Raw genomic sequence first — 287,527 nt, forward strand, 5'->3', positions numbered from 1 at the left:
CTTGTACTTGAGGACAAATTTTTAGTACTCTTTCCACCTCTGGTTAAATCTTAGTTTCATCAGACCATACAACATTTTGCCAATACCGCTGTGGAGTGTCAGTGTGCTCTTCTGCAAACTTCAGGCGTGCAGCAATGTTCTTTTTAGTAAGCAGGGGCTTCCTTCGTGGTGTCCTGCCGTGGATGCCCTGCTTGTTCAGTGTTTTACGTATTGTACACTCATGAACAGAGATGTTAGCAAGTTTCAATGATGCCTTCAAATCTTTGGCTGTCATTCGGGGTTGTTTCTTTACCTCATTGATGAGTCTGTTGTGCTCTTGGTGTCATTTTGAGTGGGCGCCCACTTCTTGGTAGAGTAGCAACAGTCCCACAGTGTCTCCATTTGTAAATTGTTTGCCTAACTGTAGACTGGTGAATTTCTAAAGTCTTTGAAATAACTTTGTAACCCTTGCCAGCTTTATGTAAATCAACAATTCTCGATCGTAGATCCTCTGAAAGCTCTTTTTGGCGAGGCATGGCTCACATAAACGTGTTTTTCTTGTGCAGAGCAAACTCCAAAAGTTTGAGGGGTTTTTATCAGTCAAAGTAGCTGTAGTCCACACCTCCAAACTTATTATCTTAATGAGACTCCAGGTGTGCTAAAACCTGACTCCAATTAAGTTTTTTGAGGTCATTAACTCAAGGGTTCACATACTTTTTCCACAAGCACTATGCTTTTTTTTTATTTTTTGGTTGTTCTCAATGAAGACATGAAAAGTCAAAAAAAATTTGTGTTATTATTTTAGACACATTTTATTTGTCAATACCATTGACTTAGATCAGGGATGGGAAACCTAAATGATGGAGGGGGCCACAATTTTTCATCGATACTACCAGAGGGCCACATAGGACCGTGCACTTAACCAGATATGATAAAACTGCCATTTTAAATATGTTTGTGTGTGTATAATTAGATTATATATATATACCACTATCAGTAGTGGGCACTGGTAAAAAGCTGCCTTTGTTTGCGTACTTTTGATTCAAGGTCCGCTATGATAGCAGCCCTTGCAGCTTCAGTATACTTCTCGTATTTATCTTTGTGCAACGTGTTGTAGCGGCAACTTAAATTGAAATCTTTCATGGCAGATAGCGTCTCTAAGCAGACTAAGCACATAGGTTTGCCTTTACATTCTGTGAACAGATAACCTTCTTTCACCTGAAAGACACGATTTTCTCGATCAAGTTTTCTCTCTCCTCCGCTCTTTGCCATGGCTCAAAGTCTCTTCTTCACTGGTAGAGAAGACCTGGTGGAAGCGTGTGCGAGGCGGCGTCTGCATTAGAGGCGCTATCTAGTGGCCAACTGTGTCATTACAACTGATTCAGTGCCGCAGAGGATACAGATTTATAATTTGACTTAGAGGAAGATCAGAAAGATCAGATCACATTTTATGACAAATTTATTCAGAAAACCATGAAATTCCAAAAGGTTCACATAATTTTTCTTGCCACTGTATATCAAATTCCCATACAATGCATCTGAACAAGTCAACATTAAAGCGCAATTTGCAGCAAGAGCCAGATTTCTGAATGTAGTCGGAGCTTTCGACACAATTTAAATATAAATTGCATATTTAAAAGTGGGCTTGGATATGTGCCAATCACGTTGATTGGGATGTACAAAGGAAATGTGCTTCTGGATCTGAGCATGTGCCATGTTTTAGTAGGAAAAGTCTTTGTACATGAGGCCCCAGGTGATTAGATAATGAATTTCTGGGATGTTTAGGGTCAAATACAATGACTTCTGTTTTGTCTGAGTTTAAGAGTAAAAATTACAGGTCATCCAAGTCTTTATGTCTTTAAGGCATGCTTGGAGTTTAACCAGCTGATTCGTTTCATCTGGTTTCATGGATAAATACAGCTGGGAGTCATCTGCATAGCAATGGAAGTTTATGCTGTGTTTTCTAATAATATTGCCTATGGGAAACGTGTATAATGTGAAGAGTATTGGTCCTCTTCACATTGGAACCCTGAGGAACTCCATAACTTACTTTTGTATAAGTAGAAGAATCATTGTTGACATGGACAAACTGGAATTTGTCTGACAGATAGGATTCAAACCAGTCTAATCAATAGTGTCAAATGCAGCACTAAGATCTAGCAGATCAAGTGTAGAGACAAGTCTATTGTCTGAAGCCATGAGGAGATCATTGGAAACTTTAACCCAAGTTGTTTCTGTACTATGAACTCTAAAACCTGACTGAAACTCTTCAAACAATCCATTCCTGTTTAAATGGTCACGCAACTGATTAGCAACATCTTTTTCTAGAAATAAAAGGAAGGTGGGAAATTGGTCTATAGTTGGGTAAAACATCTACTTCTAGAGTGTGTTTCTTAAGTAAGGGTTTAATTACAGCAATCTTAAAAGACTAAGGCACATATCCTGCTAAGATTCATTTATCTGGTTTAATATGGAGTTGGTAATTAATGGAAAAACCTCCTTGAGCCTTCCATCCTCGATGGAATAATTTGCCACAGGTCGCTCATCTAACCTCAGGTTTAGAAAAGCTTTCACTGCCTCCTGGTAAGATGCAGCATGATCAAATACCTTCCTTAATGCAGAGACCACAGAGATTACATATACCGCAACTGTCTGCTCTTATCTTTCTGTGCGCTTTGTTGCATCAAATAACAAATAGGCAAGCTGTTTAGATCTTTCGTCCAATAGGAAAATTATGAGTATGAGTCAGAAATGTCATGCACTACAAGAGGAATGTTCTTCTTTCTATTGTTTTATATTAATTTATACAGTTTTAAGTTTTAAGAAGGACAGGTTTCTGTTTCTGTTTAAGAACGATATTTATTTTATTCTATTAATTTTGTTATTATGTATTAAAAATAAATTGTTGAATAATAATTTGTTTTCCATGCATTCATATCACTCAATTCAGGTTCGAGTCAAATAGTTAAAAAATCATTTCACACACACAAATAAGGGCTAAAAAAAATTCACCACGCCAGGAAGGGTGAAGGCAATTTGACTACCTCAGTTTATCCCTACAAGAAATTGAGCTTTTTCTTTTCCTCTATATGAACAAAATGAATGAATGGTACGAGAACCCTCCTCATGCATTTGTTTTATGTTTTATTTTATTTTTTACTTATAACAGGTGGACAGGTGGAGTCTATTGGTGTCTGCTCAAAATAAATGAAAAAAAGCTAGTTTTATACATGTGTGAGTTTTTCTTGCTTTTTTCCTCGAACACGTACCGAACCATGAGCCCCACACTGAGGTAAGTACTGAACTGTGACTTGTGTGTACCTGTGTCTAATTATCAATAAACTAGTGATGGCAAGTCCGATTCTTTTCAAAGGCTCTTTTGTCTCGGCGTCCCTTATTTTGATTTCTGAAAGGTGGCAACCCTACAAGTGCTCCACCACAGAAAGGTGATTGTCTGAGCCTTGGAGTGAGTATGGATGCACTTGGTTTATTTTAGTTGTTTCATGGCACTGTGATCTTCAAGGTGGTGTTTGAGGCATTTATTTTAAGTTACGAAAACCGTGCTAACTATGCTAATGTTAATCACGAAGCTAACCGTTAGCAAGAGGCTAGTTAACCTGCTATGACTAATTTAGTTCGTTGTTGAGCTTCATTTGTCCTGTGTGGGCAAATTTGCATGTGTATTGTCATATATGTGCTATATATATAAAAATAATAATAATAATACATTTTATTTATAGGCGCCTTTCACGACACTCAAGGTCACCGTACAAATTGTTTAAAATAAAACACAATTCAAATACACAAAATAAACACAAAGTACACACAAGCATAATATAGAACATATAGTTACATACAAATGACAGATAGAATGGGAGATAGAAGTGAGACTATGGAATGGAGTAGGCCTGTCTGAATAAATAAGTTTTGAGCTGAGATTTGAAGGTAGTGACTGAGGCCCCGTCCACACGGAGACGCTTTTTGGTTTAAACGCAGATGTTTTGCATCGTTTTGGCCGATCGTCCACACGAATCCTGTAAACGCACTGCCTTAAAACGCACTTTTCTGAAACCTGGTCCCAGGGTGAAAAAATTCACAAACGCAGCTCTTGAGTTTTCGCATGGACGGCGAAAACGGGTAAAGTGCGTTTCGATGATGTCATCGACACACCCCTCGAGCAGTCTTTCACCTCTTATATTCCGCGAGACGTCTCATAACAACAACAATGGCGGACTACATGCTCGTGTTCCTGCTGGAGAAGATATTGAGCCTATTAGGGTTACTAGGGCAAAATATCATGCTCCTGTGCCACCACGCTGAGCAAAAAAGGCTGATGGACAACCATATAAGCAACATTTTGTAAACAGCGCTCAAGCTTTATGCGCATGCTCCGCCTCTTCCTCCCCGTTTTTGGTGAATTTCTGAAACTGAAACAGCGCCACCTATAGGCCTGGAATATGAAGTAGCGTTTTGAGTCGTGTTGAGACGGATCCGTGTGTACGCAAATATTCTTGAAACGATGCCAGGGAAAACGGAGGAGGAAAAAATCGTTTTGGCACATGTGGACGGGGCCTAAGAGTGCGGGCAGGAATGTTTATTTGGAGCAGGTTAGTGAGGTACTGAGGGGCGAGGTTGTTTAATGCCTTGAAGGTGAGAAGTAGGATTTTGCAGTTGATACGGAATTTGACAGGAAGCCAGTGGAGTTGCTGCAGGACCGGTGTTATGTGACTTATGGAGGGGGTTCTAGTGATGATACGTGTGGCGTAGTTTTGAACCAGTTGTAGCTTATGGATGGATTTGTCAGGTAAACCAAATAAAAGGGAGTTGCAATAGTCCAGACAGGATGTGACCAGGCTATGGACAAGAGTGGCAGTATTTTCAGGTGAGAGGGATGGACGGAGACGGGAGATATTGCGTAGGTGAAAATAAGCTGAACGGGTGATGTTGTTAATATGAGAATGGAAAGAAAGTGTGGTGTCAAGGATGACACCCAGACTCTTAACCTGGGGAGAGGGGGAAGTTATTTATATTGGATAGGGTGGTTTTGGTGCCAATGAGAAGAATTTCAGTTTTACTACTGTTGAGTTTGAGGAAGTTGGTGGAGAACCAGGTTCTGATTTCCTGAATACAGTCCAAGAAGCAAGTGGGTGGAAAGGTGGAGCTGGGTTTGGTGGACAAGTAGAGCTAGGTGTCATCCGCATAACAGTGGAAATTAATATTATGCCTATGAAATATCTGGCCAAGGGGGATGAGGTAGATGATGAATAAAAGAGGACCAAGAACAGAGCCTTGGGGAACACCAGAGAAAAGGGGGGATGGGCGAGATGTAAATGTTTTTAACTGAATGAAGTGAGTGCGGCCAGAGAGATATGAGATGAACCAATTGAGAGGTATTTCAGAGATACCGATGGAGGCTAGTCTATGGATGAGAATGGAGTGGGAGATAGTGTCAAATGCTGCGGTTAGGTCAAGAAGAATGAGGATTGAAAGGAGTCCTGAATCAGCAGCCATAAGGAGGTCATTGGTGATTTTTAACAGGGCTGTTTCTGTGCTGTGTAAAGGGCGAAAACCAGATTGAAATTGTTCATATAGGTTATTGTTGGAGAGGTGGGCATGGATCTGAGATGCAACTGTTTTTTCAAGAACTTTAGCGAGAAAGGGCAGATTGGAGATAGGACGGAGGTTATTGAAATTGTTGGGGTCTGCACCAGGTTTCTTGAGTATAGGGTATATATATGTGTATAAGCTCATCGTTATGACAGCACGTAACACTTTACGGTTTCACAATACTTACGGAAAAGGGGGGTATTGTTTATGAGGCTGTTACGCTGTATGTGCGGGAAGTGGCATGCAATAAAGGAGTTGTGTATAAAGACCTTGACCCTCGACAATTTCCACATGTATTGCTGCATTTTATATTATTATTACTTTTGTGTGAGTGCATTCATGTGATAATAGTGTGTATTTACCAGAATGAGTGTTATTTCATATTTCATGTATCTGTACTGTAACATGTTGTGAATTCATTTGTAGGAAGCTTCTGCAAGTTTCCTCAAGGTCTTCTCATACTCCCGCACTAGTCGGTGGGGCTGTTCCCAAAGTGCGTCGCAATATGTCTGTGAAGGTTCTCAGTCATCCAGGTCATGGTACAGGTCATGGACTTGCAGAGTTTTCTGAGAAGACGTTTCACCACTCATCCGAGTAGCTTCTTCAGTTCTAGGGGACTGGTGGGAAGAAACTTGCTGACTATAGGCCTCAAACTTCCCACCAGTCCCCTAGAACTGAAGAAGCCAGTGGTGATGAGTGGTGAAACATCTTCTCAAAAAAACTCTACAAGTCCAGTTGCCTTTTTTGAACCTTTTTTGGATGTACCATGACCTGGGTGACTGAGAACCTTCACGGGCATTTTGTTTGTGTAAACAACTAGGAACCGGTGCAGCTAATTTCCATTAATGGTTTACAGTTACCTGTTGTTGAGGGGGGACTGTTTGTCCCTGTCCTCTTTCCCTGTGAATAATGCTCTAACAACCCTTGTCCATCAGAGGCTCCAGTCTCAAGGTGTGAATGGGGTTGAAACTTCTTGGAGACAGAAGTTAAAGCTGTATTTTAAATAGATGGCAGATTAAATCGCAGTCCACTGAACACTGAACAACGTACACCACATTACTCTGTTTCTGCCTGGGTGCTTTGTCTTTGGGGTGGACCAGTGTATTGCCGGGTTGCCTTCTTTCATATTGATTGACCGGAAGATGTGCCCATCAAACTGAAGTCCCGCTTCCACCTACATGGATTCTCAGGAGTGGCTGAAGATTCGGCTCTCCCAGATCGGAGTCACCTCTTCTTGTTCACTACAAAGAATCAGCTCTTAGAGCCAGCTTGTTCGCGAAAGACACACAAAAATTAAAGGATGGAGTTTAGAACGAGGATGAGAAAACAGTTAAACAAAATCTTTATAACTGTAAAATGTGAATTCAAGGACCTCATGAACTCTATTTTTTTTTTTTTTTTAAAAAGCAAAGATATTTCCATTTAAAAAGAGGAAGATAAGACACATTTGCTGTGCAACTGTCACACAAAGTCATCTGAGACATGATTGCCTCAGTAGGCAACGGTCTCAAGAAGGGGATTGAAATTCTGGAAACTCAAAAGGACAAAACACAACAGCATCTGGATGCACTTTCGTAATGACAAAAATGGTTAAGAAAGTCTAATATTTCCCAGAATCAATATTTCAGAATAATTAAAACTCATAGAGACATTCCTGTTTTGTGATTCCTGTGCTCATGTTTTGAGTTTCGTTCATGTTTCATGTTTTCCAGTGTCCTGTTTTATTTTGTTATGTTCTTGATTTCCTGTTGTGTTACACCCTATGTTTCCCCCTTTTCATTAGGTCATTGGTTTCCTCCTTGTGTTCTCTTGATTTGCTTCACCTGTGTCTCGTCACCCCTCTCTTCCTCATGTGTGTCTATATAGCCCTGCCTTCCCCTTTGTTCCTTGTCGCGTCATACTGTTTTTTTTTTACCGTTCCTCTGTGTCTCCTGTATCTGAGTCTCTAGTCTTGTGATGTTACATTTTTTGTCTTTTTGAAAGTTTTGATTTTTGTTATTCCTGCTGTCTCAGCAGCGCTTTGTGTTTCCTTTTTGTTTAATTAAATTCTGTTTTTTGCCTACTCCTGCCTCCTCACTTATCGTCCAGCATTTGGGTCCTACTTCCCCTTGAAAAAATCCGTGATAATTCCACAGGTACACAAGACATTGAATGTATATTCTCAAACATATTGCCTTTTTATTATCTTCATATGATCTCAAAAAGAAATTACACAAAGAACTTAATACAAATTTAACAAAGGCAGAGACAGAAAGATAAATTTTACAATGATTTAACTAAAAAATTATGTCATAAACATGAAAGAATAAACATTACATTGGCAACAGATGTAAATAAAAAAACTACTCTCTCTCTATATATATATCCCTTTGATGCAAGAGTTCACGAGTCAATGTAAAACTAACCTGAAGACATCATACAAATTCAAAGACTGAACTTCACAAGCAAAACAAAACAAAATCAGTAAATTTGATTTCTTTTTGGTTTACTAACCATCAACCCCAAAATCTATACTATTAACCTGATTACAGTGTGTTGGACATCATCATTTCGCATATATTAAACAGAGGTGTGAAGATCCAGTTCGTTGCTCCTTCTTATAATATAATCTTTGAGAAACTAGGCCTCAGTGGCTTCTATCTGGAAAGCCTTCACGCATGAGAGACCTTTGTCATTTACCGAGCGCTGACAGCTTTCTCAACATCAGTATCCTAGTTTAGAGTTTTGAGTTTGAGTGTTAAGTTTTGTGTGTCACATTTGTTCAGCAACAACATGAGGAGGCTGATTTTTCACCTCCCTGTACAAAACATACAAGGATGTTTGCATTAGTCTGTGCATTAAGCTTTTTCTGCTTTTGTTTCATCCTAGAAGGAACTTGTTTCTGTTTATTTTATACTAGAATGGTGCTTGTTTATCTGGAATGTACCTTAAAACCATGCAACTTTTCAAGAGGATTCTGTGAAGACTGAAAGGGACGTTGTATCATACTGTCTCTGGTAGCATTCAAAAGTGCCTGTAAATATGCACTTTACATTCACTGCTGATATTGAACTCACTGCAGTTCACAATTTACAAAACATTAGTAAACCCCAAATTAGGTTTGACTTATGGGTCTCAAGTAAAATTGATGCAACAAAATATAATGATCAGCCATGATACAAGATAATTTTTAATCTGAAGCACACATATCAATTTGATCTCATTTGACATTACTGTACAGTATTACAGACGGTAAGAAACAAATCACTTTTTTTTCAGTAAATGGATGGATATTTAAAAATAGCAATTTAACATGAACTTCCACAGCAGAATGTGACCACGTGAAAGCTAAATTCTCCTGCTGCCAAGAATTTAACCATACCACGATCTTATATTTCTAATGGTGTTAGTATTTTAGGCACTAGTAAATTACCACCCATTATCACCAAAATACAGGTAATTATTTTTTCCAGGAGATATTGATAGAAGTTAACAGAATATAGTATGTGTCACAATTTGCATGCATGAGGGGAGACCAACAGAATTAGGATTGTCTTACCTCGTGCATAACCATCATGACCTTTATGTTTAATTAATAAATTAATTGGAAGTGTCAATAGCTTTGTTGATGTAGCCAACATTTGGTCAAAAAAATACTTGAAAAGACACTAGACTAAAACCAAGAAAACGTGTGATTTTCAGATGTAATAAGCTTTTAATGCATTTAGTTTGCCAAATGTTCAACAGATCAACCTATGACAATTAGGGCCTGATTACTATAAAATTAACGGTGGACATTTTATAAATTTTCCTCCACAGTCATTTTCAAATACCACTACACACACAGCTTATTTCATAATAAACATTTTTTTTTACTGTAACATTTTGTTAGTTTCCTAGAAATGGACCATACAATTTTCTTCATGGTCACAAGAAATCAGTTGAATTTGCTGAGGTTATTCAACCACACATTTACATTAAAGTATTAAAGAAACATCAATAGTTTATGGCAGATGATCCCTCTCAGTGTCCATTTCAATTAGAAACAACACGATTTTACGAAAAAAAAGAAATGAATGAACATCTCATAATCTAAGCATTTTGCAACACTGACATAAGCTCTCTGAGATAAATGTTGAAATCAGATTTGGCATAGCTTCACTTACAGTCACCTTTTGACCAATGTCAGCAGTACACTGGAATATGTGTCTGGTCCTCCTGTCACACATGCATCAATCAGCTACTGTCAGCAGTCTGACAAACAAGAAGATGGCACTTCATCCACATTCTATAAAGAATATAAAGAGTTCAAAAATTTCAAACAGCCGTTTCCTGATCCTCCCTTTGTATCATCTGGTAATGCTGCCTGTTCTCCAAATAGGCTGTAAGTTCTTCATCGTGAGCCTTCTCAGCCCTGTTCTTAGGAGTATCCCCCTGATAAGAGACACAAAGAATTGACAGTTTGTCGATTATTTATCTTATTTTACTCTTTTATCAACATGTGTCCCATGATCTTTGAAGTGTCCCATGATCTTTGAAGTGCATAAAGTCACGAATAATTGGTGCAGGGCATTGTAGTGAAAGTAATAGTTATACACACGTATTCATATACTTTTTTATTCATTATTGGGGTATAGAATAGAGGCGAGTGTATAAAAAGTCCTGCTCTTTTCAAAGATCTGTCTCTTTTGACTCAGCTCCCTTAGAAGAGCCAGCTTTTATGGCTCCCAAATGGTTCTTCATTTAGTTTCTCTCAGAGTCTTCTATTTTATCCTAATTTCCCACATGGAAAGAACCTATATAAACATATAGGTTTTGAATATATGTGACATACATAAAATTGGCCGTTTTCATATATACGCATATATGCTATATATATGCAGCATATATGCACAGATAAACTGCACATAGGTTTCATATATGTGCATATATCCTCATATAGGTTCTTTCCGCGTGGGTATATGAGGATATATGAAACCTATATGCAGTTTATCTGTGCATATATGCTGCATATATATAGCATATGTATATATGAAAACGGCCAATTTTATGTATGTCACATATATTCAAAACATATATTAAAACCTATATGTTTATATAGGTTCTTTCCGTGTGGGTTAGCAAATATGAATGTTTTTTGTGTTGGTAAGCAATTTTTCATTCACTGTTTTCATAAAAGCTTCATTTTTATGGCATATTCTTTGTAGCAAAAAAAATATACTGTTACTATTGTATAACACTAACAACAGCTTAAATGAACAACTGAACCACAGCAAACAAATCAAATAATTACAGGCCGAGGCCAAGTTTAAACATTCACTTCAGGTGAAATTCTTTAGTGCAGGTTGGCATTTCGAAATACCAGATGTCTCAGCTTGGATGTTTAGTTTTCATAAACTTTTTCAGTTTTTTCCCGACACACTTAGATTTAAAATCCAGCTCCCGTCTTTATGTTGCTCTGTGTGTATCTGGCCTGTACCACCCCCCTTTTTTAACGGAATGTATGATCCTAGTCTGTCCCTGCATGTGACTCGGGGCACGAGGTGTCCACCATAATAAAGTCCCACCCCTGCCTGCATGGATTTGCAGGAGCCGCTGAAAGTTCTTCTCGTTTGCAACAAAGAATCAGCTCTTAGAGCTGGCTCATTCGCCAACAACACATCACTAAAAAGCAGATAGATGCTTTTCATTTGCTGCTGTTGGTTGGTCTTGGTGTATCATGGTATACTGTGTGATGTTAATAGATGCCACAGTCTGTAAATTACTTTGGAATTATATCTCTCTGTAAGAGATACAGAGAATATCACTGGGATAAAAGAAACCGCATTAGGCTGGTTTAACTTTTATTCATTATACAAAAATTCCAATTTGTTCATGATTTCTCCATATTGTGTATGTGCAGAAATCCAAAAAGGTTAAAAAAGTTAGTCATGGAGTTACACATGCAAGAGTCAATAATTTTCATGTTATACATGTTTCTCTTCGGCAATATTACTAGTAAACAGTATAAAATTCCACTGCTATGCAGATGACACCCAGCTTTTATGAAGTCAAATGAAACAAATCGGTTAAACTCCAAGCATGTCTTGGAGACAAAGCTTTGAATGACTTGTAAAATTCTTCTCATTATATACAAGGCCCTTAAAAACATGGGTTTAGTTTAGGTGACTGTGGAGGCCATGTTATCTGGTACAGCACTCCATCACTCTCCTTCTTGGTCAAATAGCCCTTACACAGCCTGGAGGTGTGTTTGGGGTCATTGTCCTGTTGAAAAATAAATGATGGTCCAACTAAACGCAAAACCGAATGGAATACCATGTTGCTGCAGGATGCTGTGGTAGCCATACTGGTTCAGTGTGCCTTCACTTTTGAATAAATCCCCTACAGCGTCACCAGCAAAGCACCCCCACACCATCACACCTCCTCCTCCATGCTTCACGGTTGGAACCATGCATGTAGAGACCATCCATTCACCTTCTCTGCGTCACACAAAGACACAGATTTCCACTGGTCTAATGTCCATTCCTTGTGTTTCTTGGCCCAAACAAATCTCTTCTGCTTTTTGCTTTTCCTTACTCGGGGCTTTCTAGCAGCAAGACCATAAAGGCCTGATTGGCACAGTCTCCTCTGAAAAGTTGATGTAGAGATGTGTCTGCTACTAGAACTCTGTGTGGCATTGATCTGGGCTCTAAACTGAGGTGCTCTTAACTTGCGATTTCTGAGGCTGGTGACTTGGATGAACTTATCCTCAGCAGCAGAGGCGACTCTTGGTCTTCCTTTCCTGGGGCAGTCTTCATGTGAGCCAGTTTCGTCGTAGCGCTTGATGGTTGTTGCAAATTTCTGGACTGACTGACCTTCAGTTTTCAGTAAAGTAATGATGGACTGTTGCTCCTCTTTACTTAGCTGATTGGTTCTTGCCATAATATGAATACTAACAGCTATCAGTTGTGTACCAACCTGATGTCTGCACAACACAACTCATGGTCCCAACCCCATTAAGAAGGCAAGAAATTCCACAAATGAACCCTGACAAGGCACACCTGTGAAGTGAAAACCATTTCAGGTGACTACCTTATGAAGCCCAAAGGTTTGCAGTGCTGTCAACAAGGCAAAGGGTGGCTACTTTAAGGATTATAAAATATGAATCATATTTGGAGTTATTTCACACTTTTTTGTTTACTACACAATTCCATATCTGTTCATTCATAGTTTTGCATAATTTCTTCTTCCCACCATTGTGGAACAGGTTGATCTTCGTTTCAGCTGTCCAACAAATGCTGCTCCAGAACCGGGCTGGCTTTTTTTGTAAGTCTAATTGGGCCTTTCTACTTTTGAGGCTTATTAATGGTTTGCACCTTGTGGTGAACCCTTTGTATTTGCTCTCATGACATTTTCTTTTCATATTAGACACAGATACTGATACATCTACTTCCTGGAGAGTGTTCTACACTTGGGTGGATGTTGTGATGGGATTATTCTTCACTATGGAAAGGATCTTGCAATCATCCACCACTGCTGTCTTCTGTTGACATCCAAGATTTTTTCTTAGAATGTACCATGATGATGATGATTTGGCCACACCTAACATGTCCACTCTCTCTCTGATGAATTTCTTCCTTTTTTTAGCCTAAGGATGGTCTGTAGTACTTTCATTGATATCTCCTTTGACAGCAAATGCCAGACCTGATATCAACTCCAGACATTTTAGCTTTTTAAATGATGAAGGATTATTAAAGGAATAGCCCATGCAGCCCATGAAACAGCTTTGGAGTCAATTATAAAAAAAGAGGCAGCTACATATGAAAAAGATGTAATCCCTAAATCCTTCATTCATTCGATTTGGATGTGAATAACCTCAAATTATAGCTGAGAGTCTGTACTTTAAGCCCATATTGATTGAACTGTACCTTGAACATGTTTTGGTAAACAGCCAAAATAACAAAACTTGTGTCAGTGTCCAAATATATTTGAACCTAACTGTACACACATACAGGAAGAGCACTCTTTACTGAATGTGAAGTCATGTTGTTTCTTTCCATCCGCAGCCCTGTTGTCTGTCCCTCTCTCACAGACTCTCTCTGCGTCCTCCTCCCTCTCTCCGTATCTAGGTCATTCCTGAGTGCAGCCAGTTAATAGCTTTTTCTACACACTTGAAACCTCCATGGAAAACTAAACAAGATTCATATTTGAAACCAACACACATATATTGTATATACAAGTACACTAAAAGACTGCTACAATGGTAGTGTTATTTTCGAACTGTGATTTTGCCAAGTGAGAATCTACAGTCGAGTTGTGAAGCCAATGGTGCAGAGTCCTGAGTGGCTGCTACTTACTGTTTATGGCTCCAAAAGATTCACCGCACAAAATAATTTTTTATATGTATAGCCCACCATCACATACAGTCTTAAAGAGAAGATCTCCATCCAGTATCAGTTCCTCACATCATCCAGGCATGGATGTGAGTTACACTGATCAGACATAACAATATGACCACCTTCCTAATACTGTGTTCCGGTCCCCCCTTTGCTGCCAAAACAAAGACCTGACCTGTCGAGGCATGGATACCATCAGACCCCTGAAGGTGCGCTGTGGTATCTGTCACCAAGAGGTTAGCAGCAGATCCTTCAAGTCCTGTAAGTTGCGATGTGGGGCCTCTATAGATCAGATTAGTTTGTCCAGAACATCTGGGGAATTTGGAGGCCTCTTCACTGTTCTAGACCAGGGATTCACAAGGTGTGGGGGGTACGTGAGATGAACAATTATTAGTTATCTTCTTCTATGCACTGTATATGCGCACCTAGCTTGTGCTGTGTTATGACGACGGGGGTCGTGTTAGCCACAGTCATTTAAAGTTGCTGCCATTTTTGTTTAACGCTGCTGAAAATATTACAAGATTTCCCCTAACTTATCCGCCTTTTGCCTCTGAGCCTGAGCCTGTCATCCATCCTCTTAGCTCTTAAAAGTGGAAGCTTGTGCGTAACTTTGTGATTAATGTGTGTTCTGGTCACATGAGCATGGTTAAACATGCTGCCTTTATTATAGCTATAAAAAAGCTTTTTGCTTTTTTTTGTGCGGGGGATTAGTGGTGCGCAGCCAAAAAAGTTTGGGAATCATTGTTCTAGACCATAAACTGTATATAAATATGGACAACCCGTCCCCACTTCCTTGTATTGGTCAAACTGGCACTAGTTTCCCGGGGGTATGGGAGCTTCACGGAGCTGCTGGCGTGTCAACTGGTAGTCATCATGATGTCACATCCTGTTTCTATAGCGGCTGATCACTAACTAAAATGATACTTATCAGAAAAATGGACACTTCAGTATGCATCAGCATTATATTAACTGCCTAAAATGACAGAAAAGAGCCTTGAAAAAAATTATTTGGTGTGTACTTTAGTGTTTTGGTTTGGCACAGCCATCTTTCCACCAGCAATGACATACAACATTACCCTGTACTTATGTAATACATTTATGTCTCACAGTGTGGTGATAGTATCAGTTCAATAGAGAACATATGGTTAAACTAAAGATGTACACACCTGTGTATAGAACCTACCTGTAGGTCTGTTTTCATAAGTGAGGCTCCTGCCTCCACCAAATAGTGACAGATGGATCTGTGACACAGTGATGCAGCTCGATGAAGGGCTGTTTCCCCACTGGTGGCCAAAATACAGAGACAGAGAGAAAGGGAGAGAGTGAGTGAGCTTCAGATGTATTTCGTATCTTCCGGGAGTCAACCACTTATGATCAAACAACCTGTGATGTTTGGTTTCTTTTGTTTATTCTCTTTAAAGTTTGGCACGCTTAGAATAGCAAGTAGAATATCAAATCCATACAGGCAGACCAGAGAGCAGCATCAAACTGTTATAATAATGATATAATATAATAATTTTAACCTTTAATTGTGCCACAATGGGAAAATTGCGCTTCTTGCTATTTGGCCCGTCCATTTGTTCACACAGCAGTGTGTACAGTTGGGGCAGTGGGCAGCAGCCTCTAAGGGCTGCGCCCAGGGCACCTCACACGGCAAGAGGCTAACCTGGGACCCCTCGGCCCCAAGCTGCACCTCTAACCACTACCCCACAGCTCTGCTGGCCGCAGGACTCACTTTCATAGTTTTACAGCATTTTCTCAGTCAGTCTGTTTCATCATAAATAACTGTCAGAAAATTGTGGAAATTTAATCAAAAAAGTTTCAGCTAAAAACCCTTCAAAATTTCCTTGAGGCTATTTTAACGCTAGAATTGTTGAAAGGTAACATAACTTACTGTAGTCTTTCTGTGACATCGAGCAGGTCAGTTGGAGCTGGACAAAAGGCAGATGAGAGGAAATTACTTATTTGAGACCAGACCACCATTTGCTGCATTTGTTCACCCAGCTATGTTTTCTGGTTTTCTGTGAACTTGTGAATTTATATGTCTTTTTAGCATTTTTGCATTAAAAAATCATCCTTATCACAGCTACTGTATTAAAACAGACTGTATATGTATATGTCTTTCCATAATAAACATTCACAATGTGGTATAATTATATGGTACTGTTACCATTATTAAGGATGTAGCAGACCATCTCTTTGCTTCCAGTGCTGACTGCATGATGTAGCAAACTGCGCCCTGATTCGTCCAGCACTGAGAAGTCTGCCCCCTTCAGATGCAGCGCCTCCAGCTTTTGGTGTAAAAAAAAAAAAATAAATAAAATTACTATTTATTGACATTACACAGACCACTGACATATAAACATACACCCATTCTAAAGGGGATTTAAAGTACCGTGGGACGTAGACACTAACCTATGCATGTACACTGGTGTAAGCCGTTTATACTTGGCACTGTAACAACGCCATCCAAACACTAGTTGGCGGTGTGTCTTTTTTTGCCAGTCATGTTTATTTTGGTTTATTTCCTCCATTTCCTGCTTCACTTTTAACAATGACGACTGAAACTGAGCAGACCTCGATGCAGTTGGGCGCACGTTAATGCTCAACGACAAATACGTTTATAAAAGTTACTGAAACTGATGAAACAGAGAGGACATCGGAGGAGATGGGGTGTGCAAAAACGGAAATGTGCTACTACCAAGCGGACCAATCGCAGCTCTTGCTGTCTGTAGTCACATTTCTTAAAAGGTACACGTCAGGGTATGGCAATGGTGCCAACGTGAAGCTGTAGCATAAATCGCGCACAAGGCAAATGTTTAAATACACACAGCTGGAAATGGATAAAACATGTAAACAGTTAAAGACAAAAGTAAAGATGTGACTGATCTGTGATGGATGGACATTCGAACATGTGAAAGATGTCTCTTACCTTGTTAATGTCGTTGTTCTTTACGCTCTCAAACAGCATCTCTAACACGAGGGAAAGAAAGCAGGAAAAAGAAAAAGTAGATAGAGAGAGAGAGAGAGAGAGAGGGTAGGACAATTATTAACTAAACTCTCGGACGGTCTTGTAGATCTGAAACTGTTAAGCCAACACGGAATTATGAAAACAATGACTTTATTTTCAAAACTCTATCATTACTTTAACTTTATATGACTCTCAAAATCACTTTTAGCCTATATATTGAGTCTTTTTTTCATTGAAGAAAACAAGCACAGGATTGCCAAGATGAAGCCAGATGGAAAGAAGAAACATTGACAGTACACCCATTGCAACCACAGAGCACAGGCAGAGCGCAGAAAGCTTTGCATGTTTAAAGAGAGAGTTCATAAATCCTGAAAGCACCCGATGCAGTTTTTTTTTAGCCACCTTAAACCGTATCCTACAATTACTTTCAGAGATTTGTTAGCCGACACAATGCTTTGAGACTGTTTCTAGCATTTCAATTATCCACTTTGTCTTGTCCTAAAGCATGGGGTTGATGACAAACTTTGTAAAATTAGGCTATGTTTGGATGCATTCAGAGAAACAGGGCTACGGATAGAGCCTGACGAGCGTAACTCAGTTTCAGTTCTGGGTAAGAACCTCCCTCCCTGGGTTGCCCAAGATTCTGGGCAAGAACAGGAATCCCTGACGTATTCTGACTTTGACATTCACTGACTTGTGACTTGCAAAACACCGACTTGACTCCTAGTACCAAGGGAGTGTGCAGAGTAAACGTGCCGAGACTGAGATTAGCTGAGGTATCACAAAGCTTGAGTCGCCACTGCAGTATTGCCATAAGTTTAGCAGAAGGAGCTGGGGAAAACAGGACAGCAATACAACACAATGCAACACACAAGCATGACGGAAGAACCCTGAATACTGTATGTCTGTACATAACACTGTATGTTAATACAGACAGATTATGTTGCTTTTGAGTTTGACTTTGCCATTCTCTGACATTTTTACACACTATTTGCTGTATACCAACGACGGAATTAAATATAGCAAAAAAGCAAAAATGCACATCCTCATCAAAATTGCTTAAAACACAGACACAATGTGTTCATGTCGTGCTATAGCGGGAGACATAACAATGTGCGGCTGAGGCTGGACTCAGATATGAGATGAATGACCTCAATACCCGCTCTCACTCCCTCCCTCGCTCCCTCTCTCCCTCTAAATAGCTGAGTCCTAATCCAGTTATGTTAGGCGTGCACTTATGCATGTGTGTGTGTGTGTGTGTGTGTGTGTGAGACACCGAGAGAGAAGAGAGCGAGAGAGAGAGAGACAGAGAGTGAGTAGAGGGGGAGAGAAGGAGAACAGACTTCAAAAACCTTTAAGAGCTTTTGTGGCTCTAAGACAACTCAAAAACAACAACACTAAAAAAAAACACAAAACACACACACACGCACGCAATCTGAATGTTGGAATTAAATGAATTCAGCCTGGGGAAGGAATTAAATAAACCAGAGAGAGCGACTGTCTTACGACATGAGAAGAGAGGGGAGGAAGAAAGGAGATGAGACAGACACGCACACGCATACACACACACACACGTCACTTGCTCCATTGAACTCCTCAGTTTGATGCAGTCAACCTGTCTAACTCTTACGGGTGCCGTCTGCGTGTGGATGAAAATAGGAGACACATGTATGTCAGAGAGGGAGCCCCATACTGATGAGAGGGAGTGTGCGAAGGAACTAAATCCTTATCTCTCATTTCTCAGTCCTCATTTTTATACTGCTGTGATAAGTGTTGCAATTAGTATTTAGCAATACAGTGTACGCTAAAGGACAATATAAACTGAAATAAATGGTTGGAGACTTCGGCTATTACCTAATGTTGAATCCTAGGGCTTGTCCAGACCTTGCATCAGGGTATCCCATACAATGTTAACACTGCGCCGTGCTTGCGTTGTGCTTTTTCTATTGCCCCCGGAAGCATGGTTAAAACGAGTGTGAATCTGTGTTAGTTACTGATGTGGTCATGTATGAGGAGCCATGTGTGGTTAGGTTAAGTATTTCCTCAATCACTGATGTCTTTATTTACCTTTACTACATATCCGTTATTATTGCATTTGGAAGCTTCCAGTGTTGGAGTTATGATGTGAGTTTTGTGCAGGTCTAAGTAACGTCAGCGGGGGGATCAATAAACAATAACTTTACGTGCGGCTAGCCCAGATCGGATCTTAATGCAAGGCCTGAACAGGCCCTTGGATGCGAGTGTGCAGAGTGTGGTTAGTTAAGCAGCAACAGAGTAATTACAAACTAACAAATAAAAAACACAAGGCAAAAAATGTTGAAAGTGTTGGGTCAGTGGAGGTCCACAGTTACGGGGGTCCTCTAGAGGACCAATGAAGACAAAATACAAAACCAAGACGGGGAATCATTGACAAATGAAGAGTAGTGGTTCTTGGGTGCACACACTATATGGTCACTGTTGTGGTGTTGGGTGCAGGAGAATTAAGCTTGACGAATAGGATCCGCTTCTTGCAGAAATCATGTTGTTGTCGCAAAGGGATCAGAGAACCAGAGTAATGCTTGCAGGCCTCTTCAACACCAGAATCAGATGATCTTACAGGCCATTAAAATGGAAAAAGGCCTGGCCATATTACAAAGAGATTTGAAAAGCAAGGCAACAAAAGCCCAAAGGAGGAAGACACAGACAAGGATAAAAGAACCACAGCCAGTCTGTCCTATGACATAAAATCCAGGGTACTAAGCAGAGCCGGAATTGGTTGTCGACTGTTCTGCCTGTCACCGACACCTGGGCTGTTAGCCCTAAAAAGGTAAATCAAATCAAAACTGCAAGTGGGGAGGGAGGTTGAAAACAAATATTATTTAAGATGTGATGCTTATGTAAACACAGAAATGTATGATTCATGGTAATGTGATGGTTGTGTTATGAATTAAATTCAATGAAAATAACAGGTAAATGAAGAATGAAGTAGTTAGACTTTCACTGACTGCCTGGGGACATACAAAGGCAAGACTTGTGGAAGGAATAAAGTGTCAAGAAGACCTGAAAAGATGAGAGGCCCTAGAGCCCTTGTGTTGTGACAATAGCAAAGCTGTGCCCATGAACCGCAGCAATGGGATTGCAGTAGTTCGGAACCCATCTTACGACATCTACATGATCTGCTAACTACAATCATTCAGATTTTTGGATTGTCATTTTATGTGAGCCCATTTATCTGATGATTCAACAAAAACATTACTGTGCTTTAGAGTTGCAATGTTGGCGAATTAACTGAATCTGTCGAAAGACTCTTTAAAACAAGCAGTGGGAGCTGAGTTGGAATTGCGAGCCGTTTTTTTTTTTCTTTCTTTCTTTCTTTTCTTGCTGTGTTTCAAATATAAGTATCTCAGTTCACAGCAGTCTCAAGAAGGGGGAATTGATTGGCTGTTGACTCTAAAAGACAAAATTAGTCAAAACTGTATCTCTGGATGCTTGCAAAGTTTAAGATTTACTGTTGGTGGTACAGTGGTGGGCATAGTTTATCCCACAGGATATATAAAGTACCTATCTAGAACCAAAATTTCAGAATATTTCAAACTCAAATATCCAACCAATAGGATATATATTGGTGGGATATCTAAGTTTTAATGATTCTGATCCATATCTTACCCCATCCCAGTGATCATGTCCCAGACAAAATTAGTTACCACCATGGCTTTTGAATTGCTCTTTAAAAGGAACAGATCCACAAGATCTGGCTCCCATAAAAGAGCTGCAAATCCCATCTCTACTGTGCTTCATAGTGAATGTCAGACACCGGCAAAACGGTAGGAGCAGTAAATGTAAGTTAAGTAGCAATAAAAACTTTGATATGAAGAAGAACTCATGCAAGGGGAAGACAAAACAAGTCAAGAAAACCTAAATGGCATTCACAACCGAAGATGCTTGGAAATGGCAATTAACCCTGCAGAAGCTACACCTGGGCCCACAGACTACCTGCAGATGCTGAGCGAGGAGTTGCAGACATCTAGTGATGCAAGGTTGGTGCAGATAATCAGTGAAGTATAGACAGAGACAGTCACACATTAAGATAGCAAATAAGATATATGTTCATACTGTGCAAGCCAACAGCAGATTTAGATCTGATCCACTCACTTCAAGCAGAATCACTTTACACATCGCATGTAGCAAAAGAACGAACGGAGCAATGGCAGTGTAACGAGCACAACAAACAACCATCAAAAAGGAAACCAGCAGCACAAAATGTCTGGATCTAGATTTACCTGGCTTTTTCCCCAAGACGTTGGGCGTTGCTAACTTCATCTCCCCAGTGAAAATCGACCGTGCGCTGCACGCTGGCCCCAAAATTGACCAGAGGAGAGAAGCCACGAGTCATAATAGTCTAGCTGCGACACTAGGCAGACAAGCAAAAAATACTGGCTCTCGGGAGGAGAAGACGGAGACCGACATATAACAAAGACCCAGGGCACATCTTCCCCTATATGAGCCCAGAGGTCAACAAGCTGTGTTAAATTATACCGTATTGATCCCCGAGGGGAAATTATGTTCCTGCTGTTTGACCCATCCATTCGTTCACACAGTAATGTGTACAGTTGGAGTAGTGGGCTACAGCCTATAAGGAGACCGCGCCCAGGGAGCAAGTTGGGGGTTAGGTGCTTGGACATGGGGGGAGGTGAACCTGGGACCCTCTAACCACATCTCACTCCAAGTTAATTGCTCGACTATACACCGATATCAAACCGTCCTTTTAAAATTCTAAAGAAAGTTGTTGCTAATTGGTTATGTGACCATTTAAACAGGAATGGTTTGTTTAAGGAGCTTCAGTTAGGTTTAGAGTTCATCATAGTACAGAAACAGCCCTGGTTAAAGCTATGAATGATATCTTCACGGCTTCAGACAATGGACTTGTCTCTATAATTGTCCCGTCAGATCTTAGTGCTGCATTTGACACAGTTGATCACAATATTTTACTACAAAGACTTGAAAGTGTGATGATCAGGACTAAAGGAACCACATTAGACTGGTTTGAATCCTATCTGTCAGACAGATTCCACTTTGCCCATGTCAACAATGATTCCACCACTTACACAAAAGGAAGTTACCGTAAATCCTCTAATACAGGCCCGGGCCTTTATTTACTCAAGCGCATCGCGGCCCAGGCCTTTATTGGAAGGAGGCCAGAATTAGAGGCAGGCCTCAATTTCTATTTGAGCAAAACGAACTACCAGTAGAATGAATAAAAACAAGATTTTGTGTCTATTTGAACCTATAAAATATGAGAGAGGGCGCAGTGAGCACTGATTCCACGACCCCAGGGAAGCGGCGAGGTGAGATGCGGGGGGTCGCTGTAAAGCTCGCGGCCGGAACCGGCGAGCCACCTTCGCCCCGAGCACTTCCAGGCCGACCAAGAGCCGGTCGCGGCGCACCGCCACGGAGGAAATGCGCCCGGCAAGGGCCGGCTGACGCCGGGGAGAGGTCCCGCACACCGTGCCGCCGAAACCCTGACCCGCCGAGATGGTTCTAATAATAGCCCCGGGCCACTATTAGAGACCCGGCCACTATTACCTCCGCTGACAGCGAGACCGGCCAATGTTGGAGACCCGGCCGGTAATGGAATACAGGCCAATATTAGAGGATTTACGGTATGTAGTTCCTCAGGGATCTGTGCTCGGACTAATACTATTCACATTATACATGCTTCCTTTAGGCAAGATTATTAGGAAACACTGGCTATGCAGATGACACGCAGTTTTATTTATCCATTATACCAGATGAAACAAAACAGCTGCTTAAACTCCAAGCATGCCTTAAAGGCATAAAGGTTTGGTGACATGTACAATACGACAGGCAGTAACACCACGGAGGCAGCAGAGAAAGCATCTAGATGGCTCTGGCTGAAGAGTGGGCAGAAGAGTGGGAGCAGCAGAATGCCACTTGGACATTTAAGGCTAAGTCCTTATCAGCCTAAGCCAGTTCACCCGGGCATGGGTGTCTGTTGTAAAACTCCAAACACCCAGTGACTACAGGAAACAATACTGATGATGCATCCGAGTTTGTGCATAAGTTTGTGTGCAGCCACGCTCATCATCGCTGCGAAGAGAACCAGGCATGTCTTTTTTCCAGTGAAGGCTGGAAAAGTCATACTTCAATCGTAGCCTTCACAAAACCGATTAAAGTGAAAATAATAGAATGGCCAATCTAAAGAAGTAGGGGGCAGATGTGGCCTTTTCGCCAAGAAACATCTTAAAAACCAAGCTCACATGCAGCGAAATTGGGTAGCATATGTATTTCACCTTTTACTTTATCTTTTTAATTTGTAAAAACATGCTGTTCATTATTTAACATATGTTATTAAAGAGAGAGTACATGGAGATCGTAAAGAGAGAGTGAATTAACTAAATTAACTTCCCAACAAGTATTATTGTCTCACTGTGCTATATTTACTCAAAGTTTCCTCTTCTTTATGAAATTATCAGATGGCAGGCAGATTGACACCGGAAACAAACGTGGCTCTTTTAACTGCAACATCGGTCACTGTTTCCCTAAAATGTCCAAGTCTTGCTAGCAATGGCCATTCTGCTAACACAGAAATAGGGTCTGGTATCAGACTTAAAGGACAATAATAAAACCAGTCTGACTTCTTGCATTTCTTGTCCTGTCAGAATTATTTTTAGCGTCAGAGGTCCTACATAATACTTTGGCACCCAGATTGCAAGAATGTTATCCTCCAAGGCAGCTGACTCTCAACCTGTCTCTTGCAGAAATACATTATTAATGTATTAGTTGCCATTGTTGCAAAATGGAAATGATCTCCATAGAGACTGTAATCACTGACAGCAAGAACTAGGTTGCACACTGAAAACTTGAATCAAACATACCAGCCAAACGCACGATCAAGACAGAAGCACAGCAGAACCAGAAGTGAAAACGTATACGTTTCCAAACAGGGGAGCTGACGAAAAAGAAAAAGCTCAGGCTCCCACACAACTCCCCGCGTGCATGGCGAGCATTAGCAGACGGGGGCTGGGAAAAATATCTGTCAGGCAAGAAAATAATCCGTCTGGAGACACGGAAGCTGTCATGCTTCTCTTTCTCATACACTGACACAAACACACGTCAGGAAGTTCTGCGTGTATTATGAAACTTACATGAATAGATCAAACCTCCAGCTGTAACAGTCAGGTCACATAAGCCGAACTATCTAGAGAGTGTATCGACAGTATGTGTGTGTGTATAACCTTTTTCTCGCTCCTTCTCTGTGTCGGTTGTCTTCTGCCTCTTGTTCTGTCTGGAGAAAGAGAGAGACCAAAACACCTAAGCCATAGATCTAAAACAAATGTGAAGCAAATTTTGAAATGTGACCAAAAAAAAACAACAAAGACTTGACTCAAATTGACAATATCCCTTTTCTTCAGGTTCATTCATGAATGTAAACCAGTTTTGGTTGCTTATTGTATCTTAATAAAGAGCAGAAATTGCTCAAATCCTGCAGATGCAGGAAAGGAGATTAAGATGACGTTCACACTGAAGAAGAGAAAAAGAAAACGTGACCGAAGTGGAAGTTGAAGAATTGTTGCTGACCGAGTGCATTTGCTTTAATTCCACTATTTTTTAAACCTGGTCACCAGATCTGAATACAGAACACCTTTTGGGATTGAATGCATGAACGTGCGGCTGACAAATCTGTAGAAATAAAGTGAGGCCATTTTGTCAATCACACTGGAACGCTTCTAAGATCTTGTGAAATCCATACCAAAATGAAATAAGGCTGTTCTGACAGTATGTTTTTGAATGTGACACAGACATACTCCACTGCACTACTTTATATATAAATCCTACCCAGTAGTAGTATGGTGTTCCTAATACAATGCTCTGTGAGTAAATTATGAGAGGCTTCCTATCTATTTACATGAAAGAATAAATTTATATCTATTTGCAGAGCTCAAAATTTTCTACATTTCTGCATAAAAATGATTCAAAACATCAGCGCATTGACAGTAGACAAAGGGAACCCAATCAAATAAATGAAACAGAAATATAAAACAAACAATACTATTCTTTTGCGTTTTTTCATTCAAGAAAGTGAATAATTCGTACATACCTGTGAGATATGTACAATAACAGCAACAAAATATCTCCAATAAGTCGTCTTGGGATTTTAGGTCATTCCTCAGTACAGATCTCAGTACAGAACCGCTTAATTTCTGAGACGGTTGATGAACTGCTCGCTTTAGGTCCTTGCACAACATTAGTATTAAAATAATAGGACTTTCGGGAATTTGACTTGGCCGTTCCAAAACACCTATTTTTCTTCTTTAACCATTCTTCAGTAGAACGACTTGTGTTCTTAAGGGTCATTTAAAGTACTGCTGTAACCTTCATCCGTAGCCTACCCCGGTGTGAGCCATTTATACTTGTGTGCTCATCAGTCTGGCTTGCTCTGTAAAAACAACACTCAAACGCTTTTGTTGGTGCTGTGTTGTTTTTGCCTGTCAGGTTAATTTTTGTTTCTACTTCCTGCTTCACTTTCAGTGAGGCGGAAACTTTAATCCAAATTTCGCCCAAATTTCGTCATTTCCGTCTCCGCCCCAAAGCGCGCACACACAAACAAAAATGTGACAATGTGTCACGTCAACCCCCTTAAAAATTGGTGAACGAACTGAGAAGAAATGTTCAAAAGTTCAAAGAATTGTTCAGTTGTTATATTGACTGCTGTCATTAAAAGAAACACATGAACACCATGATTCCTTTAAGTTCTTGTGTCTGTGTCCATCTGCAACATTATACACTTCCACAAACATGTGCTGATTAGAAACACTTCCGAAAAGATTAAAGGGCTTTTAGAAAAGAAATTAACTTGTAATTCTAGAGGTTCACTTACATTTGCACCTCACATTTCTGTATTATCTTGTAAACTTCCTGAATAAACAAAATGCCAAAGCATAATATTCTAGTTTTATTTGTTTGATTGGGTTCTCTATGTCTACTTTTTTTGGATTCATGTGAAAATCAGCTGATGTTTTGAGTCTTTTTTATGCGGAAATGTAGAAAATTCTGAGGGGTGCAAATACTTTTAAGCGGCACTGTATATGTGTTTTTATGTGTACTTACTTTAGCCTCAGGTTAGAATCTGCAGCAGTGGTGTTGGATCGATGAATGCAACCCGACCTGCAAAACATAACAAAAATATAAGGGCAAGAAATAACTGCACGATCCACTTGAAATGGCTCCTCCTGCAGCTACTGGGCATCAGGTATCAGACATTTGGTCTGTGCTAATTGGCTATGATGTCGGTTCAATTTCAGTTTTATTTCGCTTGACAAAATTTGTATTAGTAAAATTTTTGTCAGTCGATTATAGTTCCAGTCTAGTTTTACGAAACAGAAACAAAATACATTTTAGGGAGATTCTGAATATGGCAAAAATTCCATAAAGCTGAAGGGAACTACAGACTTAGTGATAATTAAATCTGGGTTCATGAAAATATGCAGAAATGTAAACAACAGCATGCTGAGACGTGTATTGAGACGTATATTGCATAAGGAAAAACTGTTGTTCTGTGTTTGTTACAAAGTGAATGTCTAAATGATCATTTATAATTGTTGCCAGTGAAACCTTTAAAAAGGCTGGTTCAATTTTAGTATTTATCATCTAACATTGCATATTGATTCAAATGTACTAGTGTCACGTACAGGTCTGTGGCACCTGGTTTAGCTGTTTTTCAAGCATTTCCCGCTTTACTTTGAAAGTTACTTAACTCTTTTTTATATACAGTCTATGGTCATTACTGAGGACTTCACTTCCTATCCTCTTCAATCCACCACCTGTGTCTTAGGTCGTGTTTTTAAGTCCTCCTCCACTTCTTTGTTTCAGCTTAGTGATGGAAAGTTCGGCTCTTTTCAAAGATTCGTCTCTTTCGGCTCAGCTCCCTTGAAAAAGCTCCTATGGCTCCCAAACAGCTCCTAAATGGCTCTACATTTAGTTTCACTCTGAGCCTTCTGTTGTATCCTAATTTAGGGATTATGAATTTTTGTTTGTTTGCTGTTTTCATAAAAGCCTTATTTTTATGCATTTTTTTATTTTCGTTACAAAAATACAGTTACTGTTGTTGACATTTTAATTAAAGCTTTAAATCAGGGGTCACCAACACAGTGCCAGTGGGCACGTGGTTGCCCGCAGGAACCGTTGAGTCACCCGCAGGGTATGTTATAAAAGTAGCAGTTGTTGCCATCGACCTCCTCTAAAAATTGCATTTAATTGTGTTGCTGTTCTTTTTATATCATTAATACTTGCATTACTGTGGAGTTGAACATGGCATTATTTAATATTAAATTATACGTTTTTTTATGTTTTATGTATATATGAAGTTCAATATCCCGCGCAAGACAAAACGTCATCTTTCCTTTTACCGATATATGGAAGCTGCGAATAGGTTAAGGAGCTAGATGTGGGTTGTAACAACAGAAAAACATGGAAGAACAGTGAAAGAAAATGTACCATTTTCACAGTGAGTGGTAAGAAGCGTTCTTTTTAGTGAAGAAAAACGTGTGTATGTCTCATTTATGGGGCTACCGTGGCAACGGCAAAGCAGCACAATGTGAAGAGACGCTTCAGTTCAGTATGCGACAGACTAGCTTCCATGCTAACTACCTGCCTGGCAGCGCACTACAGGTGGGAAAAGCCTGTGTGTTAAAGGCAGTCTTTTACATGAGGCTGGCAAAGAAATCAAAAAATATAGGCGAAGCTTCATTTAGCAAAAAGGACGTTTTTAGTGTAACATCATGTTAAATTCAAATATAAAATGTGAAGAATGATTTGTTCAAAAAGTGTCACAGATGTAATTTTTTGTTAAAATGCTACAGATTTGTACAATTGTGATATGATTAATTTAAATATGTGAAAGAAGTTATGTTTTTTTTTTAATATTACATCACTGGTAGTAAATGTGCATACATGTGCTCATTTATACAGTGCAGTCAAGAAAGATGGATGAGTCAGGGAGAGATGTGATAGCTCACATGTTGAAACTGAATTATAGGAACAAAAATAAATAATTAAATAATGTTGCATTTTTTAATAAACGTGAGCGGACAGCCTCATCAAACATATAAGTTATTATTACTACTATTCTTCTTATTGAAGGTGAACTGTGTGACTATGTTATTCAGTCAGTTTGTATCAAAGGTAGCCCTTTGTATTACTCCGTACCCTTGAAGTAGCTCTCAGTTTCAAAAAGGTTGGTGACCCCTGCTTTAAAAGAACAACTGAACCACAGCAAACAAATCAAATAAATACAGGCCCAAGCAACACTATGACACTTTGGATAAAAGTCTTTAGTGCAGGTTGGCATTCAGAAAAAAACAGATACCTCAGCTTGGATGTGCAGTTTTCGCTCATTTCTTCACTTTTTCCCCAACACCCTTGCATTAAAATCCAGCTCCCCCTGTCTCTCTGTCACCCTCTGTGTACCTGGCGTGTACCACTACACTCCCTGTCTTTGGAGTGGCTTCCCGCTCCCCTTCCTTTTTTAACACAATGGCATGATCATAGTCTGCCCTCGCAAGTGACCGGCCACATGGGGTACTCATCATAATAAAGTCCCACCCCTGCCTGCATAGATCGGCTTTTCTCGTTCCATAACAAAGAGTCATCTCTTAGAGCCAGCTCATTTGCAAACGACACCTCACCATTTCAACTAGATACAACCATCAGAGACTCATGCCACAAGCAATACATTGCCCTCCTCTTCCCACCCATCCCAGTGCAATACTCCAGTACAATGGGCTATGACAGCCGTCACATTAGTTTTAGCAACCAGTCCGCAATCTGGATTTGCTCGCCTTTGTGTGTGTTAAATGCATATCTCAGTCTATCATGGCAACCTATCACGTCACATTTTGTGTTGGGTGGCGCGCTAGTGTACATATGTTGTCATTTATTTTACTGATATTAAACCAACAGTTAAGATACATTACATAACAAAAGAGCGCGTGTGTCTAAGACTATACTAACCGGCTGAGTTTGCTGGCAACCGGTGCTGTGTTGTGTGTTGAAGCTTCAGTCGCAGAGCTGTCGCTGTTCACCCGTTGCCTTTGGGAAGAGAAGAAATAGCACAGGAAAAAGTAAGTTCAGACCTACAGTATCAAAACATTTGAAAGCACAGGAACGGTTTGGACTTTTAGTCAAGATTTAGAGGATATCGTAGAATAGAAACAGCACTGATTAAAGTGATTAAACGATCTTATTGTTTTTTTATTAAGGACTTGTCTCCACAGTTCTCTTGCTCGATGCTTATTGCTGCATTTTACAATACTGGTCACTGGGTTTTATAATGTTTACGACATGTCACTGGGCTTAAAGGAACCACAGCGGATTTAAAATCATATTTATGAGATCATTTCGTGTCAGTGAGGATGTTTTCAAAAACAAAACATTTACCTAGATGATAAACAGAGCTCTCCTGTGAATTCCACCCTCACAATGACACTATACCTTACACTGTAATTACTTATGTTGTGACATCACACAGAATTAGTCATTTCCATTTATTCTGAGCAGTTTGTCGTTTTAATTTTTTTTTTTCTGAAATACACATTACTAATATATGACTAAATCCCTGACCCGTGAGCCAGTCAGCCTTAACAGACTCTCACTTGATGCTTGAGGTGCAAACGGGCAGAAAGTGATGCTATCAGGTGAAAAAGTCCCTTTTAAAAAAAAAACAAACTGTTTTTGCATGTAGGTGTCTTTCAGTGTGTTTGTCAGAGAGACAGAGGGATGGAGAGAAAACAGAAGAGAGAGAAGTAATTATCGTGGGAGGAATAACTCTCACCTCTGGCCCTGCGTGGGCTAAACTGCTACCCTGTTTGTGTGAGAGAGAGAGAGAGCGCGAATGTATGTGTCTAAGTACAGTAGATTGGCGTGACTCTCGAGTGCTCTGACATGCATTACATTTCTCTCTCTCCACCACTGCTTTTCTGACTTTATCTTCCTCCTAAACCCATCTCTCCCTCACTCTGCCCCTGCCTCTCGGTCTCATCTCTCCTCCTCATCCTCCCACTCAGTGCACTCAGCATTGCAAATGAGCCCGCCAACACACATGCACACGATCACGCGCACACGAACATAGCCAAAGGGAAGTGCTGTTTGGATCAGCAGATTGTGTTGCTCTGCCTATACTCATGTTGTACCTGTTACTTTATTTATACCCACTTGCTATTCTGTGCGCTAGTCTTTATATGTTCTCATTTAGTACTTCACAGCCACAGAGAAACACTTTAGTACTGTAAGCATTAATTTTAGCATAAGCATTTTAATTTTAACTGTTATATTGCATGCTTTGCTGTTTTGATGGTTGACAAAATAAAGATGAGTATGTTTAAGTCTATCATATATGGCACAGTTATGTCATTTTCAAGCTAAAACGTCATGACCAATGTACAGTGATGCAAAAAAAAAACAAAAAAACAACATAAGGACTACATTCTAAAATGTTACTGTTATGGTTTGGAAATTCCGATAGCTGAAACAGTTGTAGCATTGATCAATGAAGCACATTTATATGGGACTAAGATTAGTTTGTTTAAGCTGACAAATTATAACTCAAAACGTGAGGTGTGTGCCAATAGACTAGGGCTGGGCGATAAAATGATAACGATATATATCGCGATAGACACGTGATCGATACCAATAGAAAATACGTTCGACAGAATGTTCGATAATTTCACTCGAACTCCGTTAGAAAAAAATAGGAAGAAAACCCCGAGCCAGAACTGCAAGTCATTCTGGGGGGTGTAGGCAGAGGAAGGGCTTTAGCCTCTCGACCTATCACGGCCCAGCTAAGCCAGGTTGGCGGCATCAACAACAAAAAAAAAAAGAACGGCGTGGAGTGAAAGGAGAATATGAGTGCGACAGCGCGAGAGGAAATTGTAGATAAACAAGGAGAGATCACGTCACCAGTTTGGCAATATTTTGGTTATTTTAAGTCAGACAAGAGTCAGACCGATGTTGTCTGCAAACTTGGTGGCGAGTGAGCATATTAGTTGGCTCTTGTCTCTTGATTAGTAGGCTAGTGTAAGAGTCGGTTAAGTTTCGTTTATCTGCCGGCCGAGTGAGTGGCTGCTGACTCGGTTAAGCGGGGATCCACGAGCAGCGGTTATGAGTCGGTTAAGTTTCGTTTCTCTGCGTATTGTGCTGAAGTGAGTGAGTGTCTGCGTGCCTTAGTTTGCCGGTTATATGAGCCGAATCTTTTTTTTCCACCGCTACTGAATATTAATTAAAAATGAATGAATAGAAGGTTAAAAAAACTAATAGTAATTATCGATATCGACTGATATGAAACACTTATATCGTGATACATTTTTCAGCCATATCGCCCAGCCCTACAATAGACTATTGTCTAGAGATGGGATTTGCAGCTCTTTGAAGGGAGCCGGATCTTGTGGATCCGTTCTTTCGAAGAGCTGTTCAAAAGACTGCCTCGTTTTGATAATATTTATATTTTAGATACCAGCCTGGTGTAACTAATTTTACCTGGGAAATACTCACTGGGAGGAATGATAGGGTAAGATTGGGATCAGAATCATTCAAACTTAGACATCCCACCAATATATATTCTATTGGTGGGTTACCTGAGTTTAAATTACTCTGAAATATTGACGATAGATAGATAGAGCTTGTGTGTGCGTCTGTGTGAAACACGGCAACCAAAAAAACAAAAACGCAACAGCTCTACTATCGTCATTACAGCTTTTGTGGCAAAAATAAAATGTTTTTTTTTTTTTATGTTGAAGCGCCCTTTTGCAGTCTTGTTTTGCTATCAGTCATGATGAGTCTTAAAGTTGTTATGTAAGCATGAGCATAAGGATGAATCTAAAATGGAATCGCTTTTGCACTTTCTCGCATACTACAAAATTCAAACGCGTCGTTACAATCCTTGAATAAGTAGACTTGAGCAAGAAAAAGTATTTCTTGTAGTGGAGTGTTTTTAAAAATGCCTTCTTCAAAAGAAACCAGTGAGCTTGAGTGCCACACACTAAGACACACTGACATACGGAAGGCTTAATTCTTACAGGACTGCTCGAATACTACCATGTTTATCCAAAAAAAATTGTGAACAGGAAAAAAAGAGAAAATTTTGATCCCGTTCTCTTTCCCTCAATCTGTTTACAGCCTGTTCGCTCTGCCTGAAGAGAGAGCGTTTAAAGGGCACCATCAGACAGCTGCTCTAAAAAGTTACTGTAGGTGAGAAATTAATCGGCATAAGTGTGTCTGTGTAAATATGGTTAAAGGGATTTAATATGGAGGAAGAGCATGCAGAAAAATTGTGTGATCCACAAACACATGCACACACGGGTACACACACAACCATAGCTAATATTTCAGAAGGAGAACAAACTGCAAAAATTCAAGAAAGAAAATATTATTTATGTTTTTGTACACCTACACACACAGACATACGTAATCCAGAATTACAGTATGCGGTTCTACTTCATGCAGGCTTTGTGAGCTAACAGGCTCTCCAATTATGTTTCTCACAGTTGTGCTTCTGCATCGCACGCCCACAGACACTCACATGCACGTGTGTTTTAGCGTGTTTTTACCTGGGAACTGAGGATGCGGGCGAAGGAAAAGAAGAATCAACGGGGGAGGCGAAGACATTCTCGGAGGTCTGATTAGAGGTGTTGTCCCTAAAGACAATAATTTAAAAAAAAAAAAGAAAAAAAGTAATGAAATCTGTCATACAGCCGATCATACAGCTTGGGCATTTCAAGATTTCCATGTGGGCACACCCATTCAATCAACTGGAGGATGTCATTCTGGCACTTCCGTCACAAAAGCATTCCCACGGTATGCCAGGAGCCAACAACAGCGCAACAGGCTTTTATATTTCTTGTATATTTCCCAGGTGTAGGTGTAGTTTTTGAAACCTCAGTAATGTTTGCCAACTAACAAATTAAAATAAAAATCCTGAAATCAACCCTTGTACTCTGCGTTCTGTATTCTGCAGTATTACCCTACTATTCAGGATTCCCATTATGCACAACCAAGTGTAATATGTGAAGCCTGTGCACCCATGTAACTGGATTTTTAAAAGTGTACCAGCTAATGAGAGACTGTAAGGTCGAGGCTAGGAGGTAACATATTGATTATTTTACGTGTTAAGTCGCTGAATGTATCATGAAGCTGCGTACTTGCTCATAAAATGTGGACACTGTAATACCAACAACATTTGACAAGCCGCGCAGCAAAAATCACCTTTCCCCTTCCTATACAAATCGATATTGCTGAGTTTTGTAGGTGCGCTTCCAGAAAATAAAAACCAGATAGTGTTAGTTATGTTCTTTTATAGTTCTTTTATAGTTATAGTTGTGTCACACTACCCCTGCATAGGCAACTCTGACCAGATAAATCATTGTTTCCTACAGCAGGCCTTGTTAACGGATTAGCGATGTGGTGTTCGTGAACAAACCGAATCTATTGACCAAAATGCAAGGTTTTAAATAAATAAATTAAATAAATAATAAAGCATGGATTATTTTTATAATTGTTATTACATTACTGGCTCTGACACAGCAGAGTGGCTCACAGGGACAAATGAGAAAAAAATCTTAAGGAAATTTTAAACAAACTGATCTCTACACTACACTTATCCAGCGTAACCATATCTACAGTTTGGAGTATGATAGTGCAGCAAAATTATTATCACTACCGACAACTGCTTCATTTAAATGAACTGCTTCGCCACACAGATGAAAATTTCAAAGTCAGGAAATCACTGTTTGCACTGCAAATATGTCCCTATAAACACAACAGAGACTTTTGTTTTGTGTATCATCACTTTTCCAAATCTAAATACCTTATCTACCTTGTCTTATCGAGTAGGATTTTCTCGATAAAGACATAGCTGTCATTGATGCAAGCTGGACAAAGGCTGAGATACTTTCTGCAGCGTGTGTTGTGGTTCTGGGTTAGCAACGTCAGGGGGGAGTCAAAGAGCCAAGAGTCAGATCTACCTGCTGTTTACTAGACTGAAGGAGGCAGGGTTGACCAGGTCCGGTATGTGTGATGGGGAGGTGCCTACGGTTGTCGTGACAACCAGTTCTGGGTCAAGGATGAAGATCTCTTCTTGGGAAATTTCCGATACAAAGTTGAGATGTTCCTGAAAGATTTCAACAAACAATGATTCCAGAACATAAGATCAAGACTCTTTGAGGTGAATATCCATTTAAATGAACTGTAAATAGCAATAAACACCGGACAATAATAACAATGTAATTCATTGTAGCAGAACTATAACTATAAAAGGTTCCTTATTCTCATAAAAAAACTTTCACTCACTGTACTTTTTGGCAAACCATTCAAATAAAATGCTTGACCAATGACACAAAATAAATAAAAATCCAAATGCAAATTCATAAAAACATCTCGATGGTTACAACATTTTGCCCCAAAAAATGTTGCTACACTCATTTATCGTAAGTAACCTTCTGGAAATTCAAACAGAAACAAGTAATCATCAACTATTTCTCAGTACTGTCCTTCAGGCAAGATACACACAGTTTGAGCCTAAGACCAGGCTGTTCTTGATGTGTTGCTCGTAAACAATGCAATCAATTTTTATTTACTTTTATTTAATTCACCACAAAGGAACCACTCGTCAAACAAATGAGACAGAACTCTCGCTAAAAGGCGAAATGTAAAAGATTATACTGTTAGGTCCATAAATGTTTGAAGACTGGCTGATTTTAGTTATCTTTAATTGTGTTTAATTCAGTGTTTTTACTTCTGTCATCAGAGATCAGGTTAGTGACACATTTTCCATCTGTGAAGCGCAATCAACTTTCGCTTGGCTGAATCTGAGAGCGTATATCCCAAAGCAGCTTCTGTCACATGATCAATAAACACCAGTGACCCAGTGCCATGCAGGCTCTAAGATGATGGTGCATGCTTTGGATCATGAGCCACTCCAAGTTGTTCCAGCTGCTCTGGCTTCTTTCAGTGTTTTTTTTTTTTTTACCCAAGTCTAATCTGGCCATTCTATTCTTAAATGGCTATGTGGCTTGTGGATAGATTGCAACTTCAGGATAGCCTCTATTGCGGGACTGATAAAGGTTTTCTTATTCTTATTATTCTTACATTAGCGCTTGTGAAGTCATCCATTGAAAATTATACATATATGGACAAAATTGTTGGTAACCTTAGGTTAAAGAAAGAAAAACCCAAGGTGGTCACTCATATAACTGACAAAAGTAATAATAAATGAAAAATTTGCTGAAAATCAGCTAATGAAAATCAGACATTGCTTTTGAATTGTGGTTTAAAAAACAAACTAATGAAACTGACCTGGACAAAAATGATGGTACCCCTATAAAAGTTTGAAAATAATTTGACCATAGCATCACAAGTGTCTTCAAACTTGCAATCACTCAGTCGGCCTATTTCAAGGGTGAAAAGTAGTTAGTGTGCTGGCCTGGTATCATGCTGTGTACCACACTGAACATGGACAACAAAAAGCTAAGAAGCAAGTTGTCTCAGAAGAAAAATCATAGAAAAGCGCGTGAAAGGTAACGGTTTTTGATGCACTGCAGTAGCACATATTATCCAGACGTTTAAGGTCCACAGGACTGTAGGCAACCTCCTTAGATGTGGCTTCAAGAGGAAAACTGATGATAAATTGAAGAGACGGATAATACGAATGGTCACCAAAGAGCCCAGAACAACTTCCAAAGAGATCAGAGGTAAACTCCGAGGTCAAGGTACATGTAGTGTCAGATTGCACCTTGCATCGCTGCTTGAGCCAAAATGGACTTAATGGAAGACAACCGAGTTGGTAGGTGTCAACAAGCGTAGAAGTCTCATTGACAGTTACAGAATTCGCTTGATTGCAGTGATTGCCTCAAAGGGTTGTGCAACAAAAAGTTAAGGGTACCATCATTTTTGCCCCAAAAATATGATTATGAATATGATTTATGGTATGATAAAAAATATAATTTAAAATGATTCTGTTGGACCACAATTCAAAAGCAATGTCTGATTTTCATTTGTTAATTTTCAGTAAATTTTAATATATTATTTCTCTTGTTTGATTTTAGCAATGATCTTGGGTTTTTCTTTCTTTAACGGAAGGGTACCAACAATTTTGTCCACGTCTGTATATAGATAGTGTCCAGTCACTTTTGAGGCCTTGAAATTAAGGGAACGCTTGGTTAAAAAAATTGGTTTCTTTTCTTTTTTCTATTCTTATTTCATTCCTCCAATTTGGATGTAATAACACTGACATGAAATTATTGTAAATTGAACACGTTTATAAAATTTGCTATTTTGTAATTTATATACACTTGAGAAATTAATGAAGAACATGTTGAAGAACGCCTTAAACGAACTGAAGATGTTTTATTTAATGTCTCACAAGTGATGTGGCTGAATGTATATATATATATGGGGAGTTAGGTGAGACTGACTCACCTGTGCTCTGTCTATCCTGTAGAAACGATCTGCCGTTGTAGCTGAATAGACAAACAGAAACGCAGTGTTAACACGTGAAATAGTATCTGAGGTAAAATAATAATAATAATAATAAAAAGAACTAGTGCCTTATTTATAGCAGATTGTTCCAGAAAGACATTACATTTTCTGGACGAACATGAAATAACTTGCATCCTTGTTAAATTGCACATGTGCCGACTCCCAAATGTTGGAGCAATTATAGTGGGAACAACTCAGTGTAACGAGACAAGGCAATGCTAGCAAAGCTGGAAAAAGCTCTTTCAGTCAATCGGGCTGTTAATCCACAAAAGAATGGAATATTATTCCAGTCTGTGGTAGAGAACTTCCATTCGTTTTGTGAATTGCTGAAACGTAATCTATTTTGCTTTACTGATTTTCTTTTAAGTTCATGTAATGTGTCCTACAACTATCAACAAGAGACCTTTCAATCCCTACTGTAATCTTTTTGTAGCGGACCAGGCAGACTTAATTTTTAACTGAAATTGTGTTGCTATTGGACCATCAGGTCACATACTGTCAGTATATTCTTCCTTTTTGCTCTTTCAGCTTCCTGCTGTATCTTTTTTCACTGCAGTTCTCAGCTAAATTCCTCCAGGACTCTACACAGGCAGAGTGTGTGTGTGCTCTTGTACAGCCATCTTTCTGAGGACCCGTTTGGGTTTTACACCATTTGTGCAAAGTGAGGACATTTTGACTGGTCCTCACTTCTTTTCAAGTCAGTTTGAGGGTTAAGACTCAGTTCTATTTAGGGTAAAGGTTACAATTAGGTTAGGGTTAGGGTTAGGGTAAGGGTTTGGGTTAGGCACCTAGTTGATATGGTTGGTAAGGGGCCAGGAAATGCATTATGTCAATGAATGTCCTCACAAAGATAGCCATACAAACGTGTCTGCGTGTATGTGTGTCAGTCATGTTTAACATTGTGTAAGAAGCCAGATCCTGCTCAGTGATATTTTTGGTAAGTTGCAGAGTATTAATATTCATGACATTACCTAATAAACAAGTTCTAATACAATCGTGCTGCATGTTATTTTGAGAGAATGCGAACACAGAGACATGTTTGTATTAGAGGGTTTGTTGCTGCTGGGGTAGGGATAAAGGGCTCATGATACAGTTTTCTAACAACACATTTGGCAGCCACACAAATGCTCTGACAAAGAAAATGTTAAACCAGTTGTCAGATCCTTCTAACTACCAACTCCTGCCGTTCGTTCCTTCACTTGTTAGTTTGTTATATAGCTTGTTATATTATGTGACATTATATACGGTATAGTATATTATATTATAGTATGTCAACAGAGAGTTCAAGACCCTTATAACATAGTGATTAAATAATGTGTCACTTATGCACTGCAGAGCTGAATACCATAAGCATAAGGAGCAAATTACTATTAGGGAAAGATCTGTGTACGTTAGCGTTATGTATACACTCTGGCTGTATCATAATCATTGAGGAAATGAGAAAACTAAAAGAAGAAGCAATTTGGAGTGATCTTTTTCATCATTAGTGAATAATATTAGACATACTAATGCTATCTGTCAATCCACTATAGAGATAGATTGATACAGGGACTCATTCTCCGGCATCGTGGCGTCTAAGAATTGATTCCTGATTGGAACAGTTGATTAAGGAAGATGTAAAGTGTTACTGTAATGTACTTACAATCGAGGAAACACCACTTTGGAGATAATCTCTGTGAGGAAGGGATCTTTGGCACGGCTGCCTCCTCCTGAATGACAAAAAGACAAAAGAGATCACATATTAGCAGATGATACTGACACTGGAAAATAGCTCAGTTGATGTGAGAATGGGACTGCTTTTTTTCAAGTGACCCATTTATCTACAGAATAGAAGAACAGAACAGTGAGCAGAAAAGAAGAGTGGATGGATTGAACAGAAGGTCTGACGCACTGTGAGTAATATTAAGCCAGCTGAATAAGATCAAGCCTTGATCAATCACGCACTAGTTCAAGCAGCCTGCTGTCCATACTCATCACAAATCAAGTGTCAACAGTCATTCATGCACAAAGATGCAATATGATTCATCGACAGAGGTAATACAGTACGTCCTGAAAGGTAGTATTGCAAAGCTGTTCATGTGTGGAGTGAGCTAAGAGAGAACATATAATTCTATGTTTAAAATCTTAAAATCTGTCTTAAAATCTTAAATCTTCATTAGGTAAATACACAACGCCCTTGTCCAAATAACAATGGAAACAGGAAACAATGCACTTGTGGCATTCATAAATGCATGAGAGAAAGCTGTTAATGCACACCAATCAGGCATAACATTAAAACACCTTTGCTCCCAAAACAAGTCTAACCTGTCGAATCATGGACTTTTTTTTTAGGTTTTAGGTTGCGGGGTGGGGACGCCGTAGATCGGACTAGTTCGTCCAGTACATCCCACAGATGCTCGATTGGGTTGAGACCTGGGGAATTTGGAGGCTAGGTCAACAAACTCGCTGTTGTGCTCCTCAAACCATTCCTAATTTTTTTTTCCTTTGTAGCAGGGCACAATATCCTGCTGAAAAATGCCACAGCCATCAGGGAATACTGTTTCCATGAAAGGGTGTACATCGTGGGGGGTCAAACATACTGCCCATGAAATTGCAAAGAAGATTACTGGCATTTGGGAAGGTCCGTTAACCTGCGACACACTGGCCATTAGGGATGTGCGATATCAGGCAGCATGGAGCTCGTTCCTAAACGAGGCTCCACTTCCATTATCTGGTTTGATCTTAACCCCTTAACGCCTGAATTGATTTTTCAATTATATAAAGAAATGCAATATTTGTATTTTTGCTTACCACTCGGGTCGGTCCTATGAGAAACTAGTGCTTGCAAAAGGTTCCTAGGAATTTTTTGAATGTGCACATACCGACATTGGAGTATTACATGCGTTATTTCGGCTGCAGTCTGAACGGAAACAGTGCGTCGCGAATTCGCGACACTAGGCATGAAGGGGTTAAAAATGATGATGCGGAGCAGCAAATTACAACATGCAAGGTTTGCAAACAAATGCGTAAAAAGGACAGTAACACCACTAATTTGTTCCACCACCTCAAACACAAGCACAAACCAGAATATGAAGAAAGCCAGAAAATGCGCAAGGATGCAGAAGCAGCGTAGACAAAAAAAAAAAAAAAAACTCAGATAAAACTTGCTGATGCATTATAGTCAAAAAGATTAGGCTGAATTGGTGTTTATTTATTGTCATTTTTATCGTTACCGTGATAAATACAAGAAATTATCGGGATACATTTTTTAGTTCATATCGCCCATCCCTACTGGCCATCCACATTACGTAAAAGAAAATGTGATTCATCAGACCAGGCCACCTTCTTCCATTGCTCTATGGTCCAGCTCTGATGCACCCGTGCCCATTGTCGGTTGTTTTGGTGGCGGACATGGGTCAGCATGGGCACCCTGACTGGTCTGCGGCTATGCAGCCCCATACATAACAAACTGTGATGCACTGTGCATTCTGATACCTTTCTAGAACAAGCATTAACTTGTTCAGCAATTTGAGCTACAGTAGCTCGTCTGTTGGATCGGACCACACGGGCCAGCCTTCGCTCCCCACATGCATCAGTGAGGCTGTTACTTAGCGTGGCTGTTACTTAGACATGTACCAACCACCTAGACCAGACAAGGCACCCTAAACCCATAGCAATGATGGCAGCAGTCATCCCCAGCAGGATGCAGCCTGACACAGGCACACCCCCAAAACGGTTTAGGAACAACACAAAAAACATGAAAAATAGCACAAGGTGTCGACCTGGCCTCCAAATTCCCTAAATCCCAAACTGATCAATTACCCGTGTGACGCGCTGGAACGAGCCTGATCCACAGAAGACCCTCCCCTCAGCGGAAAGGCCCCCACTAACAACATTCTGTTGCCAGACACCACAGGACACCCTCAGAAGGCCCATGCCCATTCTCTGATGAGTCAGAACTGTTTTTGGAGGCACAAAGGAGACCTACACGATATTAGGAATGATATAATAATGTTATGCCTATATCGTCGTATATAACAAATAAACTACTTGTGAGAATTTAACTAATGACTGAGTAGCAGAAGAAGCCCAACAGCTCAACTGTACCACAAGACATAACCACAAATAATATTTGTTCATTTGATGTCTATCAAAGTTGCGACACCTCGACACCCACTTGCCTCATTAGTGCAATTTTTTGTCTGATGATATCACTCAAATTTTCCATCTCCAATTAGTTCAGGTTTCTACAGCGAGACCAACAAACAGACACTATGTTACTAAGATTCTTTCCACCCTGCTCCCTATTAGTAGTAGACCGAAGTTTAAAATCTTGTTCTTTGTTTAGCCAGTACTAAATGAGTTTAGCCCTGCTGTGAACTCCTGTCTCCACAGCTCACTGTCGGACACCTCAGATGTTTAGACCAAAGACTCCTGTCTGTCCACAGATCATGGCTTAAATGAAAGAAAAATGTGAAATTCCCCCTCCTCCAACTGTTTTCTTTTTTTTTTCCTTTGCCCTCAATCTACTAATCTTTTCAACTTGTGACTTTTACTTACTGCTACTGTTCCTGACTGTTCACTGTCTCAGACCGAATTGAATTTTTTTTCCATTTCTAGAAATCAGTTTGGATCATTATTGAGTTGTTCTTCCGCAAACAATTTACCAACCCCAAATCATTCATGACGTTTATAATATTCAGTTTAAATGATTCAACTTTTTGTCCATTTGTGTTGTTCAGTGTTGCTTTGACACATGTAATAATGACACTACTTACATATAATACACAGTACACTCTCAGGTATTACAGCTATAAATCTGAGTAGGAGTGGCTACTGAAGAGTTTCTCCTATATCTATTCTGTCCTTGGTATATTTATTTTATTACTATCGCTAGTGTTACTGAACACTGGAATGAGTCACGAATAAAGGCAGCAGCAAATTCAAAACTATAATTTTTTTATTCATCGTGTACGATCATTTTATTGGATGTTTTTAAGTCCTAGACATGATGTATTTAATTGCAAACAAGGAGTTACGTGCCAATTCACAAGTTTGACTCTATGCCAAATTATTAACACACAAAGCACAGTGGTAAGTCATAAAAATGGAGCCAGCAGTCAGTTAAAGTACCGCAACTTCCTCCCCAACAACACACAAATCAGGCAGACAGAAGATGACAGGAGCAAAATCCCTCTCGCTACCGAGAAGAAAGAAAAGAGAAACAACACGGGGGAAAAAAGAGAATCCGTAAAAGTGACCCACTAGAGAATTGAGCAGGTGTGATATACTGTGTATTTTTTCTCGTCCGGACTGCTGTGTTCCCGCAGTTCTTCAGAAAAGTCGAAAGGTGGAAATAAATCTGAAGATCTTACAGTGGTTTTGCTGAAAGTTTCAGGCTACCTGCGCAAGGTAGTGGATTATAACAAATTTGTTACAGTGCAGTACTTTCTTTAGATATGTTGGAATTGACTAACACATTTGCCGTGGTTGAACTTGCGCTCGGCAGTCTCTAAGAACAGTGACTTTGTGATGTGCTGTCGGAGCAAGTCAGAAATCAAAAGTGTTATACAGCCACACTGGATGGGGCAGGGAAATGTTGGCTTTCCTGGAGGGTTGACTACCTTCCTGCTGACAATGACGGTTAAATTCAAATTACTGAATTACATCCTGGGTGATCCAGTCACAAGTGAGCAGTTCTAAGCACGTGTATTCACACCTTGGACCTGTTCAGACATTGCATTAAGATCTGATCTATCTGGGCGATCCGATCACGTAAAAGACAGGTGTGAACAGCCCCAGGACGCACTGAGATTGCACTTGAGAGATCCGATCTCTGACCACATTCGGAGGTTGTCTGGGTCACGTGTGTCTGCATTTCTTTGGTAGTGTGAATGCAGTGCGCCGCATTAAACACGCCTATACTCAGCAATGGTGTTAATTTATGGATGCCATGATGAGGAGGAGGTAGGTTTTTTATATTATATTGGTATGTAATTTTGAAGTAATAACTATTTTCAGAATTTTCATTGTAATGTCTTGCCATAAAATAAGATACACTATGTGGTATATTAAGTAAGTTTAATTCATAACATTTCTACTTAGGTGTTCTGTCTGCTACTATATTCTGCTGTGTGACAGAATAAAATCAAAACGTTTGTTTGAACAATACAGTTATCCTGAATACAACAGTGAAAGGGCTGTCCCGTGATAGTTTATGTTTAAAGTCTTTTTTTAATGGAGCTCAGTTCCTCAAAGGGAATCCTTAACTAGAAAGTCTAGTTGAATAAATAAGGAATAAATAAATAATGAATGGGGATTTTTTTTTTTTTTTTTTTTTTACTAAGTGAGCATTAATTTTAAACTTTTGATGAATTAAGGATCATAGGACAAACTGAGCTTTCACAGCAGGTCGCAATACATTATTCAATAATAATGAATTACAGTAATACATACCAAATAAAAAAAAGACATTAACTAGATTTTTAGCATCACTTTCAGACGGGATGTTTGACGATATTTTGCAGGTGAATGACAACAGCCCTGGCCGCTTATTTTTACGTGCAAATCAAATATATCCTGGTCAGATATAACACCAAGGTTTCTCACAGTAGTACCAGGCCAAGGTAATGCCATCCAGAGAAACTATATGATTAGTGAAACTCTGAGGTGTATATGGCCAAATACAATTGCTTCTGTTTCGTCTGAGTTACAAGTTACAGGTCGTTCGAGCCTTCATTTCTTTAAGGCATGCTTGGTCTTTGACTAACTGATTTGTTTCATCTGGCTTCATGGATGTATAGAACTGTGTGTCATCGGCATAGCAATGGCAATTTATGCAGTGTTTCCTAAGAATATTGCCAAGGAGCATATATAATGTGAAGAGTATTGGTCCTAGCACAGAACCCTGTGGATCTCCGTGACAGATTTTTGTATAAGTAGAAGAAACATTGTTGACAAACTTTGATCCGTCTGACGGATAGTATACAAACCAGAAAATCAACACAATAGACTCACAAATCCATTTTGCTACATACAAAGACAATACAATAAGCAATGAAACCCACAAGTAATCAATACATTAAGTAATGATCCCACGCATGCAAAAATCCACAGACAGCAGTTCATGCAGCAACACGGAGACACATAAGGGGAAACTAACCTCTACAGAAACAAAACTGGATGTGTGTTTTTATCTCGACTCAGTTATCAGGAATCAAAAAAGGGCTACTGCTGATTCTGCTCATCACATCGCCACGACATGTCTTTGTTGTTCCCTCTTTTCTCTGATTCTACAAAAGTTTGAGGTGAAGTTGCAGCAGGGTGGCTCATTATCCTCACCGACAGCGGCACGTAATGAAATAGGCTGATCATTATAAAATGACATGCGGCTTCTTCTCATAGGAAAACAGTAGAGTTGTCTGGATGTGTGAATGTCCAGCAGCACTAATCTGCACCCTGTCTTCTTCCTGCCCATAACCTTGGTATGTTCTTTTCCAACACAGTGACTGAAAAGCTAATGAGAATAAATCTGTACAACAGAGTCATTTGCAATTCTAAAAGCAGTGGATGACAGACAAACTAGAGGGAGTTAGTTCAGCAGCATGTCATTTTGGGTATTGTTTGGATATTAACTATTCAAATTCTTTGAATAGTTAAGAGGCGGGGGTTACAATTGAAATTTAATTAGCAAATATTTTGATAGTCTTCATATATTATGCAAAACATTTCTTGGCTGCAGCTTCACCACAAATGTGAGAATTCCCTGCTTGATTCCTGCTTGCTTCCTTCCTTGATTTGATATATTTCAAACTAATGATTATACACTGCAAGGGCCTGTTCAGACCTTGCATTTAAGGTCCGATCTGGGCGATCCGATTTGAGAGATCCGATCTCTGACCACATTTGGACGTGGTCTGGCTCGCATGTGTCCGCATTCCTTTGGTATTATGAACACAATGGGTCCTGGTGTCACATTAAAAAACTGATTTTACTCATGCATTTGTGTTATTTTTCTCCCAGCACAGAGTTTGGCTAAATATAACCTTTAGCAGACATGTAATATAAAACATTACTTATTTTTTTTTAATCTTTTAAAGTAATTGACTTTCAAACATTGGTCTTAATTTGCGACAGGTTTCAAAATTAAATCACCATAATAGAGCAGCAATGCTCATGTGATATTTGGCACCCGACAAACAAGACAAAACCGAATATTCTACTCTTGATTTTGAAGTCACTTACTTTAACTTCTGCTTTTGTCAACCTACACAATAGAAAAACCCTCTAACTCATGAGTTAATTATTCATTATAAAAATGTGCCAAAATGAGAACAACAAACATGAGCAGCCACTTCATGTTGAAGTCAAGTCGATCCCTCATTGCACAGGAAACAAAATAAGTCCAGCAGTTATAGATGAAATCACAAAAATAAGACCCAAATGATACCATTATATGTCATATTAACATAGTAAATGAGTAATAATTAGAGGCTTTTAGAGAGTGTCCGTTAAATATAACTGTGAATTGGGCAATTCCTGTTTTAATAATGACTATAACTGCCTTAATTCTAGAGAACTATGGAATCATTAAGGGGATGTTTGTTTGTTTGTTTGTTTCTTTTCTATTGCTAAACCCGTTTTAAACATGGTTTTATTTTATGCATTCATGTATTTCATGTGTTGTGTAATGGATAACCCGTCTGCACCCGTGTGGGCGCTTGTTATGTTTACATCAGAGTACGTGTTAGCCTGTGTGTGAATTCAAAGCAGGACTGGTAGACCACGAGTAGCAGCCCTGAGAAACAGACATCTCCAGCTTCCCAGTCACTCACACTGACTATCAGCACTGCTGTCAGATGTAACCTTTCTGTCAAAATCCAAAATACTCAGATATTTGATGGTTTGTCAACATTTGAAAATAGTATTTATTTATACTACATATAATAGTATTTATTTTTTATATTGTCTGATGCCAGCAAGTCTTTTTTGGAGCAGAGCCATGGGCAGTGAGTCCTTGCTAATTCCAAACATTTAAATCGGAGGTCATATCCAGTTCTACGTGTGATTGATTTACGTTTTTTCCATATAGCATCAAGAACAATTCATACTGTCTCAAGACGCTTTACAGAACTCGGAGCCTAAAACATGAATTTATACATACATCTGAATAAAGCACACATGAATAAAAAAAGAACGGATAAAGCTGAGATTGGAGTTATATGACGTCTCTTGCTAATTCCCATCAATGCTCTCGCTGCGACATTTTAAATCTGTTGGGGAATTTTTAGAGAGCTATTTCACAACCTGGCAATAATACAGTAATCCAGCCTTAAAGAAGGCATGAACTAGTTTTTCACCATCACTTTGAGACAGGATGTTCCAAATTTTGATGATATTTTGCTGGTGAATAAAGACAGTTCTGGTCACTTGCTTGTGTGTGAATTAAAGGACATATCCTCATCAAGTAAAACCCCAAGGTTTCTTACAGTACTACTGGAGGGTAAGGTGAAACTAAGTGATTAGATAATGAATCTCTGAGACGTATAGGGCCAAATGCAATGACTTCTCTTTTGATGAATGTCAAAGTGTTGGCGCTAAGAGTTAGCTTCCCGTGTGCCTCTGAGCCGAACAACGAGCACACTACAAATGACATCTAACTACCAACCTGCAGCCCCAAACATCTGAAGGAGGGATGGACAGAGCAGAAGTCCTAGAGGTGAAGATAAAAGCGTAAGAAAGTAAAAAAGGTAGAGAGGACCGTATTCCAGAAACACACACACACACACGACACACACAGCCTAATTAGCCTTGTTCTAACTTTTAAAAAGTGGTTTCCTGCCTCCTCACTTTATCTGGATTGGTGTCATTGACCTTTTCCTTTTGTTTGGTGACACAGAACTATGGCCTTCGTATCTCGATATCCTTCCCTCCCCCCCCCCCAACCTTCCCATCGCCGCTCCCTTCTCCTTACCTCCTGCAAACGCTGAATATGTTCTCTGCAGATTTCTAAGTCGCTGTCACCGGGAACCACGATCAGACCCAGAGGAATAGCTGGAGATACAGAGGAACAAGACAATTATCCAACAGCACTTTGAAATCCATACAGTGGTGCTCATCTGCAGCCCTCAGGACACTGCGAGTACCACTAGTAATTGTATCTATAGAGCAGGAGACTAATGCAGAATTGGCACTTCACAAGAAGGTAACCAAACACACGGACCAGGCAAACCATTATTGATCCTCAAAGTTGGTATGCGAGGAGCAGGAAAAAATGGGCTAATGAAAGGATCTGGCAACTTTGACAAGAGCCAAATTGGGATGACTAGGTCAGAGTATCTCCAAACACTTCAGCTCTTGTGGGTTAATTCACTTGTCCAAGGAAGGTATACTGGGTAAGGGTTTTCAGTGACCACACGGGTCTAGGATTTGCTCCACATGTACATCAATGAGCACATCTGTTGAGCCTAACCCAACAGACGTGTTACTGTAGCTGAAGTTGCTGAAAAGGTTAATGCATCTTCTTCTGCATCAACTCCATTCATAGTATGAGCCTACATGGCTATAAATACGATTCTGATTCCGACCCCATCCACTGGACTGAACTGGAAGTGACTGGCCTCGTCTGATGACTCACGTTTTCTTTTACATCTCGTCGATGGCCGGGTGCACATGCGTCCCTTACCTTGGGAATGCATGGCCCCAGGATGCGCTATGGGCACAAGGCAAGCCTGCAGATGCAGTTTGATGCTTTGCTGGAAGACCTTGGGCTCCTGCCGTTCACGTGGATGTTACTTTGACACATACCTCCTAACCTAAGCATTGTTGTCATTGCAAATGTATACAAGACCGCGTACACCCATTGAGGGGAACGATATTCCCCTGTGTCGGTGGCCTCTTCCTGTAGGATAACGCAATTTGACACAGTTCCGAAATTGTTCGGGAAATGGTTTGAGGAGCACAACAACGTGTGCAGTGCCGTGAGTGCTGAAGACTCAAATCCAGGAGCTCACGACCCAGTTCCCTGCGGCAGATTAGTGTGTGCCGCCAGACCTGAATCCGTAACAGACAGTTAGGTTAGTCCCCGTTGTCTCATGTCCCATTGCATTTTGTCGGGTTAAATGACAGACCCACAAAAAGCCATCCTGGGTAGTCCTTGAAAAAAAAATAAAATGACTCGAAGACCTCCAAGGTATTCTAAGCAATCCCACAGGATTATACCAGAGGCATTTCAAGGAATGCCATGTAGCAATTATAATCTTAAAGAGTCTGGGTCCATAAGGTTTTCTACAACAACACCAATCTGCGCACATTTTTTTTTTGAGATTTAGAGATTAAAACCCTATTCGCACAGGATTAGCTTTACCTGGGGCGTCATGTGATTCAGACACCTCACCCCCCACCCCCCACCCCCCACATCTGTGTTTCTTATTGCGCATTCACATGCGATAAACAAGTCTGTGTTTCACTCCAATGAACTATCCGTGGTTTTGATGTCTCTGCTACTTTTGGCTTCAGTCTCCTACAAGTCAGAGATAATATCATACATTTTATATGTGGTGAGACAATTGATCCGATTTTATTTAAAGCCTCACCACACCACCGCCGCCTGCTGCTGCACCAGCACGACGCTGCTTAACAAAACTCATCAAGCCTCAGGAGCCGCTAGTGTGAGCGAGGTGCTCCTGAAACCCACACATCTTGTTGCTACTTAATGCCTCAGTGAGCGAGACAAAGACAAAAGTGGTAGCTTTGTCAACAGAAACCCAGTCAAATTGTGACAGATTCACTACTCTTAAAGTATTCCTCAAAGAGAAGGAGAGCAGCAGGAGTGTACCTTCAACCAATCACCCCTGCACTGCTTTCAAAACACAACGATCACTTTCTCTTCTCTCAAGCGGCACACAACCAAGTCAAAGCGATGAAAGTTCCAACCAAACCGCTACTAGAATGCCTGCACAGTCTATGTTCATGACGGAGCAAGAGGATAAGAAATAACGATGAGAGATACACATTCTTATCGTCTTTTATGGGCTTGGCTGTGGGGGTAAGGGTGAGGGTTAACTTCTTGATCCCCAGATGTGCCAAGGACATGCCAAATGCTGAACCCCGAGTTGCTCCTAGTGCTTCCTAGTGCTCTGCACTGGTGTGTCACCGAATGGGAAGATGTGCCACTGTGACTATAAAGCACTGTGCAGTGAAGCAAAATGTAACAGTGCCACCCTGTGTCAAAACTCTCACCTAACATGAACATACTGAATGCACTGTATGTGCTGCTGCAAACTGTACCAAATGGGATTGAAAGTAGGGGTGGAGCTTTCCCGCTTTGTATTCCTGCAACACCGTTGATACTATCTCTGAACACTTTGTATCTTTGGTTTTTATGTCAAGGACATGTTCCATGTGAGCACATATGTGGCTGCATTCCAGCAATGAGCAATTAAGATACATACCTGAATATACCGTGTGGCTGCTGTGAGCAAATCAAATTCTGTGATCATAGCTTAACATAAGCGTGACATCCTTTTAGTCACGGAGAAAGGTGCAGCCGTGAACGTATTTCAAGGCCCACCTTCAGACTCATAGGGAGATCAGAACTAAATCAGCCAAGACCTCAGATAAAAACGTGGACCTCCGCAAGTTGGCAATTTCCAAACGCCTGAATGCACCACTTTCATCTGTAACAAACATGCATTAACACCACGGGACCCAGCCCTTTGCTGCACGTCAGAAAACAGATGAAACATCGTGAGGAAACATTATGTGCATGTACTGTACTGCAGCAATGTCTCAAGACACCAGCAGGGAAATTAAAGCTTGGAAATGGGTCTTTCAAATAGACAGTGACAAACCACCACACTTTCAAATTTGTGGCAAAACAACTTAAAGAAGGCCTATCCAATTAGCAGTCCAGAACCAAGCCAAGCCCACCTGAAATGAACTGAATTGAACTGAAGACATGCGGAGGGCAATTCGTTTCGCAGCATTTCAGAAATTCCTACGGCGTTTCAGACCACGAATGCAACACGCCACGTAGCCTCCACGTTGTTTTGAAGCGGCTAGCCGCGCTGACAGGAGTAATGCCAACAAACCTAGTTGAAAACATGCAATTTTTAACTCTGAAACGTAGAACTGACAATGACAACCGTCAATTTAAACCTGTCTGTACGGACAAATACTTGTTTATATCACCATCAACTTCAAACGCCAATCCTACGTTTTTCCATGAGTGCGTTGGGGTACTAATAGATTCTTATTCAGTTACCAGTAAGGTTACCAAAAAAACACTTGACATAAGTTGAACAATTTAAAGGCAAAGGTACCAAATGTTGAATAAGTGTAAGTGCAGGCGTCTCTCCTTACATGCTTGTCGTAGTTTGTCCTTGTCGTAGTGTAATGCCTCATAGTCAGACATACTGATCCTGCTGACTCTAATCCTTAGCTTCTCCGGGACTGGCTGCTGACTGAAACACAAACAGTAACGGGCCACTGTTAATAAGCTGTCCGTATCGTGTACATGTTCTGCTCACACCAAGGCATCAGCCCGCGAACATGGACCACAAAGTCGTGGTATCAGAGAGGCCGTTCTCATAACGCTTCTCGGAAAAAACAGCAAATTAATCATATCCACACCATATCTTAATTTTAAGATATTCAAATGCAAATTGGCAGCATTTTTATACACTGTCCTCTATAGTAAGGGCTTAAAAAGTGACTGTACATTCATTCACTCATTCATCTTCTGTGTCACTTACTCATTGAGATGCGGTAGTGAGGTCTGTCTTTTGGTTTTCTGAACCATGTTGGCCTGGTTTCTAAGGCTGATGTGGATGACAGAGGGAGCAAGTCTGCACGGTTCACCATCCACCTAACAACAGTACAAACAAATGAACCAATCAATAAATCCTTCAGTTAGGCTTGTTCCAGTGCATCCCGCAGATACTCGATCAGTTTGGGATCTAGGGAATTCGGAGGCCAGGTCAACACCTTGTGCTGTTTGTGATATTTTTTGGGGATGGCTGCTGCCATCAAGAAGTGTCATTGGTGGGGGTGCCTGGTCAGGTCTAGATGGGTGGTTGGTACATGTCTAAGTAACATCCACACAAATGCCAGGTCCCAAGGTTATCCAGCAGAACACTGTATTGTCACAAATTGGCCAATGTTATTGGCTTCTCCTGTCGGTGGTTTTAATGTTGTGGCTGATCAGTGTATATTCCATAATCATCAGCAAAGGACTGTGATGTTACTGGGGAGCAGTTTAATAGAACAGTGCCTTTACTGTCATTGTACAAAATGAAAATGCAGACCTTGCAAGCACGGGAAAACTCGAGGGATCACTACAGTAATGTGCATGTGTGCAGTACGTGCCTGCACTGCAAGAGGTTTTGTCGTCGTAAGGGTGACTTCTCTACACTGGTTCAACCTCTCCCCATGACCTCCGACCTGGAGCGTCGCCTGCCCACGCATACAAAGAGAGAAAGAGTGAATCAAGTCATGTGGCCCATTTTTACTCATTTCTATCATTTTTATAATCCATGGTTTTAACTAGAAGTGGTAAGCTTAAATAACTGGGTCTAATTAAAGCTATCATTGCGTTAAATAACTCAGCCTGTGTGGCAGTTAATTTCCCCTGCAACCAGGATACAGTGAGAGCTCCATACCAGCGAAGTCATAGTAAATCCGATGACCTCAATGTAACCGTCGTCATGGCGCTGAGGTTCGAAGTCATGATGCTCACTGGGGTTTCCCCAAGGGGTTGTGCCTGCACAATATCTGAAGATCACAGCATATAGAACATATCATAACTGTTAAGCCTGAAATACATAAAACCACTGTAAATATCCCTTGGATATAAAGATAACTACTTTACGTTGTAATAAACTGGGGTTGATAACCAAATAAAGAAAGAAATAAAGATGTAAATAAAGGAACAGCTCCTCAAAAATTAAGCCAAAGCAAGTAGAGCTCCGCCTGGTGGCTGGCTGCAGTATAGGTCCATCCAATATGAGCTCCACCCCCTCCATGTTAGTGGATGGGACATGGGCCAAACTAAAACACTAAAATACATATCAAATAATTTTTTTATGGATGGTTTCTGTCATTTTAGGTAGCCAATATAACACTGATGCATACGCAAGTGTGCGTTTTTAGTTTTGTTTTAGTCAGTCATTTGACGCTACAGAAACAGGGTGTGACTTCACGATGACTACTTCATGATGAAGTTGGGGGCAGGCCGTCCATAACGCGGCTGCACAGACTCTGGCTCCAAACTCGCAAGATGGCGCCGCCTGTATCCCCAGGAAAATAAAGTGGGAACGCACTGTCCATATTTATATACAGTCTATGATTAAAACCCTGACAATTTAACCCATGCAATTACTTCAATTGTATAACTCACTATTTAGATCACATCACCGACTTTTTAAATTTCAAAGGGGTGGGCCAGCGATACTCAGCAATACAGCTATGCAATGTCAGAACACTCATTGAGCTATATTCATATATGCACATTTGATTTGATTGAAACTCCTTTCGAATGATGGAATGTCCACATCTACTGACATTTTAAGTTAATAACAGGTATTTGTTTCTCAGAATGGGTATAAATTAACTTACATGGAGAAGGTAACCGCCGTTTTATTTCAAAGATGCAAAAACAACGGAGGAGGTGATAAAGCCACATTTGCATTAGAATGATTTTTTAAAAAATGATCCTGCCATAAAAGTGTTATGAAAGCTGGAAAAGCAGAAAATCGTTTTAATGCAGAGGTGTTGATTTGCCTATCTTACGAATCCCACTATGAAATTTTAATCGGAGATGTAGCGTTGCCACAATATAACAGCATTAGCAACCGATACGGTAGCGGATAATGTGAAAAATAGTTATCTGCATCGACTGGCACTGACTAACCTGGGTATGTTGAGAAAGACCAGGCACTGCAGCTTCAAGTCTTGAACCTTCGAGGTCAAATCTGTCCCATCACACTGGAGATGGTGGCATTGGTGGTGGGGCAGGGTTGGCGAGTGTGTGGGGTGAGGGGTGGGGGTTGGCAGACAGCAAATTTAACTGTAGCTTCATCTTACATACAAAAACATGGCAGCAAAAAGACAAGGAAGCAGTGTGGAGGAACTGCTATAGAAAAGTAGCTGAATAGAATATGATAGAATAGACCCCTTTTGTGTTTGTAAACGCGACGATGTTTTCCTGAGGGCGGGGCTTAGCTGGAGGCAAAACAATCCATAGGATTACGTTAGTTACCATGGCCTTGCAGCTTCTGTCGGCTTGTTTTGACAATGGTGGAAGAGAACGCAAGTTTATTATCTGAATCTGTACGGTCACTCACTCACCAAGTGTGTACACGTGTAAAGAGAAAATGAGGACACAAATGAGGATACAAATCCTTAGATGCCTACAGCTATGTCCTGAATGTCCATGAACAAGTCTTAACTTAGAAAGATTTAACAGATGAATTTTGTGTTTTGTGAGCTGCCTAGCTAGCGGCAAGGCTGGAAAACAAACATGTATTAGGCTTGGGTCATTGTGGGAAAAAAAACAGTAACTACATCTTGACAGCTAACTGCACTAGCATTTCTCGATAAGTAACGTGCATCTGGTATTTGTCAACCATAAAGTTATCCTTTTGACTAAGAGTGACAAATCGTATGCGATAAAATTTCAATTTGGAGCTATTAAGTGTACTTCTCCGATTCTGGCACCCCACAACACAGCAACATGACATATTGATAATGGTAGCCACCGTGGTTTTTGCCTTCAGCTAACCGCTGTGACATAGTCATGACGTAGTCCGTAAAAGGGTCTATAGAATAGAATAGCAGAGAATAGAACAGAACTGAAAGCTACTCACCACCACTTTGATGTGCTTAGACAAGTCTTTGGAGCTTCCCATCAGGAAATCTGAGAAGGCTGTCTGTGTGAGACATAAACAAAGTCACAGACTGCTGAGAGCTTAAGCTCTCACTGTGATTTCACACAGCCCACATAATTCAAACAGATTAAGCCGCTTGCACATTACACTGTTCACTGTGTAAATCTTCACAAGCAAAGTATTTAAGTCACCGCAACATTTAAGTCTGAGTAATTTGTTTGTGTCAAAAAAAAATGTTCAATTAGATCCTCAAATTAAAGTGAAACTCGTATATATGGTTGAATTTAGTGTACTGATTTAACTTCAGAGAAGGATAACAACTCTGATGCAGAAGGGGCAGTTGTCCAAAACATTTTTTTTTGTGTGTGTAGCACAGGCAAATAGCAAATGGAATGTCTGGACCGGAATAGATTCTTTCACATTAACTTTTAACATGCTCTGAATTGTACAGAGTTCTTTGTAGCATTCATTTTACCTATCCCTGCCATTTAACGTTTTAGCCTTCCACAGCTCAGAATTCTGGAGGATGCACTCACCCCAGCATAGAACATCTTATTCCTAAAGCGACTGTTGAACTTCTCTGGGTTGGCCTCTTAAACACACAGAAACATAAAGACAGTAAATCGACAGAACACTCCACATACAGTATTTAGCACAATACTTATTCATTGTATTACTGACATTATGTAACCATACCTCTTGATTCATGAAACTCTAAAGTCACATGGGCATCAAATCCAAGGCTAAAGTAATTGTTGAACACATCCAGAGGAAGCTGAGGGAACGCACATACAGACACAGTCAGTGTTGGATGGAGGCACTAATGATTCGTTACGGACCAGATCAGTTCTGAGTAAATCTGTGTGTGCGTCAAGTGTGTGTATGTGCACCAACCTTATCAGTTTGTTGTTCGTCTGGTTCAGCACTTGTACTGTGATTTGGCTCAACCTGTAGATTCCACCTGTCTAGCTGGACAACAGTTCCGTCTTCAACATGTGACAGGATCTTACACAGAGGTTCGTCTGTGTAACCCTAGATATGTATGCACAGATATATGAATGGTTAACGGTAAATGGTTAATCCAAAAGTATGCTTTTTTTTTTTTAATACGTTTGTTTATTCAAGAAAATGAATCATTTGTACATATCTGTGAGGAGGAAAACGAAGTGAACCCTTGTTTTTTCCAGTGTCTGGTGTGACCCTTTTGTGCAGCAATAACAGCAACTAAATGTTTCCAGCAACTGCTGATCAGTTGTCTACAGCAACTTAGAGGGATTTTAACGCATTTCTCCGTATAGAACCACATCAGTTCTGAGATGTTGGAAGGTTTCCTCACATGAACTGCTTGCTTTACGTCCTTCCACAACGTATCTACCGGATTAAGATCAGGACTTTGACTTGGCCAAAACATTAAACGAATGAACCATTCTTTTGTAGAAAGGGGGTCGTCTTGCTGCATGACCCAGTTACTCTTTTGATTCAGCTCACAGACAGATGTCCTGACAGTTCCTTTTAGAATTCCCCGGTATTACAGGTCCCTCAGTGATGGTAAGCCCTCTTGGCCCAGATGATGTAAAACAGGCCCAAACAAGAACATTGTGTTTTATGGATGGGATGAGAGCAGCGATTTTGTCCTTGCTACTCTGCCATGTACTAGGGGTTTTAAATTTTTTAAAGTCGACTAATATGAGGTGAAAGTCGAGTCGACATTGACTAGTCGATGACGTCACGCATGTGCAAAGCACAGTAGAAAGTAATGCTTTGCAACAATGAAATCTATATTCTTGACCTGAATATACTGTAGCGTGTCACACAAAGGAAGCTATGGAGACTTTTCTGCAAGGTAATTGAAGCTTGAACACGGGCTACTGACGGCCGTAGATTATGCCAACACTATAAACACTTCAGTCTGACACTTCTAATATGCGGGTCTCGCTCGGCAAACTCCCATAGCACAGCTTCTGTCTCTCGCATGCTGCATTCACTGACATCTAGGACAAAAACGTGCACTACGACCACAGCAACAATGTCAATATAACGCGACAGAACTGAACATAACCACATGTGCTTATCAATACTGTGTGCTGCAGATATGTTTAGCCTATATTAATTGGCTCCGTCAATAGCGTTTAATAGCGTGTTGTAAGATAATATAATGTAGACGGGATAAAACAAAAAGCGGTATATCTCGTTACCGCAGGACCCTTCCTCTGCTAGCGTTAGCTTTTCAGACGAGTGTGTAATACAGTAGTAAATTTGTTGTATTTCACGACAGACTTGCATATTCTGCATGTCATGGTCGAAATATTTCCACGCACTTCAAGAACCACTGCCAGTTTGCTACAATGACCCACTGTGCTCCGAACCTGTCTTCTCTGAGGCGACTTTGTTGTTATTGCCACAACACTGCGCCTAGTCGACTTCATGCTTAAAGCGCCACGGCACAGCAGTAAAGTACAACGCCTACCATGTACACCATGGTTGTTTAAAGTTCTCCTGATGGTGGTTTCATGAACATTAACCTTAGCCAATGTGAGAGAGGCCTTTAGCTGCTTGGAAGTTACCCTGGGTTCCTTTGTGACCTCTTGGACTATTATGTGTCTTGCTTTTGGAGTGATCTTTGTTGGTCCACCACTCCTGTGGAGGGTAACAGTCGTCTTAAATCTTCTCCATTTGTTCACAATCTGACCGATTGGGAATTCCAAACTCTTTGAGACAGCTTTGAAACATTTTCCACCTTGATGAGCTACATCAAGTCTTTTTCTGAGCTCCTTGGAAAACTCCTTTGTCCTTGCCATCCTACACTTCAATAAACATGTGTTGACTGACAAATTCCTGACTTTTTTAAAAAACAAAACATGGCACTGAACAACACCTGAGTCTCATAACATTTCTGAACAAATGGACTCTAATTTTGCCTTGGAATTAACTTGTTATCCTAGAGATGCACTTACTTTTGCACCTCACAGATATGTAATATTGAGTTACTTTCCCGAATAAACAAACACAAAAGATTTTTTGGCTACTCTTATCCACAATCCGCTACAACACATGACCAGGCCTCCAACAGAATACACACCAGAGGACGGGGAAAAATAACAACCAGAATGACAGATGAGTTCTGTTATGTTCTGTTATATCTCAGTGTTAAGAAATTTATCACCAACCATTTTGTAAACAGTATTCTCAACTGGCGTTAGACTGAGATAGATATGAGTAAAGGAGCGCACTTTGTGGCAGCAGCTGCAGTACTAAAAAGTAAAAAGCATGCAATGTGGACGGGTAAGTGTTCGTACTCACCCCTCCCCAGTTGAGGGTCCTCGCAAGGTCGTTTCCTGTTCCAAGTGGTAACACGGCAACGGGAGGTTGAGGGTTTAACTTTAGATCATCGAGACAAGACAGGATCCAGCCCACCTGGTTCAACACATACACAGACATTCATTAGACAACACGAAAGTATCCATTAGTAATTACTCTTCAGTTAAATACCTATGAGGGTACATTCTTGGGTACATATTTTTTGCTAGCTTGACCAAATGTGCTGTTGAACTGTGCACACACAATTGATGGCGTATCAATGCATATTCTAATGGTACACTAAAGTGTGTATGTGTGTTACTCCTCACAGTGCCATCCCCTCCACAGGCCAGGATCCTCAGGTTATGGACTTTACGATACAATTCCAGGCTAGAAGATATAAAACAGTTCACAGTCAGTTCGGCAAAATGTATCTTACATTGCCGGTACATATTTATGGATGTTGGTGTGTGTGTGTGTGCAAGAGAGACCAACCCCTCTTTTGGTCCTCCATGGTTGAGGTCAAAAACCTGTCTGGGGTTCAGATACCACATGAAGGACTGCAGGATCTTTGTGCCCTTTCAGACAGAGAAACAAATAAGATGCCGGGAAACTGGAAAGCACCTAAACAAGCTAAATCCACTTACAGTCCAGTGTGAGTACATGGACTGAGACACTGTTTTGTAACACTCAAGATAAATCATGTTCATATCAGAATTTTTATTCCAACCTATGCGCTGCCACTGGAAACATTTATTTATTCATTATCTGTAACCGCTTATCTTCTAAAGGGTTGCGTCTATTCCAGCTGTCATTGGATGAGATGCGGTGTAGACCCTAGACAGGTCGGCAGTCTATCACAAGGCTAACATAAACAGGTCTCCTTTCTTGCAAGTACTGGTTGCTAGCCACATGTGACTGGCTGTTCTGACTGGCTGCTTCAGACGAATACCTGGTTTCCTCCACTTTTGGGGTTGACGAACACAAGCAGCGGTTTCATCAGCTGCGAGGGGATGGGCCGGATCATAAAGGGCCTCCATTGCCGTCCTTCCTGTCAAAGAAGAAGAAGAAGAAGTGCTCAGATCCTCTGGAGCGGAGCTTTTGCCGTCTGACAATCGAGCCCCAGACAAATGGTTAACCATGGACAGAAACACCAAAAAGCTCTAGCTACTGATATCTATCAGTCTATAAAAAAATATAAATGAATTTCTATGTATAAGAGTTTATGCTTTTGAGTGTTCCAGAGTATGTCTCATGGAAAACCACAAAAGTAACACACAAATACGTTCAGATGGTCAAGCATGAGAAGCAAACAAGCAAAGCAAGAATTTGCTGTGTTTCATGTGTGCATGATAATCAGAGACATGTCCATGGTATGCTTCTAAAGAATTACAGGACTGACCTCAGCTCCTTTCTTGCTGCTTTTCCTCTTGAACGACGTTCGCTTTTTCTTCTTACTTGATTTCATAGACGACTGTTAGAGACAGGGAAGAGATGGCTGCTAGAGATGGCTGCAGTGATTTCCTTTTAAAATATTCTGTCCTTGTGGCTAACTAAAAAATAAATAAATCGTAAAGTAAGAATTTACAAATGAAAGTATTTAATATGAGTACAGGAGCGTGATTCTGTGTTCATCACTAATGCGGTCGTGTTGATATGACGAGCAGCGTGTGGTTAAATTACATGTTTTCATTGACCTTTATTATCAGAGATTACGGTACGTATGGGATTTTCCAGAGTCGGAGTTATAATGTGAGTTTTGTGCAGGTCTAACTAATGTCAGGATGGAGATCAATAAATGATAACGTGTAAAACATACACTGTTCTCGGTTCAGATCAGCGGTTGAGATCCATTAGAGACAACCACTGTTACAATATTTTAGTGCGCCCCAGATGATGTCGGAGTTTATTTGCATGAAGCTGCGATCTGGAGACACATATTATTACCATGTCTGAACACACGTACGTAAAGCTGGCCACTTGCGATCGGATAGCCCCGATTGGATTTTAATGCAAGGTATGGACAGGCCCTAAGTGGTTCCCCTTATTATTAGAATTATCTCAAGTACCTGCAACAACAACCACAACAGCAATTCAACTGGCTGAGGCATATGAGTAACGGACAACAAGGTGTCCTTACATGTGAAAAGAAACTGTGAACTAGAGTGGATTTGTTTTATACGGTATATTTTCAGGGCGCTTTTCAGGTTTACACCTTAGCAGTGAGTGGACGAATGGCCAATGGGAGTGTTACCTGATGGTGTCTGACCCGAACGATCCATGTGGGCGGGACAATGAGGGCGGCGTGAGCTCCTATCGGACAAGGCTCCTCAATTTGCTGCAGCATGAAGCAGGAAACCTTGTTGTGGTACTGAGAAAGGGAATTACGACATTATGATTACAGATATTTATGGAGCCAAAATAGCTCGAGTTTTGTCTGTTTTTTCCCGAACATACTCACAGCCTGTTTGCACCAGGAGCAACTGATGGCAACGATCTCTTTACTGTGGAAAGCAAACTTCTGCTGGAAACCCTGGACAAGGAACAAGGACTAGTTAATTCGCTTCACTACAACAAAATACGATTAAACGTCAAGTTGAACTTATATCACCATTTGAGGGAGAGAAACTGGAGAGGTTTCACTATTAATTGTACTGCGAGATTGATCACCCACCTTACCACATTGTTTACATTTGCCTTCTTGTCGTCTGCGATGCACCCAGTGGTGGCGCACCACAATGGGCTGAATGCACACAAATGACACAAATCCTCAGTTATGCATTTTTAGTTGCATTCACATGAAACTGCAGTTTTAATCGACAAACTATATTAGTGAATGTGAAAACAAAGCTAAGTTTCTGAGATTTCTGACATCTCATTGTAAGGAGAAGGGCCAATGATAGCACTGCTGGCACAGCCATCGGCATTCTGTTGAAAGACACTTTCGGGGGCTTACCTCTCGAGTATTCCTAGGTCCCGACTCTCTGAACGACGGTTTACATCTGAAATTAATCTAGAAGAGAGCAGAGGAAGAAAGGTTTAAATACACTGGGTTGTCTTACTCTACAGCGCAGACCACATCAGCAACCGGGAAAAAAGCGTGGACACTCCTGTAGAGCAAAGAGTGTGATAATTCCCTTTGATCGGCAAAATAAGAAATCGTTTCAAATGACCACCCTGGATTTATTGTGGAGAGAAAGCTGTTCCCAGTCCAACAAGCATGCTTTTTGTCACGTTACATGCTTTCAGTCATTGTAATCCTGACTTTCCTACTGATTCCTTCACCCCCTTTCAGCATGATTTCCTTCCCAAAGATCTGACCCTTTCAAATTGACAGAGCCATGCCTAGAACCTCGTCAGATTTATCCCAGCGAGAAAAGGACTTGAAGGGCCTGTTCAGAACTTGCATTAAGATCCGATCTGGGCCATTGACCAACCTGACGTCAGTTAGAACTGGACAAAACTCAGATTATAACTCCAACCCTGGGAGTTTCTATACTCTCCAGTGATGAATAATCTCCAGTAATAAAGGTAAATAAACATCGGTGATTGACGAAATATGTAGCTTAACCACACACAGCTCCTCATACATCAACATGACCGCGTCAATAATTAACTGACGCAGCAGCACCCCCACTGAGTTTGGGCGGTTTTTTAATGCATTCACATTACCAAAGACACATAGCAACGCATGCTACCCAGATCACCTCCAAATGTGGTCAGAGATCGCATCTCTCAAACGGGACCTCAATACGCCCATGTTTACATAATTAGATCGCCCAGATCTGATCTTAATGCAAGGTCTAAACCAGCCTGAAGATTCTGCGTAATTAAAGGAAAATAAAATTACCCTTGACGCACACAAACGTGAAAATGTTCAGAGAATGCTTGTGATAGATCCCACAGACTATTTTTTTTTACTGTACAGATCAGGGTAGAAGTTCCCTATATATTTCCTCCACCAACAGTCTCTGTGGGTGACTTTCATTATGAATGGACTGTGAGGTCCAAGACAAGGAGAGATGAGAGAAAGGAGCAGTTGGTGTATCTCACTCTAAAGTAGGGGTCATTGAGGGGCAGGGTTTCATCCAACAGAATGGCTTTAGAACTGGGAAACTGCAGGTCAGACAGGAAGGACAGATAAGACAACCTGCTGTCCTTTGTGACAAAGTGGAAACACGCTTGATGTGATGAGGGAAGATAAATAAGTACTTATTAACCGAAAAGCAACCTTGTTTGGCTATTTTTTTGACCACCAAATGGAAACAATTAGTAAAATCATTTACAGCAGATGAGACAAATTACCTTCTCCAGTTGTTCAATACAGATGGTGTGAGCGACTATCTTACAGGCAGCACACTTCCTTCGACTAACAGACTTTTGCTAGAAGGACAGAAAAAAAAAAGAAAGGAAAGGAAAACATCATTAGAAAATTCTCTAAGGCCACGAGGGATTTCTGAATAAACTAAATATCAAGCAGCAATGCTATCTCTGACCACTAAGTGACAGTCTTGTTGTGCAAAAAGCGAAACCACCACTGAAACCACCCTAGACATGATGTGACATGACAGGGCCAGACATATGATGACTTTGTGTATATAGCGTGGGCTCACATGAATACAAATACAACATGGCATGACTGTGCTGCTGCAGGTAATACTATCATAATGTCCCAGAATTTATGCAAGTGATATGCAAAAAGTACACTAAATAAGTTCAATTTGTCGTCATAAAACCTCATAAATTGCTCGTAAGACAACTGAGGAAAGGAGAAAATGACAGAACCGTTCATGCAGTCAAATCTGATTTAGGATTACCATTTCAGACAGGGGTAATCCCAGCTTCACATGCTGCGGGAGTTTTCTGTGCGTCAGGTTAAATTCAGTACGGAGCAGATGAGCGGCCGGTGTGTGTAAAGAGTCTAGGGGAGGCGGCTTTGGGGAGGGGAGGGGAGGCATGCTTTCGGGAGCCACAGTATTAACATTGTACGGGAAACCCTGTACCTCCAACTAAATGTCCCTATATGCAGATGATATTTTGATGTACATTACAAGGCCACGCACCACTGTTCCCAATCTATATCTCAGACTATTGAGCTATTTGGCTAGTTCTCAGGATATAAGGTTAATTGGGCTAAAAGTGTACTGATGCTGGTTAGATGTAAAGACTTGACGAAGCGCCAGTGAAAGTAGTTTCAGAAACATTCACATATTTCGTACGCAAGCGGTCTCAATTCAGTTTAGAGCCCCACTCTTTACACTGCCAATCTCGGCAAACTCATGTTTTACTCCAGCTATGGGTGGAACATTTAACAGCTGTTGAGAACTAGGGTTACACAATGTTGGAGATCTACAATTTCGTGGTAGTTTTGCATCAATCCAACAACTTGGGAAATCCTCATGCCAACAAGGATTTCTTTAGACACCCTCATATTAGACATTTGGTTAGAACCCATTTTAGTAATTTTGTGGTAGCAGCACCAGAAAAAAAATGGATTAGTGTCTCAAGGACCCAGAAGATATCTAGCACAGAGGGTTAGGGTTAAAATATGTCGACCCTTGTTATGTTAATGCACAACACCGTCTGATACAATCTATGTATAGATTGCATTATTCATTTTTAACACAGTATACATGAATGCAACTAGTACAAAACAGTATTGGTGAGAACACCCAGAGATAGACAAAAGAAAGGAAGTTAGAGGGACAGCAGAGAGAATCAGAGAGAAATACTAACCAATGCTCTAGCAATACAGTATTGTTCCCCCACATAGCAGTAGTCTCCAGATACATTTGTCTCAAACCAGATGTGATCTCCATACAGAGCTGACTCCTATAGAGACAAACACAGACGGACACACATGACAAAAACTCCCGTTTCATATTTCTTGTCACTCTGAAATCGCACGCATGCATGTTATTCAGAATACGACAATAATCTTCACTAAGAACACAATTGCAGTTGATTGTTCTTTCGAAAGAACAATCAACGGTAAGTGAGTGTGAGTGTGAGTGACGGTAGCAAAGCTAGCACACAATGGTATCTGTGGTCGTTCATCAAAACACTACTGGCATACTGATTCCCAGACTCACGCTCCAGTCCACAGTACTGCGAATATGTGCCTCCGGGTTGGTCCTGCTCAGAAATGATGTGCTGGGCTGACAGGGCAGATGGTGCAGGCCGGACTTTGCTATCGCTTTCCTGAAAACATAAAGAGAAAGACAACTGATGAGTGTACTGTTTCATGTGTATACAAAAGTGGGGTCTTGTTTGGGTAACCTTTTCATCATTAGTACTGACATGTAGATACATGCAACACGCACACACACACACACACACTAGGGGTTGAACGACTTTGGAAGTTGACCAATATGTAATGAATGTCAAGTCAACGTCAACTAGTCAATGACGTCTCACATAAAAACACAGGAGAAAGTAATGCAACAATGAAATCTATATTCGTGACCTGAATACTATGTTTGTCCATTTGAAAAGTTGTGCATGTTAATATAATGTAAATGTATAATGTAAAATAAACACTAAATATTAAATCTAAATGCTACATTTTTAATCTAAATGTTAAATGTTAAATCTAAATGTTAAATGTTATCTATAAATGTTAAATGTTATCTATAAATGTTAAATGTTAAATTTAAATGTTAAATGTTATATCTAAATGTTACATCTAGAGGTTCGTGAAACTTAATATTTAACTTATATGCTAATTCACAATGTTGTGGTCAGGAGGTGTGACTGCGCCACTGTAAATGTAAATGTTAAATTTTATATCTGAATGTTAAATCTAGCGCTTGGTGAAACATTGACATTTAGATTTAACATTTAACATTTAACATTTATATATAACATTTAACATTTAGGTATAACGTTTAACACTAAGACTTACCATTTAACATTTAGATTAAAAATGTAACATTTAGATTTAACATTTAATATTTATTTTACAAGAACAGTAAATACGTATAAATCCATAAACATTGCTATAAATGTGATCTAAAAGTGACATTTAAAAAAAAATGTCACTTCGCATCAAATTTTTTAATGTCTTTGGAGGTAAATGTAGGAAAAATTGAGTGTATATCCACACACTTGATGAGCTGCTGCTAGTTCGCTGCAATGACTCACTGGGCTCCTCACCTGTCTTCTCGGGGCGTCCGTGTTTACCGTCACATGATTGGCGACCAGTTGACTTCCTGCTTAAAGCGTCGTGGCACAGCAGTGAAGTCGACACAATCTTTGTGAGGACATTCACCGACCTAATGCATTCCCTAGCCCCTTGCCCTAACCATCCCTAATCCTAACCATAATCATTTCCTAAAACCAAGTCTTAACCCTCAACCAAGGGTGAGAACCAGCCAAAATGCACACTTTGCACAAAGTTCCTCACTCTGATGGTGTACAACTCAAACTGGTCCCCAGAAAGACATCTCTCACACAGAGAACACACACAGTGTTACCCTAACCATAACCCTTCATGGTACATTCATCTGTTGGCACTTATCCTAACCATAATATCTACAAATCAGAAGCAAGTAAACAGTTGTGCGTGTTTATTTAAACGTTTCCATTTCCCAGAAATGTAGCACACATATCTCTTAAGCTATAAAACTTTGCCTTAAGGCTGCCATTTTGTCTACAGTATGTCCCAACATAATAAATACTTTTGGATCTTGATGTCTGCATGGCACAGATGTTGCCACAATAGAATCTGTTGCATTATTATTTATAGCAATCTCTAATGCATACTTGTGTGTGTGCATGTGTTTGTGTGTGTTACATACGACAGGAAGTTCTCCCATGTTTCCAAATAGGGATCGTAATATATTGTTCCGCCTGGTCCATCTAGTGGCGACGAACAGCTTTTATGCAGTGTCGACCCAGAGGAGTCCAAATCGAGATCGGAGCACTGACTTGACGAAGCCTGATGACCCAGACTGGGGGTAGTCATAGAAGTGTGCATTGCTGTATTTGCGGCAGAGTCATCTTGACTTGACCTCCGAGGATTATATTGTCCATAAACTCCATAACTTGAATCGCTGCTATCAAACACGGTGTCTGCTGGGAGTAGGTGTGAAGAGTTTCGCCTCAGACAGCGTGGGGCTCGGGCCAAGGGGTGAGTTTTAATGTTTTTCATAATCGCCGCCTCTGTTTGAGTCGCGGGCTGGAAGTTTAGCTCTTTTATTCCTCTGGTTACGTTCTCCGCTTCTTCATAACTCACGTCTTCTACGTCTGATTCAGAAGAGGAGCACAAGGAGACGTCCACTTCCTCTTTTTCCTCTTCCGCCTCTTTCGCTCCTTTGCCCATTTGGACTAGGCTCGCTAGTAACATCGATGATCCGAGTAAATGTGGTTCAATAGATTTTACTTCGCTAGAACGACGTCGATATCGCACTGCCAGCCCACGACGTGTACGGGGGTTATGTGCAGCATTGTACTGAAATGCCCTTCTTCCTCTCTTGTTGGCTGGCGTAACTTTTCCAGATGCAGATGCTGCTTCACTTGTGTTTGTTATTCCTAGCTCTATTATGGACTGTCGTTTCTGTCCACTGGCTACCAGCAAGCCAATGCTGGGGCGTCGGCGTTGGTCGGTACAATCTGGAGGTAAACCAACTGAGGAACGTCTGGACTGCGCTAACGTTACAGAGGGCAGGCCAACGCTGGAGCGCCTCCTGGCTTTACTGGTCTGAACAGCAGACACGGCAGGGTACTTCTTTCTTTTTTGGTGTCTACTGAAATGGCGCTGGAAGAAAAAATCCATCCTGTCTTGATACTGCAAGATAACGGGACGATATTTAAAAATGAAAAGTGTTATCTGGCATGTTCATGTGCTGTTTTTGTTTCTTTTTTTCTCTCTCTCTCTCGTTTGACACCACGTTTGATGATCAGATCTGATTTGCTTTTAGGTACATGCGACAGGAGATGGGTTCCCTCCAAAGGCCACGTAAGACGTTGATCTAGATACTGATGAACCACCATTAGTCCAACTCATCTCCAGTCTTCTTTTAGAAATGCTGAAGGAGCAAATAGGTTGTTCTTTTAATAAATGTTTTTTTTTTCCAAAAATAATGACATCAACTGAGGCAAACTTTACACAAACCTTGCTCAAAGGGTATTTAAGTCTGAGAAACAAATTATTGCTAACTACTTTTTGTTTAATGATCTAAAAACTGTAATCAGATTAATAGTTTCATGACGCAGTGCTGTGTTGTATAAAGTCACCACTGGTAGTGATTAGTAACACTGAAGTTGTTTCTCACACATTACTGTGTCTTTTGTCCTGTATTTGGTTTCTCAGTGAAATGTTCTGATAATGCCAACAGACAATATGATCCCAGCAGCAAACAGCAAACAGACACAGTTAGAGACAAGCTTGTGAATACAGCATACACTGTATAGAGTAGTATACACCAGGTAAGGTTCCCAACTTAGTCCCTTTTAGTATCCGAACAAGAGAATCATTTTGAGATCTTAGCGACTGGACATAATATTTTGTTTATATACACCACAGTAAGTACTTCGGCTCTCAACCCCAAGCTAAGGATGCAGATGTCTGCAAGAATGTACAGCTTTCCTAAGTAACACAAGAATGCCCGCAAATATGGTATGTTTGTCCCTGAGGCATTTAGAAAGAAGCTGCTGACTTTGAAACTATCACGTCCAGTATGCTGTTCCTAGCTGAAATGTGACCTAAAAGTAAATTGAGACGGTAAACTGCCTGACCATGCAATGAAAACAAATCTGGACTTCCCGTTATCATCAGGACAGGAACACTGCCTACCTATAGACAAATATTGTGGCACTTTCACCTCTATCCAGTGATTACAGGGTGTTAATGGGATAAAACAATACTGCATCTTGAGTGACTTGAGGGACCAGAGAGAGAATCTAAAGAAAGGAACCTTTCAATATACACCGAGCAGCCACAGCATTAAAAACACCGACAGGAGAAGTAAATAACATTGACCATCTCTTGACAACGCAATTTTCTGCTGGGAAACTTTTGGACATGGGTGGTACCCGCCTAAGAAACATCCACAGGAATGCAGGTCGAAAAGTTTCATTGTGACAAAATGGCCAATGTTATTTACTTACCCTCTCAGTGGTTTCAATGCTGTGGCTGATCGATGTATGTATAGCTATAATGACTGAGGGAGGAAATCAACATGTATTCCATACAGAATGACTAAGTCAGGGCCACACCGCACAGCTGCAGAACACATCACCGCAGACTAACCCAACGCGGCACAGCAGATCAAACAATAACGAATAAAAAGCGACAGAAACTCGCCATGTGGTTTGTCAGCCTTGTTACCGGCAAACTGAGTTCGTAAGAGCTGAAGTGAATATCATGTAACGCGCGAGATGAGACCAGTAAAGGCTTCCCGTCAAGTGTGTGAAGATTAGAACCATGCAGCAGAAACCACCAGAGTAACAGGAAAGCATTAGCCTGCTGACAGCTGCACTGTTCATTTAATCCCACCTCAGACACAACGAATAAACACTTGTGTAGGTCTGATCTTACACCCCCTTGCCAGTAAGGGCCTGTTAAGTTTATGCAACTAAAACTATTATGCATCAAGGGGACAGTGATTATTTGCACTAGATTTCTTTAAGCTCGCCTGGAATGTTCAAGATGTGTTTCGCCACATTGAAAGTGTACCAGTCAACCTGAATACCAACCGGCATCAAGCAAACTAGCCGACAATTCATCCTTTTATCAATGAAAAGTCTTAAAGAAATGATAATATCTGGCGCCACAATAATTCACGAACAGCATATTTGCAAAAATTCCAAAAGCGAACTGTGGATGGCCCGGTTGCACTTCATGTAGAGAATAAAAAGGTTTTGTAAGTGTGTATGCGCGCATGAGGCTATCCAGAGGTCTGTGCTGTTGGGTTAAATATTTACATAAAAAATAGTGGAGCACTGTGCAGACACACAAACATAAAGAGTGCTCTATATCAATACAACTTTATTCTGTTGGGGTGAAACCAAGCTTTGGTATCTACACCTAACACCGTACACAATAAAGTAGACACGTGCAAAACACTGACTCAATATTCATCTTGAATGTTAAACTCCTGAAGTGGAAAGTCCAAAGAGACAAAAACTGGGCATTTGCATGAGGACACAACCAGGAAGCAATTCACAGAGAGAAAACTTTTAAAAGTACGCCAGAAAATTGATAGCGATGGACGGGCTTGGCTATCTGTACATCAAACATTTCTGATAATCCAGGCATAAACTCATGATAAGCAACAATACAAACAACTTAAATCCAATTATGTGTATTTATTTGAAACTTGTTTCTTCTTATTTTACACCATTATCTCAGTTGTTCAGTTATCAATCAACGTCTCGTCATCGCATCACGTGTTCATATAATCAATCAATTATTGACAGTGAGGACGATAAAAGACCAATAAGCAAAAGTGAGAAGGTGAAAAGTTTGTGTCACATTTTACATACTGAAAAAAAAAATTGCTCTTTAGTGGCTACATTTTCCACCATGTTTGGCCCCTTCCAGTCTGTCTGTCTGTGTGGTGTTTGCTGCAGGGCAGGATGTGAACAATAAATTTCACTATCGGAAGAGTGAGTCTGAAGCTGAACTAAAGTTGAAGGCCAGAAAACTCATACTGAGAAACATTTTTTGTTAGACCATTTTTTAACAATTTTTGCTTTACTTGTTGAGGAGCGTACACTGCTCAGTTGCGTACACTGCTCCTTTATGTTTGTTTTGACTGACAACGAGGAAGAACACAGCAATGCATCAGCCTGCTAACAGCAACACGGTGACTCACATTACTGACTTTTAGACTAAACTGTTTTGACTTATCACAATTTCAATACTACAACATCAACTTATTCCTAGGAGTGTGCAAACATGAAACATTTTCATAAACGCTAAATAAAGAATGTGAAATCATCTTTTACGCTGACAAATATCCTAAAGTAAAAACAAATGCGGACCAAACCTTGTAAAGTGGGAGGAGAAGACTATCCATCCATGCTTCTACTCCTCTTTTTCATCTATCTGTCTATCTGCCGAGCTCATGCAAAAACAGTGGCCACTAACAGAGAGAGAAAGAGAGAGAGAGAGAGAGAGAGAGAGAGGGAGGGAGGGAGAGAAGGAGGAAAGGAGGAAGGGGGGTGTGCAGGGGGTGTGGCCCTGAGACAGCCTGAGAGAGGACCAAAAATAACTGAGTGTACTTCCTTGACAAGCTGAGTGCAAAACTGTCTGATAAATGTTAATCCACACACACACACACACAGCTTTGTACAGCTATCTTAGTGAGGACATTCACTGACATTATGCATTACCTAGCCCATTAATCTAACACTAACCATCTCAACTAAGTCCCAAACCCTAACCCTAACCTAACTGTAATCTTTACCCTAAAACTGAATCTTAACCCTCAAGCAATCTTGTAAAGAATTGAGGACAGGCCAAAATGTCCTCACTTTGCACAAATGTCCTCAAAAGGTATAAAGCCCACACTGGTCCTCAGAAAGATAGCTGTACAAGAGCGCATGCACACACAAACACCAAATGTGTTGCTATCTTTGAAAAGAAATTCCACTGACATAATATATTCCCTAGCCCTTTAACCCAACCCAGTGTTTCCCACAAGAATTTGCGAGATCCTGGCCATTTTTTATTTTTATTTTTTTGTGGCTGGGGTCGTCTTAATAAAAGCCACCAATTATTATGTTATCCCAACTATCGAAAATAATTCACACAGTATATGAAATGTCTGGCATTCTATGGACAAATGTATGCGAGTTTAAAGTATCAGTGAATAAACAGTAAACAGTTGACTTTCAATCTCACTTTGCTAGTTAGCGCTTATTAAGTTAAGCTAGTTCACGTTATATGTGGAGTCTTTACCTCTGGGTTTTGACCAACTTATCTATAAATAATTGTAAATCTCCATGGTCGAAAAAATCAAGAGCACAAACATCTGGTTTTAAAAAGTGGTGATAACGTCTATTTTTATTAGTGTACAACGCAAATAGCTTCACATGCTAGGTGAGTTTTTCGCGCTGTTTTGTCCGTCAGGTTAAATTGAGTACAGAGCAGGTGAGTGGCCGTTGTGGGCTGCCATAACCATCTCAACTAAGTGTCTAACCCTAACCCGGTGTTTCCCGCAAAGATTCATGAGGGGGTCTACGTCTTAATAAAAGCCTCTAATTATGATGCAATCCCAACTGTTAAAAAAATTTATACACTATATGGCACATCACAAAGGGGCATTTTTTTTTTAACAGTCCATCTTTAAATTACTTATTTATGTATAGATTTGTGTCCTCCGGGTTTTGACCAGCTCTTTTTAAATAATTTTAAATCTCCATGGACTAAAAAATCAGGAGAACAAACATCGGGTTTTAAGTGGCGGTAATGTACATTTTTTATTAGTGAACAACACAAATAGCTTCACATGCTATGTGTCATTTTCTCCGTCAGGTTAACTTCAGTTTGAAACGCACAAAAATATTTCCGATTCTTTATAAGACGACGGTGGAGCAAATTAGACCCCGGCGGACCGCCATAGTGTTAACACTGTATGGGAAACACTGCTAAGCTAATTGTAACATAGTGTAGAAGAATGTCTTGACAGGTTTTAGACCTCAGAAACTCGTGGGGTTATTCGCGGCCCCACAAGAACATCATGTCCCCACCACATTGGTAATGCAAGGGTTTGGGCCTCACAACTTAATGAAAACAAGAACACACACACACGTGCCTCTGACAGAAAGAGGAAATAGAAAAAGGCCTGAGAAACACAGAGAGAGAGAGAGAGAGAGAGTGAGCTACAGCACCATTTATGAGTCAGTGAGAATGCAATGCTGCTGCCGCGCACCGAGTTTGCTTTTCGAATAAACAGTTTCTGTTTTTCAATCTATATTATTTTGGACAAAGAGCTGCAAAGTTGCTTTTACCTCTAACTCAAATATCAGATCAACTGTGAGGTGACAGCTTATGTTAGTTAATTGTAATTAACATAATAAAAGTCTTATGTGGCGTGTCACTTGGTCCGTTTAGATTGACCAGGCATGCAATTGCATGACACGACGAAAATTGGAAGAATATCACTAAAAATACTATACTATGCAAACCACATATACAATACTGTTTATTTAAATTATAATGGTCAGTGAAATCACTCGGATCATTCAGCCATACGCATAAGCAGTCAAATACCAGTAGGGTTGCAAAATTCCGGGAATTTTCAAAGTTGGAAACTTTCCATGGGAATTAACGGGAATATATGGGAATTAACAGGAATTAACGGGAATATATGGGAATAAACAGGAATAAATAAGAAATTTACAAAATTGAAGGTTGGCCCTTAACAGGGAACTTAAATATAGTTGGGGGGAATATATTGTAGCATAGTCTTGGCTAAAACAACCAGATTTAATGCAAGTACACTCAATGCACACAGCACACTGCTTACTGCAGGGCTATTGAGGCCACGCCCCCTACATGAAGCCTGGAGGCCACACTTTTGAGCTCAAAGCACAAGACTATTGAAGCCACACATTTGAGCCCGCGGACTATATAAAGTCAAGTAAGTTTCGATAATATCATGGGGTAAATATATTTGATCTATAACGTTATTAATGTTTAACTTGCAAATATTAAATAAAAATGTATTAATAAAGTAGCTAACTATCTGGTAAGTTAGGTGCTAAATGAAAGCTATTTTTGAAATGTCATGTTTTTGTATTATTTTGCATGGATGTCTGCTTATGACAAAAAATATTTACATTTATGTTTGGATATGATACAGTTTGTTTAAATTACCCCCAATTTCCAGTTAATTCCCATAAATTCCCAATAATTCCCATAATTCCCATGGAAAGTTTCTAATTTGGAATATTTCCAAAATTCCCCAGTTTAACTTCCCATGGAAAGTTTCTGGAAATTTACCGGAAATTTTCCGGAAATTTTCCACCCCTTTGCAACCCTAAATACCAGTAAACTAAGTATTGGTTAATGCAAAAGGCTACCCAACTAAACAGACACCAGACAAACCAGACAGCCACTATTCTTGCAACACGATCCCACCCACAAACAGTGGCAGTTTAAGGGCGCCTCGAGACAAGCTGGAGGCGCGACCGTCATCACCGTTTCTGTTGGCATGACAACTCGCTGGCCCCCTGTTGCTGTGGGAATCATGTCCTCTATCCACATGATGACTAGTGACCCATTGGCAAGGTTACACACACCCAGACACACATTTACAGACTACAGATCTCACGCTGACTCACAGAGACAGCAGGAAGTAGCATAGGGCAATAGGGCAAATCATATGGGTTTGTCGTGTAGCACAGATGTAACGTATGCAGGTCTGTTTTACTGAATGTGCACGGCCGTGTGTGTGTGTGTGAGTGTTAGTGTGTGTGTGTGTGCTGTTGTACAATTATCTTTCTGGGGTTAAGGGTTAAGACTTGGTTTAAGGGCAAAGGTTGCAATTAGGTTATGGTTAGGATTAGGGTAAAGGTTAGAGTTAGGGGCTAGGGAATGCATTATGTCCATTAATGTCATCACAAAGATGGACATACAAACATAAGTGTTCGGGTATGTTTGTGTGTGTTTGTGGTTAGAGCAGCTGTGAACCCCTCCATGTGACCTCCAAGCTCTCGCACCAATTCACATCAGATGCAAGGGCTCCACCTGTTGGTTGTTATGTGGTACTGCACTGTTTTCCTTCAAAACAGGGGTGTTAACCTCATTTTAGTTCAGGGGCCACATAGGGCTCAATGTGATCTAAAGCGGGCCGGACCAGAAACATTATAGTACAATAACCTATAAATAACGACAACTCCAAATGTTTCCCTTTGTATTAGTGCAAAGAAGTACAAGTACATCATGAAAATGTTTACATTTACTGAGCTATCCTTTTACAAACGTAACATTAGCAACAGTCCGCAGTGCGGTCAATTAATACACTAAATCGTGCCGCCAGCAACGTAACAAAACCACACTAACTGTAATAAATATAGCTTATTGAACTAAGTTTTAGCAGTGACTTTCAGTCTCACTCCGTCTTTTTCCCTCTCAGTCCCACCCACCTGGAAATCCGGTAGGTTACATCCGGTAACATCACTAATTGGCTAATCAAACAGATTCACAGCTGTCCATAGCATTTAAAACACAAGGCTATGGTGCGTTCAGGAACCATGTTGAATATAGGACATTCTATATATTTGGTAAATGGTAAATGGCGTTGCTTTTATATAGCGCTTTTCTACCTATTGGTACTCAAAGCGCTTTACAGTCATTGACACATCTACCCATTCGCTCACACACCAGTGCCACGCACTGGGAGCAACTGGGGTTTCAGTGTCTTGCTCAAGGACACTTCGGCATGTGGCACATTCCGGGGATCGAACCGCTAACCCTCTGGTTCGTGGACAACCCGCTCTACCTACTGAGCCACAACCTTTCCAAATACTAGTAGTCTTCTATGTAATTTCCGCATTTTGCACTTTACAAATTCATGCCGCGGGCCAGATTAGATCCTCTGGCGGGCCGGTTTCGGCCCGCGGGCCGTATGTTTGACACCCCTGCTTTAAGCCATTGCATGTTCTAGTTTCTTCCCACTAATTTTAGTCTTACCTCCTGGTGAATAGCTTAAGCCCAGTGAAAGACTTGGAGCAGCTCGTCAGCATTTCCTCTTCCTCCGCACAGGTTGGCGGCGACAAGGCGGCGGACGGGGCGACGGCGGAGGAGGAAAGCCGCGAGGAATTGGACGAAGAGGACGCAGAGCTGAATTCCGTGTCGCCCTCTTTTATATCCGGGAACCATTTTTCATCTCCCTCTACGTCCGTCTCTGGTGGCATCTCTTCAGGCGCGCCTCCACAGGCCTCCAGCGCATTCTCACGTGCCGGATCAGCGTCTGTTCCCAGATCCATGACAGATGAGCAGTATGCGTCCTGTGGTCTCATACTCTGTCACATTTTGTCAAAATGAACCGCAACCCTGATGGAACTCCAAGTGCTTCTCAAAAAAAAAAAAATAAGAATAAGAATAATAAAAATCCAAGCAATCCCAAAGGAGTGCCCCAGTATTTCCTCAAATATTCCCACTAACTGCAGGTCCTTAAACCTTTGTATCTCTTAATACAACTAGCTCTATGTTCCTCTCCATCCCCTGAACCACACCTGGGTTATAACTTTAAAGAAGAAGCTGTGCCAGGAATGCAAGAGAAGTCTGAAATTGTACGCATTGTATGTACTATATGTATCATAATGAGACTGCTACACTGAACCAGGTGCAGCAAAAAAAATAAATAAATAAATCAGATTAAAGCTATTAAAATATAAAGGTTACTGTCCAAATACAAGGGTTGAAGAACTATGTTTAAACATAGTATACTACACACCCGCTCAGTTGTACTTCAGTTGTACTCTTTATTACTGCAATGAATTACTAAATTGCAAGGACTTCAAACATAGCTTCCCCGTAGAGGCTACAAAGTCAATAATCCACACACCAAAGGTCTTCCACAAGACAAACAAGGTGTGTTTGTGTGTGTGTGTGTGTGGAGGGATCAATGGGAGGGATTAGTCCTGAGGGAGAAATAATCCTTCCCAGCATTCCTCTCCAAGCCTCCACTCAGTAGCATAGCTGTAAGTAAGAAGCAGTATCAGACTTCCCCATTGGTTCATCGCTCAGCATCTCCTCTCGTGTCACTCCTCTGTCCTTCTCCTCGTCCTCTTCTTCTCCTTCCGAGTTGCCAAGTTTCACTTCTTTAGTCTCCAGCTGAGCTCATTTACACTCCATGTCAGGTGACGCTAACTTGCAGCCCCGGTAAAAAAACCAGGAAGTGGATAATGACAACAACAATCAGGGCCTCACTGTCAGCAGCTGCCCTGTCACATGCCTGACTGAAAATCGGTCACACTGACTGCTGTCATCCCATCACCGTGTCCTCAGCGTGACACTTATGTCACTAGTCTGAGCATCATTTACTGTGACAATGACTGCATTTAAATTATATATATGTAAAAAAACTTACGGTCTGCACATCTACACAGGGTTGGTAGTAATGGATTACATGTAATCTGGATTACGTAATCAGATTACAAAAATCAAGTAACTATAATCAGCCCAGATTACAATACAAAAATTGTGTAATCAGATTACAGTTACATTGTTGGGGATTACCTGATTACATTTTATCAATAAACCTTTGATTAATGAGCTTTGAAACATTAGATGTGAAAAAATCCTAATATGTTGTAAAAAGAACATGTTCACTTTTGTTCTATGATATGTTTACAGACTTATTTACAGATTTATTTTGAGATTTCGAAAGACATGTTGTGGATATGTTATGAGAAATGTTCAGAAAGAGAAATATGAGAAAAGATAGAAAAATGTTTTAGGAATGTTTTTAGTTGTAAACATTCAATATGATGTGAGAAAAGAGTTAAACAGGTTGATATGAGGATATGGTCTGAAAAACGGATATGTTCAGAGTAAAGAAAGTACTTAGTAATAAATAGAAAGTTTTTAGTTAATACAGTTTTTAGTTCATTCACAAAGGAATGCTTTACTGAGAGCAAAAAGTTTTCTTAGATGTAATGAAATAATAAAGAGAAAAATAAAAAGAGAATTCATTGATCAATTCTGTGACGGTGTCTTTTACTTAAGGTGCATATTTATTGAAGTAATCTAAAAGTAATCAGATTACGTTACATGTTTTTGGTAATCCAACTGATTACGTTACTGATTACAAAAATTGCCATGTAATTTGTAGTCAGTAATGGATTACATTTCAAAGTAATCTGACCCAACCCTGCATCTACACCACTACTCTGCCATGAAGCTACTGTTAATTCACAAATTTCTGGTTTATTCATTATAAACTGTGGACATATTTTTTAGTTTCCAGTTTTGCACCTTGTCTCTGTTGTGATTTTAAAGTACCTTGCTTTGCATTTTCTACTCACTTGAATTTGATAATCTTTTTTCCACCTGTTTGTTGAATAATTGTGGAGGTGTGTAATAGTAAGTTCATTCATTCATCTTCTATACCCGTTTAGTCCTGTTAAGGGTCACGGGGGTCTGCTGGAGCCTATCCCAGCTGTCTAATAGTAAGTTATTTAACTTAAATAATAATAATAATAATTCCAAGAGTAGTTGTACTGCACCATACTTTATACTTTCACTTGAGTAGATATGTGAAGAAGTAACGCGACTCTTTACTCCGCTACACTCGATTCATTACTCTAGATGGTGGATCTACCCCATGACCGTGTTTCACTAATCAGACGTAGCAACGATAATCACATGACTCCGTTTCACAAATCAAATCGTAGCGGCCAAAAGAGAGATTTAGAAATGTGTCAAAGAAATTTGTGCCTTAATATGTTACTTGCAAAGAACTTATTTATTTTTACCCATTCATTCATTCATCTTCTGCAAACGCTGGTCCTGTGAAGGGTGGCGGGGGAGCACCGCGCCGCTGTGCCGCCCTTTATTTTTACTCATTCTATTTGTTTAATTACTTTGAAATGGCAGAATTTGCACATTCCTTTTCATTTTTGTTTGTCTGGTTGCATAATTTCTAAAACAGTAAATCAGACATTACAATAAAACAGCTTCTCGGAGTAGTCTTTTCACCAAATACTTTTTTACTCTTACTTGAGTGAATATTATTTTGAAGTAACGCTACTCTTACTCGAGTACAATTTTGGGCTACCCCACCCACCTCTGAGTAATTGTAAGAAACTAATTGTTAAAAAACCGATTAAACACACTTCCTGTCAACCATAAACGTTTCGCTTCTTTTCTAGCTGTACTGCTGTAAAACACCACATGGGGGCGCTGTGGATGCTTTCCCACTAGATTTACCTAATGTCCAGAGTTGTGATTTGACTTCACATAATAATCCATCCACACGTCTATGTTTTTTTCTTCAAAGACTACAACCATTCCCACCTATGAACTAATTTGGACTGATTCTGGATTGATTTTCTGTTTGGCCACTGTATAACGTTATCTGGAAAGATGAGCGTGAACTACTGTTCAAGGAGGGATTTTCGTGCTCTTAACATACTTTCTCTTGACTGTACTATGTGAAGTACCCCGAGATGACTTATGTTATAACCAAATATAAATATATTTTGAGTTTCGAGTGATTTCTTCGTTTTTTTTCTGAAGACTCTTATAGTATGTGTTTACATATTTGCTGCATTCCTGTCTTACTGGAACGTCTGCTTTCATGCTCGTACGTACGTTGTCCTTTGGATAGTCTCAGACCTGCCTGACACTTTATTTCTTTTGTCATATTTATATGGGGCATTTATTTTAAGATATCCTCACTCTGGGATAAATTGAAGGATTATTTCATTTTAAAGGATTATTTTATTTTACTTGGTAAAGTATAGGTGTATATACATATACTGTGCACGCACACATGCATACTCACACATGTACATATACACCTGTCCATACACATGTACATAAAAAGAAATAAAAACTGAAAAATGAAAACCCAACAAAACGAGCAAGAAAAAAAATCCGACAGAGAACAAAAACAGAAAAAGCGCTGTTGTATTCTACGCCGTTATCATAGTAACATCAAAATATAATAAGTTCACTATATATGTATAAATACACACACATGTGTATAGATATATATCTATATCTATATGTGTATATATATCATCATATTATCAATATTACAGTGAGATATGTTCTTGCCAGTACTGCTTTTGCTACTCATAAAGATATGGTTAATACACCACCATTACTACTACTAATAATAATGCAGCTGGTGCTGGCTGCTGACAGTGAGGCCCTGATCGTTGCTGTCATTAGCCACTGAATGGTGCAGGGGAAATAAATGAAAAGAGATAAATAGCTCGACAGTCCGTTAAGGTTATTCCGTGAAAACATTTAACAGTTTCCCCATAAATGTGAGACTTCGCTAAGTGTGTTAAAATATATTTTTTTTTGCGAGATCCAGTTAAAAAAATAAATAAATAAATCAGCAAATATGCGTGGGATTTGTTCTAACCAAGGCACAATCACAAAATCACCAAATTTAGATTAGAAAAGGCATCTTTACTGGATGCTTTATCATAATATCTGTGTTACTTAACCCTATCCTGATGGATATACAGGAATATGTATATGAATGTTTTTTCTAGCATCACCTCTACATGCCGCGTGCAGGAGAGGCAACAAATGAGTAGCAGAATGAAAAGACAGCTCTTCTTCTCACGGAGCAAAGTGATTATGATTTTAGAACCTCTGACGGACAAAACACATCTTAATACTTTTATGCATATGCGCACACACACACACACACACACACACATCTGTCCTTTCTGTTTTCACCGTCCACTCTTATCTCTCACCCACTCAGTATTTCCATGACAAAGAAATGCCACTCGACGGCACGACGCACAATTCAGAGGCATCCTTTTCAACTTCCCGACACCCACAGCTGACCTACTTTTCTATGTCTCCTTTTGACAGGGGACTGATTAGGGACAAACATTAATCCTAAAGAAAAGAAATCAATTTCCCTAATAAGTTGCAGAAAAGGTCTCTTTTATTTTATAGTATTATAGGGACATTTACATGTGATGAAACGGTGAAAATGTATGATATAAAGACCAGAACTGCAGTGTATCACAGTGCAAATATACACTCTAAGTTGTACTTAATAGCAGTATAGGAGATCTGTTTAGCCTATGTAAATCAGCACCGTCAAAAGCGTTTAATAGTACTTCACAGCGTGTCGTAACCTAAGATAATGTAGCCTGCGATATATTCCGTGTATAGCAGCTAAAGGTCTATCCACCAGCAAATTGTTGATTTGCAGCCTCCTTCTCTCTGTTACCACAGGATGCTTAGTGAAGTTGTTAACTGACTGTTGTTGAGAGGATTTGGACCGTTCCTCTGCTTGCGTTAGTGGATGCATTTTCAGTGGATGCATTTCAAGTAATTAGTTATAGTTATTAGTTACTTCTCCCAAAAAGTAACTGAGTTAGAAACTGAATTACTCCAATATAAAAGTATCTAGCTACCAGGGAAAGTAACTATTGCGTTACTTTTAAAAATATATATATATATACAGCTCTGGAAAAAAATTATAGACCACTGCAAAATGATCAGTTTTGCTGGTTTTGCCATGTGTTTATTAAAATGAACATTTTTGTTTCATTCTATAAAGTGCTGACAACATTTATCTCAAATTTGGAATTAAAATATTGCCATTTAGAGCATTTCTTGGCAGGAAATGACGACTGGTCAAAATAACAAAAAAAGATGCAGTGTTTTCAGACCTCGAACGATGCAAAGAAAACATTTCTTGAACAACACAACACTAATATTAGTTTAGAAATCGTTATTGGTGGGGTAATCTCAATCTTTAATCGGAGCAGTGGTTTTTTATAATCTTCCTCATAAAATAGTGTCTCAGCAAGCAGAATGAGGAGGCTTGTGTTGGAATCGAACAAACACTGGAATGGACTGGCTGCCATAGATGTAGAGATGCTGATTTACGAGTGAGGTTAAAGTAGGCGAGGTTAAAGTAGCGCCTATACCTCCACCTTGAAAACGGCAACTTTTTATACCTCCGAACGCTCCGAACTCGTCATTGCTGCAGGCTATCTCTGACCGCTTGTGTGATGCTGCTAATGCGCGCGTTTGTGTGTCAACAAAACCCGCCCAACTGAACACTGCCCTGCCTCCGATTGGCTTACCATGAAATCTTACTCTGCCTTATGAACCGTTGATATTGTCAGTGATTGGCGACTGGTCGACTTCCTGCTTAACCTGTTAAGCCCAGGCCATATTTTAAGAAAAACGCCTAAAAATACATACCCAAAGTAAATGAAGAATTGTGACACAATTACACGGTTCATATGCATTTCCTTCTAGTCCGGGAACATCTGGACCTCAGGGAATGTATTCCCAGTGTCAGAAATGTTGTGTCTGTTACTACAGTTGAGTAAATTGCAATAAACGAAAGGAGAAATGTGAAATTTCTATCCTCGCCTATTTTTTTTTTCCTATTTGTAAGAGGATAACACTATGCTAACAATAATCCCATGCACACAGGTGCCACTGATCACCTTCAGCGATGTATTGACTAAAAGTGTAACAAATTTGATGGAATTTGAGCTAAGGGCAAAGACATTCGCTGGTTTGGTCGGACTATGTTTTGCTTAGTATGAGCGGAAAGATTAACTTCTCCAGTTTATTATGATACCTAACATGACTGGGTCGAGCGAGAGGATATAGAGTACTGCTGCATTTCATTTCGTCTCTCCCGTATGTTCACGCAGCTGTTATTTTTTCAATCAAATGTTTAAATTACTGCCAAACAAACTGTCTTTGAGAAAAATACACTTGGACTGTTGTTTTGGTAGCGCTGAAGCCTCGTCTTTTGGAAACATTTGGAGAAAAAAAACTAAATAACTTTTGATACGCATTGTAGCGCTCTCCCGGACCCGGTACCGGGCCCGTGGGGTTCAGGAGGTTAAAGGAATACTCCGGAATTTTGGACATAGGGCCTCATTTACAACTGAGCCGGTGTGATATAGGTCGGTGGAGACCGTTTTCAGCACATTTGATCCATTCCTTATATTTGCACAAATCACTGTTGCTAACCTGGTGTTGAGCTAGCGTGCGTCAACGGTAACATCCAGCCTGTCACTAAAAACAGCTATAACTGCTCCGCAGAACACCCGAGACAAATGTATTATAACGTCGGACTATCGATGTACATGTCAGTGTTGGTAGAATCATTTTAGAAATTAAACCAACCTTGCATGGCATTGGAATAGCTTACACTTTGTTCCCTGTTGTTGCTTAGGCTACGGCAGCGGCGGACTGATATTATCTCCGGGCTAAAATTCCGCTGCTGCTGAGAAACTAGTCCCTCAAAATGTTTTATCATTGAAAATGCAAGGTTGGTTTAATTTCTAAAATGATTCTACCAACACTGACATGTACATCGATAGTCCGACGTTATAATACATTTGTCTCGGGTGTTCTGTGGAGCAGTTATAGCTGTTTTTAGTGACAGGCTGGATGTTACCGTTGACGCACGCTAGCTCAACACCAGGTTAGCAACAGTGATTTGTGCAAATATAAGGAATGGATCAAATGTGCTGAAAACGGTCTCCACCGACCTATATCACACCGGCTCAGTTGTAAATGAGGCCCTATGTCCAAAATTCCGGAGTATTCCTTTAAAGTATCATGGCTAGGGTGACCAGATGTCCCGCTTTGTGCGGGACAGTCACGCATTTTCATTACTTTTCACACGTCCCGCAAATTGAGACGTCGTCCCGCATTGTTATTGACAGTCAGACTCCAGTTTTGAAATGCGTGTTTTATAATCTGGCATTTATCCAATAGCTGTTTGGAGAAAGCAGTGAGGGCTGTCATCAGGGGTCGGGGCGGGCTGTTTGATCGTGTCAATCAAACTGGGACGCGGGCGCAGGTTATGGGCGCGCCCACCAACAACAAACAATGCGAATCAGATCAGAACGGCATGCAGCGCGAGACATGGAGGGAAGCGCAACCCGTACGACTGAGAAGAGGAAATGCAGCTGTAATAAAGACTGGGAAACTATCTATCCAATGCAAGGCGAGTCTGGTAAAGTTTGCTGTGAAGTTTGCTTGAGTCATTTTTCCGTTTCACACGGAGGTGAATACGACGTGAAACGACACAGACAATGCGAGACAAAACATGTTGAACTTGGGAAAGTTGCATTTAAGCAAGTTTTTATATATATTCATATTCTAAAATATATTTGTTAAGTTTTTATTTGCGGGCTGTTATGTGCTACTGAATCAATCAGATGGCAAAGCATAGTAATGCCATGAGCAAAGGGGCAGAATAGAAATGTTTATTTTTTCTCATAGTTCTTTTAGACTACCTTGATGCATTGGTAGCTCACATTGTCCCACATTGTCCCACACAAACGTAGTCTTTGTCCCACGTCTGGCGAATTGGGATCTGGTCACCCTAGTCATGGCACAGCAGTTAAGTCGACTGGTCGACTAGACGACACAGCCCCTACACTGTACTTATTTATTTTATTTTTTTTCCTGTTCTCGCGGCCTGCTTTAGGAGTGGTTGGCACGGCAACTGGTCGTCCTCATCACATCCTTTTTCTATAGCGTCACATAACTAACTAAAATGAAACAACTGACATTTAAGCCTGCATCAGGATTACATTAACTACCTAAAAGGACAGAAACCATCCTTGAAAAAAAAAAATAAAGATTTGACATGTACTTTAGTGTTTTAATTTGGCCCAAGTCCCTTTCATTGTTTGTAACAACATAGCTGTTTTTTTTTTTGCATTTCAAAGTTTTCAGATTGGCAGCTTTATTAGAGTTACCGTGATTTACATACTGAGTCAGCCGTGGATGAGAAGGTGTAGCTGGTCTCCCACTAACCACGACTCTGGAAGTTTGATCCCCATATTGCTGCAGATAAACTGAGAGGGGGGGGTCACAAAGCGTCAGCTCACAGCCACATTGTCATGTCGTGTTAACGTGACTTCAACCTACCTATACCAGTCAATGCACACCAACTGTCCACTGCCCTATGCATGCAAATACACAAAGACGAGGAGGATGAATCACCAATGCAGCTTTGCATGATCGGTCTGCTGACTGTCCACTCCATCTGTTGAAAGTCTGCATCCCTGTGTTAGCGCCAACAACATTTGTGAGTCAGAGGGAATTTATCAAATGCTGTAACACAGGAGTCTGATGTTATTCCCAGTGAAATTATGATTTAGACCTTTCTAACTAGGCCACAGAGAACGCTGGTGAAATCAATCCTCTGCATCAGATATTATTGAACCCTGTCCATTCCTGCTCTTTGATTAAACTTTGATTACGCCAGCAGCTGAATTAACTTTGGTTACAACTGTGTCAGTATCACTGATTTACTACAAAAGGAAAACAAGAATGTGGTAATAATACTGTTAATAATGAAATACTGTTAATTGTTAAGTGTGCTCTGTATCATTGGTTGCGGGGGGACATCAGCGATCAGAGACATTGGAGACATTGATTAACCTACTTACTGTGTCTGACCCTGCGCACTAAGAGCTAATACTAACTGGGAGTTCCATCTCATTTGACAACAGCTATAGCATGGAAAGAGGCCAGTTGCTGATGGATACTGCTATAGCCGTCTGGATGTACAGCATTTTCCAGACAGAATAATTATAAATCTTTCTTCCGGGCGGCACAGTGGGGAGGTGGTTAGCGCTGATGCCTCGCGGCGAGAAGGTCCCCGGGTTCGAATCCACGGACCGATTGGGCCTCTCTGTGTGGGGTGTGTCCGTCCGGGTACTCCGGCTTCCTCCCACCGTCCAAACACATGCTCATCAGGTTGATTGGAGATTCTGAATTGGCCGCAGGTGTGCCTGTGAGTGTGAACGGTTGTCTGTCTCTCTGTGTTAGCCCTGCGATAGACTGGCGACCTGTCCAGGGTGTACCCCCGCCTCTCGCCCGATGACAGCTGGGATAGGCCCCACAAGCGGTTACAGAAGATGAATGAATGAACATCTTTCTTCCCACATAGCTCCTGGATCCCATTCTTTTTTCAATAGAAATAACAAGAAAGTATCAACAGCATTTACTGCCTCCAAAGTCATCCCAGGCAATCTGACCAGCTGATACCTCGTATACCTACTGACCGAAAGTCATCGGCTTTGTAGAAGGTGCTGGGGAATGGATTACATGCACCAGCGTTACGTATTTAGAATACAAATTATGAGTAACTGTGTTCCATTATAGTTAGGATACAGTTACATTTTTGAAATCAATGGATTACATGACGGTACTTTTATGTTTTATGTGTTTATTCACTCTCTAAATAAATTAAGGCAACTTAAGTCGGTGGTAGTCATCTGCAGTTCTACCAGTTACTTTGCTAACTTCCATTTTTAAAAAAAAAAGTTGTAGGTTGCTACATGCTTAGTTGACGTGCCACTTGACAGTCTTGAATGTGCTGATTTGCTGTTCTGAAATTAGATCGTGTGGGTTTATAGCATGGACTTGTATAATTGACGGACAACAGAACAGCTCCTCAAAAGTGAAGCCAAAGCAAGTAGAGCTCCCCCTGGTGACTGGCTGCAGTATAGGTCATAAGCTCCTCCCCCTCCATTTTAGTGGATGGAACTTGGGCCAAACTAAAACACACGTCAAATCAACTTTTTTTCAAGGACGGTTTCTATCATTTTATGTAGTTAATATAATACTACCCAAAATGTTTCCCTGAACATACTCAAGTGTCCATTTTCAAGTTTTGTTATTTGACGCAGTAGAAACAGGATGTAAAATCATGATTCAGGGTTTCCCATGCAATGTTTGTACTATGGCGGCCCGCCAGGGTCCAATTTACTCCGCCATGGTCTCATAACGAATCGGAAATAGTTTTGCGTTTTTGAAATTGCTCCTGAAAGCATCTCGAAACTGAAATATTCTATTTATTTATTCAGTAATCATTAACCAATATTACATATTAATCAGCGCTATAACAAGTTAATTTTAGTAAAAAGTCCATCTTTTCAAAAAGCATTTCCAATCAATATAATGAGACTGTTTTTAGTGCTGTTTTTTTTTTTTTTTTTTTTTTAACAATCTGATCTTCACAACATTTGTTTGTGATGTTTGTCGAAGTGGATGATTGCACAGACTTAGGAGCTTTCTGAGGACCTCAGAAAAAGACTTGCTATTGATCATCCAGCTGGAAAATCAACAAATCCACAGTCAAACGAATTGTAAACAAAAGGAGGAGATTTAGGACAACTGTTATCCTCAGTAGGAGGGGTCAGCCAACAAAGATCACTCCGAAAGCAAGACGCATAATGGTCTGAGAAGGTCACAAAGGAACCCAGCGTAACTTCTGAACAACTAAAGCCCTCTCTCACATTGGCAAATGTTAATATTCATGAATCCACCATCAGGAGAACACTGGACAACCATGGAGTGGCAAAGGACAAAGACACTGCTCTCTAAAAACAACATTTACCACAATACTACGACAAGAAGTGCATTGTTCTTTCCCTCCCAGTCCCTCATTTAGACAAGTGAACACATTAATATGTGTCTCTTGCAACAATCAGGAAGACTTACCGAGGTATGCCCACTTTATACTGGAGTATCAGCCGGTAGCTGCTAACTGTTACCAGAGGCTACAAGAATTATTACAAGGATCAGTTCGGGTTCCAGGCCGTAGGCGACACTTACAAGACAATGAAATAACTTCTGTTATTGCACTGCATCACCCAGAGGCCAAGATTGAATTACTTTTTTAACATTACAAAATACTCAGCCAAGTACTGCGCTTAAGTCTCTGCGCACACGGCTAACGTTCACTGAAATAAATGAAGCAGCGCTGTCGTCTCCGTGAATGCAGCATTAGGGGATCGTGTGCTCGTGTAAGAACATCTCAGGCAAATAATGGTGCTTCAGAAAAGCTTTCAGCACTGACAAACATTAGTTTTGTGTACAGAAAAAAGTTCCAGCTAATTCACATCCGAAGACAGCAAGTCTGCGTGCCTTGTCAGGGACTGCCGTTGTCAGTGTGTGCACACAGATGCAGCGGCACTAAACTTTACAGTGCTCTAAGCAAACGGCATACGTCACAAAATGTGCTCATTCAGATTTGGGTACTGAACACAGTCTCACAGTTTAAGCAATCAAATTGCCAGGGGTAAAAAGTAGAGAAAACTAATGCCAGGACCAGACCACACACGGCCCATCTTTTACATCTTTTCGCCCAGACCGTTCCTGATATGATGTTGTTCATCATGAGGGGACGTCGTTGTTTTGTGTAAAATCTTCCGTTTTATTGTGGGAGAAAAGTTACATCTGTTTTTCTACTGTAGCCTATGAGCACATTAGGGCGTCGGATACGTAACTACAGATGGAAAGTTATTTACGGACCAGGTGAAATGCGTGAGTGGATAATGTGGACAGAACCGTGTTCAGCTGATGCTGAGCATGTCATCTCTCCAGTAGATGTAAATATAGAAACTCACTTTCCTTGTTCCGTTGAAGTAGTGTTGTTTTTGGCGGCCTGTTTTAATTTTAGTTTTAGTCTAGTCTTTGTGTCAAGCTGTCATTTTAGTTTTTATTAGTTTTAGTCATGTTCATACTCTTTTTAGTCTAGTCAAGTTTCAGTCAACTAAAAGTCTGAGCATTTTAGTCTTATTTTAGTCAGAATTATCCATGACTATTAGCTATTCGACGAAAACTGATGACATTTAGTCTAGTTTTAGTCAATGAAAATTGTATTTTAGTCTCTTTTTAGTAATGCAATTCTATTTAACCCAGTCAATATAGTATAAGTACCTTGTAGTATAGACAAAACCAAAATTTTCTTTTAGCCAAACCTATTTCAAACAAGGTTCTTATTATATTATTGTTACCTTATAGACTCAAGAATACATCCATTCCAGACACGGAAGACGGTGATTTGAATTTACAACATATTTATTTTACTATTTATTTACTATTTGCCGCACTTCTCCCTATCTTTCACCACAAGACATTCGGTTTTATTTTCCACTTCGGTGTATTTAAAGTTTTTCCAAATGTCTTCTCTTCTTCTTCTACCAAAGACCCCCGGCTGGCCCGCCATCGTTCCCTTTCTCTGTCACGCTACTCAGTACTCACAGTTCTCTCGCTACTCAGTACTCACGCAGAGTCGCAGACTCACTGGAGCAGCTGCATCTTCTAAATAATGCCGCGAGTGGAGCTTGAGGAAGTGACGTCGCCTGCGAGAGAAACGGGCTCTCTGGACACAGGAAACAGAAAAACTACAAAATAATAATAATAACGCGACTAAACAAGACAAAATGACGTTGTAACATTTCGTCTCGTCTCGTTTTGGTCAACGAAAATGGAGAGACATTTTAGCATAGTTTTTATTTTGTAAACCACATTTAGTCTCGTTTTTATTCGTCAACGATATTGCATTATACATTTAATTATAGTCATCGTCGCATGACCAGCATTTACGTTACGTCTCGTCTCGTTTTAGTCACGTGATAAAGGTTCGTTGACGACAATATTTAGTCATAGTTTTCGTTGACGAAAGCAACACTACGTTGAAGGCCCTTGGCTTACTTGTTATTTATGTCAAACCTCTCTAACTTCCGGATTAATATACACCATTATGACTGACTGGTCATGATTATCTCATTACCATTGCACGTCTCAGTGGAAGGGATATATTAGGCAGCTAAGCGGACATTTTGTCCTCAAAGCTGATACGCTGTAGGCCGGAAAAATGGCCAAGCGGAAGCATTTGGGCGACGATGAAACAGACCAAAGCTACAGCTCTTGTGGGTTGTTCCCTGTCTGCAGCGGTCAGTACCTCTTAAAAGCGGGCCGAGTAAATCTAGTTTCATTCTTCGAAGTCATTCATTTTCTCGGGGTGGCAAGAACAAGAGCGAAGTTTGTTCTGGCCAGGTCGTTTACACTTCACGAGCAGCTCAGGTGCAAAACTCGAAAGTTCTCATAGGGCACATTGCATATTGCTAGAGGTTTGGGACACGGATGACAAGAGGCACTTTTCTTATTTTCAGATGTTAGTTTTCAGTCGTTATCAGCTGGGATAGGCTCCAGCAGACCCCGCAGCCCTTCACAGGAATAAGCGGTTACAGAAGAAGATGAAGAAGACGGTCGTTATGGCAACCTTGCGTTCGGCATGCGCCCACACACAGTATGCCGACGACTATCCGGGAGAGTTCAGCGCTTAAGCTGCAAATATTAGCATCTGGGAGCTCACGGAGCGGCTGCTCGCATTTCCGTATTAACCACGCCCACTTCCAATTTCTGACCAGTCACAGAATAGTTGTCGCACACGACACGAGAAAAAAGTTCTGATCGGATGATGTGTCGGGAACAAGCTGTAAGGACTCCCAAAGGCGGCAGTGAGAGGAAAATGGCGTGATTCTGTTCTTGCAGCCCTGGAAGCCAAATTTCTCTGTTCTTGCGAAGTATGTAACACTCCTAAGGAAAAGCAAGTAACCAGTTGACAGGTAGCCGAGACTCACTGACGCACGTGGAGACCAGTCAGGGTGCCCATGTTGACCCCTGCACGGAAGCCTACAACGGAACTGGACCACGATTCGATGTATCCTGTATCGTGTTTTCTTTTGCGTCACGTTCTCTTTTAGGAGGGAGTCAACACGATCGAACACCTTGCCATTTCCTTTAGCGTCTGCTTGCTCGCAGAAAAATGTGGTTTTAATGTTCTGGCTGATCTGTGTATATTAACTCCCAAATACACACACACACACACAATAGTGCGCAGTGCCCCAGATACAGCTGATCCTTACATAACTCGTTTTGAGTCAGGAGAATTGACAGCGTCGCCAGCCTTCCCCACCCCCACTGATCACACACACACACACACACACACACACACAATCCCATCTGGATTACTGGCGATACTGAATTATGTCGAGATTATGACTCATGCCGGCGGTGACACAAGAAGCTGGCTGATGGGCCGCTTCCCTGTCTTGCTATCTGATCTCCAACGCAGAAATGGAAAACATTCCACCTTCTTCAGACCCGCAAAACCGACGCCGGTGGTGACATTTGAAAGGCTGAACAAGAAAATACAAATGAGACGTCTGAAACAGGGCAGGAGGAGACTGCATAATGTGATATTCGACTCGGCATGCTTTATTTTGTCATTACCCAGTTCGGTAGCAGGCAGGCTTTCGCTTTTCCAGATAATAAATGCCGATTTTGCTTTCCTGTCAGCATCGCATTGTGAAGATTTGCTCCTTGTGATTATTTTGCACCTGCATTCCGCCAGCCATCTAAGCGGTTTCTAAGCGACAGAAGGAATTAGTTATATTTACCTACGGTATACCGACAAACAAAGATCCAGCGTTCAAAGCTGTTAATTAGAGCAGTTCTCCTGCATAGATGAGCCGGTGTACGCTACTGACGTTTGTATTTCCTTTGACTCTGCCGGTTGAAAGCTGTATTGAGATAACTGTGCTGAGCAGTGCTTTCTGCAGTTAGGCGCCGTGAAGAGTTGCAGCTTCTTTTCGGTTGCTCCATAAATTCAAACACAAATGCAGGTGTGGCCTTGCCAATAACCACAGCTACAGCTACAGCTACAGCTGCGCACGCACACTGCATGTATGCATAACTTTTGGAGCTGGCTTTCATGTGGATCTTGCTTAGACATGCTCCAAATTCTTGATCCCAAACTGACCAAAACTCTGTGGATCATCTGCGGGATGATCCACAGAGGCCCCTCCCCTCAACCCATAGGACCCAAAGGCCCCCACTAACGACATTCTATTGCAAGACACCACAGGACACCTTCAGAAGGCCCATGTCCGTTCTCTGTGTTTAGGAGGCACAATGATACATACATTTGTTTTAGATGTTTGAAGGATGCGCCTTTGGGCTTGATTTGCGCTGTTCTTTTAGAGATGACTTCACAACATTTCAGTCATTTCAGAAACATGTGGTGTTAATATTCAGTGTCTCCATTGTCACCTTAGAGAATCCCAAATTACAGAGATTAATTACTGCAGAGCTTTATGTATTTTCCCACCAGGTGTCTCCTTGCTGTGGGTTTAAGTCAGGGATTTTAACCTATAGCGACGCTCTGTTCTGTGTGCCCAGCAAGCCCTTTATCAGTGCCGCCAACATCAGCTGCTGTCCGTGGTGCTGATCAGATGCTGGTTTGCAGGACAGGAGCTGTCCTATCCACTACTCGGACATAGTAATTGTCTGACAACTTATTTTCAGGACCCACGACAGAATCTCAGAAAAATACAATTTGAAATAAACTGCACAAATTCTATAAAGGATAATTGGTCTCAAGGTAAATGTATTTCACGGCTTTCTTGTTCGAAAAAATAGAGAATGTCACACTGATGAACGCTCCACTTAAACTCCTCTGCTGCTTGTCACGGAAATGATGTTCCAGCTTTCAGACTTCAGTTTAATTAACTAGGTAGCTTCAGCGCCGCTTGCTAATTGCCTCCACTCCAGTTCCTGAGTTAGCGGAGCACTGAGCTGCTGTCTCCGTGTCCGCTCCGGCCCCCGAGATAATCGCCCTCCAGCCCGGCACAACATGAGCCGTGCCTTCTTAACCGTCAGCCCGCTGAGCCTAAACCTCCCCGCCAGCTCGTTTTCCGGGTCCTGAGTCATCAGCCTGCTGGCCTCCAGTAAGTTCCACCCTCTGAATTAGCTAGAATCTAGCCCGACTCCGCCTCCAACAACTCCCAAGAGTCACCTTTCAGAGCGGCCAGCTACTCGGTCTCTCTCTTTGCTTGTTAGGCCTAGCCTTTGAGGCCAGACACCTCCTGGGACTGCCGGCGGCGGTCTTCCAGCTCAAAACAAGTCCGTTTCCAACGAGATCATACTCCTCCCTTAATCCCTGGGGGTCATTATTCCGCGGGATGCGTCTAGCCATTAATTCCCCATCAGGATGCATGTGTCACAATGCAGAAAATGCGCCTCTTTCCCTCCGATCCTCCCAGAACCATGCCACTGCTTCCTGGTCAATCCAGGTCAGCCTGTTTAGGCCCAAGCCTCAGAAGGTCAGCGCCTTCACCAGTAGCCTTCTATCCAAATACATTCAAGTGAACAGACCAGTGAAACGATGCTCTCCAACTTGGTAATAATTATGTTTATTTGACAGTGCAGGTTTGTTTGTCTATAATAACAATTAAGGTGCATACAGTCGGGATTTTCTGGAGAAGTGGGACGTGCAGCTGGTGAGGAACAGACCTGTTTGCATGGAGGGGCTAAAATCTAATTAGAGACTAACTCACACCAACTGTTTCTAAGGCAACAGACAGGCCAATATTTTATTCAAAAGAAAACAACTTCAGCATCATTAACACTGCCAAATCCAGCGAGCTATAATGTGCCTCCCGGAAATATCCACGAGAAACAGGCGCTAAAATTGATTACGGACTACATCCTTCAACTGCCTTACATGAAACCATACTTCATCACTACTACTAGGACGCTTGGCGTTCACTTTCTCACCCATGGACATTACATTACCCTTTGTGGAGACAACAAAACGTCCAGAATCATTTCAGATGTCACCAACAGTTACCTGGCAACAGTTCATAATAGCTAGATAGCTAAATACAATGACACTCAGGACTACACCATGTGACCTCGTGATTAGAGCACCCCGGACACAAGAGAGGGCAACTAATCGATGAATGAACTGAACAAGAAGAAGACCCTACGTTTTACATCCATAGAATACTCATCATGGTACTTTGTACTATTCCTATCTACTACTAGTCATGCTATTCTGTGCTATTACTATGTAGAATGTTTACTGCTGTGTGTCCCTCCCTCCCCTCCCCTTCCCTCCCCTCCCCTCCTCCCTCTTCTTGTGAGTATCTCTGGCCTGGAGTTGTGCGTTTCCTGTGAAGCTCCATACTACATCTGTTGTCGTGGTCTCATCAGCCTGCCCAGTCTTCATGGAATCCTGCAGTTATTCCTCTTACATTTTCAAACTGTCATGTAACATCATCAGTTTGTATCATAAGATTCCACATGTACACTTTAGTCAGATATGTGTATCTATGACAGATGTATGTTTATCTTGCCGTTCTCTTCTCTCTTTGCTGTTCTCTTCTCTCTTTCTTCTGTCTGTACCCGGCTGGCCTTAGACAGATGGGTTCCTCCATATGAGCTGGGTTCTGCTCAAGGTTTCTTCCTGTTAAAAGGGAGTTTTTCCTTGCCACCGTCGCCTTCAGGCTTGCTCTGGGGGTTTCAGGCCGGGTTTTTGTAAAGCGTCTTGAGACGATTTGTATTGTTATTGACGCTATATAAATAAAATTGAATTGAATTGAATATGTATGTCCTCTTCTGGAAGTTCTGGTTAATTCTAGTTTAGCACAAATAACCAGACTGTTGATGATGACCGTTAACTTCCGATCACTGTATTAAATCTGTCAAACCTCATTTATAAGGGCGCCAGTCACCGATGTTACATATCCAAATTTTACTTGGTTCTTGTTCATGTTACTGGACTATGGGTGTAACCGCTAGTTGACGAGTAAACAAATAGTCGACTACTAAAAAAGTCAATGACTAATCAACAGTAGCAACAGCATCAATATGCAGCAGTGCTATAAAGTATGCATAAACTGACACTGCGAAACAAAAGGCATAACATCTGAAACACTTTTTGGAAGATTCCAAAATGGTCTTCCTCGGGAAAATAGCTAATGCTAGTAGCTTGCCTACTGCGTGTGCGGACTTGGCATTCAACCGAGGCAACAATAATCTTATTTGTGTGAAGGACCGTGACAGTTTAAAGTTGTCACTTTGACTGACAATTTGTTAAAGGAAAGAATTATTTTAGTGCTGCTGCCACTTAAAGGCCACTGTCACCACCATCAGAGGGAGTTTTATTTATTTTAAATGAATGTGCTTACAATATGTTCCTTCAGTGCCGTTGAGTTATTAAAGCAATAGTCTCTTTTAACACTAAAATGTGTCTGTTGAATAAAAAAACATTACTTTTTCTATTTAGGCTTAAAGCAAAGGTTGTGTGATGTTAGATCTTATACAGGAGCACACGTGAAACAGTATAAAAAATGAACAAGAGCGAATATTCAACATTTAACAGCATATACAGTATGTGTACTAAGAATGCCAGATAATGATTTAAAAACTCAATTTGCTTTTTATTGTGTCTGACGGTGTTGACAAAAACAAAGTAACAACTGGAAAACGCCTATTTTAAAAATGCAAATCTGGGCGGTTGCACCGGTACATTTCTGAACAGCCAAGACCTTGGTCTATAATGATGTATTTTCAGATTTTGTAATTTTGCAAATTTTTGATTTTCAAAATTAAAACCCGTTTTATCCAAATTCTCAAGAATCAGTGCCAGTAGACAATACGTTTAGTAGATGACAAGTCCACCATCAAAACAGTCGTTAGTTGGATCCCGATATTTGGACAGAACTGAAACCGATCTTGTATGATATAACACATGCAACGAAAGAAGAACTGTTTTAACTGGAAGCTTATCTCACACTCTCTCTCACACACACATACACACATTAGTTTCCTAAGCGCCACGTGACATACAGTAATAACAACGGGCTTCGGCGTTTCAAGCAGAACAGGTTGACAGGAAGTGGGCTGCGATCCACCTTTTCCGTTAATGTGTCATGTTTCCTACCTGTAAGATACCTGCTTCCTGAAGGTCAGCTGGACGAACTCTTCCTCCATCTGGGACACTGACAGCTTCTCCCCTTCCTCAGCTCCTTCCATGCCCTTCTTTCCAACTACCTATAAACGTGTAATGACGAGTCCATAACAGTGACAATTCAGTATACTCCTTTAGTAGGCTTGAGAGAACTAAAAGCTCGTTGTTGACTAGGCCCACAAGTAAAAGGAAGCAGGATTCACACACCAGCACACACACGCGCACACACACCTGACAGCTGCTGTCGACTTTCGCCGTGCCCCGGGAGCTCTCCTGTACCCCGAACACATCCTCCTCCTCGGCCACGTCCTCCAGCCCGAGCCGCTCCACAGCCGGAGCGGCGCAGTCTCTCATCATCCTGCGCTTTTTTGCCCCTAGCCCCCCGAACGATTGATGATTTTGCAAAGTGTGTTCACTGCGCTAGGCGATCGGCACGCCGCCGTCTCAGGTGCTTCCTGTTGTGTTCCTGTGTTTTTGAGAAGTTGCTATTTCCGTGGGTATTTAAATGAGGCTCGCGTCTGTGCCATCCTCCGCTGCGTCTTACGCAGTCGTGAAAAGTTGTGGGTGGCTAACAAGGTTTCAGCTCCAGGTACATGTTGCAGGAAATCATCTCTCTCTCTCTCTCTCTCTCTCTCTCTCTCTCTCTCTCTTCCCCCCTCCTCTTCTCTCTCTATCTATTACCACTCTCTCTCGTTCGCGCTCCCCCTCTCTCCCGCTGTTTTTAAGATATTGACTGAAATAATAATAGAACAAGCCTGTTGTTAACGACAAAAAACATACATTCTTCTCTTGTACTACTAGGTGCTGTCACTGTGACTCCGCCCCTTGAATGAAACAAAAAAAAAATTACTGAAAAAGTGAGAATTCTGTTCCGTCTGGTAATGGGATGTCCGGCTATTTTCAAAGATCTGACTATTTTGCCTCGGCTCCTGTGGCTTACAAATGGCTCTTCATTTATTTTCCAATTGGAGTCTTTTATTTTATCCCCATTTAGTGATTATGACTGGTTTGTGTGTTGGTAAGCAATTTTTTATTTTCTGTTTCATAAAAGCCTTATTTTTTTTTGTATGTTTCAGTACAAAAAAATAAATACAGTGACTACCGTTTAATATTTTAATCAGAGCTTTTAAATGAACAACCAGGCCGTATGAACAATACAGGCCAAAGTCTAAACATTATGACATTATTACACAGATAAAGGTAGGGGTGGGACCCACCCAAAAAGAACAAAAGAACCTATGAATCAACATGCTCAGTCGGATTCCTTTGAACAAGAACACGACTTTACTGCTACGGAAGGAGATTTGCACAAATTAATTATTTACGTCCTCGTGGTTTCATGCCATCTCAGCTTACAAACCAAAACAGTTGTCCAAATCTACAGTGGTGAGTCATGAGGCATGTAAATATGATAATCCTAAGTGTAATTGGTAGGATGGTGTTCTAACTGCAGTCCAGCAGGGGGCAGCAGAACTCATCTTTTAGAGAGTGAGTCTTCAACTCAATGAGTAAAGTATGGAAATAATTCAAACATGATCTTTTTTTAGAAACACATAATGGACTCGTCTGTATTTATCTTTATTCAGTTTTCAACTTTATATATATGTAGCATCAATAGCAATGCAAATTATATCAAGACACATCACAGAACCCGGCCTGAAACCCCCAGAGCAAGCACTAAGGAGACAGAAAAACTTTCCTTTTAGCAGGAAGAAACCTTGAGCACCTCATATGGAGAGACCCATCTGCTTGAAGCTGTAGCTATAAGCTGTATCAAAAAGGAAAGGCTTAAGCTTAAAGGGGAATTACCGTTTTTTTTACAACCTAGACCTTATTTCTGGCATAAAATACAATCATTTACTCACCCATATAACTTTGGTGTCATTTGGAGTCGTTCGGACGATATTTTGATCCGCGTATATCCTTAAAGTGGGAGGGACTGGGACATTATCATCATCCGGGGTCCGTAGATTGACCTACTGACCTAGATTGTATCATCTTTGACTGCTGTGCGCACCCTGCGCGGCTTCTTTACCTGTTAATTTGCTACTACTAGTTTTTTGCAACATGGCTGAATATTTTTCAGATTCTGAGGTAGTGGACAACGGCTTTGTTTATGATGGACGTCCTTACCTTTTTGAGCCAGAGTATACGGATGAGGAGCTCGTTGAAAGGAGGATGTGGAGGCAGAGAGAGGAACAGCTGGCCAAAGAACAACAAACCGCTGCATGTCCGCGAATAGATAACAAGTAACTCTGGACTCAACAGGGAATAGCACTAGTGTATCATAACAAAATATTGGTTGAGTTTTGCGGCAGATAATGCATTATTAAGAGTCTGCTTTGCGGTGCCCCAGTCATATGGATATACACAGATCTAAATATCGTCCAAACGACTCCAAATGACACCAACGTTACATGGGTGAGTAAACGATCGGGTTTTATGTCAGAAATAAGGTCCAGGTTGTAAAAAACAGTAGTTCCCCTTTAACCTTAGAAGTAGAGATGGTGTCTGCCTCCCGAAACCGAACTGGGAGCCTGGTAGCTGAGGGCTCTACCTTCCATTTTACTTTTTGAAACTCCATGAACCACATGTAAGCCTGCACTTTGAGATCAAAGAGTTCTGTACTGATTTGGTACTATGAGGTCTTTAAGAAACACATTGGAACTAGACGCATCGCCTACAAGATCCTCCTGCTCACCTACAAATCTCTCCATGGACTCTCACCACAATACCTCACTGATCTCCTCCACCCCTACACTCAGTCACGCTCCCTGCGGTCCTCTGACAAGGACCTGCTGGCCATCCCCCGGACCAGGTTGCGGACTTTTGGGGACAGAGCTTTCTCTGTCAATGCTCCCACACTCTGGAACACTCTACCACTCCATGTTCGCTCTGCCCCGTCCCTGCCCATGTTCAAAAAGCACCTCAAAACATTTCTTTTCACAAAGTCCTTTGACCCCTAACCCGCCCCCCCCCCCCCCCCCTCCCATTGTTAAGCGACCTTGGGTACTATGAAAGGCGCTATATAAGTCCAAGCTATTATTAGACCTTTAAGGACCTTGTATGTAAAAAGGAGGATTTTAAATTCTATTCTGGATTTTACAGGGAGCAAATACAGAGTCTAAAACTGAAGTAATATGATCTGCCTTAATCTAATACCCGTTGATGCTCTCCCTGTAGCGTTTTTAATCAAGTGGAGGCCTTTTAAAGAGGTATTTGGACAGCCAGACAGTAATGAATTAATCCAGCCTGGAAGACCCACACGCATGAACTAGTTTTTCAGGGTCACATTGAGACAGGATGTTCCTAATTTTGAAAAAAAAGTACGAATTAAAGGTCATATCCTCGTCGAATAGAACACTAAGGTTTTTCAGTAGTACTGGAAGCCAAGGTAATGCCATTCAGAGAAACATTCGAATTTTTTTGTTGCATTATGATTAGTGAATCTCTGAGATGTTCAGGGACAAATACAGTGACTTCTGTTTTGTCTGAGTTTAAGAGTAGGACAATACAGGTCATTCAAGCCTTTATGTCTTTAAGGCATGTTTGGAGTCGAACTAGCTGATTTGTTTATCTAGTTCCATGGATAAATATAGCTGTGTGTCATCTGCATAGCAATGGAGCAATGGAAATTTATGCAGTGTTTGCTAATAATATTGCCTGAGGGAAGCATGCACAATGTGAAGAGTATTACTGCATAAGTAGAGAATCATTGCTGACATGGACAAACTGGAATCTGTCTGACAGATAGGATTTAAACCAGTCTAATGCAGTTAATTCAATCCTCATCACGCTTTCAAGTCTCTGTAGTAAAATATTGTAATCAACAGCATCAAATGCAGCACTAAGATCTAACAAGATGAGTAGAGAGACAAGTCCATTGTCTGAAACCATGAAGAGATGGTTAGTAACTTTAACCAGCATTTTAAGTTAAAGATGGTTGATGCTTTAGATGCTGTAATTGCTGAAGTGAGCTTAGAAATGTCTATTGGAAAGAAGGACTCTAGATATACCTTCAATAAAGTTAAAAGTAGCTGTACGGCAGATTTGTTTTCAGACATTCCTTCTGTTTGTCTTTGTGAACTCACTTTGCTTCTTACAAACCGGAATGATCAATGAACATTAACACGTTCACCTGGGTGGGTTGCCAGGCCAAAACAGCTTTCAGAGCTGTGAAGCCACAAAGCACACAGGCATTGTCTGGCCCATTGATAAAAACTCAGAATGCTGACACTGCTGAACCACAGCCAGTCTAACTCCATGTGCGTCCGGTCTGACCCCAAACTTCCAACAACCTGTCCTAGCTTACCCTGAAACATCCCATCACTGGCTGCCTGGCCCAGTTGCTCTTGGCCTGCGGGTGCATGGCACTGCTAAGCCCCCTGACCTGGCTAACCAAAGCCATGTGGGATTAGATGAAGCCACTGTGGAACAAGTGATATAGGCAGTGACCCTTAGGTTTACGTCAGAATTCACTGTTGGTTCCAAACTTAATTTCAACTACTCTTTATTTACTTTTACTCTATTAATGTACTATATATTTTTGTGTTATGGCTTCTATGCATAATAGGGCCGCAATTAATGACCATTTGTATAGTCGGCAAGTCACAGACTACTGTACAATAAAACAATGGTTTCAGCAATAAAATACACTTTCTTTCCTTTAACAAAAGGAATTGTCAGACAAAATGACAGCATTGCTCTTTAAATTGTCATCGAAATTTATGTAGTGTTGCCTAATAATATTGTGAATGGGAAGCATGTATATTGTGAAGACCATTGGTCCAAGCAAAGAACAATGAGAACTTACTTTTGTATACATTTCTTTTTGTTTTCTTGGTTGTTATGAACATGAAATGTCCCCAAACAATAAAGATGGAACACATCAGGCAAAGGTTAACTGAGGAGGTTCGGAGACACAGACATTTGTATGACTCGTCTTTCAGTCGCCATTGTTGAAAGTGAAGCAAGAAGTGGGAAGTGAAGCAGGAAGTAGAAACAAAAATGAACCCGACTGGCAAGAAGGACACAGCGCCGACTAGCATGGGTGGCCTTTTTACAGAGAGAGCCAGACTGTCAAGCGCACAAGTATAAATGGCTTGTTCTGGCGTTGGCTACGTGTGTTGGTTACGGCCCTGTATGAGCCTTAAGCAGCGACCAACCAGATGTATAGATCAGGATGTTTTCAGGAGCGCCTCTAGCCATTGTCCTCGGTTATGGAAGTTGCTTCGAGGAAGTTCACCTCACTGGTAAGGATGGAGCCAGAGATGGTGCAAGAGCTGGAGCTGTGCTTGCAGTACTAACATAGACGAATCTGTGCTCATCTACTGTTGTTCTTCTCTGGGACCAAAACCCCTAGATATTAGCTTGACTCAAGCATGTGTTGAGACATGCATTCTTGAATCCTTGCAATATTTTAAGATATGCTATGTTTTACAAAGATGATCTGGTGCTTTACTAGGTAGGAGAGTTGGTATATATACAATGGGGAAAATAAGTATTTGATACACCGCCGATTTTGCAAGTTTCCCCCCTTATAAAGAATGGAGAGGTCTGTCATTTTCATCATAGGTACACTTCAACTGTGAGAGACAGAAAATCACATTGTATGATTTTTAAATAATTAATTTGTATTTTATTGCATGAAATAAGTATTTGATCACCTACCAACCAGCAAGGATTCTGGCTCTCACAGACCTGTTAGTTTGTCTTTAAGAAGCCCTCCTGTCCTCCACTCGTTACCTGTATTAATTGCACCAGTTTGAACTCGTTATCTGTATAAAAGACACCTGTCCACACACACAATCAATCACACTCCAACCGCTCCACCATGGCCAATACCATAGAGCTGTCTAAGGACACCAGAGACAAAATTGTAGACCTGCACAAGGCTGGGATAGGCTACAGGACAATAGGCAAGCAGCTTGGTGAGAAGGCAACAACTGTTGGTGCAATTATTAGAAAATGGAAGGGACTCAAGATGACTGTCAGTGTCCCTTGGACTGGGGCTCCATGCAAGATCTCGCCTCGTGGAGTGTCAATTATCATGAGAAAGGTCAGGGATCAGCCCAGAACTACAAAGGAGGACCTGGTGTATGACCTGAAGAGAGCTGGGACCACAGTCTGAATGGTTACACACTAGTAACACACTACGCTGCCATGGATTAAAATCCTGCAGCACATGCAAGGTCCCCTTGCTCAAGCCAGCACATGTCCAGGCCAGTCTGAAGTTTGCCAATGACCATCTGGATGATCCAGAGGAGGCATGGGAGAAGGTCAGACCAAAATGTGGTCAGACCAAAAGTGAACTTTTTCGTATAAACTCCACTCGCCGTGTTTGGAGGAAAAAGAAGGATGAGTACAATCCCAAGAACACCATCCCAACTGTGAAGCACGGGGGTAGAAACATAATGCTTTGGGGATACTCTTCTGCAAAGGAACCAGGACGACTGCACTGGACTGAGGAGAGGATGGATGGGGCCATGTATTGTGAGATTTTGGGCAACAACCTTCTTCCCTCAGTAAGAGCGTTGAAGATGGGTCATGGCTGGGTCCTCCAGCATGACAGCCATGGCAACTAAGGAGTGGCTCTGTAAGAAGCATTTCAAGGTCCTGGAGTGACCTAGTCAGTCTCTAGACTTAAACCCAATAGAAAATCTTTGGAGGGAGCTGAAACTCCGTGTTGCCCAGCTACAGCCTCGAAATCCGAAAGATCTGGAGGAGATCTGTATGTAGGAGTGGGCCAAAATCCCTGCTGCAGTGTGTGCAAACCTGGTCAAGAACTATAGGAAACGTTTGATCTCTGTAATTGGATCTCTACTAAATATTAAGTTCTGTTTTTCTAGTGTATCAAATACTTATTTCATGCAATATAATGCAAATTAATTATTTAAAAATCATACAATATGATTTTCTGGATTTTTATTTTAGATTCTGTCTCTCACAGTTGAAGTGTACCTATGATGAAAATGACAGACCTCTCCATTCTTTATGAGGATGGAAACTTGCAAAATCAGCGGTGTATCAAATACTTATTTTCCCCACTGTATATACTAGAGCAGGTAAAATCTCTCTCTCTTCAGTTGGAATCCTGAATGCTTTGTCTCTGCCATGTCCTCTTCATCCCTCCTCTCCGTCTGGTAGAGTTTGTTTTGGCAGGCCTTGGTGTCTGATGTGTGGGTGGTGCTGGGTCACTCCAATTCTGCTGACGGGGTCTAACCCAACATGAGATAATGCCATTCCAGAGGGATCGTGGCTAAAGCCTCTTTTTCTGGCTCTCAGGTATATAAAGAGGAGGCGGTTGTAGGGCTGGGAACAAAAACACTCCGGAAACATTCTTCGTTTACTAATTTTTCTCATCACTCGGGTCTTTTATTCTTGCCTCGTCTCCATATATTCATCTGGTGGACTCCGAGCTGAGCATCTGCTAACCTGAGCCAAATTAGACCTAACCGTATTGAGTCACTATGGATATCGCCATCCAGCACCCCTGGTTCAGACGTGCCATGGGCTCCATGTACCCTGCCCGGCTCTTTGACCAGTTTTTCGGAGAGGGTATGTTCGACTACGACCTCTTCCCCTACACCACCTCCACCATCAGCCCTTATTACAGACAGTCGCTCTTCCGCAACCTTTTGGATTCTTCCGGTTCCGGCATTTCCGAGGTAACAGAATGTGACTCTTAACTTTTCGCTGTGGCGAGTCTTTAGGGCTCCTGATTTTGTCTGGATTGTCAGTTTATAGTTACATGGAATCATAACTATTTCTTTCCTGTAAACACATTAAATGAATGAGTTGAAATGTCTATATATTGTGAACAATTTTACACTCGTCCGTTCCTCAGGTGAGGTCTGACAGGGATAAATTCACAGTCTACCTGGACGTCAAGCACTTCTCTCCTGACGAGCTCAGTGTTAAGGTCACTGATGACTATGTGGAGATCCAGGGCAAGCATGGAGAAAGACAGGTAGGTATATGATGAAAGATCTTGTTTGCTCCAGTTCTGTTTGGGCTCTATGCCTAATTTGAACATTTTATTTGATGGTTTAAATAGGCTGTGAAGGATGTGTCATTATATTTATGCTGGATTTGATGACCTGCCATACATCCCACAGTGTCTTTTTATCTGGCCCCACTGGCTTCAGTACTTTCAAATACAATATTATATGCAAAGTTTGATCACTACTTGATGCTAGAGCAAAACCATAATTATAGCCGTACGAATAGGGTAGTTCATGGCATCACCTCCACTGTTTTTCAGGACGACCACGGTTATATCTCCCGCGAGTTCCATCGCCGCTACCGCCTCCCTTCCAGCGTTGATCAATCGGCAATCAACTGCACCCTGTCAGCCGATGGTCTGCTGACCTTGATCGGGCCAAAGGTCACAGGGGGGAATGAATCTGGCCGCAGCGAGCGCACCATTCCCGTCACCCGTGACGACAAGCCGAATGCTGCTGTGTCCTCCTAGAGGCCAAATGGTAGAGGATGAATTGGGGGTGCTAGAAGAAGATCGGCCCCCCCTCAACAACTTGCATCAACCGCAGATCTTTCCTCTTTCCCTTAGGGGATATTTGTGTCCTCTTTACTACACTGTAGTTTTATCTTAGTACACTCATATTATTAGTATCATTGTGTTGAGGAAATCAGCCCAGGTGGATGTTTAAGGGAACGGTTATCTGAGGACGAGACTTGACACCTCATTTTGCTGACTGTTGTTATTCCTTGAAAGTACAGGTGGTTGGGGTTAAGCTTGGAGGTAAACGTCTCGCACGTTAACCCAAAAGTTCCACCGATAAACTTCTCTGAGGCCCTAGCTGCTCTCCCATTCTTGCGCTGACTCTCCTCTTTTGTCTATCCAGTACTCTAGCGTAGGTCTTGTTCAGTGAAACACCTGCTCATTACTGAGAAGTCCGTACTGTAGAAGCATACAATAAAGCGGTACAACTGAAAAAATGCAACTCCTGTTCGGATTCTTTCTTTACTCTTCTCATCAGCCTTCATTCAATCGGTGTTGTATTTACTGCTAAACACAGTGGCGGGCCGTGCATTTTCCAGCTAGCCTTCATTGACCTCCAGCCTTATTCGAAACACCTCTTAATATGATCATTACAACGTTATTGCTATAGAAACCATCAACATCATACGGATGCGCAATGAAACAGGACGTTGTATTGTAGACGGGTTTCTCATATAAGGAGATGAATTCCATTACTAGCAAGAAACTCACTTAGAACAATTCAGAAAGTCTCCTCGTACTTACAGCATCCCCATGTGTCGACCCAATAAATTGGCAAAAATATACATAAAAGATGTAAATATAGTTTACTCACCACAACTTAAGAGACAATTCAGGGTTCTCCTCGGGTGGCACTCATAGTTGACCTGAAAGTGGCTCGTTTCCCAGCTGGGTCAGGCTAGCTAGCTCCGGGGTTGGGTGGCCCTTCCTCACAACATCTAGCTTTTCCTTGAAGGTCTGCCGCGAAAATAGCGTTAACGGGGACGATTTGTTTAGGAGCTCACGACAAATGAACATGAACCGCTAGCTTGGCTCAAACGGAGCAGCACCTCTGACCCTACAATCAGAGGACGCGAAAAAGCAGACGCTGCCGTAGGCCATGAAGAAGGTGTAAGTATACGACCCTGAAGGCCCAGGCAAATTTCTTTGACTCTGGCAACACATGATGGCTAAAATATGATGAATAAAAGCTAAAATGCAAAGACAAGACAAGCCATAAAATGAAAAGACTAGGCTATTGGGAATAGTTTAGTGGGATTAAAGGGAAAATATTAAAATGTAAGTCATTTTGATATTTGGATAAAGTTTAGGCTAGCAAAGAAGCTTGGCTGGCGCTGACGGCCCACCACTGGCTAAACGTGACACTAGCTAAAATCATCTAGATTACTACAGTGCTTCCCAACCTTGCGTCACTTCAAAAGTACTCAACTGGTGAAACGCGGGAGTCACTTTTATTGTGAATGTGTAACTGAAACACAGATTGTTGAGTAAAAATGCTGCATTTGAAAATCTTTTTGTCAGTGAACAGTTTTGAATTTGTTAAAACACGTACCTAAAGACCGATAAGCAATTAGCTGGTTCAACGGTTCAAACTCTTCAACAAAATAACAAATCATGCTGCGCGCTGCTGCCAATCCCTTGTCAGGTGAAACATTAACTGCACCTGTAATAACATTAGATCCACCAGTCTGTAGCATTAATGCAGATGCATCACCATTCGGAGACTGTGATGACTCATTCACATATATGAAACGGTGTAAAGCTAATGACTAATGACGTCCGAGCAGCAGCACTGCACCAGAACACAACTGGCAGAGGTGAAGATACATTTCTGCAAAAGTGAACCCACCTAACATATGCAAATGTATATTTTAACTATTCTTATACAACATGTCTTTTAACGGCCTTTGACTTCAGGGCTTTACGGCGTGTTGATCGCGGTGCTTGTTGGCGGGCCTGCAGGTCCTCCATGGTCTGCTGGGCAGTCAGCTTTAGACTGGGCTGCGCACTGGAGGCAAGCCGGGTGACACGGGAAAGGAGATCCGGATCCAGTAGAGAGGACCGCACGTCCAGCGGTAAGTCCTCTTCCAGCAGCACAGACTGCAGGAGACGCAGGGAGTGGTGACACACCTCCCAGTGTTTTTCTGTAAGATTAAAAAAAATAAAAATAGACACTGCATACTCATTCTTTACAGGGTTAAGCAGGGGTCGCGTTAACCGAATATTTTCCATCAGTGACCGTTTTTTTAAAACTGTGACGGAAAAATCTGATGGCTATCTGTCATCAGACAGATTGCAATTCACACTCCTGACCACTTGATGGCGAGTGACGTTATTAATTACTTAAACTTTAATTATTTAAAGTTAATGAAAATTTAAAGAAAATTAAATGCTATTGAATATGTCATTATTATAGTGACAGGTAAAAATAGATTTTTATGACCCTGTCAGTCAAAATAACAGACAACGAAAAAGTCTAGCGCCACCTTTGGGTTCAAGACACATTACGAATAGTATTATTATTATTACTAAATTCTGTAAATTTTCAGCATGCAAAGAACATGCTGTTCGCAGTCTCAGTCATTGGGAGATTGAGAGTTTCGTTGTTCTGACTGTATTTTCCAACGGTCTCCTTACCATTCAGCAGGGACCAGATGAGAGGCATGAGTCCTCGGTTCTCACTGATGTCCTGCAGCCCTTTCACACTGATGCTCACGTTATACAGAGCCATCAGCAACAATCTGCAGTAAAAAACAACCACAGCAAGTTTTACTGAAGATCGCCACATAGGGGCAACACTGACACCTACTGGTGGTCGATCGCTACTGTTAGCTTTAATAATGTTTGTGAATTTGTTTATTATGGAAATTACAGCTATAGGTTTTAACTCCCAACAGGTCAGGCCATACTTTAAAGTATAAGTTCATGCAAACACGTTCATTGACAGGCTGCTGTCTCCGTGCTGCTCCACGGACAGGTTGAGGACAGGACAGGCCATACGACTCTACAACGCCTCCCTGTGAGAAACCGACTGGACTGTGGTCATTGTTTCATTTATAAGAATAATAAGAATAATAAAACCTTTATTTGTCCCAAAATGGGGAAATTGCAGTTTGCAACAGCATGCAGAAATGGCAGAGATATATGTATATATGTGTATATATATGTGTGTGTGTATATCTATCTATCTATCTATCTATCTAAGCATTCCACTTACATTTTGAGTTTGGGGAAGACACCGAGTTTCATCAGCTCCAAAAGTTTTATCATAGCGTTCAGTAAGCCGTGCGCAGAGATGGTCAAAGTGTCTCGCCCGCATGTTATTGCTGCTATGTCTGATTCACGGGAATTAAAGGATAAAGAGTCAGGTGATTAGTGGTCTGGTTTTTCAGGGTCAGTAACCTAATATATGAACAAAATGTCATAACTGCAGTTTGTATTTTGTTTTAAGATGAATGAATGACTGAATCGATGAAAACGTGGGTCAGGATATTGTTCAGTACACGAATCATTTCAGCAGATGTGACTTCGTAGATCTAGGCAAGAATCACTACTATAAAGCATATGAATGCAAAAAATGTGGTGCAAAAATATGAATCTAAAAAAGTGTGAGTGAACTAACTTGTAATGGTCCCGGCCAGAGCCACCACAAACTGGTTCTCATGAGAGTCGCGGTCCTCATTTTGACCTTTCATCTCTACATCCAGAGACCTCGTGAAGCTCTCCAGAGTCTGAGTAGCCACTGCCAGGAACGGCTGGAGCTTCCCCTGAACCACCAGCAAACGCACTCAGTGTATGAACATCAACAACTCCACCGATGAGGTATCACATATCGTAACTCACACTCGTCACCCAGAGTGTGACCACGTCCTCCCTGGAGGAGCAGCCCCACAGCAGACTGCAGGCCGCAGATCCCAGGCCAGAGCAGAAGTCCGCCTGCTGCTGCAGCTCCGCTCTGCTCTGCAACAGCTGCTCGCGCAACAGCAGCTTCTCCTGCAAGTGGTAATACATGGTGAGGTGTCCAGCAGGGATGCACCGAATTTTCGGCCACCGAAAGACTTTTATCACCGAAACAAACAGGACGTTGTGATGACGCGAGCAAAAACTGCAGCCAGCACGGGCATGTCTGCCCTGTGGACGTAATTTCGGCCAAGAATTTTCATTTCGGTGCATCCCTAGTGTCCAGATATAATAAAATAATAATATAACATGGTAAAGCTAGTAGCTGCACCTGACATCGTTTTCAATGTGGGGGATGCTATGGATATTACAGTTATGTGGATATCATTTTGTTCATTTAAAGGGGACATGCTGTCATGTTAAGTATGAGTGAATTTAAATGTGTCACACATAGAGTAATGCTCATACAGTACCTCCAGCTACACTCCGCTCCCCTCTCACCTCTCTTTCCTTCTGACATTCGGTCTGTGCCGCGTCAAGTCGGGACTGAAGGTGCAGACTCTTCTGTCGCAGCTGCTCCTGCTCTTTCACAATTTTCTCCATAACTACACAAACACACATTCATAAGACAGTGTATTAGTGGGTTATCATAATGAGTGAGGCTATAGAGAGCCGAAGTCCCGCCCCTCTACTTCCGGGTTATGGGACCTATCTTTCGAAAAAATATGAATGGCAGTCTATGGAGAGATCATAATTATTTTCTGGTCCCGATCGAATTGTGGCATGAATTTCACATATGATGTGTGTGAATTTAAAAGATAATTTTTCAAGTCAAGAGATAAATTATTTGACGTAAATAAGCTGAACAACATTAGGTTTTGTATGAGATCGCTTAGTGAACTACATCTCTCGTCTCGAACAATGTACGGCACTTGAGAACTATGGCTGTCTCCTTGTTGAGCTTTACCGTCTTCTTCCAGGACGAAGGCAGAAGCATCAAACGAGGTGAAAATCATTATAAACCGGGTCATGTCGAGAGCTGTAGTTACACGAAGGGAGTTTTGGTCGGTTCTGTACGCGCCAGCATTTTACTTAACTATCTTGCGACAAACTGTGACATTCTTGACATGTAAAATCATTTTTTATTCTAAAAAATAACATATGTATAATCCAAGGCACAAGTCGATCGGGACCAGAAAATAATTTATCTTTCGCCATAGACTGCCGTTCATATTTTTTCGAAAGATAGGTCCCATAACCCGGAAGTAGAGGGGGCGGGACTTAGGCTCTCTATAACCCATGGAACACCTGTGCCACAGAAACCACGCCCACTTTAACATAAACCATGCCCCTTTAACCACGCTGACTTTAACAGAAACCATGCCTTTGAAGCCCCTTTAAAGAACACAACAAATGAAATTATATTAGCCTTTATGATTACAAACTCAGATCCTGTCACCATAAAAATGTATATATTTTAAAATCACAAAAAAGCCAGCCAAACTGACTCTGCAGCAGGCTACAGACTGATATCAACACACGTCATTGAACAACTGCACGAAACAGGTGTAGCTGACTCATTAAACGTCTTCTACAAACTCCACTTTTTGGCTGTATTTTCTGTCACAAATGTAATGCTTAATCCGAGCATACCCGTCTCATATGTGCGAAATCTTTGCAGCATTTTGATCAGGTCTCTGTTGAGAACTCTGGGCAGGAACTCCTTGAGCTGCATGACTTCGGTGATTAGCTTCTCCAAATCTCTTTTCCTCACTCTGACAAAACGATCCTGGAAAAGAATAATAACCTTGGTGAAAATATGTTAAGATTATACACCAGTCAAGCATAACATTATGACCACCGACAGATGAAGGGAATAACATTGACCATCTTGTGACAATGCAATGTCGGTGGCTTGCATTTATCCAGCTAGGCCATACTAGACAGCTTTTTGAAAGATAATTAAAACTTGGCCCCTAATTTCTCTCAACAGTTTTATGCTTAATGAGGGTCAAAAGACTCCTGGGGTTTTAACTATGGGGTAAAACTGAGAGAAGTCTCCTGTGAATGTAATGAGTGCAACAACACCAAAGCAAATCCCTTGTATGTACAAACATGCTTGGCAATCAAGTCTTTTCTGATTCTGATGTGGCTGCTTCTAGAAGTGTTTACCTTTCCTCCTTGATTCGTTACCAGGGATTTCCCGCCTAATAACGCTGCCATCTTTAATGTCTTCAGCTCTTGCACTTGATCCCTGTTAGGATTATAGACAAAAATAAATCAATTGTGATAATTTAACACATACATCCGGGCCAGCAAACTAAACCTAGCATCACCGCAGTTAGCCACGAAATATATAATTGTTGACAGTTAATAGCACACACTACATAACGCGTCTTGAATTCCTCCAAACTTACTCTATTTTTCCAGGGATGCGGGCAGCGCCATCTTGCGAGTTTGGAGCCAGAGTCTGCGCAGTACGGTCCGAGAGGGGAGCGACGCGGAGCCCGTTATCGATGACCTGCCCACACTTCCGCCAGACTCACTCGCGTTTTAGTTTGATTAATACATGGATTAATACTGCGCTCTGCTCTACCTCTACCAGTTACAAAGAAATGTTGGATTATATACTGTGCTTATTTATGTATTTATTCCTATTCTCACGCTTCACGGAGCGGTTGGCATGGCAACTGGCAGTCATCATGATATCACATCCTGTTTCTACACCGTCGAATAACCAGAGGTAAGTACCGAGTTACATTTACTCCGTTACATTGAATAACGTTTGGAAAAAAATGTACTTCTAAGAGTTATTTTACTACACCATACTTTTTAGTTTTACTTGGGTATATTTGTCATGGAGAGGTTTTTGACGGGCTCCCCCACGCAAACGCAAACCTGTTACACTGAACATATTACACAGTAAAGTTTACTTTTATATGTTCAAAAAAGGCTGAGGTTTGTATTAATTACAATGTGTGAAAAAAACTACAATGGAGTCTGAAAACCTTGTTTTTTTTGGGGTTGGGGGGGGGGGGGGTGAAGATTTTCTTAGTACCAAAGGGGGTCCCAGCAGAAAAAGTTTGGGAACCACTGAACTAGATACATAGACTAGATATGCTTTATTTTTGCTAAAAACGCTGCCATAGCCTGTATGTCGCTAGTGGATCGAAGACATGACTGAACACAACTGTATTCACCAATCAGACGAGATCACATGACTCCGTTTCATCAATCAGAAGTAAGGGGAGATTTGGAATTTGTGTTTCTTTTGACTTAATTTGTTATTTTGCAACGATGTTATTTATTTTTACAATTTGTTTTATTTTATTATTTGGAAATACCAGAATTTGCACATTACCTGCCTAATTCTGAAAAAAATAGTTACTCAGTACTTGTGTAGTCTTTTTTGTTTGTTTGTTTTTTGGATGACTACTTTTTACTTCTACTTGAGCAACATTATTTTGATGTAATGTTAGTCTTACTTGAGTACAATTTTGGGCACTTGAGTATGAATCAGAATTATAAAATGACAGAAACCATCCTTGCAAAAAATATTTGATGTGTAGCCTACTAGTGTTTCAGTTTGAGTTAGCTTGTGACTTATACTGCAACCAGCCTCCAGGGGGAGCTCTACTTGCTCTGGCTTCACTTTTGAGGAGTTGTTCCGTTGTCCACCTTTATTTACACAAGTGATTTAAAGTCTGACTCTTTTCAAAGATTCGGCTATAATGACTCGGCTCCCTTAGAAGAGCCGTCTGCTCTTATGGCTCCCTAATGGCTCTTCACTCTGACCCTTCTATTTTATTTATTTTTTTGTGTGTTAGTAAGCAATTTTTTCATTCGCTGTTTTCATTAAAGCCTTATTTTTATGCATTTTCGTTACAAAATCCAGTTACTATTGTTTAACATTTTAATCAAAGCTAAATAAACAACTGAACCACAGCAGACTTAAATGAGATAAATACAGACTGAGTCTTAACATTATGACACATGAGTCTTTAGCGCAGGTTGGCATTCAGAAATAATTTCATCACTTGGGCTTGCACTTGTCAATGTGCTTGCATTTAACTCCGACTCACCCATGCTTTGTGTATACTTGGCCTACAGGCTGTCTGTGGAGCATCTGTCCCCACTTTCTTTTTTAACACAATGGTACGATCCTAGTCTCAGGAGAAGCTGAAGCTTCGGCTCTCCCCGATGGGAATCGGCTCTTCTCGTTCACTACAAAGAATCATCTCTGACAGCCAGCTCGTTCTCAAACGACACATCACAAATTTACAGTCTATGGTTAATACACGAAAAGAGTTTGAGCTACGCAGTCCAGATAAAAATATTTACAAAGAGACTTAGATATATGATATTTCTCAGTTGTGAGTATAACTTTAAGGTCCTCTGTCCTGCAGATGGCAAGGCGGTAATGGCACGGAGTTTTGGTAGGTACTATTCCACCCAACCCGTTCTTGCAACTCCAGTCCGGGTTTTGTAATTGTCCAGACAGACGGAGAAGCTTATTTCTTCCTTTGTGTTTGAACCACGTTAGTGTGCTTTTAGGGACACCGGAGAGAAACATTTCCGTCTGCCCCTTTCACAGGTTCACTCATGTCCGCAGGGGTAGAAGCCGACTTCTCCGGTGATGAGGTGTTTATCAGCCGGTTTCCCATCCACCGCGCCTGTCGGGATGGAGATGTCGGCGCTCTGATGTCACTGTTAGAGCAGCTGTCAAACCAGGCTCATCTAACTGCTGAAGACTCACGCTATGGATGGACGCCTATGCACTGGGCTGCCTACTGTGGACAGGTACGGAACAAGTTGCCAGTTGAGTCTTAAAAGAGCTTTCTCTTTTGTGACGATTCCCCCGCCCCTGCAGACTTTAACTACAGAAAACCATACAGTAGGCTACTCACTTTAGCCGACTGCTATCACTTTGAGTCAACACCTTGCTAACTGCTCTCGTTTTAAATGTAACATAGCCGTAGGCAGAGTCACAGTTGGCTTTTACAATTTAATGTTGTGTTCTTTAATACAGTTATGTCTCTGTTTGGTGGTTGTTATTGTACAATAAAGTTTTCTCGAGAGAGAAAAAATAAAATAACCGTTTGCAGCGGTTTCATTGGTTCCTGTGGAGCCAATGGCTGTTCGGGCGCCAAAGCGGTTTATCAAAGACAGGAAAGACTAATGTTTATTTTACAGAGATGGAATTTTCGGCTCTTTGAAAGGAGCCGTATCTTTTGGATCCGTTCTTTTCATTGAGCCATTCAAACTTTCATTCAGACTGCCTCATTCTTATATTTATTTAGGAAGTTAGCCTGGGATAAATTTATTTTAATCCAGGAAATAATCACTGAGAGTCATGATAGAGCAAGATTTTGATCAGAATTATTGAAACTTAGACATATTTAAATTTGAATTATTCTGAAATATTGATTTTAGATAGATAGATAGATAGATAGATAGATAGATAGATAGAAACTTTATTTATCCCATGGGAAATTTGGTAACGGTATTAGAAGGCAGCTATGCTACCACTTTACCACCAACTCCATGATTTTCTGGCAGATGTTACACTTTGCTTTACCATTTTGGTTATCACAAAAGTGCTTCCAGAGGCTGCTGCATTTTCTTTGGTTCATTTTGTCTTTTAGAGTCACAAGCCACACACACCAAAGTGTGTCCTCTTCCTTCTTGAGTCCTCTGCATACTGAGGCATTCACATGAAGGCAGTTTGGACAACTCAGATGACTTTATGTGATATTTGCATATCAGATAAGCACCACGCCTGTACTCTGCTGCGCTCCTCACCTCGTGCCTTTTCTCCTTATTCTCTGTGCATCTGTGAAACACAGCAACTGCAACTTAGTTCCCATCGTTCATTTTAAAGAGCCAGTCAATAGATTTGGTTCGCTGGAGAATGTTACATCTCTACTAATGTCCGTTTTATGATGTGACACCAGATAACGTGCAATATAACTGTGTGGTTGTGTGGTCTTGAAATCTGGTCAAAATGCACTTTGCACATATGATGCGATTAGTAGTTCAGTTCAGTGAAGTTACAGTGATGTGTTTTGTAAACCAAAGGTATCTGGTTGAAGGCTTGCTGTAAACTGTATTTGGATAAATAATTTTCAATCAAAGTCACCTCCCTGTGAGGGCACAACTGGACTGTGGTTGCTCTGCTACTACATATATGTTCATACAAATACTCAGAAGACTTTTTATACATTCTACCTCACAGTTTGCCTTATTTATTACCGATTTTCCTGACTGTAATTCCTCCTGCCTCTGTGTAATACTGCCAAATTTCACAAATAAAGTATCTATCTATCTTTCGGTCTGTCAGCACTGTTTTGCTAATGTTAATGGTGGCTCGACCTCAGAGATAACCACATCCGCACTTACTTTTGTATCCTTCAACACTCCCACTAACACAAGACCTCCAATGATTTAGGCGATTCTTTGTTGACCCAGAAGATGTTTTGTCCATATACTGACTTGTGATCTGTAAATAACAGCTGGAGTGTGTGGTGCACCTGGCGCAGATGGGTTGTGAGGTGAACATGGCGACCAGCCGCTTCAACCAGACGCCAACGCACACGGCAGCATTTGGAGGACATCCTCACTGTGTAGTGTGGCTGACTCAGGCTGGAGCTGACATCGACAAACAGGTCGGCCTGTGTAATCACAGTCAAAATGTGATATTAAAAATGTGTTGTGAATATAGGGACATTCTTACTGAATAATATTTAAGGTTTTCATTTTCTTAGAAAACACATAGTTCCACCATAATTTTCACCAATTTAGCATCCTCTCTATCCACAGACTCTGACTGTTAAGTAAAATGCTTATACCTTGACGAGTGTACCTCAGTTAAATATATGTTTGTAATAGCTTTCATTATTACCTTATACATGGATGTTGTGCTTTCAGGACTTTTTAGGTGAGACTCCCATTCACAAGGCAGCTCGATCAGGTAGCTTGGAGTGTATTCAGGTCCTCTTGATAGCAGGCGCCAAACCACAGTAAGTATCCAGCAGCTGCACACCTCTTAGTTTGACTCTCTTTGTCCCACTGAGGCCAAAAGGTTGTATACAGTCTTTAAATAATGATGTTAAAATTGTAGTAAGCGGCATCATTTTAAAATTGACAGATGCCATTATTCTGAAGCATTAACAAACTTGGTTCTTCCACTCTGATGCCTCTCTTTACTTGTGTTAAATGCTGACAGATTTCCTGATACTGAAAATACTTAACCCCAGTAGTGCTACTCCGTTTTTAGCTTTCATTAAATCTCTTGCTAATGTCACATCAGCTGTTTGGTAGGGAACAGCCCACAAATGTTTAATCTGCAATTATTTTTCAAAATGTTAGTATTTTAAGGATTTTAAAGATTCCTCTCCACACTTGTATGCATGGCAGAGATGGATAGAGTAGTCTAAATTATGTTAAAATAGTGTTACTTCAGAATAATATTACTCAAGCAGAAGAAAAAGCAGTCATTCCAAAAATTGCTCAAGTAGGAGTAAAAAAGTATTTGGTGAGTATATGAGTAACTGTTTGATTGTAATGTCAGATTTTTTTTTTTTTTTAGAAATGATGTAATCAGGTAGACAAAAATAAATAAAAATAACAAATTAAGGCACACATTTCCAAATCTCTTTCCAAATTTTTTGGGAGCTGTTCGCGTTAAAGAGCTGGTCAATAGATTTGGTTCATTAACAAACGTCACAACTCTAGTAGCCCAGTGTAGCGGTGTAAGAGTAGCGTTTCCTCTTCAAAGATCTGCTCAAGTAAAAGTAAAAGTGTGGCGCAGTAAAACTACTCTTAGAATTACTTTTTTGAAAAATAAAAAATAAATAACAGAATAAATGTAACTCATAACTACCCACTTCTGGTACAAGGATTACATTTTCTAGATCACAAAAAGCCATTCTATAGTTGCCAAGCAAGGCGTATTAGTGGACAGCTATTCTCTTTCATCTGTAAGACAGCCTCATTAGTGAAAATCTTCAAAAAAAAGTCTGAACTGAACTGAATAAACTGACAAGATGTTTTCTGTTGCAGAGAAATACATAGAACACACAAACTAGAAATTGAATTGTACAAATATTCTGGATGTTTTTGTGGCTGTTCTGTTCCAACAACTGAATCCTATTTTATTCAAAGTTTATTGTAGTTTAATTGTAATGTTATTTGTGTGTGCTGTATTTTCCTTGTTCTACATCTAATGTCAAACACAGGAAAGCTCATGTTTTTCTATTTAGATGTGGCACACTGACACAAAAGGCGCTGGTTTCACTCAGAAACAAATTAACATTGAAAACATTCAGTCCTGAAAATTGTGTAACTACAGTTGCAGAACAATGTGACATCATATTCAAAGCAGAAAGTGCTTTGCTATAGAATTAGAAAATTAGAAAACAATTTACAAGATCAGTGTCATTATTTGTGGGAGAATCTGTGATTTCTCTTCGATTTCTCTTGAAAATCTGATTAACTGCTGGCATATACTAGATTTTCTTTCACCCAATTCTAAAAACTGAAATAGGTCAATTACAAAAAACACTTATGCACAGCAACAGCACCCCTGCAGGCAGATTTTATAATTGTCACAGAATATGCTCCCTAGTAATACATGCAGCCAAAGCGTGCATTTTATGCTAATATGTAATTGCTATGAACATGCTGAGATTAACAAAATGTGGTGTATAACAATGTTACCCAAATTTGTTTGACTGGTTAACAAATAATCAACCAGTCTAACTTAATTGTTAGCTATGTCTCATTTTTAAAGTAACCCTGATCTTAAAAAAATCGTAAAAGTTGGTATTGGATTTAACTTTAAGAGAAATCAAAGAGGTGGAGGTCATCTGGAAATCTGTGTCAGTTAACACACATCATGAGCTTTTCAGCCAGTAGGAATTTTCCAGTCAGCATCAGTGAAGACGGGGTTCAGAAACATGTGTTGCCTATTTTTTAATGTTATTTAATCATATGTTGTATTATACAGAAGAAAGACGAGCATCATTTTTTTTCCAAACTGTACGGCAGAGATAAACACCCTGCCCATTCTGATGTTTTGCAGCTATTGAATTTGAACATGATTTTCTCGAGTAATCCCAGAAAGAGGGAGCAATCGAAACAAGCAGAATCTGCCGCACGTGCGTCTGAGAGCGTCTAACAGTTGTGTTCACTATCGATTCCAACAGTTTCTGCAGCGGGCAAACCGGCGAGGTATTTCCTGCAGTGATTGGTTTCAGTGCTTTGAAACCACTGATAATAATCATGTGTAGGCCTGCATGCTTAGCTTACAACTGACAACTAACAAACTGTGAGATTACTGGACACTCCTCAGGAGAAATCACAGGAAGCTTAGTCAGAGTTTGTGTGAAAGAGTTTAGCAAAGGAAATACGGTAGACGATGAAATAAGTGAAGAATCAATGCATGTTGACAGATGGATACAATTAAATGCCTCTTTTAGCGCATTTATAATATATAACATGTATATTATATATATTATAGTTAGACCTCTGTGGTTGTTAATGATGGGTTTCTATCGTAGACTGTATATAAAGATGGACGATAGAACAGTTCATCAAAAGTGAAGCCAAAGCAAGTGGAGCGCCCCCTGGTGGCTGGCTGCGGTATAAGTTATAAGCTCCACCTCCGCCATGTTAGTGGATGGGACTTGGACCAAACTAAAACAAGAAAATCACATCAAATATTTTTTTTTCAAGGATGGTTTCTGTAATTTTAGGTATTTAATATAATGCTGATGCATGTTCAAGCGTCAGTTTTTCTGATAAGTTTCGTTTTAGTTGCCAGTTGCCGTGCCAACTGCTTCGGGAAGCGGTCCCATGGGACAGTGAGAGTATGGAAAATGATATATGAATAAAAAGTGTAGTGTATATAGTATATATATTCTTTCTAACTGGTGGATGTAGAGCAGCGCAAACAAAAACCCGAGTGAGTCTGGAGGAATTGTGGGCGGGGCATCGATAACGGGGCTCCGCATCGTTCCACTCTCGGCCCGCGCTGCGCAGACTCTGGCTCCAAACTCCCCATATCCCCGGGAAACTAGCATCAGTTTGGCCAACGCAAGGGAGTGGGGCCGTGTTGTCCATATTTATATACAGTCTATGGTTGAAACAGTATGGAAAGTGTTGTAGTACTGTTATATATACCAAGAGCACAGTTTCTACTTCTACTACTACTGTCCATAACATCGTCCATATAAACATTTAAACACAATTAATGGAAAATGTGAGAAAAAAAACATTATCTTTTTCTGAGCTCTCTTCAGCTGTAGTCAGATAACACCCACAGTATCTAAAGTAATTAATGAATAACATTGATTGGCCATTAAAAAATTTAATTTGCTGGTGCTGAGGGAGACAAACAGACTCCGTTTATTTCAGATTTTACTCAGGAGACTTTTATTTTATGCAAACCTCTGCCCGCAGTATAAAAGTTCTCTCATTTTCGGACTAACATTTGGTAAGGCTCGGCCAGTGTAGAGCGCAGGATGCTGTCACAGTGCCAGACGCGGGAAGGTGACGTCTAACAGTAAAGCAGTTTGCCTCACTTCCCTCCCTCAGCTTAAGGAATGCCAGCGGGCAGACGGCGGCGGACCTGGCCCAGGCTCACGGCTTCCACGACTGTTTCTGTTTAATCTCAGACGACCCGAAGCATCTGCACCAGCAAAGTGAAAACGGCTTGTTCAGCAGGAAGAGGCAGCTGGCTGCCATGGACGCCGGATACATGAAGAAAGCCAGGAGAGCTGACAGTAAGCAGTGTGCTGGCTTTTTTGTAATCAGTGTTATTGCACTACACACTGTGACACTGCATCTATTTTCACTATTGATTAAGACTTGCCAATTAAATATAAGTTTTGAGACTTACTTACCACAGTGGAGGATGTTCAGGTATATGTCAGCTTTTGTAACAATACTAATACTATATTTATTTAAGCATTATTATAACCATTTGTATATGTTCGCCATGCAGCTTTCTTTATCACTGCTGGAGGTGTGATGGTGCAGATGCAGAGCAGCACAGGCGAAGAGGTGGAGAGCATGAACGTGGAGTCTGCGCAGGAACACAGCTCTGGTGGGTTCTGGAGCTTCTTTGTTGCCGTATTTATTTTTCCACAAACTGTTCAGCACGTGATGAGCTTTTCTTTCAAACTATGTTTCTGAAAAGCAGACAACAGCGCCAAAGCCGTCCCCAACGGGCTTCATCCCAAACCGCCTTCCGCTACTCAGAATGACCCCGAGCTACCTCAAAGCATCCTCCCCAAAGCATCCCCTCCTGCGGCCAGCGGCCGCCAGACGGTAACGTCTCCACCTCAGCGCCCGTCAGCCGAAATGTGCGGCTCGCTGCATCTGACCAACAGCCCCAGCAGCTGCGTGTCCCACCGGCCGGCGTGGTGGGGACTCGCGGGGGCAGACTGTGGCGATTTCTTGCACTACGGACACTACCACGGGTTTGGGGACACGGCGGAGGAGCTGAGCGACGGCGGCAACCCAGAATACAGCAGCGTGCAGGCCGAGCACGGGTACAAGAAGGCCGTGGCCGGCACCGTCCATCTGTAAGAGTTCTCCTAGCCAGCCTCCTGGAGACAGAAAAGGATTTATTTTTAAAGTACTTCCACTAAATTTCAAAGGTTCACTAACATTTCAAAAGGTTTATCATTATCTGACACACCAACAGCCCCTCGCTAGCTTGTTCTTTTTTTTTTTTTAACATCATATTGGGAAATACACTGATCAGCCATTATGACCACATGTAAAGAGCTCTGTGAAGGCTCTGCGTAGGTGTCTGCGTTGTCGCAGTCGCCTCTGCGTCAGCTTAGCGCAGAAGTCTAAACCGCCTATAAGCTCCCCTTATTGTAAGGTGTTATTCATGTCATTTGTTAGTGGTTATAATATAATGGCTGAAAGGTGTATGCTGACTTGACATGTACTGCACCCTAATTTCCATAGTTTATAGTAATTTAAAACTCATCAGAACTTTTCTTTTTACATTGCACTGTACGACAACAGTACATACCGAAATTAAATTATTTTAGTCCTTTAGAACATGTAATTAAGCTCTCAGGAACTGAATGTGGTGTTAAAAAGCCTCTGCTTCTGCCCGTCCAGACTAAAACACGACCTCTAAAACTAAAAATGGGTGTGTATTTTTCCAAAGTTTAGAGATGCTAAAGGTTAGGGAAGGTGCAACATAAAAGAAGCTGAAGCAAGGGCCAGGTATTTTCTGTATAACCAGGAATTATACGTGATGTTTGGATAGTAAAACCTGTTCATTCATTTTTTTGTACGCTATGACTTCAAATATATAGCCTTGATCTACCAAAGGGATATTATCAGTTTTTTTTTGTGTGTGTGCGCGTTTGTGTTTTCTACATGTTTGTTATTTATGTTTCGTAGCAGATAAGTGTGGTTTTTCAGAGCTGTAAAGTAGTTTTATAAAGCATACTTTTTTCTGTTGTTGTAATAAATAGAGTGTGCGCTGAGGATATACTGTCTCCACACTATGTCAGCTGTATGGAATATGCACTGTGTGCCAAAAACTGCCTTACACCAAACAGCCAGTTTTCTACGGTTTCTTACTGTTTTTCATAATAAAACCCGTTTTACATTTTCATACAAAGTCTTTGAATTTTGTTCAAGATTCATTCTTTCCTCTGATGGTCTCTGCAGTGGGTAAAAACGAGATATATGCTTCATACTGGGCGTCACTTTGTCCGTTTTTGGTCTCAAATAAATAATGTTACCAATTTATTCCTTTTTTATTTAACCTTGAGGTTGTACAAAATCATTACCTATGCAGGTTTGACCAAATTCTTTGCTGGTCATTGGTTTAGTCCGTGTCGAACAAGCTTGATATTAATGTATTACACTTAAAATAACAGTAAAGAACTGGCAGCAGGGTTGCCATTATGTTACTGTAAAATTAATATTTTTTTTACTGTCACTAAAATTTACAGTTTTGTACTGTTATTGAAAAATACAGTATGGGACGGTTTTTTTATTACTTTCCTGTAAAATAACAGTAAAGAACTGGCAGCAGGGCTGCCATTATGTTACTGTAAAATTAACATATTTTTATTAAATTTACAGTTGTGTGCTGTTATTGAAAAACTGTTAAGATTACTTTCACAATATTTTACAGTCAACTGGTTTGTTTAAAAATACATTATTAGTCTTCACAAAATCTACAAACAGTAAAGGGTCGTGGGGTCTGCTGGAGCTTATCCCAGCTGTCATTGGGCGAGAGGCAGGGGTGCACCCTGGACAGGTCGCCAGTTTATCTCAGTTAACACTACGGCCAATTTAGAATCACCAATGAACCTAACCAGCATGTCTTTGGATGGTGGGAGGAAGCCGGAGTACCTGGAGAGAACCCACGCAGACACAGGGAGAACATGCAAACTCCACACAGAAAGGACCAGTCGGCCCATGGATTCGAACCTGGGACCTTCTCGCTGTGAGGCATCAGTGCAGTTTGGATGAATGATTAGTAGTAAAATGCTGTATTTTAGGAAAACAGTATAGTTCTGTTAAAAGAACAGTAAATCACCAAAATTTCATTTTTTTGTTTGTATTAACAGTAGAGTGATGTATTCAAAAATAACAGGTTAACACTGTTGGAATTCTGCTGTAAATTAACAGAAATTTGTAACAGTGTATGCAACAATAGCTGTTGTCTGGGCAATTATAAGCTCTTCTATGGACTGTTTCAGGATATGAAATTTCATTCACAACCAGCTGGTTTTATCGATACCAAAGCCCAGACAATCAAAATAATTTTTGAATTTATGAACATTGTTTGTTTTTATCGATACCTTGATGTGCATCACTTGGGAAACATTCTTAAGCTGGAATTCACCTCAACGACGTCACGCGTGGGTGACTCTGTAGGATTGTACACAGTCACAAACACTCCACCGGTTCCACATTTTGATGCGGCTTCCGAACGTCTGAGGTGCCAGGGCCTCGGCTGCACGCTCCCTCTCTGCTCTTCCCTTTCCGGTGAAAGAATGCCTCGCTGAAAAGGGCATTCGGGACACTTGGAACGCCGCCTGGGAACAGTGTGCCGTCTAGTACACGGGGTGCTACGTGGTTGCTGAAAAGCATTAAAGGCTGCAGGTTGCTGTTCTGCTTCTTATGACACCTACATAGATGCAAATAAAATAAATGACAGTGGTCATACCACTAGTCATAATAACAAACCATATGAAGCTGTAAATTGCAGTGACCATTAGAGTGAAAAATGGACAACTATCGTCTTTATTTACATTCGTAATTGCGTATAAACTCTTTCCAATACAATTTATTCCTGTGTCAACCAGTATGTGAGAACCAGCATACAAAACTTTATTTTAAACTTCAAATGTCACCTTATACGACACTAATAACAAAAGATAAAGGGCATTACAACATATTTCAGAAAGTAGTTGATAAAAAAGGTGCAGGGTGAAGCTGTGCCTGTCACCTCCTCAGGTCCAACTGAAAAGTTTTCTGTAGGCTGGCTATGCTGGCATCCAGAGCCGCTAGGCCGACTCTGAACGCCGTCTCATCTCTGGTGTTAAAGGTCGATCCGGTATTCATGCTCCAGCCCGAGCACACGGATTCCAAGTCGCACTGGAACAGCGTGGGGTTAAACACTCGCCTGCGCCGGCGCGACTCGACTTCATCGAAACAACGTGACAAATTGGGCGGAGAGTTCTGCTGATGAAATGTAGCGTCTGCGGGGTCATTGCTTTGCAGAGATCTGACATCAGGGAGTTCTCTCTCTGCGGGCTGGTTCCAGCCCAGAGACATTAGGTACTGTGTTACGCGTTCAGTGGGGAGCACAGGTGGATCCTGTCTGGGCTGGTGTTGGCTCAGATGTTGGTTTTTCACCAAGCTGTCAGCAGCAGCAGGACAATCTGATAAACACCGACTCTGAAAGAGCCTGAAACAGACATAGAGGAGAGACATGGAGATGCTTGATGCTCAACTTTTTGCACTTTCAGTCATCTAATAGAAGCTAAACACACGCCTACCTGTTGAGGTTTTCTATCTCTTCGAGTCTTTGCCGGGCGAGTGAGGACAGCTCATTCTTCTCTTGTTCGCTACCCAGTAACCTGCTTCTAGTGGCCTCCAACTCTTCAAACACACACAGGCAGACAGATGTCAACAGACAATAGTCCCTTGGCAGTCAAATATTACATGTTGTAGTGTTCAAAGGTAAACGGTGATCAAATTCTAAGTGCATCTCTACAAGCTGCTCATCAATTTTGTTGAGAGAGAGACTTGTGGATTTGTTTATTCAGGAAAAATGAGCCAATATTACATATCTGTGCACTCTGGTGTCATTCAGTTTTTTGTTTGTTTGTTTGTTTTTTTAAATTAAAATTGAGGGAATTTACCTTGACAACACGTCAGTGGATGAGTATAATGGCATACTAAAAAAAAAGTGCTCAAATACTTTTGCAACTCACAGATATGTGCAAATGATTCATTTTCTTGAATAAACGAACACAAAAAACTAGGGCCGGGACTTTAACGCGTTAATTAAGATTAATTAATTACACAAAAATAACGCGTTAAACATTTTTTTACGCATTTTAATCACACTTATTTTTGCACCGCGGAACGTTTCTCACTGGATGAGTTTCGGCGGACCGATTATACTGGAGCACCAACTAGCGTTCATTACTTCAGACGACAACAAACCACAGTGAACATGAACGAAGAAGCTGATGAGACCGCTTTGGTTGGCCCCGTGGATGGGAATTAATTTTATTTTTTTTAAACCAGCTGTTGGTAAATCAACAAAGTCTGTTATGGCCTCTGAAGCAACAGAGAGATGTTTTCTACAGTAATAGTCAGGGTTTCCAATGTTCTGAATGTACGTGAAAGTATTGTGTTTTATTTAAAAAAAAACATAGTTTACAGAAGGTCTACCTACCTATAGGGTACCTGAATTTCTGAAATGTAGGCTACTATATTTCTAAATATGCTATTGCTACACTTAATGGCAAAATTGCACTGGTCTGTTGGACTTGGTTGAACAAAAATAAACAATATTTTGTTGCTTAAGCTTATGTATTCAGTCATTATTCAATGGTATACTAAAAATCCATATGAAAAAAATTACTTCTCACTGTTCTCAGGTCAAATATTTATATGCGATTAAAATGTGATTAATTTCGATTAATTAATTACAAAACCTCTAATTAGATTAATTTTTTTAATCGAGTCCCGGCCCTAGTATTCAGTCATTTTTCAATGGTATACTAAAAATCCATATGAAAAAAATTACTTCTCACTGTTGTCAGGTCAAATATTTATATGCGATTAAAATGCGATTAATTTCGATTAATTAATTACAAAGCCTCTAATTAATTAGATTAATTTTTTTAATCGAGTCCCGGCCCTACAAAAAACATAACATTTTTGTTTAATTTGTTTGACTGGGTTCAAAAACTTGCGTTAACTTTTTATGTGGTCTTTTACTTTGAAGTTTAAGTGTTCCAATCGGATATTTTCATCAGTTGCTGTGTGTGTATTGTATTTTCTCAGTAGTCTGGACCTGTCTTCATCAGTGCGTTCTGTGCCTCTATGTCTCTCAGCTGGCTCTGTGTGTCCTGGTGGGCTTTCCGTAGTTCTGTGAGCTCATCCTGCAGCTCCCGCAGTCTGGACTGAGCGGCAATGGGCTCCTCCTGCAGACCGAGTCCTGGAAGGAGACATAGAATTCTACTATTTGAAATATTCTGAGTTCTGAATATCCACTACACAAAGAGCAATAAACACACAGTTACTTTAAATTTTGGGTTATTGTCTAAAATGTAATCATTTGTGATATGGAGGAGTCTCCCTTACGGGTTTTACCTTCTGAGTTACATTGTGTGTCCAGGTTCAGATTCCTCACTGCTTCCTCCGTCTCTGTTATCTGCTGGTCCACAATATTCACATGCCTGGAACACAAGAAGCAAGTGAGTGAGTGTTTTTATTCTGTTGTGAGGACTATTGTGACTACTGACGTTGTGGGACCATGTTGTCCTTGTGGGGCCATTTTTCTAGGCCCCTCAAAATTCTGAGGGTTAAAACCTTTAAAGGCTCGGTTTTAAGGTTAAGGGTTAGGTTAGAATAGGGTTGCAAAATTCCGGGAATTTTCAAAGTTGGAAACTTTCCATGGGAATTAACGGGAATATATGGGAATTAACGGGAATATATGGGAATAAACAGGAATAAATAAGAAATTTACAAAATTGAAGGTTGGCCCGTAACAGGGAACTTAAATATAGTTGGGGGGAATATATTGTAGCATAGTCTTGGCTAAAACAACCACATTTAATGCAAGTACACTCAATGCACACAGCACACTGCTTACTGCAGGGCTATTGAGGCCACGCCCCCTACATGAAGCCTGGAGGCCACACTTTTGAGCTCAAAGCACAAGACTATTGAAGCCACACATTTGAGCCCGCGGACTATATAAAGTCAAGTAAGTTTTGATAATATCATGGGGTAAATATATTTGATCTATAACGTTATTAATGTTTAACTTGCAAATATTAAATAAAAATGTATTAATACAGTAGCTAACTATCTGGTAAGTTAGGTGCTAAATGAAAGCTATTTTTGAAATGTCATGTTTTTGTATTATTTTGCATGGATGTCTGCTTATGACAAAAAATATTTACATTTATGTTTGGATATGATACAGTTTGTTTAAATTACCCCCAATTTCCAGTTAATTCCCATAAATTCCCAATAATTCCCATAATTCCCATGGGAAGTTTCTAATTTGGAATATTTCCAAAATTCCCCAGTTTAACTTCCCATGGAAAGTTTCTGGAAATTTACCGGAAATTTACCGGAAATGTTCCACCCCTTTGCAACCCTAGGTTAGAAACATGACTTTGTCTGCATGTTACCTGAGGACCTGTGTGTTCTGGCTCTGCAGCGATGACGGGTCTGCTGCACTCTCGGTCTGGATGTCCGAACTGCTGACATTCGTGTACGGCGGCGACACAATCCGCTCCAGATGACCGAGCAGGCTCTCTGCTACACCGCCTGCACACACACACAAGACTATTGTGGATTTTACAGTTTTCTCCAAGGTTGAATGAAGCGCGAAAAGTGTCACAAATACAGACACACAGAGCACAACCTCAATCATGAATGAGGACATAATAACAGGATGAAGTGGAAACGGAGAACAGATACGGTCACGTTACCTTGTCCAGCAATCAGAGCCTTAAGGTCCCTCAGCAGAAAATGAATCGTCTTTGCTTTCTCTTCTGTGGCACCGTGCTCCTCCCCGCAATGTGTGTCCTCCTGTCCATGCTTGATGTCTTTCACAGGAACAGTCTCCTCTTCTCCATCACTCGCGGTCTTACAATGTGTAAGTGGACCATCAGAAACGGACTGGTGGTCGGTTTTTAGAGGCGGCCGCCTTAAGAGAGAGGACGGCTGCTGCAGGACGGAGGTCTTGGGCTGGAGTGGAGGGGTGGAGGTTTTTGGTAGACGGACAGGGTGGGAGGAGTGTTGGAGTGTTTGGCTAGGTGCAGAAGGCGAGCGGAGCTGCGGCAAAGGAGGAGTTTTTTTCTGAGGCGGCTGGAGCTTCACACCAGAGTGTGGGGCCGTGGGAGTCGGCCGATGCCTTCTTGGAGTTGCGCTGGCTGGTCCGTGTGGGCCTGGTTGAGAACCCTTCTGGTCTGGGGGGGAAGATGGAGGGCAGATGTTGGTAGAGCGCCATTAGAGACAGCAGCTCTTACACTACTCTACTGTGCCCCGGATGATTTTGGGGTTTATTTGCAAACAGAAACTGATATCGGACCTGGGGACGCATGTTAATGCCACGTCTGAACACCCACTTAAAGCTGGCCACTTACGATGGGATAGCCCAGATCGGATCTTAAAGCAAGGTCTGAACAGGCCCATAGAATATACAGTATATTGTCTGTCCTTTTTCTAAAAGACAGAAACAACCTGAACACACATTCCAAAACACAAGCATACCTACCTTTCTTTGTAGGTGCTTTCTTGATGCTCTTTTTCCCCAGCGAGCTGGATAATCTTGTTTTCACGGCTCCCCCCTTCACTGACCTGGGAAGGCCTGGCGAGGCTTACGCACACAGATGAACACACATTTTATTTGTGAACCTGGTAATTACTTTTTTTTTCCCCACAAACTGATCCTTTTACTTAAACCAAAGGACTGACTGCTCTGTTGTGTTAGGAAACTCATCTGACCTGCCTTGTCAGCCTGAAGGATACCACTGAGCAGGGCAGCACAACGGTCCAGACCTTCATGGAGCGTGTTGACCTGAAGGCAGAGCATAGCTTTGACCGTTGCACTTTCAGTCACGATTTAATGTTGCTGACACGTGTTCTTCATCAAAAATTGTATATCGTTAACGCAACTACTTCCGATTGTCACATTTCAATTTGAGTTTGGGAAACAGGCCGATTCACATCCTGTTTCAAATAACTTAATAAAACGACCCTTGGACAATGGAAAAATGGACACTTGACCGCGCTTTAGCATTAGATTGCCTATCTAAAAATGACAGAAACCATCCTCAAAAGTCCCATCCACTAACATGAAGGGGGTGGAGCTTATGACCTATACTGTAGCCAGACACCAGGGGGAGCTCTACTTGCTTTGGCTTCGCTTTTGGGGAGGTGTTCCCGAGTCCAGTGGTTCTCAACCTTTTTTGGGTCCTGGACCCCCTGCATATTTTTGATCGACCCTGAGGAACCCCCACCCGATCTGGGGGGTGGCGGTGCAGTTTGACCGAAACAGCAGAGACTGCATTTTAAATTGCGTTATGGCATTTATTCACTCTTTGAGGCAAATATGAGCTTTCAGTTGTGTCTCAGTCACATTTGAATAAAATAATGCTATTTCTATAAAGATATTTTATTTTCACGGACCCCTTGCAATTACACCACGGACCACTAGGGGTCCGCGGACCCCTGGTTGAGAATCTATGCCCTCGTCCATCTTTAGTTACAGTCTATGAGCCATCAATATCCTGCACATGTATCTATTCACGTTTTTCTACGCTTGAAAAGAGTTCAGTTTATTACCTGGTCCTCGGAGTCTGTGGAGTACAGAGAATATGCTGGTTCTGGGCGGGCTGCTGCTGCTGCTGCTGCTGCTGCTTCTGGATTCTGATTCCAATTCAGATTCCCCCTGACAGCAAAAAAAAAAAGTAGCCCAGTAGCATGAGGTGAGACACATAAAGAAAAAAAAAGAAATCATTAGTGAAATGGCTGATGGCTGATGTACTCACCTACTAACTCTGACTGGCCCTGTCAGCCTTCCTGATGTCACCACCTGCCAGTCACAATATTTATAATAAATATTTTTTTTAGTAAGCACTTCATATTGATAGATTTCTTTTACTGTCAGCCATATTTCAATAGATTCGGGGACACTTACAACTCATATCTCACGAGCGGTATGATTCATGTATTCACGCGAACTGAAGATATATCATTCACACCTGTGTATATGATAAACACTTACACCCTGACAACCTAAGATACGTATGTATTAAGTTATTATAAGTTTTACGTCAATCTTACCTTGCTTTTAGCTTTTCCCTTCATAGCGTCAACTTAAGTTAGTTAAAATTGAAAAAAAACAACAACTGTCAGTCTGTTCATTACCCTATTTTTCTGCTGCTAAACAAAGCAAGACTTCTAAAATGTAAAGCGAACGCTCGTATGCGCAGCTTCCGGGTTTAAATACAAGTTTGAGACTCAAACATGTCACTGACCAATCGAATAGCTTTCTACCCCCTAGTGGGCGGAGCTAAGCCCATGGTAACGGTCGCGGACATCCGGAAGTCCGGAACAACCCTTTATTGTGCAGTCCGAGTGGGAACGAACCTTAAGGGGGAACAGCCATGGACTGTAAATAAAGATAACAACTAATTAATGAGAAAGGTCACTTATACACATACAGATTTATTTTTTATTTTTTTAAAAACATTTGGTATTAAAATTCCCGCCAGAGCCTACAACATCGTATTTAGCCTTCTGTTTTATATGTTAAGTTTTACATCCACAAATGCAAATGGTCTGATAGAAACCCAATAACTCAAAAACTAAATAAGAATATATTTGGAAACAATTAAAGTATTAAATCAAAAAGCTACCCGAGCAATTTATACAAAACTTTAAAATACTATTTTTAATATTGAACATATGTACTTTGGCTTCCTCCCACTGTAAGTGTGAATGGTTGTCTGTCTGTCTGTGTTAACACTGCGACGGACTGGCGACCTGTCCAGGGTGTACCCCGCCTCTTGTCCGATGACAGCTGGGATAGGCTCCAGCAGACCCCGTGACCCTTCACAGGAACAAGTGGTTACAGAAGATGAATGAATGAATGAATGAAAGAATATTCCTGAGTGTTTTGTAATAGTGATGCAGAAATAATAATGATGGCATTTATGTGAAATTCTTTTGGATTGATCTTGAATGTGCCTTTAACACTCTTTGTGGGGTTATGATTCGCCTTCTATTTTATATGTAAAGTTTTACATCCACAAATGCAAATGGTCTGATAGAAATACAATAATTCAAAAATGAATTAAGTATATATTTTGAAACAATTAAAGTATTAAATCAAAAAGCTACCCGAACAATTTATACAGAACTTTTGAACCTATGTACTTGGACTTCCTCCCACTTTAAGTGTGAATGGTTATCGGTCTATGTTAGCTAGCATCTTTTTGTTTTCTTTATTCAGTCTCTCTTTAACTGATTGTTCCAATCTTTCTATTTGATGACTAGAAGGGGAAAAAAGACTAAATAAAGATGGACAACCAACCACTCCTTCAAAGTGAAGTTTAGGAGGTAGAGCTCCCCCTGGTGGCTGGCTGCAGTATAGGTCATAAGCTGCACCTCCTCCAAGTTAGTGGACAGGACTTAAGCCAAACTAAATTATTTGTTTTTGCACATCAATTTTTTTTTTATTTCAGCCACTCTTTGGCTCAACATTTACAACCACCACACATTTAAACTTACTTAAGGGACAGAGAACTTACTCAAACTCCATCAGTTTGAACCCATCTGACAATAAATGTAGGCTGTGCTTTGAACAGTGATTTATTGTGAACTTTATCCTCAAACAATATGAGTTTAGACAAATTACTATACTTATTAAATGTATATATAAAACAAAAACAAATCTGACAGTATGTCAGTGAAGATTGATAAAGCTGACATTTTAACTATGCCCAGTCTGACACTGTATCTTTTGATCCCAACAAAAACAATGATAAAACTCCAAAAAGCTGAATGCCTTAAAAAGAAAAAGAAAAAAACAGAACTCAACACTTTGTGTTTACATGACTAACACTCAATCTATTCCCATTCTTCATCGTCGGCTGCGGTCGGTGCTGCTGGCTGACTTGTCTCACCGTTGCCTTGGAAAGAGCCTGCCTGTTGACCCTGAGAAAAAGAGGACACAGTTAAGACGAAGTGAGGACAGACTGTTAAAAAACAAAAACAGAAAAGGTTAAGCTAGTTTACCTTCCTGGAGTCCGTGGAGGCAAAAGTCTTCCCATAGGTGCTGAAACCGCTGCCAGCATTGCTGCCGAACGCAAACTCCTCCAACCATTTGGGCACCTCCTGCTGGGCCTGTCAATCCCAATCGACATGAATCAAATATTCTTAAAAGCCAAAGTGTGAAACGTGATCATGAAGTGTGCATGTCCTCACCTTGGACAGGATTGTGACCAAGGAGCGAGCCAACTGACTATCGGCCTCGGGATCATAGAAAGACACTGCCCTCCCGGTGTTGCCGCAGCGGCCAGTTCTCCCGATACGGTGGACATACTCATCTATGTTGTTCGGGAGGTCGAAGTTCACCACGTGCTGAACATCTGGAATATCCAGACCACGGGCGGCGACAGAGGTTGCCACCAGGACTGGGCATTTGCCGGAGCGGAAGTCTGCGAGGGCCTGCTCTCGCTCTCGTTGTTCACGGTCGCTGCTGGGCGCAACGCAACGCATTAACTACACAAAAACAAAGCGCATCGATCCACCCAGAAAAAACATCACATACCCGTGAATGCTGGTGGTTGGAACTTTCTCCTGACACAAGAACGTGGCGATAAAATCAGCCTGTCTCTTGGTCTCCACAAACACCATGGTGCGCTCCGTTCCTGCAACCGATGACAGTCATCAGACCGAGAATGGATCATCATCAATTATGACAAATAAGAAATGGTTGGTGATTATGTTTAGAGGTTTTTCCAAGACCTGTGGTCTTGAGGAGGTCAAGGAGCTGGTCCCTCTTGGAGAACTTGGTCACTTGAATGAACGTCTGCTCCACATCACTGCAAGCTCCGCCCACGACACCCACGGCCAAGAACAGATAGTCAGCCTTGAGGAAGTCTGCTGCCATCCTGCAAAAACAAACTTCGATATTCAAACGACCCGCCTGCTGCGCTGTCTAAACTTGCGGCTGATGAAGTAGCACACCTTTGGATGTCTTCAGGGTAGGTGGCGCTGAACATCAGAGTCTGACGGTTCTCCTTGGACGGCATTCCAGGGGAGCCCACCAGACGGCGCATGTCCGGCTCGAAACCCATATCCAGCATCCGGTCTGCCTCGTCCAGCACCAAATACCGCAGTTTTTCCAACCCAATCTGGAGCACAGTTTGATTTAATGACTTTTTAGCCTAAAAACTTATACAACTTCAGCGACAGGTGAGTTGTTTTACCCTTCCTCTTCCAATCACGTCCAACAGTCGTCCTGGCGTCCCACACAACACGTTGCACCCCTTTGAGACTTCTCTCATTTGGTATGAAGTGCTGACTCCACCGTAAACCACGACTGAGCGCACGCACGTCCTGCACCGAAGGAGACAAAAGAATTAAAAGCCAGGACAAATTCCTTCACGACGCCTTTAATTTGCGGGATCGATTATCGTCTTGATGGGGATGAAGAAGAAAAGCGATGTTTAACATGCCCGTGGGAAAACTTCCTGGCCTCTAGGTAAATCTGGTTGATGAGCTCCCTTGTTGGAGCCACAATGATGGCTTCAGGCTCCTGAATCTCACTGAAGGAACTAGCTGCCACACCGTCTGCCATCAGCTGCTGCAGGATTGGGAGAAGGAATGCAGCCTGGTAGAAAAGGGGAGGCACATTTAACACATAGCATTTAGCAAATCTACACGGCAGGTGTTCATTTCCTTTATCTCACCGTTTTACCAGATCCAGTCTGGGCACAAGCCATGAGATCTCTGCCAGCAGAGATGATGGGGATGCCGTGCTTCTGCACGGGCGTCGGCTTCACGTAGCCGGCCTTCGTGATGTTTTTTCTCAGGGAATCGCACAGTGTTGCCTCCTCAAAGGTCTGAGAGAAAAAAAAAAAGGTCTCAACTAGATGAAAGATGAGATGGGGATAGTTAAAGAGCAACCGTTTAGATTATGTTCACTATTTCTTACCATGACTGCCTGCGGCGGGTTGGTGCCACTGACGTCCACCAAGATGTCGTCGTACTTCTCAAAGTTGATGCCCGTCTCGTAGTGGGAAAATATGGTGTCCTCGTCTTCAGGCAGGGTCGGGGGAATATACGTGACCTTGGGTCCTGCGGTTCAGAACAGGAATTCTGTTGAGCAACACTGAAAACACTGCAGGTAACATATTTACTTTAAGAGTCTAACTTACTGCCACCATCATCTCCATCGTTGTTTTGTGGCCCTTTATCTTCCCCTGTATGAAAATGAACATCAGTGAAATGGTCCAAATTCACAAAGCATGGATAAAGTCATTCAGTTAATTATCAAAATAGACATTTATGACCTTGAACGAAGACATCTTCATCTTTTCCACGGTAGCCTGCAACGACACAAAACGCACTTAACAAACTTAATGAAAGTACACAATTCTTCAGAACTTTACGTGGCTGCTAAATTACCTCCTCCAAAGACACCTCTGCCACCCTGGTCGCCACCTTCAACGTATTACCAACATTAATTGTCTTGCGCTTCACATTTCAAATACAAACATTAATAAAAAAGCATTGAAGCAACTTTAATCCAAATTGGACTAATTCAAGTAATACCTTGTCTGAAGCCTCTTCTGCCACCTCTTCCTCCTCTGCCTCGTCCTCTAAACCCTGTTCACAAGATATTGAAATACAATGATTCAGATACAGTAGTAACAGCCTTTCTTTGATTAACGAAAGAAATCTACCGTTTGTACACACTTGTATGACATACAATGCCAGATTAAACATCTTCAGGTTGAACTCCGCTAATAAATATATGTATACATTACCACCGGATTCATTTTCCTCCGTTTCAGCAAATCCTCCACTCCTGCCTGATAGAAAACATTTTTTTCAGACAACTTTAAATTTCAATTTCACTTAAAATATTAGTTTTAATCATGTGATCCCAATTTGTGGTTTTACTCTGTGCAAGGAAATCTATACATTTCATTTTTTATGAATGGATGAAGCGTAATTTATGTCCTACCTCTGCCTCCTCTCCCTGCAAAACCTCTTTCTTCTCCTGCACTTTTCCAGTTGTCCCCATCTATAAAGGAGAAATCAGAGGCACAGTAGCACCAAGGACTGAACTGCTAATAGGCAGTTGTTCATTTAATATTGCCAGCGATTAACATTCTCATTATCTCATTATCACCTACGAGACAAAAGTCAAAACATGATGTTTAGAGTCGCTCTACAATTACCAGTGTTAAAGCTTTCCCCTTTTTGAACAAAAAATATAGACCCCAAACTACTGCCACCTGGTGGTACGGAGTTATTTACTCCCAGAATGGTGCTCAACCATAGCCCAGAAAAAAGTAGTAGATGCCATGACCGGCCTTTAAAGGGAAGCCAAAGCATGTGGAGCTCCCCCTAGTGGCTGGCTACAATACAGGTTATTAGTTCCATCTCCCCACACCAAGAAACTTGTCAGTTGCTCCACAAACCATTTTTTTTTTTTTTTTTTTTTGTCAAATAACATCAGATGAATGGGCACCTGAGAATGAGTTGCTAAATCCTTTTCCTCTTCCTCTTCCTCCACGACCTATCAGGAAACAGAGAATTCATTTTCTGTATTCTCTAAGAAAGAATTCAATTGTTGAGTCACCTTTCTACATTTAAACCTTACAAATCATAGACTGTAAATAAAGATGGACAATGGAACAGCCCCTCAAAAGTGAAGGCAAGGCAAGCAGAGCTTCTCCTGGTGTCTGGCTAAAGCATAGGTCATAAGCTCTATGCCCTCTGTGTTAGTGGATGGGACTTAGGGAAAAAAAATAAAATAAATCAGCGTGTACTTTAGTTTGGCCCGACATTTTAAGTAGTTATGATATACTATACTATACTATAATATAACATAATATAGGGGGCTGCTGTGGCTCAGTAGGTAGAGCGGGTTGTCCACGAACCAGAGGATTAGCGGCTCGATCCCCGGAATGTGCCACATTCCGAAGTGTCCTAGAGCAAGACAATGAACCCCCAGTTGCTGTTCGAGTGCCAATAGATAGAAAAGCAAGGCCATTTACCATTACCATTTATACTGCATACTGTATAGACTCTGGCTCCAAACAGTTTGGCCAATGCAAGGAAGTGGTGACACATTGCCCATATTGATACGTAGTGTATGCTACAAATTCACCTCGTTTATTTTAGTGTCTAAAAGCGTGCAACACCTGATTAAACAATGCACAACATGAGTATATACACGTATATATATATATATATATATATATATATAGATCAGTGGTTCTCAACCTTCTTTGGGTCCTGGACCCCCTGCATATTTTTGATCGACCCTGAGGAACCCCCACCCGATCTGGGGGGTGGCGGTGCAATTTGACAGAAACAGCAGAAACTGCATTTTAAATTGCATTATGGCATTTATTCACTCTTTGAGGCAAATATGATTGAATAAAATAATGCTATTTCTATAAAGATATTTTATTTTCACGGACCCCTTGCAATTACACCACGGACCACTAGGGGTCCGCGGACCCCTGGTTGAGAATCCATGATATAGATAATGTGCCAATAATGTTGATTTGCATTTACATTCATGGATAAGTAACTCAAAACACCTACACTTCAAAGAACCCCAATTATCCTTCTAAAACCCCTGACTAATATAGGTACAGAACATACCTTCACCGAAGGTGTTGCTGGGAAGTGTAGTAACACAGGTGGTACCCTGTGAACATGAGTAAGGTTACTGTACACTGTCGGGACCACAAAGCTCGACACACCAAACACTGCATTACCAAAATGACTCCTTTCGAGAGTAAACCAACATACCTCGTCCCATTCGTCCATTTTAGGTCACCTGAAAAAGTTAAAATTATGTCAACACTCAGATACACGAACTCGAGCTTTCTGCTACGAATGATGGCTAAAGTAAAAAGCAAATAGGTTGAAAATTTAATTTTTGAATTAAACTAAATGCAGACATTCGGCAGCATATAAGAGTAAATGTAGACCCCTTGCAGTGGAGCTTTGTTAAAGTAACAGCCTTTCATTCTCCAAGGGTAAAACTTCGGGCAGAACGCTTGAATTACCGCGTGATTTCAGCATCCTTAATTAGCGACATGTGCTCTGGCATTAAGCTAACATTAGGCAACTTACCAGCGACTAACTACGGACATGCATCTATGATAAATATCAACGCTGCAGAACAGGCTACAGAATAGGCAACGATTTTCAATTAACGCTCAAAAAAAAAGTGTCACAGCTAATTTTTTCTTGCTAGTATCCACCCTTTGCTAGCTAAGTTTGTACATGGCGCAGACAGGCCACATGGGGTTCGGCTAGTTGCGTTCTCATTTGGCTAAACTTGCTAGCTCGACACGCGACACACTGTGCAAGTTACGTTCTTTTAAACGGGTTTTACGAATGGACAGTAATGAATGCTAGCTAGCCAGCTTAATGATAACCATACTTTCTCGAAGACGCCTCAAGTAGAAAGTATAAATGTCTTCCTCCTGTTGTGGGTCCAACAGCTTCTCAGTCAGTGATCATCCTCCGTACGCATGCACATCACGCTCGCGCTCGCACTCGCAGCCTGGGTTGCCAGTTCCGGTGCTTTCCCGCTCAACTTTACTATTTAAAATAAATAATAATAAACAAATAATAAACGACTTGTGTTTATCCAAATGTCCATTTCCTTAAATTTCAGACCGTTCAACAGTTCTCCTTAATTTTATTGATTATATTATCATGTTACAATTTAAGAGTCATATTGCATTAACAGGTTGCGTCTGTGCGCCAGTGTCTTTACACTGTCTGCAGTGCCCTCTGCTGGACAAATAATATAAATGGAATTTACTTGCACAGACAAAAACAACGCCTTTATCTAAAGCACCAACTTGTATTTTAGATTCCATCACAACTAGTAAGCGTAAAGCTGTTTAATCCTTAATATATTGAAGATTTAATGACAACTTTTTTAAGATCGCAGCAATTAAAACTCAAATAAAATAAAAAATCTAATCTTGACGCAAGTGTTTTAGCCAGCTGTAGTCCTACAAAGTCCTTGCTCCAAATTAAACATATGACCATTTGTGCTGCAATTTACCAAACACCACAAACGGGGAAAAGAAAATTCTTGGGTTTCTCTCAATAACACTGTAAGGCCTTACTGTGTAAAGTGTGCTGTGATGGGTTATAATTTGGTGATATTTAAAATATATAATAAAATAGTTCAAAATTAAATTTAATTAAATTATGAAATAAATACAATAAAATAGTCTAAGCAAAACATTTACAATAATAACAACAACAATAATAATAATAATAATCATAATAATAATAACAATAATGATGAAATAAATACAATAAAATAGTATAAGCAAAAATGCACAAGACATAATGCAGTGTAATATAGCTTCGTTTGTTATGGTATCATGATGAATATGAGTCCTGTTCCCTGTTGCATTATGATCCGTTCCAGCAGGTCTTGATGGTAGAACGCAGTGCATTGTGGGACGTGAGCTGATGCCGAAGTCAAGATGGCTGCGGACCCCAGGCTGAGGAAAGAGCCTGCAGTAGGAAGGCCGTGAATGAAGTTTTGAGTAGAAAATCCTTCGTCGCTTTCCGATTACCCTGAAAGCATCGTGCCGTGTAAGTCGTAACCAACCCGTGGAGGACTTTGAATATTCATAAACAGCAACGGAATAACAAACAACTGAGGATAAAGTCTCGTATGAATTCCGACGAGAAGAAGGACTGTGAGTGTGCGCCACCACAGGCCGAGACTAGCCCCGCGAGAGGACCCGACAGGTGGGGACGACGGGAGGAAAGGTCGGGGATGCTAAGAGGAACAGCAACAGAGAAAACTAGCTAGCAGTTGTTGGGAGCTGTTTGAATGCTAACAATTTCCTATTCCAATAATGATATTTAGGCAAAGCTCATGAAAATAATCGACTGCTTTCCAACAGCATACATATTTATTTGGAAACGTCAGTTATGCACAACGAGTAGTTTAAAAATAAAAAATAAAAAAAATGGCTAGCAATCTAGCTAGCTACATTAGCTGGTTTAGGCACCGTCAGAATGTCCCGGTCGCTGACATTTCTGCTTCTTGGCTAGCATGTAAGACTATATGATTTTGAGTGCAGTCTTTTGTTACCATTAATAGGATATGCATATTAACTACGTTTGTATATTTAGCAGGTTATACTTATTGCGCCCTTAGTCATTGTAGGGGAACTTGGGTGCTTCCAGCTACAAGGCATCTTTTCTGTTGTTCCATTTTAGCTAGCATGTCATTTCTTATTATTTCTGAGTAACACACAGTGTTTGAACATTATCCGATATTGCCGCAGACGTATTCCTGCAACCAGGGCATTGATAATATAATTCCAAGCACACCGTGACCTGTTATTTTTTTTATTTTTTGTAAAATTAGAGAATACGAGGAGCCTGAAACAGAAAACCCAGAAGCAAGCCGAATGTAAGTCAAACTCAATGCTTTTCTGCAAACGTGCATTTAAATCTACACCTCGGCATCTGTAGCTTAGATCTCTAATGTTTTGGTTAGTTCTCACCTCTAATTTCCTTCCTTTTTATGCATCTATAGGTGTGTAATATGCACATGCATCACAGTGATATGTTCTTCCGAGATTTGACGTTACGTGGAAGTCGCTGTGATGGTTTAGATTTAACAGCAACGGAGTTTGATTTGCACTGATCAGCCACAGCATTTAAACCACTGACGGGTGAAGTCAATAATATTGACCATCTTGTGACAGTGTAATGTTCTGCTGGGAAACTTTTGGACCTGGCGTTGTGTGGATGTTGTTTAGACATGTAGCACCCACCTAGACCACCCCGTAGCAGTGACACTCCTTGATGGCTGCAGCCACCCCCAGCAGGGTGCAGCCTGACAAAGACACACACACACTAAAACAGCACCTGGCCTCCACATTCCCCAGATCCCAAAGTGATCAAATGTCTGTGGGATGCACTGGAACAAGCCTGATCCATAGAGGCCGATCCCCTCAACCCATAGGACCCAGACACGACAGGGCACCCTCAGAAAGCCCATGTCCATTCGCTGATGAGTCAAAACTGTTTTGGAGGCACAAGGGAAACCTACACAAAATTAGGAAGTGTGTTCTGATCAGTGTACTTCACTTTTTTCTCTAAGCTTCTATATGTCAGTCAAATGCCAAGTGTAAAACACTCTTCAGTGCCGCCTTGATGAATACACTGGATTCACGCAGTACTTGTACCCTGTTTTGCCTCACCTCTGAGCATAGGAAGCGAGCAGCTGCCAAACATCTAATAGAGCGCTATTACCACCAGTTAACAGAGGGCTGTGGGAATGAGTCTTGCTCCAACTCGTGGTGTGCCTCGACGGCCGGCTTCAACCGCATGGACAACAATGCAGCGGCGGTCAAGGCCCTGGAGCTCTACAAGGTCAACGCCAAGTTATGCGACCCTCACCCGTCGAAGAAGGGCACGGCTTCCGCCTATCTGGAGAGTGCTCACAGCAACTCAGCCTGTAGTAACAGCAAGATGAACCACAAGGACGTCCACTCTGTACGAGACAATTTCAAAGGTCAGTCGATGCCATATATATTCAGAATTTACTTGTTGTTGACGATTTAATTAGGTAAATATGCAGTTTTTATCCGTGTTTATCACTTTTGTTTGAATTGTGTCATGTTTGGTTCTGTGTCTAGATGTAAATTACCTGACAGAGGAGAAAGTGTATGAAATCTTGGACATCTGCGGAGAGAAGGAGGATTACTCCCCTCTGATCAGGGTGATCGGTCGGGTTTTCTCGAGCGCCGACGGTCTGGTGCAGAGCTTCCGCAAGTCCAAACCTCATACCAAAGAGGAGCTCAAGTCCCTCCAAGGTAAGGACGAAGACAAGGACGAGGATGAGAAGGAGGCGGCCGCCTGCTCTGCCACAGCTATGGAGGAGGACTCGCCCACCTCCTCTTCGTCTAGACTGGGAGAGGGTTCCTCAGGAGAAAATGATGTTCAAAAGCTGGCCCCAGATGAGGTGTCAGTGGACATTGAAGCCGTGCGGCGGGTCTACAAGCGCCTCCTGTCCAATGAGAAGATAGAAGCCGCCTTCTTGAATGCACTGGTCTACCTCTCGCCTAATGTCGAGTGTGACCTGACGTACCACAATGTGTATTCCCGAGATCCGAACTACCTGAACCTGTTTGTTATAGTGATGGAAAACTGTAACCTTCACAGCCCCGAATACCTGGAGATCGCTCTCCCGCAGTTCTGCAAGGCCATGAGCAAGCTCCCGCTGACGGCGCAGGCCAAGCTGGCACGCCTGTGGTCACGCTACAGCGCGGATCAGATCCGGCGCATGGTGGAGACCTTCCAGCAGCTGATCACCTACAAGGTGATCAGCAACGAGTTCAACAGCCGCAACCTCGTCAACGACGACGATGCGGTGGTGGCAGCCACCAAGTGCTTGAAGATCGTCTACTATGCAAACGTGCTGGGCGGCGACCTTGACACGGAGCACAACGAGGAAGAAGACGAGGAACCCATTCCCGAGTCCAGCGAGCTCACCCTCCAGGAGTTGCTGGGCGAGGAACGGCGGAACAAGAAGGGCCCTCGGGTGGACCCGCTGGAAACGGAGTTGGGCATCCGCACGAATGATTGCCGGCGACCCCAAATCGCCTTTGAGGAGTTTGTCAATGAGCCTCTTAACGAGGTCTTGGAGATGGACAAGGACTACACGTTCTTCAAGGTTGAAACTGAGAACAAGTTCTCCTTCATGACCTGCCCGTTCATCCTGAACGCCGTCACCAAGAACCTGGGTCTGTACTACGACAACCGCATTCGCATGTACAGCGAGCGCCGCATCACTGTGCTCTACAGCTTGGTGCAGGGTCAGCAGCTCAACCCTTACCTGAGGCTCAAAGTGCGCAGAGACCACATTATTGATGACGCTCTGGTCAGGGTATGTGTGGACGAGTTCAATACCTGCTGCCCTTTTAATAATTAGATTTGTTTCTGAAGATGCGTTAATCCACTTCTGTCGTGTCCCCATAGCTGGAAATGATAGCAATGGAGAATCCTGCAGACTTGAAGAAGCAACTGTATGTGGAGTTTGAAGGAGAGCAAGGTGTTGATGAAGGAGGTGTCTCCAAAGAGTTTTTTCAGCTGGTGGTAGAGGAGATATTCAACCCAGATATTGGTAAGAAAACAGGAAAACTGTCGTTTATGTTGTAGACTTCAGTGAACGAACGAACATAGTTGGTGAATATGTGATCCGTTTCTCTTACCGCAGGCATGTTCACATACGACGAGCGCACCAAACTGTTTTGGTTCAACGCGTCGTCGTTTGAAAATGAGGGCCAGTACACTCTGATTGGCATTGTTCTCGGTTTGGCCATCTACAATAACTGTATCCTGGATGTCCACTTTCCCATGGTGGTCTACAGGAAGTTGATGGGCAAGAAAGGAACTTTCCGGGACTTGGCTGATGCCAACCCGGTAAGCATTAATTCCGAAAATGGTCGAACTGCTCAACGAATAACTCATTAAGCTATGTTTGTCACTTGACGCTAAATGTGACATCTGACGTGTTCCGAACTGTCTTGGAAAGATTTTGTTTCAGAGTTTGAAGGAGCTTCTGGAGTACGAGGGCAGCGTGGAGGAGGACATGATGATCACTTTCCAGATTTCCCAGACCGACCTGTTCGGGAACCCGCTTATGTACGATTTAAGGGAAAACGGGGACAAGATTCCAGTCACAAACGAAAACAGAAAGGTGAGCATTCCTGCTGTCAGCGCATTCTCAATGTGCTCATTATCACTGCAGATTCCAAAAACATTGTGTATGTATGTAAGGGATAATGCCTGGCTTATTGTCCCTCCCTTGTTGGATAATGCTAGGGTCAGAATCTGAAGGTGTTACCCCACTTATACCATGATATTTTCATGCATAGATCAAAATCTATAGTTAATCACAAGCCGTAATTTGATTTCCCTGAGGTTTTAACTAATACTTGGAACAATCAACATGGTTCTAATGCAGTGGAAATGTTGTTTACTACTCCAGTAAACATGTAGGCTGCACCAGCCTATTAATTTAGAACGGTGAAGGCTTAGTTTTATTGGAAGTGCTCGATCAGGACTCAGTGGGCCTGTTCAGACCTTGCATTCAGATCTGGTCTGGTCTGAGAACCGAGAACAGTGTTGTTTTATGTGTGTGTATCATGACTTGGGCACACATGTGAAGTTATCATTTATTGAACTCAGCCCTGACGTTGGTTAGACCTGCACAAAACTAAAATGATTATTATTCATATTATTATTACTATTATTAGTATTTTTACTCCAACCCCGCAAGTTTCCATACCGTAATTTCCAGTAATAAAGGTAAATACAGACTTCGCTGATTGAGGAAATTCATAACTTAACCACATATGGCTCCTCATACATCAACATGCATCAATAATTAACACAATCACACTTGTGTACTCATATTTACATATTTACTAATACTTTAACTTGTAAATTCTCACTAAGATTTATTTATTTTTTTAGTTAATTAACTGCTGCAAGGACAGAATAAATTAAAAGGCTGTCATTACTAATGAACAAACTTCAGTTCCGCTGCTTTCCTCTTCAGGCGATCATTTATAATAGTGGCCATATGTTTTGGGTTTTTTTTGTTTTTTAGTTTTTTTTCTTTTCTCGACTAAATGAGGCAAAACTCTGCTGACTCAGGCACACCCCTGTTGACTATAGGTGGGCTTTAATGTGACTCGGGATGCATTGTGTTCACGCCGCTGAAGGAATGCAGACACACGCAACTCAGACCACCTCCAAATGTGGTCAGAGATCACATCTCTCAAATGCGGTCTCAGTGCGTCCTGGAGGTGTTCACGCCGGTCTTTTACGTGATCGGATTGTCCAGATCGGATCTGAATGCAAGGTCTGAACAGGCTCAATGAACATCCTGTTCTTAACTCAGATGGCCTGTGGGAAAAAGCTTGTGTCTGGTCATTTTGGTACACAAAAAAGGATCTCTGCATATTGTTTGGGGTAGTTGAGGTGTGAAAGGACTTGCTACAGTTTCACATTGATGGACTTCAGATATTTAGAATGCTGTTTACCAGCATTGTTTGCTGAGCTGGTGCTTAGATACCACAAGTGGCTACAATGTTCATACTAACTGTTCCTGTTGGTGATTTTCTTTGCAGGAGTTCGTTGCGCAGTATTCGGAGTACATGCTGAACAAAAGCGTAGAGAAGCAGTTCAAAGCGTTCAGGAGAGGTTTCCACATGGTCACCAACGAGTCGCCGCTTAAATACCTGTTCAGACCGGAGGAAATTGAGCTGTTGATTTGTGGAAGCAGGGTGAGCGTTGTCACTAGACATCTGAATATGCTGCAAAATCATTTAAATTTGTTTAAAAGTGCTTAATTTCAATTCATATTTTATCTTTGTCCTGCGCTACAGAACCTGGACTTCCTAGCACTTGAAGAAACAACAGAATATGATGGTGGCTATAACAGAGACTCTCGAATTATCAAGTAAGAAAGTGTGTTTAGTGGGAGGTACCGTATGTCCAGGACGTCACTAACCTGGAAATGGTTCCCCTATAAAATAGTTCACAAAATAGTATTTTCTAGCTCCCACTAGAAAGTTGGCTAACGTTTGAATATTGAGCTACGCTGCTACTTCAACAGCAAGCTTCATTTAAGTCTTGTTCATGACCATTCAGGACATATAGACATCTATTGACATATTGAACGTGTTGTGAAATATGAACTTCTCACACACCTTCTAACTCGCATTTTTAGAGAGTTTTGGGAGACGTTGCACTCGTTCGGTGAGGAGCAGAAGCGCCTCTTCCTGCAGTTTACCACCGGCACTGACAGAGCACCCGTGGGCGGGTTGGGCAAACTGAAGATGATCATCGCCAAGAACGGTCCTGACACGGACAGGTGAGCTGACCTTACTGCTGGCTGTAATGCCACTCTGAGCAGGCGACAGAAGCATTAAGATGAGGGTATAAAACTGTTTCATGGGCAGGTGTGGGACATTCCTTCATTTCTTCTTCATTAATTCGGCAAGTAAAATGCTTGATTGCGACGTTTCCGTTTGGCAACTGTTGCTGTGAACCCACAACTTGATTTGAAACGGCCTCTCGATGCAAGTGAAGCGGGCCAACATCATCATGCTAAAGAAATACGTCTCCACAGTTTGAGCCCCTCAGAATTTCCTACATTTTTTTCGTTTTCATACAAATTGAATGAAACTTCAGGGGCTTTTCACTCAAGTCCTGAAAGTAGACAAAGAAAACCCAATTGTTTATTCATGAAAATGAGCCAATATTACATAACACATGTTTATGGAAGTGTATGATGGCGCTCATAAACGCTCATTAGACTGTAAAAGGTTATGAAACCCTCTGAAGAGTTTGGAATCCACAATCAGACAGATTGTCAACAACTGGGAGAGAGTTGAGAGGACTGTTACCCTCCTCTAGAGTGGTGGACCAGGAAAGATCACTCCAAAAGTAAGACGAATATTAGTCTGAGAGGTCACAAAGGAACCCAGGGCAACTTCTAAGCAACTAAAAAGGCCTCTCTCACATTGGTTAATGTTCACAAATCCACCATCACCATCATCTGCTAAACATCATGTGGACAAGCCGGAGGAACTGGGAAACTGTTTTGTGGACACATGAGACCAAAGTGGAATTGTTTGGTTTAAACGAGAGGCGTCGTGTTTGGAGACAAAAATACACTGCATTCCAGCATCAGAACCTTCTGTGGAGTCTGTGAAGGATGGGGGGGGGGGTAATGCCCTTGTTTGGGTCTGTTTTGCTGCATCTGGGCCAGGATGTCTTGCTGTCATTGATTGACCAATGAATTCTGAATGAGCTGAGTCTAATTAGAAACTGGGTCATGCAGCAAGACAACGAGCCCAAGAACACAAGTCGTTCTACAAAAAAAAAAAAATGGTTGAAGAAGAAAAACAATGTTTTGGAATGGCCAAGTCAAAGTCTTGACCTTAATCCAATAGAAACGTTGTGGAAGGACCTGAAACAAGCAGTTCACGTGAGGAAACTTCTGGGCTTAAATCCCTCCACGCTGCTGTAGACGACTGATCGGCAGTCACCGGAAACATTCAGTTGCTGTTGACGCTGATAATTCTGCTAAAAGTCCAACATTCTGTGTCGTCTGGTCTTTGCAGGTTACCGACGTCTCACACTTGCTTTAACGTGCTGCTGCTGCCCGAGTACTGCAGCAAGGAGAAGCTGAGGGAGAGACTGCTGAAAGCCATCACCTATGCCAAAGGGTTTGGCATGCTCTGAGCCCTGCTTCAAAAAAAAAAAAAAAAAAAAAGACTCCTTCTCTGAAAGCCCATCAAACCCCTGCCCCGACCTTCCTTTATTAGACACAAACCGGAAAGGTGACAAAAAGTCAAGACCAGAGTATGTTTCGAGACCGAGCAAGTTAATAATAATGTAAGCGGACAGACGGTCCTAATAGAGCGCTCTAGTAGCTCTGCTACTGTGCCTGCATCATCCCACATCAGTCAGTGTAAGCACAGAGACCTCCTGAAGTACCCACTCCTAATTCCACATTATGTTAATGTGCCGCAGCCTCCCTGTCTTTTTTTTTTTTTTTTCTTTTCTATGTACAGAGAGGATCATTTTCCTTGTTATTTATTTTAAAGGTTAAAATGAGTTGTCTGCCTGTTGTGACAGCCTTCCTACTCTTAGGGAAAGGGGGAGGATTCATGTTAAACTATGTAAATTTGGGATGATGCATTAACAAGTTCATATAAACCCAGTTTGTCGAGCAAAACGTGTTAAAGTAGCCCCAAGCTGTTGTCCACAGACTGTTGACTGAGAATCTAGTTAGAGTAACCTGTACTGCAAATTATTGTATTCTCCACTGAAGAGAGAGCTTTCTCCGACCATTCCACTCACGACCATTGCTTATTGTTTTCACAAGTCCATTTTGATCAAGGTAAGCCTTTTTGAAAATTACCGTCATCTGGTCCAAAAGTGGCACATCATCAACTAGCTGTACTTCCTTTTTGGGCCTTTTTATTTTTATTTTTTTCAATTGGGGGAGGGGGAGGGGGCACACCACAGGTTAGATTAAAACCTTGTCAGAGCTGTGTAAGTGCACTTAGACATTTTCAGAATGTTTGTTTTTTGGCCGCTGGTTGCCACGATCGTTTGAAGCATTTTATTTCCTTGTCTTCCTGTGTTGACGATTCTAAATAAAAACAGTATTTATATATATATATATATATATATCGGTGCAGTTGGAACTACAGTAACGTCAACGGGAGGACGCACACATCTGTCACAGAAGAGGTAGATGAAAGTTCTCTGGTGCGAGCCTAAACGGTCAGCTGATAGGTTAAAAAAAGAAAGTGACTCGGTCTTGGATGAATAGATGGATCACATTGTTTAAATATAAGTACGCCCAGTTTGTCTGGAACCTCAACACCTCGAGCCAGGAGGACGACTAACCTTTGCTGACATGCATTGTGGCATTCAAAGCCTTGGTACTTTGTGTTCTTTTCTGCGATTTGAAGCTGCAGTCTAGGCTCAGACAATCCCTGTGATAAATAAATTCCCATCCATCTGTGCCCCTACCCCTCCCCCCCCCCCCCCATCCTGAAACTGTAGGCAGGTCCAATCTCTCACTGACAGACTGAAAGATGCTAATTTACTAAGAAATAAGTGCATAAATCTCATCAGGTTTGCCTCTCTTTTCCAAAAAGAGCTGAAACATTCAATCTTGTGATGTAACACACCAAGAAAGACACATTGGATCTACATCTTGTACCTTTGTACTAAATTCACGTACAACATGGATGCTGTCGCCTGGCAACTCATGGGACTGATAGTACCGCGTAGTTGGTGACAAACAAAACGTCCAAAAACGGCCCTTTCTGTTCAAAATTATGTTTCTGTTTGCTGCACACCAAGTGGAGTTGCACCTCCAATTTCGTTGTTGCTCTGCTACAATAACAATAAAGCTCTTTATATTTCAAAAAATAAAAAAAAAAAATAAAAAAAATAGCATCAGCTGAAACGGCTGCAATCATAAGGAATGTACTTGAGCTCCGGAAGCAAATTCTCATTTTGACGTGATCAGTTGTAAATTACCCGTATTATGTACGACACCACTTATCGGAATGTGAAAACAAACTGCAGAACTGTAAATGTCAGTCATTTCATTTGACTTCACTGATTGTCCGGTTATTGCTGACGAAAATCGAGGTAGACATTACGGGCGTAGTATTTTACGGTCGCCGTCAGGTCGCATCTCAAAAGATTTTCATGCTGGACGTAAATTAATAGAAGCCAAAGGTTACTTCAAACCGTATGGAATATATATATACCCAAGTACTTCCTAAAACATGCTTGATGATCCTTTATCTCTTTATTTTAACCGGTTTAGATCATTTGGGTAGTCCCGTGGATGAGCTCGCGCACACTAGTGATTTGGTGTTAAACGCTGTAGCACAGACGTCAACCTCATCCCATTTCTACTAAATGAAGCTGACTCAAGAATCATCATTGGGACCTGTGGTACTTCAGTCATGGAAACTGTCTTGTCTTTGTTCAAAGGCGGTCTCTGGAAGCGATTGTGAATGGGCTCCTTGACCACTGAACATTTTCAGAACAAGCCCCAGAGCAAGCTCCTCACGGCATCCACTGGTTTTGGTCGGAGAACATTCACATCTGACGCTAGGGACCATCTCCCACTATATAAAACCATCTGTCGTCATCTGACCGGTAGTCTGCTGAAGCTCTTAAGAGCAGATGTTTTATGTTTTTGTATGCACTTCAGAGGCGGTTGTTAGTAGGAGATTCAATCTGTGGCTGCTGTTGTAGTGATGCGTCTTGAAGAAGAGCGTCTGATTAGATGAAACGCTGCTTGGCGTCTATGACTGTGATGGTTTCGGCAAGATACACTAAACCAACAGTGCTTGCACTGCAGAAATACATGACAACCCTGAGCCACTGTTTCTGTTCCGTTCGTTTTTTCTCATCTACATGGTTTCGATCAGACCTGGGCAAAATCATGTTGAAGAATGCCTTTCACTTGTTTAGCCTTCATTGGAGTCTTAAAATGTGACAACACTGGACTGTGTTGCCTGGTCCCTACAGTATATTTGGCATTGTTATACTGCAGTAAACCTCAAGTCATGTAGAAGGTAAAAACTAAGGGGAAACATCACCTCCAGTGGTTATTGAGCCCAGGTCTGGTTTCAGTTGTTTAATGTTACCTGTACCTCTGTTTTGTAATGCTGAAGATGTTGCTCGTCTGGACAAGTGAAAGGGCTCTAGAGCCTGGTGAGGGGTGAAAGGTGGAGGTTGACTTGGTCTTAGAAAGGGAAGCAGTTTTCATCAGTTGTGCGATGCAACCGTTAAATTCTAGATTAAAACTGATGAAAGGCTAAAAGTATTCAGTGTTGTGTAAAACATGCTAAATAAAGATGAGATTTTTTCCAACTTGTATTGGCTTATAATGCTGATTTTGAGTCCACAGGTTCTCTGGTGTCGTGACGATGAACATCACCCATGTTAATAGTTGGTTGCAGCCAATGCACAAATCACTGCTCATTCTGTTCAAAGTGAATTATCGCTCCTGAATGCTCCACTGGACATTCAAATATCAAAGGCTTTGTGACGGCAGATCCAACTCTCGGCAACGAATTGGCTCTTACGGCTCCCAGACGGGTCTTCACTTAGTTTTACTCTGAGCCTTTCTATATTAGCCTAATGTAACAATTATGAATGGTTTGTGTGTTGGTAAGCATTTTGTTTTTCATTTACTGTTTTCATAAAAGACATTTTTATGCATTTGTAACAAAAAAAACACAGTTATTTAACATTTTAATCAAACATTTTCTGTGCTCGCATGTGATTGACTGCGTGGTATGCTAATTAAAAGAAAGCCCCGCCCCTTCCTGCACGGATTTTCAGCAGAGCTAACCGGGAGCGCCTAAAGATTGCCCCGACAGGAATCGGCTCTTCTCGTTCGCTACAAAGAATCAGCTCTTAAGAGTCGGCTGGACCCATCACTTTGACAAAGAGTCAACAGCTAAACTAATGGATCTCCAGTGAGTTAAAGTTCCAACTGGTGTAAATCAAAGACAATTTTTGAGTAGATGGGAGATTAATTGTTTCTGAAATTTCATAGCTGTTCAGTCTGAACCTGAAAAGTGTCAGTGAAACACATCAAATAATCCTCCCAACAAGCGATTAGACATGCAGTGGCTTGTAAAGGTTTCTGTTCTAGCTTTTTAAAAGATGACCTGATCTGCCTTGGACAGTTCTTAACTCAATTTTAGTAGTTTCCGCAATCTGCTTGATGCATGCCCCTCTCAAACAGACTAAGATTTTTTCCACAACCACAGGATGCGTCCTTCGACATGGTTGTTTAAGAAATGAGAAGCTACTCATTGCATCAGCTGGGGTTAAATAACTTGTTGCCAGCTGAAAGATAATCGCCCATGCAGTAATCATCCAACAGTAGGCTTGTGCCTATTAGTTAAATCCAGGTGGCGACTATTTTTTTGGCCAGGCAGTGTATTTGCACAGCACTGTATATCTGGAAAATGGTGTAAACATTTCTTTAAAATTGAAGAAGTCACAGACAAATTAATGAAGGAATTTGATCCATACAAGGTGTGTCCTGAGACACGTAATGTTTCAAACGGTTCAAAGTCCAAGGATCAATTTTATTGTGTGTAATAAAGTTACCACCCACAATTACAGTGCTCTTTAAATCGTGAAAATAATACAAATGAAAAACTGTGAACGGAGTACAGCGTAAGAATCTTCACAATTCTTAACAGTCGATCATGTGTTAGATAAGGAATAACATTCAGCAAAATCAGTGTGATCAGAGTAACCACGTTAGCATTGGAGTTATAGTGTTTAGTATAAATACTTATTATGGCTAACCTTGGAGGCTACATAGAAATCTTTATTCAGTAAAGTCTCATCTGTAATAACACTCCACACTTTCTCTGTAAAAAAAATAAATAAAAAAGTAGTTCAAACTGATTTCATATGTATAATTGCGCTTCTGCCTGGGATACATTGCCCACCAACGTGCGACGAATCAGAGATGTAATCATTTTCTTTCATAAATCACTAAAGCAAAAACTGAAGAATCTGCTACACACATTCTACTTTATGTATTGCTGTTTTGGAATCAGTAATTAATTAATTATGTATGATTTTACTAAGCATTTACTGTATTCATGTGGAAGACCTAACAACATCTCTGTTAGCTCGCGGGTTTGGAATAAAGAATATAGAAACAAAGGAGAATTTTCAAATCAACCTTATTATTTGATCATGTATATGATAAAATAATGAATACAGATACTGTTCAGCTTTGGGTTATAAGCCATTTACAGCTCCTAGGAAGAGAAAGTGTGGCAGTAGCCTGGCAGTAGGAAACTACTCGTCTATCCTGAGGGTTCGGACCTGATTTGATAAATTACTGAGCCGCTGCTTGAGTTTGCGCTGGGAGGAGTCATACTGATCCATCAGCTTCCGGAATTTGCCTGTCATGATTTCCAAATTGGCTTCGACCTGGTTGACTTTTTCTTCAATGTCTTTGGCGTCAGTAGCGTTGACCAGCGACTCGTCTATGAGATTATCTTTCATCAGTATGGCCCTTCCCTTCTCCTCCAGAGCGTATTTGGCTTCAGGATACTCTGTGAGCGCCTCCATCAGATCATCTTTGGATAGAGCAAACAGATCAGAGTAGCCCACGCTTCGGATATTGGCCGTTCTTCGGTTTCCCGCCTTGCTGCCTTTGATCCCAAGGATGCTGATTTCTCCGAAATATGCCCCATCGCTTAGGACCACAAACTGGGTAACTCCGTCGTCTGCAACTACGGCCAGCTTGCCTTCTTTGATGATGTACATTTCCCTGCCAATGTCACCCTTCTTGCAGATGTAGTCACCTGGACTAAATACTTGAGGCTGGAGCTTCAGGACCAACTCAACAAGCAAACCTGCTTCACAGTCTTGAAAAATGCGTACTTTTCTCAGGGTCTCCAGATGCACATTAATGGCAATCTCAGCCTTCAACTTATCTGGCAAGTTCTTCAGCACCTGCTTCTCATCGCAGGTTTTCTCCTCCGTCCACAGGTAGTCAAACCACTTCACCACTCTCACCTCCAAGTCTTTGGTAACCTTCCGAAATTGCATGTACTGCTTGATAGAGTCGATCTTTGCCTGGAACTCTACACGGGCGGCATTCATGTTGGAAATCATGGCACCAACATTACCGACGATCGTAGCGAAAATCAGGACCCCAGTGAGGAAGTCAACTACCACAAAGAAGTATTCAATGTCTCGGACTGGGGGTGGAGTTTCACCAATAGTGGTCAAGGTAAGAGTGGACCAGTAAAAACAGTAGATGTACTGTCTTGCTAGGCGGGAATACTGAGGCTTGTTTAGGCTTGGATATACCCAGGTGTCTGAACCAAAGCCGAGAACCTTTGAGATAGCAAAGTACAAACAACCATTCCAGTGGATAATGATGATGATGTAAAGTACCAGATTACCAATTCGGAAAATGTTTGGAAAATTGGTTCGAGTTTCAGTCCGGTCAAAGAACTCAAAGAGTCGACCCAACCTAAAGAGACGGTTGAACCTCCACTCTGGGTTATTGATTCCAATTTGGAAGAATATAATGTCCGTGGGAATCATTGATATGACGTCTAATCTGAACTGCCGTGTCTTCATGTAGTTCTCTTTTAGGACCTTAGCATCCCTCACAAGCAGTCCTTGCTCAAGAAAACCTGTAGACACATTAGAACATGATTAGTGCTATGATTTCTTAAAGGTTTTCTGCAATGAAAAGCTTGACGCTCACCCGTCCTGGCTCTCACAAAGGCGTCCATGTAGTACAGGACATCTGAAGTGTAGTCCAAAACCATCCACAGTGTTGTATTTGAATACTGCAGTTCATTAAAACAAGCCCTACACGGAAGCAAAACCATGAATAGACCTCGGAGACAACAGTCAGCTAAAGAGGAAATACAAATGTCATGAATTCAGACCTGGCCACCAGGAGTATCAGGTTGTAGAACACCGGGACAGATATTGTGCACAGCCAGTAGTAGTACAGATCTGTGGCAGGGTCCATGATCCACACCTCCTTTCTGAATGAGAATGAAGGTGTTTAAAGCATGTAAACATCCAGCAAAGTAAGGTACTAATCCCAAACCCACCACCTTCATGGCGCTATAACATCACTGGGCAGCACCTTCATCAACGGACTGATGTTTAATTTTTTTTAATGTATTTTTTTTTTTTTAATCTCTTGTGTGCACTGTCCTTTAAACTGTATGCTGCTGCAACTCCGAAAATGTCCCCACTGTGGAACATATAAAGGAAGAAATAAAGGAGTATCGTATCGTATCGTGCGTATCTTATTTTCTCTGATACGATACGGCATTAGTATTATTATACTATATCACTAATATATCACTACTTAAGTATTTATATATTTTTTATTTATATCTAAAGCTATTTTTGTGATGCTTGTGATGACTTTTATTCCCTTCCCACTGCTGATCACATCCATATGTCCGATCTTAACATGTTCAGTTTTCATTTCAGGCTTCCTATGGGCCATTGGTGGCTCATCTTTGCAAACTCACTTGCTCAATCCCACAGGTCCCTTTTTAATAAAAGCGTGTTAAGCTAAAATCCTGCATTCAGTAATACACAGGATAAGATGTTACAATCCCTTGTGCCAAGACCCCAGGCAAAACACATTGAGAGGCCCTGTTCAACCAAGAAACCCTACCAAACCTACGGTCATGTGATATGACAATTAACCTATAATCTACATAAACTAAGTAAAAGCTGCTGGCTTGTAAGCCCATTGAGCAGCAGAGGATACTTCAAACATTGTAAAACATAAACTAACTAAACGCTGCTGGCTTGTATGGCCCGCTCAGCAGCTAACCATAGCTACCAAGCAACATGAAGACCACAGGAACCTGGCCTAAACAACAGCAGTATGCAGCATGTCATTTGGGGTTTTCAAGTGGGCACCTCCTTTCACCGATGTTTCGTTAAGTTAGGCCCACGACACCTCGAGAAGGCTTAACAGTGAATTCCAGCGTCCTGGAGTCACCCCCCTCCACACCGCCACTGCACAACCCCTGTTTTCCTCACCTTTTTAATAAAAGCGTGTTAAGCTAAAATCCTGACATGTAGTACTTACGGTTCTTCCTTCTTATCATCCTTCTTATCATCTTTCTTGTCGTTCTTTTTATCATCCTTCTTATCGTCTTTCTTATCATCCTTCTTGTCGTCTTTCTTATCGTCCTTCTTGTCGTCTTTCTTGTCGTCCTTCTTGTCGTCTTTCTTGTCATCTTTCTTGTCATCCTTTTTGTCGTCTTTTTTACTGTAATTGTTTGTAAGCAGAGGTAAGGTAAATAAATCGCCTCCTAATCTCTTTTCTACAGTACTACTGGATCAGAATGCACACTATCTATAAGTCAGTTTAATTAAGTAGCATGAGAAGATGCATGAGTTATTTACCCGTCATTGTTGTTGTTCGTGTTGTGTGCAGCCAGGGGCCACTTACTGTCACTGCAAAGGACACAAGACATACAGCATTTCATAGTGTGGGCATTATTCTTAACTGTGGCATCAGTTATGAAGGTAATGCACAACAAACACACTAGAGTGTGCTGCAGAACCTGAGATGAAAAAACAACCATAGTAAAGCGATGTGGAGCATCACAGAGAGCAGTAATGCCAGTCTATTTAACGTGTGCAACAACTCATTGAACAAGTTTCGAGGAATTTTCATTTCCCCATTACGCCTGTGTTGCTGTCATTTTCGCACTCATTGCATTGTCCTCCGTCAGCTTAAGAACTGGGATGTGTTGTGCGGTTGTGTAGCAAGTTCACCTGCTCCTGCTGCCCATGTTGCCGAGACTGGACTCTGCAGGGCCAACGCTGCCCCTTCCTAAGTGCATCAAGTGTGACAGCCTGGGAAAATAGGTCAAAAAGTAAAAAAAAAACAAAAAACATCTGCATCAGGGATTTGTTTAAACAAAACCACATTTAACCTGTTTAATGGTGCTTCCATCGCTATGTACACTATCGACTACATACTTCTGTGTATGGACAGACACATTTCTTAATGAAATTTAAGGAGAGAGTCTTTAATAACACTCACCTGGACAGCGGTCCTGTCTGATCTTTGGCGTCCATCAGCCTGCAGACGTGGAGCAGGACAGTTAGACCGTAGCAAAAACACAACCATGAATCATACATCTCTTTAGCAGTATCGGTAAATAGGTACATCAGATGGAAGTTTGAATGTATGCCTGAATTATATCTACAGAACAAACCATGTGCTGTTTAATGAGTTAATTTTTTTTTATATTTTCTTTCATTCAGCATAAGTTTAGCTAGCTAAGGTTTAAGAACAATGTACTAAGGTGAGTGTAAATGATTCATTTAGTATATTTGCTAAGTTCATACCAATTAAAAGGAAGATTCCGCAGATTTTCAAAGTATACTTCCAGCGCCTTTAACGGCAGGCACAAAAACAGCGTGTGTTTAGTCTCATTAGCTTAGCATGCTTCTTCTGTTAACTCAAATCCCTTTTCTCCCAGATTACGTCAGCTAAAATTAGACCCAATGTGACTTGTTAAGCTCAAGACTCGGAGATGGGTTTCGTCTCTGCAATCACACATGAACAACAGTCTGCACTATATGTAAACTTACCTGAAGACGAGTGATGATGAACAGCACCCTAGACAGTGAGGAGAAGTCAGGATGTGACCTGAATTAATCCCATAGTGCCGCTAATTTGTTCTTCTTTCTTCACATTAGACAGATTCCAGACTCCCCTTCAGATATATAGGTCCCACCGTGAAGAAGTTAATATCTTTTTTTTCTTTTTCTTTTTATCACAACTCACTTCATTAAATGACATTCATGTTTCACCATGGACGAGATCTTTCTTCCTCTGCTGAGGAGGACTTTCTTCTGTTCTTGCACTTGGCACCTCCCAGCAGAGGATGAAGGAGGGGGGAGGAGGAGGAGGCAGAGTTAAGAAAGCATCATTTTTCTGCATTAAAACACCTGAGAGTCAAAATAACTGAAAGGGCTTGTACCACAGTATATGTCAGTGAAACAACTGTACTGTCCAGGATATGAAATCATGAAACGGTTCATAAATGTTTCAGATTTTTCTTAACACGAGTAACAATAAACAGTACTTATTATGTTGTCTAAATACAACATTTTTACTCATATGACTGCTATAATTAAATAATCAGAATAATGACAAACATACAAAAACATATTTTTCTCTCATAAGCTTCCTTCAGTAGAGGAGCTCCTCTTTATATATATCCCTTCCACTTAGAGTAAATCCTCTTAGTGTGTGAACTGCTAAAGCAAAACATCAGACTCCACCTACAGTTCGGAGATGGGCAACCCCGGCTAATCTCAGTCTGCCGGACTCACGGTGTGACAGCTGGGAGTTCAGGGAAGTGCTGTGAAAATGAGAGCAGCATAAACACAGGGTTATGAGAGGCCATAGGCAGACCATACCCGCAGTAGGCAGGAACACAGAAAAAAGCTGAAGGAGAGACACAACTTGTTCCATGCTATAATTTATCCCACAGTGGGGATTAAAGAGTTAATTTCCACTGCACAGCAATGGAAATGTATGCAGTGTTTTCTAATTATATCCTAAGAGAAGCACGTATAATGTGAAGAGTATTGGTCCTAGCACAGAACCCTGTGGAACTCCACAACTTACTTTTGTAGTGGAAGAATCATTGTTGACAAACAGGATTCTGTCTGACAGATAGGAATAAAACCAATCTAATGCGGTTCCTTTAATCTTGATCACACTTTCAAGTCTCTTTCCTAAAATATTGTTACCGATAATGTCAAATGCAGCACTAAGATCTAACAGGATGAGTACAGAGACACAGAAGTCAGTTGTCTGAAGCCATGAGGAGATTGTAACTCTAACCAGTGCTGTTTCTGCACTATTCTAGTGTTGTAAATACTGGCCAGAACTTCATATTTCTATTAAAACGTGAAAAAAATGAGCATTCTCTGTATTTTTAATGTTACATTTCTTAGAATATGGAGTCTTCATATAGAGTTATTCAACACACATGTTTAGTTCATCTAGAAAACTCAAATCACCTTTGCAGGTTAAACGTTAATAACACTGTATTTTTTTTTGTAATGAAACAAATGCATAAAAATAAGGCTTTCGTGATCCTAAATGAAGAGCCAAAATGGGAACCGTAAGAGCCAACTCTTCTAAGGAAGCAAAGTCAAAGAGTCTGATCTTTGAAAAGAGCCACACCTCCCATCACTAGTTTTGACAGAAAGACTCAAGTGTGTTCCAATTGATAGAAATAAAGAGTACCAGCTGAGGATCCAAACTGTATATGTGATTGCTAACATGTGTGAAACTGATGCATGCAGTGTGTTTGTTTAACAAAGAACTTCAGTCTCACAGCAGAAAATTAGCTGCTGTAAATGAGATTACAATTAATCTGTTGTGGGACTCTACAAAAAGCTCTCAGCACAAGGATGGGCCTTCTCTGACAGTGTAGTCATGTTTGTTTGTTCTCTTCTCAATGCACTGTTTAATGTTGATTGATGAGTTGTATTCACGGGAGAGATACCATCACAAATACTGGCATATAAAGGGTTAAAATTTTTAAATTAATCAAATATTTGGTATCTATGAGGACATGGTAACAACGTAACAATTTTAAAATCAGGTATGATGCTTAAATTGAAGTGGTACATAGAGCTGTACCTAGGCGTGAGTTTTATTTATTGCTAGTGATGAAAGCAGTTGTGCTGCTCTACTTGCGCCTCCCTATAGGGATATGATCTGTTGGAGCAAGTCTCCAGGCTGCAACACTCATTTGATGATACTCCAGATCAGCAAAAGATAATCACTGGCCCCGTGTGCATTCCTAATTGCAAAGATGCTCCAGATTATTAAGGTTGTTGTCTCCGGTATCTCCCATGTTCCTCTGCTCACTCAATCACACCGTGCCCTTTGAATATTATCATCATATTGTGGTTCAGGAAACAGCAGAAAGGTATAAATGACAGAGAATATGTTGATTAAAAGCTGCTAATTAATGTTCTTTCAACTTTTCTACGAGATGCCAGCGACGCTTAATGGAAAATTGAAACTGAAATGAAATAAAGCTGTGAGGCAAGGAAACTAGGAAGAGCTACTATGAGCTGTGAGGCTAGGAAACTGGGAAGAGCTACCGTTAGCTGGGAGGCTATATAGGAAGCTGGCTACTATTAGCTGGGAGGCTAGGAAGTTAGAAAAATCTACTATGAAGCTAGGAAGAGCTACGTTTAGCTGGGAGGCTATATAGGAAGCTGGCTACTATTAGCTGGGAGACTAGGAAGCTAGAAAAATCTACTATGAGGCTAGGAAGCTAGGAAGAGCTACTTTTAGCTGGGAGGCTATATAGGAAGCTGGCTACTATTAGCTGGGAGGCTAGGAAGTTAGAAAAATCTACTATGAGGCTAGGAAGCTAGGAAGAGCTACGTTTAGCTGGGAGGCTATATAGGAAGCTGGCTACTATTAGCTGGGAGGCTAGGAAGCTAGAAGAATCTACTATGAGGCTAGGAAGCTAGGAGGAGCTACTGTTGTGGTTGAATTAATTTATGTAAGGGTGGTCAACTTATAAAACTATGCTCATAACTATGGTAATTAAGCACATAATAACTACACTTCTCTTTAACAATGTGAAGAAACAATTTGGAAAAACGTTTTTATGAGTTATCAACTTAAAAATGATTCTTTATGTTATCAAATATTATGCAGGTCATAATTAAAAATACTGTTCATTGTAGAAGAGAATCTAATTCCCATAATTCAATGTAGTCTGTTGGTTAAAAATAATTTGATCAGAACTCAGCAACAGAGTTGTCGGAACTCAAACAGACTGGCTGCTGGTTTAGTCCCAGGAGACTATGACATGACTGTGGCTGTTGATTTCCATTGCTGCTGATGTGTTAACAAGCTGCTGACAGCACTGATCTGACTCATCAATTAAATTCATTACAGCCTCCCCACAGGAGCATCGTGTCACGGTGGCTCATGCATCCTCCTCCCCTCCTTCCTGCTCCTCCACATGCTGTTAAACACAGCAAACAGGGGAAAGTTCTGGCAATAGATATAACCTCATTTATTGGTCACAATGTGATCAAAACGCATGGAGTCAATGATTGACCCCCAGTGAGTTTAAATCATCATTTAAGATTTATGAGTGAAGGAAGACCACCTGAAAAATATCTCATACCTTTTACAAGGTTGATCACACAAATTAACTAAATATTGTACCAGAAATGACAGATGTAATGTCTAGCAGACTTTGTCTTGGATCCTTTCCACTGCCAGAAAAGTGCATGAGTGTCCATGTGATTGGATATCCCTGATGCTGCACTGCTGCCATCTTGTGTTCAAAACATAGTTGAATTTCATAGAGCCAGTTAAACCATGTTCAAGGTTCAAGGTTCTTTATTTGGCCATTTGCGCGTAAACCAACAGTCCCGGCACATTGGGAATCTTGTGCAGGGCTCTCCGAGTCAACAGTTTAGTTAAAAAGAAGTATAAAATATAGAAATCAATATACAACATAAATATATAATACAAAATATAGAAACAATATACAACTGTAATATTACAATATAAGAAGTATGAAGGCGTTATGTAGAAGGTGATGATGTGAACACATTTTTAGCTTCAGGTACTAAACACAGGAGAGGGCAATGTTGGTGACAGAGTAATAAATAATAATAAATAGAAAGACTGGTTAGACTGGTTCTGGGAATGTGAGGTGGGGGGGGGGGGGGGGGCAGGAGAGAGGGAGAGAGAGAGAGAGGGAGAGAGAGAGTATTGTGAATATTGCACTGATGGACTATTGCACATTTATCAGAGAACTACTACAGAACAAATTGCACATTGTACAGAAATAATAATAAGTCAACTATTGCACGTGTAATTAAGGTGAGGTAGCGTTTGGTTATTTTTTATTACATTATATTATTATATGACATGTAAAATGCAAGCAAACATTGTGGGCAATAGTGATTGAACAAAAGTGTTTCCACGTTGCAAGTGATCATCTCAGTGTGACAGAGGAACACACAGAATACCCTTCCCCTCTTCTTCCTAGCTGACAGCACAGCGTGTGTCCCATGATAAAGTGTAATCAGGAAAGATGGCCTTGTGATGGCTGATGGTGTGTCAAATGAGATATGGTCCCTGCCTCCAAGTCATCAGATTGTAGAGCGTGACTGTGACCCTCTCTGCACAACATGCAGATGTGGTAGTTTGAATCTGAAAATGTCCCTCTTCGGGGTTTTCTTAGCTGTGCTGCCGCCTCCTGCTCTTGAAAGTTTGGGACTCCGACCTAGTTTATTGTTGGTGCTTTCAACACAGGCGTACAGTGATGTGTATGAGTTTATGGTCTGAATAAGTCAAAGACCGGAGCTGAAGGCAGATCGAGCACACTGTCTGAAAACTGATGATCACAAAGAGAGCACAGTTAGGTTGGCTAACAATAGCAAGACCAAAGGCCTGAAGATTTTGCAACCACTTGAAGTGACGTAACAATCTGGTGAAGACCCACACATTGTACATGTTCACTGAATACCAATGTGATAATGTGTTAAGTGTTGATTCACTATCAAGATCTTAAAGGGGAACGACTGTTTTTTACAACCTGACCTTATTTCTGGCATAAAATACACACACATCACTTACTCACCCATATAACTTTTGTGTAATTTGTAGTCCTTCGGAAGATATTTAGATCTGCGTATATCCATATTGTGGGAGTGACTGAAACGCAGCCTCTAAATAACGTGTTATCTGCCGCGAAACTCGTTCATAAATAAATAAGGTCCAGGTTGTAAAAAACAGTAGTTCCCCCTTAATTGATGCAAATAAGTTTATTTGCAGTTTATTTGATGATATAAGAGGAACCCAGGAAGTGAGATTTTCAGGAAGCTTCAGATCCTTGCCCCTTGGTTCCTGTAAAAGGCGGACGAGGAAGACAAGAAAAGAGGGGGATGGGAAGGGTGGGGGTTGAGAACTGAGGCGAACAGAGAGAGGAAGAAAATTAGGACACACTTTTAGAGGTGAGCACGGGAAACAGAATGACGCTGGGCGTGGTCCAGTTAATGAACTTAAGTTATAATACCTTTATTTTCCAAATGGAAAGCTCAACGTGAAATGGGACACAAAGGCAACGAAAGTGATCTCTGACCTGTCGTGACTTTACACCACATATGACTCTCAGCTGAATGCTATTTGATCTAAACATCCATGAAATCTAACTACAGCCTGCTCCAGTGTTCTTTGTGGAGAGGATGAATGCCTGATGGAATCGCTCCTGTCAGAACACACAGCAAAAGGGTCAGAGCACGAGAAGACTGCAAGGTTTTGCTGGTGACTGTACAATGAGAGATTTGAAATGAATAAAAAAACGCACAGAGTTGACTCTCAAATATTTAATTCCAGAAATGCTTAATGGATAAACAGAGTGCTCATAAAATTATGGGAGAGTCTGACCACTGCACAAACCCTTCTCCGGCACATCCCAAAAATTCTCAGCGGGATTGACACGGTTACGATCAATCAGGATTTTTTTCTGACCACATTTCTTCCTCAAAGACAATGGTCCCCCACTGTCCTTCCAGTTTTTAATAACACGTTGGACAGTTCTTAAGCCAATTTCAGTAGTTGCAGTCTCCTAAATAACTTTAGGAATTGTTGCCAGCTGAAAGATAATCCAATCACCTGCAGATGTGCTGTTCGTCAGTCAGACCAGAGAAAGATTTAATAAGTGACTAGAATATAAATGTTTAAATACAAGGCAACACTCCACTAGATAATGAATTAGTCTCAGAAAAGACAACATTCATGGTGTTTGACTTCTTGTGTGAATTAATGCATTCACACTTCAAGCTGCTTCTCTCCAGCTTCTGACTTAATGCCTGCTTTCTGCCAGTGCCTGAAACAACACCCCTGTGTTAGCTACAACACAGGCAGCTCCCTCCTGTAATTACAGAGACATAATGTCTGCAACTGATCCCACTGCCGCTTCCTGCCTGCACACTGAAAGCCTGAATGACCGAACAGTAACAGCAATTGTCCGCTCGTTCGGCTCCCCCTCTTGAGCCGACAGCCGCTCATTCATTCGTCTCTGAGGCCAAACAAGAAGAAGCTGAGGGATCACAGAGACTGTGGAGTTACACACGGATTCATCTTTATGCGGAGATCTTAAGCTGTTTGACACTGCTCATCTAATCGCAGTACGATCCAACACTCATAATGAAATGCGCAAATCCAGGATGCTACTGTCTTGTCAGTTTCACAATTAATTGAAATTAATGGGAAGAGCACTGGTCCTAGCACAGAGCCCTGTTGAACTCCACAACTTACTTTTGTGTAAGTGGAAGAGTCATTGTTGACATGGACAAAACTGGAATCGGCCCAATAGATAGATCTCACAAGACTAAAAAAAGATGCACTGTTGTTAGCAGAAAATACGGTATATGACATTTTTATTGCTTTGCTGTTTTCAGGCACTCCGATAAAAACGGTCCATGTAACTATAGAGTGCCATACAGTACATAAGGTGTGTATTTAAACACACTGGTCCTGCTGGGAAATGGCCTTGTTACTAAAAGAAACACCAGAAAAACAAAAGAAAGGTCTATTATGATTTTTATTCATTCATGTCTGATTAAATGACAAAGGTGGATGAACTGATGAGAAATTGACTGTTCTTGAAATGCAATATTAAAGCCAATTCCATCGGTCATCTAAAGCCACAGAGGTTTGCAAGAGTTTTTTTTTTTTCCTAAAATGCATGAACATAAGTTGGTCGTGAAAATAAACCTATTCATTCTACACATAACTGCATTCATGACCAAGACAAATGTCAAGATTTTTTCCATTTCAAAAGTTACAGGGCAAGACACCAACTTTAGCACTTAAGACGAATACATCCTGGAAAGGAGTACTGCATTGCTTCAGATTAAGACTTTGCAACATGTCACTTTGGTATTGCATTTATACATTACAATATTCTGCAAAGAAACAAAATGTACAACTGCATAAATATAAAATTCTTCCACCATGTTTTAATGGTTATAACATTCAGGGTTACCCCGCAATGCTTGATGCTGTGATAAATCCAGCAAAACAAAAGAAAAAGTCTTAAAAACATAGTTAGCACCATCGCCTTCAAAGCAGGCCAAAGTGTCTAACAGGCTGGACACACAAGTCTACATTCAAGGCAAAAATCAAAAAAAGGCATGAAACCAAGTAATAAAACCCCTTCACACATTTAAGCAATTTAATGGAAAATAAAAAGAGTCTTCGGTGATCAACTGTAAAAGACGAATAAAAAGAGGAAAGAAGTTTCCTGGAGTGCAGTCTTTTCCTCGCGCATATCAGAACCATGTCAGACTGTTTGAATCAGAAAGTAAATGGGAGTGTGTCTACATGTCTGACACACACACACACACACGCGCCACAGCTAGAACTGCTAAAGCTTGCTCGTACAGGACAATGAAGAAAAAGCATGATTTAGGAAGGACCCGATTTTGCGACAGCTACTACACTCCAAACCTAACTACTGGAATCACACAAGGCAGCGATATGCAGAGGGGACAGATACAGAGATGGATCTACACTTTACAGTAATCTAAGAACAATGTCCCATGGCTTGTGGAAAATTCTCCTTTACAGCAGAATAAATATTTTTAATTGGGCCTATTGCTACTTTTTCTCTAAATTATACTATGGCTAGACAGAAGTGAATAAGCTAGTGAAGGACAGATTATACATCCGTCCCCTAACAAGTTTTTCCATTCAAGACTAGTTGTGATTGACTTAACCGCTACAGCCTACCCTCCCACTTGTTATTATCTCCTACGACAGATTGGTATTTTGGGGGGTGAAGCGGCGGAGCGTGTCAGGGCAGGATCTAAGGTCCTGGCGACGGTCATTAACTGTTAACCTGGAGCTTGATGTCAAAGCGTCCCTGATAGCGGTCCTTCTCGCTGTAGTCGATGTTTTCCCCGTACACCTTGCACTCAATGCGCAGCTCGGTATTCATTGTCAGGTTGGTGAACTGAAGAGCCACCAGCGGCTGCAAGTACTGGGGGTGAAGCAGCTTGCCGTAGTAGGGGTAATACTGGAGGGGGAAGCCGCCGCCGATGCCGTGGTACTTGATCTCGCCGATCTTCCCAGCGTCTTCCTCTTTCTGGAAGAATGAAGAGACAGTTGAAGGGAATGGTATAATTCAGACGCAAATTCATTGCATGCATTTGTACCATGTCTACAAGAATGTGTGTACCTTGTTGGTGCAATAAAGAGGGATGATATTGGGCTGCACCTTGGGTTGAGCCTCTTCAGGAATACTTTCATTAGAGCTAGGAGGCTGGACAAAGAAGAGAAGTTAGGTCAGACTTGGACAGTGCTCATTTTCATTTTCATCCTTTGAGATATTTGCTTTTGAAAGAGTTCAAGACAGGAAACTTAATCAGCTGTCTTTGGATCAAATGCAAGACATCACATTGTGAAGTTTAAGTCCATTCACACGGAGACGGAATAAAAACTTACCCTTGGACGGAAGTTGACGATCCTGTTGAGCTTCACGATGATACAGGGCTTTCCCTGCTTGAAGCCGTAATCTGGATCCTCAAGGCCGGAGCAGGGGCCCAACAAGCTCCTGGAGAAACGGCAGGCCTTTCTGACGCCCACGTCGCTCTCCAAGTCGCCCCGGTTCTTGTACTCCGCCGGATCCTCTGGAGGGGTGAGCATCCATTATTAGGAGCGTGCGATAGTCCAAGTAAGCTTCAAATACTGAAACCTTGACAGTCCAGTGAAAAAGGCCTGAACTTGTACGTCCACTGACTATCCTCTCAATTTAACAATGCAACACTTAATTCTGTCTACAATCAAGTTTGGGTTAGATCCCAGCCAACGTTGCTTTAGTGTAAAGAAAATACACCTTTAAACCAAATTGTAAAAAGTATACCCCAAATCTGGTACATACTTGGCTTCATGTAAAGGTGAGTATTCTTGGTTTCAAATCTCGTCTTTCTACGCCCTCCGTTCAACTCTTTCCAAAGTGAAGTAGGAAGAAAAGATTGCACGCCCAAAGCCTTACCTCCACAATCCTCAAACTTCATTTGGTCCTTCTGATGTTCTTCATCGTACTTGGAAAGGAAATCCTTTATAGCTTTGGTGTACGGCAGGTAGGTCTCCAAGTCACTGGTGCTGAAGCTCACCTCGGCTTTGTCTGACCGTGGGGTGTGCGTGAGGCCTGCGAGGACGACATCGGTTTTTGTCATAATTCTGCCTACTCGCCCTGCAGTCCAGTACACACTATAGTCAGTTTTGTACAAAGATGACGTTTTGAACCAACGTAGAGAGGAGGTGAAAGAGATGAAAACTGGGCAAACTCTAAAAGTCAGACACTTAGGGTGTCACTTTGGCCAATTTCTGCAGATCGGAGCATCCGATTGACATCCATATCTTTCAGGAAAACGGATTGCGTTTCCTCCTGCTTCCCGTCGTTTTGCTGAGAGACGCTGAACAGGGTCTGCAGTGTCTGTGAACACTGAATCGGATGAAACCGATCTCATGACTATGCTATGAAAGCCAGTGCTCCTTAAAATTGCTTATTTGTGTTGTTTTAACCCAACTCATTAGAACACTGTTGCACCTTGCTGCAGTCGAAAAGACGCAGACTGCCACCACCTGCCATCCCGTCCAACAATTGCCAAGCTGAACCCCAGCTGGCCCCCCCTGCCATAGCAACCAGGGTGTGCTGTGTACACAGGGGAGGTCGCACTGGGGCCGTGATGTGCAGCGAAAACGCACCATGTACACTGTTATTTTAACGGCACCACTTCAGCCATTATCAGAAGCTTGTTTATATATTTGAGAAGCCTTTTCAAATCGCTGATACTGTGGAACGTAAACCTACTGTATCTTGGTTTCTGATAACTGTGTGCATGCGGCACCCAGTTAATACAGTAAGGGCTAATCTAATCTTTAGTTAAATTAATATTAGTTAAATCTACTTAAAGAAGATAGCTGGATTCAAAGCTCATTCGTGACCTCGGATACAGATACATTCAGGCCTAATTGGCCATTCTGGTTTAGGAATTGCTGTCATAAGATCTTCTAACATGACCCCACCTGACTGCTACTAAATAGTGTGATAATTCCATTTCTTTCTGGAGATCTGTTCTTACCAGGGGGCGCAACTCTGTCCTGCCAGGTGGGCTTGTAGTCACTCAGGGTGAGCAGCATGGCTTGAATGGTGCCGATGAAGATCCCGGCCAGGCATCCATAGAAAACGACGTAGAACATGAAAATCTTGACTGTGGAAGAGATAAAAAAAAAAAAAAAAAAAGATTTCACTGAATAACACTGTAGAATTTAGAGTACAAATTGCAGAACAAAACGTTCTGTAAAACAATATGATGTGGCCACGTAATCAAACAGCTGATAACAGTTATACAACCGTATCACTCCACAGTTGCACAACAGTGTACGTAAAGGGTGTTACCCATCTTATTCAATGATCACATTTCATTGGTTAAGTAAAAAAAAATAGTAGAATAAAAAAAGTAAATATTTTGTTTTTTGGGCCAAGTACTAAGCAGTTGGGATAAGTAGTCTTGAAAAACAGTGTGGAAAAAGAGTCCTAGAGCCTCACATCAGTCTGCCAGTGTAAGACAGAAGTCTCACTCTGGCTCACAGAGTCCCAGAACACACATGCCAAGTGCAATACAGAAAAAGAAACAACAACATTGTCAATAACATTTCTCACATGGCATTTTACAGGCTGGATAACCAAATATAAATCCATCTCGAAGTCATCACGTTACTTGATGAGGTCACAACTGCAGCAGATTCAGAAAGGGAGGGGTATTTAGCTGCAATCTGCAACCTCACCACTAGTTGCCACTAAAGCCCACAAAGTGGACCTTTAATTCATCCCAAACTTTACATTACTGTATCAATGCCTGGACACTTTTAACGCTTGCGAGTACAAGGACATATTCCACTAAATTAGGGTCTATCAGACAAAGAGCTGCCCTTCTTTCTGTTGTTTCTTCAAGGATCAGACACACACACGAGCCTGCATTTACGACAAAACAACCCAGCCGTGGTGACTACGGTCTCAGTGGACCTAAAGAGTTGCTTGCTCAGTACTTTTTTTTTTTTTTTTTTGCACGACAATTCTATTATCTGTACTGCAAAACCAACGAGGCACAGCTTTAGTTAACCTTGCAGCAGGGGAGCTACACGTACAGCCTTTCCCCATCTTTTCGCTGCATTAAGGCAATGTCACAAGGTCACACGGCAGCCTGACCCTGTACATGCAGGCCACGCCACCTGAGCTTGCTAGATTGCAATGACATTCCCAAGATATATATATATATATATGCAGACAATCTACAATCTTTATTCCTCTAAAGGGGGATATGTTTTCACAAGTCTGACTACACAAACATACAACATGACCCCCCACCCCCAAACAGTCTGAGAAAGGAGGTCTGGGTTTGTTCAGACCCGCAATGCCAGATCTGGTCTATATTTTTATAGTACCTTATCACAGAAAAGCCCGATAACAAAAACTTGAGAAAAGCATAAGACGCATATGATTTCTCTTCATCCAAACGCATTTGTTAAGATCTGCCCGCATCCGGACGCCCTTTCATTCCAACCTTCAGCACAGCACTGCGCATGGCACGCTTCCCAGATGCATCAGCACTTTCAGATGACCTCAGAAGGACAAAAATCTGAGTGTGAGCTGCACATCAGCACCAGCTAGAGCTGCTGCTGCTGCTACTGCTGCTGCTGCTGCTAAGACATCATGCCACGAAAACATTAAGCCACTTCTAGCCAGGTGTCCAGACAGAACTTAAGAGCTGTGACATTGAGAGCAGGCACAAGGACACAACGCCGCCCTGCAGCTGCCAGAGAAACAAGAGAAGGAAAGTCGAACAAGTTAATCAGTTGCATTGTTCGTTAGATTACACCCGACATCTGATCAGAGGAACCTGACACGGATCGATAGTCCTCCCTTCGCTTACGAGCAGGCCTCGTCACCTTGACTCACCTTGGGCTGTGATGCATTTTTAACCCTTTGACGGCCTTTTGCCAAAATTACTTTTCCCACAGTTGACCGAGGTGAATTCTCCCGCTGCCTCCCGTAACCCCTCCGACTTCAGAATAAAAACTCACGATTAAGACAACACGCTACGCATGACACCTGGCTTTGACTTGCTCACAGGTGTTTAAAAAAAATGAAAATCAACTTAACGTCAGTCCAGTCAGCCAGAGGCGGTGAATGCTCCAGAGGTTCACACCAACAAAGAAGACACGAGTGAAAATTGATGGGTGCATTACTTACAATACCGCAGTATGTATATATATATATATTGTTTTATTATTATTATTATTATTAATGTTTTTTTTTTGTTTGTTTTTTCCGGAATGCAGCAATGTCAAATCAAACAGGTGGCAAGAAGCACGAGGCGGCAGGTGGCGCGCACTGCCACTCGTGAACGCGCGCTTAGATTTCTGCCGGTCAGTTAAAAAAAAAAATAAAAAAATAAAAAAAGACAACCGTACTTACACCAACTGCCTCCGGTACGGCCGAGCAGCTCTCCTTTCTCCGAGTCCCACAGAAACTTCTTCCACCCGCCGTCCTCTTTATTTGAAGGCATTTTTTTTCAAATTTTAATTTTATTCTTCCCCCTTCCCGTGTGTGCGAACCAAGTCCCGGCAAGTCGAAGAAGCAACCGGCACAGAGCACGGTGCGGCTCCCCAATTTAAACGGTCTCTGCTAGACTCCGCCCGGCACTCGCTACAAGTTACCTTGTAGGAGGGCGTAGCGGCGCCAGCCAATCGGAGGGCGAGGAAGCCGTGCGTAGAGTTGACGTCCGGAAGATGGACAGGAAGCCGACAGAAGCAGGCTGTACATATTTTGGCTGAGCTGTGCAGATAAGTGTGTGAAGGCAGAGAGTTAGCCCTGTTCTCTACATATTTAACCATTACAAAAAATGTTCAGTATAAGATTAGTGTCAATGATTGTGAAATTAAAAATCTATTCATGTACAGTGAACCTTGATGCATTGTGACATCATAGAAATATTTGCCAGTTAGGACATTTTGGGTCCCAATAACTCTAATAAATATTTCACACAGAGTGACAATAGGGCCACACTTCATGTGAAGGTGAGTAAAAAGCCATAGAGACTGTGCAGGTTACTAAACTACGGACTAATGTCAGGCTGCATCCTGCTGGGGATAGGTGCTGCCATCAAGGAGTGTCATTGCTATGGGGTGGGGGTGGCTGGTTTGGTCTAGGTGGGTGTCTAAGTAACGTCCACATGAATGCCAGGTCCAAAAGTTTCCCAGCAGAACATTGTGTTATTACAAGATGGTCAATGTGACTGAACGGTGTATGTAAGATGGGGTATGGTGGTTTTTGACTTTGACCAATTCAAACTTATTCACCAACTTCGGCATTGGGCAGGATGTGGTTGAGATGATGTTTATTGGCCTTGATGCGAGTATTGCTGTGACAGATCTAACAAATTCAAATGTTTATCCTTGTTCCTTGTTCCACAGCGGTTAACAGCTAGCGTTTTAGTACGACAATCTTTAAATTGAATTTTTTAACATAGGCTCTTTAAGGTTTTTATACGAGTCCCGCTGAAGACTTGTAATTCAGCAAGACCGTTCAGGTTATGTCACCGCATGCCGACAATTACAAGGGACGCACACAATGGCAGATTACAGTGCGCAAACCTACAATTCTGAATGATGTTAGTTCCTCTAAAACAGTCATTACGGCACAAACAATACAATCTTTTCATCCCCGTACGCTGACGGAATGGAGTTCATTCAGCCGAAGCTTGTGTAGCTCACACTGTTCCCAGCGTAGCTCGGTGGGTGTCCTGAGTTGTTGTGCGCTGTGAACCCTTCCTCAAAGCACAGGAATGATGAGCTCTAGTTAAACAGCACTGCCAAGTATACACATAGTTGACACTAGTTGTATACTGTATATATGTTCTATGTCATTGCCTATTACCCCTCTCTTTGGCCCCCCACTTTTCTATCTTAGAATGAGAAGCTTTTAATGTATGCTGTGTTACCTGCTGACAGATCATAGAGATGTACACATGGTTGTTTGTATGGCAATCTTTGTGAGGACATTCATTGACGTCAAGCATTCCGTAGCCCCTTTTCCTAACCATCTCAGCTAAGTCTCTAACTCTAACCCTTGACTTAACCATAAGCTAATTGTAAGCTTTATCTTAAAACCAAGTCATAACCCTAAAACAGCCTTGTGAAGAAGTGAGGACCGGCCAAAATCTTCACTTTTCACAAATGCCCTCACTCCGATGGCATATGACTTAAAACTGGTCCTCAGTTAGATAGCTGTACAAGGGCACACACACATACATGTTTGTATGGCTATCTTTATGGGTACCTTCATTGACGGAATGCATTCCTTAACCCTTTACCCTAACCATCTAAACTAAGTGCGTAACACTAACCCTTATCCTAACCAAAACCTAATTGTAAGCTTTACCCTAACACCGAGTCTAAACCCTCAAACAGCCTTGTAAAAAGTGGCAACCAGCGGAAATGTCCTCATTTTGCACAAATGTCCTCACTCAGACGGTATAAAACTAAAAACTGGTCCTCAGAAAGATAGCTGTACAAGAGCACAGACACTCACACGTGCTGAATACGGAGACGTAAATGTTCACAACTTTACATTCTTGTCCGGTTGTATGAGCTGTGTGTGCTCATGCATGCATGTCAGAAATTGCTCAGCAATGTGCTGCCATATGGGATTCTTGAGCTGTGCACATTTGTTTGAATATAAACACGTGTGAGTGTAAGTGGGGCTGGTCAGAATTTTGCTCATGGTGGTTTTGACCTTTAAATATTACCTCAAGGACAACATGAGTCAAATCGTTAATGTCTCACTGTGTCTCTGTCGTGAAGGGAAGACGCATCCCTTTGCTCAAAGTCAAGTACCATCTCTCCATGTTTTCCCTTACGTAGGAAACCTTGCATAAAATAATAACAGATAAACCATCCCTAAATTGTTTCGGTTATACTCGAATAGATTTGCTTTCCTTTCTTTTTCGATTCACCTAAAATCTGGCGTATGCGCCAATGCAAGCACTGGGAGCGACTTGCTCAAGGACACTTGGGCATGTGGCCCATGTGCCAGGGTTAAGAGTTAATAACCATAACCCACAGTTAGCTGGTTCTTCCCTTGGAATGGAGCTGGGATCTTTGGTAAAGGCGTCAGAGAGAGGAAGGTTGAGGAAAAGCACACTCTGATGTGGACCAAGACAACCAAGGACCACCGCTATATGTCACAGGAGGTCTTGACTACCTATGGGCAAATGTGGCCAATATGACCAAACCTATGGGCCCCTTCAATACATATGTTGCTTATATTTCTTACTTTTCATGAAAGCGTGTTTTAATTATTGTGTTGTTCACTGTTACGGAATTGATAAAGCTCTTAAAAGCTACACTGATTGTTTTTTTTTTTTTCAGGTAATTCTTGTACAGTCTAGTTCCCACTGATCTCCAAACATGACGAGACAAGGTCCGTTAACTTAGCTCGTTCTGTATACTTGTCATAAATCCTAATTGGTCATAAATTGCACAACCACAATGCTCCTGTGTTTATATGACAGAGCTCCTGTGAGGGGAAACCATCTGGCTGAAATCCCAGGATGAGCCAGGCCGATAAAGCCTCGGTTTTTTTCTAATGATATAGCCAGGTGCCTGACAGTGACTACGCCCAGACTGCTGCCTTTTTCACTGCTTGTGTATACAGTAAACAGGTGTAGTGTGAAGGGTATATGCGGAAGGGTGGACTCAAGGTGAAAGGGACTCTTCCTGTTGTGAGCCTGCACAGGTCCCACACACAATTCCAAGATTTCTATTCGTGTAAACTTTTTTTTACCTTTGTCTGCCTTTTAGTGGTGATCACGATAAATGTCTGAAAGCATCATGTGTTCCATCATAAATGTCCTGCTTGAGGAGGCCCAATTACGCAGTGTCTTCAACTGTAAATTGTCTGTGTGAGTTGACTTTAAAGGGATCACATTGTTGACTTTGAAGGAACTTGGAGTTTGGAGAATATTAGATTTGTACATGTTGACGTGTACCACCCATTGAGACTAGACCAGGCACCCCCGCCCCATAGCAATGACACTCCTTGATGGCAGCAGCCATCCCCAGCAGGATGCAGCCTGACACAGGGACACACACAAAAACGATCAAGGAATGACTCAAAAAACACACAGTAAACAGGTGTGGTGTGAGGGGTATATGCGGAAGGGTTGACTCAAGGTGAAAGGGACTCTTCCTGTTATGAGCCTGCACAAAGTCCCACACAAATCCAAGACTTCTATTCTTGTGAACTTTTTTACCGTTGTCTGCCTTTTAGTGGTGTCAATGGTAAATGTCATATAGCATGATGTGTTCCATCATAAATATCCTGCTTGAGGAGGCCCAATTATGCAGCGTCTTTAACACACACAAAAACAGTTTAGGAACAACTCAAAAAACATGAAAGATAGCGACCTGGCCTTCAAATTCCCTATATCCCAAAATGAACACACATCTGTGGAATACACTGCAACAAACCTTACCCTTAGAAGCCCCTCCCCTCAACCCATATGACCCAAAGGCCTCCACTAACAACATTACGTTGCCAGACACCACAGGACACCCTCGGAAAGGCCCTTGTCCATTCTCTGATGAATCAGAACTGTTTTAGAGGCAACAAGGGAGACCTACACAATATTAGGAAGGTGGTCATAATGTTATGCCTGTTCGGTGTATATTCACAACATGCTGATTATGTTAAAAGTACAAGTGAAGTTGTCCTTGTCCGAGCAAGAGAGCCAATCCATAATACTGTGGGAGGGCCTCAGTCACATGTATTTAAAGGAGACTACACTGTGTCTACTGACTTCAGGGGCTCTACATTAGCATCTCCTGCTTTCTGCTAGTTCCTTCAGCAGTTTTGCGCACTCATCGGTGTTCTTCAATTGCTCGTTGTAAAAACTGACCCCCTGCTGCGTCAGTCAAGATCACAAAGGTTAATTACTAATTAATTAAAACAATGCTGTGGATTATAAAACGTTCTTCACCGTTGCCTTAATTGTCACCAGCAAGATAGAAATGTATTACCCCTGCGTCCTCATGATATTAGCGATGTTCCTTAGTAGTGGCTCCAGACATCTCTATATTACTCGTATATTATTACTCGTATATACTGTGGAATTCTTGTTTGAACAAGAAGAAGAATTTTCTTTCTTACTGAAGAAATAGTTTAACATTCATGGAAAATAAGTACTAAGTACTTCTCATCTTTCTTCCTTAGAGTGTAATGAATTATGGCTGCAAGTGTAAATAACAGTATGATTTCACTGGTGTTATTTCATAATGTGATGTACTGTGTCTTCTGGTAAAGACCAGTCTCAACATCACAGTGAGGTTATCATGCTTGATCAATGCCAACGCCACTAATCCTGTACAGAAGTGTCGAATGTATTGCTTTTCTATTAGATAGACTTCACAACTAAGATACAACAGAACAATTAGTAAGCTTTGAAGGTAGCAGGACAATGTAGACAACTGGGGTGATGTGAGAGTTCGGATGATGATACGAGCTGCGGCATTTTGGACCAGTTGAAGAACAGAGCAACAGTAGTCGATGCGTGAGGTGACGAGAGTGTGGACAAGAATGGCGGTGGTGCTCTTGTGCTGGGGATGGGCAGTGATGTTGCAGAGGGGGAAGTAACCAAGTGACGATGTTGATGTGGGCTTCGAGTGATAAAACACTGTGGAAGATGACACCCAGACTCTTATCCTGAGATGAAAGAGGTACAGTGGAATTATCAATGTTTAGTAAGAAACTAATTTTGGCTATAGTGGACCACCGAAGAGGACCTCTGTTTTACTGCTGTTCATTTATAAGAAGTTGCAGGAGAACCAGGATTTAATTTTTGGTGTACAGGCGGAAAGGGCAGGGGGGTGGAATAGTGGAGGTTGGCTTTGTATACATGTAGAGCTGGGTGTCATGCGCATTAAAAGTGAAAATGTACCTTGTATTTACAGAAAATATTGACAACAGGAAGAAGGTATACAATGAACAGAAGTGGATCGAGGATGGAGCCCTGTGGGACTCCTATGGTGACAGGTGAAGGGTGAAAGAGTTTGACAATTCAGTGCAGTGGGAGAGATATGTTGTAAACCAATCGTGACAGGTGCCTGTGATGCCACTGGAGGCAAGCCATTAGAGGAGGATGTTGTGGAAGATGATGTCACCACACTGGAATTCTGTACTGTGCTGTGAATTTAAAAAGAGATTATTATTACCTCTTAAATTTTGGTTTTGGAAGCAGTACTTTGACAAACCCAGTGACGATTTCCTGAGCCTTCAACCACATTTTATGGTCTTCCTCGCATTCTGTCAATTCTGACAATTAGCACATGTATTTCTTTGTGCGTGTGACATGAGTTGAGACTGAGGGTAAAGGACACACCTGAACACAGCAGTGAAATGGCAGAAATACTCACTGAAGACAAACGCAGGAACCTCTCCACAGTAAAGCTACTCTGTGCCTCCCTTCAGCTTTGCCACACGGAATGTCTGAAGTCCCTTTAGTTAGTCACAAACCAAGGCCACGCCATAATGCTGCAGAGGTCAATAATTGACAGAGGATCATAATGGAAAGTTTAAATGTCCGCTTGCAAAGGCGCTGGTTAATGTGTAGAGTTGTGAATAGAATCAGTTGTTACGTTTGACTTGTTACCATGACCCAAAACTGCAGGAGCCTTGCAATCGATACGTGAACTAAACAAGAAGAAAAGGAAGTCAAATTAAAATCACTGTGTAAAATATTTAATCAGAAACTAGCACAAATAAAACAAAACGCATCAAATGCGGAAATTGGTCTGAATTTAGAAGTCACCTTAGACTTTGTTCTGGTGGTTTGTGCTCTGGTAATTTCAGGGACATGATGCTTGTAAGTTAACAACAAAGTTCATTCGATATATAATATAAATCATAACAGATCATTATTTTCTGATTGTAACAGAGCAAATCATTTTACCAGCATGCACACGGTGCTAATTCTATACAGGCAAGTGTCGAAGAGCACGGCATTAGAAGAGCTGTAGCCTGCAACTGGAGGTGCTAATATTATCAGTGATTTGAACTGAAGAAAGTGCTTGGATACGTAGCAAAACGTCTTCAAGAAAGCTTTGTTTTTTGGGATATACCAGACCCAGATGACAGAATCTTCATAGTGGTATCGTCCTCTGATGACGAGGATGACAGAGAAAACAGTGACATGCTTTATGCAGGTGAGGGGGCGCGTTGGATGAAGCTGGGGGGGCAATAACTCCCGGAGAGGTGCACACGATGCCATGAATCTGGCATGAGAATTCCTCCTGTCAGGACACCATGAGTAACCCTCCCAGTTTTTACTTGCTGGTGTTGCATGGCCGAACTGAAATCATCTGCTCCTATAGGTAATCACTGATCATTTTTTAGTACAAAGAGTGCTCCCTGAAGTACTCACAAGTCCAGCTGATAAGTTCTGTGTGTGTAATTTTGCTGAAGACTATTCAAAACTCATTGTTGAGCTATACGCTGTTCTTCTGGATGGCATATTCCATGCTAAACTCTAGAAGAGTTTAAGTAAACTTGCTGTTTTATGTGATTGTGATTAATGTGATTTGGTGATATCATTTGTAAGATTTCAGTAAAAAAAAAAAAAAAAAAAAAAAATTCCCTGTTACTGATTGGCCTGGCTGTGCATCGGTGTGTTGCTGATGCATTCCGCTAAGTGAATGTTTGACTTCGTAGGACTCTGATACCCAATCCCTTCCGCCCTAGGACATGATGTCACGACAGAGTAAAGGTGGGAACTAGATAGGCCTGCTTACATTTCATCAGCTCCTTCACTTCACTATTGTCAGGCATACTCGATAAACAGACTGTTTATCAGAGGGAAATGTAACAATAGGAATCTGTATAATAGAGTACTTAGCCTGACTGGGTAGTCTGAAACTTTTGATCTAGTTGTCATGTGGCAGCAGTTGTAAAGCAGACAGTGCATAAGGCCAGCTGCTTGGTACTCAGCGTGTAACAAACACCTTCCCTATTAAACTTTCATTGTTTTTCCCTTTGGTGTGGACTGTCACCGCTCTCCAGATCCTGCCTGCCAGTCCGCCGCATTTGACGGGTCCTCCTCCCGACGCCGTGACGAAACGCGGTCTTGCGAAACCTTGCGCTGGTTACAAATTAATCCGCATCTCGCTCATATTTTGCCGCCGCTTACTTCAGTACAAAGTTGAGTACACATTCCTTCCAATAATTCATGTGAGGGTTAATGTTTGAGCCAGATAGATAACTTGACACCCAGAATTAGACTTCGGCTCTTTGTACTGGGAAACAATTAAGCACAACACAGTCACACACAGAGGTTATGGAACAAAGAGCCACGGATCAATCTCATTTCAGATTTGTTTCATGGAGGATTATAGCCCCCTTCAGTCTGTTGTCCCTCTTTTATAATACCTTTTTAATATTTCAACTTTAGAGAGTTTAGCAAAAAGAATGACATGAGAAAAAAACTGATTAGAGACAAAAACAGTTGTGAACATTGACCACTTCACTGGGTGAATGTGGGCGTGTGCTGACTGAAGGTCAGTGAAGAATTCACTTTGATGGTCCGTATAAAAGGGAAGAACGACATTCCCATGACTTTGGCCACGACTGTCCTAACCTTGACTTCACGGCTTCGCCTGAAGCGCATCCTCTCCGTCTCACACGAGCGAAGCAGGCGGCAAACTCTCCAGTCCAGTCGGACACAGCACAGTGACCTCATATTAACACCCGTTGAAAGCTAGGACAGGAAATTTGGCTAAACACGAGAGACAAAGGGAAGTCTTTGAGCCTTTTGCAAAGCCATGGAAGTGTCCTTCAAGAGCAAGGTGAAATCGGCACAACACACCCTTTCGTAGTCGCTCTGACCTGCGGTCATATAAAACACACAACCATTAACAGACTCTCTGCTGGACTGATGCTGTAAATCAGAGAGCAGCGTGCATTTATACACTCCCGCAATCTCTCTTTGTAGTTTTTTACAGCAAAAAAAAAGAAAAAAAAGTTTTTATTCTTTGGCATTCTTTGATTTTCCCTTCGTGAAATCAGGCAGCGATGTCGAAAGCGTATCAGGGCTCTATCTGTTTAACCAACAAAAAAAGCCGTAGAAGAATCGGAGGAGCGGATTCAACGTCACCAGCTTCTATTGTGACGACAACAAACTCATTGTTACGGATCACTTGTCAGTCGCACAATAGTGTCAACAAAGTCCGGCGTTGGAGGGCAAGTTTGCCTCCAGCGTGCCCTTCAGCTGTTTGATGCTGAAAGCGGGCCGCAGCCGAAGGAGCAAATCCACTAGTTTAGTATTTTACTTCCACGCGACGGGCTGACTAACAAGAGGCCCGCTATGCGAGGAACTGTCATGAGGGAGCAAATGAGGGAGCAAATGCTGAGGTGTTGTGAAACGTAACTTTCAGCAACTTTAATCAGTCAATCTGCGCTAGTTTTCAGTCTTCGTCAGCACACTGGGGTGGCTCATGTCAATCTTTCGGTTCGTGTTTTTCAAGGCCGCGTCTGTAAGTCACCCAGAGCACAGGGCAGCAGGAAATCGGACCGTTTCCAGAAAATAATCTTCTGAAAACAAAAAAAAAAAAAGGCTTTGGTGCCGAAGACTTCGTCACTCACAAAATGATACGACAAAGCAAAAGAAGAAGAAGCGGCCTTGTTTGTGACTGCTCCCCTCCAGGTGTCTCTGGGTTTAATATTTTACTTAGTTTTAGAAACAGACCATGTGCAATTTCAGGCCACTAGTAAAAATTTAAAAATAGGTGTAAGGTAGTTCAAATCAAATTAAATTAAATTAAAAAAGATTTAGAAGATTTGCATATGTACAAATGTACAAGAAACAGAAATATAGAATATAGATAAAAGTAATAAATAAATAATAAAAGTAATATTATCGTATGCTACTGTGCCATATAATGAATAACTGCACAGTAGAACCCAGACATAACATTACACGTGAGGATGGTGTGTGGACGCTGCAAGAGGATTATCATAAAGTTTCTTTATTGTACAATTAAACAAACATATTTCTGAGTGTAAATCTGCGTTTTTCTTTTTCGTTTCCGGAGGTTCAACTCCTGCCTTTCCGCAAAAACAAAGCCAGGCCAGCAGTGTCCTCCACCCAAAGTGCTCATCTTAAATAGCGCAAACACAGGGTTTGACTCTGCAGGTGAGCGAGGAGTCACCTTGCGCTCACAGAACATCCCACCGCTTCTCGCCTTCCTCTTCCTGCCCCGCCGTCCGGCCCCCTTTCTTGCTACTACTTCCTGTTTATGTCCGCATGACTGCATCGACGCTAAACTACACAATGCACGCCGCCTCTGCGGACTGGCCAAACTGATCCTGGCTTGGCTGTTTTCACTGACCTCTGGAGGTTTGACATGTACCGTGGAGACGTCAGTCACGATCTCTGTTTAATATATTGCAGTTTTTTCCTCAGCCGGACCTTACAGTGAGAGGAGCTGCAGTAGCACACGCCCCCCCTCACAGATCACCTGAGCACCGAACCAGGAAATAAGGACTGCGGCAAGTCCCGTGTCCTTCGAGTGCTCACCTTCAACTTTAGACAGTTAGCATGCATTCTTTTAAAGCTACACGGTAGCGTCTGATGGGCTGATGGGTGGATTACAATGTGTATCAGCCCTTCGGCCAAGCACGCTCTGTACGCAGCAGTGCATTTACAACTCACAGTGACACAATATAGTGACGCACAAGATGAAGGAGAAACAAATCGAAATTCCTATTCTCGTCATAGTGAGGTCATTAAGTCTAAGGAACCGCTGGACCGAGTCTTTGTAATCAGTGGAGTAAATCCTGCAGCTACACACACACACACACACACGCACAGGAATAGTGTTATTAGTCGCAACAAAACCTTTCCACATACAAGACAGAGCATAAAGGTACACACACACACAGAGAGAGTAAGGAGAGAGAAGTAGAGAAAGGGAGAGAGTATCAGATTGCAGTGGGAGCTCCAGGAGGAGGACGTGTCCTCCAGGTGTCACCGGTGACGGAAAAGTACCGCCACACCCACCGGAGCCTCGCATCCTTCTGTGGGAGAAGGGATTAAATGATCGTCCTCGCTTTCATTTGTTCCCTCCTTATTACATTCTGCCGCCGTTCCGAGGCGGAAAACCCGCTGACTGGGACGTTATTTCAGCTCCTCGTGCTGCTGTATGAGCAGGAACGAGTCCACTGCGCTATGTTTAGACACGACTCTTCATGTTTTATTTATACATTCGTGTTGCACATTTACACCACTGTGACATTATCACACACCCAGGGGAAGCATATGAAAAGTAGTTTTGCTGGCCGGGAAGGACAATTAAAGTACAGTTTACAAAGTCACTCATTAGTGTCCACGTTTTTTGATTGCTTTTTCACTGAGGGTTTTGCGGATGAATTCTTCTCCATGGCATCGGCTGCCGTTGCGCCATAAAAGACAAGTAGAAGATTGTGATGCTTGTTGCTCGTCAGTGCAGAGGACTTCTTCCTTTGCACAATAATGCTTAGCCCGGTATAATGTAAAATAGATGGTGGTCAAGTGTGAGTCCTGTGATGTGAATGTGCTGTCACTGTGGATCACATTGTTTGAGCAGATTATATATTGAAATAGATTTTTTTGTGTGTGTGTAATTTATCAAAATGAAGTTATTATTTGATTTTATTTTTTTATTTTTATTTGATTTTATTATTTTTAAGTAATGGTTATTCAGAGTTTGCACAGCAGGGGGTGCTGTGCGCCTTAGACGATGTCCCGCCAACAAACACGAAGAAGACGAAGGCGTAGAAGAAGAAAACTGGTCTTCTTCGTGCGAGTGGGGAAGTGGTAAATGCGCGGATAGAGTTTTAGGTTTAGTAAGGCGTATTTTTATTTTTCAGACCAGCCATGGATATCGCCTTGTATCTGATAGCTGCGGCTGTCCTAATTGTCCTGATTGTGTTTGCATTGAAGGTTCGGGGGAAAACGGAAGAAGGTAAGAAACCTTAAAGCCAGCGTTGGGGAGCTAGAGCTACCTGTTAGCATTGTGTTTATCGTGGTATAAGCTAGCCATACGGCGAGGTTTGAACGTGAAACGTTGTCGAGCTGGTGGCGGGATGTTTGAGTAAACGTTTAGACGGGGAAAGGAACGACGAAATCTGTTTATTTTCCAGCTGTTCATTTGTTTCGTCATTACGATATCGGGCAACGTCAGCACGCAGCTGTCAGTCCGTCAGAAACTACGGAAGCCGTAGTGGGGCAATCCGACATATTCCCCCGTTTGTTACATAACCCTTCATTTTCCCGCTGGTAGAATTTATTTATTATTTAATGTAAAGCGGTTCTGTCTTAGTTCCTTGTCCGAACGTGTTCTGTGCTGACTCATAATAAGTTACATACTGTACGTAAGGGCTATTCAATACAGCACCTGGATACACTTTTGTAATGACAAAAATGGTAAAGCAAAGTGTAATATTTGACAGAATACTATGGCGGTATAATGGAGAGCAAAGCTGCCTCCCAATTTTATTTAACCAATTTGTGGTTAAAGCAGAGGCCTTTATCTAATTCCCCACGCGACAAACACATGACAAAACAAAGTACTAGAATTCATATTTCATAATAATAAAAGTCAGGTAGCCCATCAATAGAATTTAGTTTGAATGATTTTGATCCAGATCTTACCCTATCATTCCTCCTAGTAATTTATTCCCGGATAAAAGAAGTTACCCCCAGGCTGGCAGCTTGAAAATAAACAAATATCCAAAACGAGCCAGTCTTTTGAACGGCTCTTTAAAAGGAAGGGATCCACAAGATTCGGCTCCCTCGTAAATCCCATCTCTAGCTAGCCACGTTTCAAAACGCGCTGCAAACACTACGAGGAGTATTGGTTAGTATAGGTCTGCAACACTGTATGAGTTTCTGGAATCGTGCGAAATGAGTTGTCCACTCTGGAGTTGGTTCTGGGCCGCACGTGACCACTAATTGAGTAGACATGCTGTACGTTTTCTGTGAAGATTTTCAGTCATCCAGGTCGTTGTATATCCAAAACCCCTTTGCAGTCTTGTAATATGTGATGTGCATTGCACGGTTAGCAGTGTGACATTTTGTCTGCTCAGCTGATGTGGAGCATCATCAGAGGGCTGCCGTCCGGGCAGCCAGGCCCCCTCAGCGGGCACCGGAGGAGAGAGGAGCGGGTATGCCCCGCAGGAGGAGAAACCTCAACGCTGCAATGACTAACAGACGACCACAAATGGAAGCTGTGGAGCATGGTAAACGCGGCAAGTTGATACGTCTACGTCTGTGCTGGATGTTCACACGTGAACGCTGCGTTTAATGTTGTGTAAATGAGCTTCTGGTCAGCTTGTGTTTGCGCATCATGCAACCCAGTGTGCTGCTGATTTCAGCGGCGGAGGAGGAGGCGGAGGAGGAGCAGCAGCATTTTGACGAAGACGAGGTGGAGCAGAACGTCCAGCTGACTGCAAAGGTTGGAGCCAAGAAGCAGAAGAAGCTGGAGGAGAAACAAGCCAAGAAAGCCCAGAGAGAGGTGAGGGAGATACTTCACTGCTCTGGTCTGAGTTGAAACGGCTATACATGCCTTTCAAGTCGTGTCATTTCATTTTGTATCTTTTCTTTTAGGCGGAGATGGAGGAGAGGGAGGAAAGAAAGAAGATGCAAGAGGCCAGAGAGCAGGAGAGACGGCAGGAGGAGGAAAAAGAGCGGCAGCTGGAGCAGCAACAGGTAGCCCCGACCGGTCCTCCCCGCAGATCTGTGCGTTCGCACGAGAACATGCTGACACCGTGTGCTGCTGTTTGTACAGGAAGAGGAGGAGCGCCGAGCGAAGGAGGAGCAAGAGAAACGCGAGGAGGAGGAGTACTTAAAACTCAAAGCCTCGTTCATCGTAGAGGACCAAGGAGAGGAGGAGCAGCTCTCTGAGGACCAGGTCAGATCACTGTTAACAGTAGAGATGGGATTTGCGACTCTTAAGAGGGAGCCAGGTCTTTTGGATCTGCTCCTTTGAAAGAGTCGTTCAGAAGACTGACTCATTTTTCAGATAAGTTTATATTCAAGATGCCAGCCTGTGGGTAACTAATTTTTAGCTGGGAAATAATCACTGGAAGGAATGATTTTGTTTTATAAAACATCTGCTCACGACTGCGACTCGGTTCCCATCGTTCATTTTAAAGAGCTGTTCAAAAGATTCGGTTCATTTCTGAAGGTCACCACTCTAATTAACACCATCGTGTTTTCTGCGTATTTTGACGTCATATATTTTCTGTGTAATAAACTTGTGTTCTTTATTTATAGTCACGCAACCTGCTGCAAGAATTCATCCAGTACATCGAGGTAAGAATGACTGCACATTTCTCAACCTGTACTAAAGTATCTGAACATAGAAGTATTATCAGTCCCCTCTGTCCTACAGAGTTCTAAGGTGGTTCTCTTAGAGGACTTGGCTTCTCACTTTGGATTGAGGACCCAGGATGCCATAGCCAGACTACAGGACCTGTTAGCTGAAGGTTCTCTCACAGGTTAGTGTGAATGAAAAGATGGAAACAAGAACACAAATGTAACCGTCTCGGCTACAAAACTGCTTCAAAGAGGAATCCTAAAAATGTAGATACAGTTTATATTATATAACGTGCTGCATTTTGCTGCAGGTGTGATTGATGACCGAGGGAAGTTCATATCCATAACCCCGGATGAGCTGGACTCGGTGGCTCAGTTCATCAAACAGAGGGGAAGAGTGTCCATCACGGAGCTGGCTCTGGCCAGCAACACTCTGATCAACCTGATGCCCGAGAGCCGCAGCACCGCTTGATCCGGAACACCTGATCACTGCTTCAGAGACCGCTGGAGAATAAACTGAACTCGCACAAGTGATCTTTTCCGTCATCTTAATATCACGGCTCAATCTTCTAATAAACCAGCAAGTGTCAGCCTTCATATGGAATGGGATTCATCTAAGGAGAGGAACAGGATTTCGATCCACAAATTCAGATTCTCATATTTATCGCATTAACGCAAAGAACACTTTTGTGGAAAAAGTAATAAAAATTGAAAAAAAAAAAGGTTTTCTTTTCGTTTTTCAGATTTATTTTATCGCTATGGTATTGTTTCGATAAGCTTCTGCAATGTCAGAAGATCTATTTCCATCCAGTGTTGCATTAAGTTGTATTGATGATGGGAGAGTCTGACCACTGCGCAAAACCTTCTCCAGCACATCCCAAAGATTCTCAAAGGGGTTAAGGTCTTGACTCTGTGGTGGCCAATCCATGTTTGAAAATGATGTCTCATGCTCCCTGAACCACTCTTTCACAATCTGAAATCCTGGCGTTGTCATCTTGGAATATGCCCGTGAACATCAGAGAAGAAAGAATCCATTGATGGAATAACCTGGTCATTCAGTATATTCAGGTAGTCAGCTGACCTCATTCTTTGGACACATAATGTTGCTGAACCTAGACCTGAGCAACTGCAGCAACCCCAGATCATAGCACTGCCCCCCACAGGCTTGTACAGTAGACACTAGGCATGATGGGTGCATCACTTCATCCGTCTCTCTTCTTACCCTGATGCCCCCATCACTCTGGAACAGGGTAAATCTGGACCACATGACCTTCTTCCATTGCTCCAGAGTTCAATCTTTATGCTCCCTAGCAAATTGAAGCCTTCCTTCTGGTTTCCCATTATCCTTCCAGTTTTTAATAATGCGTTGGACAGTTCTTAACCCAATTTTAGTAGTTTCTGCTCAATGCATCCCAGTGATTTGACCCTTCTCAAACTTACATCTTTTCCACAACCATGGGAGGTGTCTTTCAGCATGGTCGTTTACGAAATGAGAAGCTACTCATTGCGTCAGTTGATATTAAATAGCTTGTTGCCAGCTGAAAGATAATCGCCCATGCAGTAATTATCCAATAGGAGCCTCGTACCTATTTGCTTACCTATTCGTACAAGGTGGCAACTTTTTGGCTCCAAACTCGCGAGATGGCGCATGTCACCAGGAATGTAGCGTCATTTCGGCCAGTGCAAGAAAGCGGGGGAAGCATCGTCCATATTTCCATGGTCTCTACTATGACGTGAGTTACGGTAGTTAAATAGAAAATATTTTGCACTGTGTTACTGTGAAACGAAATATATGAGAGCTCATTCACTGACGACAGGCACAACTGGCAGGTTAGATTCTGTAACAAAATCTGGATTTTTATTCTTTTGTTTTGAGTCTTTTAGTTGAGTCCACAAAAATTAATGTTGTGTTTCAGAGGTAGTGATACGTCTTAGCTGGATGTCTCCTTGTGTTCATCCTGGATTTGCTCCGCTGTCTGACCGTCTTTTATCTCCCACGTAGAGGTGGCTCCTCTGTCCTAAAAACACATCAGAAAACATCAGTCAGCCCTCACAATAGTAAATATGGACTTTGACTATATTTAACTTGTGAACTGAGCATACCTTTATCAGCACGCCCAAAGGAGCCAGGTTGTTCCTGAGAGTGTCGCAGCCTTTGAGGAGGGGGATTCTCTCTGCGTACAATCCAGTTTTCTTGGATCCGGCGGCCGGGTCATCCCGACGAGCGAGTGCGAACGCTCGGACTTCACTTCTAAAATGAGCCAGCTGTTCCACAACGGCCTGCAGTCTTCCGTAACTGTTGGCGGTATCCGCCTCCTGCAGGTGACATTTGCCTCATTGTTAAAACAGATATCTGAATATCTGCTGTGTGCAATAGAAAGCTTGATTATCCGCCCCACCCACAGTTTTACAGTGACCTTTACAACCATAGACTGTATATAAATATGGACAATGTGTCCCCACTTCATTGCATGGAGGAGGAGCTTATGACCTATACTGCAGCCAAACACCGGGGGGAGCTCTACTTTCTTTGGTTTCATTTTAGAGGAGCTGTTCTGCCATCCCTCTTTATTTACAGTCTATGGTTAAAACACATAAGGGAAACATCGTTTTACTGGTGAAACACACTTTTGCTACATGGTACTCTATAATCGTGAACACATTATAGTTTGTTTTGACTCCCACAGCAAATGACGCAACATGTATGCATCATCCATCAGTCCTGACCTTGCTGTGCAGCAGATCGATCCCAAACACATCCAGGACGTCTCTGATGTAGGCGACCATCGCTCCAAATACAGCAGGGCTCCGGACCGCTCCGTCAGACTGAATACAATCACACACCAGCCAAATCATCATTACAGCCAGGGCTGGTTTAACTTCTGAACTGAAATCTCAGTCAACACAGCGAGTTTACCCTAGAAACAGGCTGGAGTTGGCAGTTTCCGTGATAAACGAGATTCATCAGACCACCGATTGCTCTTGGTGTGTCAAAGTCATCTGCTAGAGCTTTCACCATGCTGGATTTTGTCTCAGCTAACCTGAAGAAACACAAGAAAAGTGATGCAAGCTAACACAAAGAACCTTATTCTTATACAAATACGATGAAGAAAATTAAACCAAACAAAAAGGAGTGAAACAGACTGAAGAGAAACTGTACCTCTCCCAGAGAAAGTCCTCCTGGACAGGTGAACACTGCAGCTGACCCTTAATGTAGGCCTCAGCATCACTGATGAAAGTGGAGATGGATTCCAGGGAGGTCCGAGCCTCCTGCATGCTGCCATCACTGTAGTCTATGGCTGTAATCAGGAGTTAATATTGTGTTTTTACAGTTATGTGACAATAGTTATATTTTATCTTTACATTATGAATACATACATTTTCAGATTTTCCTATATCACACAGCAGAAAATGTAGAAGAGAAAACAATCCTCCATTACATGCAAAGAGAAAAATTTCCTACCTGATCTGTATTTGGTCAAAAGACAAAACATACGGAATTCATTGGCAGAGTAAGACTGCAAAAAATCCTGTTGGAAGACAAGGGCAATTTTTTCACAAATTCGCAATGTAGACAATATAGAGATACAGGTATTATAATGGGTGAGAGAAAATCTGATACAGCATAGTATCACAATATGCCGACACGTAAATATATATATTTTTTATTACTGAATACGAATTGAAACCATGAATAATCTAGTGATGTGTCATTCGCAAATGAGCTGGCTCTAAGAGCCGATTCTTTGTAGCGAATGAGAAGAGCCGACTCCCATCGGTGGGAGTTGAATCTTCAGACACTCCTACAAAGCTCTGCTGAGAATCCATTGGAATCCATGCAGACAGGGGGTAGGACTTTAATTTGATGGGCATGCGGCCAGTCACATGTGAGGGAGAATAGGATTATTACATGCCACATACTATTATATGAAAGAAGATTCACATATACGGCGCAGATGTGTCGTGAAAAAGTGAGAAATCAGCGAAAACTGGACATCTAAGCTTAGGCATCTGGTATTTCTAAATGCCAACTTGCACCAAATACTGTCATAATGTTAAGACTTTGACCTTTATTTGTTTGATGTGGTTCAGTTGTTCATTTAAAGGCTTGATTTAAAATGTTACACAATAATAACTGTGGGATTTTTTGTACAAAAAAAAAATGCATAAAAATAAGGCTTGAATGAAAAACTCCAAACCACAAACACAAACCATTGATAATTGCTAAATTAGTCAAAAATAGAAGGCTTCGAATGAAACTAAATGAAAAGCCATTTAGGAGCTGTAAGAGCCGGCTATTCTAAGGGAGCTGAGCAAAAAGAGTCGACTCTTTGAAAAGAGCCGGACCTCCCATCACTAGAATAAACCCTTTTGGTACTTGAATAATAAAATCAGTTGCTTTTTCTGTCCAGTAGATGGTGATGTTGAGTTTAGTTTTTCCAGCTAGGGTGACTGTGTGTGGAAGGAAGTCTATTGTGACTCAGGTATCACGATAATATTATATTGCGGGACCTCTGGTTATTCCCACCATGCATACTTTTCAGTTTTTTTTTTTTTTTTTTTTTACAAAAGTCAGTTATCAAGTTACGTAACAATTCACAAGGGTTTTACCTTGATGGTGATGAAGTTCTTCAAAGATTTTGACATTTTCTCTGAACTGCCTTTCAGGTGTAAGTGTCCTAAAACAACAACAGCCAGTCAGATTAGAGAAATGTACTTCACTTTTGTCATTCCCTAGTGTCCAACTACTATATGTAGAAATTAACTGTCAGCAACATATTATTATGTTATGTATTATATACGCTGTATAATTTATGTATGCCATAACATATCATGGCCACCTGGCTATGATTGTGTTGGCCCCCCCTTTTGCTACCAAACCAGCCCTGTCAAGTCGAGGTACGGACTCCATGAGCTCTCTGAAGGTGTGCTCTCTGGTATCTGGTGCCAAGAGTTAGCAACAAATCCTTTAAGTCTTGCAAGTTGCAAGGTAGGGCCTGGACTTGTGGATTGGACTTGTTTGTGCAGTACATCGCACACAGACCCACAAATGAATCAAGATCTGGGGAATATGGAGGCCAAGTCAAGACCTTGAACTTGTTGTTGTGCTCCTCAAACCATTCCTGAACCATTTTTGAGGCAGGGCGCATGGTCTGCAACAATGCTTAGGTAGGTGGTACTTGTAACATCCACATGGACAGCAGGAGCCAAGGTTTCCCAGCAGATTATTGCCCAAGCAAAACATTACCTCCGCCAGCTTGCCTTCTTCCCTAGTGCGTCCTACTTATCATGTGTTCTCTAAGCAAGCGACGCACAGGCACCAGGCCAACCAACTTGATGTAAAAGAAAACACGATTCATTGCTCCGTGCTTAAGTTAAGATTGTGCCCATTGTTGGTGCTTTTGGGGAGTGGAAAGTCAAGTCAAGTCAAAGTTTATTTCTAAAGCATATTTAGAAAGCACAACCACAGAACAAGCAGAACAAGGGGAAGGGGAAAGGGTTCAGCTAGGACACCCTGACTGATCTGTGGCGTAGCATTGCCGTACACAGCAAACTGCGATGCTCTGTGTATTCTGAAACCTCTCTGTCGGAAGCAGCATTAACTTCTTCAGCAATTTGAGCTCTATAGAGCTCCGGTAGCCGACGTCATCCTGCACCAGCAATCACAACACCGTCATATTGGCAGGAAAGCATGTCTGTGAAGGCTCTCACTAATCCAGGTCATGGTATATCTAAAAAGCATTTAAAAAAGGCAACTGGACTCGTAGAGTTTTTTTGAGAGGACGTTTCACCACTCAGTCGAGTAGCTTCTTCAGTTCTAAGGAAATGGTGAAAAGTTTGAGGTTTAAATAGGAAACTCTGTGGGTAACCCATCAGAAACCAGATTGTTTGTGCAAACAGCCAGAAACTGGTGCACACATGAGGCCTTTTTTTTTTTAAACGCTTTTTGGATACAGGAAAGTACACTTTTCGAATTACTATTCAGTTGAGAACTGCAAGCAACTAACTAACTTGTCCTTGTACCAGTTACATCCAAAAATGGACAACAGCTGTTGTGCCCCAGGATGTCAAAACAGTCGGGGACAAGCAAAGGGGAAATCATTTTATAGGATTCCCAAAGATCCCGCAAAACGGTGAATGTGGATTACTGCAATACAACGTGCAAGAAGCAGGAACAAGACAACGGAGCAGTGGGATCCCTCAAGAAACGGATTTCGCTTGTATAGCAATCACTTTATATCAGATACATAATCCAGGGTTTTCCAAGTGTAATGTCTTGTTTATTTAGCATGTTTTTAACACCATGTCCAACAGATTTCTTTTCATAAAGGCAAGTTAGGCTAATGTTTATAATGTGGATCACAAAGGGGTGTTGCTCATTCAGCACTAAAACTACTCAATGAGTAAACAGTTACTTGTTATTGTAGTTGCGTTACTGTCATGATTTCAGTGACTCTCCGGAGTAGAACGAAGGAAAGTTAATGAGATTTTTATATATATCCGGACACTGAAGGTCAGGAACATTGTCCGTGCCGGCTGTTCCAATGTCCACCTGGGGCATGATAAGGGCCTGTGATATATAATCTGTCGAGTTTTGCCTTGTACTGGTCAATTTCTATCTGTTTAAAGTGTGCAGTAAACTCTGACGGCCTGAAATCAGCGCTGGTGCCATTCATTTTTCCTGCCAATATGGCGGTGTCAACAAAAAAAGTCATGCAACGCCCAGAACTCTATAGCTCGTCTGTTGTATTGGACTACACGGGCCAGCCTTCGCTCCCAAACATGCATCAATGAGCATTGGGCGGTTCACCACTGTTCCTTCCTTGGCTCACTTTTCATAGATACCAACCACTACTGACCGGAAACGCTCCACAAGAGCTGCAGCTTTGGAGATGCTCTGACCCAGTCATCTAGCCATCACAGTTTGACCCTTGTCAAAGTCGCTCAAATTCTTATGCTTTCCCATTTTTCCTTCTTCTAACACATCAACTGTGGGGACAAAAATATTCACTTCCTGCTTATATCCCACCCAATAACAGTGATGAAGAGATAATCAGTGTTATTCACTTCACCCATCACCAATCAGTGTACAACAGAACAGGAACAACTCTCAGATTATAACCACAAGACAGAATGAGCTAAATGTAAAAACGTATTCCAGTGTTATTAACTAGACCTTTATTAAAATTCACCTGAGTGGAGGAAGTAGTTCGCCCACTGTCCACACTGATGGTAGGCTTCACTTTGAGCAATCTCATTCTCGTGGTGAGGAAAGGCTAGGTCAATGCCGCCAGAGTGGATGTCCAACTGGCTTCCGAACACACAGCTGAAAGAAAGAAAGAAAGAAACAGCACAATGAAGTACAGTTTGCTATAAATTATGATGTGCTCCGATATAGTATGAGAGTAAATAAAATAAAGCGGCTTTGAGCTTTAAGTCCAGACCTAGCGATTGTGGAGCACTCAATGTGCCACCCGGGTCTGCCTTTGCCCCAAGGAGACTCCCAGTATGGTTCTTGAGGTTTGGACGGCTTCCAAAGAGCGAAATCCCTTAAATCTCGTTTATTTGAGCTGCCTGCAAGAACCATGCAAAGTGAACATACGTCCTAATATCTAACAAACAGAGCCTATAATTTAAGTGAGCTTGCACTGTTCCACCAAACACCTCTTCACATAAAAACACTTACCAGGTTCTCCCTGAGAATCCGCAGCTGCCACAAACTTGCCGTAACGGTCACCAATGGACCGGATGTCAAAATACACATCACCTGCAACCAAAGCAGTTCACGGACGTTGACTCAGACGCTGCAAGGATGTGGTCATTATTTCAAAAGACAAATTCCAATTACCTTCTTTGGTGACATAAGCGTGTCCGTTTTCGACGATCCGCTCAATAAACGCAACAATATGATGCACATTTTCAGTGACTCGTAGATATGCTGCAGGAGGAATCACCTCAAACACAATGACAGAAGATGGAGACACATTTATAGTTAATCAAACACTGTTTGTGCCCCCAACATCTGAGTCAAGGACTCTACTTAAAAGTACAACAGGTCCTGTACCTAGAATTTTACTGTTCATGATGGCCTTTAAGGCAGTCTGTCAATGAAACTCAATACCCAAACACACCTTTAATGACAGCATATCCCTCTTGAATTCCTCCTCATACATTCTGGCTATGGTGACTGGGGATACATTTTCCTGTCAAACAAGATTGAAACAGAAGACGTTAATAAGCATGACTTCAACAAATAGCAGCTGGAATCATCTGTTCTCCTCACAAGCTCTCAACATGTTTTTACCTCCAAGCTTCTTCTGATAATTTTGTCATCAATGTCAGTGATGACCATGGCATGGATGACGGTGATTCCAAACAGCCTGGACAGAATCCTCTGCAGTATGTCAAACCTCACATATGAGCTGTGGCAGACAGAAGTAAAACAGTTCAGCTCAAGCACACTCACACAATGTCTCTGGATCGAAAAGGATGTATGAATGAGTGATGTGTCGTTGGCGAACGAGCCGATTCTTTGTAGAGAAGCTTCACGCCAAAGACAGTGAGTGTAGTGGTACAGGCTAGATACACACAGAGCGAAAGAAAGACGGGGGAGCCAGATTTAAATGCAAGCCATGGGGGAAAAAGTGAAGACATTAACGAAAACTGGGCATCCAAGCTGAGGCATCTCGTATTTGTGAATGCCTATATGTACTAAAAACTTTTATTTAAGGTGTAATAATGTTAAGACTTGCATTTGTTTTTATTAATATTTTTGCAAGGGGAAAAAAGCATAAACATAAGGCTTTTATGAAAACAGCGAAAGAAAATTTGCTTACCAACACACAAACCATTCATAATCGCTAAATTAGGTAAAATAGAAGGCTCAGGAGCTGAGCCAAAAGAGACGAATCTTTAAATAGAGCCCAACCTCACATCTTAAAGGGGAACTACTGTTTTTTACAACCTGGACCTTATTTCTGGCATAAAATACAATCGTTTACTCACCCATATAACTTTTGTGTAATTTGTAGTCATTCTGGAGATCTGCGTATATCCATATAGTGGGAGTGAATGGGGCACCGAAACGCAGTCTCTAAATAACGCATTATCTGCTGCGAAACTCGTTCATTTCACCAATATTTTATTATCGTACGCTAGTGCTATTCCCCGTTGAGCCTGGAGTTACCTGTTCTCATCATCTGGAGTCTGTAGATTGACCTACAGACCCCAGATGATGTCTTCTGACCTGGATGATGTCATCTCTGAGCGCCGTGTGCATCCGAGACGGTTGGCTTGTTTACCTGTAATTTACTACGGCTAGTTTTTTGCAACATGGCTGAATATTTTTCCGATTCTGAGGTTGTGGACGAACCATAGCAGATAATGCATTATTTAGAGGCTGCGTTTCGGTGCCCCAGTCACTCCCACTATATGGATTTACGAAGATCTCATTTTCTCCCGAAAGACTACAAATTACACAAAAGGTGATATGGGTGAGTAAACAATCATATTTTATGCCAGAAATAAGGTTCAGGTTGTAAAAAAACAGTAGTTCCCCTTTAATGTCTGCATAGTTACCATGCATGTCCCAGGTGTGCTTGGTCGTAGACGGTGGGTCCGCAGCTGTACCTGAGATATAACATATTCTTTGTGAGTTATTATGTAACGCTGTACTACTACTACTACTACTAATAATAATAATAATAAACATGTAGCTGATAATAATATTACGTACCAAGTAGCGACTCCCTCTCTGGGCAGAATGAGAGGCTCTTTCTGTTTGGTCAGACTGTTGAAAGTCTTTAAACCCGTGTCAAACCCGGTGGGTGTCCTCCATGTCTTCCCTTGAATGTTGCAGCAGGATCCGTTCGATCTAAATTTGACTGGGCTCACCTTTGCTTTAAATATCAGCGACCTCACTGAGTGTCTCCACATAGTGCCCCCTCGCTACACCCCAAGCAGCTCTCCTTGCTAGCCTACCTTTTCCATTAAAGCGCGAGCACAGTTAATAGACGCTTTCATTATCAACAGAACAGACGAGGAGTTTTCGCTGGGGTCGCCGCTGTGCGCTCTTCTCGCGAGAGTGCGAATCAGGAAGTGTCAGAAGAAGGAGTATCATGTGATTAGCTCTTGCTGGCACTCTTCCTGAGCAGCTATGTGAGAGGGGAAAAAAAATAATAATATTGAGATTTTTACAGTACGGTATTTTTAGTAGTAGCTCTGGTTTAATTAAGGAGGAATTTCCCAACATGCAAAACGTCATAAACACAGTGAAAGGAACTGCTCTGGGAGTGGCGGAGTTTCTCACTCCTGTACTGAAGGTAAACTCACGTTACACGAGCTAGCTTGTTGATGGTTGTAGCTAGAGTGAGGCGACATAAACAGGTGACCAGCGTTGTCCGGTACGGTACTCGTATATGTCCTGTTTAGTTAGAAGCTAATACTGAAGACTATTAGACGGTTCATGGAATATCCAGCTAAATCAATGGCTTCGCACAGCTCTGTTAAATGGCGTTAGCACCACTTCTGTTTACAGCTGAGATTATATACCACAGAGCTGGTATGCTATATTTGAAAGTGCTGGGTGATACAGTTATGTTTTGTTATTAATCGCAGGAGTCCAAATTCAAAGAGACTGGAGTCATTACACCAGAAGAGGTGAGAATATACATGACAAAGAGTCAACCACATTTTTTATTTTTTTTTTGCTTGCTTATCTGCAAACGTTTACTGTGGCATTTCTGCGTTTTAGTTTGTAGCAGCCGGAGATCACTTGGTTCATCACTGCCCCACATGGAAATGGTAAGTCCCTACTTACTGATTCAAGCTTGATTTATACTACCGCTGCACGCTGAGTGCCTATTGTAGGGGCCTGAATTATTTACAGTACCGCTGTACTCAACGTGCAAAGGGTATGCTGGTGTTTCTGTATTGTTATGTAATTACGCCACCAGAAGATTAGGTACCGACTGGTCTGCTGTGTTGAGTTTCACTCGGCACTTCACACAATGGAACTGAGCGTCTCATCTTTGAGTTGAAGTAAATAAATGTGGATTAGCAGTTATGCGCGATTTAAGGCTCGTTTACTGCGTAACCTGCGCACATAGCCAGCACCGGTGAGCCTCATAAGTAGGCTTGGGTATCGAGTATCGAGAATCGATTGGAACCGGGACTAGCTTTGCGATTTTCCCGGAATCGTTCAAAAGTTTAATTTTCGATTCCTAGTTTCGATTCCCAGTCCGCCGACCGGAAGAAGAAACCGCTGAACACCAACGAAGAAGCGTCTAACGCCTAAACTTTTTTTGACCCTGCCTCTTAAAAGAATCGGAATCGAGAATCGTTAGGAACCGGAATCGAAACAAGGAATCGGAATCGGAATCGTTCAAATTCAAACGATACCCAACCCTACTCATAAATCTGGCTCACTCTATAACAACTAGGGATGTAACGATACACTCAACCCACGACTCGATACGGTTCACGATTTTTTTGTTCACGATACGATTTTCTCACGATTTTATTTATTTTATTTTTTTTTACAGAAACTCTGTAAAACAGTTTGTGTCCTCTTATAAAAAGTGCAACTCACATGGTCCTCTTAAACAACAAAATACATGAAAAATATCTCCTTTCTTTAGAAACAATCTCACAAGTAAACTGGTGTAGGGCTGCAACTAACGATTATTTTAATAATCGATTAATCTGTCGATTATTTTTTCGATTAATCGATGAATCGGACAAAAAAAAGCAACCCTTTATTCAAAAACAGCTGACAGAGCAGAAAGTGCATAAACGGGTTGCTCCTTGAACATCTCTGAGCTGTTAAAGTAATCATTTAAAAAATTATTCATTCAATCATTTTAAAAAAAATCGGTAGAGTCTGCAGTTCGCCTCATAAGGATTGTTCAGCATGTTTCAGCTAATCAACGAAATCACTTCGTTCAAGCTGTAACAGCCAGTGTTTTACATGGGGCAGTACCAGTTTACGCCACACGGCGGCGCCTCCTTTGTTTTCATCGCTTAGTTCAGCAGGTGTCACTCTTGTTGCATCCGTCTCTTTTTTTTGACTTCCTCCATCTCCGCAATGTGGACGCTGGCGTATTTTGTAATATGCCGTGAGACGCTTGCTACTTCAGTTGAAGCATACTACTAGCAAACGTGGCTAAGCTTCTCTCCAACGTCACGTTACAAAGCCAGCAATCATTAAACTTACATCTTGCCCATTTCCCAAGTTGGCAACGAGGTTCATGTGACAGAAGAAGTCTCGAATCCAAAAGGCATAAATACATATCGCTAACAAACGCTACGTGACAAAAAAAATCTCCCCGCTTCGCCTGCGCTGTACGACCGTACCATACCCGGTGCAGCAACACATTACAAACCAGGCTGAACACTGGATTCCACTTCCAGGTCTCATTTGTAGTTTAATTTCGGCGTACTGCACCTTGGATGACTTAGGTTGTACTGATTTCTCCGCCTCCGCCATGTTTCAAACCAACGGTCTCTCCGATGGTCTTTCCTCGACGTCCGCTCCGCGCTCAACTCAACTTTTTTTTTATACAACAAACATCTCCGTGGCATAATAATCGTGCGACACAACGAATCGATAATAAAATTCGTTGCCAACTCTTTTAATAATCGAATTTTATCGATTTTATCGATTCGTTGTTGCAGCCCTGAACTGGTGTTAACTGGTGAGATTCAATATCTTAAATAACAAAAGAATATAAAATCTTGACCAAAAAAAGAGGTCCTTTCTTTACAGAAACACTGTTAAATACTGTTTTTGTGTCTTATGAAAAAAGTGCAACTGAAGTAGTTATTCACTTAAATAACAAAGACTACTGGATTTTATAACGGGATGCGGTGTCTTGGCTCCAGCGTGTTCATCAACAGCCGAAAGCCCTCATTTTAAACAACGGAAAATGGCCTCAAATCTTTTCCAATAAACGTAACCTATTTCTAAAAAAAAGAAGAAAAAAAACATATCCTACTTCTCTCGCATTCGCGATTCATTCTTTCTGTCAACCGGTGCGAATCGTCACGCATTTGTACCGATTTTTAATCGTGTCACGATGCATCGTTACATCCCTAATAACAACCAACCCAAATGCTAGTGCTGTACCATTTTTGCCAGTCAACTTCATGCTTCACTTTCTGCATCCAGCTTCACTTCAACAATGTCAACTGAAACTTTTGCCAAAAGTGAGCCAAAAGTTTGCAGAAATTAAGCCGAACACGAGTCACACAAATGTTTGTATCTCTGAACCTCTTTAGTTAACCGTGTTACATCTTTGTTCATCCGAAACAATCAATTCAGAGTGCGGAGATGGAGTAGCAGCCGGAAATACTAAAGTGGAAACGCCAAGTACCGAGTGGATCAATCACAGCTCTTGCGGTCTGCTTGCTGTGCCGTGTAGTTACATTTCTGGGAAGGTGCATGTCAGGCTACAGGGTTAGGGTGGACCTACGAAGAGCTGTGATTGGTCCGCTTGGTAGTTGCATATTTCCGCCTTTCCTCAATTGTATTTTTTTGAATAAAGATGGAACACATCGAGGAAAGTTTAATAGAGGAGGTTTCGGAGATACATCACAGATGGTTGTTTGACTCGTTTTAGGCAAACTTTCAGGGAAATTTTCAGAAGTTGTCTCTGTTCTTCTTTTTGGATTTCACACTACAGTGTAATTTCACACTTGGAGAAACCCAGGTTGCATCACACCATGTGCTGTGTTGTCATCCTGAAACTGAGACATCAAGGTTATTATTTTTTTTAGTATTGCAAATGTTATGTCCAACACATTTCAAATATTTTGGAGCATCAAAAGTCGGACACTGTATTGACATTTTTATTAGAAAATGATGACGTGTTTTAAACGTTAGTACAAACTATTACCAAGACAAAAGCAAATGACTTATAACAGTATAATGGATACATTCATTTCTTTAATCTAAAAGTTTTTTTATACATATATATATATATATATATTTGTGTCCTTTCAGGGCCTCTGGAGAAGAAGTTAAGGTGAAGCCATATTTGCCCCAAGACAAACAGTTTCTCTTGACTCGCAATGGTAAGAGAACGATGTAACCCTGACTTCATACACTTTGTCACATTAGCAAGTTGTATGTTCTCATTATTTGCGATAACACATTCTAATATTTCATTAGACCACCTTTAGCTTTGATTACAGCACGCATTCACTGTGTTTCAGTAAGCTTCTGCAATGTCACAAGATCTTTTTCCATCCGGTGTTGCATTCATTTTTCACCAAGATCTTGTATTGATGATTGAGAGTCCCAAGGATTCTCTATGGGGTTAAGGTCTTTATTCTGTGGAGGCCAATCCATGTGTGACGATGGTTCCTCACTATCCTTCCAGTTTTTAATAATGTGTTGGACAGCTCTTAACCCAATTTTAGTGGTTTCTGCAATCTCCTTAGATGTTTTCTCTGATTGATGCATGCGTCTTTTCCACAACCACAGGATGGTTGTTTAATCGATAAAATGTTACTCATTGCACCAGTTGGGGTTAAATAACTTGTTGCCAGCTGAAAAATAATTGCCCATGCAGTAATTATAGTAGACTCGTACCTATTTGCTTAGTTAAATACAGGCGGCGACTTTTTTGTTTTGGCCAGGCAGTGTATTACACACTTGAAGAATACACGCACACCAACACTGGAGAGTAAGACGCAATACCTGAAAGATGTTTCTGTTCTGCTTTTTTATTTCTGTTTCTATTTCGTTTAGATTTGTGTGATTTTTATTTCTTTGTGCATATGCAAATCGTGTGCATTACCAATTTTTCCTTTAACTAGTCATTTTCAATGCCATTGGTTGCAGCATCATCAGATAGCTGTAATCCTGTCTTATTTCTTTATCTTAAATGTTGCAGCCACTAGAACACACACACATACACGCATATATATATATATATATATAGGAAAAATCCACTCCATTGTTGCCTTATTGCTGAAATTGTTGCTAAACTTCAGTGAGATCCGATATATTCCCCTGTTTTATAACTCTGTATGTTTTTGCAGTTCCTTGTTACAAACGCTGCAAACAAATGGAGTATTCAGACGAGCTGGAAGCCATCATAGAGGAGGATGACGGCGACGGGGGCTGGGTGGATACTTACCACAATTCAGGTTGGACACTGTCTCTCGACATATCCATATGTTCCAGTAGCAACCCACAACCCACAGAACATGCACTTCCCCACCACAATGACTCAGTTTCTCTTCATTAGCAAGCCTTTGATCCAAGTTGAATATTTGTGATGATTTATTTTACATTTACATTTTGAAAAAAACTTTATCAAATTAAAATCTAAAAAATATTTGTGCAATTTTTTTTCTATGGTGCCTGTAGACATTTAACTATTTAAACTGTACACATTAACGTATCAGAGATTAGAGGTGTGACGTTCGCGAACGAACCGTATCTATTGACTGGCTCTTTAAAACGAAGAATGGGAACCGAGTCACAGTTGTGAGCTGTTTCACACAGATATGCACATTAGCTGCTGCTTTGCTACTCCACTGAGCGAGACGGTTTTGTTGACGGAAGTGGTATAGTGGTGACTATAGCAGTGGACCTGGGTTCGATTTCCGGTCAACGCAAATGTGTTTACCGAATTTCTCACACGATAAATAAATAAATAAATATATTTTAGATATAGATAGACTCAGATATTCCTCCAAGAGACTGGGATGCCGAAGTCTGAATGATTCTGATCCAAATCTTACCCTATCACAGTGCTTGTTTCGAGGATAAAATGAGTTACCCCCAGGCTGGCATCTTAAAAATAAGTAAATATCAAAATGAGCCAGTCTTTTGAACAGCTCTTTGAAAGGAACAGATCCATAAGATCCAGCTCAGTTCAAACAGCCATAAATCCCATCTCTATCAAAGATATTAAACAACACAGAGGCAATAGAGTCATGCCAGTTCCTAAGACAGCAGTCAGAGTTGCACATTTGTCTTGCTCAAGTGTGTTCAATTTCCTCTCTTGCACCTCTCTTGTCCTTTCCTCTCTGCACTTTGTAAATACAATCTGCAGTTCAGCTAACTAGTCACTGTCAGTCATGACTTCTCAGTTCATCTGGTTAATGCAAATGCTTTTGCTTTTTGTTTCTGAGCCATTGTAAAAAAAAAAAAAAAAAAAACGTTTAGTGGTATAGCCTTGTTGGACCCCATGTTGAATAATGATGTTTTTCTTACACACACTGCACATATACGGTAATAGACAACATAATTACAGGAGTGTGTTGTGTTTTAGATACATTGAAATAAATACATTTCAAAAGTATATTGAGACCTTAAAATGTGGTGAGGTTTCTGAAGTTTGAAAGATGATGTGAATGTGTTTCAGCAAGTGTGTTAGGAGTCACAGATGCCGTGCGAGAAATTTCCCTGGACAATAACAAGGTATGTCGATTCGAAGTTCCAAAACTCCAGATGTCAATTATCATTTAATGTGACGACAGTTTTGAATTACAGTGTGAAACCAAGACAGTGTGGAGGTTTACAGTCAGTTTTCTAGCCTGCAACAAATGATAAAGCTCACCCAAATCACTAAAAACTTGCAGGAGTAAGAGTTTACTTTAAAAAAAAAAAAGACTGTCAGCCATTTTTAAGCAGTGCTTAAAGAGTGCAGTTAAAATGCTTTGAATCCAAATTTCTTCAGGACAAAAACATGAATGCCAAGTCTGCAGCATGTTGTGAAGACGATGATGAAGATGAAGATGGAGAAGCAGCAGATATGGAAGGTATTCATATCGTACTGATCTCTTAGCAGTAACAACGCTGTTATTTTATTTCTCTCAAACTCATCATGTGGCTGTCTTTTTTTTTTTTTTAGAATACGAGGAAAGTGGTCTGCTGGAAACAGATGAGGTTTGTTGAGACCATTGTGTTTATTGCATAGACTGTATATAAATATGGACAACGCGTCCCCACTTCCTTGCATTGTTCAAAATGACGTTAGTTTCCTGGGCCTACGGGCGGCGACATCGTGCAATATTGGACTCAGAGTGCGCAGTAATGTTGGAAATGTTGGACTATACACTGTACTTATTTATTTTTTCCAACTCTCATGGTCCCACAGGACCACTTCATGGAACTGTTGGAATGGCGACTAGTAGTCCTCATGATGTCACTAACTGAAATCAAACTTAGCAGAAAAATGGGCACTTGAGTATGCATTGAATATTATATTGACTACCTAAAACGACAGAAACCATCCTTACCAAAACCAAAAATTTCACATGTATTTTTGTTTTAGTTTGTCCCAAGTACCAGCCAGTGCTCCAGCCAGCTACCGGAGAGAGAGCTCTACGTGCTTTGGCTTCACTTTTGAGGAGCTGTTCCTTTGTCCATCTTTATTTACAGTCTGTGGTTTATTATGTTATCCAATGTTCAGTGACAACCTGACTCTCCTCTCCTTCTTCTAGGCAACCCTGGACACCAGTAAAATGGTAGAAACTAAAGCCAAAGCAGAGCCTGGAAGTGAAGATGCCATCCTTCAGACAAGAACATATGACCTGTACATCACGTATGATAAATACTACCAGACCCCTCGACTCTGGCTGTTTGGATATGATGAAGTACGTACCTGGAAAAAGGCTTCTGGTTTTATTCAAATTATAGAAAAATCTGAAGGCCATCTGTCATTTTGACAGATTGCAATTCACACCCCTGACCACTTGGTGGCGAGTGGCGTTATTTATTGGCTCTTGTCGCTAATCGCAGTTTGCATTCCGAACATCGCGGAACTTTTGACAGTGCACGATTTCCTGGTAAACTGATTATACTGATGCACACGTCAGAGCTCGGGTAACCATAGACATAGACATTCATTCATTCATTCATCTTCTGTAACCGCTTGTTCCTGTTAAGGGTCGCAGGGTCTGCTGGAGCCTATCCCAGCTGACATAGATACTGTATATATATATATACAGTGTATACCAAAATGGAGGAATCAGATGAAAGCACATTGCTAGGAATGATGGAAGGCAAATTTTATCTTAAAAAAACAACCCGATGGAAGCCTTGATAAAAGCGGAGTTTTGTGTAAATTGTGCAAAAAAATAAAAATAAATAAAAGTTTGCATACCACCGAAGCACTGCACCCTACGGTGCCATCTAAGAGCTTTTCGCGCTAGCAGTCCCAGTCCGAGTACGGACAAGACTGTCGGCAGCCCAATTTTTTTTAACAATTTAAAGTCAATACTGTTCTGAAAAACTACTTAAAGTTAATTAACATTTAATGAAAAATAAATAAATGCCATTGAATATGTCATTATATATATATAACTGTGAAATAACTGTTATTTAACTGTTAAGGTTATTTTTCTTTATACTAGTTGTTTCTAGTACTTCTTATGCTTTAACACAAATAGTTGAGAAAGATTCCAAACCAAAACTAAAATCAGTTTGTTTGTGTCGCCATATCTTAACAGGACAGACAACCGCTGACTGTAGAACAGATGTACGAGGACATTAGCCAGGACCACGTGAAGAAGACGGTCACCATTGAGAACCACCCCCACCTTCCTCCACCTGCCATGTGCTCCGTCCACCCCTGCAGGTGAGAAAGACTTTTAGGCTTTGTATGGAGGTTTAGAGCGATTATTGTTGAGGTTTTCTGCGTGCAAAATTCTAGCCGTTAAAATACTAACTAATGGGTAACAAAGGTTCAGTACGTTCATTACACTGCTGATCACAAGACAGTAATGTGTTATTTCTAAATCACCATTTATGTTTGTATTGTATTGAATGTCTTTTAAAATTACTGTCAGAGGTGGGCAGTAATGTGTTACGTTTTAGAGATGTGACAAATATCACATGATATAGCTATCACATAGCTGTCTTTCAAACAGTTGATCTGGATTTGATTCCCAGTCAATGCTAAGGTCTTTGCAGAGATTTCCCACAGGATAAATAAAGTCTCTACCCAGAATCAAAATTTTTCGCACTCGGGTAGCCTACCATTATAACATATATTGGTGGGATGTCTAAGTTTGAACGATTCTGATCCAAATCTTACACTATCATTCCTCCCACTCATTATTTCCCTGATAAAATAAGTTACCACCGGGCTGAAATCTTAAAACTAACTAAATATCAAAGTTAGCCAGTCTTTTGATCGGCTCTATCTGTTCACACTAGGTTCCTAGGATCGTTTGTTTTAAAGAGCCGTTCAGTGGATTCGGTTCGTTTGCGAACGTCACAACCCTACGTAGCAGACGAGAAATGAAAACACATGAAAAAATGCCAGAGGCAACTGTCTCCAATGTTAATACTGAAGAGGACAAACACCACAAGCCTCTTAACACGAAAAATAAATGAAATAAAAAAGGTGAAAAGTGATATTTGGAAATACCAGAATTTTCAGATACTGTAATTTTATATATTTTTTTGTCTGACTGATTACATAATTTCTTAAAAATAAATCAGACATTACAATCAGTTACTCAGTACTTGAGTAGTCTCACCAAATATTTTTTTGCTCGAGTAATTACTTGAGTAATTTATTGGATGACAACTTTTTACTTCTACTTGAGTAATAATATTTGGAAGTAACACTACTCTTACTCGAGTACAGTTTTAGACTAACCCTACCCACCTCTGCCCCCCTCCCCAGAATACATATGTAGCTCAGTGTGGTATTTGGCTTTTGTGACTTTGCTTCCAGACATGCCGAAGTGATGAAAAAGATCATCGAGACTGTGGCAGAAGGAGGAGGAGAGCTGGGAGTTCACATGTATCCTTTCATGGCAATAACTTGATAAAATGGTTAAAAAGTTGTGGTTACTTACCTTCTTGCTCCCGTGTTTTTTTTTCTTAACTGACATTTTTCAGGTATCTTCTGATATTCCTCAAGTTTGTGCAGGCTGTCATTCCCACAATAGAATATGATTACACAAGACACTTTACCATGTAGCTTCATATGTATCGGCCTAATACATAATGTGTCCACAGAAAGATCAGAGATTATATCTGCCCTGCTTTGTGGAGTGTTTGTGTTACTCAAAGATGCTTTATTGAGTACAGTACACGGGATGGCAATGTATGTGACAAAAATCCTCAGTTGAAAGAACAGTCTTGCTTTTTTTTCTTTCTTAAACATGCTTGTTTAATACAAACCCCAGAAGAGAAGAACATCAGCATCAGTTTCATATTTGTATAGTACAAGTTCATCAAATTTCGATCCTCATTTTGATCAGATACAGTTTGAGCTGTTGACTGGCGTTTTTAGAAGTATTTTTCCCCTCTATTTCAGTCTTTGCGTTAATCTAGGCTAACCCTATTTGTGGACATTTGTGCGCAGACTCGCAGATATGAAACTGATGTCTAACTTCTCACATCACTTTGGCTAAGACTGCAGACAAGGCTACGTCTTAAAAGTCAGAATGTAGCTCTGAAGCTTCTCTCCAGGTTGAATGTTGTGGGTCGAGGTAAAGGAAATATGGCCGTGCGAAGGAAAAAGATTCTATAAAACAGACATGTTCCCAGTGTAAGCATTAAAATCTACAATTCATGCTCAGCTTTGGAGTATTTGACACAGATATCAAGATGTAATGCTACCGAAGAAGCCGGAAACACTGGTATTTTCTCCCCTTATACCGCTGTTGCTAGCATTCGTTTGTGTCCACCTGATGAATGTAACTGCTATGTTCACACTCCGTTTATCTCTGCTTTGGTTTCCACTACTTTAGCTAATAAAGTCTCCTGTTGTCCTTTGTTGTTTGTTCTCAGTCTACAAATAATATTCATTCAGACGGCTATCTATCTATCTATCTATCTAACCTGTCTCTGAGCCTAACTAAACGGCATCGATCGAAGCCTCTCGATTATTCAGATTGTTCACATGCGGCTTTTATTATTGTTTCCCTTCTAACGCACTTTGCGGAACTTCATCATTCTTAATCAGCTCTTCATACCAGTTTGTCTTAATACATTGAATGTGTTGATGACGGAACATGTTCATCCTCTTGTTGTTGGCTAATAAGCAGCGTTTTGCGTTTTAATTCAGCCATTTTTTCCCCCCGAGTCTTGCTTCTACAAGGTTTGATGTATTACTACTCCTTACTGTGTCTAAGATTTCCGTGGCCTCCATAGTGCTACATGCAAAGATTCACTATTTGTTTCACAAAGCAAATAGAAACGGTGTGCTTAACAATACAATCCTTCAATATTATTGACTGCTTTGTTTATATTTTCGTGAATTCTAACCTATATTGGCTTATTGCAGTAACATGTTTCAGACGGCACAACAAAATAAAGCATCTAAATCCGTGATCTGCGCTCTACTTTTTCTGTTGCCTGGGTAACCATTACCTCTGTACCTGTGCCTGTTGGCCTCGTGATGTACATTCATCAAATAAAGGAGTTTCTCAAACAGAATTCTGTCTTTATATTTGTTTGTTCCCTGGAAGAGAGGTGGTGAAATCAGTCAGTTAATGATAGCTAAAGCTGTGATGAATTTCTTTTTCAGCTGGAGGTGCTAGTACACCACTCGAAGCAGATGCAGACCAAATGCACTAACAAAAAAAAATGATGCATTACAATAGGGGTGTCAAACTCATTTTAGTCTAGGGGCCACATACTGCACAATTTGATCTTAAGTAATGATGAACTGTTGATAATTGCATAATAACCTATACGTAATGACAATTTCAGATTTGTTCCATTTGTTTTAGTGCAGAGAAGAACAAGTAAACATGTTTACATTTAATAAACTATCATTTCTTAAGAAAAATAAGATCAGTTTGGGCACATTGCTGCCTGCTGTTTAGTCCTGGGTCTTATTTGTTGTGTTCTGTCCACTTCTCTTACTAAAACAGTGGACAAATTAGAGATAGCAGTTGCGGGCCAGATTAGACCCTCTGGTGGGCCGCTTTTGACCCGCGGGCCGTATGTTTGACACATGTGCATTACAAGATGCGCTGTTATAATCACATGGCAAACACTTCCCGTATCAACTTTGTGTGGAAGATCAATACAAATATACAATATTATATAATCAGTATTCTAACAAATACCGGCCAAGGAGTTCAAATCTCGCCAGAGTGTGCTGCTGATGCAACCATTCTCATTGACTTATCATTCTCTGGACCGGCTGTCGCAATCACAGATCGGAATACTCTTAAGGGCGGGGCTTATGGAGCCACCCACGTGACACAGCGGAAGTTATTTAAACGCGCCGTCCCTGCACGCGTTCGTGCAGTGTAGGTCAAGTGTTGTCCAATATGTCTCTGTTTTACCCGACGCTGCTGCTCTGTGTATACGGTTTCTTTTCCAACCTACGACCGTCGGAGCCTTTTCTGACCGCCTACCTTATGGGACCGGATAAGAACCTAACAGAGAGTCAGGTGAGTTAGCTTAACATTCAGCAGTAGGTGCGTGCATGTTGCGTCACATTTGAACTTGACTGATACAACAGCTAAAAATATTAACAAGCTATTTTTGCATAGGCCGTGCTTTGACAAACTTTTTATAATTTGACAGATATGTTCCTCTTCCCGAGATAAAAAAAAAACAGGTTAGGTGTAACTGATGTTAGGTTAGAGTAAGTTTGGTATCCCTCCAACAACATGGTTATGCGCGATTTATAGTGCAGCTGCACGTTGACAGCGTTGCTACAACGTTGCCCCGGACCCTACGCAGGACCCTACGCAGGACCCTACGCTGTAACCTGATGCCCCCCTTCATGACATATGACATGTGTCTATGCACCCCCCTCCCCCCAATGACGGTTGTGATTGCTCCAAAATAGATTTCCTTAGTCGCGTGACTCAGCAGCGGACGAGTACAAAAAGTTTTCCTTTTGTCAGGCTCACATATACGGAAGAGTATTGCTGCCACACTGTAGAAAAAAAAAAAGGCTCAATTACATGAAAGTTTCTTGTTATAACATGATATTTTTCACGTTTTAACAAGATAAGTATCACGTTATTTCGTGAAATTATCACGTTATTACATGAAATTATCACGTTATTTCATGATAATGATATTTTCATGTTATAACGTGAAAATATGTTATTTCAAGATATATTTTCACGTTATAACGTGAAAATATCATTATCATGAAATAACGTGATAGTTTCATGTAAAAACGTGAAAATATTTTATCTTGAAATAACATGATATTTTCACGTTATAACATGAAAATATCATTATCATGAAATAACGTGATAATTTCATGAAATAACATGATAATTTCATGTAATAACGTGATACTTATCATGTTAAAACGTGAAAAATATCATGTTATAACAAGAAACTTTCATGTAATTACATAATATTGAGCCTTTTTTTTTCTACAGTGTGGCAGCAATACGCTTCCGTACACATACAACATCTAGTCCAGTGGTTCTCAACCTTTTTGGGGTCCTGGACCCCCTACATATATACAATTTGATAGAAACAGCATTTTAAATTGCATTATTCACTCTTTGGGGCAAATATGAGCTTTCAGATGTAACTTCCACAACAAAAAAAAATCATACACATGCAGTATCTTCTTGGCATAATGTAGCATAACAGCATAGTTATGCAGTTTCCAGAAATGATTTTGCGCCCCCCTAAACTCGGACAATTTTTGCATGAAAAAGTTAGCAAAGTTAGCACAAATGGAAATATGGATTTGAATTTAAAACCAAATCGTCACCTTAATCAAATATATTATATATATATTAATATTGAGTTGTTAAATCTTTTGGTGATCTGATTCATTTTTAATTCAGACTGTTTAACAAAATATCTTCCATTATTTACCACTTTCTGTTTTGACTGAAGGTTTAGATTTGCAATCAATTTTTGGCTTTGACACAGAGAAAAGATCCCGATTAATGGACCGACGGTACAGTTGACTCAGCGTAGAAGAAGAGCAACAGAGTGAACCAGTGGCTCACGAGCGCCCTCTTCCATGAGGCAGAAGTACTGGCTGCCTCATATCGTGCTTTTTCAGTGCGATTTAATGTCAGATCAACAAGACTAAATATGTAACACTCATACATGAAATACATTAACTAGGCTATGGAAGGTTAGGACACATGATAAAAATGTACACAACCAATATATTGATGGCATACAGAGAGTTAGCCACAGGCACGCGCCATGGACACGAGCCGAACGCAGTTTGTGAGAGATTGCTCGGCTCGGCTTGGCTCGGCTCGCTGACTCAACTCACGTCGCTCCCTATGGTCGCTCTCTATGTTCACACAAGAAATACATAAATTCAGCGATTTTGACTATAAAAAATTTAAAAAAATCATACAGAATTTGCACTTATAGCCAACTTATATCAGACCAATGGACAAATAGTATAATTTATTTTATCAATAGTATAATTTATTTTATCGTCATTACTTTTCATGATAGGTGAGGCTGCTTCGTCCGAAACAAGCGGTCTTTTTTTCATTTGAGCAATGTCTCCATGTTGTCAAGGTGAAACGTTGTCGTCTTCTTTCTTCTTCTTTGTGTAGTGCTTATCATGTCGTTTGTTTGTAACATTTGCATAATTTCAAGCGCTAACCTGAACCTTGCAACCGATGAGTTTTACCACATCAGCTTCCTGCAAATATTTCACAATAAAAGCATTATTAAGAAATGAATGGTGTATGCCCACAAACACTAGGGGGCTCATAATTTGAAAAGAATGCAGATCCTGTTAAGTTTGTATTAACAGCGTCATGCAGCAACTTTAACAATGCAAACGGGTGCGAGATCTCTTATTAAATAAATACAATGAATTACACTTGTGAAACAGATGGAATTAGAGAAAAAAAAGTCACGTTACCCTCTGTAGTTTAGGTAGATAAAGGTCTCAGTCACATTTGAATAAAGTAATAATTTTTATATAAATGTCATAGGATCTTTTTAAAAAATATATTTTATTTTCGCGGACCCCTTGCAATTACACCACGGACCACTAGGGGTCCGCGGACCCCCGGTTGAGAATCAATGATCTAGTCAGAGGTCTTCTCTTTGTTCTCTTCTGCAGTCATTTTAGTGAAACTAACTGTTAATACACAATATTTAAGTGTGAAGTCACAAGTTTCTTAAAGATACATGTGGATTGTGTCATAATTATGTTGTAACTATTTTAGAGAAGTGTAGGGACGCTCGGTGTGGAGGCTTGGGGGATACCAGCCATACCAACTGAAAACACCAATGTTTTCAAAATTAACTTTTTTTTTTTCAACTGCAGGTCCAGGCATGCTCGCCTTGGACAGAAAAAAAACCTTGTGAAATCTGTTGGGATTTCTGATTAATCTTAAAATAATTACCACCTTCAACTTCTAGTCTCCGATTAGTTAGAACATTTGTCTTTTTTTTTTTTGTTGAAGTTGCTACAGGGAGTACCATTTAAGACACAAATAGATGCAATGTAGCTGTTGCACATTTCCTTGACATCTACTTTAAATCATATTTGGCTTTCCCTCTCCGCAATGAAATAGTTTGAGTCTCCAAGGTCATTGCTCTGTGTGGTTATGGTGTACCGCAAGGAAGTGTGTTTGGATTTCTGTGTATTGCATTTAGTACCAGTCAAAAGTTCGGACACACCTTCTCATTCAATGTTTTTTTCTTTTTTCTTTTTTTATCATTTATAAACAAAAATGTTTATATGCACCAAAATATGTTTTATATTTTTTCATTCTTTTAAGTAGCTATCTTTGCGTTTGCTGACAGCTTTGTGCATACTTTGTATTCTTTAAATCTGCTTCATGAGGTGGTCACTTTGTGTGTGTATTTTGCAAAGGTAGGGTTAGTAAGGAAAGGTTAGTACACAGTTCTCTGCAGTGAGTGGCCCTATATGACTGCTGTTCTAGTGCATATTATGGCAAGAACCACTTAACTACAGTGGGTAACGAGAAACAACTGTTCATCATCACTTAGTAACAAGAAGGTCCATCAATCTGGAAAAATGTAAGCACTTTGAATTGCAGTCACGAAAAACATGAAATGCTATGAGGAAAAACTGTCTCTCAAAGATCGCCCCAGGAAAGGAAGACCAAGAGATATCTCTGCTGAAGAGGATAAATTTATTTGAGTAACCAACCTCAGAAATTGCAAATTAACAGCACCCCAGATTAGGACCATCCTAAATGAGCATTCAAGTTGTAAACACGCCTCAGCATGTTCAGAGGAGACTATTTGAATCAGGCCTTCTTGATCAAATTGCTGTTTGTCAGGCTGCTGGTGACATAGTTGGTGATTTATTAAAACAGTTCAAGGCTCACTTAATCAGCATGGCTACCACAGCATCCTGCAGCAACACACTATCCTATCTGGGTTGCCTATGACCCCAAACACACCTCCAGACAATGTAAGGGCTATTTGATCAAGAAGAAGAGTGATGGAGTGTTTCTTCAGACAGCCTGGCTTCCGTCCTGCACATGCACATGTCAGGTTCACTTCTACTTTCTTGCCCACGCTACGAAAACTCCCACAAATTATGCAATCATGAGTCCAGGAATGGAGGGTGAGTCTGTCTTGGAAGGTCAATTGATTGAGGGCTTACTTAATTGTGTAACAATCATGTGGTTTATTTGAACAATTCCTGGAAAGGGGTGGTAACTAACATAACATTTAATATTTATTTGAAAAATTTAGATTCCACTAGAGCAGTAGATTTTTTTTCTGTAGAAAGAACCTTGACAATAATTAGCTTTTCCAGAGTCAGAGCATTACTATATATTTTTTTCATAGCATAGACTGTATATAAATATGGACAACGCATCCCCACTTCCGTGCATTGACCAAGCTGACGCCATTTTCCTGGGGATGCTGGCAGCGGCTTCTTGCAAGTTTGGAGCCGGACTCTGCACAGTATGGACCGAGAGGGGAGCCACATTATGGATGACTTGCCCACACTTCCGCCAGACTCACTATTTATTTATTTATTTATTTATTTCTACTCTCACATTCCTACAGGATTGCTTTATTGAGTGATTGACATAGCAACTGATAGTCATCATGAGGTCACATTCTGTTTCTATAGTGTCAAATAACTAAACTTATGAGAAAACTTGACACCTGAGTATGCATCAGCATTATATTAACTGCCTAAAATGACAGAAACCATCCTTGAAAAAAATGATTCCACATGTATTTTAGTGGTTTTATTTGGTCCATGTCCCATCCACTAGGGGGAGCTCTACTTGAGTTGGGTTCACTTTTGAGGAGGTGTGCTGTTGTTCTGTCTAAAGTTGTTGGATTTTAACAAAGACCTATAAAGCAGATTTGATACTGAGGAAATTGTAATGGAGCCAACTAAAGAAATTCAAATCTTTTATGTGCAGGTTGTCAGCGAAATCTATCCAGTATGGACGTATTCCTACCTGGTTTTGCTTTTCCCCATCTTCTTGGCCACCGATTACCTCCGCTATAAGCCTGTGTTGGTGCTGCAGGCCACCAGCTTTGTAGTTACCTACACTATGCTTTGGAAGACGAACGGCATAGTGGCCATGCAGCTCCTGGAGTTTTTCTTTGGGCTGGCCACAGCTTCAGATGTGGCCTACTACTCTTACATCTACAGCGTGGTAGAGCCGGCACAGTACCAGAGAGTGACGAGCTACTGCCGCAGCATTACTCTGTTTGGATCAGCCGCTGGATCTCTGATGGGTCAACTCCTCTATTCGGTGGCCAAAGTTCAGCTGCTCCACCTTGTCATCATTACACTGGCGTCAGCCGCTCTGGCCTTTGTTGCCCCCTGGTTTCTCCCCATGCCCAAGAGGAGCTTGTTCTTCCACGAGAGTTCAGGAGTAGCAGAAGAAAGCGTGGAGAGCGTAGAAGATTTGGAGAACAAGGAGCCTCTGAACAGGCAGGACGTCTCCACGGTGAGTGACCCCCTACTTTATCCAGCTAAAATCGGAGTCATGACGAGATTCATCTGTTAAACTAGGAATGAATTCACATAGCCCTCACTTGGTAATGTCTCTCTTTGCAGACGTCCAATTCCTCTGAGGCAGAAAGTCGTAGAAGCGGTTTAGTAGAGGTGTTGCGCAGGCTGTTCGATGACTTTGTGCAGTGCTATAAATGTCGGCCCTTGCTGGCCTGGTCACTGTGGTGGGCTCTGGCAACCTGTGGCTACCTCCAGATCATCAACTATGCTCAAGCACTGTGGGAGAAAGTTCGTCCATCCCAGGATTATGAAATCTATAATGGCTACGTGGAGACACTGTCCACTCTGCTCGGTAAGGCTGTTGGTTGCCACTGTAAATCTAAAAATTTAGGTCAATATAAGCAAAATTTGAGGTCTGGGTTAAAGTAATAATGATCACATTATTGTCTTCATAATTTTGATGTTGTAATGACGCAATGATCCTCTTTCTTCTTTCATCTCTTGCCTAAGGACACCTAGCCTGGTTGTTACCATCCTACGTACTTCCGCCCAAAATTTGATTTCGGTCTCGCACATAGTCTGGCACAATGTAATAGGAATCTGTCTCTGTAATGGGCGGATGCTTATTTTGAGGTTTAAAATCATTGGAGTTCCCTTAACCAATCAGCAACGTCTGGTAATGACGTATATTGTGCGCCGGAGTTCAGGCTCTTACGCTTACCACTTCCGCTTCCAGTTAAATAAATCAAACTTTTTCCCAAAGCCAGTTGGAAGGAGAGCTACGACGTCCTTGCCATTTATAAAATTGACAAGACGAGCCTCTTGTTCTGGTTTTAATTCCGTGATGCTCTCGAGAGTTGAGACAACTTCGCGGATGGCTTCTAGCGTCTCTTCCTCCGTCGCCATTGTTGCTATGCTGTTGAACTGCAAGCTTCGCTGGACTACAAGCAACTCGGCAGGCGAGTTCCGCGTCATCACTCAACTGTTGGCTGATTGGCGCGGTTACACGCGATCCGCGGAAGTGCAATTGGGCCAGACTCCGTGCGAGACCGAAATCAAATTTTGGGCGGAAACGTAGGATGGTAACGACCAGGCTAAAGGACACCTATCAAAGTGCTTAATAGGATTACCACAAGCAGTCAAATAACTGACAACCATCAACTAAGATCTTGCATTAAGATCCGATCTGGGCTATCCGATCCCAAGTGGCCAGTTTTAAGTACGCGTGTTCAGACCTGGCATTAACATGCGTCTCCAGATTATCTCCAGATCAGATCTCAGTTTTGCACTCTGTATGCAGATAATGTTAGTTAACATTTCCAAGCATAGTCATTAGTAATGAACAAACATCACTGAAGGTTATTTTGTCTTTACAGGCGATCATTTATAATAGTGGTCGTATGTTTTTTTTTTTTTGTTTGTTTTTTTCCCCGAATGAATGAGGCAAAACTCAGGACGCATTGTGTTCACACTACCAATGGAATGTGGTTTCTTATCTCTCAATCTCAATTCGTCCTGGGAGATCTTAATGCAAGGTCTAAACAGGCCCTAAATTTACCTGCTTGTGACAATCCTAACTGTACATCCCTGGTGAAAGATGGAGTTTGTTCATTAGACGTACAACTATTTAATAAAACCGTAAAATGGCTAAACTCAATGTGTAAAAGTCAGATGTAATGCATCGTATGAATGGAGAGTATTTGTGATTTGTGTTTGTTTTGCTGGTCTCCAGGTGCTTTGGCAGCTCTGCTGGTGGGCTGTCTGCCCGTGTCCTGGGCTGTATGGGGAGAGCTGGTTTTGTGCGCGCTCTCCTTGACAATGGCTGGGTGCGTGTTTGTCATGGACACACTGAACAACATCTGGCTGTGCTACGGCTCTTACGTTCTCTTTCGAACCATTTACATGCTACTCATCACCGTGGCCACGTGAGTACAGAATGAATTACTGCAATATTAATTGAGACTAATGAAAGACTTGAACATGAACAGGTATAAAGGGATGAATCCAAAAAACAAGCAGGGTCTTGGACTTCTAGAGTTTCTTAAAGACGTATCACCACTCATCCAAATAGCTGCTTCAGTTCTAAAAGGCTGGATGTCTAGGCTTCCTTAATGTCCTGTAGTTGGAAACCGTTTTGATCCTGTTTCCTTTCCCCAATCAGTGGTACTCGGCCGCAGATTCCAGTATCAACAAGTGAACGGCGGTGTAACTTTCTGCGTTCAGATGTTGAGACTGTGTAGTAAAAACTCATGAATCATACAGACACAGGGAGAACATGCGCATTCCGCACAGAGACTTGTTAGAGCACTGAATCTTCTTGTTGTGAGGGGACGGGGGTAACCACTGCACCACTATTCCGCCTACACTTTTCATGTTGGATTTAGTCATTTAGTTTACTCTATAATTTCACATCTGTTACAAATGAACATGTCCATAAAATACAGATCTGAAAACCAGAACAGATTAAGGAGACTCGCCACTACCAAATGTAATCCGAGTTTTGACAAAATGTTAAATTGAAATTTGCCACTTTCAGTTGTTTCTAGGAATCTCCCCTCTGGCTGATCTCTCAAATGCGATCTCAATCTTTTATGTGATCGGATCGCCAACGCCACTCAAACGCTTGGTTGACAGTGTGTCTTTTTAGCCAGTCGGGTTCATTTTTGTTTCCGTTTCCTGCTTCACTTTCAACAATGGCGACTGAAGTCATACAAATGTTTGCATCGCTGAACCTCCTCAGTTAACCTTTCCTCAATGTGTTCCATCTTTATTGATCCAAAACAATCAGTTCAAAAATTGTGGAGATGGAGAAGCAGCCAGAAATACTATAGTGGAAACACGTTACTACCAAGCGAGTTTGAGTTGTTGTGTATTGTGGGAGTTTGTTGCTTCACTCTGTCGTTGTTGTAGTAGTAGTTTTATTCAAAAACAACAATGGCGTTTAGCATTAAACAGTAATTATTCTTGACAAAAACCAAAGTAACCCCACTTCAGCTTTACTGTAATGGAGACCTGGGGGATTAGATCTTTACACAGCTGATCACTGACTCAAGAATTTATAGACCAAACCATTGTCATAAGATAAGGGCAGCATTTGAATATTTGAGGATAAGTGGTAATAGAAAATAAATGAATCGACTTCAGACACTTTCTTTTAAATCTTTACAGATAACTATAAAAAGTAAAGGGACTAGTGAAACGGGAGAACTTGTGAAATAGTAGTCCAGATTGCAGAAACCGGTGATTTACAATCTCACCGTCTCTTTGTGCAGACAATTTGAAAGTATGTCAAGCTCCACTTTCTTAATGTGCGGGAATACCAACAAATAAAGGAAAAATATGAACTCAAACCAAACCAATAAGCTTTGCTTATCAAATTTTCCTGTCGTTATCTGGTCAGGTATCAGATAGCGACCAGTCTCAGCATGCAGCGGTACGCTTTGGTGTTTGGAGTGAACACTTTTGTGGCTCTGGTGCTGCAGACCCTGCTGACGGTGGTGGTTGTGGACTCAGCTGGGCTCGGCCTGGATGTGTTCACACAGGTAAGGAAGCAACCCCCACCCCCCCATGATCATTTACCAGTTGCTTTTGACAACACATAGACAAGTGCAGTGAACCGTTTCAACTTCTGTATCATTTGTTTGATTGATGGGTGTCTTCTTACCTTCCCTCAGTTCCTCATCTACGGCTGCTACTTTGTGGCCATTTCAGTGATCTTCCTCCTCTCTGGACTTTACAAACTGGCCTCGAGGAGGCGTTCTAAGGGCAGCAGCCAAGCAGAAGAGTCGGAATCTCCTTCACTGGTGCTAGCTCCTGCAGATGGCATGCAATAATGCTGAGTATAATACCAATCAAAAGTTTGGACACACCTTCTCCTAGAGTGTTTTTTTTTTTACACAACACAATGCCATATGCATTTCCATAGTTTTGATGTTTCCATATAAATCTACAACAGGGATGGGCAACTGGCAGCCCCCGAAGTGGCCCTTAGATAAATTTTTGAAAATTATAAAACTGTATCCTCTGTGGCACTGAATCAGTTGTAATGACGCAGTTGGCCACTAGGAGGCCTCGTACACGCTTCCACCGGGTCTTCTCTACCAGTGAAGAAGAGATGTTGAGCCATGGGTAAGTGTAAAGGCAAACCTATGTGCTTAGTCTGCTTAGAGACGTTATCTGCCATGAAAGATTTCATTTTAAGTTGACGCTACAACACGTTGCACAAAGCTAAATACTAGAAGTATACTGAAGCTGCTATCGTAGCGGACCTCAAATCAAAAGTACACAAACAGCGACTTTATACCAGTGCCCACTGCTGAGTATACAGGGAAAATTTTAAACTCTTTCTTAGTGTAAAAATGCACAAATTAATTTAATAAATCACAGTAAGTGGTTATTTTTTTTTGTTTGCTTCAATAAGCACACACACACATACATATATACATACATATATATATGATCTAATTATACACACAAACATATTTAAAATGGCAGTTTTATCATATCTGGTTAAGTGCGCGGTCCTATGTGGCCCTCGGGTAGTGTCGATGAAAAATTGTGGCCCCCTCCATCATTTAGGTTGCCCATCCCTGATCTACAATGTAGAAAATAACAAAAGCAAAGAAAACCGTTCAATGAGAAGGAGTGGCCTGCATTTGTTATATTTTCTGCTTGAAACCCAAGCTGTATTTTGGCCACTAGGTGGTGAAAGACATGCAGATAGAGCTGACAATCATCAGCATATACATTAGCACAACTATTTTGTTTGATTTGTGACGAGGCAAAAAATTGTTGAATGTGTTTTTACATTTATTATGTCTTTTATTGTACACATTTTGGATACCATAATTTACATAGTCTGAGTTGAAGTATCGGTACAGTTTTTGTATCAGGTATATAACTACCTGTCATTAACACATCACAATTCTGTAGAAGCTTGAAGTGCACACAGCAGTTGATATACTACCTGAACAATTATTTGAACTGTTCAACTGTAGATTGAACTAAACATCTCAATGTTACTGTGGTTGGTGACAGTGCCTTAAAAGGTGGAGCTGCTTTCTTTTTTTGCTTTTCCGTTAGAAATGTCTCTTGTTTATTCCAATTATCATTGGAATTGTTGACAAGGCACAAGGGAGACTTGCTCGATATTATTAAGGTGGTCATAATGTTATGCCTGATTGGTGTGTGTGTGTGTATATACAGTATATACTGTATAACCAGACGAGTGTAGATCTGCTGACCAAAGTATTGTGTTGCACAAACCAAATTCATGCTGCTTAACGTCAGCACAACCTACTGATAGCAACACTAGTGCTTTGTAACTCTAACTCAAGTTAACTATCATGTCTTTCCCTGTAAGGATTCTAAACTTTAGAATGGTTACCTCAAGAAACCTTGTGAATGTCATTTGAGACACTTAGTAGACTGTGTGCCCTCTGTGATTGGTGAGTATGGTCATAGACCAAATCTTGAATGAACAGTTTACCTGCATAGTACTGAAGTATATGCAAGCACTATTTTGCCTAGATTTTGTATTTATCATGGTGTAATGGTGTATTTTGTTACATCTTGAAATGAACTATTTTTAAATAACTAATATGTATCTGGTGTTTTTTTTTTTTGTTTGTATTTTTTTTTCTGAAAACGAGTAAAAAGTTAAAGCTGTGGTAATGAATGAAATTTTGACTTGATTGCAAGATGAGTAGTTGGTATCATCAAGGTCATTACAATTCATCCTAAGGGGAATATTAAGTGTATAAATTTATTGTTTAAATATGGTTCTCTTAAATGTCATCATGGAACGAAGAATGCAGTGCCGCATTTTCCAGATCCGTAAATGACCATTACATGACTCAACTCAGTTATGATATGATTTGAAATTTAAATTTACACAATTCACAATTCGGTGGTCTAACCTTTAAAATGTATTTATCTGTTCAGTTCATTATCCTTTTATCCTAGAGAGTCGCGTGGGGCTAGAGCCGATCCCAGCTGTCATTGGGTGAGAGGCAGGGTACACCCTGGTTGCCAGTCTATCATGGTTCTAACACAGACAGACAAACAACCATTCACATGTATACCTACAGACAATTTAGACCAAGATCACCAGTTCGCCTAACAAGAACAAGCATGCCTTTGGACTATGGGAGAAACCATCAGTTGGCTGTTTCAAACCATAGACTTTGTAAAGATGGACAGCAGAACAGCTCCTCAAAAGTGAAGCCAAAGCAAGTAGAGCTCCCCCTGGTGGTTGGCTGCAGTATAGGTCATAAGCGCTAGTGGATAGGCCAAATTAAAACACTGAAAGGATGGTTAGTATAATGCCGGCAGTTTTTCTGATAAGTATCGTTGCCCATATCCCCGGGAAACTGGCATCAGTTTGATCAATTCAAGGAAGTGGGGACGCATTGTCCATATTTATATACAGTCCATGGTTCAAACCCTGGACCTTCTTGCTGTGAGGCGTAAGTGCTAACCACTATATTACACCGTGCTGTCCAGTTCAGTGTAGTTCGTTTTTTTTTGTTTGTTTTTTTTTTAACTGCAGGAACAGAAAAATGCTTTCTGATTGGTGGAAAAATGTAAACACTACGGTACCTTCTGCTGCCTAGACACGTACTTCTCACTCGACTGGATTGACAACTGCACCGCTCAAAATGACTGTTGTCACTGATCTGGAAACATTCAGAAATAAAGCAACGGACCGTTTCAACCAACATGAGCACCGCAGGCCCCTGAACATCTCAGGAAAAAGTCTGCCCTGGCACGTTCTAGGGCACATGTGAGGTTCTTGGGATACTTTGATATTTGTATTTGGAATGTACAAAAAGGCTGCAGAGCTCACAATTTGAAATCAACCTGTTTACTAAAATAATCTAGCCTGTTGCTGCTGGCAGCATAATGGCATGCAGTGTGATTTCCTTGGTAACTGAACATAGTCATGCTTTCAGGATTAAAGATTCAAGATCTTGAATAATGCCACAGTCTAAGTACTTCTTAACCACTTGCATTCATGGCAACAAGCTCAGTGGATTTCACTCACCAAATCAAACACTTTAGGCATTTGGTAAAATGGGGTATCAGAACATATTGAACATTTTCAGAAATTCTGTTACATAGTGTCAACATGAAGCATAGAGTTGTGACGTTCGCAAACGAACCGAATCTACTGAACTGTTGTAAGTCGTCAGCCGAAGAAAACGCAGCCGCATCTGGATGCGCTTTTTCCATCCTGATTTCTTATTCTTTTCGCATGTTTGTGACACCTAGATGTTTCATCAAACAAATTTAAATATAAGACAAAGATAACACCAGTAAACACAAAATGCAGTTTTTAAATGAAGGTGTTCATTAAGGGGGGGGAAAAAAATCCAAACCTACATGGCCTTGTGTGAAAAAGTGTTTGCCCCCCCTGTTAAAACATAACTGTGGTTTATCACATCTGAGTTCAATTTCTGTAGCAACACCCAGGCCTGATTACTGCCATACATGTTCTCAATCAAAAAATCGCTTGAATAGGACCTGTCTGACAAAGTGAAGTAGGCCAAAAGATCCTCAAAAGCTAGACATCAGGAACAAATGAAAAAGAAAGAAACTGAGATCTATCAGTCTGGAGCCATTTTTAAAACTTTGGGATTACAGCAAACCACAGTGAGAGCCATTATCAACAAATGGCAAAAACATGGAACAGCGGTGAACCTTCCCAGGAGTGGCCAGCCAACCAAAATTACCCTAAGAGTGCGGTGACGACTCATCCCAGAGGTGTTCATGACTCCACCATGAGAAAGAGACTGGGCAAAAATGTTTGCATGGCAGAGTTCCAGAAAACCACAGCTAAGCAAAAAAAATAAATAAAGTCTCAGTTTTCTTATGGGAAAATACTCAGTGTGATGGTCTGAGGCTGTTTTGCTGCTTCCAGGACCTGGAAGACTTGCAGTGATAAATGGAACCGTGAATCCTGCTGTCTACCAACAAATCCTGAAGGAGAATGTCCGGCCATCTGTTTGTGACCTCAAGCTGAAGCAAACATGGGTTCTGCAGCAGGACAATGGTCCCAAAACACACCAGCAAGTCCAAGTCCAAGTCTGAATGGCTGAAGAAAACCAAAATGAAAACTTTGGAGTGGCCTAGTTAAAGTTCTGACCTGAATCCTATTGAGATGCTGAGGCGTGACCTTAAAAAGGCGGTTCATGCTCAGTGGGCCAAAATTCCTCCACAGCACTGTAAAAGACTCATTGCAAGTTATCACAAGCGCTTGATTGCAGTTGTTGCTGCATTAAGTTTAGAGGGCAATCACTTTTTCACACAGGGCCATGTAGGTTTGGATTTTGTTTTCCCTTAATAATAAAAACCTTCATATAAAAACTGCATTTTGTGTTTACTTGTTCTATCTTTGACTAATCTTTAGATTTGTTTGATGATCTGAAAAATATAAGTGTGACAAACATGCAAAAGAAAAAGAAATCAGGAAGGGGGCCAACATTTTTTCACACCACTGTAGTTAGCCTGATAAGAAGGAAGGGTTTCAGGATGCATCACACACAAACTCATTTTCACACAGAAATGACTTGATTTTCTCAAGAATGTCAATTTAATGATGAATTTGGATGAGAACATGTATGTAATTAAGCTCTATCTATTCTAAATAAAGACTTCTGCACTAAAAATGAACCAACAGAGGTAAAAAAGAACAGCAAAACCACGTCAGTGAATGTCCTTACAAAGACAGCCATACAAGTGTGTGCGCGTATGTGTGCACGTGTGTGTCTCCTTCCTCAGGAGAGGCTCCAGACGACGGTCAGCATGGCCATGATGCCATTAAGGACAGCGACGCCATAAGCCACGTGGAAATCGTGACCAGATGCATCACTAAAAGAAAACCCACACAGACAGACAGACAGGTAGACATTGAACCACGTCATCAAATGTGTAATGTGCGTACTGTTTCAATATACTGGTGGAATAAAACACTGTGGTACCTGATGTGGCGCAGAGTCGGCATCGTTGGAAACACCATGCCAGGCTGGTGAGAGTCAAGGTAGGTGAGGGTCCATGAGAAGACTGAGCAGATACATCCTACTAATACTGACAGCACCAGGATACTCCAGAAACCTATTCAGAAATACACAGTTCCTTCAGAAAGTATTCAGAACCTGATGGAGCCGTGACTCTGCGACAAAAGAGGCAGATGTTCATACTCACCCAGCATCTTTTCTTCAGTCCCATCTTCTCGTATCACCCTTTCTGCTCGCAGCTCTGAAACAGTCAAGACCTTGAGTACAGATTGTTTTATCAAACAACTATTTTCAAGGTAAAAATTAATTTTCACTCTCACTTTAAATTGAGACTGTCTTCATTTCACAGTGAATAAAGCCAATAATAAAAGCACATTATAATGATGTGTCCAGGTTTTAACTTTACAGTACAATAGTGATGGGAAGTCCAGCTCTTTTCAAAGACTCGGCCACTATACTCGCTGTCTTTGGAGTGTCTGCCTCTTCCTTCTTTCACATAATAGTATGATCCTAGTCTGTGATTGGCTGTGTGGAGTGCCCATCAATAAACTCCCACCCCGGCCTGCATGGATTCTCAGGAGCGGCTTAAGATTCGGCTCTCCTAGACATAGTAGTGTAGAACCCGGATCTTTTGAGGGATTTGGATCAGTCTTAGTCATTCACTGATATGAGTCGGGTTGTGCGAGTCACTTGAGTCACTTGACCCGCTTGACCCAAAATGACCCAATTGCGAAAGAAAGTGTTTCCAGTAAATTCACTCATGGTCACTCAATGGTCTAAATTTTAAAATATGGTCAGTTTTTTCCGTCCTTAGACTGGCTATAGGCAGCAACAGATTAAGAGCATTTGTGTTTTCTCTGAGATGAGAATGATGCCTGAGTCGGTTAAGTTTAGTTTCTCTGCCGACCAACTGAGTGGCTGTTGACTCCCTGCTCTCGGTTAAGCAGCGAATCCACTACAGATTCCCTACTCATAAACAGGGACTCGCTACTCATGAATCCCTGCTCTTTGTTAAGCAGGGACTCACGATTCGCTACTCCAGTGGCTGAGTGCCTTAGTTTGCGCTGCTTGCTAGTTGTCAAGTCGGGTAGTACATTTTGTTTCTCTGCCGAGTGAGATGTAAGATGGTTGATTGGTGCCGTTTATTGATTATATATCAATTAAATGTGGTATGACTCAACTGAGTCGGTTCAATAGATGTCTAGATTCATGATTCTTGAGTCTTCTTTGGTGACCGGATCAGTGAGCCGGATTCCGAATCTTTTTTCCACCGCTAAGATTTGAGTCGGCTCTTCTCGTTCGCTGCGAAGCGAGCTGTTCGCGAACGACACATCACTACTGTACACTACAGTCACAATGAGCTGATTTCAACAAAAGCAGTTGTGATCTGTTGCTACTCTGAGTAAATAGTAAAGTTATATTTTTTTTAATTTAAGAAGCAAGTGGCAAAAGTATCAAAAGTAAAGACTGGCACAGCCCACGCGTACACTTACCTTTAAGTATCGGGTACAGGAGCGCGCATAGAGAACCCAAAGCGGCCACAGCTACGACGGAGCCGAGTACTGACAGGACGACGGAGGGCCACGGTTTGGGGCCGTTCCGGCTGGTAGATGGCCGCCTCTCAGCCCCAGCAGGACATGATGTTGAGATGATTCTCACAGAATCTGACTCTGGATTTTGCATGTTCCCTGACGAACTCGACTGGCCAGAGTTTTCTCTAAAACGCCCCCGTCTGTTACACAGCTCGGAGTTGTTCTGTTGCACGTAATAAACCTAACTTTACTCAACATGGGACGAAAGTGTTGATCTGCAGACTTAATCGTATGTTAGACTGCATGAGTTAAACTGTGCATACAGTAAACCGACCGTTTTGGAGTTGTAGGAGGATCACTTGTAACCTCATGGACTTTTCCTTTCCCAACTTCCGGACACAAAAAAAATGTCCCTCGGGCTGTTTCGTCAGTGTAGTTTAAACCAGTGGTTTTCAAAGTGGGGGCCGCGGCCCCCTAGGGGTCCGCCAGGGGGCGCTAGGGGGACCTCAGACAATTGGAGGGAAGATAAGAAAAAAATTTAGAAAAATGAAAGAAATATAAAATAATTATTTTTAATCATAATTATAAAATAGAATCTAATTATTTTTTTAAATCATTATCATAAAACATAATTATTAATAATATATCATATCTAAATGTTATTTGCCATGCTCATCTTTCTGATTCCCTGCCAGTCAAAACATCGTTCATGACCTCATAATCTGTGCAGACCTGGCGGTGGCACCATTTATCAAGCTGCTTTGCTCCTCAGGCTAGCATGTAGCTAGCATGTAGCTAGCACAAAATGGCCAGGTTTTTGACAAGAAAGAGACCGAAGGAACAGACCAACAGCCCTGTCGTGGAGGACACTGCTGCAAAAAAAAAAACCTAAGAACTCCTGGCCAACTAAAATCAGAAAATATGAGGCAGCAGTTATGCTAAACAAATGTAGTAGTTATTGAATAGTGAATAAAAGTAAGAAAATACATTATAAAAGATGTTTCTTTACATATTTTGTAGCATTGTCTGAAGGTTTTGCAAAGGGGGTCCCCGGCCAGAAGCTAATGCTGTTTGGGGGCCTTGGCATGGAAAAGTTTGGGAACCCCTGGTTTAAACGTTCATTGTAGGCGTCAGCGTGTTTCATTTAAACGTTGTTATTTTGAAATGACGCTCACAAACCCAGACAGATCATTTATGTTACTGATTAACTGCCAGTATGAGGGGAGTCATACATAATGCATATTAGTGTATTTTTTTAATTTTATTTTTCAGTAGTAATTCGGCATAAGTTTGTAATCAGTGAGACACATGACATGGAAGCTATTGAGACTACTGAGTTTATCATGAATACATAATAATTGTGATTTTCCCCTAAAATTAATAAAATAGAAGCTGTTGAATCCAGTATGTCCAGTGTAGTAGTACAGTTTGGGATATTTTTTTTAGTTAGTGGATCACGTGACATGGAAGCTAAGCTATAAAAATGCAATTACCTTCTTTTCAAATATTAAGTTAAAATTATATTAGTACAAACTACACATCAAAGTAGTGTGCTACATGAGGCCGAGAAAAATTTATAATTTTGAATCATAATTCTCACTAACATTATGTAGACATGAAGATATTGAGTACAACATGGTTTTGTGTAATTTATTCTGCAATTTGGGCCCTATGACACATCGTCTATGAACTTCACTGCAGTATGTTGAGTCAAGTTTTAAAGTACAAGGGAGTTGATATTTTCTATCCCGACTTGTGTCAAACGCCACTAATAAGTAACATGAGACGTTGTAATACCCCTAAATCAGAGGGCACGGTTACAACACAAAACAAAAGCAATTAGTGCTTTCGTTTGTCAAAATTAAAAACATCTAGCTCTTTCACACGTAGTGCTTTTATTTTGACGGGACGACATGAACACAATTAAGTCGCTACATTTAACTTGAAAATACAAACCGGAAAGGGTATTGTTGCTGTCAAAAGATCGCGACTGCAGACGCCAAAGGGCTCATCGGTGAACAGAGACCAACTACACAATTGAGGTAAATAAACATTTCGCAGTGTTGTGACTGCTGTTATATCCAAGAAGTCAGGGCCACGGGGATCGCGAGAGGCGTTTGCGGTCGTGTGATCTCAGTTGTGCATCATCGGACTAATTTGTTATGATAACGTTAATTGTATACACTTCGACGATGGGGTTTAGCTAGGCTAAGGTAACTCCAGTCGATCTCTTAACACTGTCTTCTCACGCAGCAAAAGAGCAGTTTGTATAAAATGTATATCCGCAGAGGGACATATTGCTAAATCAACCGTACTAGCTTGCTTGGCAGTTTGCTAATGCGCATTGCTATGAAACATTCGTCAGCCAGTGTGGCTAAAATAACCCATTTAGCCTGTCTCCAGAAAGGGCTAAAATCTTGTAAATATTTTCTTTAGCTGACTTTGTGCGCAAAAGTAGGTGAAGTCAGTTACCTGACTGTATGGCTGCTCACTTGTTGATTTTATCAGTGGACTATCGAAGGCTAGGTCGTTAGCTTCATTTCCTTTGCGTAGCAACAATTAGAGTGTTGTGTAAATGCTCCTTTAATTGGTGTCAGAAATATGCGTTATTTTTTACCTTTGACCACCATGCTAACTCAATCCTTCATAGATTTCCTAAAACCGTCGCTTAAAGGTGTGTGTGTGAGAGAGAGAGGGGGGCACAGGTGTCAAACATACGGCCCGCGGGCCAAAAGCGGCCCGCCGGAGGGTCTAATCTGGCCCACAGCGTGAATTTGCGAAAATTACATAGAAGACTGGATTTTTTTTTTAATGAAAACAACTGCTCTCCTTAATTTGTCAACTGTTCTAGTAAGAGAATTGGACAGAACATTACACAGAGACCCAGGACTAATCAGCAGACCACAATGTGCTCAAATTGCACTTATTTTTCTTACAAAATTTTATTTTTTTGAAGGGTAGTTCATTAAATGTAAACATTCTCCTGATATACTTGATCTTCTATGCACTAAAACAAATGGACTCATAGGTTATTATGCTATTATCTTACTGGTTCGTCCCCCTTTAGATCAAATTAGGTTGTGTGTGACCCCTGAACTAAATTGAGTTTTACAACCCTGACATAGAAAGAGTGGTGTGTTTGTGATTTGCTAGTGCACTGTGAATCCTTTAACATCCGATGATATCCCTCATTTTGTAACTGCATCACCAGTACTTTAGATGTAGAAATGAGAAGTCATGCTAGCAATGTGTTTCTTCCGGTGCCATTATCTCTGTGGGTTTAATATGCAATATACTTTCCCTGGTATCTACTTTCCAACCCCGAAAGCACACTGCTTTCCTCAGGTGCTCTGCAGAGGAATGAAGTGGGTAGGGTGCTGTGACTTCTGGATCCTTCTTTAAACTATTCATGTGTACAAAGAGTGGATGTTTGCGTGACTCTGTAAGTATGTATGAGGATGCAGGGCTGTTCCGCAATATGATTCTCAAATAGTAACACCTGCAGATAGGTGTTATAGCTGGGTGGGGTTGGACAGATCACAGGATGCTGGTGCTTTGTTCCACTGTCAATCCTGGAGGACTCAAACCAGGATGATTATTTTACTTGGCAATTCACTGGCCCAAATTTTCTTGAGTAGTAAATTTGTTATGTCAACTCTAGAAATGCCTCGAATGGGTTTAAATGATGCCCGTCACAGATTCTAAGCAGCTCCAAAAATATTTAATGCACAATAATATAAAACTAAGAATAGCAGGTAATCCTGACAGTTGAAAAGCTGGAACCTGGAAATGTTGTTGTTTTAATATGATAAATTAAAATTGGTAATGCGTAAGTGGCGGTGGTTCACTGTTGACCTTGAAAGCAAAAATGTGGAAAAATAGTGTTGTGACTCCACTTTCAGTATATTTGTGACATGGATCTTTCTTCTGTTACCACCTAAATATTGAGGCGTCATCATATGAGCTATATACACATAAGGGTGATTTAAAAGTTCAAAAGAGCATCTTTTTCATCTCTTCCTCAGTAGTCACCTAAAATTGCATTTTCCACTCATTTCCACGTGTTTTTCTCTAATGTGGCTTCGATGTGTGCCAACTGAGAAGAAGATGGAGCTTAAGAGGTTTAGTAGTTTGTCTGTTGCTTTGGCATTGCAGCGTGGGAAGAGGTCTCTATGATTACTACATATGAGTAAAAAAGATTTTCAGATTAACAGCTATTAATAATTCTTAATATCCAGAATTTTCCATTTCTTGTGAAACACGTGACTTATGCACTTAATGCTGGATGTATGCAGTGCTTACTTGCTGTAAGTGATTCAGTTAGGGTAGTTACAACATTACAACATTCACAAAAAGGTTATTGTTAAATTAAAAATATGATGAGTCACAACAGTCCTGTGAACTTTCACTATGATCCTGTTCAGACCTTGCATCAATATCCAGTCTGGCATATCTGAATGTATAGTGACCAGCCCCCCGTGTTCAGACCCGTCATTAACATGCGTTTTCAAATCCGATCTCAGTTTTGTACTTTGTATGCGAATAAACCCAGACATCTGGGGCGCGGTAGAATATTGTCACAGCTGGATCTCTACCGCTGCTCCAGAACCAAGAACAGTGCTGTTGACAAACGTGAAGTTATTATTTATTGGTCTACGCCCTGATGTTACTTAGACCTGAACAAAACTCAGATTATAACCCTAGGAGTTGCCGTACGCACTGTAATCTCTGGTAATAAATGTAAATGTGTATTTCCTCATCAGTGATTGAGGAAATACGTGACTTAACCACACACTGCTCCTTATACATCAATAATTAACACAGAATCATACTGTACTCATATTACACACTTTCATTTGTAAAGCACTTAGATTTATTTATTTTTTTTAGTTCATGAACAGCTCCAAGGAAAGAATATTTTAAAATGCTGTCATTACTAATGAACAAACACGATTTACGGTCCTTTTTAGGTCATCATTTTTAATAGTGTAATAGTGTAGAGTGTACTCTTGGCCCCCATAAAACCAAACCAAAAAAAAACGGAACGGAAGTCTCTTCTTCCCTGGACTTTAGCGACATACGTGAACATGAGTGTCTGAGCACTAAATAATACAAAACATATTAACCAATTATCTGCAAAAAATTACACAAATGAATTCTCATCAAATAACGTCTTACAGTAGCAGTGTACCTTTTTCAGAATGAATGAGGCAAAACTCCGCAGACAAAGAACCACTCCTGTTGAGTATAGGTGGTCTTTAATGCAACCAAGGGTGCATTGCGTTCACACACTACCAAAGAAATTGACACATGCGACCCAGATCACCTCCAAATCGGGTCTCTCAAATGCTTTCTCAAGATCAGATTGTAATACAAGGCCTGAACAAGCCCTTTCTGTCCCTGTGGGCCCGCTGCAGTTTACTGGATTGTTGCTATTCACTGTGGTTAGCTAATGTGTAGATCATCCCTAAAATATGTACGTGTCATGCTTATTTTTTTTTAGGGCTGCTTCCTGGTCAGCTGGTCAATATTCTCTTGGACTTTACAGTTCATCCAACATGGCACAGTTGTATTTAGGATGCTGGCACACTGAATACACTCAGTCGCTGTGGCCTAAATTGGCGAGATAGCTAATAGGCCTGTTTGTTCTCTTTCAAACAAGCACACACTTGCCATCAAGGAATCACCCACGGTTGTTCCTCTATGGTTAAAATAGTCCTGCACGAATAGCTGCTTCTTGCCGGTTTTAAACAGAGACGGTGGACCTCAGTCATATCTAGAAATGTACTTTCAGCCAGATTGCGTGACCTACGCTGACCTTCTCGGGGAACGCAATTAGGTTGCGTTCAGGAACAAAAAGGAAAGAGGAACCCGTTACTGCCAGCATCATCAAAAATCCTTCTCAGCATCACCCCCACAACTAGGCCGACTGTTGGTTAGTAGCGATATTTATTTAAAGCAGCATGCTGTCAGACAGCATAACGTCATATAGCGGCGAAAGAGCAGAGGCCGTGTTTGTGTGTGTGTGTGTGTGTGTGTGTGTGTGTTTGAAAGCGAGAGCGGGGTGAAAAAGTGGGGGTTGGGAGGCAAAAGAGGAAGCATGTGAAAATGGGCGCAGAGTTAATGCAGCATCTGAAAAGAGGAAAGAGACGCAGTAATTAGTTTGAAGCGGTTCCATTATGCTGCTGACTTAGGCTCACTGCAGTGTTGGGGTTAGAAATGGCCCTTGTGTTTTTACGTCTATGCCCCGGTGACTGAAATAGTTGGCATTATGTCACTAAATGGCTCATAAATGTGGCACAAACATTCACTTGGACGTGGCGACAAAATGTGCGTACACTCGTCAGGCTTCTCGAACCATGACGGTGCTTCTTTGTCTTCGAACCGTCTCAGTTTCCTCCATGTGTTCCATGTATTTCTTTATCCAAAACAATCAATTTGAAAATTGCGGAGATGGGTAAGCGGCTGGAAATTACATTTCTGGGGAGATGCACATCAGGCTACGGCGTTAGGGTCTGTGCAGATTTGAATTTATCAGTAGGTGGAGTGGGTTGTCCACGAACCAGAGGGTTAGACGGGGAGATATAAACCCATTAGTCGCTTGGCGCCATCCTTCACAAGTCCATTTCCCCACCTACTTATTCTTACCACTCAACTGTCTTTTGTTTACAGCCTTGTGCGTGTATGTGTGAGCGCATCCGGGTGCTCACATTCCAGTGCGTGTGACGGTGCGCGTGGCACCATTCTGCGGCGTGTGCGATGTCTTCAGAGCTGCTGGTAGATTTGGGCGAAGACTCGGCGGCTGCACAGTTGGGACAGCTCAAGCTGGCCACCATAGAGGACCAGCAGTGGCCGGCCGACGAGTCTACTCTCAGTAAGTCAGGTGAGAGGGGATTTATGCGTGGACACCTGCGCGCAAGATTATCAGATACAAATCTAACCCATATATACCGTGCGCTCATGGAGAAGCAAGAACAATGTGCCGATCAGAGTGATTTGAAACACAAAATGGGTGTGTGTGTTTCAGAGACAGACATTTCCCAGCCCTTCGATGCTGGCTCTCCCCACCTGCCCTGGGACCATCCTTTCTATGACATTGCCAGGCATCAGATCATTGAAGTTGCAGGTCAGTTCTCTAATCACTATGCCATGACATTGTCTTGTGTTTTTATCTTTGACCAATTAGTTCTACTTTTGTCGTTAAAGGAAAGTGTGCAGATGTAGGTAATGTTTAACATCCGTTTGCAGGCGATGATAACTTTGGCAGAAAGGTGATAGTGTTTAACGCCTGCAGGATGCCCCCGCAGCACCAGCTGGACCATCACAGGCTGCTGATGTAAGTAGTAACGTAACCTTCATTGAGTGGTCAGAAACACAGACAAAAGCCAAAGCCAGTAGAGCTCCCCCTTGTTGGCTAGCTGCAGTATAGGTCATTTGAAGTACACGTCAAATCATTTTTTCCAAGTATGGTTTCTGTCATTTTAGGTAGTTAATACAATGCTGATGCGTACTAAAGTGTCTATTTTTCTGAAGTTTTGTTTTAGTTACTTGACGCTATAGAAACAGGATGTGACATCATGATGACTACAAGTTGCCTTGCCAACCGCTCTGTGAAGCGGTCCCACAGGATTGTGGGAGTTGGAAAAAATAAATAAATAAGTAGAGTTTATCTTCCAGCATTTCTTTGTAACTGGTGGAGGTAGAGCAGAGTGCAGTATTAATCAAACAAAAAATGCAAATGAGTCTGGCAGGAGTGTGGGCAGGTCATCCACAACGCGGCTACGCGAGGCTCCGCTCTCGGATCCTTCTCAAACCCCTGGCTCCAAACTGGCAAGATGGCGCCACCCGTATCACCGGGGAAGCTCGCGTCAGTTCGGCCAAGGAAGTGGGGACGCATTGTCCATATTTATATACAGGCTATCGTCAACACATGCTGCCTCAGGCTTCTCCTCAGTTGACAAGTGTGTGGTTTGATCTAAGTATTTGTAAGGGTGAGACTTGTAACATTGCGTGTTTCAAATTTGGCATAAAAGTATTCTGATTTCTTCCCTTTTTTTCTACAATCCTGCTTTTCCATGTAGGTATCTTTGAGTTTTTTAGATGTCTGTCTATAGCAAGGACTGCTATTTGAATAGGGCGAAGGATGATGGCTTGACTTCAAGGCAGGGTACATTGGATATAACATTTAAATGTGTTTTAATGTATTTCTTTTCACAGGTATCTTAAAGGAACTCTAGATCAGTACGTGGAAAGCGACTACACTCTGATCTATTTCCATCATGGGCTAACCAGCGAAAACAAACCATCTCTCGGCTGGCTACGGGACGCATACAGGGAGTTTGACAGAAAGTAAGCTCAATAACTATAACCGGTGGACGTTGCTTGCAATGTGTCATAGCTGATTGGCCTGGCTTCAGTTATTTACTTCCCCTTTAACAGTTTTAACGGAAGACTTGTTCTGACCTCAAAACCGGCTATGGCTAATTGCGAGGCATTGTAGTGTTTAGCACAGAATATATGCAGTGCTGCTTAATTATTCAACAGTATGTACTTTGACAGTAGACAAAGAGAACCCAATCAAACAAATGAAACTAAAATATTATGCTTTTGTGTTTGTATTTTCAAGAAAATGAATGATTTGTACATATCTGTGAGTGAGTGAGTGAGTGAATGAACTAAGTGGCCTCCCTACATGCTATAGCACACGTTTTTCCTTCTATACAATAAAAAAATATTAACATACCCTTGAGTTTCTCTTGCACTGACTGCACCATGCCGGACGTCCTTGTAGGATTGCCATCAGCAAAAAAGTTTAGTAGAAAACAATACTTGTTCTAAAGTGTATGTGTGCTTTGTTTTCAGGTATAAGAAGAATATCAAGGCCCTGTACATTGTCCATCCCACCATGTTCATCAAGACTCTTCTGATCCTCTTCAAACCCATCATCAGGTACTTATTCAAATAACCAAACATAATTTTGTGACCGAGCTACTCCACATTTAGCTATAGATTACCGACAGCATGGTGATATGAATCTACCCATGAGGCACACATTATGAGAGAAAGTGCACCGAGTGTTTGAAGATGGATATCAGCCATACATATACTGACTGAAGAGTTTAAAAGTTTTTCTTGTTTCACAATCGGAGTGATTTAATTCCCGTTACTTCAGCTCCGCAGTCATTTTTAATCAATTTCTCGGCTCATGTGTAAGTTAAGATGAGGTAAGTAACCATAGCAAGCAGCCATGACAACTGTCACCACTGCAAAATGTATTATTAGGACATAGAAGCGCTTGCACACAATGAACAATATCTTAGATAGACTCTTATGGCATTATCAATATCTAACAAAGTTGAGTGGTATCTACCCAGCTATTAAATTTAAGCACATGCTGATTGTCGCACTGCTCCAGATTGGACTAATTGCAAAGCTTAGAATGCTTCACATCCAGATTTAAATATGTATATATAATGCGTTTATATATAAAATACACAAATGTAATGTCATTTGTATAGATCTTAAATAAATCTTAAAGCTTTTTGCAGTGATTTTTTTGCTCCAAACACGAGTCTATTTTTATTTTTATTCATTTTATTTATTTGTATTTTATTTCTGTTAATTGACTACGTTGCACCTATTTACTAGCGCTTTACTTTTTTGCTAGCGGCTTTCAAGAGTGTTTTTATTATGTGCAATAGGGATGCACCGAAAATTTTTGTGCAAAAGTGCATTTTCGGTTTTCGGACGAAAATTGTTGTGGTTGTTGCTTGCATCATCACAACATCCTGTTTCGGCCGTGTTGTTTCGGCGAAAATTTTTGGCCGAGAATGGTCCAAGAGTGCATTTTCGGTTTTCGGCCGAATATTTTCGGACTTTTATCGCCGAAACAACATGCGCAAGCAACAACCACAGCAAATTTCATCCGAAAATGGCCCGAAAGTACTTGATACTTGGTACAAGCACATGTCTTCACACAATCCTTGGAAAATATTTGCAAAGCTAATATTTTGTTGATTTTTGCAGTGATTTTCTTGTGCAAAAGACAAGAGTCTATTTTTATTTTTATTCGTTTTATTTATTTGTATTTTATTTCTGTTTATTGACTACGTTGCACCTATTTACTAGCGCTTTACTTTTTACTAGCGGCTTTCAAGAGTGTTTTTATTACGTGCAATAGGGATGCACCGAAAATTTTTGTCCAAAAGTGCATTTTCGGTTTTCGGCCGAAAATTGTTGTGGTTGTTGCTTGCATCATCACAACATCCTGTTTCGGCCGTGTTGTTTCTGCGATAGATTTTTGGCCGAAAATGGCCCAGAAGTGCATTTTCGGTTTTCGGACGAATATTTTCGGACTTTTATCGCCGAAACAACATGTGCAAGCAACGACCGCAGCAAATTTCAGCCGAAAATAAAAGTACCTGATACAGGTCTTCACACAATCCTTGGAAAATATTTGCAAAGCTAATATTTTGTTGATTGATTTAATTAAGGAACCATTGTATAGGTTATGTTCTGCTGAGCATAGCATTTATCTGTATTTTTATCCTTTTTGAAAAAAACGACAAAACTTGTTTGGCTGTTTCAAACCACATATTACTTGCAATTAACTGCTGCATAATGTGAATACAGGAAATTCAAAAAAAAAAAAAAGAGAAAGTAAGTTGATTTTCTCTCTCTTTTAGTTTTAAGTTTGGCAGGAAGATCAACTATGTGAGCTATCTGAGCGAGCTGGAGGATGTGGTCAAGTGTGAGCAGCTGGTGATTCCCACCCGTGTTAAGGAGTAAGAGCATAAATTTTTGAAATGATACACAGTGATGTGTTCTTTTGAGCTGTCATTCTGCACACTATTCATGCAATTAAATGTGTGTTGTTTTATTACATTAGCTGCTGTTTATATGTTTTCTATATACTGTAAACTACATTTGAACATATTTCTTCACAAATATTCAACAACATTTGCAATGCATAGCTTATCTTTTAAATTAGCTGTAGCTGATAAGATAACTTTGTCTCTGTGTCAGGTATGACAACAAATTGAGAGCCGCTCTGAAACCGGCTGCTCAACCCCCCGTGTCTCCTCCTCGCAGTCCTCCCGCCCCTGACCAAGTGTTCGGAGTGCCATTGACAGTGTAAGACAATGAATCTTAGATTCTCCCTTTACCAGACTGTACTAACACCAGTATTGTTTGTAGAGACATTTGCTCTAAATGCTAGCTGGCTGGAAACCTGTGGTCTATGCTAACACCTGTGTTTTTGTGTGTGTGTGTCAGGCTCCGTCAGAGGGATCCAGATGGGCATCCAGTGCCTGTGGTGATGAGAGACACCATTAGCTTCCTTTCAGATCAAGGTAACAAAAACACAATGCACTCATGAACTTGTCCACAAATGTTCCTCGGGTGGTAAAAAAACCAAGTTTGAACTATGTTAGTAATATGGCACTCAAAACTTTCATAACCGTACTGATGTTGTTGCAGAGGGAACTAGCCAAGGGTAGACCTTGCTTTGGCAGCTGCTGAGGTCCAGTAACGTTTTGTCTGAGTTTAACTGCAGGAAGTTGTTGTTCATCCAGTTTTTAATGTCATGTAGGCAGTTGTGTAATAAACTCAGGGTCCCCATGTCTGACTTGTTAACAATGGTAAATGGTAAACGGCCTTGTTTTTATACAGCGCTTTTCTACCTATTGGTACGCAAAGTGTTTTATAGTCACAGCCACATCTACCCATTCGCTCACACAAGCACACACAACTGGAGGTTTAGTGTCTTGCTCAAGGGCACTTTGGCATGTAGCATTTTCCGGGGATCGAAACGCTAACCCTGTAGAAGGCATGTAGATCTGAGTATCGTCTGGATAAAAATGGAAGGAGACACCATGCCTGCAAGTTATGTGTCCCAAAGAAAGCACGTACAAAGAAAATACATTTGGTCCTAACACCAACCCCTGAGGAACACCATACATCATATTACACACAAATGATTTAAAATTATTCACAGCAACATAAAACCTTCTATCTAATAAATATGAGGAGAACCAGACATGGGCTGTCCCTGATATTCCTACCCAGTATCTCAGCCTGCTTAAGAAATTTCAATCCATCTCACACTTGCATAGCAGATTGTCATAAGTCCAGATGTTTACTCAAGATGTTGGTTTTGTATGTTGACAGTAAGAACTCCATTTTGCTATGTCTGTCAGGTTTGGAGATTGAGGGAATCTTCAGACGGTCTGCCAATGTTACTCTGGTGAAAGACATCCAGCTCAAGTACAACACAGGTATGATCACTGCAGCTATAATCCATGCATTCTTTATCATTTTTTTTCCTCTGAATTTCTACGTATGTGTTTTCCAGGTGTGACAGTGAATTTCAGAGAGATGGAAGATGTCCACTTGGCTGCCGTGATTCTGAAGACATTTATGAGGGAGCTCCCCGAGCCTCTGCTGACCTACCAACTCTACAATGACATTGTCAACTTCGCCTGTGTGTTCAAACGATCAGTATTATTCACACGATCGGAATTCTTAGGAACTGCATCGTCAGGCTTTTTGCTCAAGGTTTGAGGAAGCAGGTCTAGGATCGGCTCCAAGACATTAGTTTTATCAGCAAGTTAAAATGCAAGCTTGTAATATTTGTAGTGTGCAGTTTGTGCACTTAAAGTCGCTGTGTTTAATGCAAGACATTTAAGAAATCAGCAACACAGTTTTCAAGAACTGCTTTTTCATCCAATTACCGAGAACTCGAAGGTGGCCGACTGAGGCCTTTCTGTGTGGAGTTTGCATGTTCTCCCTGTGTCTGCGCGGGTTCTCTACGGGTACTCCAGCTTCCTCCCACTGTCCAAAGACATGGTCGTTGGGTTAATTGGTGATTCTAAATTGGCCGTAGGTGAGCAAGTGACTGTGAATGGTTGTCTGTCTCTGTGCGTTAGCCCTGCGATAGACTGGCGACCTGTCCAGGGTGTACCCCGCCTCTCATCCGATCCGGCTCCGGTCCCACTTATCAGAATTCCTGTGTAACCTGATATCTGCCAGTAACCCACACGATCTGGATCTAACTGAGGTCTTCATATTATTGTTGGATGTTTTCCAGCTGTACCCAGCGATAGCCAGGTGTCGACGATGAAGACGCTGTTGCAGTCGCTGCCAGAGGAAAACTACGAATCGCTGAAATATCTCATCAAGTTCCTTGCACAGGTACAGCTGACGGGCTACACTCCGCCAACACACAATATTATGCAAATCTAGCTTTGATGCTCTTCAGATGCCACAAAAACAGAAGAAGAAGTTGTGTTTTTTTTTTTTTTTTTAGGCAGATTTGATGCTCGCCAACCCCCACTAAAACAAAAGAAGAAGTAGTTGTGGTTTTTTTTTCATCTGCTGTTTTTTCTTCCTGTTAAAAGGCAGATAAAATCAGTTTGAACTGAATTAGATCGGCCCTGGTACTCAAGAAGCTGCTTGAATGGCGACATTTCCTCCAAGAAACACAAGCGCAAGACCAGCTGATCTCGATATTCTCGCAGACAACGCTCTTGTGTTACCAACAGCATCCTGTGTGTGTTTGTCTAGGTATCAGACAGGAGTGACGTGAATAAGATGACCAACAGTAACCTGGCTGTGGTGTTTGGCCCTAATCTGCTCTGGGGGCGGGACAACGCCATGTCGCTCAGCGCTATTGGGCCAATCAACAACTTCACCAGAACCCTGCTGGACCAGCAGCATCTGGTCTTTACCTAACCGCCATCCCTTCACCCTGTGCTTTCTCTTCCAGTCCTAAACTCCACTGAGACCTTTGTTCCCCTGTATTATTTAGACTTTAGCTCCTCTCAGCACTTGACCGCAGGAGTAGGCCCTTAAAGCAGCGTACTCTTTAAAAAGATGACATGAACCAATTGCATGTTAATCTATCTCACCAGTCTTTACATGCAGACTGCAGGAAAATAACTCCCTAAACAGCAAGCACAACATGCATATATACTTGACATACCATTCTTTTACACCCCTTAAATCATAAATCGGCACTATCTCATAACGAAGCAGTAACCATAATGTGAAAGACCAAATCCCACATTTTGTTACAGCCGTTTATCACGTTTTGTAATTACCTCCCACTCACTGTATATTCTGCCGAACAAAATACAGCGCGGTGGTAGTTTTTGAATATGTCCCCCCACCCCCACCCCCCGATCCCAGACTTCCAAATCAGCAGGCACCTGGTGTTGTGCTCAGAGACGGATATTTCCATGGTTTCCCTTATAATCTTCTTAGTGAACAAGTTTGTAACAGGCTTTCTTTTATACATTTGTAGCATTTGAAGTCTCCTAGCGAAGCTGAGAACTAAATTCCATGGTCCGGCTGTCTCTATGAACACAATGTCAAACCGTATACATGTAATGAAATGAAATGGCAAGTCATTCTGATAGTCTGAGTAGCACACTACAAATTGCTGTAACTTAATGAGGGGACGTATCTTTCGTAGCTTATCTTTGTGTTGGACCATGTGCGAACGCTCCGTGGAGTTCTGTCACGGTTCATTTCAGAATCGTCCACCAACCCCCCTCCCATTACTCCCAGCCAATCCCTCATGAATCCAATCCCAAGTGCATGTGTTAATGTCTGTATTCCCGTTTGTCTCAGGCCTCAACACAGTGGCCTCCAGCTTTTCACAAATGTTACCTAACGCCCTTTGAGGTGGTGATTCAAAGAGGAGAAACGAAGAGAGATGGAGGCGCGAGTTTGCGTCTCCGGGAGAAGACTCAGGTTTAACTTTTTCAGCAATGAACTTACCAAACATTGTGGACAATCTATGAAATGCTGTAATTAAAAAGTAACCAGTAGAGTAGAAGCTGTGTAGCTCTAGGAGCAGATTGAGACACGGCTGCGCGTGTGGACGAAACGAGTGCTGGACATGTTGCGGTTTCAGATTGAGGATTAATAACTCTCCTTATTATATTTGACTTGAATATTTTATACTATTCCGGTATTTCCAGCCCCCCCCCCCCCCCCCCCAGTCTCCACATCATTATTCACCAGAGTCTATTGCCATTATAGTAACTTTAACTTAGGCATGTATCGCCTTAAGAGTAGCTGTGTTTGCAGTTCAGCATCTCAGTTCCATCAAATGTACCCCAGTGGCAGAGAGTAGCATTGAATACGCATGTTTCTGACTTCATTACCAGGGACGACGGGTTATGGAAGTTTAAAGCATTTTGAAGCAGTTACTCTAAACGTCCCATGCCCTGTGTTTCTCAGTGTACCTTCCTGATTCCTGGTTGTGTGAAGAGACACGATGGTATGACAGTGTTTTATTTATTTTCATTCATTCCATAGCCTTCATGCCACAGAATGTCCACTTAAGTACTGGGCATCTCTGAAGGCTTTGTTTCATTCATATCTTTAGTTGCCTTAATTTTTTTTTTTTTTGTTTAATGCTGTGCCACTAATGGAGTTTGTCCAAGTTGTATGATGGTTGTGTCAACCCTGTGTTTATGGTCCAGGGTCTTTTCATAACCACACGTGCCTGAGTGGTCGATCCCACTGCTACGGCCCCTTAGAGTTTTCGACACCTGTGTTTTCGTGTATTCATTCATTGCATATACATTTAGAATAGTGATGCATTGCATGAGCATCATGCTGTTCAGTTATCTAAGATTAAAGGACACTCTTTGACACGTCAAAATTTATTATTCTCTTCGGCTACCATGGCCATGTTGTGCACATGAAGCGGCAAGATCGCAGAGCAGGGGTGTCAAACTCATTTTAGTTCAGGGGGCCACATGCCCCAATTTGATCAACCAAAAGCGGACCAAATAGCATATTGGCCTATAAATAACAAAAAGTCAAAATGTTTTCCTTTTGTTTTAGTGTAAAGTAGTACAAGAAGTTTATATTTAATGAATCATCCTATTACAAAACATTTTATGCATTTCTTAAGAAAAATAAGTGCAATTTTGGCGTTCCAAAAAAAAAAAAAAGTTACTCTTGTTTAACATTTTAATCAAACCTTTAAATGAATGAGTGAACACAGAACCACGGCGAACAAATCAAATAAAAAATGGCCAAAGTCTTAACATTTGGACCCTTTAGGTAAAACACCATGTGCGCATGGTGTGCTAGTCAAAATAAAGTCCCACCCTTGCCGGCACGGATGCTCAGCAGAGCTGACTAGGAGCGGCAGAAGATTCGTCTCTCCCCGACAGGAGTTGGCTCTTCTTGTTTGCTACAAGGAATCGGTTCTTAGAGCCGGCTCGTTCGCAAACAACACATCGCTACAGGGTTGCATGTCCACCACTCTTACTAAAACAGTGTGACCCCTAATGGACAAATTAGGAATAGCAAATACTTTTATTGAAAAATTGGAGTTAACGTCCTTAATTGTAATTCTTCCCCCGGGCCAGACTGGACTGTCTGGTGGGCCGATTTTGGCACCCAGGCCATATGTTTGACACCCCTGTTGTAGAAAGTGTGACAGGAGATGATCTTGCGAAACAGCTGCCAGTCTACTAAAAAAAAAAAAGGTACTAGAACTGGCCCTTTTAATCTACATCCGTTACTATTGGAGACAATCCAAGGTGTGGACTTGATCCAAGGAAGCCAAGCTTGAAAAAATATTAAATATCCTGCCACAAACCAAAAGTTTACACATTTATTATCAGAATGTTTCTTGGTGTTTCATGCAATAAACACAAGTTCAAGAAATTGTTGTGCCAATCATAGTCTTTACGTACTAAAGAGGCTGGGACTGGTGGGCTTAGGTACAGTAGTGATACACAGGACAGCTTTCGTGGCAGCTAGAGTAGGCCAGTTGTGGTGGAAGGTGTTCATTATTGTCACTGCTATTAAAGTCCCCTGTAGACCCAATATCTGTAATAAGCTTTATTTTTCTTTTGATTCATGAGAAATTCTGTGTAAACAGACAAGATTCACATTTTTTTTTTAAACATGTCAAGACCATTCCTGTGATCCATCATCTCTCATTGTCTTTCCTGCAGTGACACTATCATATAGTTCCCAGGATAAATAGTACGCCATGGCGTACATCATAATGCTTCATAAATGCTTTAAAAAAAAAAAAAGCTTTATTTTTACCTTCATTCTGTTCCCAAAATCTTAAGTTAAAGAACATTTCCTCATTTTCTGCCATTCAAAGCACTGCACGCTACATCAAATTAAAATAAGTCCATTGAATAGAGCAGCTCAGAGTACTATGACCTATAGTTGTTAACAGATAATGTTATGTACTGTATGACATTGGCTGGAAAATAACCCTTTTTTTTTTTTTTGTCCTTGATCCTGTAGACATGCGTTATCTGTGAAGACTCCCTGGCCAAACTATGCTATTGAGCTAGTTGTCTTTTAATTTGTCGATGGCCAAAATCAGTTGTTAGTAGACGTTAGTGTTGTATTGTTGCTCTCAATATGATGTGATTGAAAAACACCAAAAGATTAGAAATGTTGTTTAACTGAAGACAAAAACAAAAACAACAAAGAAAAAAAAACTCAAAACATTTTACCTGTTGTGACTCCCAGTTTTATCAATGCCATGGTAATTAGTGTATATATGATTGTGTGTAGTCGCGTGTTTCTGTGTATACACTAACTCAGCTGAATGTGCCTGTTGGGCTATACCACATAGACTGTATATAAATATGGACAACACCTCACCACTTCCTTGCATTGGTCAAAGTGACGCTAGTTTCCCGGGGATAAGGACGGCGCCATCTTGAGAGTGTGGAGCCAGAGTCTGCGCAGCACTGTCTGAGAGTGGAGCCACGCAGAGCCGCATTCTCGATGACACGTCCACACCTCCTCCAGATTCGCTCACGTTTTCGTTTAATTATTACTGCGCTCTACTCTGCCTCCACGAGTTAAGAAATATTGGATTAGCCTGTACACTGTGCTTATTTATTTTTTTCCCCACTCTCATGGACCGCTTTACTGAGCAGTTGCCTTGGCAACAGGTCACATCCTGTTTCTATAGCGTCAAATTAAAATGAAACTTATTAGAGAAATGGACACTTGTGTATGCATCAGCATTATATGAACTACCTAAAATGACAGAAACCATCTTTGAAAAAATTTGACATGCACTGTTTTAGTTTGGCCCAAGTCCCATCCATCTAACATGGAGGGGGTGGAGCTTAAGACCTATACTGCAGCCAGCCACCAGGGGGAGCTCTTCTTGCTTTGGCTTCACTTTTGATGAGCTGTTGGTTGTCCATCTTTTTTTACAGTCTATGGACTATACATGCAAAAAAACATACTAACAAAAATTAAAAAAATAAACAACAACCAGGGCCTTGTCAGCTGAGGTGTGCGTGTGTGTGTGTGTGATTGTTGTCAGGTGAAAACATAGTGACTGTAATGTGAAGATTAACATTATTCGACATCATGAGAAAAATTATCTTTTTGGTTCCCACAAGCCCACTCCAAACGTAGTCAACAAAACTTAAACGAAACAAGAGCAAACCAGTTCTCCTTAGATCAAGAGAAAACAAATGTCTTTATTTGACATCAGCAATGTGTGTGTGTTTGCGTGTGTGTGTGGATTGTCTGCATGCTTGTGCCTTATTTGCTCCCCTCCACCCCAATGATGATGATTAGTCATCAAAGTGCCAGTGTGCCCATTCTTCCATAGACTGAAGTACCACGAGTGCGTTCAACAAAGCTTTGGTGTTCGTTAGTAAGACAGTGTTCAAAGCAGAAAGGGGAGTGTAGGGCTCCCACCCAGACTCCTCGTTCATAAATACCGAAGAAGATTAAAACCGTAGTCATTGACAGAGGTGGGTAGAGTAGCCTAAAATTGTACTTAAGAGTAGTGTTACCACAAAAATATTGCTCAAGTAGAAGTAAAAAGTAGTCATCCAAAGAATTACTCAAGTAAGAGTAAAAAGGTGTTTGGTGAAAAGACTACTCAGGTACTGAGTATCTGATCGCACTGTCTGATTTATTTAAAAGTAATCAGACAGACAAAAAATAATGTGCAAATTATGGTATTTCCAAATAATACAATAAAAAAAATTGTATGTCGCCACACAGTTTGTGTGTGGTCATATGACTGCACATCTGATTGGTGAAACCGAGTCATGTGATTATTGTTGTGGTAGTAAATTCAGCCCAACGTAGCGGAGTAGGGTTTCTTCTTCACAAATCAAGTAAAAGTACTAAGTATGGAAGTATGGTGCACTCTTAGAAGTAAATTTATTTAAAAAAGTTACTCAAGTAAATGTAACGGAGTAAATTAACTCGTTACTACCCACCTCTGGTTGTTGAAATGCATCCTGTTATTCTAAAATGAGCAATTAAACTCTAAATTCTGAGGCTGTTAGTGTTAAATATGTCTGATTTTCTTCTCTGAAAACTCTTTATCTTCATGTTTAGTTTAAGATTACATTTTTTTTTTTTTATTTCTCTTATATCAAATCAACCAATAATAATAATTTAGAATTCACTACAGCTAGAAGTAACTAGCCTGCTCTAGCCAGACTCAAGTGCACGTTAAACTGGTAATTTTTTTTCCAAGTGATTTTGAACCAAGTACAACTTAAGTGTATTTAATTTCCTGTAATGCTGTTTCAACTATTGTCTATATCTATGGATCTTAGTACTGTAACTGTTGTCATGGTGACAGTGAACAATATTTCTCCTCGGGAGAAATACTTTGGTTTTCAGGCCGAATTATTGATGCTTGGTGATTTTATTTTCTTAACTCTCTTTTTTCATCCTTTACCTTTGATATATTGTGGATCTTAGTCTCATACAGTACATGTATGATATAATGTTAATACAGTGTAATATCAATGTGTGCAAACAATAAACAAATGGTGAATGAAAGGCTGGGCTCTACTGTTGTTAAGATAGCAGATGATGTCAACACATCAGAAACGGGACCCCCACTTGATATGCACAGAAAGTCATAAATATGATTTGAGGGAAGGGAATTTAGCAGCAGAGAGACTTGCTTTGGACTTGAAGAGATCCGACCAAAGTTTAATTTGATTCCACTTTTGTCTTTCCCTGAGTTAGGCTGGAGATCATCTATATTGATTAAATATGAAAGATACTGCGTCCGTTTCCATCTTCTTCTTGCATACTGATCCTTTTGAACTAACTCGAGATGGGATTTACAGCTCTTAAGAGGGAGCTTTTGGATCTGTTCCTTTTAAAGAGGCTCATTTTGATATTTGTTTATTTCCAAGATGCCAACTTGTTTTATCTAGGAATTATTCACTGGGAGGAATGATAGGGTACGATTTGGATCAGAGTCTTTCAAGCTATATTATATTGGCGGGCTACCTGACCTTTATTATTCTGAAATGTGGATTCTAGATAGATACTTTATCGCGTGACAAACTCGGGTTAACTGCTCGGGAGGCAGCTATGCTCACCGTTATACTGCTATTGCTATATTACACTTTGCTTTACTGTTTTTGTCATCACAAAAGTGCATCCAGATGCTGCTGCATTTTGTTTGGCTGAAACACAGCAAAAAAATGAAAAAATAAATAAATAAAATGAACTGCGACACTGTGTTCTGCGTTGTGTAACGATGGCAAGTGTAGGTGTAGCTAATCAGCAAACAGAAAGGTTTCCAACTTGGTACTTTATCACCTGTTGAGCTGAACTTTCACCATACAAAGCCCGGTGTCCCCGGCGTAATATCTACTGTCACAAATGAATCATGGAATATAGTCGGTACAACCAACGCCACAGTTACTGGGGAGAAGAGGGAGCTAGCAGAGGGAGCTAGCAAAGCTAGCAGAGGGAGCTAGCAGAGGGAGCTAGCAGAGCTAGCGAAACAGCAGAGAGATGGACGCAAGTTCTTCAGGCAGCTGACCTCCCCAACATCCAGGCTGTTGGTTCTCAGCATCCCATCTTCCACTGGCTACAAGTGTAGCCTACAGTCATGGCGTTTGAGGCACAAATGTTTTATGTTTACAACTTTTCCTCACGCTTTCTGTTTGCACTTTTCTTATTGCACATATTACAAGAGGACTGCTCTGCTTTCTGTTGTTTTATATTAATTTATACAGTTTTAAGTTAAGCAGAACAGGTTTCTGTTTAAAGAAAGAGATTTATCTTATTCTGTTAATTTTGTTATTTCGCACTAAAAATAAATCGTTGAATAATAACTTGTTTTCCATGTGTTCATATATCACTCAGAAATATGCATCTAATTCAATTCAGGTTCGAGTCAAAAAAAAAAGTAAACAAACAAACAAACAAAAAACGTTTGTCACACACAAAACAGGGCTAAATAAATTCACCCCTCCGGGAAGGTTAAAGTGCGCAATATACTCTGACAGCCTGTAAACGGGGCTGGCGCCATTAATTTCCCCTCATTGTTTTGCTGCCAATATGGCGGCGCCAACATGCACTCCTCTTTCTGTGGTTCGAATATCTCCAAAAACCTGGATCAATATGTATCTTTGTGATCTCCCTCTGCATTCATATTAAAACAGCTTTGCGTGATGTCTCGTTGGCGCCTTCTGGTGTATCTTTCCAGAAAATGCAATGAAGAGTCCATCACAGTGAGCACGGGCTCTTCCCAGGGCTGCGCGCTGAGTCCTCTACTCTTCAGCCTGCTCACCCACGGCTGCACTCTCAATGTGGATAAGACCAAAGAACTTGTGATAGACTTTAGGAGGGCTTACAAACAACAAAATAAAATAAAAATAATATTTTTTTTTTATAAAAATGATGTGGTTGCGTAAATGTGCACACCATTAAACTAACACTTTGTTGAATCACCTTTTGGTTTTATTACAACACTTCAGTCTTTATAGGTGGGGGTCTGCAGGGCCGGTTCTAGGTAGATGAGGGGGCAGTCGGAAATATGAAGGGGGCATCATGTGTACACATCATGCTTCAGCACTTTTTTTTTGTGCTTATAGTAACGGTGTTTTCTTTATTGAATTGGGCTGTTAGCTATGTGTCCAACCCCAACCTGGAGAAGTGGATTGCACTTTGTCAGGCCTCTACCTTCAGACCCGTCCAACTTGGGTGTCCCACCTGAAGACTAAGCTCCTGCTGGTATAGATCACTGAGGCACGCAAACCCGCTGACCACAATAAGGTTTTTTGTCCACTCCTCTGTCATTTCTCTCACTCCTCTCTTTTCTCTCCACTCCACTCTATAACAATAGTCTCCTGTTTCCATTAGTTTACTTTTAATATAAGTGATTTGGCCCACTTAACATGAAAAAGACAAAGTTCTTGTTGTTCATGAGCTGTGTAGTATGTTATATGTCAGTGTGAGGGTCTTGCTGTTGTCTGGGTGAGGGAGACAGAGCCGTTTCTTGCTATAGGCGAACGAGACGAATGCTTAGTGCCCCCAAGCCACCAGGGGGCCCCAAAGCTGCATGTTCATCCTCGTCTGAGGAGAGAATTAAAATGTCCTGTCTATCTGTAGCCATCTCGTGTGTTTGTTACATCCCTTAAATGCTTAAAAATAAATGTAGGATATAAATAAAATAAACTGCAATGATAAGCAGTGGCTGGTGGATCACAGACTTCCTGTCTGACAGGAGGCAGCATGTGAGGCTGGGAAAACACATCTCAGACTCCCGTACCATCAGCACGGGTTCCCCTCAAGGTTTCCTTTCACCTCTGCTCTTCCCCCTGTACACCAACAGCTGCACCTCCTGTCACGAGTCTGTCAAGCTCCTGAAGTTTGCGGATGACACCACCCTCATCATCGGGCTCATCTCAGGTGGAGATGAGAGCGCCTACAGACTAGAGATGGACCGCCTGGTGACTCGGTGCAGCCGCCACAACCTGGAGCTGAACGCTTCCAAGGCAGTGGAGATGATCGCGGACTACAGGAAGAACACAGCCCCACTCCTCCCCATTATCCTGTCTGACTCTACAGTCAACACGGTGGACTCCTTACGTTTCCTGGGCACCATCATCTCCCAGGACATCAAATGGGAGCTGAACAGCAGTGCCCTAATTAAAAAAGCACAGCAGAGGACTTCCTGTACTTCCTGCGGCAGCTGAAGAAATTCAACCTGCCAACGGCTGCGTGCCCCCATAAACACTTCAGACCAACTACCATCTCAATGTAAATGTTCTGGTTGTTGTATAAACTAAATATATTTTTTTGTATTTTTGTATTTGAGAGCCAAGTTTCTTTATTTTATTTTATTTTATTTGTTGACGCGTAATGAGCGCAACAACACTAAAGCAAATTCCTTGTATGTACAAACATACTTGGCAATAAAGTCTTTTCTGATTCTGATTCTGATTCTGATTTATAGCATTATTGCGTCATATTCGTTGGACCCTATATACAGTCTATCGCACTGTCGCACAGTGAGTGACGTAGCGAGCCGTCGACAGGTAAGATGGGCATGATTGACAGCTATCCATCATTCCCGTTACCGAGAATATTAAACAAAACAAACACAGTAATGGCATCAAAAAGAAAAACGGAAAAACGGAAGAAAAGAAAACGGAGGAAGAAAACGGTCAAAAGATGTAGGTAAGGCAGTTGGTGATGTGGGCTGGAGAGGTGGAGGTGAAACGCCGTTTTTTTTAGCAAGTTTGTTTATTTGTCCTGCTAGCCAGCTAGCTAGCCCTGGATAAATGTTAGCTAGCTAGCTCTGGATAAATGTTAGCTAGCTGGCTAGGATTTCTTTGTCATAAACTCAGCTTTAGTGTTTGCTTCATGAAAGTTGGCTAATATAAAATGAATATGTCGCATGTGAATGGACAGTCTGTCCTGAATGACTGACTGACTCCAGACCCCTTTATTCATATTATAATTATTATTATTATTATTACTATTATTATTATTATTGTTATTATTATTATTATTATTATTATTGTAGTCTGCTCTGTCATTGTTCAGTGGAGTTGATGAGTTCATGAGTTGTCTCTCATATATTTGACACTTAACATTATTTTAGCATTACTTAGGATTCATTTACAAAGTTTAGTGTGTGTTTCATAGGTAATTAGAAGCGTGCTACTGTTTTATAATTTAAATCAATATTTTAAAGGTTTGTTTTTTAAGTGATTTATAAGGCATCGTGTTTATTATTTTAGACTATTGTGGCAGTGGACCATTTATCCTAGTTTTATTTCTTTAACTAGTCCAATGTGTAAATTAATGCAGAAAACTCTTAAAAGTGACAACTTTTATTTGGGTAGTTGGGTGCAAGCTTTAAAGGGACACTGTACATCACAATATTTAATATAAAAACAGATTCATTTTAATTTTCTGTATTACTGCAACATCACTGCAGTTATACAATAGGAATATGCGCCATGATCTATTTTGCTTGATAACCTAAGGAGCCTGGTCTTTGCAGGAGCAATTCTAAAATATTTTGGAGCTCCAGCACGTTGAGCCAGAGGGATCTTCCTGACCAGGAAGCTCCAGGACCATCACATAAACACATAAACTGTTATTATTACTTTGATTAAGTATATTAAGTGTTATGCTGATAAGTGTCAGACTGTGATGTTAAATAAGCATTATTTTTAATGTTGTTTTGTTTTCATTGTTGCACTTTTTTTTTAACATTTAACTTAAACACTCAAAATCTGTTTTTTTTTTGTTTTTTTAATTGACGTTTAGAGGATTGTTGTTTTCCTTGTATTATATATATTTTTTAATCAGTTAAACTTGCCTGAGTGGCTCTTCATCGTAGTTTGACAAACTAGGGGCCCCTAAGGCTGGGCGATATGGCTGAAAAATGTGTCACGATATAAGTGTTTCATATCAGTTGATATCGATAATTATTGATTCATTTTCTTAACCTATTCTACCCAGACTTCTCAACAGTGCTGAACTGCATCCGTTATTTCTTTATATCACTTTGATGTTTTGTCGTATGGCACTGCTGCTGTGTACCTCTTGATCAGAGGTTGCGCTAGACTTTTTCATTATCTGTCATTTTGACTGACAGGGTCATAAAAATCCTGTCATAACCCATTTTTACCCGTCACTTTATTTAAAAAAAAAATGATAACAATGACATATTCAATAGCATTTCATTTTTATTCATTTTTAATTAATATTCAGTAGCGGTGGAAAAAAAGATTCGGTTCATATAACCGGCCATCAAAGACGACTCAAGAATCATGAATCTAGAGTCTATTTAACCGGCTCAGTTGAGTCCTACCACGTTTGATTGATATAAACTGCACCACTAGCAAACTAAGGCACTCAGACACTCACTCACTTACGCACAATACGCAGAGAAACGAAACTTAACCGACTCATAACCGCCTATCTACAATTTCCTCTCGCGCTGTCGCACTCATATTCTCCTTTCACTCCACACCGTTCGTTGTTGTTGTTGTTGTTGATGCCGCCAACCTGGCTTAGCTGGGCTGTGATAGGTCGAGAGGCTAAAGACCTTCCTCTGCCTACAACCCCCAGAATGACTTGCAGTTCTCGCTCGGGGTTTTCTTCCTATTTTAGGAACGGAGTTCGAGTGAAATTATCGAACATTCTATCAAACGTATTTTCTATTGATATCGATCACGTGTCTATCGCGATATATATCCTTATCGTTTTATCGCCCAGCCCTAGGGGCCCCCAAACAGCATCTTGCTTAGGGCCTCCACGAAGCTAGAAACAGCATAACAACCTGCAAAACACCGGTGCCGCGGCGCGTATGGGCAGGGCACGTACACATAAAGTGCTGTCAATGACACTGATTGGCTGTGTAAGTGAACTGCATCATGTCATTGGCTGGACACCTGTCACTCACTGAGTTACACTGCGAAATGGTACAGAATAAATTGTTATTTGTTTTGTTATGACCCAGGGTCATAATTTAGTTTTTCTTTTGGTCGTGATGTGTGATTGTTCTGTGCTGTTGTTCCTCCCTGCCTGAGGGTGGTGGTGCTACCACTCTTAGAGATTCTTTCTCCAGGTGCTGTTCCTCCTTGCCTGAGGGTGGTGCTACCACCATTGGTGTCTCTCCAGGTGCCGGATGCTGATTGGTGAATGGACTGTTGGAGCTGCTATAAATGGCCGCCGCTTGAGACATTCGCCCTCTTCTCTTCACCCTACTCCCAACTAGACTTGTAGTCAAGACCGCCTAAACCGAGACCAAGACACTACCAAGACCAGAGAGTATCAAGACCAAGACCAAGACAGACGAAGTCAAGACCAAGACTAGTTCAGCTCGAGACCGAGACCAAAAAAATAACCTATTTTTTTGCCATTTTGCATGAGTTGTAGAACCTAAGCACCATACTGGGTTCAGCTGCTTAGTATAAATATGAGATTGTATTATTTCAACTACAGGCACAATAATACAGAGACAGTGCATGTCTTGTGTGTGAACTCACTATAAATGTTTTCATCAACTGGCTAAAAATCAAATATGTGTAGCAATTGCATGACCGCTATTTCTACACTATTTGAGGACTGACTCTTGAGTGCTGTTAAGGACTGACATGACTATAGTCCTAAAGTCATCTAACAAAATAACAAGCCTCCAACACAACCCTGCACCTCAAAAAAAGTCTAATGAATTGGAAATATGTTACTGATTTAAATTGTACTTAATTTGTAGATGAAACTTTAATTCTAAATATAAAAGATACACAATTATCAACTTGAAATTATTATTATAGTAGCCAAATTACACTGTATAATATCAGCATCACTGAAATGGCATAGGCCTAATGCTTAATCAATCACAACAATATGCAAATATTATACAAAGGCCAATGATGCCATATATTTATTCAAACAAGGCCATTATAAGCACAATACTGTAATTAAATACACCGACACACACGCAGGTGCACCAAAAAACGCATTAAATCGAATGCAAAATACAAATAGTTTATAGTACAAATAGTACAAAACTGTACTTCAAATTGTACATTAGCAAGTGGAAGAACTGGTGATCACAAGATTCTGTCACCTTGATGTGTGCAATGGCATCTCAATTATAACACACTTTATCAATATATGATGCCTGTAGTTGAGTGGGACAAGAACAATATAACACAGACATCACAAACAAAGAAGAGATACATAAACTTATACATTAACACTGTAGAACAAAAGGCTTACTGTATCATGAATGCATTTGTGTGTCCTCTGTGTATGTGTCTTTTTTGTAGCTTTCTGTGTGAAACCATTTTTGTTTCTGTAGTTTTGTGTGCGTATGTGGGGGGAGTGCAAGCATGTCAGTAGTATGGGTGTGTTTACTTGATGTATGTGAGGCAGTGCTTCAGTGCTGAGAGAGAGAAAGAGAGCGAGAGAGAGATGTAATGGCCTGTTGCCTGGATGAATTTGGGGCATATAAGTGGACTCTTTGCGCAAAAGAAGATATTGTCTGCTGTGTGGTGTCTGCCATCGCCAGTGATGCAGGTCCTGCTTTGTACTCCAAGTACCTGCAAAATAGGGAAAGAGACATCTGTAAGACATCTGTTCATATTCAACCACAACAAACTGTCTTGCAAGTGATGTGAAAATTAAGTGTACAGTCTAAACGTCAGGTCTTTGCATTATGAAGCCTAAATCCAATCCAGTATGACACATTAACAGATCATCTCTGTATTTGACTTCATCTTTTTGCATAACGGCAGCACTGTGCCTGCTCCTCCTGTCAGCCAACTAACTCATGTGTATTGTTGATAAGAAATGAAACCAGTCTTAACAGAAAATACACTTCTACTCTATAAGGTCTGTTGTTCTCTACAGAATCTGTAGCCTAAACCATTCTGCAGCTGTAGTGGCATGATAGGCTCATAGGGCCACACAGAAGAGGACTTAAGTCTTAACCATTATACATACCACATCCCACATTTCATAAAATAAAATGTATAATAATAAAATAAGGCTGCATTACATGTTGATCATGTAGGCACGAGAGGGATTAAGCCTGTGTGTGTGTGTGTGTGTGTGTGTGTGTGTTCTCACGGTCACGGATTGACAGACTGTGTGCAGCGACACCGTACCGTACCGTGCCGCTGTACTTGCTGAGGAGTTTTTGTTAACGCACAAAAGTGTTTTTTCTTCCCCAGTGGGCCGTGGTCCAGTCTCCATTGGCCGGAGCCCTAGATCACCCAAAAACTCCTGTCGTAACCCCACTGCTGCTGCTGGTGACATTGAGAAACGAGAGTGTTTCTATTGCCATGAACAGGGTCACCTCATCGCTGTCTGTCCTAGGGCTGGGCGATATGGAAAAAAACGTTATCACGACATGTTTTTCCATATTGATCGATCTCGATTCTTATCACGATATGTAGTTTTTGCAGATGCTGCCAGTGTGAGGGACATCCTGAAGCTTGAAGAAACAAGAGATTCACTGAAACTTTATTATAAAGTTTAATAACATAAAAAATTAAATAATATGCCTTCCAATAATGAGCACAAAATGTTTTTGGTAAGGTCTTCATGCAGACAACTTATTTAAACAACTTAAAAAACAATTATTAAATAATAATAATCCCAAATATTTTGTAGAGGCAGCACAAAACCAAACTAAGTAAACATGTGTGTCATCTGACACATTCAAGTGTAGTGGCAAAGTGTTTTACATCATTTAGCTGAATTTCCAGCTTACGACGGCATTCATCATAAAGCTGTGGCAGCGCCGTCTGAGAAAAGTATTTTCTACCAGGGAGCTCGTACCTAGAGTCTAACACTTTGATCAGTTTCCTGAAGCCGTCTTTTTCCACTGTGCTCAGAGGCATCATATCTTTAGCGAGGCAATAAGTAATTGTGCTCGTTATATTTTTGCTCCGCTTAGATTGTTTTTCATACGGGGACCTGTACAAGCCCATGGAGCTCTCCTTCGCTCCTGGTTCCAAAATCTGACCAGACTCCGCGTTTCTGTAATGATTATTGCAAGGTAAATGCCGTTACTAAACCAGACTCTTTTCCGCTTCCTCGTATGGACGACTGTGTCGATCGGGTGGGTTCGGCAAAATATGTCACGAAACTAGATCTCCTAAAAGGATATTGGCAGGTTCCCCTGACCCCACGTGCCTCTGAGATAAGTGCATTCGTCACTCCGGACCATTTTTTACAATACACAGTCATGCCATTCGGTCTAAGAAACGCCCCAGCCACTTTCCAGAGGCTCATGAGCACAGTTCTTCGTGGGGTGAGTAACTGTGAGGTTTACTTGGATGATATTGGGGCTTATTCCTCCAACTGGGCTGAACATGTGACAACCCTCTCTGAGATTTTTGAATGTTTGTGTAAGGCTTCCCTAACCCTCAATCTGGCCAAATGTGAGTTTGGGAAGGCTGTTGTTACCTATTTAGGTGGGACAAGGTTGTGTCTCTCCCGTGACTGCTACAGGGCAGGCCATCATAGATTTCCCAGCTCCCCAAACATGCCGTGAGCTCCGCTGTTTTCTGGGGATGGCTGGGTATTATCGTGGTTTTTATAAGAACTTTTCAGATGTAGTGGCTTCACTGACAAGCTTAGCAAGCCCCAAAATTCCTTTCCAGTGGTCAGAGAAGTGTCAGTTTGCTTTTGAGGCCGCTAAAGCTCTTCTCTGTAGTCCGCCAGTACTCGCTGCCCCCGATTTTGTGCGTCCCTTTAAGCTGGAGGTGGATGCCAGTGCACTTGGCGTAGGTGCGGTGCTTCTACACGAAGATGAGCGTGGCATCGACCATCCAGTCTGCTACTTTTCCAAAAAGCTCAAAAGCCTCCAGCTACATTACAGCACTATTGAAAAAGAGGCTTTGGCCTTGCTACTGGCGTTGCAACACTTTGAGGTGTACCTTGGGTCGAACCCTGAGCCGACTGTCGTTTTCTCTGATCACAATCCGCTCGTATTTCTAACTAGAATGCAGAATAGCAATCAGCGCCTCATGCGCTGGTCCTTGCTGCTTCAGGACTTTAATGTCGACATTCGCTACAAAAAAAGGCTTAGACAGTGTGACGTCCGATGCGCTGTCTAGGTCTTAGTGCATCAAACATTTCCTTTAAGGGAGGAAATGTTTGTTCTTAGGTGGGTGGGTGTTATGACCCAGGGACATAATTTAGTATTTCTTTTGGTCGTGATGTGTGATTGTTCTGTGCTGTTGTTCCTCCCTGCCTGAGGGTGGTGGTGCTACCACTCTTAGAGATTCTTTCTCCAGGTGCTGTTCCTCCTTGCCTGAGGGTGGTGCTACCACCATTGGTGTCTCTCCAGGTGCCGGATGCTGATTGGTGAATGGACTGTTGGAGCTGCTATAAATGGCCGCCGCTTGAGACATTCGCTTTCTTCTCTTCAGCCTACTCCCAGCTGCACCAGGCTCTGTGTATTGTAGTATGTTGTGTTGAGTTTGTACTTGTATTGTTTTGATGAGACCTTAGTTTAGCAGTCCAGGGGGGTATTCCAGAAAGCAGGTTTACTGGCTTAACTGGATATGTAAACCCAGAGTTAGCGGTAAACCTGGGATTTCGGTTCCAGAACGCTCAAAAATGATCAGGCTATGTAAGTAACTATAGTAACATAGGCTCTGAACTTAACCTGGTAGGGGTAGGTTTTGTTCAGGTTATGTTCGGGTATTTAAGTGCACGTTCAGCCAGACCGCTGTTTCCACACTTGTCACACAATTGACATTGAAGCACAAATCATTGGGGCTATTCACCGTGAGAGGGTGATGAGACCACGACTTAATATCCTTTCTTTTCCTGATGAGTTTTTGCCAGAGCACTACTGTTTTTCTGCGGAATCTTTAATATATTTAAACAACATTCTCCATCCCCACATTTCGAACGTTACGCATCGTGGATTCGCTCATCGTAATTGTTGCGCGTGCGGGCTCCACCACTCCACCTCCACCTACAACTGAGAAGTTCATAAATTGGTCATTTTCGAACTTGCAAGGCTACACAAATTAGACATAAGTGATTTAGGCGTAGGCCTATTAGGGAAAATACATTGCACTTGTTAATTTTGCTCCTCCTGGGAGGTTGAGGGCTCCGATGACGTGCCCCCAGGAATCCCCTCCATCATCGGACGCCCTCGATTGATACTGATCGCCAACTCCTCCACAGGGGTGAGGGGGGACACCGCTGGCCCAGAACCGGTCTTCCTCTCCTCTGCTTTCTTCCTATTGGCTTTGAAATGAATGTAACTTGTTGCAATATGGCAATTCAAGAATATAATACTGGATAAGTGATGTCTAAGATGATGCACCCAGATATATCTTACCAACTTGGACAATGTTTTTATATTTTGTTTTGACCTGCGGCCACGTTCTCTTGAGGGCGGTCGGGTTACATCTAATTAAAAATAATACAATATATGACAAGGTAGTCTATAGTATAAGAAAGTCTCATACAAAGCAGTTAATATGTAGCCTAATATCTACTGAATTATTGTGCTTCTGACACATTAATGTGCTATAGCCTACTAAACTTACGCATTTACGCGGTCGGCAATTCTCTGCCAAGCAAGGTCTCGTTCCTTGGCAGACGCGCAAGTATTGCTTTCTTTCGAGATTATCGCTCTTTCCTCCTCGTACGCCTCGAGCAGAACTTGCTGCTCCGCTTCAGAAAAATAGGCTGCTCTGCGCTTTGCCATTTTTACTCATGGTTTCGACTCTCAATAGATGATGCCTTTATAACTTCGCCGTGATCTCGCACAACTCTAGGTTAAACAATCCGGGGTTGATTGAACTGATTGCTAACCGGTGTTTTGGAACCGACAGCTCGGGTTTAGTCGCCTCAGGTTCAGACAACCCAGAGGTTAAGTTTTATCTCAGTGTTTGTTAAACCTGCTTTCTGGAATACCCCCCAGGTAGTTGTAGGGGTGAGTAGCTCTTTTTCAGGTCAGGTTAGAAACCTGTAATTAGTTTTCTTTGTTTTTGGTTAGGTAAGTTAGTTTTTGGTCAGATTGTTTTGTTTGTTGTTTTGGGCCATGCTCACCTTGAAGCTAAATGCTACCATTGTTTTCAATAAATGGTCTTTTGTTGGACTGCAGCTTTGTGGCCATAGTCGTCCTTGGGAGTGGGGACAGAGGGGAGCATCCTTCTTTTCTTGTTGCGTTCGGTTCCCCTAGACCGGACGTAACAGTTTAATTTCTTTACAGTTCATGTTGGAGAACGTGTGAGCAGTGCGCAATTGCACAAGCGCGCAGCTTAGAGGGAACATTGGTTAGAACCTGTGACAATGTGGAGAAGGAACTCTCACATGCTGCTGAAGACACACCAATTACCAGGGCTGTTACATACAATTTATGCAACTCAGGAAAGGCTTCCTTGTACTCCTGCAGGTGTTTACACACAGTGGACAGGTCTGTTTCATTTGGACATTTCTTGAGCGACAACTGTTTTGCCGCAAGGATTTCATTTTTTAGACTTGCATTGTCTGACACTGTGCCAGCCAGCACAGCCAGAGGGTGCAACTGGGTTGAATCTAGAAATGCACTAGATTTGGGTGCAAGACAAGATATGGCTTTCATCAGGTCAACTTTTCTCTGTGAAAATCTAGTTTCCATTTCTGAAATGGCCCTGTCAAGGATGTTGAGCAGAGATCTTTTCAGAGACTGATGGGGATTAAGGACAGGATCATCATGCCTGTCTAAATTTGACATTGCAGGCCTGATGCCTCAGTGCACAGGTCAACTGCAGCATCACCATCCTCTGTCATCTCAGATAAGATGCTGAGAATATGGTCTTGATTTTCAACAATGCACCTTGTCACCATATAGTGGCTTGTCCATCGGATATCAAGCAGCCTTTTAAGATTAGGTGCATCATATTTCTCGGACACATGGTGGTGCTGAAAAAACTTGTAGAGTGAACTAGAGAGATCAAAAAATCTTTTTGCACATGGTTCACTCTGCATGGCATCCACAACTACTGGGTGCAATTGGTGGTTGTAGCAATGGATGTATGGGTCCTATCAACTTTATAGTTTGTTTAATCAGCAAATTTTTTTTGATACCAACAAGGCATTTCAAGTTGTACAACCGCAAATCTTGGTTGAGATAACATAGAATGATTAGTAAAACCCACAAAATTTCTAGTTGTGTAAATATAATAATAAAGCTTGGCCCAACTAAACATTTTGTTGAATTAACTTATATTTTCAAGGCAGCCGGGTTACTTTTTCCAGTAATAGTTCAACTTAGTTGCAATATTAAGTACCTTCAAAAAATGTAACTGCATAATTTCCCCACACGACTGAAGTCTATTTTCGAAAAGTACTAAAAAAAAAAATATTCTTCAACCTCAAAGAACATTCAGCATACCATTTTTATTTCAAGATTCAGTGATTATGGTATGAATCTACACAATAAAACATTACCATGAGGTAGAGATGAACATTATGACAAATGCCACATATTTAACATGTTTCAAAAAAAGTTTTGAAGTGACCAGACTGCGACGTAACCGATTCTTCAATTCATTTTTTTTTTTCTAGAATATCATTTCTGTTGAGTAACTCTGTTAAAACACTCAGAATGGGCACATATAGAAATGTCTTCTTCCCGATAGTGTTGTCTAAAATATATTCCACCGGCTCAATTACAGGAAAACAATCTCATACAGTTCATTTATTATTTCCTGTGTAGCTGACTTTGACACATGCAAAATTGTTTGCATACGAAGGAATAAGGATGCAAGTCTATGCTTAATTGAATATTTGGAGGGTTATCACAATCTAATGAAACCACATCTCCTATTTGTTCCCCACTGGTTTCTGCTGGACTGTGATCACAAATCTGTTCAGGTCTTATTTTTTAAAATCCTGAATCACCGTGATACCTACTTTTGTGCGCAGTAAAGGTTGAATACACACCAGACTTAAACTGAGTTCCCAAATGAGCAAAGTATTGTTCAAGAGTACATGGCTCAGAAAAATCGCATAATTCACACTGTAGTCAATGAGTTACTACATTGGACTGAGATTCATGGCCAACAGTGCCTGGCTGAGATTGATTAACCACTGAGTCATATTGTCTTAAAAAAGCACACACAGTCATTGTAGATGCAATTCAAGGGGCAAGACCTATTATAGTGTCCGTGTCTTAGCTTGTAATGTCTCAGAATGCTGCGTTGGTTGGCTGAAGAAAATGTGCAGAACTTGCAGGTCCAATTCATCCAACTCACAGGACAGGTTTTTCCATAGTAGTCAGTGCAGCTTCTAGTTCTGAAGAAAAAGAAGAGTCAGATTGACATAGATTACTGTCCAAGTACTTTCTGTATCAATCATTCATGTACCAAAACTATGGAGAATTTTGATTTACCTCTGCAAAATTTAAAAATCTGTCCATAATTAACAAGTCATATGAAAATATCATGTCATAGTTTATATTTTTAGCTAGTAATACTAGATTCTAAGAAATATTCTCAGCAAACTAAGCATTACAGTACAAGGCCAACAGCCAAGTTTAGTCCAGGCCTGTCATGGAGTTACTGACATGTCACAGACTACCACAAGCGACATGTCATTTTAACCACCGAATGTGACGCTCAGCACCAATGAGAATATCTTTCCAAACTCTCCGTCTGAACTCCACACTCACCACTGCTGCCCAATTCACACTGCACTGGTTTATGCAGCGGGTGCTGTCTTAGAGGAGCTAAAACATGATTAACCTGATGATCAGTGTTGTTACACACAGTAACGTAACTACTTTTTCGGGTAAAAAGTAAGGTAACGCGGTACTACTGAAAATTTGGTAACGTAACGTAGTTCCTTTTTCAAATCGGGGCAACGTTACTTTTCCCAGGGACAGATTTGACAGCGACGCTGCTTTCTCAGCTGCGTGCTTGCGCAATTGTCACAAGCTCCACTCGGTACGTGACGTGTCATGACAGAGGCTGGTAACAGCAGTAGAAGAAATCATGGCAAGCGCAAGCGGGAAGCAGGCAACGGTAACTTTTGAGGGTTGGAGGTACTCACACTACTTCAAACTCGTTGAATGTAAGGAGAGAAATCTGAGTGTAAGTTGTACACTGTGTCCTGGCGAGAAACTATTGTCCACAGCCATTAATTCAACTGCCAACCTCACCAAGCATTTGAAAGCAAAACATGCTAGCGTGAAGCTTGTAGCTCAAGATCCTCGGGGAAATGATGGTGATATGTCGAGTCCAAGCCCAAATAAGCAGCTAAAACTTAATTTCCACCACCGGGTAACCAAACAAGAGTTGGACAAACTCGTTGCTTCGTTCATCATCGAAGAAATGTTGCCCATCAATACTGTCGAATCTCCCACTTTCAGAAAGATACTAAGCAAGATACCGATAGCAGGAGACAGGCGCCCATGGTCAGACCGTAGAACTTTCACGGGCTATCTGCATGAATGTTATCTAAAAATGGAGAATGAATTAAAGAAAACTTTCGAGAGTTTGCAGTATGTGTCAACCACTGCGGATATATGGAGTAGCCATAACAGGAGTTTTCTGGGAATCACTGTGCACTGGATCAATCCACGCAACTTTAATCGTGAGAAAGCTGCCATCGCATGCAAAAGAATAAAGGGCAGGCATACATATGATGTTATAGGCTTTGAAATGGAACAAATTCATTCAGCGTTTGGACTTTCACATAGGATCACCGCCACCGTTACAGACAACGGGTCGAATTTTGTTAAAGCTTTTAAGATGTATGCCCCCCCTGAGCCTGACGAGGAGGAGGATGTAGAAATGCAAGGTGTAGTTTTTACAGATGTGGAAGAGTTGCTTGGGACCACAGAAGGACAGTTTTCTCTTCCTCCGCATTTTAGGTGTGCTTCACATACGCTCAATTTGATCTCGTGCATTGACATCGACAAATGGCTGTCATCCAACAGTGACTCAAAATGTGTGTACAGGAGTGCAACGGCGAAGTGCGCTGCTATTTGGACAAAGGCAAGTCGTTCTACCGTGGCCTCTGAGATTGTCGATGAAATCTGTGGGAAAAAAATGCTCGTGCCCACATCAACAAGGTGGAATTCCTACCACGATGCCTTGTCCCGTATCAGCCCAAGATTTGACTACGCTTTGTACTAGACTGGACATCAGAGCCCCGACAGAGCGCGAACATCTATTCCTAAAGGAATACTGCAGTGTTTTGAAACCGCTGACAGTAGCTCTGGACATCTTGCAAGGTGAAGATAACTGTTACTATGGTAGTCTTCTACCAACTCTGGAGACCCTAATGTCCAGGACGCTGGCACTCCAAAATGGACTGTCGAGGATGACAGCAGACCTACCGGGTGTAATTGTACAGGTAAGCCTATCTGAAAGTTAGTAACCGACATTTCTTCATAAATATTTAACATTTTGATAAATGCATTATGCCTTCCTTGACTCTACCCCATGTTGCAGAGCCGGCTGAGAATAAAAAGCAAGAAGTTGCCGCACACAGCAGCACCAATGAGAAGGATTTTTTTTTCTTTTGATGATGAGGAGGAAGACGCAATGTCCTTAAGCGCAGACTCAGAGGTACTTGAGTACATGAGATCAAGCTCAGAGTTAGAAGTTCTCAACCGTTTCCCCCGAGTGAAAGCTGTGTTCATGAACTACAACACTGCCACACCATCCAGTGCACCGGTGGAAAGGCTGTTCAGTCTGGGAGGTATTGTGCTTACCCCCAGAAGAAACAGACTTTCAGATAAACGTTTTGAAAAACTGCTCCTGATGAGGTATAATCACTCATTTTGTCCTGATGTGGAATAGGTTGCCTGCCACCCATGCTATAGACATAGCAAGCCTATACCTAATGTTCTCTTTTCTATTTGCCATCATACTGTGAAGAAGGGACAACATATTCAGTTAACATAGCCATTTTAATTCTGAGGCTAGTCATGGTTTAAGTTAACTTGATTTTATTTTGGCTAAAATGTCTTTGCCTCCAAGCTGTATTAATGGCATTTTATTTTATTTACAGCCATCGAAATCATGGCATTTTTAAGTTATTCTTATTCGTTATAAGTTATTCTTTTTTCTGTTGGATTTAGATGAGGCATGTTTTATTTTGAGACATATGACCCATTTTGAGTTTATCATGTTGTTCCTAAGGAGCCTGTTGATACTATATTTTAATAAAGAGCACAAAAGAAATACCTGTTATGTCCTATGGTTATGTCCTCCATAGTAGAACTTTATGTAGGCCTACACTTAGGAACAGATATTGGGTTATGCCCAAAGTCAAGCAACATAAAAGTAACGTAAAAGTAACGAGTAACGTAAAAAGTTACTTTCTGCAGGGGGTAACTAAGTAAAGTAACGGGTTACTTTTTTAAGAAGTAACGAGTAACGAGCAAACACTACTTTTTAAAAGTAACTTCCCCAACACTGGTCAAGATTGTCTGTGGTTATTTCACTGTCTTTTTGTGCAAGGTGTTACATGGACTTGCCCCACCTCCCATGTCTGGCTTTCTTAAAATAAGGGCTCACAGCGGTATCAGGACCAAGGCCTCCTGTAGAGGGGACTGTGAGGTCCCACACAGAAAAACAGCCTTTGGACAAAATGCTCTTTCTGTAAAGGCCAGTAAGATCTGGAACAGTCTTCCTCTCTCCATAAGGGAGTGTTCCACATTCCAAACCGTCAAAACTCACCTCAAGCAGTGGTTGAAAGCAACCTGGTAACCATTGACTTTTATCTTCTTAGTAATGTACTGTCATGTGATGGGCTCTTATTGTGATCTATTGTCCTGTCCTATGTCTTATCATGTTTTTGTGTTACCTACTTAGGGACTGTGGATGCAAATTAGCATTGTTGCTATAATCTGGCATATTTACATCTATTGCTGTCTGAATAGATGTTCATTAATGTGCACTGTCCCTATCAAATAAATAAATAAATAACAGCATGCCAGTGCCTTGTCTGAGGTTATCAAAAGTCCAGTTTCCTCTATTTCTCTTTATCAGTGTCGATTCAGTTAATCAGTGGATCCCCCAGTAAATATACTGATCCAATTAGTTGGCAATAAATAACATAAATCCGGCAGCTGTTCAGGGTTACCAGTCTGTGGTTACCTCACTATCTGTGATATAGGCAGGACATTGCAGTGTCTGTGGTGAGTTCACTCTCCTTAAAAACAGCAGGACAGTTCTGTGTTTGTTAAGCCAACACGGAAAGTCCTGACCACAGAAGACTCAGTGAAAACACTTTCCCCACAGTTCCCTTCTGACTTTAAACTGTTATATTGTTGGATTATATTTAAGATACAAATATTCATTCATTCAGCTGTCAATGGGCGAGAGGCAGGCTACAGCTTGGACTGGTTGCCAGTCTATCGCAGGGCTAACACAGAGAGACAGACAACCATTCACACTCACATTCACACCTACGGCCAGTTTAGAATCACCAATTAACCTAAGGAGCATGTCTTTGGACAGTGGGAGGAAGCCGGAGTACTCGGAGAGAACCCACTCAGACATAGGGAGAACATGCAAACTCCACACAGAGTTGCTGTATATTCCCATGAGTGAGGAGAGGCTGCTGATGCCTTAAAGAAACTCTTCTGTTAGTTAGAATGAGGCAAGGAGAACTCCACTTTAAATGCAGATATAGTATTTTATTTCATACATGCTGGAGCTAAAAGCGATAAACAGTAAAAACGGTTTCAAATTCTTTAAATGCAGTAATCCAACATTTACTGTACAATCTAATCACTCTCTCCCTCTCATCTATTCCAACTGTTTTACCCCACAATCTCCTTGAACTCCGTCAAAAGTGGTTGAACAAAGAAACATCAAAAATCCTACAGACGTCATATGATGTTAGAAAGGATGGTGAGCTAAAATCTCATCAGTAAGACTCAGACCTCCCCACCATCCACAGTGCAACAAGCACTTGTAAAATAATAATCCTGTTGAACTCAGTGGCGGCGGCAGGGAGGAGCTAAGTGGTGCTGTAACTTCATATCACTGAGAATGAGGTGTCCCTTATTTATTTTTCAGGGATTTGGCAACCCTACTTGTGTTGAATACTTTTACATATATTCGTGGAACGAGTATAGTTAATGCAGGCGTGTACGTGTGTATATATACCAAGGGTGGTCCGATGCGACCTCCATAATGAAACGCACCAAAATTCAAAGCACCTTCTCTTAAGTATTGAGCCACCCCAATAGCACCTGCAACAGAAAATCTCTGGAGCCGCCACTGGTTGAACTTTGTCATTATTCATGATACTCAGGATGTCCATAATGTTTATTCAACTTCCACCACTTCTACTTTCTTTCACTTAAAGGGGAATTACTGTTTTTTTACAACCTGAACCTTATTTCTGGCTTAAAATATGATCGTTTACTCACCCATGTAACTTTGGTGTCATTTGGAGTCGTTTGGACGATATTTAGATCCCTGTATATCCATATAGTGTGAGTGATGGAGCACCGCAACGCAGCTGCGAAACTCAATATTTCACCAATATTTTGTTATGATACGCTAGTGCTATTCCCCGTTGAGTCCAGAGTCACCTGTCATCTATTCGTGGACGTGCAGTGGTTTGTTGTTCTTTGCCTCCATATCCTCCTTTCAATGAGCTCCTCATCCATATACTCTTTCTCAAAAAGGTAAGGACGTCCATCATAAACAAAGTTGTTGTTCACAACCTCACAATCGGAAAAATATTCGGCCATGTTGCAAAAAAAAAATAAAAAATAGGAGTAGCAAATTACAGGTAAACAAGCCGCGCGGGGTGGATGGATGACATCCTCCAAGTCAGAGGTTAGTAGGTCAGTCTACAGACCCCGGATGATGATAACAGCTAACTCCAGACCAACAAAATATTGGTGAAATGAGCAAGTTTCTTGGCAAATAATGCTGCCTTTCGGTGCCCCAGTCACTCCCATTATATGGATATACGCGGATCTAAATCGTCCCAACGACTCCAAATGACACCAAAGTTATATGGGTGAGTAAATGCTCATATTTTATGCTAGAAATAAGGTCCAGGTTGTAAATAAACAGTAATTCCCCTTTAATGCTACTTATTCAAATGTGGATGTTTTATTTCTAAACTATAGTTACTTAAGCTAATGTACAGAAACTTTAAATATTTCTTGTTCCCTTAATATATTTACTCTTATACAGTATTTTTCTGTAAAACCTAAATTTCTCCTTGGGGATCAATAAAATCTTATCTTATAAATGTACAAGGGCACACACACACACCTATATGTTGTCACTTGTCACAACTAGAATGAGATCCAGACTTAGTTGCTGTTCAAGCATCCAGCACTGATGTGGATCATTCACTGAAACTGAACAGAAGCTCCAGCAGGGTCAGAATATAGATTAGAAAAATTGAAAAAGCACTTAAAAAAACAAAATACATTTATATGCTGAGTCAGTGAAACTGAACACTGTAAGAGTAATATGTGCTTGAACTGCTCACTTTTGGATGAACATGTGCTTCATTTGACATTAGAATTTATCCGTAGTCAGAGTCTACACACAAGCTCCCTTAATTACGTTGTACTTGTACAATTACAATAAAGACATTCTGTTCTATTCTATTCTGAGCTGCTGCTCCTCATTCAGCCGCTCTGAATCATCAGGACACAGCTCATCCTCTCTCAGCAAACACACACCTCTTTAATCTCACCTTCACAAACATCAACAATCACCATCTGTAGAGAAGAAGAAAGAAGACAGTCAGTGATGCAGAACATCCAGTATAAAGAGCAACAGGGACTTCAGTCCTGTTCAGAAAAGCAGTGGAGCTCAGCCAGCTTCCGTTCAGCTCTCATGTTAACGTGTTGGAGTGAACACACACGGACCTGCAGAGACTTTTATCATCAAGTCTGTGTCCTGAATGCTTCATTACTGCACAGACACTTTAGTGATGGATTTCCTGCTGCTCCATTTAAAGTCTGCGTGTGTTGATGAACATCTCATCTGTTTCTGAAATATCAGCTGACTAATAAACAAGGAGGCTGTCATTGAAGATATCACAAAGACAGAGAAATGTGATGACTCTGCTCATGGTTACTAAATGTAATGATGGTCATGTGATGTGCAGGCTTCAGTCAGCCTGATCTCAGAGCTGTGATCAGTTGTTTAGTGTTTAAATGACAGAACAAACAGTCTGAGATCAGATGGTAGGAGAGTTTGATGAATGACCACCACTCTCTCTGTACATCTTGTCTCCTGGAATCCAGTCTTATTTCCCGAACACATAAACACGACAGCAACAGTTGTCTTCACATCAACTCAAACACATGATCACAACAAGCTTCTGGCCAATCTGATCGGCTGACTTTTGTCTTTCTGTTTTGTCCTTCATTTTACATATTCACTTAGAAGATAACAGTTTAAAAGAAATACTGGATCTTTGCTTTGATCCTATCTGTGTTTTGTTCAATACTGCTAAGAGCAGCATGGAATGCCTATAACCCTTTACTGACCTCAGAATCTCCAGTCTATAATCTGGACTCTTCCTAAGATCATGCAACTTCTTCACATCTGAATCCTGCAGATTGTTGTCACTCAGGTCCAGCTCTCTCAGATGGGAGGGGTTGGACTTCAGAGCTGAGGCCAGAGAATCACAGCTGATCTCTGACAAACTGCAATCAATCAATCTGAATAAAGGAAAAAAGATGTTGATAAAATAACCTATAAATCAATCAGATGTTTTCGGGTTTTTAATGTGCAGAACTGTCTCCTAACAGCCTTTAAGCTTTGTTGACTTTAACAACTATAAATGAAAAGTTTCTGCTGCAAAGACGAGTCTTGAACAAAATGAAATTTATAGCTTTATGGATGACAGTCGGTGAACTGACCTCAGAGTCTCCAGCATACAGTGTGGACTGTCTAGAAAACCACACAGCTGATTCACTCTTGAATCCTTCAAGTTGTAGTTGTTACTCAGGTCCAGTTCTCTCAGATAGGGGGTGGTGAACTTCAGAGCTGAGGCCAGAGAATCACAGCCGATCTCTGACAAACTGCACTGATTCAATCTGAATAAAAAATAATCAATTCAGAGATGAAGAAGGTTCAGAATGTTCAAGTTTAGACAATGGAAACTCCAAACAGCTGAACCCAACAGGAAGCAGCTTCAAACAGTCAAATCGAACAAGTGAAGAAGAGCTCTCATTAATATTATTCTCATTAACATGCTTCTCCTTCAACAAAGACGTAGTGACTGAAACTCTTCCAGCTCCACCAGTGGATCCATCTCTACAGAAATCTTGTGCAGACAAATTTATTTCAGATTCCACTGAAAGTCATCATAAATTTAGAAGAAAATGTGAACAATTGTGTATAAATAACTGTCAATCAACTAAAATGTTTCTTCTTGACGGGAGGCACAGTGCCGAGGTGGTTAGCCCTGATGCCTCACAGCGAGAAGGTCCCGGAGTTTGCATGTTCTCCCTGTGTCTGCGTGGGTTCCCTCCGGGTACTCCAGCTTCCTCCCACCGTCCAAAGACATGCTTTTGGGTTAATTGGTGATTCTAAATTGGCCATAGGTGTGAGTGTGAGTGTGAATGGTTGTCTGTCTCTCTGTGTGATAGACTGGTGACCTGTCCAGGGTGTACCTCGCCTCTCACCCGATGACAGCTGGGATAGGCTTCAGCAGACCCCGCGACCCCTTAACAGGAACAAGCGGTTACAGAAGATAAAGAAGTTTCTTCGTGACTCACATGGTTGTCCACAGTTAACACATAATTCCTGATTTGTTAAAGTATTGATCGGTCATGATGATAGAACCTGCATATGTTATGCTGTTATGTTATGAATGGTGAGGAAAACGGGGTTGTGCAGTGGCAGCGTGGAGGGGGGTGACTCCAGGACGCTGGAATTCACTGTTAAGCCTTCTTGAGGTGTCGTGGGCCTAACTTAACACCGGTGAAGGGAGGTGCCCACTTGAAAACCCCAATGACATGCTGCATACTGCTGTTGTTTAGGCCAGGTTCCTGATGTCTTCATATTGCTTGGTAGCTATGGTTAGAAACATACAAGCCAGCAGCGTTAGGTTAGCTTATGTTTCACAAGGTTCGAATTATCCTCTGCTGCTCTGTGGGCCTACAAGCCAGCAGCATTTACGTAGTTCATTTAGATTGTAGGTTAAGATAGCCAGCAGTATTTGGTTAGCTTATATTTCACAAGGTTTGAGTTAGCGTCTGCTGCTGAGTGGGACATACAAGCCAGCAGCATTTACTTAGTTAATTTAGATTGTAGGTTAAACGTTTCTCAGTTGGACAGGGCCTCTAAATGTCTTTTGCCTGGGATTTTGGCACAAGGGATTATAACATGTAATCCTGTGTGTTAATGAATGCTTGTCAAAAGATTTTTGTGACATGAAAAGGAATTACTCATTAACGCGTTTTCTTTAATCCTAATTAAGTCATATAGAGAATTACAACACACAAAATCATGGTGCACTGAATTAAAATATTTAAGGCAGCAAAAGTGTTGAAAGTAGATACATTAATTTTCTATAACTGCTTATCCTCTCAGGGGTCGCGGGGGGACTGGAGCCTATCCCAGCTGTCACTGGACGAGAGGCGGGTTACACCCTGGACAGGTCGCCAGTCTATCACAGGGCTAACACAGAGAGACAGACAAGCATTCACTCACACCTACAGCCAATTTAGAATCACCATGTCTTTGGTTGGCCGGAGTACCCGGAGAGAATCCACGCAGACACAGGGAGAACATGCAAACTCCACACAGAAAGGCCCCAGTTGGCTGATGGATCAGAACCCAGAACATTCTTGCTGTGAGGCGATATTTCAGTGAGAAGAAACATTACAGAGCCTTATAAAAAGTTGAAATCATCAGAGAGTGATTATACATTTTTACACTGTCAAACTCCAATTGTTGATATTATTAAAACATCCTGAATGCAAATTATAACAGGAAGTTAGCTGTTAATAGATTAAGCCACAGAAGAAGAAAATACATTTTTCACATTTTATTCATCTCAGAACACAAATAAAACATGGTGTCTGACCTCAGAGTCTCCAGCCTACATTGTGGAAACTCCAGAAATCCACACAGCTGCCCCACTACTGAATCTTGCAGGTCGTTGTCACTCAGGTCCAGATGTTTCAGATGGGAGGGGTTGGACTTCAGAGCTGAGACCAGAGAATCACAGCTGATCTCTGACAAACTGCAGTCACTCAATCTGGAAATCCAGTAAAATGTAACAATATTTTCAATGATGAATTCATATCTTGTCTGGTGTTGGGCTGTGATTGTATCTCTGACATGTTAAACCCTCCTCCATTAGATCTTTGCTACTAATTCCTGGGTCGAGGCCAAGACACTCGACTCTGTATATCAGCTCAGCCTCTTGTCAGGTTCAAATGAGCAGCTGCAGCACCAGAGGCTCTGAGCGTTTGTGCTGCAGTTAACACTTTACTGGTCAGACATCTCTTCATACTCTCCATGTTTAATCTCTAAAAGATAAAATAGTAGATCTTTCTTAAACACAGTGTGATTTTTTAAGGAACAGAAATTCGTTCAAAGCTACGTACAGTCTGTTCTGGCATTATGACTGGTCTCATCTGCCTTCAGGTAAGAATTAGCCCAGGTGGTGAGGACAGCACAGGGGATTGTGGGCTGTCGTCTACCAGATCTGGACTCGGTGTATGATGGCCAAGTCCAGAAGAGGGCCAGACACATCGCTACAGACCCCACCCACCCAGGCCATGGACCTCTTCCGTCATGGAAAAGGTACAACAGACTGAGAGACGGCTTCTTCTCCAGAGCTCCCGCCCTCAACGGCATCAGTGTTCCTAACTTCACCATCATCAAGGTTTTCATTCACGTCTTCCTCCTCTTTCTCTGACCAGTCTCTCTCCCTGGCCCTCTGCAGCCTGTTTCTATCTACTATCATCAGATCTTTGTCAGCATCAATCATATCCTTTCACATCATCAGTCATCTTCAAGACTTCACTTCTGTGAGGCTTTAAATGAGCCCTGCTCAAGTCTTTCATTTCTATTTAGAGCCAGAAGGAAAAACTATTCTTTAGAAATTTGGAAAGGCAAAAGATTTGAGAAAAAGAAGAAATGTCTTCAGGTATGTGCTCATACTGAATACCGATTTATCTACTAAAGAAGAATTGACATTGGTAAATTATTTGAACAGTATAAATAAATAACACCTACATCAGTTACATTTAATGAACTAACCTCAGAGTCTCCAGTTTACAATTTGGACTCTCCAGTCCACCAGACAGCTGCTTCACTCCTGAATCCTCCAGGTCATTTCCACTCAGGTCCAGCTCTGTCAGATAGGAAGGACTGGACTTCAGAGCTGAGGCCACAACTTCACAGTGAGCCTCTGAGAGTTCACATCTGGTAAGTCTGTGATTGGAAAATACATAAAAGTCTGTTGCTAAAGGACATAATTGTGACAAACATCTGCTCTTCACATCATTTCATGTTACTGTGTTTGACATGACACAATGACTCTCTGCAGTCTCTCTCAGATGAAGACCTTTAATGTTGTGCTTTTATTTTGCAGATGTGGGAGGGAAAATTGAGTTAGATTTAGGCTTCCAAACTGTTGACCTATCAGTGTGATTTGATCCATACCCTGTGTGCACAATTATTAGGAAACTGAGTATTTTGACCATATCGTCATTTTCTAACTCCAAGCTTAATAAACTTAAATGCCTATTGGATTTAAGCATACTAGGTGATATGCATTTGTGTAATGAGGAAGAGTGTGTAATGAGGAGATCAACACCCTATATCAGGCATGCACAATTATTAGGCAGCTTCTTTTCCTCAGGCAAAATGGGCCATAAAAGAGACCTAAGAGACTCTGAAAAGTAAAAAAACTCTAAAAGATATTTCAGAGGGATGCAGCACTCTGAAATATCTCGCATGAAACGTGTTGAGAGAAAAAGACGCAAATTGACTGCTTGTTGTACCTTTTCGGGTTGAAGATGGACTCAAACTCAACTCCCAAACCTACTGCCAATTTCACATTTTCACATTAATACAGGAAAAAGTCTGCATCTTTCAATAAGATCATGTTTTTTATGCAGGACAGTGACATGGCCCCCTTCTTCACCTGACCTAAGCCCTAATTAGAACTTCTCAAACGTGAGATGTACAGTAAGGAAAACAGTACATCTCTCTGAACAGTGCCTGGGAGGCTGTGGTTGCTGCTGAACAAAAAGTTGATGGTCAAGTGATCAAGAAGCTGACAGACTCCCTGGATGGAAGACTTCTGAGTGTTATTGAAAAGAAGGGTGGCTATATTGGTTACTGATTTACTTTTTTGAAATATATGATGCCCGAGCCACAAGGAGTGGGGTCCTTGGTGATGAAGGCAGCTCTCCTGTGGACTCTATGCTTGTAGATGCTCTGCAGAGAGGGCAGTGGAGTCCTGGTGATCCTCTCAGCAGTCTTCACCACTTTCTGCAGGAGTTTCCATGGCCGTAGTGCTGCCGAACCATGCAACAATGCAGCTGTAGAATTTTCTGAGGATCTTAGTGGACATGCCGAACTTCCTCAGGATCCTCAAGAAATTTATTTGCTTTTGAACCCTCTTGACCATCTGAGGAGGATGGCCTGGCCCGAGATGGCCTGAGATTGAACTTGGTAGTTAGTTCTCAAAACCTGATATTAAGATTAAACCGCTATGCAATCATTTCTTAGTCTGCAACTCAATTAAAAATTTTAAGCAAATCAAGGGAATTCTGAACCTCCCTGAAATGTCAATTCATGCTCCCATATGTCAGAACGCTGTAACGTAACAGATTACTTTTAATTGATGGTAACGTTGTAACCTAATTAACTACTTTCCAAAGTAACTATACCCAACATGTGACGGTTCTGTTCCTGTGGTTTCTGTGTTCACGTTTTCAGTTTCTTTCATGTTTCTCGTCTTCCTGTTTCCTGTTTTATTTTGTTGAGTTTTTGACTTCCTGTTTTACTCCCTTTGTTTCTGTGTTGATTGGTTTCACCTTGTGCCTCTTGATTTCTGTCACCTGTGTCTCGTCACCCTTGGTTCCTCGTGTGTGCATATATAGCCCTGCCTTCCCCTTTGTTCCTGTCGCGTCATTCCCCATGGTTTTTTACTCTGTGAGTCTTGTGTTTTTTGCTCTACTGGTTTTTGCCACCCCTGTGTGCCTCTAGCGTTTCTAGTGTTTTTTGTTCCTCTGTATGTTACCAGTACCCTCAGTGTTTTGAGTGTTTTTTCGCCTTTAGTTTCTTGTCACCTTTTGTTTGTCTTTTGAAAGTTTGGATTTTTGATTGTTGGAATTCCTGCCTTTTTCTGCAGCGCCTTTTGTTCCCTTTTTATTTAATTAAACATCAGTCCTTTGCCTACTCCTGCCTCGCTGCTTTTTGTCCTGCGTTTGGCTCCTACCACCTCCCCCCTTGGACAAAACCGTAACACAACACTGATTATGACCAGACCTCCCACCTCCAAACATTTGATCTCTCGGTTTGTTAACCTCTTCGTTATGGCAATCCCCTCTCTCCATATTAAAGAGGCGTGGATCAAGGACAGGAAGTGAAGTGACAGCGAAGTGATCTCTGATGAGCTATGGGCGAAAGGGTTAAATAGGATAAAAGCAGGCTCTATTAATGCTCGACTTCATCTCATTCAGTTTAAGGTAGTTCATAGGTTGCATTATTCCTAGTGGAAGTCAGCTTCCCCTCCTTGCTTCAAGAGGTGGCTAAATGATATGGTTTCCTGTTTATACCTTGAAGAAGTTGGGTTTTCTATGTCTAACTCCCAAGATAAGTTTAAGAAGATCTGAGGCCCTTTCATAGCACGTGATGTGTCCCACCAGGAACATGAACACTTTGGACCATTGCTACACCACAATAAAGGATGCATATCGCTCTGTCCCCTGCGCTGCTTTGGGACTTTCTGACCACTGCCTGGTCCACCTCATCCCATCCTATAGGCAAAAGCTGATATCTGCTAAGCCTGCTGTGAGGACTGTGAAGAGATGGACGGACGACTCAAAGATGCAGTTACAGACCTGCTTTGACTGCACTGATTAGAGCGTCTTTGAAGCTGCAGCCTCAGACCTGGATGAACTGACTGACATTGTGACATCTTGCATCGGCTTTTGTGAGGACATGTGTGTGCAGACCAAAACCTTCTGCATGTTCAACAACAAACAACCATGGATCACTGCGAGGTTCACGCCAGGACAAGGAGGAGGCCTACAGGAGAGGGGATCAGGACCTGTACTAGCAGGCCAGGAACAAGCTGACAAAGGAGATCAAGGCAGCAAAGAGGAACTACACTGAAAAGCTGATGGACTGTTTATCTGCCAATGACTCTTCTGCAGTTTGGAAAGGCCTGCAGACCATTACCAACTAGAGGAGACCATCCCCCCACCCTGTGGGGAGCCCCCGCCTGGCCCGCCAGGACCTCAGTGACTTCTACTCCAGGTTTGAAAGGACTTCCACACTTTTCACACATTTTCACTCCCGCCACCATCTCCATCACAAAAGGCCTAGCTGAATAGGGTTAGGGTTATAGACCGAAGACCGAACACTATGTGTGTGCATTTTTCCAGCCTGTCAAATAAACAAAGTGTATGTGACTAAATGTCTGGTTGATAAATATGTATTATTGCACTGAAATGAAAACAAGAAATAATAAAAGTGAGAAATGATAAATAAAAAGCAAAATGACCAACTAAAACTATTATAAATACTCTACAAGTGTCAAACAAATGAAAGATTGTCCTTGCACATTATGCTCTCTCCCAAGGTATTTTCATCAAAAGATCTTCCAGATTTGCATCTAAAAATACAAGCTGGCTAACTTTGGATGAGCTTATATTATCTGTCACATGTTGCTGTAAATGGAGTCACGTTTGCTCAAACGTCAGCAGTCCCTTCCCCTGCCCCGTACGCTGGCTGCGTCGTTCACCGAAGATTCAAGAGTGAATCACAGAACACAGCAGTTCTGCTCCCGGCCGACATGCTCATGGCTGAGCTCAACAGAACTGAGAAAGGAACGAATCAGTTCATGAAGTGATTCCATTCAATAGTTCACTCAAAAGATTTGTTCATTGTAACGAATCATTCGCGAACGACACAACACTAATTGGCACCGATCGATTAATCGATCCAACCCCTAGTGGAGGGATGGTGTAGACAATGATATGTGTTGAGCTACCCTTTACACCTTCCACATGTAGTTCACTTACATAGGAACACAAGAATAAAGATGAGACAGAACTTTTATTCTTTTGATACCAGAGGTAGTGATTTGTCAAGTCTCATACAGTTCTGTTATTTGTGTTTGTTTGGCAAAAGCGTGTGGTTGTTTTTTTTTGGCGAATTTAAGTTGAGAATTGACATAACATTGAATTTTCATTTTCCCTTCTGCTCTAACTTGCTTAAGTTATTTGGCTGTTGTTACCATTAAAACTATGTGGTACAGTTGATCACAAATTTGTAGTTAAACTTCAGTAGCTTTAATTAATGCCCCATCCAGTTGGTTCCAGTCCTATCTTACAGAGAGATGTCACACTTTTCGTCAATGTTTTTTTTTTTTGTTATGCCATTGGACTTCAACACTTGTGGCTGTTTCCATTATGGAGGTATTCTGTTCTGTCATTCTGATCCGTCAATACTTCAGCAGCTTAATTCAACGTAACAGCACTTAAGCTTCATCACTACAGACACATTTCTCAATAATCATTGTTTTTTGTAAAATAGGGTTGGGTAGACATTCATCTTTTATTATTTTATCTTAATTGTGTATGAATGTTTACCTGGTTATGAACATCTTCCTCGTCACACTACTCTGCTGAAAAACTGGTTTCAATCTCAGTGAGACTACACGATGGACTTCAGTTTAATAAAAAGAAGAATAAAAAGTTTTCTCATCCTATTCTGACATTAAGCCATCTGTTCTTGGCTAAAGCTGTGCATTTGATACTACTCTACAGCAACAAGCGATACCTGCCATTTTCCTTCTGGAGAGTTTAATTCACTCAAATTTCAAATTGAAACTCTTGGTCTGGTTAGACCTTTAATTTAAGGTGGTAAATGTTAGCAATTTTGAGACAGATAATATTGAGAATGTCTAGTCGTTATACTGTATGTGCTACTGTTACAATCTCTTTTAGCATTAGGCCTTGTTCTTTAAGCGTTTGTTGTTGTTACAAGTTACATGGTCTTTTCAAAAAAATGAGTACTCACCGAGCCTTTCTGCAGTTCCTCACAGCTGGGATCAGTCTCTGTCGTCCTTCCTCTGATATGTTGTACTTCTGCAGGTCTAACTCGTCAAGAACGTGGTCTGACATCTGCAGCATATAGGCCAGAGCTGAGCATTGGATCACGGAGAGTTCCTTCTCTGATCTGTTCTCTGACTTTAGGAACTCTAGGATCTCATGTACTGAAAGGACATTAATCTCCATCAGACAGTGGAAGATGTTGATGCTTCTGTCAGGAGGGATTTCAATAGTGTTCATCTTCTTCAGGTTGTTGATGGCTATCTGGATGGTTTCTGGACTGTTCTCTGTGTGACCCAGCAGGCCTCCAAAGAGTCTCTGGGTAGACTCATGAGAGAGGCCATGAAGGAAGCGAACAAATAAGTCCAGGTGACCAGTTTTACTGTCCATGGATTTCTTCATGGCTCCATGCAGGAAGTCATCCAGAGACTTAGTGGGATGCTGGAAGTCTTTCCCGAAGAAGTCCTCCAGCACCTTTGACTTCCTGTCGGTGTAACAGTGGAACATGTAGACTGCAGCCAGAAACTCCTGAACACTCAGGTGAACAAAGCAGTAGATTGTTTTCTGGAAGATCACACACTCTCTTTGGAAGGACTCTGTACAAACTCCTGAGTACACTGACACATCTGTCACATCAAGACCACAGCGCTCCAGGTCTTCTTGGTAGAACATGATGTTTCCTTTCTCCAGCTGTTCAAACGCCAGCCTCCCCAGCTTCAGAAGAACTTCCCTGTCAGCTTCCATCAGCTCCATTCGACTTGTCTCATGTCCTTCATCGTACTTGTTTTTCTTCCTCTTTGTCTGAACCAGCAGGAAGTGTGAATACAAGTCAGTCAAGGTCTTGGGCAGCTCTCCTCTCTGCTCTGTAGGCAACATGTGCTCCAGAACTGTAGCAGTGATCCAGCACAAGACTGGTACTCCACACAGGATGTGTAGGCTTCTGGATTTCTTGATGTGGGAGATGATTGTACTGGACAGCTCTTCATCACTGAACCTCCTCCTGAAGTACTCTTCCTTCTGGGCGTCAGTAAAGCCTGGTATTTCTGTTACCCTGTCAACAAATGCAGAAGGGATCTGATTGGCTGCTGCAGGTCTGGAAGTGATCCAGACGAGAGCCAAGGGAAGCAGTTTCCCCTTGATGAGGTTTGTCAGCAGCACACTGACTGATGCTTTCTGTGTGACATCAGACACAACCTCACTGTTGTTGAAGTCCAGTGAAAGTCTGCTTTCATCCAGGCCATCAAAGATGAACAGAAGTTTACAGACAGACAGCTTTTCTGCTGTGACCTTCTGTAATGTTGGATGGAAAACATGGAGCAGCCTGAGAAGACTGTACTGCTCATCTTTGATCAAGTTCAGCTCCCTGAACGAAAGCAGAATCACCACACTGACATCTTGGTTTTCCAAACCCCCTGCCCAGTCCAGAGTGAACTTCTGTACTGAGAATGTTTTTCCAGCACCAGCAACGCCGTTGGTCAAAACCACTCTAATGTGTCTCTGTTGATCAGGTAAGGCTTTAAAGATGTTGTGGCACTTGATTGGAGTGTCAGGGAGGGACTTCATCTTGGAAGCTGTCTCAAGCTGCCTCACCTCATGCTGGGTATTAACCTCTTCACTCTGTCCCTCTGTGATGTAGAGCTCAGTGAAGATCCTGTTGAGGAGGCTTCCACTTCCTATTACATCAGTTCCTTCAGTCACACGTTCACATCTCCCCTTCAGACTGATCTTATGTTCATCGAAAACCTCCTGCAGACCAACATCTGCTGGAACAAAGAACAAACATGAGACAAAAAGAAAAAAGTCATCCCTGTCTGAAAATTGACTTTTAATGTAGTGTAAATACTTTTTTCTTCTAACCCATTTTTTGGGGAGACATTAGCAAAGCTCTGTATTTCCAGCCTTTTAGTAAGTCAGTGTTTGACTGACTGATCGATTGGTTGTTCCTTCCTGTAATATTTAAGACTGATCCATCAATACAATGATCACTGACATTATATTTATTGGGACTACCAATGACATGTTGGTAATGAGGTGAAAAATACACCGCATTTCCTTTTGCTGGTCATAGCAGCAGGTTTAATTTGCATCAACAGTAATTAACAAAGCTCAGTTCTAAGTATTGTGATTTGGAAAGAGTAATAAGGGTGATATGTGAAGTGCAGGAATACAAAAGAGACAAATTAACTATTATTATATAATTTATAATGATCTAAAATTCCTATGCTGTAGAACACAACAATGTGTATATCTTCAAACAATACAGACCAGCCATCTGCAGTCCAGGTCTCGTTCTAGATCTCTCTCCACACTGGGGACAGGAGGAGTCTCCTGATGAAGCAGACTGGTCCAAGTATGAGGTGATGCATTGTCTGCAGAGAGTTATGCATGTACATTCTGAATTGGAGGTTCTTGCATGTTTACAGACACACCTTCAGTATTTCCTTGTTATAAAACCCAGACTAGGATCACCTGGGATTACTTATATGCTCTAAAACATCTAAATTATGACTATAAGTCTTTTAGCATAAAAATCTGACTTCATCCCAAACCCATTATCTTCAATCAGGTCAAATTACAGTAGATACAGTGTCTTACTTTGAGAGTCTGAGCATCCTTAAGTACTTTCGTGAAGTCTGGAGGTTCATATTTGTACCAGTCACTCTTTATAGACAAAAAGCTGGATACACAAACTACAGCTGAGATGGTTTCATGTTTGTAATCTGAGATTAAATTACAGTTTTTATAGGGTCCTGTTCAGACCTAGCATTTAAATCCATTCTGGGCGATCCGATCATGTTAAACACAGGTGTAAACATCCCCAGGATGCACTGAGAAGTAGCCAGCTTTAGGAGTTTTCAGAAATGGCATTAACAAGCGTCTCCAAATGTGTCACTAAATTCAATCTCAGTTTCGCGCTCTGTATGGCAAATAAACCCCGACATCATCTGGGGTGCAGTAGAATATTATAACAGTGGCTATCCCTAATTGAGCTCTACCACTGCTCCAGAACTGAGAACTCTTTTATGCGTGTGCATCATGACTGTTATTCACTGATCTCCACCCTGATGTTCGTTAGACCTAGACAAAACTCAGATTATAACTCCAGCCCTGGAAGTTTCCATACACACCATATTCTCTGCACTACTACGCCCCAGATGATGTCGGGGTTTATTTGCATACAGAGCGTGAAACTGAGATTGGATCTGGAAATGCATTTTAGAGACATAAGTTAATGCCAGGTCTGAACACACTTAAAGCTGGTCACTTGTGATCGGATAGCCCAGATAACCTAACGTGTGCCAAAGTCATGACGTACACACATAAAACAGTGCTGTTCTCGGTTGTATATACTGATGGATATTTAATGAAATATATACAATAAAAAATACAACACTGCTAGGGCAGATGGTGGGATTTAAAATTCCATGTAGTCGAGGTTTGAAAGATTCAACCTTCAACATTCAACATTAATAACGATAATAAAGGTGTGTCTCCCCTTGTTCTCCCTCTTTGTCAAAGGGAGACTTGAACATTTCCTGCTATGTTTAAAGCATGTTTGAAACCTGTGAATGTGATCCCCTGACACGGCGGTAGGTAGCAGTCCATTGTTTTAATACAGCAGTTGTTTGCACAATATTCTTTTGCACCTAAAATGGTGTTTATTTACCTCCAGATCTCAAAAGTGAGATCCAGTGTCAAGTGTGCACTCCAAACGCATGTGACAATGCATGCGTGTGAACCCAGATATTATGAGCTGCCTACTTTTGATCTGATTATTAAGGATGCATGTTAATATTAGGATTAAACAGGGCCTAAAACAATTGTGCTAGCTTCAAACGTAATGGCTTATGTTTCAGTTTGAAGTTCAATTTGAAACCACAATTCACCTGTGGAGTTCCCATTGTCCAAACACTCATACAAGGAGCACGATTCTTAAGACTCTGCTCTGACTAGCTCAAGCTAATGACTGCATAACTTACAGCAGGAAATGCAAAAGCATAATGCAGTCATTCATTCATCTTCCACTGTAACAGCTTGTCCTGTGAAGGGTCGCGGGGGGCTGGAGCCTATCCCAGCTGTCATCGGGCGAAAGACGGGGTAACACCCTGGACAGGTTGCCAGTCTATTGCAGGGCTAACACAGAGAGACAGACAAACATTCACACTCACATGCACACCTACGGCCAATTTAGAATCACCAATTAACCTAAAGCATGTCTTTGGACAGTGGGAGGAAGCCGGAGAACCCGGAGAGAACTCACGCAGACACAGGGAGACCATTCAAACTCCACACAGAAAGGCCCAGCCGGCCCATGGATTTGAAACCAGAACCTTCTTGCTGTGAGGCATCAGCTTATCATCTACTTCCACTTCTGAATAGCTCAGCAAACATGCCACAACTTGTGAACGCAGTTATGAGGTTGACAAGCTGATAGGCTGTCAAGGGGAGTGAAGATCTGGCATATATTGTCCGATCCAGCAATGTTGGATCGTATATAGACGGGACTATGTGAATATGTCAGTTTACGTGGAATACCTCAGTGCCTTGTAACATTTATGTCCATCCCAATTTATGGTGGCTCCCACTGAAAGAAATGCTGGAAATGACAGTGAAAGCCCAAACCTGAACATCAAGTGTCGAAATTCATTAAACAAGTTGCACGCTTCGGGGTACTCGCCACCGTGAGGACTTCTCTTGAAAGTTTACCAGGAATGGCAAGTTGGCTTAACTCAGAAAACAAGGCCATTTACCGTTTAAAGAAAAGGTTTTACGTAAAAATTATTAATGTAAAGTTATATAAAAATAAAAAGTCGCAGATTAAAGCTGGATGATCTACAACAGTAAAAATCAGTGAACTGACCTCAGAGTCTCTCCACAGTCTGGACTCTCCAGAAAATCACACAGCTGCTTCACTCCTGAGTCCTGCAGGTTGTTTCCTCTCAGGTCCAGATGTTTCAGATGGGAGGGTTTGGACTTCAGAGCTGAGACCAGAAAACCACAGCTGATCTCTGACAAACTGCAGTAAATCAAGCTGAATAAAAAAAAAAAATAAAAAAGAAAATGTTCAGAAGGTTCCTGCATAAAATCATCCAGTATTTCATAATTTACGAATGTAAGTTTAGACAAGGGTGATGTGGTGGAAAAGATTTTTAGTTCTGGTGAATACAAGTATGACAGTGCTTCAAAGTGAATTATCCAGTGAGGGATTTTTTTTTCTTCTGTGGTTTGAAATCTGGAGCACAACATGGCTCTGCCACAGTCAATGGACTAAACAAACTATGGCCTACATGGACTGTATTAGCATTATGTCTGAAGTTAAGTGTCATATTAATCTCATCACACAAATAAAACATGTTTACTGACCTCAGAGTCTCCAGTCTACAGTGTGGATTCTCCAGAAAACCACACAGCTGCTTCACTCCCGAATCCTTCATCTTTTTGTTGTGACTCAGGTCCAGACATCTCAGATGGGAGGGGTTGGACTTCAGAGCCAAGATCAGAGAACCACAGCTGATCTCTGACAAACTGCAGTCTCCCAGTCTGAAAGAATCCGTTGTGATTTGTTAAAATTATTTGAACCTTTTCAGATTTGTTCTCATGAAAATACTGAACATTTATGAATCAAATAACATCTGACACATCAGTCAACAATCTGGACTGGATAAATAAGGAAAAAAGTTACAAAGAGTGAACTTACCTCAGAGTCTCCAATTTACAGTTTGGACTCTGCAGTCCGGCAGAAAGTTTGTTCACTTTTGACTCCTGCAGGTAATTTCCACTCAGGTCCAGCTCTCTCAGATAGGAAGGGTTGGACTTTAGAGCTGAGGCCACAACTTCACAGTGAGTCTCTGTTAGCTGACACCCAGTAAATCTATGATTACCAAAAATAGATTCTGTTGTAACATAGACATGCCATAGAAAACTGATAAACATATGCTCTACACATCTGTGGTTCAGCATATCTCATTTTACTGTACTGAACATTACACAATGTCTCTCTCATAGCGGCATACTTCATAATGACAGCCATTGGTTTGGTAAATGGCCTTGCTTTTCTACCTATTGGTACTCAAAGCGCTTTACAGTCACAGACACACCTACCCATTCGCTCACACAAGCACTCACACATCCACACACCTGGGAGCAACTGGGGGTTTAGTGTCTTGCTCAAGGACAATTTGGCATGTGGTACATTCCGGGGATTGAACCACTAACCCTCTGGTTCGCGGACAACCCGCTCTACCTACTGAGCCACAGCCACTCCTGCTTTAATCTTGGAGATGAAGGAGTTACATTTACGCATCCACAGTCTGTCAGTGTGATTTAATCCACAGAGTCAGAATGGAGATAAAAGAAAGGAGAAGAAATTGATGAAAAAAATTTTTCATGCTCACTTCAGAATTCTCAATATAGACCAGGTACTGGTCATCGTTGCGGTCTGTCACAAACTCTGCCAGTAGTTCTGTGTCTTGATGCAAGTCTGCTGATGACACTCTGAGACACACCAAGTTCACGAGCAACATCTGACTGCCTGCCACCGACCCGAAGGCGCGCTATGGCCAGGTGGCGCTGCTCGTCCGTTAAGTGACGTTGTGTGTTCATGGCTGTTTGAATGATGAACTTGGAATGACTTACTGACAATACCAGCTTTTTATACCCACAGAATGTTGAAACTGATGCCACATTGAAAAGGGTTGTCTTTCAGTATTTTTTGGTATTGGCCCCAATATGTAAGACACACTGTACACAGTGAGACCATTACGTGGGAAACACAAAATGAGGTGTGTCTATCACCCCAATACAATTGCCTCCCTATCCCAAAACTCTCTGAAGTGAAACAAACACAGTATGTATGACATCCACAGAGTCTCTCACAATATCCCTAACTTATTGTGAGTAGTGTAAGTTCAGCCTCAAAGTGTATTCTTAACTGTTAATTTTTTAAATATAGATAGATAGATGATAGATAGACGACTTTATTAATCCCTTTGGCAGGTTCACACAGGGATATTGACAATATCCTATTACTACTATCCTACTATTCATTTTAATATAACTGTTGCTATTATTATTAATAGTAGTAGTAGGGTGGGTCTCCGGAAGCAGCTGACCCGTACCGGATGGCAAGGCAGTCCGCAGTCAGGGCATTTTCTGAGGCAAAAACTCGAGGGTGGGAGGAGTTCGGTGAGGCTACGGAAGAGGACCACATTTGTGGATTTAGAGAAGGCTTACGACCGTGTCCCCAGAGGCATTATGTGGGAGGTGCGCCGGGAGTATGGGGTGTATGGCCCCTTGGAGTGCGGGTTTGGTCCATGTAGTGGATAGTAAGTCGGACCTGTTCTGGGGTTGGGACTTCGCTAGGGCTGCCCTTTGTCACCAGTTTTGTTCATAACTTTTATGGACAGAATTTGTAGGTGCAGCCAGGTGGGGCAAGGTGTAGGGTCTGTTAACTGGAGAATCTCGTCTCTGCTTTTTGAGGATAATGTGGTCCTCCTAGCTTCAACCAACAACGACCTCCAGCTCTTGTTGTGGCGGTTCGCAGCCGAGTGTGAAGTGGCTGGGATAAAGATCAGCACCTCCAAGTCTGAGGCCATGATCCTCAGTCGGAAAAAGGTGGAATGCCCACTCCGGGTCGGGGAGGAGGTCCTACCCCCAAGAGCAGTTCAAGTATCTTGGGATCTTGTTCACGAGTGAGGGTAAGATGGAGCAGGAGATCAACAGGCGGACCGGAGCAGCGTCTGCAGTGATGTGGACGCTTCACCAGTCTGTCGTGGTAAAGAGAAAGCTAAGCCAAAAGGCAAAGCTCTCAATTTACCAGTCAATCTATGTTCCAACACTCACTGATGGTCATGAATTTTGGGTAATGACAGAAAGAATGAGATTGTGAATACAAGCGGCTGAAATGAGTTTCTTTCCCAGGGTGGCCAGGCTCAGCCTTAGAGATAGGGTAAGGAGCTCGGACATACAGGAGGAGCTCAGAGTAGAACTGCTGCTCCTCCACATCGAGAGGAGTCAGTTGAGGTGGCTTGGGCATCTTGTAAGGATGCCTCTCGGACACCTACTGAAAGGGGTGTTTCAGGCATGTCCCACCGGAAGGAGAGCTCAGGGCTGACCCAGGACACGACGGAGGGATTATATCTCTCGTCTGGCCTGGAAGCGTATTCCTCCGGAGGAGCTGGTGGAAGTGGCTGGGGAGGGGGCTGTCTGGAATTCCTTGCTGAGGCTGCTGGCCCCCAGAATCTGGATCAAAATAAGCAGAAGAGAACGAGACGAGACACTGTCCTGTTACACCAACATTTCCCCATGGGGATCAATAAAGTCTCATTTTATCTTATCTCTTATCTTATAAGGTTACTGCTGCAGGGAGTGACCCGAAGTGTGACTGGTGCACGCTAACGTCATCATGCAGCCCGCAGGCTGGTCGGGTCCTAGTTCCACCAGCCATATCCAGCCAGAGCCAGGTTGTAGGGCTGGGCGATATAGACCAAAAGTCATATCCCGATATATTTAGGCTAAATATCGATATACGATATATATCCCGATATGGAGCTATTTTGGGTTGTGGATGGCTTGCAACTGGGGCTTCTGTAGTGCGCAGTTTCACAGTTTTAGGTGATGTGCCACTGTTTTAGGTGATGTAACTTGTTTATGGCACTCCCTACATATAACCAGGGGTCACGTTAACCGAATATTTTCCGTCATTGACCGTTTTTTAAAACTGTGATGGAAAAATCTGAAGGCCATCTGTCATTTTGAGAGATTGCAATTCAGACCCCTGACCACTTGGTGGCGAGTGACGTTATTAATTGGCTCTTGTCTCAGTTTGCATTCCAAAAATCGCGGAACTTTTGTCAGTGCACGATTTCCTGGTACACCGATTATACTGATGCACACGTCAGAGCTCTGCTAACCATAGACATACAGTCAGGTCCATAAATATTGGGACATTGACACTGGGGCTGCCACGATTAGTCGATTAGTCACGATTATGTCGACTATTAAAATCGTCGACTACTAATTTAATAGTCGACGCGTCGTTTTTTGTTTTTTTTTAATCTTTGTTTTTCTCTCAAAACTGCTGTGGCACCTTCCACTGCCGTGTCTGCCTTTCTGTCCTTGACACACATGCGCAGTAGTGGTAATCGGGGTCAGCCGTGATAGGTTGTTTCCACACGCTGGGTCCGCCCGTCTGTTAGCTGATTGGCTGTTCGCTGTATGTTTTACATTCAATTTACGTATGATCCGATTAGTCGACTATCAAAATAATCGTTTGTGGCAGCCCTAATTAACACAATTCTAATCTTTTGGCTCTATACACCACCACAGTGGATTTGAAAATGAAACAAACAAGATTTGCTTTAACTGCAGACTTTCAGCTTTAATTCGAGGGTATTTACATCCAAATCAGGTGAACGGTGTAGGAATTAAAATTGTATATGTGCCTCTGTTACGGCCCAGGGACCGTGTGTTTGGTTGCTCTCTCCTCCCCCATGTGTTCCCTAATGTGTTTCAGGTGCTCCTCCTCCTCTCTGGATTCCCACAGGTGACGCCTATTGCTAATCAGCAGGTTATATCTAGGAGGGAGGCAAGACCTGTTGAGGAGAGCGGACATTTTGGCAGCGTGTGAGCTGTGTGCTGGTTATGGGCAGAGATGTCCTCTTGTGTGGAGAACTCGACTTTAGTTTAATGTGAAAAAAGAGAGCTACTAGGCGGTGCTCAGAAAGAGTTTTTTTCTCTACGAGATTCAGCACAGAGGCCAATCACATTAAAAATATAATTAAAAGAAACTGGAACCTATTACAATGTGATGTCTCTCTAACAAAGATTTTTTCAGAGCCTCCTATTTTCAGCTTTAAACGTTCACCTACTCTGAGTGACAAACTGGTCCATAGCTACTTACCAGCATCTCCTAAATCTACATGGTTATCAGCTAAACCTCAAGGCAGTTTTCAGTGTGGCCAGTATAATCACTGTTCCACCGTGACCAAATGCAAAAACTTTCAAGATATACATGGTAACAGAACCTATGAAATCAAACACTTTATTAATTGTAAAACTACTTTTGTAATATACAAGCTGGAATGCCCTCTATGTGAGGTGTTTTATGTTGGCAGAACCAAACGGAGATTACAAGACAGAATTTCTGAACATAAATATGCAATCAGAACATAAAATGATAACTACCCAATGGCTCGCCATTTCAGAGAAAAACACAACAGCGATCCCTCCATCCTTAGGGCTATAGATATTGATCATATACCCCACACCTTAAGGGGAGGTGATAGACAAAAGCAACTCAACCAATGGGAGATTTTCTGGATATTTAAGCTAAAAGCAACACAATATCCAGGACTCAATGAGGATTTAGAATTTTATCACTTTTTGTAAGAACTGTTCACTTGCTTTGATAGCTTTATGTTTATGATGGATGGGCTGGTATATATGCTTGTGACCCTTTGGGGAATATTGGATCATGATATTATACTTTTTGAATCTTCTTTAGGCTGCGAGGCCCCCTCCTGTTGGACTTTGAATATGACTTCCTTTGTCTGTTGTGCTGATGAATTGAGTGCCAGCACCTGGTACCAGTCTCACCAGTTCTTTTAATTGTTTGTTTCTTTACTATTCAGGACACACTCCCTGATGAAGGCCCCTAGCCGAAACGCGTAGGAGCATTTTTTACCTTTCCAAGCCATGTGATTTAATAAAGGCTTTTTAATATTATTTCTAGATGAGTGCCTTGGTATTTTTTCCTTTTGTTACCTATCGACTTTAGTTTAGTTGTGTTTTTTGGTTGTTGTCTTTAGGTTATGTTTTACTTTTGTTAATAAACCCCCCGTTTTCCTGCCCATTCCTGTGTTGCGTCGCTCCTCTTAATTAGTGGTTTGACTGTATGTTACTCCCCTTTTTCTCTAGCATTTCGGGGGACATAACAGCCTCCCACTTTTTAAGGGACCAAAAGTAATGGGACAATTGGCTGCTCAGCTGTTCCATGGCCAGGTGTGTGTTATTCCCTCATTATCCCATTTACGAGGAGCAGATAAAAGGTCTAGAGTTAATTTCAAGTGTGCTATTTGCATTTGGAATCTGTTGCCTAACCCTAACCCTAACCCTAACCCTAACCCTATTTCCTACTAACCTATCCCTCTTATCCTCCCTCCCCATCCCTAACCCAACCTCCCTCCCCCAACGACCCTCTACATTTCTTTTGCCTCCCATTCGTGCCGCAGCACCTTCCTTTCTTTCAATAATCAGTCAGCCGGTTACCAACTTCACTTTGGCAACTGCCATTCCGGCCACTCGCCCAATTCTAACACAACGTCCATCTCCTATCTCCACTGCTTTGCGGCAGCAAATCCTCCAGGGTAATTATGTAGATCTAGCCCAGCTCAAGATTTATTTCTATCCAGTGTTGCATTCATTTTTCACCAAGATCTTGGTGAAGGTGGGAGAGTCTGACCACTGCGCAAAGCCTTCTCCAGCACATCCCAAAGAATCTCAGTGGAGTTAAGGTCTGGACTCTGTGGTGGCCAATCCATGTGTGAAAATTATGTCTCATGCTCTCTAAACCACTCTTTCTCAATTTGAGCCCAACGAATCATGGCATGGTCATCTTGGAATATGCCCGTGCCATCAGGGAAGAAAAATCCATTGATGGAATAACCTGGTCATTCAGTATATTCAGGTAGTCAGCTGACCTCATTCTTTGGACACATAATGTTGCTGAACCTAGACCTGAGCAACTGCAGCAACCCCAGATCATAGCACTGCCCCCACAGGCTTGTACAGTAGACACTAGGCATGATGGGTGCATCACTTCATCTGCCTCTCTTCTTACCCTGATGTGCCCATCACTCTGGAACAGGGTAAATCTGGACTCATCAGACCACATGACCTTCTTCCATTGGTACAGAGTCCAATCTTTATGCTCCCTAGCAAATTGAAGCCTTTTTTCCAGTTAGCCTCACTGATTAGTGGCTACACAGCTGTTCAGTTCCAATCCCTTGAGTTCCATTCACATTGTACGTGTGGAAATGCTCTTACTTTCACTATTGAACATAGCCCTGAGTTCTACTGTTGTTTTTTTTCGATTTGATTTCACCACACGTTTCGCTGTCACACGAGGTGAGTTTGTTTTCTTTCTGTTGTCTCGTGACTTCCTGTTTTATTTTGAAAAGTACCTCTCCTCTTGTTTCAAATCACCTGCCCTTCCTCATGTGTGATTGTCTTCCCTGATCCCTGATTGTTTCCACCTGTTTCCTATTACCCTCATGTATATATGGTCTGCGTCTTCCCCTCTCTTGTGCCAGAGTGTTTTGTCTGTTTGTGCACCCCAGCCACAAACAGACCTCGACCAAGCCACAGTAAAGAAAATATATTGAGATTGTTTGTTGATTCTTTTGCCTCCTCAGGAGTGATTTTTTTGTTAAGTAATCCTTGAGTTTTTCAGTAAGTTAATTACCACCATTGAGTGTCCTTTAGGAGTGATTTTGCATTGTTAATTTTTGTTTTCAAGATCTCTCTTTTTGTAACTAATAAAACCTGCTTTTTCGTGGAACCGTCTCTGCGACTGAGTCTTGAATTGAGTCCTGTCCTGACAATCGCTGATCACGACCACATTTCTTCCTCAAAAATGATTCCCCACTATCCTTCCAGTTTTTAATAATGTACTGGACAGTTCTTAACCCAATTTTAGTAGTTCCTACAGTCTCTGCTTGATGCATGCCAATGATTTGATCCTTCTCAAACAGACCATCTTTTCCACAACCACGGGATGTGCCTTTCGACAGGGATGTTTAAGAAATGAGATGCTACTCATTGCATCAGTTGGGGTTAAATAACTTGTTGCCAGCTGATGCCACCGGTATGTGTTGTGACACCAGAGCCATACAGTAGGACTTTGGGCTGGTTTGGGACCCTTTCTTTTATCTGTTTTGGCTCAGGTAGGTTTGTATCCGCGTACCATAGACCACACTGTATCTGAATCGCTAACTGAATTCTCAAACTACAGGTCAGATCAAGGGTCAAATCATAGAACTTGCATGTGTCAGTAGTCAAATTATTTGTGTTAAAACAAATATGCATTAACGTGGCTTTATAATGTTAACTTTGAGATCCCAAGGAATATTTTGTGCAAATTTATACCCCGAATAACATGGCATGTTCTTTGGAAAATTATACAGACTTTATTTTAAGCCACTAAACTTGCAAACCTGCATAAAACAAAGTGATTAAAAGTGAAAATCACAACCAACTACAAAATCTATTTTTTTAAAAATAACCACACTTTATAGAGCTTCAAAAAACAACAAAACCAATGTTTATGTTTGAATTAAAAGAGAGCAAAGAATAAGAGTAATAAGAATAAAGACAATAATTTAATACTGTGTATATTTGAAGAACTAAACTACAAATCTACACAGATTATGTCTATGATGACGTCAGTACTCACCGAGCCTTTCTGCAGTTCCTCACAGCTGGGATCAGTCTCTGTCGTCCCTCCAATGTTGTGTTGTACTTTTCCAAGTCCAACTCTTCCAGAACCTCCTCTGACATCTGCAGCATATAGGCCAGAGCTGAGCAGTGGATCTCAGAGAGTTTCTTCTCTGATTTGTTCTCTGACTTCAGGAACTCTTGGATCTCGTGATGAACTGAGAGGTCTTTCATCTCCATCAGACAGTGGAAGATGTTGATGCTTCTGTCAGGAGACATTTTAATATTTTTCATCTTTTTCAGGTTTTTGATGGCTCTCTGGATGATAACTGGACTGTTCTCTGTGTGACCCAGCAGGCCTCCTAAGAGTCTCTGGTTGGTCTCCAGAGAGAGGCCATGAAGGAAGCGAACAAACAGGTCCAGGTGACCATTCTTACTCTGTAGGGATTTCTTCATGGCACTATAAAGGAAGTTATCCAAAGACATCATGTAAAGCAAGTCTTTCCTCAAGAAGACCTTCAGCCTCTCTGTTTTCTTGTTAGTGTAACAGTGGAACATGTAGACTGCAGCCAGAAACTCCTGAACGCTCAGATGAACAAAGCAGTAGATTGTTTTCTGGAAGATAACACACTCTCTTTTGAAGATCTCTGTACAAACTCCTGAGTACACTGCGGCCTCTGTCACATCAAGACCACAGCGCTCCAGGTCTTCTTGGTAGAACATGACGTTTCCTTTATCCAGCTCTTCAAACGCCAGCCTCCCCAGCTTCAGAAGAACTTCCCTGTCAGCCTCCATCAGCTCCTGTGGACTTGTCTCATGTCCCTTATTGAACTTGTTTTTTTTCCTCTTTGTCTGAACCAGCAGGAAGTGTGAGTACATGTCAGTCACGGTCTTGGGCAGCTCTTCTGTCTGCTCTGTAGTCAACATGTGCTCCAGAACTGTAGCAGTGATCCAGCAGAAGACTGGTACTCCACACAGGATGTAGAGGCTTCTGGATGTCTTGATATGGGAGCTGATTCTGCTGAACAGCTCTTTATCACTGAACCTCCTCCTGAAGTATTCCTCCTTCTGGACATCAGTGAAGCCTCGTACTTCTGTTACCCTGTCAACACATGTAGGAGGGATCTGATTGGCTGCTGCAGTCCTGGAAGTGATCCAGACGAGAGCCAAAGGAAGCAGATTCCCCTTAATGAGGTTTGTCAGCAGCACACTGACTGATGCTTTCTGTGTGACATCAGACACAACTTCACTGTTGTTGAAGTCCAGTGAAAGTCTGCTTTCATCCAGGCCGTCAAAGATGAACAGAAGTTTACAGACAGACAACCTCTCTGCTGTGACCAGCCGTAATGTTGGATGGAAAACATGGAGCAGTCTGAGAAGACTGTACTGCTCATCTTTGATCAAGTTCAGCTCCCTGAACGAAAGAACAATGACTGCACTGACATCTTGGTTTTCCAACCCCTCTGCCCAGTCCAGAGTGAACTTCTGCACTAAGAAGGTTTTTCCAGCACCAGCAACGCCGTTGGTCAAAACCACTCTAATGTGTCTCTGTTGGTCAGGTAAGGCTTGAAAGATGTTGTGGCACTTGATTGGAGTGTCAGGGAGGGACTTCATCTTGGAAGCTGTCTCAAGCTGCCTCACCTCATGCTGGGTATTAAGCTCTTCACTCTGTCCCTCTGTGATGTAGAGCTCAGTGTAGATCCTGTTGAGGAGGCTTCCACTTCCTATTACATCAGTTCCTTCAGTCACACGTTCACATCTCCTCTTCAGACTGATCTTATGTGTATCTAAAACCTCCTGCAGAACAACATCTTATAGAAAAAAAAACATATTAACATCAGTTAAAACAGAAAACAGTTATTTAAGCTGTTCAAATATACAGATACGGGAATTGAAGCAGAAAAATATGCAGTGAAATTTCAGTGGGAGTTGATTTACAATTATACTTACCGTATGATCTTAAATGCCTATCCTGCAGAACACAACAATGTGTCCACTAAAATAACAGGTTTACAGAAAGAGTTCATCAGCAGACAGATAAACAGTCTTACCTGTTCTGGATCCTTTTCCACACTGGGGACAGGAGGAGTCTCCTGATGAAGCAGACTGGTCACAGTATGAGGTGATGCACTGTCTGCAGAACCAGTGTCCACAGCTGTAAGAGACTGGATCCTTCAGGACGTCTTGACATAAAGCACAGCTCCTCTTCCTCTTTCTGTCAACACATTTATTTATCACTAAAATCATTTGAAGATTGTTGGTGAAAAATATCAACACAGAGCAACACTGTCCAGAAGCTCAGACGCTCACAGAGAACAGAAAAAGTGTGGCTACTTTTCAGTGTAAATTCAGTTCCATTGATCTCAACTCTCCTGCTTACTTCAACACAAATGGACTTTTTCATATCTCTCTCTGTCTTATTAAATGCTAAATGATCTACCTGTCGTTTGCCGTTAATACAAACTCAACACCTCCTGCAGAGACTTCACTGTAAAAGCCTTCTATCAGAAAGGGCTGATTATGACACCTTCAGCATCATGGCTATGAATCTTTCAGCATAACATTTCTGCTTCATCCTAAAATCATTGTCTTCACTCAGGTCAGTTTACAATAGAAACAGCCTCTTACTTTGTGTCTGAGGGTCCTTCTTCACTGAAGATGGGAGGTTCTATTTTGGACTGGTCACTCTTCATAGACAGTACTGATTCTGCACCTCCCTCCTCTTCCTCCATCTCCTGGACTTCCATCAGTCTGAGAGGTAAACCAGTGACAACTTCAGTTACAGTTCACCTGGTTACTATAATGGTTACTATATGTCTGCAGAACCACAGTGTCCACAGCAGGTAGAGACTGGTTCCTTCAGGGCGTCCGGACACAAAGGACACGACTCAACTTCAGCACATTTATTTATCACTAAAATCATTTGCACATTGTTGGTGGAAAATACCAACATTTGTCACTGTCTAGAAACTCAGACGCTCATAGAAAACAGAAAAAGTGTGCCTACTTTTCAATGATGGTGAAGTTTGTGGCTGGTGAGGCACAGATTTACAGTTATGAACCTAAGCCATTCCATACTAACTGGTTAAGTTTCATATCTCAAATGAGCATTCTTTATACACATATAGGTAAGATACATATTTGGCCAAAGGAACAATGTCAAATCTATAAAGGTTAAGAGTAGTGATGTGTCATGTGCAAAAGAGAAACTCTGAGAGCTGATGCTTGATAGTGAATCAGAAGAGACGATTCTCATCAAGTGAGAGACGGATCCCCACAATTTTTTTTCCTTTTGCTCATTCATTTCTGCTCGCATGAGGATGGTATGTGCAATATTATTACACTTTATGGTGTAATAACAGTCTGTGCAATATGTCTATTATCTGTTCTGTCTCTGTAATTTCTGCATGCTGTTGCAAACTGCAATTTGCAGCGATGCAGGAAACGAGCAGAGGGAATCATCAGAGACTCAGTCCACCCAGCTCACTCTCTGCTCAGACACAAACACTGCACGTACAACCTGAGACACAGCAGAGCAGACAGTATCATAACACATAGAACTCGCTTCTTCAACAGCTTCTTCCCTGCCACAGTCAGACTGATGGCAAAACAATAACTACTGAACTTGTGCAAAAAAAAATTACCAAACACTACCTCACTTTAATTACATGTGCAATAGCTGACTTGTATATTATTATGTGTGCAATCTGTTCTGTAGTTCTGTGATAAATGTGCAATAGTCGATAAGTGGAATATTCCCAATAGTCTCTATCTCTCTCTGTTGGTTTATGCACAAATGGCCTAATAAAGAACCTTGAACCTTGTCAACAATTTAAAGCTGTTCTGCAGCAATGGTTGAATCAGCCTTGAAAGCTGGTGCTACTAATTCCTAGAGGTGTTCCAACTTTTCTTGGTTACTTACAACCCCCTCTGTCTGCATAAAAGCAGACTGTGGCACCAGAACCTCATGAGCATCAGATGAACACTACTGTACTACAGAAAGTAGTGTTGCTACAAAAATGGCGAGAAATAGGCAATTAACAATGGAAGAGAGACAGACCATCATAACACTTAAAATGTAGGTCCTTTCTACAGGGAAACTGCAAAGAAAATGAAGGTGTCAGTGAGTGCAGTTTTCTTCACCATCAAAAGGCACTGAGAAACTGTGGGAAACTCTGACAGGAAGAGGTCTAGCAGACCTAAAGCCACAAGTGAATCAGAGGACAAGTTTCTCACAGTTAACAGCTTGTGTGATAGGCGGCTCACAAAACAACAGCTTCAACTTCATTATAACTTTAGATAGATAGATAGATCCCATACACCCAAAATACCAAACACCCAGAAAAGAATAATGATAATAATAATAAATATTGTGCCTGTACTGTACATACATGGTTGTTGCATAAAATAGAATAATACCAGATGCATATTGTTATTTACATGTTAAGCCTACAATAGCGCACTGTTCTCTAAAGCCTTGTAATTCCGTGTATGTTTTCTTCACAATGTGGATTTATTTCAACATGAGTGCACATCTCCACCATTATTCTTTGTGACACAACATCCCTTTTCAACAAATTAAAAAAAGAATAAATAAAATATTAAATATTAAATCTGAAAAAATAGGGTTGCACTGTGTAATAACATTATAATCAGAACTTTGATTTCACGAATACAACATCAACATGTCCTTTTTTGCAAAATCAAATATCAAGCAAATTAGTGTTCACAGATATCTAATCTTTGAACATGAACAAAGAATAAAATAAGTATTGCACTGTTCTCTGCAAGTTTGTTATTCACAGTATAACATAACTTTCTAATGATGCCATTATCTTTTTTTCTTCTGCACAAGAATAGTTTCAAAGAAACATGGCCAACCCTAAAACAATAATAAACGCCTGAGCAGTGCACTGGTCTCTGCGACTTTGTTTTTTACAGTATCATTGTCCAAACACATGAGCATTTCTTTCTCAGTGCATATGCAAGATGCATCGATGCATCTTGCATCTGAGGGGCTACAAGACAAAGTTTGTGGCCAGTTGTGTGGCGTCGCATCATACTATTATTTAAATTATGTAACGTTAGGTTAGACAGGCTATATGTTACAACGCCACGCAATTCATTGACTTGATAGGCTAATTAATTAACTTGATTACCGTTTCATCATCTTCATTGGTCGTTTCAGACCGCGAGCACGTTTTATTGAAAAGGCTGCCGATTTTTGCACATTTGGCTGCATCTGTCTCCAGTGCTTTTCTCTTTTTAATTCTCGCTTTTTCTGCGCCACCCTTGCTCTTTTTATTTTCCATTTTGCAAACACCCTTGCACTTCTGGGGCTGGAGCCAGGCTCCAAACACCACTGACAGTGTGCGGTGTGCACGGACGTGTTACGTCAGGCTGCGTCTGCAAAAAAAGAAAAAGAAAAGAGCTGCAAGTGGAGACGGCCCAGCGACAGCGGTAACAGCATAGACGTGATACCCACTCAGTGCCATGACTGAACACCGGCCCAAAATAAATAAATAAATAAAAATAATAATTGAACACCGGCCCTCGCGGCCCGAAAGTCAGACCGGCCCACCGGCCCCGGTCCCCTGCACTTTTTCAAAAGGCCGTTTTGGTCCCCTGCACTTTTTACCGTCCAAAAACAATGTTACGCTATAGTACGTAAGTAATGTTACGCCATTTCTAAGCAAAGTGCTCCAAAAATGTGATTATTTTCTCGCTTCCAAGATTGTTACTATCTTCGGCTCTCCCTGGCTCTGTATATGTTGGCTTTAACCGTCTAACCAAGCATTTAGAAACAGGAACACATAAGACCAGAGATTCTCTTAAAATGTAATCTAAAAGTTCCACAAATTGTTAGTCGAGTTGTTAAAATGTCACTTTTAATATTATGTATTCAAAGTAGAAAAGCTGGATAAGATCATCAGGAAGTCCAGCTCTGTCCTGGGCTGCCCCTTGGACTCAGTGACGGAGGTGGTTGACGGGAGAGTTCTGGCTGAACTTTCCTCCATGCTGGATGATGGGTCCCGCCCCCCTCCATGGTGACCTGACGGGACTGAGGAGCAGCTTCAGTGACAGACTGCTTCACCCTCCATGTGTGAAGGAAAGATACAGAAGGTCTTTCCTTCCTGCTGCTGTTAGGCTCCATGGTGAGCACTCCTAATATGTGCCATATTGTTACACCTTATGGTGTAATAACACCAGTCTGTGCAATATGTCTATTATCTGTTCTATCTCTGTCATTTCTGCATGCTGTTGCAAACTGCAATTTCCCCATTGTGGGACACACAAAGGTTTTCTTATTCTTATTCTTATTAATTAAAGTTTTATTGAAGGGCGCACAGTGGCTGGTGGTTAGCACTGATGCGTGGGTTCTCTCCGGGTACTCCAGCTTCCTCCCACCGTCCAAAGACATGCTGGTTAGGTTCATTAGTGATTCTAAATTGGCTGTAGGTGTATGAGTGTGAATGGCAGTCTGTCTCTCTGTGTTAGCCCTGTGATAGACTGGAGACCTGTCCTGGGTGTACCCTGCCTCTTGGCCTAAGACAGCTGGGATAGGCTCCAGGAAGCCGAAACAGCGGACTCTTCTTTGTGAAGAGAAAAGAGCCGAACCTCCAATCACTAAGAGAGCAATTCCACAGTTCGTTCAGTTTTATTCACCATCAAGAAACTGGGGGAAACTCTGACAGGAGGAAGTCTGGCAGACCCAAAGCCACAACTGAATCAGAGGACAAGTTTGTGAGAGTTAACAGCTTGTGTGATTAGTAAGCAAGTCTCAGTTTCAACTGTGAAGAGAAGAATTTGAGCTGCAGGTTTGACAGGACGAGTTGCAGCAGGAAAGCCATTGCTAAGATGTCAGAATAAGACAAAGAGGCTCGCCTGGGCCATGAAACACCGGCATTGGACTACTGAAGACTGGAAGAAGGTATTATGGACTGATAAATCAAAATTTCAAATCTTCGGTTCATCACGCAGGATCTTTGTACGCCGTTGAGTAGGCCAGAGGATGGTTCCACAGTGTGTGACATCAACTGTCAAACATGGAGGAGGAAGTGTGATGGTCTGGGGCTGTTTTGGTGGATCCAGGGTTGGTGACTTGTACAGAGTGAGAGGCACCCTGAACCAAAATGGCTACCACAGCATTCTGCAGCGCCATGCAGTACACTCTGGTATGCGCCTAGTTGGTCAGAGGTTCATC

General features: G+C 41.3%; 16 protein-coding genes across 26 annotated transcripts; 7 read left to right on the plus strand and 9 right to left on the minus strand.

The window, feature by feature from the left end:
* Positions 1-7,310: 7,310 nt before the first annotated feature.
* Positions 7,311-93,496, minus strand: LOC311509109 (diacylglycerol kinase zeta-like). 7 transcript variants are annotated; one of them, XM_084574165.1, is made up of 38 exons: positions 93,095-93,496; positions 92,837-92,946; positions 62,690-62,798; positions 62,334-62,429; positions 60,903-60,980; positions 60,651-60,713; positions 59,554-59,610; positions 59,272-59,340; positions 59,059-59,130; positions 58,852-58,968; positions 58,000-58,071; positions 57,550-57,648; positions 57,093-57,175; positions 56,927-56,987; positions 56,601-56,714; positions 54,195-54,332; positions 53,997-54,075; positions 53,837-53,892; positions 53,280-53,342; positions 52,325-52,398; positions 51,075-51,186; positions 50,782-50,868; positions 50,169-50,281; positions 49,777-49,877; positions 46,388-46,467; positions 46,082-46,126; positions 38,078-38,144; positions 36,376-36,416; positions 33,924-34,069; positions 32,511-32,597; positions 28,921-28,998; positions 26,020-26,076; positions 24,147-24,196; positions 16,873-16,913; positions 16,111-16,231; positions 15,835-15,871; positions 15,124-15,223; positions 7,311-9,999 (listed from the first exon to the last, which is right to left on the minus strand). In XM_084574165.1, the coding sequence occupies exons 1-38, from the start codon at positions 93,218-93,220 to the stop codon at positions 9,883-9,885; spliced, it is 3,216 nt and encodes a 1,071-aa protein (XP_084430291.1). In that variant the 5' UTR covers positions 93,221-93,496; the 3' UTR covers positions 7,311-9,882. The 7 variants fall into 7 exon arrangements, with proteins under 7 accessions (XP_084430291.1, XP_084430286.1, XP_084430292.1 ...); XM_084574160.1 differs by lacking the exons at positions 92,837-92,946; positions 93,095-93,496 and adding exons at positions 64,397-65,626; positions 68,591-68,664; XM_084574166.1 differs by lacking the exon at positions 46,082-46,126.
* Positions 93,497-100,264: 6,768 nt separating this feature from the next.
* Positions 100,265-101,336, plus strand: cryaa (crystallin, alpha A; the record flags this gene model as incomplete). Its single annotated transcript, XM_084574149.1, has 3 exons — positions 100,265-100,530; positions 100,710-100,832; positions 101,127-101,336. Exons 1-3 carry the CDS (start codon positions 100,333-100,335, stop codon positions 101,334-101,336), a joined length of 531 nt encoding a protein of 176 aa, XP_084430275.1. The 5' UTR covers positions 100,265-100,332.
* Positions 101,337-102,815: 1,479 nt separating this feature from the next.
* hsf2bp (heat shock transcription factor 2 binding protein) lies at positions 102,816-107,507 on the minus strand (the record flags this gene model as incomplete). Its single annotated transcript, XM_084574217.1, has 8 exons — positions 102,816-103,528; positions 104,022-104,125; positions 104,602-104,719; positions 105,007-105,151; positions 105,228-105,377; positions 105,786-105,889; positions 106,938-107,073; positions 107,457-107,507. 8 exons carry the CDS (start codon positions 107,505-107,507, stop codon positions 103,266-103,268), a joined length of 1,071 nt encoding a protein of 356 aa, XP_084430343.1. The 3' UTR covers positions 102,816-103,265.
* Positions 107,508-109,697: 2,190 nt separating this feature from the next.
* ankrd10a (ankyrin repeat domain 10a) lies at positions 109,698-117,925 on the plus strand. Of its 2 annotated transcripts, none has more exons than XM_084574685.1 (6): positions 109,698-110,084; positions 111,797-111,949; positions 112,212-112,303; positions 115,881-116,068; positions 116,290-116,391; positions 116,485-117,925. In XM_084574685.1, exons 1-6 carry the CDS (start codon positions 109,887-109,889, stop codon positions 116,874-116,876), a joined length of 1,125 nt encoding a protein of 374 aa, XP_084430811.1. In that variant the 5' UTR covers positions 109,698-109,886; the 3' UTR covers positions 116,877-117,925. The 2 variants fall into 2 exon arrangements, with proteins under 2 accessions (XP_084430811.1, XP_084430812.1); XM_084574686.1 differs by having other exon boundaries at positions 116,488-117,925.
* A 1,613-nt stretch (positions 117,926-119,538) lies between these two features.
* On the minus strand, positions 119,539-126,004 carry ccdc14 (coiled-coil domain containing 14). The gene is made up of 11 exons (XM_084574106.1): positions 125,877-126,004; positions 125,582-125,625; positions 125,376-125,481; positions 124,536-124,608; positions 124,306-124,407; positions 123,518-123,997; positions 123,215-123,353; positions 122,166-122,251; positions 121,867-122,010; positions 120,335-120,437; positions 119,539-120,243 (listed from the first exon to the last, which is right to left on the minus strand). Exons 1-11 carry the CDS (start codon positions 125,898-125,900, stop codon positions 119,778-119,780), a joined length of 1,767 nt encoding a protein of 588 aa, XP_084430232.1. The 5' UTR covers positions 125,901-126,004; the 3' UTR covers positions 119,539-119,777.
* A 1,315-nt stretch (positions 126,005-127,319) lies between these two features.
* ddx4 (DEAD (Asp-Glu-Ala-Asp) box polypeptide 4) lies at positions 127,320-133,325 on the minus strand. The gene is made up of 20 exons (XM_084574377.1): positions 133,237-133,325; positions 132,597-132,624; positions 132,447-132,492; positions 131,302-131,349; positions 130,792-130,851; positions 130,592-130,636; positions 130,377-130,430; positions 130,230-130,265; positions 130,115-130,150; positions 129,980-130,024; positions 129,757-129,899; positions 129,512-129,664; positions 129,278-129,432; positions 129,029-129,158; positions 128,787-128,953; positions 128,565-128,710; positions 128,368-128,467; positions 128,022-128,292; positions 127,833-127,940; positions 127,320-127,751 (listed from the first exon to the last, which is right to left on the minus strand). The coding sequence occupies exons 2-20, from the start codon at positions 132,612-132,614 to the stop codon at positions 127,665-127,667; spliced, it is 1,848 nt and encodes a 615-aa protein (XP_084430503.1). The 5' UTR covers positions 132,615-132,624; positions 133,237-133,325; the 3' UTR covers positions 127,320-127,664.
* Positions 133,326-134,282: 957 nt separating this feature from the next.
* Positions 134,283-145,277, plus strand: LOC311509442 (ubiquitin-protein ligase E3A). 3 transcript variants are annotated; one of them, XM_084574658.1, is made up of 11 exons: positions 134,283-134,597; positions 135,205-135,249; positions 136,058-136,359; positions 136,484-137,733; positions 137,826-137,970; positions 138,064-138,269; positions 138,382-138,546; positions 139,985-140,140; positions 140,243-140,316; positions 140,587-140,730; positions 141,986-145,277. In XM_084574658.1, the coding sequence occupies exons 1-11, from the start codon at positions 134,500-134,502 to the stop codon at positions 142,104-142,106; spliced, it is 2,706 nt and encodes a 901-aa protein (XP_084430784.1). In that variant the 5' UTR covers positions 134,283-134,499; the 3' UTR covers positions 142,107-145,277. The 3 variants fall into 3 exon arrangements, with proteins under 3 accessions (XP_084430784.1, XP_084430785.1, XP_084430786.1); XM_084574659.1 differs by having other exon boundaries at positions 134,283-134,576; XM_084574660.1 differs by having other exon boundaries at positions 134,304-134,417.
* Positions 145,278-147,239: 1,962 nt separating this feature from the next.
* LOC311509197 (cyclic nucleotide-gated channel alpha-3-like) lies at positions 147,240-151,069 on the minus strand (the record flags this gene model as incomplete). Its single annotated transcript, XM_084574285.1, has 7 exons — positions 150,997-151,069; positions 150,726-150,806; positions 150,351-150,401; positions 150,031-150,213; positions 148,856-148,957; positions 148,669-148,775; positions 147,240-148,594 (listed from the first exon to the last, which is right to left on the minus strand). Exons 1-7 carry the CDS (start codon positions 151,029-151,031, stop codon positions 147,240-147,242), a joined length of 1,914 nt encoding a protein of 637 aa, XP_084430411.1. The 5' UTR covers positions 151,032-151,069.
* A 7,491-nt stretch (positions 151,070-158,560) lies between these two features.
* On the minus strand, positions 158,561-164,687 carry atp1b1b (ATPase Na+/K+ transporting subunit beta 1b). The gene is made up of 6 exons (XM_084574557.1): positions 164,516-164,687; positions 162,120-162,248; positions 161,027-161,182; positions 160,477-160,661; positions 160,211-160,294; positions 158,561-160,117 (listed from the first exon to the last, which is right to left on the minus strand). Exons 1-6 carry the CDS (start codon positions 164,604-164,606, stop codon positions 159,860-159,862), a joined length of 903 nt encoding a protein of 300 aa, XP_084430683.1. The 5' UTR covers positions 164,607-164,687; the 3' UTR covers positions 158,561-159,859.
* An 11,236-nt stretch (positions 164,688-175,923) lies between these two features.
* On the plus strand, positions 175,924-179,146 carry ddrgk1 (DDRGK domain containing 1). Its single transcript, XM_084574092.1, has 8 exons — positions 175,924-176,091; positions 177,215-177,367; positions 177,503-177,642; positions 177,735-177,836; positions 177,916-178,038; positions 178,404-178,442; positions 178,522-178,627; positions 178,757-179,146. Exons 1-8 carry the CDS (start codon positions 176,004-176,006, stop codon positions 178,915-178,917), a joined length of 912 nt encoding a protein of 303 aa, XP_084430218.1. The 5' UTR covers positions 175,924-176,003; the 3' UTR covers positions 178,918-179,146.
* A 1,009-nt stretch (positions 179,147-180,155) lies between these two features.
* cars2 (cysteinyl-tRNA synthetase 2, mitochondrial) lies at positions 180,156-188,398 on the minus strand. The gene is made up of 15 exons (XM_084574107.1): positions 188,182-188,398; positions 188,025-188,075; positions 186,751-186,868; positions 186,578-186,649; positions 186,295-186,400; positions 186,133-186,213; positions 185,891-186,020; positions 185,639-185,772; positions 183,057-183,124; positions 181,909-181,975; positions 181,606-181,744; positions 181,363-181,486; positions 181,173-181,271; positions 180,549-180,761; positions 180,156-180,463 (listed from the first exon to the last, which is right to left on the minus strand). The coding sequence occupies exons 1-15, from the start codon at positions 188,379-188,381 to the stop codon at positions 180,377-180,379; spliced, it is 1,689 nt and encodes a 562-aa protein (XP_084430233.1). The 5' UTR covers positions 188,382-188,398; the 3' UTR covers positions 180,156-180,376.
* Positions 188,399-188,545: 147 nt separating this feature from the next.
* atg3 (autophagy related 3) lies at positions 188,546-199,860 on the plus strand. The gene is made up of 12 exons (XM_084574108.1): positions 188,546-188,767; positions 189,063-189,104; positions 189,199-189,248; positions 192,448-192,518; positions 193,491-193,598; positions 194,825-194,880; positions 195,140-195,221; positions 195,314-195,348; positions 195,906-196,058; positions 196,914-197,041; positions 198,149-198,217; positions 198,316-199,860. Exons 1-12 carry the CDS (start codon positions 188,696-188,698, stop codon positions 198,395-198,397), a joined length of 948 nt encoding a protein of 315 aa, XP_084430234.1. The 5' UTR covers positions 188,546-188,695; the 3' UTR covers positions 198,398-199,860.
* Positions 199,861-200,688: 828 nt separating this feature from the next.
* Positions 200,689-213,039, plus strand: slc19a2 (solute carrier family 19 member 2). The gene is made up of 6 exons (XM_084574227.1): positions 200,689-200,828; positions 205,764-206,300; positions 206,411-206,657; positions 208,038-208,230; positions 209,706-209,847; positions 209,980-213,039. Exons 1-6 carry the CDS (start codon positions 200,706-200,708, stop codon positions 210,136-210,138), a joined length of 1,401 nt encoding a protein of 466 aa, XP_084430353.1. The 5' UTR covers positions 200,689-200,705; the 3' UTR covers positions 210,139-213,039.
* A 1,412-nt stretch (positions 213,040-214,451) lies between these two features.
* arl6ip6 (ADP-ribosylation factor-like 6 interacting protein 6) lies at positions 214,452-217,315 on the minus strand. Its single transcript, XM_084574133.1, has 4 exons — positions 216,816-217,315; positions 215,510-215,563; positions 215,287-215,419; positions 214,452-215,176 (listed from the first exon to the last, which is right to left on the minus strand). Exons 1-4 carry the CDS (start codon positions 217,003-217,005, stop codon positions 215,083-215,085), a joined length of 471 nt encoding a protein of 156 aa, XP_084430259.1. The 5' UTR covers positions 217,006-217,315; the 3' UTR covers positions 214,452-215,082.
* A 1,460-nt stretch (positions 217,316-218,775) lies between these two features.
* On the plus strand, positions 218,776-233,801 carry arhgap1 (Rho GTPase activating protein 1). Of its 2 annotated transcripts, none has more exons than XM_084574109.1 (13): positions 218,776-218,896; positions 223,527-223,737; positions 223,882-223,980; positions 224,103-224,190; positions 225,072-225,203; positions 225,717-225,803; positions 227,540-227,638; positions 227,880-227,987; positions 228,129-228,205; positions 229,052-229,129; positions 229,207-229,335; positions 229,942-230,045; positions 230,418-233,801. In XM_084574109.1, exons 2-13 carry the CDS (start codon positions 223,614-223,616, stop codon positions 230,583-230,585), a joined length of 1,293 nt encoding a protein of 430 aa, XP_084430235.1. In that variant the 5' UTR covers positions 218,776-218,896; positions 223,527-223,613; the 3' UTR covers positions 230,586-233,801. The 2 variants fall into 2 exon arrangements, with proteins under 2 accessions (XP_084430235.1, XP_084430236.1); XM_084574110.1 differs by having other exon boundaries at positions 223,527-223,728.
* Positions 233,802-257,339: 23,538 nt separating this feature from the next.
* Positions 257,340-283,070, minus strand: LOC311509510 (NACHT, LRR and PYD domains-containing protein 12-like; the record flags this gene model as incomplete). The annotated part of the gene is made up of 9 exons (XM_084574749.1): positions 257,340-257,346; positions 258,124-258,297; positions 261,857-262,030; positions 271,751-271,921; positions 272,254-272,430; positions 272,588-272,761; positions 280,343-282,134; positions 282,375-282,538; positions 282,952-283,070. The coding sequence occupies 9 exons, from the start codon at positions 283,068-283,070 to the stop codon at positions 257,340-257,342; spliced, it is 2,952 nt and encodes a 983-aa protein (XP_084430875.1).
* Positions 283,071-287,527: the final 4,457 nt, after the last annotated feature.

Source organism: Chelon labrosus, assembly GCF_963514085.1.
Source record: "Chelon labrosus genome assembly, chromosome: 24".
Lineage (NCBI taxonomy): Eukaryota > Metazoa > Chordata > Actinopteri > Mugiliformes > Mugilidae > Chelon > Chelon labrosus.

Excerpts from the sequence above, each read along its gene's own strand:
- LOC311509109 (XM_084574160.1), bottom strand. The coding sequence starts at position 65,373 with ATGGATTTTTTCTTCCAGCGCCATTTCAGTAGACACCAAAAAAGAAAG. Across the intron at positions 49,878-50,168 it reads TCACTACCGCATCTCAATGA|TCAGCAGCCAGTCCCGGAGA; the intron begins GTAAGTGACACA and ends TTTGTGTTTCAG. Across the intron at positions 16,914-24,146 it reads AGAGAAGGAGCGAGAAAAAG|AGATGCTGTTTGAGAGCGTA; the intron begins GTTATACACACA and ends CCCTCGTGTTAG.
- ankrd10a (XM_084574685.1), top strand. The coding sequence starts at position 109,887 with ATGTCCGCAGGGGTAGAAGCCGACTTCTCCGGTGATGAGGTGTTTATC. Across the intron at positions 110,085-111,796 it reads GGGCTGCCTACTGTGGACAG|CTGGAGTGTGTGGTGCACCT; the intron begins GTACGGAACAAG and ends TGTAAATAACAG. Across the intron at positions 111,950-112,211 it reads GAGCTGACATCGACAAACAG|GACTTTTTAGGTGAGACTCC; the intron begins GTCGGCCTGTGT and ends TTGTGCTTTCAG.
- ccdc14 (XM_084574106.1), bottom strand. The coding sequence starts at position 125,900 with ATGAAGGGAAAAGCTAAAAGCAAG. Across the intron at positions 125,626-125,876 it reads AGGGAAAAGCTAAAAGCAAG|GTGGTGACATCAGGAAGGCT; the intron begins GTAAGATTGACG and ends TGTGACTGGCAG. Across the intron at positions 120,438-121,866 it reads GAACGCACTGATGAAGACAG|AGTTGGAGGCCACTAGAAGC; the intron begins GTCCAGACTACT and ends GTGTGTTTGAAG.
- ddx4 (XM_084574377.1), bottom strand. Across the intron at positions 129,433-129,511 it reads AGACTGGATCTGGTAAAACG|GCTGCATTCCTTCTCCCAAT; the intron begins GTGAGATAAAGG and ends CTTTTCTACCAG. Across the intron at positions 128,468-128,564 it reads TGACCTCCTCAAGACCACAG|GAACGGAGCGCACCATGGTG; the intron begins GTCTTGGAAAAA and ends CATCGGTTGCAG.
- LOC311509442 (XM_084574658.1), top strand. The coding sequence starts at position 134,500 with ATGAATTCCGACGAGAAGAAGGACTGTGAGTGTGCGCCACCACAGGCC. Across the intron at positions 137,734-137,825 it reads TTGATGACGCTCTGGTCAGG|CTGGAAATGATAGCAATGGA; the intron begins GTATGTGTGGAC and ends GTGTCCCCATAG. Across the intron at positions 140,317-140,586 it reads AGAGACTCTCGAATTATCAA|AGAGTTTTGGGAGACGTTGC; the intron begins GTAAGAAAGTGT and ends TCGCATTTTTAG.
- atp1b1b (XM_084574557.1), bottom strand. The coding sequence starts at position 164,606 with ATGCCTTCAAATAAAGAGGACGGCGGGTGGAAGAAGTTTCTGTGGGAC. Across the intron at positions 162,249-164,515 it reads CCGTACCGGAGGCAGTTGGT|TCAAGATTTTCATGTTCTAC; the intron begins GTAAGTACGGTT and ends TCTCTTCCACAG. Across the intron at positions 161,183-162,119 it reads GGACAGAGTTGCGCCCCCTG|GCCTCACGCACACCCCACGG; the intron begins GTAAGAACAGAT and ends TCGTCCTCGCAG.
- ddrgk1 (XM_084574092.1), top strand. The coding sequence starts at position 176,004 with ATGGATATCGCCTTGTATCTGATAGCTGCGGCTGTCCTAATTGTCCTG. Across the intron at positions 177,368-177,502 it reads AATGGAAGCTGTGGAGCATG|CGGCGGAGGAGGAGGCGGAG; the intron begins GTAAACGCGGCA and ends TGCTGATTTCAG. Across the intron at positions 178,443-178,521 it reads AATTCATCCAGTACATCGAG|AGTTCTAAGGTGGTTCTCTT; the intron begins GTAAGAATGACT and ends TCTGTCCTACAG.
- cars2 (XM_084574107.1), bottom strand. The coding sequence starts at position 188,381 with ATGTGGAGACACTCAGTGAGGTCGCTGATATTTAAAGCAAAGGTGAGC. Across the intron at positions 186,650-186,750 it reads TTATCAGAAGAAGCTTGGAG|GAAAATGTATCCCCAGTCAC; the intron begins GTAAAAACATGT and ends CTTGTTTGACAG. Across the intron at positions 186,401-186,577 it reads GGGATATGCTGTCATTAAAG|GTGATTCCTCCTGCAGCATA; the intron begins GTGTGTTTGGGT and ends ATTGTGTTTGAG.
- atg3 (XM_084574108.1), top strand. The coding sequence starts at position 188,696 with ATGCAAAACGTCATAAACACAGTGAAAGGAACTGCTCTGGGAGTGGCG. Across the intron at positions 197,042-198,148 it reads TGCTCCGTCCACCCCTGCAG|ACATGCCGAAGTGATGAAAA; the intron begins GTGAGAAAGACT and ends CTTTGCTTCCAG. Across the intron at positions 198,218-198,315 it reads GGAGAGCTGGGAGTTCACAT|GTATCTTCTGATATTCCTCA; the intron begins GTATCCTTTCAT and ends GACATTTTTCAG.
- slc19a2 (XM_084574227.1), top strand. The coding sequence starts at position 200,706 with ATGTCTCTGTTTTACCCGACGCTGCTGCTCTGTGTATACGGTTTCTTT. Across the intron at positions 206,658-208,037 it reads GACACTGTCCACTCTGCTCG|GTGCTTTGGCAGCTCTGCTG; the intron begins GTAAGGCTGTTG and ends GCTGGTCTCCAG. Across the intron at positions 208,231-209,705 it reads CTACTCATCACCGTGGCCAC|GTATCAGATAGCGACCAGTC; the intron begins GTGAGTACAGAA and ends TTATCTGGTCAG.
- arl6ip6 (XM_084574133.1), bottom strand. The coding sequence starts at position 217,005 with ATGCAAAATCCAGAGTCAGATTCTGTGAGAATCATCTCAACATCATGT. Across the intron at positions 215,564-216,815 it reads CCTGTACCCGATACTTAAAG|AGCTGCGAGCAGAAAGGGTG; the intron begins GTAAGTGTACGC and ends TGACTGTTTCAG. Across the intron at positions 215,420-215,509 it reads GACTGAAGAAAAGATGCTGG|GTTTCTGGAGTATCCTGGTG; the intron begins GTGAGTATGAAC and ends ATTTCTGAATAG.
- arhgap1 (XM_084574109.1), top strand. The coding sequence starts at position 223,614 with ATGTCTTCAGAGCTGCTGGTAGATTTGGGCGAAGACTCGGCGGCTGCA. Across the intron at positions 227,988-228,128 it reads TTCGGAGTGCCATTGACAGT|GCTCCGTCAGAGGGATCCAG; the intron begins GTAAGACAATGA and ends TGTGTGTGTCAG. Across the intron at positions 228,206-229,051 it reads TAGCTTCCTTTCAGATCAAG|GTTTGGAGATTGAGGGAATC; the intron begins GTAACAAAAACA and ends TATGTCTGTCAG.